A 228,897-nucleotide genomic window follows, 5' to 3' on the forward strand; every position below is an offset into this window, starting at 1 on the left:
TTCTAAAAATCTTTTTGTTCAGCAGAAGACAGAAAGTCACATACATCTGGGATGGCATGAGGGTGAGCAAATGATGAGAATTTTCATTTTTGGGTGAACTAACACTTTAAAAGTAAATTTAACCTTTAAAATGAGCCTCAAGACACCTGCGTCTGTTTTAGCTAGGGTTGCCAACCGTCCCAAATAATATGGAATCAGAGAAGGATAAAGCTGCAGGTAGAGATCCAAAAAGGGGCGGGAGCCCCAAACCTGACCCTTTCTCTAACCTTAACCGTGTGTAAGTGACGCCCCCTTTTAGAGTTGGTGCAACCCTCTTTTGGAGTAACCCTCCCTTCTTTTGGAGATCTCCGGCTTGCAGCTATACGGACTTGGAATCATCCTGTATTTGATGCAACAAAATTGAGCTCCGTATGAAATCCATATAGGATGCCGTTTGTCCCACATCAGCGTCTCGCACCCAAATTGCTAAAAATGTTTCACAAACCCAGAGAAATGGACCTGAAACAAACATTGTTCGAGTTGATATATTGGCTGTTAAACATTAAACTGACGACACACTTGACAGAAGCGGCTGGGGGGAATTTGGTCAAACACATTGCATTTGAGTGCATGTTGATTGTTTCTCACCACTGTGATTCCAAAATAACCAGTAATTCATGACATGACATTATATTGCACCACAAGTCAGTGCTTGTTCTGGAAGAGACTGCTAAATAACAGAAAAACTGCAACAAGAACAAAAGTACAATAAAGTACAAGTTTAGTTAAAAAGCTTTATGTACTTTTCTTACATTTCCCATGTAATAAACACTATTTACTGCCAAAACAAGCACACTTTATTCCAAGGAGAAATACACTTTCCATTATAATGCATGATTATTTAAAACGGTGCTAAGACTTGTACTGAGACAGTGGCCCTGGAAGGCCAAAATGATTCTTTAGTGATATATATTAATTTTTAACACAGTCATATACGGACTACAAACTGATGAGCCCAATTTTAAATGGAAAGCCGGTTCGTTGAGCTTTAAAAAAAAACAGAAAAAGCTTAAGCTTAATTTTGTGGAAGAAAATGCTCATCTCCATTGATAGCAGCTTTGTTCTTTAGGCAAAAAGCAGTTTATTAAAAGTGAAGATTGGTAGGAATTTGTTTCTTCCTGGTCACTGTATTAACACGGTTTTCATTTTAAGCTTATTATGGGCTGTTCATACCGTACGCGTTTTTGTGACTGTCCGCGCTGTTTATTGTTTTCTCATGTAAACAAGCTGTAGGTGGACCTCTTTAATCGTTGCACAGTGTCTCCCGCTGGATCCCCACTGAGAACAAAAGTCCCGTATTTAAAGGGGCACTCAGTAAAAACAATTTCCTCAAAGAAGTTTTACTTCTAAAGATATGAATAGTAATTTTGAAACAAATTAATACAATCATGAGCCTTCACATGAGATGAAGTTTCCAGTCTGGAGTCGTCTTCTCATGTGAATGCTCATGATTGTATCAACTGGTTTCAAATTTACTTTCAGTAACCTTATAAAATCTGTTCAACATGGAGGTCTCCTCATTGGGACGCCATGTTAAGACCACATGACCAGCCAGATACTACTCTCTCAATCTCAGTAACCGCCATGTTGTTAGACACTTTCAATCAGGGACTTAATTAATTCTGGTTTACTGTGAATAGTGAATTTCTACAAATGTCATCAGTAACGGAAGACTATTGTGTTTGAATGATGCTGCATCAAGGCCACTAGGTGTCAGTATAAGTCCAAGACATAGTAATTTTTATTTTTTTTTTTTTTTTACGAAGTGCCCCTTTAAAGCTGGAATGTCCCGTATTTGGCTATTAGAAAGTTGGCAACCCTAGTTTTAGCCCGAAAATGCAAATCATATTTAGTGCTTGTCACACATCCAAAATTGTAATGCTCATTTAAGCATTCAAATGTGCATTTTTATCTAAAATTGACAAATATTGACATTTTGATTTGACAGCCTTCTGGTAAATTTTATTTGTACATTTATTTTACAAAAAAAAAATCTTGGTTTTAGCATTTTACATGAACTAACCATTCAGTGTCATTAAAAAGGTAAAATATTATTATAAAAAAAAAAAGAAACGGTTGTCAAACTACTATTTTTAAAAAATAAAAAAAAAAAAAATTTACCCCCAAGAATGTCAGCATTTTATTTGTTATTTGTTATAATCTCAGGATAGTTACACTAATTAGACATTTCTGACTTCATACCCCGGTGAAAAATACTACATTTTCATTCAGAAATTCAAAACATGTAAACTATATAAGTGGTGTATTTAAAGTCACTGTCAGTTTAAAAAAAAAAAAAAAAAAAAAAAAAAAAGCATTTAAAAATTTTTAAAGGGAAATATCAACTTGGATCAGCCTCTCTTGTTGGATAAAATAGGTGATAACCACAAACCTTGGCAAGCTGAAGCTCCAGCTCAATTCCAGGACTCATTTTTTGATAGATGAGAGAAGCCTGTCGTCTGTTAAATTTAAAGTCATCTACACATGGAGGAGAAAAGTTGTACAGTATGGTCTCAAATCATAATCTTCTCTAAATGTTTGTGTGGAACCATCGCACAGGGAGCCCGACCACTTGACAGGCCCTGTCGGCAGGAACCAGCATCACTCTGTGTGGTGTCCAGGACTACAGCACTGCTCAGCTCAGCAGTCATGTTGGAACAAACCACACTTTCAATGTCTCACCAACTCAAGTTTGATGTGGTGCTCTAACCTGGGATTGAACCGGCAACCTTTAGGTTTGGAGCTCAACTCCTTAACCACTGGACCATCAGACAAACTCATGGAAACACAATGGAACTTACCTTGTAAAATGCTAAAGATCCTTTTCATCATCTTTAAAAATGATGAAAGCAGCAAGTCATTAGAGAGCTCTTTCCCCCATCTAGAAATATAAATGACACATTAAACTTGGTGAGCCATTTGTACCATTACAGTCAGCATTGGTTTTAGTTGTAGAAACTCTGCACCAGCATTTCAGAGTTTCCTTTTTAGAAGTCTAGAAGCCTTTATTTTGGTCATACATACATTTTTTGCATATATACACAGTGAAATGTTTTCACATATCCCAGCTAAGCTGGGGTCAGAGTGCAGGGTCAGCCATGATACAGCACCCCTGGAGCAGACAGGTCAAGGGCCTTGCTCAAGGGCCCAACAGTGGCATTTTGGCAGTGCTGGGGCTTGAACCCCCAACCTTCTAGTCAGTAACCCAGAGCTTTAGCCGCTGAGCCACCACTGCCCCTTTTCACATATCCCAGCCAAGCTGGCGCCCCTGGAGCAGACAGGGTCAAGGGCCTTGCTCAAGGGCCCAACGGTGGCATCGTGGCAGTGTTCGGGCTTGAACCCCTGACCATCTGGCTTGAACCCAGAGCCTTAACTGCCAAGCCACCACTACCCCTTTTTGTTCTCGTTTGCACCTCATCTGTGATATCTTGACTGATTAATTGCCATTAAACTTGATGCATATTAAATATTTTTGGAGTATTGTTTTATAATAAATTTATATAAAATAAAAATATATATTTCTTTTAGTAATGTTTGTCCCTCGCAAGAGGGTCCTATTTGGCTGCTGGACAATCAAACTTTAAAGTCATTTTTTGGAGTTTGGTTGGGCACAATTAGTCTTTTGTTATTTATGTGTTAGTTTGTAGTTAAAGGCATTTCTGTCATTAACTCAAAATCACAACTCACACTTTGTAGGCAAACTTTAGGAGTTGATGCCCTTCCTTCATTTGGTTGATTTTCCTAATAGGCTCCTCTGGACATACACTGTTGATCTGTCAGAAGGATGAAAGTCTCTTTTAACTCATTACTGAGGTGAAACATTAATTACAAGATGAAACCTGACTTACCCACGACAACAGTGCAGCCTCCTTCACCTCATGCAACTTCATACTGGACAATCAAAACTGATTACAATAACACAAAGAGACGAGAGTGAGAGTATATTGTGTGTGTATACAGAGTATATGACCAGAGTATAGACTTTCATACAAACCCACACACATTTATCTTAAGAAAAATGTATGCGTGTGTGTGTGTGTAATTATATATCTCTCCATCTATCTCTCTCTCACACACACCGATCAGCCACAACATTAAAACCACCTGCCTAATATAGTGTAGGTCCCCCCTCATGCAGCTCTGACCTGTCGAGGCATGGACTCTACAAGACCTCTGAAGGTGTCCTGTGGTATCTGGCACCAAGACGTTAGCAGCAGATCCTTTAAGTCCTGTAAGCTGCGAGATGGGGCCTCCATGGATCAGATATGTTGGTCCAGCACATCCCATAGATGCTCAATTGGATTGAGATCTGGGGAATTTGGAGGCCAAGTCAACACCTTGAACTCTTTGTCATGTTCCTCAAACCATTCCTGAACAATTTTTGCAGTGTGGCAGGGCGCATTATCCTGTTGAAAGAGGCCACTGCCATCAGGGAATACAGTTGCCATGAAGGGGTGTACGTGGTCTGCAACAATCTTTTTAGGTAGGTGGCCTGCCTTCTTCCCATAGTGCATCCTGCTGCCATCTCTTCCCCAGGTAAACAACGCACAAGCACCTGGCCGTCCACATGATCTAAAAGAAAACGTGACTCATCAGAGCAGGCCACCTTCTTTCATTGCTCCATTGTCCAGTTCTGACGCTCACGTTCAGTGGTGGACAGGGGTCAGCATGGGCACTGACCGGTCTGTGGCTACGCAGCCCCATACACAGCAAGCTGCAATGCACGGTGTGTTCTGACGCCTTTCTATCATGACCAGCATTACGTTTTTCAGCAATCTGTGCTACAGTAGCTCTTCTGTGGGATCAGACAAGACGGGCTAGCCTTCGCTCCTCACGCACATCAATGAGCCTTGGGCGCCCATGACCCTGTCGCCGGTTGCCCTTCCTTGGACCACTTTTAGTAGGTACTAACCACTGCTACTAACATACTGGGAACACCCCACAAGACCTGCCGTTTTGGAGATGCTTTGACCCAGTCGTCTAGCTATCACAATTTGGCCCTTGTCAAAGTCGCTCAGATTCTTACGCTTGCCCATTTTTCCTGCTTCCAACACATGAAATTTAAGAACTGACAGTTCACTTGCTGCCTAATATATCCCACCCCTTGACAGGTGCCATTGTAACGAGATAATGAATGTTATTCACTTCACCTGTCAGTGGTTTTAATGTTGTGGCTGATCAGTGATGTGATATATATATATATATATATATATATATATATATATATATATATATATATATATATATATATATATATAGATAAAATACACAGTACTGTGCAAAAAGGCACATGTTTCACAAAAGCATTTGTCTTAAGATGGTTATTCATATCTTCAGCTTTAGAGTCAATAGGAAATATAAATGTTAAACTCCCAAACATTACTTTTGCAAATAGAACAGGGAGCCCTGCAACAGATGTCATGGCCCCCACAGAGCCCCCCACTGAACATCGTGTCAGTCTGAGATTACATAAAGAGACAGAATTGAGACAGCCTAAATAGATAAAAGAACTGTGGCGAATTCTCCAAGAAGCTTGAAACATCCTATCTGCCAACAACCAAGAAAAAACTGTGTCCAGGTGTACCTAGGAGAATTGGGGCTGTTTTAAAGGCAAAGGTGGTCACAACAAATACTGATTTAGCTTTTTTATGTTTACTGGACATTGTATGACATTAAGTGATAAATGAAAGTGATATTTGTCATTATTTTTGAAGACATCTTCACTATACAACATTTTTCACAAGTGCCTAAAACTTTTGCACAGTACTGTGTAATATATATATATATATATATATATATATATATAAAATAACATACGTTTTAAGTATACACACCGATCAGCAACAACATACTCCGAATGGTGCCAAACATCCAGTGAGCAGTTCTGTGGATGGAAACACCTTGTTGATGAGAGATGTCAACAGAGAATGGCCAGACTGTTTCAAACTGACAAAGTCCACGGTAACTCAGATAACCGCTCTGTACAATTGTGGTGAGAAGAATATCATCTCAGAATGCTATTCTGTTTTGGTGACATGAGGGGGACCTACACAATATCAGACAGGTGGTTTTAATGTTGTGGCTTATAGATGTGATACACACACACACACACACACACACACACACACCTTTATAAAATAAAACTGTTTAACGCAAGAACTAAAAATTCAGTTAATAATCGAGCATGTTTCCTTGCATTTAACCAAATGAACACTGTGTGGAAAAACATTAGAAAAAGTTTAGCAAAAATTTTAAATTGTTCGCTGGTCTGATTTTAACTTAGACTTTGCACTTTTTCACTATGCAAGTCTAAAATAATAATAATAAAAATATTATCTATATTCTTGCTAGACTTTTTTCCTAGTCTGTTCAGTGTGCGGACAATTTCTCAGGTGGATTTTGGATTTTAAAAAACTGTTTCTACGCACCTGAAGTTATACAAGTCTTGTTTGAGCTCAACAATCCCTTATACTCTACCAAATAAACAATGTAATATATATTTGCTGCAGTAATAACACAATTTGGAAAGGGTTTTACGACTAAACATTTTGAGGTGAAACTGCATTTTAATACTATTCCAGCACGCGCAGGTACACGGGCGGAAGCTTTGCTTACCTCAGTGATATTGCTATCAAAACACCACGACAGAAATAATTCCCCTGGTAAAGTGCCATTAAACGTAAACACAAATGTTCAAACTGTGCGCTTTTTTTTTTTTTTTTAAGGATTAGAAGACAATATCAAGCAAACTCTCACCTTCACCTGGTCGTATGAGAAACGCTCGTTAAAGGTTTATATATGATGACGTAATACCATCTCCTCCTCTATCATTGGCTGTCGTAAGTGAAGTAGCCAATGAAAACACGCCTCTTCTCCGAGTGGTCTTATAAGGCAACGCTTCCTCAAGAGGTCGCAGTGTTAGTAATTAGTCACGTGCATTAAATTCATAGCTTGAAATTTAAACTAATAAATAAAAGTCTAACACATATTTATTGAACACAGAATCCCATAACTTGTGCTTTAAAAGTTAATAAACTAGATGGCATGCTCTTTCTAATCTTATTATATATTTTTGTAATATAATCTTTCAAAAAGTTGCACCTTTAAAAGGAAATAAAAGTGAAAAGTTTCCCCTTTTGAAACAATAGATAAAAGGTATTTTCTCACTTTCTCATTTACAGGATAATTACTTTTTTATTTGCCTTTTCCACACTATACATGTGTGTATCGTTACAAATTATAGTTAATGCTAAATTTAAAATTACAAGTCAAAATAATTTAAGATAAATCAAATTAGGAATTCATTTGTGGGGTAATTTGCTACTAGAAATATTTTTTTTTTACACTAATATATTTTGAACTCCAAGTTACACATCTACAGAAATGTAATACAATTATATAATCCTTGTCACTTTTAATCAGTTTTCATTTGAACATGTTCAGCTTTCATTTTCCAGATTAAATGAAATAAAACGGCAACGGTAGACCTGATCTGCATATCAATACCAAAATAAAACAAGTTAAATCTGAATGGTGCACAGAGATGACCAAACTTTCTTGTCACTCACTGCTAAACCAGAAGGTACTGTGAAATGATCCAAATTTTGTAAACCAAGACCTGCATCACAGGCCAGTTGACTAATCATCAAGGTTTTTATCTAAAACTTTTGATTTACAAATGAAGGTGTTCAGGAAGAACTGCCAGAACCAAAAAAAGACAACTTTTAATACTATTGTTCATAATGCGGTTCATGTTTTTGAAAGTATTGCCAAAAGTGAAAATTTCTGCACTGTTAGCGGCATGAAACGGAATTGCATCAATATGTAAATCCAAACATGTTTCCCCAAACATTTACAACCCTTCAGAAAAATCTTCAGCATTCATGTTGTTCTTATTAAGCAATGGCTGAGAAAGCGGCAAAAGGTTTGGCGTACAAAAATCTTTATTTTGATTAAACAAAGAATACATTTAGATATAATATATAGTATATGTACAAACAAATATATGAAACAAACAGTCATTAAGCCCCCTCCATCCCATAATTAAAGCTAAAACATTCTTTAGATTAAATAGAAACAAATCAAAATGTAAAGAGGAATGGATGGTTTTAAAATAGAAAAAGAAAAAGGCAGGTTTTTGGGTGAAATCCTCAATTCAGACCTTAATCCTGAACTTCATCTGTGGAGAGAGAAAGAGCATTAATGAACATTCATTTCACTCACACGCACAGAGTAAAATTGCACTCGAAATGTTAATCTGGAAATTCAACTCTGAAAGTGAGGCACTCTAGAGTGCTGTCGAGTAATACAGTCATGTGCAGGTGAGATGATCAGAGATGAGAATAAAAACTGAACCCACATCAGTGTGATTCCACCAAGAGACCTATACAAAACTCACAAAGCCACCGTTTAAACCAGTGAGGGTGAGTAAAATCAGCCCATATAAAGCTGAGAGACATTCAGTGAAACATAACTGCCCCATAAACCAGCAGATACATACAGTTTACAACTTCAGCACATATGGTCATCGCAGTTGGTCATTGTGCTACCTAAACACACATACAGCAAATACACCCCTGAAATTTCAAACCCTTAACCCCTAAACATAAATATTTGCAAGTGGAATTAAATGAATAAAACCTACTTTCCTATGCGTTTTATGTATTTACCATATGCTAGTGCCTGGATATTAATTTCAGATAAGATCCTGCTCAAGTGAGGCCTGAGTTCATCAGTGTATTTTGTACCTTTTTGGCATTGGAGGATTTGGGAGACTTGTTACGGGGAGACTTTCTTCGTGTTGAGTCCAGAGGTGACCTTCCATCAGCTGCGCTCACGGCAGAGCGAAGAGCGCGGCTGGCCATGGCAGGAGATTTGCGGGCGCTGTTACGCAGCTTGTTGAGGCCTCGCTGCAGTCTGCTGTCACCACGAGTGCTGGTCTTTGGTGTATTTAAAACAGAAAACATGATAGATTGCCTTCGCTCAGCCTAGAGATGAAAAGAGAGAAAGAAGATAAAAATATTTATATGACATTCATGCATTTACCTAGTTCTCATCTACTGTTATGAAGGTTAGGGTTAGATTTAGGGGTAGGATTATGGTTAGGTTTAGAGGTAGATGTGGAGCTCCAAATAAGACTCTTGCAAGACTTTCGGGAACTGAAGATTTACCTTCTAGACACGACCCTCTAAAATGGGGGATACACCACATACTTAAATTAACTATACAATAACCCTAAAAGAATCTTGGATTTTTAGAACTATTTTCTGTTCTTTTAGAACATTTATTTTGAAAACCATTTAACTTAATTATGAAGCACTTTCCCTTTTGAGGATATCTAAAAAAGAAGTGTGTCAGATTGACTTAACTACTGGGGTCACTGTGAAGTAATTTTGTCCTCAAAGAATAGCTAGGTTAGTAACACACAAAAGTGTCTTACCGGAGTGTTTGGAGGTTTGTTTTGACTGTTGGTGTGTCTGCCTTTGGGTGTCATTGGCCGAGGGAAGCAGCTTGCCGTCTTTTTCGCCTGTAGAAACGACATCATGTTACCACTAGCAGCTTCCAAAATTTCAGATTTATGCAAATTTTCCCCAAATACACTGGCAAAAACCTGCTAAAATCAATAAAATAAACATTTATATTTCTGTAAGTGAATTTACATCTTATATACAGATTTCTGACAAGGAAACAATAGGGGGTGTACTTTCCCATTCTTGTTCACTTCATACCTCAGGTGTGTCGGGGCCTTGCAGCTGGGATACAGGGCGTTTAGGGGCTAGTGGGCTACGTACATTTTCTGATGAACGCACATTTGAGGTCGTTTTTGTGACCTGAGAGGCCCGGTAAGCAGCGGTGCTGGATCGGATCTGACCCGGTAACATGGTGGAGCGCTGGGGCTGAGACTGTGCAAGAACCTGGCTTGAACTTCCTCCTGGCGCCAGAGAGAAGCGTCTGGAGTTCAAAGATTCCCTGAGCTGACTCGGAATCATGGATGCACGGCGAATAGTCTCATCCGGGTCACCCATCCGCAGGTCATCGTCCGTTACTGTGAACGAGGGAAGTCCCAGACTGGGCTAGAGAGGCAGAAGAGTGGAGAGATTGATTCCAGTTTCATGCAAACAAGGTAAAAGCAAAATAGAAAATGGTGGGTAGAGAGAAGGGAGAATTGGACAAGACATGACACAGGCCTGACTAGAACCTGCATCCCTACAAGACCACAATTACTAGACAATGGTTCACTTTAAAAAGAGCAGCAGAAACAGAGATGTGTACTCTGAACTATACATATGCCATATAAATGCAGTATATATTCATTGCATACCCGGGACTCAAGTGGGTAGCTGCTCTTCAGGTGAGGCAGACAGGCTTTGTTTCGTGCCTGTAGTTCAGCAATGCGGATCCAGTCATCAGCAGCATGCTCTGGTTCATTCTCTGCACCAATGCAGAAGGTACTGGTGGCTGCACAACACAAGTTTAGTTAAAATATTACATTATACAGCACTGCTCAGTGTCACAAGCTCAAACAGAGTAACTCTAGGCGAGGATGTCTAAACATATTTGCTCTGATTCCAACATTTCTTCTTGTAAAATACAGAAGTCAGGTAGAATAACTCACCTCTTGCTGGCACAACATTGTGCACAGAACTTCTGCGATATCCAGGCAGACTTTCAAGTTTGTCTGCTTTTGATAACACTGCTCTGCCACTTTCCTCAGAGAGGTCCATGGACACAGGCCGTGAGTGGTGAATTGCCAGGTTCGGCTGAGTTCGGGCAGAATGTAGACTAGAAAATGACACCTCCCCATCAACATTTCCTGAAGTCTGCTAACCAATAAAAAAAAAACAAGGTCTCGGTCTCAAGATCAGCTTTCTTGTTCAGATATGCTTGGCATGTACAATTCCTAGTACAGCATGTCTAAAGAGCCAGATCTCCCATACAAATGATCAATTAACACCTAATTTTTAACAATTAAGGCGCAAAAGGTCAGTAGAAAGTTGTGCGCATTACAGCATATCCCACCTTAGCCGTGATGTTGATAACCTGTGTTGTGCGTCGCTTGCGGGCAGAGGCTGTGAGCTTCTTTGCAGAATCCAGATCTCCAAAAGAAGTGATGCTGGTCTCCAGTTTTTGTTCAGTAGCATCGTTTCGGTCACCTTTCCATTTGTTGCCTTGCTGACTCATAGGTGTGAAGTAGAGAGTCTCAAGGGATTCTGCCCCCAAGGCTCGACGTTTAGCAGCCAAACGCTCAGAGCTACGTACCAGCGGAGTGCTAGACTCACCTGGCACTGCTGAATGACTGCCGAAGTGGGGAAAAAAAGGACAAAGACACTGCATGAGTAACCTTTTAAAAAACTCTGCAATGTACCTTTAGTTTAGGCTTGTTGAGTTACCTGCCAGCACCAAGCGAATCGTTCAGGTCAAACTCCAAGCTGTCGTTGCTGATATCATGCCGTGCCTCTGGGACTCTGGCACACATAGTAACTCTGTCTCTCACCTCCCCAATGTCATCAGTCATTTTCTTCTGCTCTCGCAGTTGCCTGTCAGCGAAGTCCACCTGAAACACACACACACTTAATCAAGAAACTTGTCAAAAGAGACTCAAAATCAGATTCAGTCTTATTTCCATATTTTATTAACATTAAGCTGTAGACTAACTTGAGCCTCCAATCTTTTCACTTTGGCCACAAGGTTTTTCTCTTTGGTCTTCGCCTGGTCTAATTCCATTCGAGCCAATGTCATCTCCGTCTCCAGAGCTTTGACTTCCCTCTTGCTGGACTCCAGGGTCTGCTCAAGAGTCTTGTTAATTTCCTGGGCCTCCAACAGCAACTGCTTTTTCCCGATGTAATGACTCCTTGCATTCTCCACCTGAGGAAGAACCACATGTCAGCCATCAAGTCTACTCAATCTCAGTATGAATTTACCATTGAACATCAACTTGATGTCACAAAGCATTTTAGCAATAAGGGATTCTAGAGAAAAACTTAAAAAAAAAAAAATGAAACAAACAAGTAAAGAATAAATTCTATCCGAACCTGTGTTTTGTAGTGTTCTACTGCTTCTGATTTCCTCTTTAGTTGTTCCAGGAGTTCCTTATTTTGCTCCTCCCACTGTCGAGCAGCGTTTTCAAGAGTAAGGATGGAGCCACTTTGATCCTCTACCTTCAACTCCAGCTCAGCTCTAATCCTCTGGGATGCGTCGCACTCCCTTTGCAAAGACTGGCTAAGAGAACATAGGTGGTCTCTTTCCTTCCTCAATATCTCCATATTCTGCTGGCACCCATCCAGTTTATGTTTGTCAGCATGAAGCTCAACAATTCTCTTCATCAGGTCCTCCTTTGCCTGATGTGTCTCAATGGTATCATTCTCCTTCTGCTGACACAGCAGTTCCATCTCCCTGAGCTTCTGATCCAAAGACTGTAAGAGATGGTCTTTGTCTGTGACGTCTTGACTGACAGTCTCTAGTTGTCCCTGCAGGATTGCAACCTTCTTCTCCAGCTCCCTGCGGAGATCATCTTCAGACTGTTTGGACCTTAATTGTTGATCCTTCATCTCATTTTGTAGATAACTTATTTGAGCTTCCCTCTCGGAGGCAAGAGTGGAGACCTCTAGGATTTTAGCCTGAAGTTCACTCACGTTTTTCTCAAGCTCCTGAGCCTTTTCTCTAAAGTTCTCTTGTTGGCAAAGCTCATTTTGAAGCAAAAGAAGCTCAGATTCCTTCTTTGAAGTAGTAGATGTAACCTTCTCCAGTTGGCTGTTAAGGGCAGCCAGGTTTTCCTTTAATATGTTGTGATTAACCTCTAAAACAGACATTTCCTGTTGTTTCTGTACCTGATTTTCCTGGTAGTGGCAGATTTCCTCTTTGAGAGAGGTTACCTCAGTTGACAGATTGTCCCTTTCCTTTCTCAATATCTCCAAATTCTGCTGGTATCCCTCTAGTTGTTGTGTCTTAACAAGTAGCTCGACAATCCTCTTCTCCAGGTCCTCATTTGCCTGATTTGTCTCAAGGACATCTTTCTCCTTTTCTTGGCAAAGCAGTTCCATCTGCCTAAGCTTATGATCTAAAGACTGCAAGAAACGGTCTTTGTCTGCAGTGTCACAACTGGCATTTTCTAGTTGTCCCTGTAGGGCTCCAACCTTCTCCTCCAGCTCTCTGCAAAGATCAACTTCAGATTGTTTCAACTTCAATTGCTGATCCTTCAAGTCATCTTGAAGAGAACTTATTTGAGCTTCCTTCTCAGAGGCAAGAGTGGAATCCTCTAGAATTTTGGCTTGAAGTTCACTGAACTTTCTCTTAAACTCTTCATGGATGACAGTCTCAAGCTCCTGAGCCTTTTCTCTTAGGGTCTCTTGTTGGCAAAGCTCCTGCTGAACCAAAAGGAGCTTAGATTCCTTCTGAAAAGCTGTAGCTGTCACCTCCTCCAGTTGGCTCTGAAGAGCAGCCAAGTTTTCCTTCAATATATTTAGTTCATCCTTTAACACAGACACTTCCTGTTGTTTCTGTTGTTCATTCAGAAGGGAACAGCTTATTTGCTCTTTAAGAGATGATACTTCAGCTGACAGTTGGTCTCTTTCCTTCACCAAGTTCTGCTGGCACTCGAGCAGCTGTTGTTTCTCAACAAGAAGCTCAACAATCTTTTTCTCCAGATCCTCCTTTGCGTGATGTGTCTCAAGGATATCTTTATCCTTTTGTTGGCACAGCAGTTCCTTCTGTCTCAGCTTCTGATCAAAAGACTCTAGCTGATGGTCTTTATTTGCAGCACCACAAATTGCAGCATCTAGTTCTCCTTGTAGGGTACAAACCTTCTCTTCTAGCTCTGTGCGGAGATCATCTTCAGATTGTTTGGACTTCAATTGTTGATCTGTCATTTCATTTTGGAGATAACTTATTTGAGCTTCCCTCTCAGAAGCAAGAGTGGAAATCTCTAGGATTTTGGCCTGAAGTTCACTAACCTTTCTCTCAAACTCTTCACGCATGACAGTCTCAAGCTCCTGAGCCTTTTCTCTTAGTGTGTCTTGTTGGCACAGCTCCTGCTGAACCAAGAGGAGCTCAGATTCTTTCTGCAAAGCTTTAGTGGTGAACTCCACCAACTGGTTCTGAAGAGACGCTAAGTTTTCCTTCAGTGTGTTGTGTTCATCTTTTAACAAGGAAACTTCCTGTTTTTTCTGTTGATCATTTTCAAGGGAGCGGCAGATTTCTTCTTTAAGAGATGACACTTCAGCTGACAGGTGTTCTCTTTCCTTCTCCAAATTCTGCTGGCTCTCATCCAGATGCTGTTTCTCAACCAGAAGCTCAGCAATCTTTGTCTCCAGGTTCTCCTTTGTCTGAAGTGTCTCACGGACATCTTTATCCTTTTGTTGGCACAGCAGTTCCATCTGTCTCAGCTTCTGTTCCAAAGACTCCAGCTGATGATCTTTGTCTGCAGCACCACAATTGGCAGCTTCCAATTGTCTCTGTAGATTTCCAACATGCTCCTCCAGCTCTCGCCGAAGATCATCTTCAGACTGTTTGGCCCTCAACTGTTGATCCTTTATTTCACATTGAAGAGAAGTCATACAGGCTTCCCTCTCAGAGGCAAGAGTGGAAACTTCTATGATTTTGGCCTGAAGTTCATTCACCTTTCTCTCAAACTCCTCACAGCTGGCTGTCTCAAGCTCCTGAGCCTTTTCTCTTAGTGTCTCTTGTTGGCACAGCTCCTGCTGAACCAAGAGGAGCTCAGATTCTTTCTGCAAAGCTTTAGTGGTGAACTCCACCAACTGGTTCTGAAGAGATGCCAAGTTTTCCTTCAGTGCGTTGTGTTCATCTTTTAACAAGGAAACTTCCTGTTTTTTCTGTTGATCATTTTCAAGGGAGCGGCAGATTTCTTCTTTAAGAGATGACACTTCAGCTGACAGGTGTTCTCTTTCCTTCTCCAAATTCTTCTGGCTCTCATCCAGATGTTGTTTCTCAACAAGAAGCTCAGCAATCTTTGTCTCCAGGTTCTCCTTTGTCTGAAGTGTCTCACGGACATCTTTATCCTTTTGTTGGCACAGCAGTTCCATCTGTCTCAGCTTCTGATCAAAAGACTCTAGCTGATGGTCTTTATTTGCAGCACCACAAATTGCAGCATCTAGTTCTCCTTGTAGGGTGCAAACCTTCTCTTCTAGCTCTGTGCGGAGATCATCTTCAGATTGTTTGGACTTCAATTGCTGATCTGTCATTTCATTTTGGAGATAACTTATTTGAGCTTCCCTCTCAGAAGCAAGAGTGGAAATCTCTAGGATTTTGGCCTGAAGTTCACTAACCTTTCTCTCAAACTCTTCACGCATGACAGTCTCAAGCTCCTGAGCCTTTTCTCTTAGTGTCTCTTGTTGGCACAGCTCCTGCTGAACCAAGAGGAGCTCAGATTCTTTCTGCAAAGCTTTAGTGGTGAACTCCACCAACTGGTTCTGAAGAGATGCTAAGTTTTCCTTCAGTGTGTTGTGTTCATCTTTTAACAAGGAAACTTCCTGTTTTTTCTGTTGATCATTTTCAAGGGAGCGGCAGATTTCTTCTTTAAGAGATGACACTTCAGCTGACAGGTGTTCTCTTTCCTTCTCCAAATTCTGCTGGCTCTCATCCAGATGCTGTTTCTCAACCAGAAGCTCAGCAATCTTTGTCTCCAGGTTCTCCTTTGTCTGAAGTGTCTCACGGACATCTTTATCCTTTTGTTGGCACAGCAGTTCCATCTGTCTCAGCTTCTGATCAAAAGACTCTAGCTGACGGTCTTTATTTGCAGCACCACAAATTGCAGCATCTAGTTCTCCTTGTAGGGTGCAAACCTTCTCTTCTAGCTCTGTGCGGAGATCATCTTCAGATTGTTTGGACTTCAATTGCTGATCTGTCATTTCATTTTGGAGATAACTTATTTGAGCTTCCCTCTCAGAAGCAAGAGTGGAAATCTCTAGGATTTTGGCCTGAAGTTCACTAACCTTTCTCTCAAACTCTTCACGCATGACAGTCTCAAGCTCCTGAGCCTTTTCTCTTAGTATCTCTTGTTGGCAAAGCTCCTGCTGAACCAAGAGGAGCTCAGATTCTTTCTGCAAAGCTTTAGTGGTGAACTCCACCAACTGGTTCTGAAGAGACGCTAAGTTATCCTTCAGTGCGTTGTGTTCATCTTTTAACAAGGAAACTTCCTGTTTTTTCTGTTGATCATTTTCAAGGGAGCGGCAGATTTCTTCTTTAAGAGATGACACTTCAGCTGACAGGTGTTCTCTTTCCTTCTCCAAATTCTGCTGGCTCTCATCCAGATGCTGTTTCTCAACCAGAAGCTCAGCAATCTTTGTCTCCAGGTTCTCCTTTGTCTGAAGTGTCTCACGGACATCTTTATCCTTTTGTTGGCACAGCAGTTCCATCTGTCTCAGCTTCTGATCAAAAGACTCTAGCTGACGGTCTTTATTTGCAGCACCACAAATTGCAGCATCTAGTTCTCCTTGTAGGGTGCAAACCTTCTCTTCTAGCTCTGTGCGGAGATCATCTTCAGATTGTTTGGACTTCAATTGCTGATCTGTCATTTCATTTTGGAGATAACTTATTTGAGCTTCCCTCTCAGAAGCAAGAGTGGAAATCTCTAGGATTTTGGCCTGAAGTTCACTAACCTTTCTCTCAAACTCTTCACGCATGACAGTCTCAAGCTCCTGAGCCTTTTCTCTCAGTATCTCTTGTTGGCACAGCTCCTGCTGAACCAAGAGGAGCTCAGATTCTTTCTGCAAAGCTTTAGTGGTGAACTCCACCAACTGGTTCTGAAGAGAAGCCAAGTTATCCTTCAGTGTGTTGTGTTCATCTTTTAACAAGGAAACTTCCTGTTTTTTCTGTTGATCATTTTCAAGGGAGCGGCAGATTTCTTCTTTAAGAGATGACACTTCAGCTGACAGGTGTTCTCTTTCCTTCTCCAAATTCTGCTGGCTCTCATCCAGATGTTGTTTCTCAACAAGAAGCTCAGCAATCTTTGTCTCCAGGTTCTCCTTTGTCTGAAGTGTCTCACGGACATCTTTATCCTTTTGTTGGCACAGCAGTTCCATCTGTCTCAGCTTCTGATCCAAAGACTGTAAGAGATGGTCTTTGTCTGTGACGTCTTGACTGACAGTCTCTAGTTGTCCCTGCATGATTGCAACCTTCTTCTCCAGCTCCCTGCGGAGATCATCTTCAGACTGTATGGCCCTCAACTGTTGATCCTTTATCTCACATCGAAGAGAAGTCACACAAGCTTCCCTCTCAGAGGCAAGAGTTGAAACTTCTAGGATTTTGGCCTGAAGTTCACTCACCTTTCTCTCAAACTCCTCACGCCTGGCTGTCTCAAGCTCCTGAGACTTTTCTCTTAGGGTTTCTTGAAGGCAAAGCTCCTGTTTAAGTGAAATGAGCTCAGATTCCTTCTGCGAAGTTGTAGTTGTCGCCTCAGTCAACTGGTTTAGAAGAGAAGTCAAGTTTTCCTTCAGCACATTGTGTTCTGCCTCTAAAACAGATAACTTCTGTTGTTCCTGCTTTTCATTTTTATTGTAATGGCAAATCTGCTCTTTAAGAGATGTTACCTCAGCTGAGAGAACCAATATTTCCTCCTGTTTTTCAGATGCAGTTGAAGAAGCAGAGAGAAGCTCTTGCTGAAGTTTCTCAATAGTGTCCTCATGCTCTATGCAATTGGATTTGATCCTTTCATTTATTTCAATATTTTCCTCCTTCACAAGCTTCAGTTCAGTGTCTAGAGAGACAAATTCATTCCTCAGATTTGTGATTTCCTCATCCTTTAGGGATATTTGTTCTGATAGTTCCAAAATTTTAGTTTCAACGCTTTCAATTTTGGTCAATGCCTGACTAACTTTGTTTTCTTCCTCTTTTTTCTCCTGTCTAAGGATACTTATTTGCCCCTGAAGGTCTCCGATGGTCTGCAGATGCTCATCAATTTCCTGTCGCAATGTACATGCCTCATTTGTCAGGGAAGCATTCTCTTCTACCACTTTCTGATGCTCTTCCAACTTCTTTTCATAGTCCTGAAGGGTGGTCTGGGCATTCTGCAAGTCAGCCATGAGGGCATTTAGGGCAACCTGCTGTGTTTCTCTCTCTATTTCGAAACCCTGGATCTCAGTATGTAGAGCATTAACCATATTGTCTAAAGAGGCTACCTTCCCCTCCAGCTCCCCCCTCTGCTGGCGAAGTTCTGCAGAGATTTTAATCTCTGCTGTCAACTGGATTTCCACCTGTTGCAGCCGAGAAACATCACTTTCCAGAGCTGATATCTGTGAAGTGAGCATTTCCTTCTGAGCCATTAAGGCCTCCTGCAGTGCCTCTCTCTCCATGCGGATACTGCTGACAGAGTTCTCCAGATCAAACACCACTGTCTGAAGTCTTGTGGTTTCCTGTTCAAATGAGCATCTTTCCTGGGCTAGCAAGGCTTCAACCTCTGCCTTCTCCTTCTCAAGGCAGGAAATAGTGTCCTGAAGCTGAGCAAGTTTAAGAGACATCTCTAACAATTCCTGTTTAAGTTTCTCCCACTGGAAATATAAAATGAGTAAATGTTAGTCAAAACTAATCCATTCTGGGAAGATGTTTTAACTTAAAAGGTTAAAAGCCATTTTTGTTAATTGCACAAACAGATGCAGGCTATTTAACAAACTCTGAAAATGCTAAATTGTTACTTAAGACTATAGAACAGAAAATCTCACCTCCATGATGGGGCCCATAACTTCTCCTCTCTCTTGAGACTGAGCTTTTTCAAGTTCATCTTCAAGAACGGAGATCTTGCCCTGCAAGATCTGAACTTGCTCATTTAGGTAGACCTGCACAGGGGCAAGAAAATGGAATAAAAGCAAAAAATGACTAGTCATAGAGAGTACAAAGCAAAGACACAAAATAATTGCAATAAAAATAAGGACTGTGTTTCAATAGTATTCAAAATATCTACCCTGTGTGTGACAGCTTCGTTTAATTCTCTCTCAATAAACTCCCTTCTTTTAATCCACTCAGCCTGCGACTTTTCGTGTGTCAGTGTCAGCTTAGCAACTTCTTCTTCAGCTCTTGCTAGTTGGCAAAATGTGTTTCGCACCTAATGGGACCAGAGACAGGTGAGAAAGGAATCTGACTAGTTTCAAGCAGATTAAAGGACAAAAGAAAGAGAAAAATTGTATCTCACTTGGGCAGCAAGAGTTCCATTTTCCTCAGTAAGTTCATCAATCTTTTTCTCTTTCTGCGAGTTGTCGGTTTTTAAGTCTTGGCATTGCTTAAGAACCTCATGTACTCTGTGGAGGAGACTATAAAAGGAAAAAATACCCTAAAGCATTATATATATCAAAATGTATTACATCAGAACCCAAATTTAGAGCCTTTAGTGACACTTGCTTAACATTAATCTTAGTCTTATTGCACCACACCTCTCATTCTTCTCCTGGAGCTCTATAAGTGCAGCTTTATGATCTTTCTCTAATTCTCCCTGTTCCCTCAGCAGACGGTCCACCCTGTGCTGCAACTGGGAAATCAGGCCCTCTGTGTGCGAAAAAAGAAAAAAAGCTAAGTTAAAACCAAAGAACCTCACTTACTCCACAATGCGTAAGAAAAAAAACTGCAATATCAGAGGTAATGGACGTGTGTATCTGAAATACCTTTCTCTGAGATGATGCTGATCTGATTTGCTAGTTCTTTTTCTAGCTCATCTCTCACATCGCCTTCGTGTGCCAGTTCCTTCCTGAGCCTTTTTAACTGAAAATGTGGCGTGCTCATAATGTCTTGTAACGGAGAGCTGAAAATCATGGATATGATCACTACAAGTTTTCAGTGTCAAGCAATATTTCCAGCCTCAGTGAAAGTAAAATGTCGCAGGTGACCAGTCAGAGCATATTTGATGCTTAATGTACTAGGTGGAGCAGGACATCGGACCAATGATTTCACTGTGAGTGGAGCTAACCAGTACTAGAAACCAAACGACTGACGCATTGACTTGGTGTGCAACACTGTCGATGGCTGCATTTGGTTAGGACAAGTTGTAAAGCAACTTCTGGAAAAAATTTTGCAGGTACCCTGTAATTCAATTCAGCGCAACAAAACAGAACTGAAAAAATAAAAACAATTTTCAAAAATGCTTCCCGAAGACTTCTTTGGTCCACCACTGGTCAAACAAACAGATGAGTCTTGCCTTGAAAGCATACCATTGGTTGATCTATGGTGCTGTGTCAGCCTGGTTTGGATGCTTAAACAACCAGAACTTTTGATAGCACCAAAGAGCCACAATGTTTACATTTTGAGGAAAACAAACTAAGATTGGCTACATTGACTGCCTTTTCATTAAGCATATCCTTGCTTGTGTAAGAGATTACAGTATTCAGCCTTGACAAACTATGTACACAGATACAGCTTTCTGAACCAGCTTATTCATTTTATATTTAGGATCAACCAGCATTCTTCTCCTTCACCATGGGATTGGAACACATACCCGTCCGAGCTGCAGGCCACTGTGCAAAGCTCTTGAAATGTAACTCTAGGAGGACGATGGAACCGGCCAAAAATCGGAGACTCATCATCAGCACAGAATGATGAGCAGCCACTGCTCTCAGTGCTGGATGTGGAGGAGTTCATGACAGCTACAGAGAAAGATGGTAAATAGCAAGGTTAAATTCATTCATTTTGCCAATGTTGCTGTGTTGGACCGCTGAAACAAATAAGTATCATAAATTTCATATAAAGACGTCAATGGCAGAGTGATAAAGTGATTAAGAGACAGTATAATTAAAATATCTGGTAATGTGTATACTTACAGTCTTGGGTTAGAAACTGATCTAGGCCTTTGTCTAATGATAGACCATCTGCATCATCTTTTACTAAATTAAACATGGATACAATCACCGACTGACATAGAAAAAGAGAGAGACAGTGATATTAGACAGTGACATTTTCAAAATGATCCACACAAAAATCAACTTTTGTTGCAGTAGCACTAGATATGGAGCTTTGGAAAGCAGAGCATCTAGTATGTGAGAGACTTTGACCCAGTTTCCACCTGGTATTATGATGCGTCTCGGGTGATCCGATCACATGTGGTCAGGTGAAACATCGCTGTTTACACCTGGTCACTTAAATGTGTCTACTGTGACCATTTATGTTTGGATTTGGAGGGGAGGGTCTCTGTTTCATGAGGACATACATCAGTCACTATGTCAGTGTTACTGCATGATCTGTTTTGATATCAGACACACTAAAGAAGATCCGTGAAGCTCTCATGATTGTGTAACCGTTTTTTTGCATTTTCCGATCGGATGGTTATTTCCTTTTAAAGCTGCTCTTAAACTGCTAAGTTTAAACTCTTGTTTTAGCGCAGCGGTTGATTGACATGTGAGGGGCGGGGCTTCACTGCTGCCAGGATGCATACAGGATGGATTAGCGTTTTCACCTCAAATGTGATGTGGTCAAATGCATTTTGACCACATTCGTATGAGATTGGATCACCCGAAACACATCTTAATACCAGGTGGATACGGGGTCTACAGTTCATTAGTAAAAGACTCACCTGTGCATTTGAGCTCAAAGGTTGCAGGTTGTCCTTTTTAAAACTGCAGTAACAAAGCAGAAGTGCCACCTGTGTGCAGACATTAAGCATATATAAATAGTGGTACACAACATTTAATCTGCACACCATTCAAAATATAGCTAAACAAATAAAATAAAAATTAATTAATGCAGATCCAACCTTGCCTTTAAATGTGCAAACAAACACATTTGCACTGGAACTACAAAATATTTATTGGGAAATCTCAGCTATTATAAGATAGTTATTTAGAGAGAGAGAAAGAGAAAAAAAACCCAATATAAACAAACACTTACCTTGGCAAGCTGAAGCTCCAGATCTACTTTTTGCTCGATTTTCTGTAAGATGAGGGAGCTCTGTGTTGTGTTGAGGTGAAAGTCATCTACACAGAGGAGAGAAGTTATATGCAAGGTAAGCAGTAGTTTGCAGTCTCTAATTAAAATCTCCCCTATCATTTTTCTAAATGTGTGTGTGGAACCATCGCACAGGGAGCCCGAGCACTCAACAGGCCCTGTTGGCAGGAACCAGTCTCACTCTGTGTGCGGTGTCCAGGACTAAAGCACTTCTCAGCTCAGAAGTCATACTAGGATGAACCACAGTTTGTGCCTGATGTGGCACTCAAGGATCAAACCTTGAAAAAGTCACTGTTATAGTGAGGCTTTGAAACTCACTGTGCAATATGTTGAAGATGATTTCCACTTTGTTATAAAGGGATAAAGTCTTCAGTTCCTCATCAGGCTCTTTCCCCTGTCTGGAATGACATTTGTGAAAAGTAAGAGAAGTTAGTGTTAGTTGTTTAGGCATTTCATTAGCACCTAGTGCTGGACGATATATTACATATTCACAATAAATTTGCATTGATTTTTGCAGACAAAGTTAAAAATTCTCTCATCGTTTACTCACCCTCATGCCATCCCAGATGTGTATGACTTTCTTTCTTTAACTGAACACAAATTAAGATTTTTAGAAGAATATTTCAGCTCAGTAGGTCCATACAATGCAAGTGAATGGGGTCCAAAACTTTGAAGCACCAAAAAGTATATAAATGCAGCATAGAAGTAATCCATATGACTCCAGTGGTTAAATTAATGTCTAAAATTAATGAATGAAGCTATCCAATTGGTTTTGGGTGAGAACTGATCAAAATATAACTATAAATATACAGTCTTGCCATTGCAGTCTCTAGGCATGTTCATAAATTTAAGCTTGATTGCACTTCCTAGTGCTTGACACATGCACAGAGCGCTAAGAAGTGTAATCGAACTTGAAATTATGATCGCCAATGAGACTGCTGAAGTCAAGATAACTGGTAAAAGTGAAAAAGGAGTTACATTTTGGTCTTTTCTCACCCAAAACCGATTAGATTGCTTCTGCGGTCATGGACTAAACCACTGGAGTCTTTTGGATTACTTTTATGCTGTCTTTATGTGCTTTTTGGAGGTTCAAAGTTCTGGCCACCATTCACTTGCATTGTATGGACCTACTGAGCTGAGATATTCTTCTAAAAATCTTCGTTTGTGTTCAGCAGAAGAAAAAAGTCATATACACATCTGGGACGGCATGAGGGTGAGTAAATGATGAGAGAATTTTTATTTTTAGGTGAACTATCCCTTTAAGCAACATTGTGAATATTGCTATAATCCTAATGCACTTTATTTGACCATTAAGTTTCCTAAAGTTCATGTCATTGGACTAGTTTCATGACTCACGACAGTGGGAACATTAATATAGATGTTTTAATGAGTTAACTTAAACTTCAGTGTGTGGGGGGAACTTTGATTAATTTCTGTAAATCAGTTCAAATTGTCTGTTTTAATGAATCGATTAAAAACGCTGATCATCACTCAAAAATGCTCATGGAGATTTCCATAAAAATATACATGGGTAAATTTTACTGTTATATTGGTGCATATATAAATAATATGATTAGATAGAACTATTTTGTTATATCTAACAAAAATAAAATAAATAACAACAACAAAAACATTTTAAAGCCCCAAAAGTACCCATCCAAGAGCATCAAAATAATCACAACTCACAGTTTGCAGCTAATCCTCAGGAGCTGATGCCCATCCTTGATATGGATAAACTGCCCCACAGGCTCCTCTGGACACACGCCGTTGATCTGTTAAAAGGACATCAGTCAGTCTAAGCTTCTCTTACAACATTACAGAGACAAAACATTAAATATTAAATATCAGAGAGCTGACTTACCCATATCAAAAGTGCCCCCGCCTTGGCACTACCCAACTTCATGCCGGACACTAACAAAAAATTGAGAGAAGAAACAAACAGGGCTTCTTTAGTTTACCAGTTTTATGTTGCATGCATAAACGCAGCTAAAACATTATATGCGTGTTGTAATACAAAAATATACATTCAAAGTATAATAGAGTTTAACCAGTGTGTCCTCTGCAACTCTCGGAAGTTTTAACAATATGACACCGTTGCAGAATGAATGCCCTTATCAAATAGCTTATAAAACTTAATACCAATATTAAAATACGTTAATATAAGCGAGATGTTTTTACCGTGATTTCACCGTCTCGCCGAAACGTTTCCAGATTCAAACTGGCAAAGCTGACTGTATCCGAACGCCCATTGGCCCATCCCGTCATGACGTCATGTTATTTACTCTCTCCTTATTGGCTTTCTCAAACTACAGTAGCCAATGGAAACATGTCCCTTTCCGCAACGCCCTTCTAGGAAATTATTCAAAAGTCTCAACGGCGTTTTGAAATTTTAAAAGCATAAAAGCACATATTTCGTATTCATATATTTCGAGATAAAAAGGGACATTAATCATAATAATACTGAATGATTAACCAGAAAAAGAAAGTGAATTTCAGACAGCTAAAGGGAAATCGGTAGAAAAACAATTAAGCTAAATTTCCCAGAATGCAATGCTATATTCTTGGTCTCCATGGTAACTTTGTTGGGGTCCGTCCATGCTGCTGTTATTATGGGATAATGGTGATGACCAGTTTATAGATTTATTCAGTTATTTTGTGCCACTGTGTGTAAATCAAACACTAAGACGTGTTTGCTTTATGTACATAAACTTTACTTCACTATCAGCTAATGTTTGTAATTATTTTAGGCAGTTTGCATGCTGTATCTCGTATATTACAGTCTTAAAATATAATATTTTACCACATCAACTCTTGGAGCAAATAGCAGTTTTTGACTTTGTTTTCTCTGGTCTGGGAGTTGGAAAATGATTGGATCTCCAGTGGACTTCTCATTTAAGCATCTCAGTGCAGTTTCAGGTTTGTAAGCAGCATATAACACGCACAATCCTTAAAGAGATAGTTCAGCCAAAAATAAATATTATGTCATTACTTACTCACCCTCATGTTGTTTCAAACCTGAAAGTGAAAGGTGACTGAGGTGACAGTGAACCTAATATTAATGCATTGACAATTTTTTTAGTTATACAGAATAATCATCAAGAAATAATTTAGGGCAGGACTTGATTTACCAACCAAGATTTGATTGGGTCGTGACAAGGTTTGTGGGGGACGGAGGAGGGGATAAACAAGATAGGCTGTGATATTATTGGTTAATATTATTTTCCCTGCCCACACAATCTTGGTTAGATCAGCAGAATAGAAAAGTCATTTCAGAGGTGGAGAAAGTGATTACATTTTAATGAAAGATTATAAAAACAAACATTTTATTGTCTTTAGAACAATAAAAACCAAGGATATTTATTGTATGTAGGAAAGTAAATAGGGATTATTCTGATTTCAAGTTGTTTAAAGGAATATTCTGGGTTCAGGACAGCAATTTTGGCAAAATCATTTTTTACTCGTCTCTCATTTAATAAAATAAAATAAATAAATAAAAAATCGCGGTTGCACTGAGGTACTTACAATGGAAGTGAATGGGGCCAATCCATAAATGCTAAAATACACAATGTTTCAAAAGTATAGCCACAAAAAGTAAAAATCTAAGTGTTTACATAATTTTAGTGTGATAAAATCACTAACTACCCTTATCTTTGTAAAGTTATATACAATAATCAAACTTTGTTGTCATGGCAACAAACCCTATAATCTTGGTAGTGGATATAACTTTAGGCAAATAGGGTTAGTGAGTGATTTTATCACACTAAAATTATTTTAACACATAAAAAGTTTACATCTTGTGGCTATACTTTTGAAACAATGCATATTTTAACGTTTATAGACTGGCCCCATTCACTTCCATTGTAAGTGGATTACGGTAACTGCTTTTTTTTAATAAACAAATGACTAGCCAAAATAATTTTTGTAGTAATCAACATTATGCCACAAGTGCTGCTGACTGAGCTGTAAACTGTAAGCAATTTTTTCATGGAAAGGTATGCAAAAAAATAAATCATACTGAAAGATATCACTGAAATAAGTGTCGTGAGATACCTCACCAGTCTCTGTGACAACTCTAGACTCTGTAAACAGCAAAAAAAATATGTCTGCTCAATGACGCTTTCTGCCTGTCAATTTTGCACGTAATCATTGTATTGTAATTGCAGCGAATTATTGAGGTTTAATGCCATTTTTATGCCGTGTGGCTCATAACAGTTGTCAGTTGAGGGCGCTATTTAGCTGCTGTTGATTTTGACAAATGATTCTGCTCAACTTCGGTCTCAATAAAGCTCATTTGGTATCTTTGGGGTGCGGGTTTTGGAAATAGGGGGCGTGGCTAATCCAGTGGCTCAGTTTGTGGAAATTCTAGAATGGCTATAATTGCTTTCAGCACCTTTAACTTGTACTGAATCCAGAATATTCCTTTAATTCACATTGAGTATTTGTTACAGTCATTTATAACAGTTTAAGTCAGATTCCCCTTATGATAAAATGTATTCATAAACACTTGCATAAGTATTTAATTCAGTTCTTTGTTCTTCCTCTAAAGGACTATTCTCACGTTCTTTCTCCATCACTCTTTTTAGACACGCTCTCTGATGAGCCCAATCCAGGCGCTCGTCCTCTGAAGCGTAACTCAGAGCAGAAGTTCCACAGCAGAGCTCTCAGACTCAACAACAACAACATCACAGACTTAATAGGACTCATGGACACCATCTCTGGTCTTCTCGTTGAGCCGACTCGTCTGGCCTGGCTCGACCTCTCCTTCAATGACATTCCACACATCGACCCAGTACGCACTTTACCACCTGTGCCTGGTGGGATACAGCAAATCATGATGATAACATATCATAAACTTTTTAATAGCAGTGCATTTTCATTCCTGTTATATGCATTTTAAATTATGTCTGCGATCTATGACCTTCTCTCTCTGTTTCCTTCAGGTTCTCACTCAGCTTCGAGATCTACGCTTGTTGTATCTGCATGGAAACAGTATTTGTAAGTTATCAGAAGTGGTTAAACTTGCGGTGTTGCCATGTTTACACGCCATCACACTGCACGGCAACCCCCTGGAGACCGAGCGTGATTACAGGTATGGCTGAAGGTCAAAGGTTAGTAAGAGGTCAGAGAGGCACAGACCTTTCAGGGGTTATGGAGCAGATGGAATAGTACATCCAAAAATTTAAATCTTGTCATCATTTACTCAACTATTCATGTGGTTCTAAACTTGTATGACTTTATTTATTTCTGTGGAATGCAAAAGGAGACATTTTGAAGAATATAACAGTTATAATAACCTGTCAATCTCTAATAATGTGACCAAAAAAGCACCATAAAAGTGTCAATAAAGCAGTGGAGCCAAATTATAGCTTTATTTTCAGTGGAATCAACCTACAAATGGCTTACCTATAGAAGTCTGCATATTAAACTGAGTAAAGAGAAATTATTTGAATATTGAAAAAAGTATGCACACTGATAATCTCCTCTGCTGTTGCTCTTAAAGGAATATTCCGGATTCAATACAAGTCAAGCTCAATCGACAGCATTTTTGCATAATATTTATTACCACAAAAAAACTATTTTGACTCGTCCCTCCTTTTCTGTAAAAAAAAAAGCAAAAATCTGTGTTCCAGTGAGGCACTTACAATGGAAGTGAATGGGACCAATCCGTAAACGTTAAAATACTCATTGTTTCAAAAGTATAGCCACAAGACAGAAATTTGACTTCCAAAATATATTCCATTATATATTCATAATAATATGCACGTTAACATGATAACATGATAAAATCACTTTTTACACTGCGGCCTGAATTATTGGTCAATAGCGCCATCTAGCGGTCTGTTATTGCCCTGTAACAACCGCAGCTCCACGTATCAGACCACTCATCCGGGGTCTGCGAGCCATCTCTCCTGTTTCACATAGCACTCTGCGATCTCTACAAGGAAGCTAATAAAATAATTTAAACTCAGATCAATGTTTCATGTGCATTTATTTATTTATTTGGCAAGTAGTCTTGTAATAAGATGCATAGTGAACAGTTAGATGTTCATTAATAACTAAATAAACAGCAAGAGAACTCTGACGCAAACCGGAGATTGATTTCAGCTGTTCAGTGATTTATTTCCTCTCACATAATTACACAATTTCAATGCAACTCTGTTTCATGTCCATTTATTTGTTAATTTGGGAAGTAGTCTTGTAATAGGCTGAATAATGAGGAGTCAGAAAGTCATTTTCACATAAACAGAACTCTGACACATACCGGAGATTGATTTCAGCTGCTCAGCGATTTCTTTCTTCTCAAATTCCATAATTTCAATGCAAATCAATATTTTATGTCCTTGTATTTATTGATTTGGTTAGTAGCCCTGTAATAAGGGGGATAATGTACAGTCAGAGAGTTATCAAAAAATAAACCCCTTCAGGGTGATACCTGTCAGGGTTTATTGTGTAATAACAACGAGCTGACTGTACATTATCCCTTACTTACTAACCTTTTCTGTGTAAAGATATTTTCAATTTGACAATTTCTTTGCCATGACGACATAACACTGTAAACCTTTAAACAACCATAAAAACTACGATTTAAACAACTTTACAGCTCAAATAATACATGCATTTTAACAGAATTAATGTAAGTGCTTTTATAAAATTATAAGCTTCAAATTTCTGCCTTTAAACCCTCCAAAAATTGGCCCCATTCACTTCCATTAAGTAAGAACCTCACTGTAACCTTGATTTTTTCTTTTTTTTTTTTTAAAGAAAAGGAGGGACAAAACAAAAGTATTGTTTGTGGTTATCAACATTATTCCACAAATGCTGTCGATTGAGCTTACAGTAAATTGTATATTCTTTTAAATCTCATTTGTGCTTCAGCCTATTCAAATTTTCTGCATTGCTATAGGTCACATGACAAGCAAGAACCAATGATTCATCAAACTGCATTTTTGAAAACACAATGAACGTGAATGGAATTTGAGAGCTGAGAGGGAAAGATTTTCAGTTAATAATGACTTCAAATCGACTTTTAAATGTACATTCCTCACACAAATCTAATTCAGACTTCAGAAGACTTGGAATATTACACACAAGTCGCATGGATTATTTTTAAGATACGTTTATGGTATATTTTTGGAGTTTGATGGCCTGTATGCTTTCATTGTATGGAAATAATCAGTGTGAACATCTTTTGTGTTCCATAGAAGAAAGTCATATGGGTTTGGAAAGACAAGAGGGTGAGCAAATAATAACAGAATTTTCATTTTGGGGTGAACAAACCCTTTAAAGCCTCTCAGTACACTGTGAAAAAGCTTTGCATCAAATGTAATGAACATGGCCTGCCATATCAGACCTCTGTGATTTTCCACTGTGTCTTTCAGTACTGGTTGCGTTCCCGACACAACAGGTGCCGAAACTGCACTCAGGATCCTGTTACAAACCTCTGCTCTCCTGTGCATAGCAACAGTCATCACATATAGTTCCGAAACACAGTCACTTTGAGTGCATGCACAGAATATTGCCTGCCTAGAGTCTAAACCGACCAACAAGGGTGATTTATACCAAATGTTACAAGAAAATGAGGCACATGCATTTTTTATTTATTTATTTTAAATTGTAACCCATTCTATGTTACTGTTATTCACAGTGCATTCAATGTTTACATTTATCAGTGGTACATGTTTCCTGGGAAGCAAACCCATGACCTTTGCTTGGTAAAAATCCATTGAGTTATCCCATAGACATTGAATCTATAGACAAAAACTATAATAATTTTGTTATATGTATTATTATACAGTGTTCCCCTCCTTTTTGACCAATACATTTCCATGAACTTTCCAAGCAATTCTGATTACTGGATACCGATTTTTAAAACAAATTTTGATTCAGAACGATTTGCTAATTAATCATTTAGACTGATTTTTGAACCGTTTCAACTAATTCATTGAAAAGAACTGACTCAAAAGAATGATTTGCTTACAAATCGGAAATCACAACAGCTTGCAAGCAAGTTTTCCTCAACACTGGACAATTTTTATTAATTATTTTAGGGCAGATAAAAACTAGAAAAATGTATATTCACCAGGGCTGTTGATTAAACATGTTAATTCAGTGTGATTAATTATATTATAATTAACGCATAATATAAAATTAACGCAATTAATCATGTCCCCAGACCGTAGTTTGGAATGTTTTTTTACCATCGGAGCAATTTAAGTTTGAAGTACCACCTGTTTTCAGCAGGGGGCAGTAAGCAAAACTCCAGCTGTATGGAGAACATACCGATCTCGGGCTTGACACTAGCCACAGCACAAGCTGGACGTAGTACAATTTTGAATGCAGGGATCTCAAGACATGTTTTTCTAATTTTCAAACTATGTTTAATTTGACACAGTGACCTAAAAACATGTTGTTTATGACGCAACCAAAATTAGACATTACGAAAGTGTGTGTCTGATGCACGTACATTGACACGTCCTTAGAAAAGCCCTTATAATAAATCTGTCTTGACAGGTTGACAAATTCAATTGCAAAATGGTTTGCTGTGAACTGTAGGCCAATGACAGTCTTGTGTTCAATAATATGGAAATAAACAATATATTACATTTTAAAGCCACTTTTTATATTGTCTTATCAATGATTTACTCATCTGCCACAGTAATGTATTTTAATTATCTGAATTATTATATTTTATTTATTATAATTATTATTGCAAATATTTATACAGTGCCAAGAAAATGTATGTGAACCCTTTGGAATTACATTTACACATTTGGCAGATGCTTTTATCTAAAGTGATTTACAGTGCAATTATTATAGAAACAATCAGTGCAATTATTATAGAGACAATCCCTGCTGACGTAGACCATGCTTTGCAAAAAAGAGATCTCAGAAGGCCTATGATCAACAATTGTTGCTTTGCATTAAGCTGGAAAGGGTTACAAAGTTATCTCATAGAGCTTAGATATTCACCTGTCCACAGTTAGTCAAATTCTCTATAAATGGAGATGATTTAGTACTGTGGCTATTCTCCCTAGAAGTGGCTGTCCAGCCAAGATGACTCAAAGGGCACACCGCAGAATGATCAATGAGGTGAAAAAAACCCCCTAGAGTGACAGATAAAGACTTGAAGGAATCATTGGAACTGGTTAACATCTCTGTTCATGAGTCTGCTATATGGAAAACATTAAACAGATATGGTGTCCATGGCAGGACACCACGAAGGAAGCCGCTGCTTTCCTACAAAAACATTGCTGCGCAACTGAATTTTGCCAAAGACCACCTTGACACTCCACAACACTACTGGGAAAATGTTTTGTGGACTGTTGAAACTAAGGTTGAATTGTTTGGGAAGAACACGCAGCACTACGTATGGCATAAAAATGGCACCACATACCAACATGAAAACAACATCCCAACAGTGAAGTACGGTGGAGGGAGCATCAAGATTTGGGGCTGCTTTGCTGCTTCGGGGCCTGGACCGCTTGCCATCATCGAAAAATGAATTCCCAAGTTTATCAAGATATCCTACAGGATAATGTCAGGAGGGCTGTGCCCCAGCTGAAGCTCAGTAGAAGTTGGGTGATGCAGCAGGACTATGAACCTAAACATCAAAGTAAATCCACTACAGAATGGCTACAAAAAAAGAAAATCCACCTTTTGGAGTGTCCCAGTCAGAGCCCAGACCATAACCCAATAGAGATGCTGTGGAATGACCCCAAGAGAGCTGTTCACACCAGACATCCTAAGAATAAGGATGAGCTGAAGCAGTTCTGTAAGGAAGAATGGTCCAAATTCCTTCTGAATGTCATGCAGGTCTAATCCGCAGCTACCACAAATGCTTGGTTGAGGTTATTGCTGCCAAAAGGAGGATCGACCAGTTATTAAATACAAGGGTTCACTTACTTTTTCCACAACACTGTGAGTGTTTAATGGGATGTGTTCAGTAAAGACATGAAAGATTATACTTTTCTGTGTGTCGTTAGCTTCAGCACGTTGTGTTTGTCTGTACTTGTGACTTTGATGAAGATGATATCACATTTTATGACCAATTAATGTAGAAAACCAGCTAATTTCAAAGGGTTTACATACTTTCTTACCACTGTATATGCAATTAATTTGATTAATTAATCGGCATATTATGTAATTAGATTTGTTTTTTAATTAATCAATTGAGAGTAATATTCATTATTGAAATTTCCATTACTTTTCCATGAAGTTAAAGATTTTATTAATTTCCATGACTTTTGAAAACACAGTTAAAAAATTCATGATATTTCCAGGTTTTCCATGACCAGCCCTGATTATGTATAAATAATCAAATTAATGACTTAACAATACTTTCAGTGTTTTTCTGTTACAGTATTTTTCTAAAACTCCTGTGAAATTTAAATGTCTGTGGTTAAATTGTCAGTGATCTCCAAATGCGCAATGTACATTTTCAAGCTTTTACATTTTAAATATTTGTTTTTTTCCAATTGCATAATCTCAAAAACGTCATCAAACATATCAATGCATTAAGTGTGAAATTGCTCGGACTTGCTTTGTAAAGATTAATTGCTTCAACTAATTAACCTTGTTAGTTATGTATCGTTTATGCTTTCTTTATTGGATGTATTGCTATTTTCCGAAGTTGCTTTTCTATGTCTACTGTTAGGGCACATGTGATCGCCACTCTTCCTCATCTGAAGACAATGGATTTCAGTGCTGTTACCAAACAGGAACGGGAGTTGGCTTCAATTTGGCAAAAAGGCAGAAACCAACGCAAATCCACAAGTCACAGCAAAGTGAACAGAGTCTTCCCTATATGACCCCTCAAGGGGCGTTCTCACTGACAGCACTTTGCAACCTGTTGAAGCGACTACCAATGGGAGTGCAGATATACAATAGGAAAGCTTAATCGATGTCAGTGTGAACGAGGCATTTCTAATTTGTTTAGGAAACATGAATGTGTTGTACACTTTATAGTTGCACTTAAATGGTTCACACAAAAATGATTATTTACTCTATTTCACATCATACCGACAAATAATTCTTCATTTAAGTATCATAAAAGTGGTCCATATGACTATATTCTAAGTCTTTTGAAGCCATACAATAGCTTTGTGTGAAGACCAGACTGAAATTGATTTGACTAATTAAATAATAATCATTCCAACTAATTTGCAGAAGTACTGGACGTTATATACGTTTGGAACAACACTTGTTAGTTTGCAATAAACGAATACCCTCAAAATTGATCATTTTTGGGTGCAATTTTCCTTTAAATGCTGATCTAGAATCCCCATTCAAGTCTTAAACTTGGGTAATAACACAGTAGAATGTTTAATACAGTTATTCTAGCCAGTTACAGTTTTTTTTTTTTTTTGTTGCTTAAGATGTTTCGCCAAGTTGTGGCTTCATTAGTTGTTGATGAAGCCACTCGGATGAGGGGTGAAACATCTTAAGCAATAGCGAAACGGTCTCTAGACTAGTAAACTACAATAAATCAACACTTTGTCATTGTTAAAGTCTTTAATGCATAATTTCATTCAGCAAAACAGTATTAACAAATTATTGAGATTAAATGTTTTTTGGTACTAGCCTAAGAAAATCATTTCTGTAAATCAGGTAGTATTCCACATGTAGGTAACAAACAAACAAACTCAAATAATACTATTAGCACACTGCAAAAGAAAACAAAGTGAGTACTGGGTATTGCAGTGCATTTAATCCCTTTACAAAACCTTAAAGAAAGAGAACAGTGCCTTTACATGATCTGTGGAGGCAATTGTTATACCACACTGTTTGTGAGCTTGCATAAATACATAAAAACAAAAATAAATAGTTACACAAACATTTTCTGTGGCATCTTAAACTCCATCAGCAAAGAATGCCAGTCATTTGATTTCATTGCTGCTTTACTCATTGTCAGCACAAAATCAAAGCAAGATTTTTTTTTTACTATTTTAAGACATAATATTTGCTTGAACATTTCAGTTGTATTATTTTGTTAAAAGTGGAACAGTCAGGGTAAAAGTGTTCCGGTTTGCTTAGCTAAATACAAGCTACTGATCGCGAAGCCTTACGACTAAGGCATTATGCAGCCAGGGGGCGCTGCAGAGCCGTTTAATTCCCACTAAACGCATTGTATTAATCGTTCATCTCGATTCATTTTACACTCTGTACATTAAAGGCATTGACACAAAGAACATCATTTACAAACTAACATCTCCCAGCAAGACAATTCCAACCCACAACCCCTTCCAGAACCACTCTGATTTGAAAGTATGTTAATTCATAGGCCACATTGCTCCGGCCCTTTAAGAAACTTAGTTTAACCATGTACATAGTGTTCGATATGACTGCATGTCTGATTTGAACAAGGGTTATAGGAAAGGTGCACAGAAAGAGAACCCTTTTTCTCCCATTACAGGAATAAAAAATGAAAATTCTGCCAAAAAAGGTTTGGAACGACATGAGGGTGTGTAAATGATGACAGAATTTTTATTTTTGGGTGAACTGTCCCTTTAAAAGCAATAACAGAGCTCCTCTAGATGATAGGGTTTTATATCCTGAATCGCATGACCGTCAACGGCAGCAGATCTGGAATTTTTGATATTACAAGACATAAGTTCAAATAATGTTTTGGCAGGGCTTGTCACCTGCCCAGTGCCATTTACACTTCACCTCGCCAAAGTATGTGGAACAAATGTGCGTTTTGCAAGAGTGCCAATTTTGCAAACAGCTAGAGGAAGAACTATGTCTAAAATTGTAGGAGATCCCATGCACCGCTTTCAGCTCTGAATTCCTAGACTGTTGAGTAGCTGTTGGTTAGCGATAGTCTCAAATCTAAACCAGTCTCCCAGTCTAGAATCAATTTGGCAATTTAATAAGCTCTAGATCTGAGCAAATCGTGCACAGAAAACAGAGTTCTACATGTCTAGATTAATTCACTCTTTGTTTGAGGCTGAAAAGCAGGTAGAATGGGAAATCGGAGGGTAAATATGACAATATGTGCATTTAACTCTTGTTAGACACAAGTATTATTTTGGTACTTTGCCCGTATTAATCCAGACCCCAATCTAGAACCACAGTGCATACAATTTTAGAACTGAATCTGGAATGATGAACTCTAAATCACAGTGATTCCAGAAATTAGTTTTTGCGTTGTTTTCTGGTAAAAAAATAAAAATAAAACATTAAAACCTAAAATCAAAAAGCAAGATCAATTTACTTGAGGCAAAATTATTTCAGACTATAAGACTTGAATTAAGTTTTGCTCTAACTCCATGGCATTTTTTCATTATTTAATGTTTTAAGCATAAATCTCAATTTTGTTAGATTTATGCTTTAAACATAAACAAAACAATTAGCTAATGAAGAACAACAAACGTTTATTAAAAACATCAGTTACAGAGAGGCTCTTATACTGGAAGTGAATGGGGCCAGTTCCTAAACATTAAAATAAGATTATTTTTCAAAGGTATTGCATCAAGATGTAAACATTAAACATGTTAACATTATGTTTGTGTCATAAAATCGTTTGCTGTCCTTATCTATTTAAAGTAATATCACTGTAATGGCAACAAAGTTGTAATATTAGTGTGATGAGGAGGAGGGTGTGGCCGAGCCGTGAGGGTGCATGGCCGGTGCTGAATCAGATGATCAGAGAGAGAGTGAGATAAAGGGGGGCCAGAGATGCCAGTTCGGGAGAGAGACGCACAGGGCCACGCTGCATGTGTATGTTTGTTTTATGTTGAGTTTGATATTAAACTTTACGGTTCCTGCCTCCTCCTTGCCCAACCGTTACAATTAGACATAACTTTACACAGATATGGTTAGTAAGCCATTTTGACACTAAAATCATGTTAACATGTATAATGTTTATATCTTGTTGCTATACTTTAAAAATAATAAATTTTTTTTTTTTTTTAATGAATATGCACTGGCCCCATTCACTTCCATTGTAAGTTTCGCACTTTTTTTTTTTTTTTTTTTTAAATAAATTTTATTTGTGGAAATAAACATTATGCCCAAAATGCTGCTAATTGAGCTTAACTTGTATTGATCCCAGAATATTCCTTTAAGAAAAATATTTTTTGCAGTGTAACTGAATGACATAGAGGACAGTGCTGAACCAAAACCTTCCCAACAGCCTCTGTGTTAAGACACTACAATACTATCCAACAAAAAGTCTGCACATTTTAGATTGGGGGATTTTTACTTTAGTACAGTTTCTGGCCTGTATAAGATAAATTCTACAACTGAAGCTGCGAGTACAGTATGTGTGGTTGTGTTCAGCACATTGTGGAACCAAATGCAAATAAAATTTGGTTTGACAACCTCCGACCAGTCAGGACATTCCAAGGACAACAGCGGTAGAAACAAATCACCAAATGAATCGTGGCAGCTTGACGCCACCGATGAGTTTTATATGTTTGTGTTATTTGTTGTGAGAGTGTTTGGTTGATGCTTCAATAAACCTGAAGAACTACCACCGAACGAGGCCAATCACCTTCATATCAACGATCAATCACAATTCATCCTAGCACGAGTAGTAGATCAGATGCTATGTTAAACGCTTTAACCCTTTTCCTCTGTGCGGTGGGTACTTGAGGGTGTCCGGGGTGAGCGCTGTTACAGATTTACACAAGGAGCTATGGTCTGGATTAATTATATTTATCTGCAGCACATTCAGAGAACGAATCCATCAGTATGTGACTTTCTATTAAATTCAGGAACAGAGAAGTTTGAAGGGAGAATGGGGGAGAACTGGGCTATACTAGAGAGAAAAATAGAGATAGAGGACATGGGGGGGAAGGGGTCTGTCTTTTAAATCATGGTATAGCAAACTGCACCACCAACTCTTCTTTTGCGTCTACTTTAATTTGTGAGATGGCGCTGTAGGCGTATGCAGCGATCTTTGAGACCTGTGGAGGATAGAAAACACAGTCAGACTACTGAAAACAGCATGTAGGCCATATCAGTTAGTACAATCCATTATAAAAACACTATGATCATCTAAACAACGAGTGAAATAATATACACCTTTTCAATATTTATCGTGTGAAAATTACGACTGTCCCACAGTTGTGGCGTCATTTTCACCACACCAAACAATTTTGCCCCTAGTAAAGTTTTTTCTACTAATCAAGTGGACAAAAAGTGTCAGTAAAGAGCATGCTTGAGATGAAATATGAGACAAGTGATGTTTGAAGAAAATAAAGAAAATATAACTTATGTGCAGAATATTTTCATTGGCCGTCACTTGCAATCAAGCTGTAATTTGTGCAAATTATGCAAAAAGTGTGAAAATTTTATTTCATGGTGTGTGTTTAGGAAACATAAAAGGTTAGCTATGAAATTAGCCTTAGCAAGACAAAGGAGTTGGCAATTTTATTGTAAAAAATGTTACAAATGTAATTTCCATCAGCTTCATTTCCACCATGAAATTCTATATTTACTGAATTTTCCCAAGTAAACTTAATGGAGTTATTTCAATTGGGGAAAAAGTTTACTTTAATCCATTTGTGTTAGGAAAACATGAATATTTATTTTGTTTGGTTAACTGAAACTGTATATTTACTGAATATTCCCTTGTTCATATTACTCAAAAAATGCATGTAACCAAGTAAACTCAATTGAGTTATTTCAATACTTTAATCCATTTGTGTTAGAAAAACATGATTTTTTTTTGTTTGGTTAACTGAAACTGTAGGTTTACTGAATCTGTCCTTGTTCATATTACTCAAAAAATGCATGTAACCAAGTAAACTTAATTGAGAGGGCTAAAAGTGCCCGAACACACATTTATTCTATTTATCTATCTAGGAAAGAGATGGATAGAGATGGATGGACAGGTGCATAATGAAACAGGGTCTGACCTGTTGTACATCTGCGTAGGGCACCAGGTCAGCGGCAAGCACCTGGTGAGGTTGGCTGGTCAGTGATGGAAGAGGAACCGGCTTCTTCTGAGAGACTGTTCTGCTCAATACCTCCAGCTTCGTACTGTAACACAAACACACATGATCCTGCTCAATCCAGCTAGCTTTGTGCAGTACAACACTGAACTATCCCTTTAAGTATCATAACACACACATGTACTGTCTGGCTTTGTCCATGTATTCATGTTGTTCCATGCCTTGAGAATCAACAGCAGACACGTCGATTATGTTCCTAACAGGAAAAATAGAAAAATAAAAGTCTAAAAGCAAGCTTAATCACAGACAATTGTGTAATAAATGAGGACAGCAGGGAAAGAAAATGCAGAGAAAAAAACTTGTGTCATACAAGGCTGTCCGCTGCAGTATGCCCGTGAGCAGGGCCTGCTCGTCTGTGCGGTTGGACGGCAGGCTGTCGGCATTTCGCTCCTTGCCATAGGGCAGTTTTCTGTCTAGGTTCGGGTCAGGAATCAGTGGCTTCCCTGCATCTTGGTCCTGCACAGAAGGGTCAAGCAGAGTCAGGTCAGAAACATTATTGTTGCACCGTAGTGTCCCATTTCCTTCTCAGCAATAAACAAACACTCTTGCTCTCATACTGAGTTTTCTATACACAGGGTTCTTCTTCAATGGTTTTTACCATTTTAAAGAGGTTAGACTCAAAAAAAGCAATTTTAGGCTATGGGGTCCAAAAGTCTAAGACCGCTTGTGAAAATTTGTCTATTTTCTAAAACAACATTTTTATTTTAACAATATGAATGAAAAGTTTAATTGACATCAATTTGAGAATGTCTTGATTTTTCATGTCTGTCTTTTGCTTTAATGACTGCGCACACACACATCATGTGCTTTAATGGAAGCCAAGAAACATGATGATCTGTACAAACAAGTTAACATGGTCAAAGCCATTTGATTAGTGACCTAAAAAATAGTGCAAAATCTTAAATGTTTATTCTTCATTTTACATCATGACTTTTGCATTTTGAATTTGTAATGTTCTATCATATACAGTACATAGAGGTAGACCGATATATCGTTTTTACCGATTAATCGGTGCCGATAGTTGCTTTTTGGAACAATCATTATCGGCAAAAATCTGTGCCGATAGTTTTTTTTTCTCTCTCCGTGTTCGTCTACAGTTAGAATGTCTTGATTATACAGATCCAAATCTCCGTCATATTAATTATAGAAAGTCTACAGTGATTTTTTTAAAAGATTTGTAGTTAAAGTCCCGGTAATGCACTGCATTTGTTATTTCGGACGTAAGGCCAGATATATTATCAGGACCGAATATGAATTTTGTACCAAATTAACAACCGATCCGCATATCGGTCTTATCAAGCACCTGAAATACTGCAGAAATGAAAAATCCGCTATTGGTTGATTTATAGTGTATGATATCCAATAATGCTGAGTAATGATTGATTTGAACTGTAAGATATAAATGCAAAAATGTTTTAAAGTCACAACATGGCCTTTTGTCGCAATTACTACATCTTAAAAGGCCTCGTTTCTGCTCTCAGCGCTTCAGTCAGTGCTGCGTTAGCAAGCGGCGCCCTCTAGTGGTCTGGACGACTTTATCCGTTGTCCATTATACTACTATAATGCAGAATGATATATTAAAAAAAGGTGGGGGTTGTTCCTTTGATTTAAACTTTTAATTTTTCCATGATGTGGATGAAAAAACAACATTTCGCTATTGGCCAAGATTTTTCAAATCGGTGCATCCCTTGATTTTATTCATTGACAGTGTTGGGTAAGTTACTCTAAAAAGTAATTAATTACTAACCACTAATTACATCTATCTTCTACAGTGTAATTACATTCCTGTACTAATTACTCTGTCTGAAAAGTAATTACACTACTTATTACTTTCTAAAACCCTTATCAACCTCGACCAGATGAAAAATACAAGGATAGACATGAAACTGTTCTTTTAATTCTTCCAAATAAATCATATAAAATCAAATAAATTATTCATGAATTGGCCAAAGAATTTAAGGGGGCAGCGTTAAACTAGAAAACATAAAACGTTAAATTTTTATTTTAAATTCACTATTGTTTTATATAGAATTGTTTTATAGTCTATATGCAGTATTTAACAATTACATCAAAAGTAACTGTAATTTAAATTACTGAAAAATTAAGAGTAATCCCTTACTTTTTTTTTCTTCAATAAAAAAGTAATTTAATTACTTAATAATGCATGACACCCAACACTGTTCATTGACATTACTTTCCAGGGCCTGGAAATCACCATTTTAATATCCCCTTTTATTTCCAGGTTTACTGTACACACTTTCCTCATACATGTGATATCACATGTCACATCTGATCTACAAACAAACGAGTGTTAAACACAAAATCCAACACTGACATTCTGCACACAACAACACACAACAAACAGCACCCACTTTAAAAACACACTTAAATCCCCATCTTTAATTATAATGGCATACTGATTAAAGCAGTTGTGATTATACTGTTTTAAAGTCGAAAAAGGTTATTAAAGCGAGTTTTGAAGCACACACACACAATATGGGCCTGTTCCTGAAACGAGAATTACACACACACACACACCAGAATGTGTCATTAGATGTGTGAATGTGTGTCGTGTGTAATTCTGACACACTCAGCTGTATTGTATGACTGAATTTGATGCATTTTGAATAAATCTTTCTACCTCCTCTGTCGTGTCGCTCTCGCTGCTGTAACAGCACCCCATAATATCCGTCCAGAAGGTTCAGTCTACTCTTTGTGAGGTTTTCAGTCTCAAAAGTGGAGTTTTTGCTTTTGTTTGTCTGTTGACTGTGAAAATCTTTGCTGCAAACGCACGAACCGTCACATGACAGAGCTCCTAACCACGTGACAGCTTCCCTTTACGTCATTTCCACCAGGGACTTATTTTTATTTTCTTATAACTGACAGGGCTAAATGCTATTTCCAGCCATTTTACATTCAAGAAAATCCACATGAGATCAGAATTTTTTCTCTTGTAAGACATCTGATATTAGGGCAAAATCTTTTGTATTTTAGAATCTTTATTTTGTTATCTAAAAATCCTTAAAACAAGATCAATTTTATCTTGTTTTAGAAGCAACACTGCATATAACATATTTAGGCCTTTTTCATATTATTTATTTTTATTTTTATTTTTATTTTTATTTATTTTTACATTTTTAACATGTGTCTTACTGTACTGGCAGATTTTCTATTGTCAAAACAAGTGAAAACATCTACCAGTGCTGAAGAAGTAATCTAAAGTATTTAGAATACATTACTGACCTTGAGTAATCTAATGGAATACGTTACAAATTCCATTTTTACAGAATGTATCCTGTAATCTGTAGTGGAAATACATTTAAAAAGTAACCCTCCCAACCTCAATGGCGGATTACATGTAATTACAAAAATCAAGTACTTGTAATTGCATTCAATCACATTTTCAAATACTCTTAATCAGAATACAATTACTTTTAAGGATTACATGATTACATACTAATCAGGCAAAGACAGTCAATTGTTCATATAATTTTTTGGAATGCCCAATTCCCACTACACAGTAGGTCCTCGTGGTGGCGTGGTTACTCATCTCAATCTGGGTGGCGGAGGACAAGACTCAACTGCCTCCGCTTCTGAGACCGTCAATCTGCGCATGTTATCACATGGCTCACTTTGCATGACACCGCAGAGACTTCCAGCATGTGGAGGCTCATACTACTCTCCGCGATCCACACACAATTTACCACGCACCCCATTGAGAGCGAGAACCACTAATCACGACCACGAGGAGGTTACCCCATTTGACTCTACCCTCCCTAACAACCGGGCCAATTTGGTTGCTTAGGAGACCTGGCTGGAGTCACTCAGCATGTCCTGGATTCGAACTCGCAACTCCAGGGATGGTAGTCAGTGTCAATACTCGCTGAGCTACCCAAGCCTCCAGTCAATTGTTCTTAATTTCTTGATCCCTCTTATAACTCTTCTTTGAAAATATTTTTCATTCTAAATCAGTCTACTTCTTATATATGTTTGGTAAGTCTTCAACTGTTTTCAAATGGAGGGGTGTGGGGGTGACTTTTGTACTCATCTTCAAAAGCTTATCCTACTCAAATTCTTTTGACATCAAAAACATGAATATGGTCAGAAGTAATCCAGAAGCAATCAGATTAGATTACTTTAAAATGTAATCCAATAAATTACGTTACTGACTACAATTTTAGTCATGCAATCTCTTATGAAAATCGAGAGTCCATCACAAATTTGCCGCAAACTTGCCGCTAATTCGCCACAGATAATGTTAACATGCAAATGAGTTTTGCGGCAAACTTGCGGCAAATTGTCCATTGTTGCCAAAGGTTTGCCAGAGGTTCACCACTTCCGGCGAAGAGCTGAAAACTTCTGGCAAACATTTGCAGCAAATCAAAATCCATTTGCATGTGAAAATAACAAGCGGCAAATTTGCAACTAGTTTAAATGTTTTTGTAAGGGATTTGTAATACGTACCAGATTAAAATTCAGAAGTAATCTACCCAACATTGCAAACAAAGGGAACAAAAGGTCACTTGATAAAGTGGATATTTGAGATTATCTACAATCAATTGAAGCAAAAGTGGTTATCTGAGTAACCGTAGCCTTTCTGTCAGCTCGAACCAGTCTGGTCATTCTCCGTTGACCTCTCTCATCATGAAGGCGTTTCTGTCCACAGAACTGCCGCTCATTGGATGTTTTTTGTTTTTTGCACCATTCTGAGTAAATTCTAGAGACTGTTGTGCATGAAAATCCCAGGAGATCAGCAGTTACAGAAATACTCAAACCAGCCCATCTGGCACCAACAATCATGCCACAGTCTAAATAATTGAGATCACATTTTTTCCTCATTCTGATGGTTGATGTGAACATTAACTGAAGCTCCTGACCCATATCTGCATGATCTTATACATTGCACTGCTGCCACACGATTGGCTGATTAGATAATCGCATGAATAAGTAGGTGTACAGGTGTACCTAATAAGGTGGTCGATGAGTGTATGGGGTATTTCCAGAAACATTACACAGTAAAAAAGTTCTTAAATCAAGTAAATAATGCTGAAAAATACATCATATTTACTTTTATTATTGTAGTTTTTCTTAATGCACCTCGATACTGATTTTGTATTACAATATACTCAGATTTTTTTTTTAAGTCAAACCAACAAGCATAGCATGGAGTTGAATTAATTCATTTATTTCAAATCAAAATGACCTACACAAAATGTTTGTGGTTCAGTCCCATTCACCCTCTTCCCAGCATGAAATGGGCCATAAATAATATGTTTGCTGGTTGGAATATTTCCATTTACATTGTTGTTGTTAATTTTCGTCTTGTGATGTCAGGATGAGATGGTTCCTTTATTAAAATGATCAATTTATATAGTGTGCCATTTGCGACACAGCTTGTGACTTGGGTTTATCAAAATCTTACACTATTTACTAAACCTGATTAACTTTGTTAAGGCTTTCAACTTTGGACAAAACTTTTTCATATTAGTCAGTCAAGAATTTAATCGGGTAAAACTCCCTCCACATGGAGGGCAGTAGTACGGTTTCTCTCCAGTATGAACTCTCTTATGTGCTTTCAGGTATTGTGACCCAGTGAAGCACTTGTCACAATATGAGCACTTGTAAGGTTTTTCTCCCATATTAATTCTTTGGTGATATTTCAAATGTGTGGACCTAGTGAAGCTTTTCCCATACTAATAGCACACATGATCTTTTACACCAGAATGTACTTTCTGGTGATCTTTAAAATTGCTCACCCATGAAAAACCCTTTCCACACAAAGAACACATGTAAGGCTTTTCCTTTGTATGAAATTTCAGGTGGCCTTTTAGAACTGATGAAGAAATAAATGTTTTACTACACTGATCACAGTTTAAATGCTTTTCACCAGAGTGACAGTGCAAATGGTATGTGAGATTGTGTAAACAAGCAAATCTTTTCCACACTGAGGGAACTGGAGACTGGGGAACGACCTCCACGGTCGTGAGTACAGGCAGAGACTGGGGAACGACCTCCACGTCGTGAGTACAGGCAGAGACTGGGGAACGACCTCCGTGGTCATGAGAACAGGCAGAGACTGGGGAACGACCTCTGTGTCGTGAGTACAGGCAGAGACTGGGAACGACCTCCGCAGTCGTGAGTACAGGCAGAGACTGGGGAACGACCATTGCGGTCGTGAGTACAGGCAGAGACTGGGGAACGACCTCCACGGTCGTGAGCACAGGCAGAGACTGGGGAACGACCTCCACGTCGTGAGTACAGGCAGAGACTGGGGAACGACCTCCGTGTCGTGAGTACAGGCAGAGACTGGGAACGACCTCCGCGGTCGTGAGTACAGGCAGAGACTGGGGAACGACCTCCGTGGTCATTGTCAGCTAAACTTCAGAATGTGATGTTATTATACCTAGTTTTACATGTCAATTTTTACAATTCAACATAAATTGTTAAAAGGGTCATGTCATGCTTTTTTTTTTTTTCTTGAGGTTGACTTATAATGTCAATAAAGATTTTTGCACCAAACAACAACAACAACATTAACAATAGTCATTATAGAGTATTAAATGACCTTTTTCTAACCCTGTCTCTGGCCTTCGGTTTTAATGGTGCATTCAAGTCAGGAGGTCACGTGACGCCATGCAAGAAGCAGACGTGTGAGCAATGAGCACTTTGCTAAATTTGTAATTATCATGTTATATTCTGGTGAAATTTGATACACCCAGTTACACATTTGCTCTTTGACGCAAAACATGGCAAAGAAGTCAAAATCCTCAGGCTCTGGAAACATTAAAAGACATTTACGTGTTCAGGATGAAAGCCCCGACAGGCCTACAGACCAGGGACTCATTTTGGATTGCGCGGCGGGAGAGGAGATCCAGCGTCAGTTGTCCAACATGTCGGTGATGTTTAGGAAGGTTCTTGCTGACTTGGAGGATCTTGCTGTAATACGTCGATCGTTTACGGCGATGGAAATAAAATTCCCTGAGATAGTTACAAGAGTGACTGATGCAAAGCCTTTCGATTAAACTAGCTGGAGAGGTTAAGTCGCACTCCGTTATTTTGCATTTGCACTCCATATGGACAAAAGTGTCCAGAGTGTTTAATTCTGATATTAATTTAAACATAGCCTCTAGCATATGGCTGAACCCTAAACTATGTATTAATAAGTCCCCTTTCTGTTGGTCAGATTGGATTGTGAGGGGGGTTAATACACGTGGTGACCTATATGAGGGTGGAGTATTGAGAAATTTTTGATTCAACATTTTGGGATTCCCAGATCTCAATTTTATAAGTATTTACAGCTGCGTCACCTGCTCTGCACTGTTTTTGGGAGTAGCACGCACCCCCCTAGAGTGGCAGATACTCTTTGAGTGGTGATTGCTGCTTTTGGGAAGGGTCATGAGGCACCAGTGTATTACTCCCTGCTAATTCAGAGTCTGGGGGACGGAGCTTTAAATTCTCTCAAAAGATTATGGGAGAAAGATTTAAATTTGGTATTGGAGGAGGGAGTGTGGGCTAGGATTCTAAAAAAACATCAAGTCTGCATCTAGAGATGCAAGGGTTTGCCTTATGCAATTTAAGACCCCCTCTAGATTGTATAGGCTTGGTCTTAAGGACACACCCATCTGCTGGCGATGCCATTCTGAAGATGGAGACACCACCTATGTTTTTTGGGGGTGTCGTAAGATCCAAGAATTTTGGCTGAAGGTGTAAAGTTTTGTGTGTGTGATGTGCTGGGCACTCAGGGCCCCAGACTCTGTATTTTGGGAGATGGGGAGGTCATGGATTTGGAGGATAAGTACATGAAAGACTTGGTTTTGACCAGTGTGATGACTGGTAGCCAGGTTATTTTGAGGAGTTGGAAGTTGGATGGAGCACCTTCGTTCCCGGAGTGGTGCACGGAGATGGGGAGGGTGGCTGCCTTCGAGGAGGGGTCGAGCATATGGATGGGAGTTAGGGATTCTTACAATAAGAAATGGGGCAATTAATAAAAAATAAGTTTTCCCCCAAAAAAATAATTTTTGGGGGAATCTCGAGGAGGGGCAGTGGAGGGAGTAATTTAGAGTTTAGTTTTTTGTTTTTTATTATACATGATTATTGTATTTTATTTTATTTTTTGTTGTTTTAGTTTTGTGTTTTTTTTCTATGTGTGTGTCTATATTCTGTTGACCACAGGGGTGTTCATGGGGGGGTCAGGGTGCGGTGGGAGTTTGGTAGGGGGAGGGGATATAGTGGAGGTTTACTGTTTAAATAATTGATTCAATATGTTGTTGTATTTTTTGTGTTAATTTATGAATCAATACAAATGTTAAAAAAAAAATCTTGAATTCCTTTTCATTAAAGATATCCAAAATGCATTTCTGATATCTGAAACTAACATATTAGTAGTCAAAATACCATTGTAGATATCTTGATTTGGATTTATGACCAGTCAATTTTTAATAGGAGATATCTTGAATTTGAATTATTACTAGTCAAATATCATTTGCGGATATCTATTATGTACTTATGAAAATCTCAATTTGATTACTGACCAGGAAGATCTTTCTTTGGAGATATGTGTAATTAGCATTCTGACTGGAAAGAATTTTAGACATATCTTGAATCAACATTCTTACTAATGAAAATTTCTTCACAGATATCAAAAATGCATATGCAAATTGCCTATTTGCTATGCCCCGCGTTAAAAACTTCAAAAACCAATCTTACCTTGCCATCTGACATTTTGTCTGATAAACAATTCATCTTTTCATGTTAGTCTTGCATGTTTAGATTATTTTAAACAGAATTTTACACAATAATAATAATAATAAAATAGTAATGAATAATGTTGATGGGGCACTTGTAATACTGATTTGTATCAGCCCTCATTCCCAAATCAGTTCAAATAAAATCAGAAGGGACCCTTACATTTGCTTAAATGTAAATTGCACATTGCATGTCAACAGTGGGCATGTAATTAATTATAAGAAAGGGATTTTATTGAACCGTGTTGCATCACAACACAGCAGTACATCACTCTTGCTGTTACACACTGCAATCAATGGGCTATCACCTTAATTATACTTATAATGTCTTGAATGTACATGAGTAAACCTCTTTACTGTGTTGGAACTGTACTTCTAGTGAAAAGTTTGTTTTCCTTTCCTTTCAGACTTAATGACATTAATGAAGGCATACATGGTGAGTTTGCTGGATATCAGACATAATTAAAACAGGAAGAAAACATTGTCCATAATTTATACATAATTAATGGAGGTCCAGACTTTAAACCTCTTCATGCATTTTACTTGCCCTGGTCAAAGTTTGCCATAGTTCTTGGTTTAACAATGGCATTTAAGAAGGCTATCCTCATTCCCATGGTTAGGCCAGCTAGTCATTCTAAAAAATAAACTAATATTTCTTTTGAGAAAACTAATAGTCAGCATAGTTCAACAAAGTTAAAACACATTTACAGTAAGCACACATTTCACAGTTGCAAAGTCTAATAGTTCGCCCTTAATAGATTTAATATTAAACTATAAAATTACTGTTATAATACCAGTTACTGTAACTACAGTGAAAACATGGTACATTTCAGTAATTGTGATGTGTAGTTTGAAAAGTCTTGGAACTGATGTTGGTGCATATGGCACATTGTTTTGTCCTATCATCCATCCATCCATCCATCCACCAACCTACAGTGGCAAGAAGTATGTGAACCCTTTGAAATTAGCTGGTTTTCTGCATTAATTGGTCATAAAATGTGATATCGTCTTCATCAAGATCACAAGTATAGACAAACATGGTGTGCTTAAACTAACAACAAAAAAATAATTATAATCTTTCATGTCTTTATTGAACACATCCTATTAAACATTCACAGTGCTGTGGAAAAAATAATTGAATCCTTGGATTTAATAACTGGTCAATCCTCCTTTAAACCAAGCATTTCCGGTAGCTGCTGATTAGACTTGCAAGACATTCAGAAGGAATTTTGGACCATTCTGCTTCAGCTCAGCCATATTCTTAGGATGTCTGGTGTGAATAGCTCTCTTGAGGTCATTCCACAGCATCTCTATTGGGTTAAGGTCTGGGCTCTGACTGGGACACTCCAAAAGGTGGATTTTCTTTTTTTGTAGCCATTCTGTAGTGGATTTACTTCGATGTTTAGGGTCATTGTCCTGCTGCATCAACCAACTTCTACTGAGCTTCAGCTGGTGCACAGCCCTCCTGACATTATGCTGTAGGATATCTTGATAAACTTGGGAATTCATTTTTCCCTCGATGATTGCAAGCGGTCCAGGCCCCAAAGCAGCCCCAAATCATGATGCTCCCTCCACCGTACTTCACCGTTGGGATATTTTCATGTTGGTATGCAGTGCCCTTTTTACTCCATACGTAGTGCTGCGTGTTCTTCCCAAACAATTCAATCTGTTTCATCAGTCCACAAAACATTTTCCAGTAGCATTGTGGAGTGTCACAGTGGTCTTTGGCAAACTTTAGGCATGCAGCAATGTTTTTGTTGGAAAGCATCACCTTCCTTCATGGTGTCCTGCCATGGACACCATATCTGTTTAATGTTTTCCATACAGCAGACTCATGAACAGAGATGTTAACCAGTTCCAATGACTCCTTCAAGTCTTTAGCTGTCACTCTAGGTTTCTTTTTCACCTCATTGAGCATTCTGCGGTGTGCCCTTTGAGTCATCTTGGTTGGATGGCCACTTCTAGTGAGAATAGCCACAGTACTAAATCGTCTCCATTTAGAGACAATTTGTCTAAATGTGGACAGATGAATATCTAAGCTCTTCGAGATAACTTTGTAACCCTTTCCAGTTTCATGCAAAGCAACAATTCTTGATCATAGGTCTTCTGAGATTTCTTTTTGCGAGGCATGGTCTACGTCAGCAGATGCTTCTTTTGAATAGCAAACTCAAAATGTTTGAGTGCTTTTTATGATTCTATATAGAATTATTATATAATAAAGTAGCTTTAACCTACACCTGCAATCTCGTTTCATTAATTGGATGCCAGGCTTGCCAATTCCTGACTCTAATTAGCGTTTGTTGATGTCATTAGCCTAGGGGTTCACATACTTTTTCAAATCTACACTGTGAATGTTTGAATGATGTTTTCAATATGTAAAAGAAGAATACAATAATTTGTGAGTTATTAGTTGAAAAAGATTGTTTTTTCATTATTGTAACTTAGATGAAGACCAAACTAGACTTTAAGACAAATGTATACAAAAATGCAAGTAATTCTAAAGGGTAAACATAAATTTTCTTGCCACTCACTCTATCTATCTATCTATCTATCTGTCTGTCTATAGGGGTCTACATACCTTGATGAACTTGTTTTTAATGCTACAATAATTGAATAAATACTTGAATCAACAAATTGCATTTGCCTTTGTTTATTTGTGAAATGTATAGTTATATTAGAAATGAAGGCATTTTCTCTCAATATACTAATACTAGCACTTGGCCGTGTACTCACAGGATGATGCAAACACACCTAACCCAGCTACGAGCCTACAGCGTAGATTTGACGCAGAAGTATAAATCGGCCTTAAGGCTTCTCGAGTGACAGCAAATATGGGATTTGAGATTTGTTTTATCAGAGAAACTCTTTCAAAACTGAGGGCAGGTGTGAGGCTTCTCTCCAGTGTGAATTTTCATGTGTCTGTTAAGATTTGATTTATATCTGTAACTCTTTCCACATCGAAGGCACGTATAAGGTATCTCTCCACTGTGAATTCTCATGTGCTTCTGAAGATTACTTTTACATGCAAAATTCTTTCCACATTGAAGGCACGTGTAAGGCTTCTCTCCAGTGTGAATTCTCAAGTGCTTCTTAAGATTACTTTTACATGCAAAACTCATTCCACATTGATGGCATATGTAAGGTTTCTCTCCAGTGTGAATTCTCTGGTGCCTTTTCAATTGGTTGGCTGTAGTGAAGCTCTTCTCACACTCAGAGCATATATGATCTCTCACACCAGCGTGTCTTTTCTGATGATCTTTCAAAGTTTCCACTCGTGAAAAACTATTTCCACAAAAAGAACACAAGTGAGGCTTCTCATTTGTACACATTTTCAGGTGTGTTTTTAGAAGAGATGATCTTGAAAAGTGTTTACCGCACTGATCACAGTTAAATGGCTTTTCACCAGAATGACAGCAAATATGGGATTTGAGATTTGTTTTATCAGAGAAACTATTTCCACACTGAGTGCAAAAGTAAGGCTTCTTTCCAGTGTGAATTTTCATGTGTCTATTAAGATTTGATTTATATCTGTAACTCTTTCCACATTGAAGGCACGTGTAAGGTATCTCTACAGTGTGAATTCTCTTGTGCTTCCTAAGATTACTTTTACATGCAAAACTCTTTCCACACTGATGACATGTGCAAGGTTTCTCTCCAGTGTGAATTCTCTGGTGCCTTTTCAATTGGCTGGCTGTAGTGAAGCTCTTCTCACACTCAGAGCATATATGATTTCTCACACCAGCTGTGTATTTTCTGATGATCTTTCAAATGTGCCAGTTGTAAAAAATTATTTCCACAAGAACACATGTAAGGCTTCTCATTTCTCTGGATTTTCAGGTGCGTTTTTAGAAGTGACGTTGTCGTAAAATGTTTACTGCACTGATCAGAGTTAAATGCCTTTTCACTTGAGTGATGTCGAATATGATATTTGAGATACCTTTTATCAGTGAATCTCTTTCCACACTGCTGACATATGTGAGGTTTCTCTCCAGTGTGAATTCTCAAATGCTTCTTTAGGTTGTCTTTACGTGTGAAACTCTTTCCACACTGCTGACATGTGTGAGGTTTCTCTCCAGTGTGAAGTTTTAAATGCACCTCAAGGCGGTCTTTACGTTTGAAAGTCTTTCCACACTGAGGGCAGGTGAAAGAGTTTTCAGCTTCTGTTTTTTGAGTTCTCTCTTGTGAGGAATTCATTTCAGTCTGTGAGCAGCTAAAATCATTTTCTTCTGTTTTGAAGTTATGATGTTTCTCCTCCACTTCATTCAGTTCTTGACTCTCCTCTTTCACTTCAATCAGATCTAAAATTAACATGAAATGATCAAAAATCAATTCATGAGGGACAAATGTGAAAAAAAAAAGCTAACCCTATTTAATAGCAGAAGGTGAAGTATCAGGGTAAGTATCTGATGATCTTAGAAGGTTAATTCAATCATTCTCAATCAGAAAGACAACTGCAATAAAATCTTATGATCTGTTGCTCTATTGTCTGTTATTTCACAGTTCCTATGAAGAGGTCCAGAGAAGTTTTGTTACATGAATATTCCTCAGCAGTAAATAATAAAAATCAAGAATGGACACAAACCTCTTTGTTCCTCAGCATCTTCATGTTTTATTCTGCATGTTTCTGGATAATTCATGTCTTCTCTCTCTTCTTTAACAAACTCCATCTTCACCATAGTATATCACACAGATTTCAGTTCTTCCTGCTGGTCTGAAGAACTTCTCTTGTAGGATGATGGGAATATTCACAGTATTTATTGGTTAATTGGTGTGGGAGTTTGCTTCAATCAAGGTGTGAACTGTGACGGAGCCCCAAAGGACCAGATCTGCCAAAATAAATATTCAACTTTAAGTATTTTGTTAATTTTCTAAATTGTATTCCCATAGTTTTAATATTTATTTATTTTTTTACATTTATTTTTCAGGGTTCCCTGAGCATCCGACAGAGAGCACTTTGCTGATAGCACTTTTAAATATTTACAGCATCTGTTCCCTTTTGATTACGGTTCACTCGACATTGTGGTAAACACTTTGGGGAATTCCTTCTCCAACGGCCTAATTGAAGCCCTTGTATAATAATGCCAATCCTATGATTGGCATTGGTGTTTGAGCCCCGCCCTTTTAAAAGCACGCAATTGGCCTATATAAGCAGGCGCTCAATCACCATTTCCTCAGAATTTTCTTCCTTCAAGACCAACGTCATCTTGTCTTGACTACAACTACATCTCGTCTTGAAAAGCCCTCTCTTTGCCATCGACATGCACCCTTCAGCAGACAGGACTTTCCTGCAGATGCAAGATGCAGGACGTGACACACAGCGCCAGCAGCGAAAGACTCTCCTGCCCCCTGCAGTGTTCCGGCGAAGATTCTCTCAGGCAACGGGTTCTTTGCTACAGACACACGTCGCATTAACAACATGTCTCAGCGAGACTCCTACCCGCTTCCTGCAGTGTTCCGGCAGGAGCTGTATCCTTTCATATACATATATAAATCCGTCCACGTGATGTAAAAAATTATAAAAATGCCACTTGTGTGTTCGCGTCTTTTTTCAAGATGTCGTTCCGTAAGTGTTCTGCATGTGAGCGACACATTGCTCTGCCAGATTAGCATGAGAGCTGCGTTCGCTGCCTGGGCCACACCGAAGCAGCTCTCATGGGGACAGATTGCCCATACTTTGAGAGCTTGAATCTCCGGACGCTTCGCTTGAGTGTCACCCTCGTTCTGAAGGATGATTCTGCCTCCTGTACCCTCCCATCCGCCTCCTCTGTGTTAAGTATTAAGGGACCACATGAGGAGGCACAGCGGGGCTGCGAGGTAAAGATAGAAGAATCAGATAAGGATCTTGTGCCGGTGCAAGACCCACGAGCCCCTCGGTCTTCCCACGCAGCGTCCTCGCCAGTGTAGTATGCACGTGATGAACTTCGGCCCTCTGTTGGAGAACATGGTCTCATCACATTCAGCGGTTCTGACGCTGGAGATGATGCCATGTCCCTCGCAGCATCAGACATGGGCGAGTGGTCGACGGAGGATGTTGCTGCCCCTTCCCCCAGCGAGGATGAGGAACATGCACAGGCCACTGACAGAGAGCTCCTTCGCGTCCTGACACGGGTGGTTGAGGAGCTCGGTCTTAAGTGGTCCCTCCAGAGGAGCCAGTTAAGTCTCGGCTGGACAAGTGGTTCCTGCAGGCCGGCCGTTTGCAGCAGACTGCGGCCCAGAAAACTGCACCATTTTTTTCCAGAGGTCTACGCAGAACTCACGAAGACCTGGGCCGCGCCCTACTCATCTCGTGTCCAGATTGGAGGAGTACTCCATAGCATGGTGGTGCTTCAAGTTTTCCAGACCAAGCGTCTCAAGGATATAAATGAGCAAGGCCCGAATCCTGAAGTGTTTAAAGAGCTCTGCACCGCCACAAACTTGCCGCTGCGAGCTATAAAAATCACTGCGCAGGGAAAGCAATGAGTATTTTTGGTGGTTCTGGACCGGCACATCTGGTTAACGCTCATGGAGACGCATGACATGGAAAAAGCCGCTCTCCTTGAAACCTTGGTGTCGCCTGACGGCCTCTTCGGCAACACCGTGGAAGGCTTTTCTGAGCGCTACGTCGCAGCGCTTAAGCAGTCCCAAACGATGAAGCACTTACTGCCAAAAAGAGGCACTTCTTCTTACCTGCCCCGCTACCGCTCTACTTCGAGCCAGTGCATGGTGAAGCACCCAACTCCCGCCACCACTGAGCCATCGGTGAGACCACATAAACTGTGCCCAAGCGAAAGCCCCGCCCACCTCAGCGTATACCCTGTGCTGAAGGAATTTGGCTATTACTAACCATCAGAGGCTCTGCTTTGCGAGCACAGAGACTTGATACTTCACCATTTGAAGAGCCTAGGTCTCAATGTCAACTGGGCAAAAAGCACATTTTCTCCCAACCAACAAATCACCTTTTTGGGGATTCGACTAGACTCCATGAGCATGCTCGCACACCTTATGAGTGAGCACATTCGGACTATTGAACAGTGTCTGTCTCAGTTCAAACTGGGGAAAGCATTTCCATTTTAGTCATTTCAGAGAATGCTGGGATTTATGACAGCAGCATCCGCCGTCATACCATTAGGTCTTTTACACGAGACCTCTCCAGTGCTGGCTCAAACATCATGTACCACAGCAAGCCTGGCGCCAAGGGCGCATGTGCATCACTGTGACTCACCGCTATCTGGCTGCTCTAGCACCATGGACAGCTCCAACATTTTTATAAGCAGGGTATTATGCTGGGTCAGGTTTTCAGGCAAAAAGTAGTGACCACGGATCGTCCAACACAGGCTGGGGCCCTCTGTGTGATGGACACCCGGCTTTCAGCACCTGGACAGGTGCGCAACAGGCATGGCACATCAACTACCTGGAACTGCTGGCTGTCTTCTTAGCTGTGAAGGCTTTACATTCCAACATAGCGAATCATCACTTTCTGATACGGTCGGACAATATGACAGTAGTGGCGTACATAAATCGTCAGGGCGGAACGTGATCTCTACCAGTGATGAGCCTGGTGCAATGCATCCTCATGTAAAGTGAGCGCCATCTCCTTTCCTTGCGAGCGCCATGTCCCGGGCCACCTGAACTGCGGAGCGGACATGTTGTCACAGCAGGGACTGATGGCTGGGGAATGGAGCCTTCATCCTCAGACGGTTCTGAGGATTTGGGAAAAACAGAAGTATTCGGCAAAGTGGAAGTCGACCTATTCGCCTCCGCTGAGACTGCCCACTGTCGTCTTTGGTACTCCATGTCCCAAGCCCAACTGGGGGTGGACGCCTTTGCACACAAGTGGCCGGCGAAACGTTAATACGTGTTTCCCCTGGTACATCTCCTTCACTCTGTCACCTGCAATGTCCAAGAGGACAAGGAAACGGTTCTGTTGGTCGCGCCGAAATGGCCCAACCAGTCCTGGTTTCCGGAAATGATGGCAATACTAGACGATCCTCCATGGGAAATACCGCTGAGGAGAGATCTCCTCTCTCAAGCACAGGGCACAATTTGGCATCCCCAGTCGGAGCTGTGAAACCTACACATGTGGCCCCTGAACAGAGCACACGAATGAGCCAGAATTGGCTCAGTCGGAAATAAACACCATTTTGCAGGCTAGAGCACCATCCACGTGATGCCTCTATGCACTAAAATGCCGTGTGTTTGCAGACTGGTGCTCCTCACGTGGCAATGACCCAGTGAATTGCTCCATAGCGGAAATTCTTACATTCCTTCAAGAGCGCTGGCCGACTATCTCAGCATTTCACACCCCAAAGGCTGGCTCCTCTATAGGAAGACATGATCTGATAATAAAGTCCTTAGGGGAGTGAGGCATTTGAACCTTCATCGCGCTGCTACAGTTCCATCGTGGGATTTAAATCTGGTGCTAAGGGTGCTCACAAGCAAAATACTGTTTATTATATGACTCATAGAGATCCCCAGCCTAAGATTAACTTCCTGTCTGGTTTTCACCATGTGCGGTTATTCATTATTCTAAACACTTGAAGATGTGTTGTAATAAGTCACTGCCCGGTGGGCCCATGACCTCATATACATATTCTTTTAAAAGTGTTTACACCCTGGTGCATCTCTCAGGGTATGACGTCGTGTAGTGCGGCGTGATGGGACTCCATTCCCCAAAGTGTTGAGTGAAACGTAATCGAAAGGGAACGTCTCCGGTTACACGTGTAACCTCGGTTCCCTGAGATGAAGGGAATGAGACATTGTGATATCTGGCCACACTACTACTTTAGAGTTTCGAGGTAAGAGCGATGCGCTCTTGTTCTTCAGTCAAAACATTCTGAGGAAATGGTTATTGAGCGCCCGCTTATATAGGCCAACAGCACGCCTACAGGTGTGGGGCTCAAAAACCATTTCCAATCATAGGATTGGCGTTATTATACAAGGGCTTCAATTAGGTCGTCGAAGAAGGAATTCTCCAAAGTGCTTAACACAATGACTTGTTCCCTTCATCTTAGGGAACCGAGGTTATGTACATGTGTAGCCAGAGACGTTTCTCACCCACTTCTATAATATTGCTTTAGAAGTCATGGATTAAACCACTGGAGTTGCATGGTTTATTTTATGCTGGCTTTATGTGCTTTCTGGACCTTCAAAGTACTGGCCATCATTCACTTGCATTATATGGACCTACAGAGCCAAGATATTCTTCTAAAAATCTTAATTTGTGTGAAAGTTTGCAGCTAGTTTGCCAGAACTCTAGATTTCTTTTTTTAAGGGAGGCTAATTGTCATTACAGAGTCTAATATACTAATTATTTTCAATCACCCCTGAAAGGGACTTTAAAAAAGTCAGACCGGGATTTCTAAATTGCCTTAAATGCCTGGGATTTGCTTGTTTTCACACTGAAGTGCTCTCTGTAGTCAGTTTAATTAATTGTCCTCCAGTCGAACCTGTTTCAGTTTAATTTTAACCAGCTTTGCTTTGCGTGTCTCCCTCAGGCGCTGCGCATGTGATCGAGGGAGAGAGAGCGCACGCTCTTATTCAAGTGACCACGAGAAAAACATAAAACAAGTAACTCTGGGGGGCCTGGGTAGCTCAGTGAGTAAAGACGCTGACTACCACCCCTGGAGTTCGCGAGTTCAAATCCAAGGGCGTGCTGAGTGACTCCAGCCAGGTCTCCTAAGCAACCAAATTGGCCCGGTTGCTAGGGAGGGTAGAGTACATGGGATAACCTCCTCGTGGTCGCTATAATGTGGTTTGCTCTCGGTGGGGCGTGTGGTGAGTTGGGCGTGGATGCCGCGGTGGATGGCGTGAAGCCTCCACACGTGCTATGTATCCACGGTAACGCGCTCAATATGCCTCTTGATGAGATGCGCGGATTGACGGTCACAGACGCGGAGGCAACTAAGATTCGTCCTCCGCCACCCGGATTGAGGCTAGTCACTACGCCACCATGAGGACTTAGAGCACACTGGGAATTGGGCATGCCAAATTGGGGAGGAAAAGGGGAGACAAAAAACAAACAAACAAACAAGTAACTCTGAACAAACACTTCGATTATCACAATAAATAAGTCTTAAAATGTCTGTTTGTACCTTACCTCAGTTTCAGTGAACTTGTTTACCTTCAACTGATCTGTTCGCTGATGAAGTTTGTTAGTGGTGGATACTGTTTGATATACTGTAGATATACATAACTTGCTTGGGCTTTCAAGAAACAGGAAAATTCCCTACTTTAAATAAATAAATAATTACATGTGTAGGACGTCTGCGTTGTAGGGATGTACATGCAGATTTAAGATATAAAATCGGTGATTGAATGACTAATGTTTACTCGCTGAAATGAGTTGATTTCCTATTAAGTCAAAAGGGATATTGGAATGTTTGGGCATAGCAATATGGCAGCGCAGTGGCTTCACTGATATGACGTCATGAGCAATCCAGTTCTATATGTATATACTGTATATCAGTGGCCATTCCCCATTTAGATACAGACATCGCCTGTCAAGCAACTCGAGAATACGCATGCGCATTAGCTATACAAGCCGGGAAAATTGCGATTTTAGCGTAATCTGAGGTGAAGAATCACAATTTATGATTCCAGTGTTCTCAGATTTTACTGCTTATTTAAAATATGTTTTTTGATCGTAATTTTGACCCACCGTTTTGGAGATCCCGGTCTTTCCCCATTCAAATAGATTGGAGTTGCACTTGTATGCCGCTCGTTCTCAAAACGGCCGCCGAGTGGACGATCGCATACTCTGATTTGAACTCTTGCTGTTTAGTTCGTAAAATAATCAGTATTATTTAATGAATCTTTTCATTCTCGTTCACTTCCACTGTTTCGGTGTTGAATGACTCCTTGATTTTTATCGAATCGTTCGAGTCTTGAGTGACACAAAGGGCGAATTCAGTCGAAAGTGATCATCCCTATACCCTACTCACTATGAAGGGCAGAGCTCTTGATTCACTCTGAAGGGAGCATGGCATTGCTGTATGAATGTACCCTTTGCTAACTGTCTTGTGGAAGGTGGAAGCTTCTTCGTGGGGGGAAAAAATATAATTTTCTTACTTTCGTTTGGAGTGGCGCCCTCTACCAGCTGTTCTTCAAGGGTCAGAGTCGAGGACCGGTGTCATGATAAATTGAGTCCGCCCGGTAAATGGCGGTAACCATTTGTAATGCCTGAGCAAAAACCATGTTATAGCATGTCATTGAAGTCCAGGCTAACTGAAAAACACAAACAACGACACATCTTTAATTTCACAATCTATAACTTCAGTTATATACTATTATATGTGTAACTTATGGTTTAAAAGTCATTAAATGTCGTATTTACAAAGTTATATCGACATTAGAGCTGCACGATTCTGGATAAATTGAGAATCACGATTTTTATTTATTTATTTTTATTATTTTTTGTTGTTGTTGTTGCTTAGAATAAAGATCACAATTCTCTCATGATTCTGAAGGGAAAAAAAAATCTTATTTCAGTGATTTACAAACCCTGGACATAATGGTACTAAACAAAGTAACATGTAATTTACTAGAAGTTCTGACAAAATGTTCTCTGGTTCAATCTATGCAAAAATGCAATAAAGTTGTAAATCAAATATATAAATTTAAAATGTCATAAGTCCACAAGAGGGTGCAACGAACATATTATAAACCAAACAGCACCTTGTTAGTGTTGCAAAATAATATAAAAAATAAAAATAAATCTGTTTAAAAAAGTGCATAAAAATAAATGAAACGATTTAGCCTGTTTCTCACATGCTAAGTAAAATAAGCAAAAAGCAAAACGAGCGGAAAAAACTTCATTAACAGTTTTGTCAACTTAGTTTTGCACTGGTAGGCAAATATGCAATAAAACACTATTATTTTACTACATACACTATATTGCCAAAAGTATTCGCTCACCCATCCAAATAATTGAATTCAGGTGTTCCAATCACTTCCATGGCCACAGGTGTATAAAATGAAGCACCTAGGCATGCAGACTGCTTCTACAAACATTTGTGAAAGAATGGGCCGCTCTCAGGAGCTCAGTGAATTCCAGCGTGGTACTGTGATAGGATGCCACCTGTGCAACAAGTCCAGTCTTGAAATTTCCTCGCTACTAAATATTCCACAGTCAACTGTCAGTGGTATTATAACAAAGTGGAAGCGATTGGGAATGACAGCAACTCAGCCACGAAGTGGTAGGCCACGTAAAATGACAGAGCGGGGTCAGCGGATGCTGAGGCGCACAGTGCGCAGAGGTCGCCAACTTTCTGCAGAGTCAATCGCTACAGACCTCCAAAGTTCATGTGGCCTTCAGATTAGCTCAAGAACAGTGCGTAGAGAGCTTCATGGAATGGGTTTCTATGGCCGAGCAGCTGCATCCAAGCCATACATCACCAAGTGCAATGCAAAGCGTCGGATGCAGTGGTGTAAAGCACGCCGCCACTGGACTCTAGAGCAGTGGAGACGCGTTCTCTGGAGTGACAAATCACGCTTCTCCATCTGGCAATCTGATGGACGAGTCTGGGTTTGGCGGTTGCCAGGAGAACGGTACTTGTCTGACTGCATTGTGCCAACTGTGAAGTTTGGTGGAGGGGGATTATGGTGTGGGGTTGTTTTTCAGGAGCTGGGCTTGGCCCCTTGGTTCCAGTGAAAGGAACTCTGAATGCTTCAGCATACCAAGAGATTTTGGACAATTCCATGCTCCCAACTTTGTGGGAACAGTTTGGGAATTGCCCCTTCCTGTTCCAACATGACTGCGCACCAGTGCACAAAGCAAGGTCCATAAAGACATGGATGAGCGAGTTTGGTGTGGAAGAACTTGACTGGCCTGCACAGAGACCTGACCTCAACCCGATAGAGCACCTTTGGGATGAATTAGAGCGAAGACTGCGAGCCAGGCCTTCTCGTCCAACATCAGTGTCTGACCTCACAAATGCGCTTCTGGAAGAATGGTCAAAAATTCCCATAAACACACTCCTAAACCTTGTGGAAAGCCTTCCCAGAAGAGTTGAAGCTGTTATAGCTGCAAAGGGTGGGCCGACGTCATATTAAACCCTATGGATTAAGAATGGGATGTCACTTAAGTTCATATGCGTCTAAAGGCAGATGAGCGAATACTTTTGGCAATATAGTGTATATATATATATATATATATATATAAATGTATATATATATATATATATATATATATATATATATATATATATATATATATATATATAAAACCATTTAAATTAAAACAATGAGGCCTTCAGTGTTTCTCTTGTAAAAATTGCTTCAAGCTTGTAAATGAATTATTCAAGAGCCGGTAATTAAGTAGAGAACAGAGTAAACAGTGCTTTAACTTTTTCAGCAACAGTAATTAAACATTAAAAAAAATATATATATAAAAACATAAAAAAATGTATTTAATGCAAAATGAAACTTCTTAAATATTTGATGCTCTTTACTGTGTGATTATTAGATATACATTAATACTGATGTGATGCAGTAAGAATGCATGAATGAAGAGGCGTAGATTCTCCCCCTCCCAGTAATCAAAACAAGCATATTCAACTCACTCTCTGAAAAGAACGGAGAGTAAAATGTCTTTATTATTTTGCCAAGATGAAACAAGATGCCATTTTGGTGCAAAGAAAGTTGAAGCAGCATTTTCCCGGCATCTTTCTTCTCTCTGCTGGTTGTGTAAAGTTAGTGGAGGACTGTCCTGTCATTGTCTGATCTCTCATTCATTCTGCCTGTGCAACAGTGTGTGATTAAACGATGGCAAAATGCGATAAAAGGTAAAACTATATGCAAATATAGAATATGTAATTAATGATAATATTATGTCAACATTTATTGCCAGCCTGTAATATAAAGCAGCATAATGTAGTATTTTTGTATAGTTAAAATAGCTGGGAGTGGCTTATACCGGAAATGGTCCACATTCAAGGTTGATAATGGCGGCGCACTAGTTTCGCTGAACAATAAGGTGGATAAAATGAGTTTGAGTCTGCACATTAAGATTAAATATAAAATGTGACCTGCATGGCACACGTTTTGTAATCTGCCTTGCTTAAGACAGATATAAATTATATTAATGTAACCTAATTAATTAATTAATGTTTGCAAGAACTAGCACACATCACAACTTGACTGAGTTATAAAAAACAAACAATATAGCATATATATGGTACATTACATAAATGACTTTATTTCCAGTAACATATTTTCATCCACTCTGTAACAGCGGAAGAGCTTACAAACCACAGCAGTCTTTTTGTCTCTAAACATCACAACAACAACAACAACAACAACAACAAAATCTCATTACAAAACTGGGCCATGATTCAAATCTAAGATATCTTTAATTCCTTTTCATTAAAGATATCCAAAATGCATTTTTGAAACTAAGATATCACTAGTCAAAATGCCACTGTAGATATCTTGATTTACATCTATAACTAGTCAATATTTAATAGCAGATATCCTGAATTTGAATTATTACTAGTCAAATATCATTTGCGGATATCTATTATGTACTTAATGAAAATCTCAATTTGATTACTGACCAGGAAGATCTTTCTTTGGAGATATGTGTAATTAGCATTCTGACTGGAAATAATTTTAATAGAGATATCTTGAATAAAGAAAATATCTTTACAGATATCAAAAATGCGTATGCAGATTGCCTCTTTGCTATGCCCCGCCTTAAAACCTTCAAAAACCAATCCTACCTCAGACATTGTTGCCATCTGCTATTTTGTCTGATAAAGAATTCATCTTTTAATGTTAGTCTTGCATGTTTGGGTTATTTTAAACAGAATTAAAAATAAATAAATAAATAAATAAAAATCCAATAGCAATGAATAATGTTGATGGGGCACTTGTAATAATGATTTGTATCAGCCCTCATTCCCAAATCAGTTCAAATAAAATCAGAAGGGACCCTTACATTTGCTTAAATGTAAATTGCACGTTGCATGTCAACAGTGGGCATGTAATTAATTAAAGAAAGGGATTTTATTAAACCGTGTCGCATCACAACACAGCAGTACATCACTCTTGCTGTTACACACTGGGCTATCACCTTAATGCCATAGATAAACCCATAGTGGCAAATAATACACAATCATGTATTACGCAGGGTTGCCAACTTTGGCTTCCTGGTTGGAGTGAGACTTCAATGACATGGGCTGAATAAATCACACATGCATTATTTGTATTACTACGCGTACCATCTTAAATTTGAAACACCAAACACAACCTAATCAAACCCCCACCCCCACGACATAATGTTGCCACCATCATGCTTCAAAGTAGGTATGGTATGTTCTGGGTGTTGTGCTGTGTTTAGTTTTCTCCAAATATAGTGCTTGGAGTTCAATCCAAAAAGTTCATTTTTGTCTCATCTGACCATAAAACCTTTTGCCACATGGCATCAGAATTCTCCAACGAGGCACTTTTTCAGAAGAGGCTTCTGTCTTGCCACCCTGCCATACAGGTGCCAGAAACAAAAAAACATCCAGTGAGCGGCAGTTCTGCGGATGGAAACGCCTTGTTGTTGAGAGAGTTCAACAGAGAATGGCCAGACTGGTTCGAACTGACAAAGTCTACGCTAACTCAGATAACCCCTCTGTACAATTGTGGTGAGAAGAATATCATCTCTGAATGTACAACACGCCAAACCTTGAGGCGAATGGGCTACAACAGCAGAAGACCATGTCGGGCACTTTATTAAGACCACAGTGGTCCTAATAAAGTGCTCAGTGAGTGTACTAGCACTTTGCGGTGAACTCGCAGGATGACGCAGAAACACCAACACAGAACTATAAATGCAAGCCACGAGCCTACGGTGTAGGTTTGACGCAGAAATATAAATGCGCCTTAAGGCTTCTCATTTGTATGAATTTTCAGGTGTCTTTTTAGAAGTGACATTGTCGTAAAATGTTTACCGCACTGATCACAGTTGAATGGTCTTTCACCAGAGTGAAGGCGAATATGATATTTGAGATTTCTTTTTTCCGAGAAATGCTTTCCACACTGCCGACATGTGAAAGGTTTCTCTCCAGTGTGACTTCTCATGTGTCTTTTAAGATTACTTTTACATGCAAAACCCTTTTCACACTCATGGCACTTGTAAGGTTTCTCTCCAGTGTGAATTCTCTCATGCATTTTCAGTTGGCTGGCTGTAGTGAAGCTCTTCTCACACTGAGAGCATATATGATCTCTAACACCAGCGTGTATTTTCTGGTGGCATTTCAAATGTTGCAGTCGTAAAAAACTCATTCCACAAAAAGAACACACATAAGGCTTCTCATTTGTATGAATTTTCAAATGTGTTTTTAGATATGAGGTCGTCGCGAAATGTTTACCACATTGATTGCAGTTAAATGGCTTTTCACCAGAGTGACAGCCAACATGATATTTGAGATACCTTTTATCAGAGAAACTCTTTCCACACTGCTGACATGTTTGAGGTTTCTCTCCCATGTGAATTCTCATGTGTCTATTAAGAGGTGATTTCCATGCAAAACTCTTTCCACACTGCTGACATGTGTGAGGTTTCTCTCCAGTGTGAATTCTTAAATGCATCTTAAGGGTGTTTTTACTTTTGAAAGTCTTTCCACACTGAGGGCAGGTGATAGAGTTTTCAGCTTCTGTATGTTGAGTTCTCTCTTGTGAGCAGCTAAAATCATTTTCTTCTGTTTTGAAGTTATGATGTTTCTCCTCCACTTCATTCAGTTCTTGACTCTCCTCTTTCACTTCAATCAGATCTAAAATGTAAATATAAAATGACCAAAAATCAATTCATGAGGGTCAAATGTAAAAATAAAAGTAAATCCTGATTTAATAGCAGAAGGTGAAGTATCAGGGTAAGTATCTGATGATACTGATGATTAATTCAGTCATTCTCAATCAGGAAGACAACTGCAATAAAATCTTATGATCTGTTGCTCTATTGTCTGTTATTTCACAGTTCCTCTGATTCAAGAATGGACACCAACCTATTTGTTCCTCAGTATCTTCATGTTTTATTCTGGAAGATTCTGGATAACTCATGTCTTCTCTCTCTTCTTTAACAAACTCCATCTTCACCATAGTATATCACACAGATTTCAGTTCTTCCTGCTGGTCTGAAGAACTTCTCTTGTAGGATGATGGGAATATTCACAGTATTTATTAGTAAATTGTTGTGGGAGTGGCTTCAATGAAGGTGTGAACTGTGACAGAGCACCAAAGGACCAGATCTGCCAAAATAAAAAATTCAACTAAGTATTTTGTTACATTTTATTCCAACAGTTTTTTTATTTTTATCTTTTTTATCCCCTTTTCTCCCAATTTGGAATGCCCGATTCCCACTACTTAGTAGGTCCTTGTGGTGGCGCGGTTACTCACCTCAATCCGGGTGGCGGAGGACAAGACTCAGTTGCCTCTGCTTCTGAGACCGTCAATCCACACAATTTATCACGTGACTCACTGTGCATGACACAGCGGAGACTCACAGCATGTGGAGGCTCATGCTACACTCTGTGATCCACGCACAACTTACCACGTGTCCCATTGAGAATCCCTAATCGCAACCACAAGGAGGTTACCCCATGTAACTGTACCCTCCCTAGCAACCGGGCCAATTTGGTTGCTTAGGAGACCTGGCTGGAGTCACTCAGCAAGCCCAGGATTCGAACTCACGACTCCAGGGGTGGTAGTCAGCATCAATACTCGCTGAGCTACCCAGGCCCCCCGCATTCCAACAGTTTTAATATTTTTTGAAAAAATTTCTCAGGGTTCCCTGAGCATTTTGCCATAGGACCCGGAGCACTTCACTGAAATATTGATCTGTTTCTCACCCACACCTATTGTATCGCTTCAGAAGACACGGATTAAACCACTGGAGTTTTATGAATTACTTTTATGCTGCCTTTATATACTATCTGGACCTTCAACGTTCTGGCCACCGTTCACTTGCAATATATGGATCTACAGAGCCGAGATATTCTTCTAAAAATCTTTGTTTGTGTGCAAGGTTGCAGCTGGTTTGCCAGAACTCTAGATTTTTTGTAAGGGAGGCTAATTGTCATCACAGAGTCAAAATACTAATTCTTTTTAAATTACCTTTCTTATTTACTGTGTATGGCATCAGAAATATAAAAATCCAACTAGTAAATGCATACAGTATCTAATTGTGCAGTCTAATAATATGAATGCTCATTTGAATTTGTGTAGATTTTAGCCCCTTCAGACCTTAATTTTGATCAAAGTTTAAGAAAACTATAGAAATACATTTCCCCAATTCATCAGGCATCCATAAATTAGACCAAATAATAATAATAAAAATGTCAACACTCTTTAATTGTCATTTTTTTTTTTTTTGTCCATTTCAGTGGATGTCAGGTACTTCGCAAACAATATACCAACATCAAATAAAAGCATAAATATACAAGCTGTTGGTTTATACTTAAATTTCTTCTCTTTTTAGGTCACAAACTTGACCAGTATAATATTTCAACTTTAATTTTTGTACATTCATTTATAACAAACTAAACATCTTGAGAATCAATCAATACAGTCACTTTAGAGTCATTTTCTGTGTGCATCTTTGAAACGGTTTCTCTGTGACACAAAGCAGTAGTGCACCTTACACTTAACACAGAAGACATGTTTTTCCAGAACAAACTATCAATTTGCATCTTGTTGCTTCTTTTTTTGCATCATAATTTGGCATGTGGTCCACAATATCAGTTAGGACTTGAAGAATTGTCCGCCGTTCCATTGCTCCTCTCTTTTGTCCAGCTACATCATGTGGAGTTGGACTGGTACATGGACTAGCTATGTTAAAACTGCTAGGCCTCCCTCATTGTTTTGAAGCATGTGGCTTCCCAACACACACGAGCGCTTCGGCTACATTCATTTTGAATTCAAGGAGATCCATGATTTTCTGTGGCTGAGTTCCCTTGCTTTCATTGTCTCTGCGATACTCAAGCCAGCTGTTCACTAGCAACATCAAAGGCATGAGTAATCATGCGCAGTGGCCATTTGCGGGACCTGATATCAATTCTGTAAAGGCGGATTAGTTGATCAAGCTCTCGTTGTATTTCTTCACAACCTCTAGATGCTTGACCTTCACAAACCGCCCCTCTTTCTGCTCCCAACTCTCAACTTCATCTCCAACACCAACAAAGCTGGAGGCCAGCACAACAGAGCAGTTATCAAACCACTTTACTAGAACAACCTTTCCATCCCTACTCCTAACTTCATGTTCCCCTGCCCTTTCTTTGACATTTCCTTGTCTGTCTTCAGTGGGGGCTTTGCAAAGCAGCAAACCCTTGCTGTTCCAGCAGCATGAATTTTCTCTTCTGCAAGAACTTCAAGGACATTTTAGGTGGTGAAGAAGCTGTCAAAAAAGAGCTTGTGGTTGGGAGCCTGGATTCTCTGGCACAGGTGGGTGACAACAGAAGCTCCATGCCCTAAAACATTTTTGCTTAGCTCAGAAAGCTCTGTTGTGGCACCTTGATAGATGAGGAAATCATAAGCATGCCCACTTTTGCCACAGAGGAAATACACCTTAACTTCCCATGGTGAAGGTTTCCCTTTTTCATACTGGAGCACAGAGAGTTTTACCCTAAAAGGCACAATCTGCTCATCAATACAGAGATCTTCCTCCAGTTGTAGCTGCAGACAGCGTTTCATTATGGACTCATAGAGTGATCTGACCTTGAAGTCAGTATCTCCATCAGTGTCTCCAGGAGGCCTCTCATAGTTGTTCACAACATGCAGGTTGGAGCGGAGAGAAAAAAAAGATCTCGAGACATGGTATTCCTGAAAATCCCAATATTGATTTTGGAGGGCCAGTACATTCTCACTCTTGGTAAACCAAGCACTCCCATTGCCACATGTAGACTGACAAGGACTTCAATCCCAGAAGCTCAGGCATGTTTAAACCCCTTGAATCCCTTAAGTTCTGCATATATATCAGCTCAAACATCTGACTGGGAGCATACTGCTTGAAGTAGCCATTTGGTGTTAGTGGCTCAGGGGTGGTCAGTGCTAGGACTTTCCCACATTGTCTCTACTGGGGTAAAGGGGGTGTGACACCACTGAATATCACTCTTTTTTTGTGACATTTGCAAGAGGATCATCACCAAGTAATGGTTCTATATCTGCCTCATGCTCATAATCTTCTCTGTCTTCTTGATCCTGACTTTCCTCTACTCAATCTCAATTTCTTCCCCTACCATTAGTAACAGTGTCTCATCTCTGTCCTTCCCTGAAATTATTAGCAAAAACTGTCCCTTACAAAACAACTTCATAAAACTTATATATTGTAATTTATACAGGTGCATCTCAATAAATTAGAATGTCGTGGAAAAGTTCATTTATTTCAGTAATTCAACTCAAATTGTGAAACTCGTGTATTAAATAAATTCAGTGCACACAGACTGAAGTAGTTTAAGTCTTTGGTTCTTTTAATTGTGATGATTTTGGCTCACATTTAACAAAAACCCACCAATTCACTATCTCAACAAATTAGAATACATCATAAGACCAATAAAAAAAATATTTTTAGTGAATTGTTGGCCTTCTGGAAAGTATGTTCATTTACTGTATATGTACTCAATACTTGGTAGGGGCTCCTTTTCCTTTAATTACTGCCTCAATTCGGCATGGCATGGATGTGATCAGTTTGTGGCACTGCTGAGGTGGTATGGAAGCCCAGGTTTCTTTGACAGTGGCCTTCAGCTCATCTGCATTTTTTGGTCTCTTGTTTCTCATTTTCCTCTTGACAATACCCCATCGATTCTCTATGGGGTTCAGGTCTGGTGAGTTTGCTGGCCAGTCAAGCACACCAACACCATTGGTGTCATTTAACCAACTTTTGGTGCTTTTGGCAGTGTGGGCAGGTGCCAAATCCTGCTGGAAAATGAAATCAGCATCTTTAAAAAGCTGGTCAGCAGAAGGAAGCATGAAGTGCTCCAAAATTTCTTGGTAAATGGGTGCAGTGACTTTGGTTTTCAAAAAACACAATGGACCAACACCAGCAGATGACATTGCACCCCAAATCATCACAGACTGTGGAAACTTAACACTGGACTTCAAGCAACTTGGGCTATGAGATTCTCCACCCTTCCTCCAGACTCTAGGACCTTGGTTTCCAAATGAAATACAAAACTTGCTCTCATCTGAAAAGAGGACTTTGGAACACTGGGCAACAGTCCAGTTCTTCTTCTCCTTAGCCCAGGTAAGACGCCTCTGACGTTGTCTGTGGTTCAGGAGTGGCTTAACAAGAGGAATACGACAACTGTAGCCAAATTCCTTGACATATCTGTGTGTGGTGGCTCTTGATGCCTTGACCCCAGCCTCAGTCCATTCCTTGTGAATTTCACCCAAATTCTTGAATCGATTTTGCTTGACAATCATAAGGCTGCGGTTCTCTCGGTTGGTTGTGCATCTTTTTCTTCCACACTTTTTCCTTCCACTCAACTTTCTGTTAACATGCTTGGATACAGCACTCTGTGAATAGCCAGCTTCTTTGGCAATGAATGTTTGTGGCTTACCCTCCTTGTGAAGGGTGTCAATGATTGGCTTCTGGACAACTGTCAGATCAGCAGTCTTCCCCATGATTGTGTAGCCTAGTGAACCAAACTGAGAGACCATTTTGAAGGCTCAGGAAACCTTTGCAGGTGTTTTGAGTTGATTAGCTGATTGGCATGTCACCATATTCTAATTTTTTGAGACAGTGAATTGGTGGGTTTTTGTTAAATGTGAGCCAAAATCATCACAATTAAAAGAACCAAAGACTTAAACTACTTCAGTCTGTGTGCATTGAATTTATTTAATACACGAGTTTCACAATTTGAGTTGAATTACTGAAATAAATGAACTTTTCCATGACATTCTAATTTATTGAGATGCACCTGTATATACAGTACATGGAAAGACTATGAAACCATATAACCAATAGCATTCAATGAGTTCAGGAGCATCTAATTGAATGAAATGTCTCTAACTAACTAACCCTAACTTTCATTCTACACTCACCAACTGTTGGAGATCTAACATCATCGGCATCTCCATCTTCCTCATCACTCTCCACAATGTCAACATCGGAGATATTTCCATCAGCTAAATGTTAAAGAACTTCAAGAGCTGTATATTCTGCATATGAAATAGTTTCCACTTATTAACAATTTATTAGTACTCTGATATAGATTTTTTATATAAGAAAAGTCAATCAGCATTACTGGAGATTTACTTCAGTAAAAGGCTTGACTGGTTGACAAGCATCCACTCTCATGGACTGCAGGCTTTAAATGAGGTGAAATGCTCCAGAACATTGGTTCTCAACCTGCGGCCCGTCACGCATGGAAGTGCGGCTGACGATATGCCACCCACATTTAAATAATAACTTTCAGTTTTACAATTCCTTTTCATTTTTAAATGAATAAAAAGTTTGAACTATAATGTTTATCATCATATAAAATAATTTGGGTGATCATATATTATTTTCAGACATGCGCAGCCCTACTATGTGAGCACCTAATTTTGCAGTTAATGAGCACATGCAAGTGCATGCTTTGGCAGAATTAGAAGTCATCAGCAGCCTTTAGTTTGGTAAAATTAGGGATCAAAATGGACAAATTTGTTATTAGGGGAGAGACACTAAATGAGGAAAATGCCAACGAAGGAACACATGCTAACAAGAAGAGTCGAAGCATCAGCAGCGAAGGTAGGAGAGTGCTGGAAGAATAGAAGAACCAGTTTTCTGTCACTGATCGAGATGGGCAGACTTTCTGTTTGCTCTGTAGTAAAGTACTGTGCATATGCAAAACCTACAATGTCAAAAGACATTTCGATACCACCCTTGCAACATTTGACATGAAATACCAGCCTGGGTCTCAGGACAGAGCTCTCAAGATAACTAATCTTGAAAAAAATGTGACTGCTGAACTGAATATAATGCGAGCTAGTTTAAAAATGACACAGGCCGTGACATTAGCAAAGTTCAAAATTTCATGGCTCCTTGCCAAACACGGCAAACCATTCAGTGATGGGGAACTAGTTAAAAACTGTTTTGCTGGAATCACAATGTCTATTTGATGATCTGAGCAATAAGAGTGAGATAATCCGCAGGATAAAAAGTTTACAGCTCAGTAATGACACAGTTAGATGTCGAATTTCAGAAATGTCTGAGAACTTGACAGAACAAATAAAAACTAAGCTAGCTACTGCTTCAGCACTCAGTTTGGCAGCAGATGAAACGACTGACATCGGAGACATTGCTCGGCTTTGCATTTGGGTGAGATGTGTTAATTCAGGAACATTTGAGGTCACAGAAGATTTATTGGCATTGAAATCGCTCCATGAATGAAGTGAGGACATTCACAGAGCACTTAGTGAAGCATGCAAAGACATGAACATAACGGCATCCTCCATCGTATCCACCACTACTGATGGTGCACCCTCAATGACGGGAAAACACAAGGGTCTTGTTGCTGAAATGCGAAAAATGTCCCCTGAATAGTTGGCATTTCACTGTATTGTGCAGCAGCAAGCACTGTGCAGCAAGTTCGCTGATGGATACCTCATGAAGGTTATGGACACTGTGGTCAAGGTGGTCAACTTCATTCGAGCACACCCTCTACTGCACCACCCGTTTGCTGCATTGTTGGACGAATTGGACGGTGCCTATGGAGACCTTGTTCTGCACAGCGAAGTGAGATGGCTAAGTCGGAGAAAGGTCTTAAATCGCTTTCTGGCTTTACTCAAAGAGATAGTTCACTTTCTTGATGACATTGGCGAGGGAGAGAGATTTCCAGTCTTGAGAGACAAGTAGTGGAAAACCAATCTTGTCTTTCTTGCAGACATCACAGTTCACCTAAACAAGCAAAACCTGCAACTCCAAGGTGACGGAAAACACGTTGATGACCTGTTGTGCTGTATTGAGAGTTTCAAAATGAAACTAGGATTGCACACTGCACAACTCAAAGATGGTGATTTAACTCATTTCCCACTACTGAATGACGCGAGTGAGTGTGTGTTGGACACATAATGGAGAGAAAAATTTGTTGCAACTGTCAATCAAATGCAAGAAAAATTCATCTCTCGTTTTTCAGATTTTGAAAGACTTCAATTTGCTGGACATTTCATCAGAGAGCCATTCACTTTCCCTGTGGAAAAAATCAAGAACTTGGCTGCAACTTTCGGTTTGCCCCGCCACTCACTCGAAGATGAATTGATGGATGTTCAGGCAAGAGGAAACACCCATACAGCGCAGCAAGCATCCTCAGTTACAGAAATGTGGTGAAACATCCCTGGACAGAACCTCAGATCATTAAGTTCAAAAGTGCTTTCCATATTTGGATCAACATACATTTGCGAACGCAAATTTTCTGCAGTGTCGCACATCAAGTCACGCTTCCGTGCGTGTCTTTCAGACTGCAACTTACAGTCGCAACTTCATTGTGCTGTGACTCCTTTTGAGCCGAATTTCACCAAATTGGTGACAACACCAGGTGTCCCATTAATGGTGAGGGTTGTGTACTTGTATAAGTAATTACTGTCCACGAGATGGTACTGTGGTTCCATATGCTAGTGCCTATAAAAGATGGAGAACAAGAGTGTGTAGACTACACAAGATAGTGATTGGAAGTCAGATTCTTTTCCGCGAACCGGTTCTTTCGGACGGTTCGTTTCAATGAACTGGTTCAAAAAACCAATTCACCAGTTCATTTACGTCATCACGTAATATAATAACTATATATAATGCTAATACGCCGGCGTCATAGAATACACGCAAAAACACATTCAATAAAGCCATATGTAAGGGCATATTGCTGATTATACCATTTTATTTTATTAAGTTATAATAAGTGTTTTTTTTTTGTCATCAGTGTTTCATTCAGTGATCTTACAATACATCCTACATTAAAGTTTTGCACCTAAAGCACCCAGTACTGACACTGATAAACAAATGTGGATGTTCTACACGTTTAAAGCATAAAAAGTGATTAAACTAGTCTTAATCTAATCTTGATCCAGTTTATCACAACCACAGATATAATCTGCATGCACAATACTCAATAGTAAAATTTGTTTACATCTCTCAGCTGAAACGTTTCCCCTCATTCAAGTCCTCGGTTCACGAATGCTCATCAGCTGCTCACTGTTCAGCAGTTCTCAGTATTATGTCCGAAAGAGGCTATTCTCAGTTCAGTGTACTGGTGTCTCACAAACTGCTGTGATCGGCTCAATGTACTGCTGACTCGAGAACTGCTGTCCTCGGATCAGTGTACTGCTGACTCGAGAACTGCTGTGATTGACTCAATGTACTGTTGACTCGAGAGCTGTAGATCGGATCATCTTCATATGTTGATAAAACAGTAATGCAATCAAGTCATAAACATATTTCCAGTATGTTTTATTTGTTACACTCTCTGTTGTTCAGCAAAATACATCTGAAACATACATTTCGGCCCTTAATCACACACATGCTCAATGTCAGCAGCTCATTGGTTCTTAGTATGTCGGACACCTCCGAAAGAGGCGATTCTCAGTTCAGTGTACTGTTGACTCGAGAACTGTTACGAGCAACTCATTGTACTGTTGACTCGAGAACTGTTACGAGGGACTCATTGTACTGTTGACTCGAGAACTGTTACAAGGGACTCATTGTACCGTTGACTTGAGGACTGTTACGAGGGACTCATTGTACTGTTGACTCGAGAACTGTTACGAGCGACTCATTGTACCGTTGACTCAAGATCTGTTACGAGCGACTCATTGTACCATTGACTCGAGAACTGTTACGAGCGACTCATTGTACCGTTGACTCGAGAACTGTTACGAGCGACTCATTGTACCGTTGACTCGAGAACTGTTACGAGGGACTCACTGTACCATTGACTCGAGAACTGTTACGAGGGACTCACTGTACCGTTGACTCAAGATCTGTTACGAGCGACTCATTATACCATTGACTCGAGAACTGTTACGAGCGACTCATTGTACCGTTGACTCGAGAACTGTTACGAGCGACTCATTGTACCGTTGACTCGAGAACTGTTACGAGCGACTCATTGTACTGTTGACTCGAGAACTGTTACGAGCGACTCATTGTACTGTTGACTCGAAAACTGTTGCGACCCGAGTGTTCAGTCCGATTTGTGAACTAGTTGGAGCGGTTAATTGCAAAGAAGAGTTGGCAAAAGCAGATATCACCAGTTCTAGGATCATATTACTCCAGGTTATCGGCACATCCGAGAGACAGGTTAAGATAGAGTAACTTGTGGATCAGTGTTGACTCGAGACGCGAACTGTTTCAAACAATTCAGTCCGATTTAGTGAACTAGTTCAACTCGTTTGAACCGGTTCAAAAGAACAATTCGTTCAAGAACTGGAAATCACTAGCACTAGAGGCTGCCTGTAATGTAACACGCTGGCATTGTTTGTTTGTGCTCCTTGATGTATATTAAAATCTTTCAAGTGACTCTTCATGCTTACCAGGACTATACATAACAATGAGTAGCATTATACTCTCTGTTTAAATGTAATTGTCTAGGTATCATGATATTCATAATATTAACTGCTAATACCATAATATCAAATCCGGCTGGTTTGATTTGATTACGTCATATATAAATGATATGCGGCCCTTGAGACTTGCACTTGGACTGTGAGACGTCACGTCTCTCAACACAAATAGACCTTATTCACAGAAGCAACACCTTTGATTTTAGGCGGGAATGACCACTAAGCTGTGAAGGATAAACGTACAGTCTATTCAATAAGTTGTACAGATGTTTTAAGTGTTTGTGGATCGTTCCGCTTACGAAACATTGATATCTTTTTAAAAAAATTCAGTGACAAAAAACTCCAGACAACAAGAGTTGTGGAAATTTATAAGTGATCTAGGAGCTTTTTGATAGCTTTATTCAGTGCATGTCATTGAAGAGACAGTATATCAGAGACTATTTAGCGGAGACAGGCCACTTAAATGAACAGGAAAATTTGGAACGCCAAACGGTCAACAGATGTAGAAAGGAAGTCCCGCCTTACAGGTAAAAGAGCCAATCAACTTTTAGATATAGACATCGCCTGTCAATGAACTCGAGAGAGCGCATGCGCATTAGCTATACGAGCCGGGATTATTTATTTATTATTTATTTATTTTTTTTACAGCGTAATCCGAGGTAAAGAAGCACAATTCGTTACACCAGTGTTGTCAGATTTTACTGCTTATTTGAAATATGTTATTTGATCCTAATCTTGACCAACAGTTTCGGAGATTTCTGTCTTTTCCCATTCCATTAGATTGGAGCTGCACTTGTATGCCGCTTGTTTACACAGACAAATAGCTGCCCGAGAGCGTTCCCAAGATGCCGCCGAGTGGACTGACTTGATCAAAAGACTGTATCATATCTTAAGCAAAACACATAAAATCGGTTTTATATGCAAGCAATATCACAGTCACATAAGCAAGAGTGTTGTTTTGTATATTAGCTGTAGGTACCAGCAGTTCTCGAAAAAGTAAATAATACAAAATCACTTACGTTTCAGTCCAAAATTGGTCAGATTAGCTAAAGCATCAAACACAACTCGCTCTCTGCACAACTCACATACTCTGATTTGAACTCGTGCTGTTTAGTTCGTAAAAGAATCAGTATTATTTAATGAATCTTTTCATTCTCGTTCACTTCCATTGTTTCGGTGGTGAACGACTCCTTGTTTTTAAACGAATCATTTAATTCTTGAGTGACTCACAAAAACAAAGAAACGGAGAGACACAAAAAGGGTGAATTCAATCAAAAGTGATCATCCCTATACCCTACTCACTATGAAGGGCAGAGCTCTTGCTGTGGGCACTCTGAAGGGAGCATGGCATTGCTGTATGAATGTACCCTTTGCTAACAGTCTTGTGGAAGCTTCTTCGTTAAATAATAATAATTTTCTTACTTTCGTTTGAAAGACACTTCGAGTGGCGTCACCTTCCCGCAGTTACTTCAAGGGCGCAAAACTGTCATTTGGGCAACACCCAAAGAAAGCGTCCGGAACTGTTTTATAAGACAAAATATATAATAAAAGTATTTTGAGTCTGCACACTAATATTAAATATAAAATGTGACCTGCATGGTACACGTTTTGCAAGCTGCTTTGCTTATAAGACAGATATAAATGATGTTAATGTAACTTATTCAAGCAATTAGTACTGATGGGAAGAATTTTAATAGAGATATCTTGAATCAAAATTCTTACTAGTGAATATTTCTTTACAGATATCAAAAATGTGTATGCAAATTGCTTCTTTGCCTTAAAAACCCATCTCACCTCAGAAATGTTGCCGTCTGTAATTTTGTCTGATAAAGAATTGATATTTTAATGTTAGTTTTGCATGTTTGGGTTATTTTAAACAGTGTTACTCTTTGTTTGCTAACTTGGTCAGTTTGTTACTCTGAAGCTCTGGTTAGAAACCAAAGATTTGGAAATGTTTCAGTGTTGTTTCAGGGATATTTCTCCCCAAAATGAAATTCTCTCATCATTTACTCTCATACAATCAAGTGTATGACTTTCTTTTTTCTGATGATTTTTAGAATAATATTTCTGTGCTGTAGTCCTCACAATGCAAGTGAATGGGTACTAACATTTTGAAGCTCCAAAAAGCACATAAAGGCATCATAAATGTAATCCATAAGTAATAACTCTGCTATGTTAATCCATCCAATGCATGTGAATGGTGACCAGACCTTTAAAACTCCAAAAACCATATTAAATAAATAATATGTAACTAAATCTCAACATGTACAGTGCCCAAAGAAAACCTTCATACCCCTTTGGAATGGTAAAATTGATTTGTCTTACAGCCTGAAATCAAAACCTATGAAAAAAATAAATCAGGAAATTATTATTATTTACAAATTTTGTCTTACAATATTCAAGTAACAAAAAAAAACAAAAAAAAAAAAAAAAAAAAAATGCAACAGTTCCAAAAATGTATAAAAGAAGAAAAACTAGAAGCACAGGGTTTGAAAAGTGATCATACCTCTGGATTTAATACTTCATAGAGCTACCTTTTGATTTAATGACAGCCATCAGTCTGTTTGGATACGTCTCTACTATCTTCGTGCACCTAGATTGGGGAATATTTGCCCATTCTTCCTTGCAGAATTGTTTGAGTTCAGTCAAACTGTGGAGTGAGCGGCGATGGACTGCCCTCTTCAACGCAGAACTATAAATGTAAGCTATGAGCCTATGGCGTAGGTTTGATGCATAAGTATAAATCGGCTTTAAAGCCTCTCATTTGTATGAATTTTCAGGTGTGTTTTTAGAAGTGACGGTAAAATGTTTACTGCGTGGATGTGCACGAGTATTCGACTAATCGAGTACTCATTCTGCACCAGCTTGTCGACTATTAAAATCACTACTCGAATATTGCAAATGTATTTTCCTTTGCACATATGCCTTCCGTAAGCGATGCTGAATTATCCTGTACTTGACCTCTGGAGCTCTCACCAAATCTAGTAATTCAATTTACTCCACTGAAGGGTGCTGTAGATTATTGTTGTTAAGGGTTAGGATGAGAGGAGACATGATGCCTTCTTCGTGTGCTTGCAAGCAAAGCCAAGTGTGGCAATACTTGTAATATTTTGATTCTTATTAAATTCTACTTTATTGGTATTTGTAATGTTTTCAGGAATAAGGTGAGAGAAAAGGGATCTCGGTGCGGGCTTTTTCATAAGAACTCAGATAAATAAACAAAGAAACTCAAACAAGAAAATAGAACAAACCGTTACATCCATGAATGGAAAACAACTGACAAAGAACACAGGAAAACCAAGGGACACAAGGACCAATAAAAAAAAACAAAAAACAAACAAACATGAAAATGAACTACAAAACCCATAAATAAACGAAAGACACAAAATGTACAATAAACATACATAGCGACCCCTGGTGGTTGCCCGGGTAATCCTTACAGAGCCCCCCCATCTAAGGAGCAGCTCCAGAAGCTCCTTAACACAAAAACAAAAAAGTTCGTGGGAGGAGCAGGAGGCAGAAACCCAGGGGCCAGAGCCGCAGGAGGTGGAGGCGCAGGGGGCGGAGCCGCAGGAGACGGAGGCTCAGGGGGAGGAGCCGCAGGAGGCAGAGGCTCAGGGGGTGGAGCCATGGGCTGCAGGAGGCGGAGACTCTGGAGATGGAGCCACAGGAGGCAAGGGTTCAGGTGGCAGAGCTGCAGGAGGTGGGGACTCAGAGAGCAAGGCACTAGGGAGCAAGGCAGCAGGGAACTCAGAGGGCTCAGAGGCCAGGAAAGCTGAGAACTCGAGGGGCGGAGCCATGGAAGACTCAAGGGTCGCCGGGGGCTGGACAGAATCATCAACGGACAGCCTCCGTGGTCGTGAACACTGGCAGTGACTGGGGACCGGCCTCAGTGGTCATGAGCAAGGGCAGTGACAGAGAAACGACCTCATTGGCCATGGGCACTGGCAGTGACAGGGGGACAAACTCAGTGGTTGCGAGCACAGGCAGTGACAGGGAAATGGCCTCCGTGGTCGTGAGTACAGGCAGTGACAGGGAAACGACCTCCGTTGTTCTAAGTACAGGCAGTGATGGGAGCAGGAGCCCTTCTCCTCCTCCTCTTCCAGATGCCCGGGAGCACTGCTGTGGGAACGGCCTCCGTGGCTGAGGATGCTGGCACTGGGACGGACAAGACTTCAGGCACTGGCTCTGGGATGGATGAGGCTTCAGGCACACTCTCTGGGATGGACGAGGCTTCAGGCAGTCTCTCTGGGACGGACGAGGCTTCAGGCACTGGCTGTGGGACGGACGAGGCTTCAGGCGCTGGCTCTGGCACGGATGAGGCTTCAGGCACTGGCTCATTGACCGTGGTAGGAGTGGGCCCTGCTCGTTGACCATGGCAGGAGTGGGCGCTGGCTCGTTGACCATGGTAGGAGTGGGCGCTGGCTTGTGGACCACCGTGTTGCAGCCCACTGAAGTAGAGGCCAGTGAAGCTGGGACCACTGGAATCTCCGTAATGGGAATCTCGGAGGAGAGAATCTTGAGAGCCACATGGGGACTCGGGCAGTACCCCACTGTGTAGGGGGAGGAATTTAGCAGAAAGGCATAATCTAAATACTGTTCCAGAGTACAGTTAAAACTGCTTCCTGGCAATCATGACTTGATGGGCTCGTTGGCGCCAAAACGGAAGATGTCCTTATACACAGTATCTCCCCAATTTAGCATGTTGGTAAACACACAAAACGACTCCACATACTCCTCAATGGAATTAGTTCACTGTCGAAGAGATAAGAGTTCTAAAGCTGCTACATCCATGGCATTGATCAGTTGATCATGACACATGGGTAAATGTGAAGCAGATGTAATAAAACCATACAAATAAAAAAACAAATTCTTCCTTTAAGATATTAATAGTTAAGGTTAAAAGACTCAAGTCATTTTGAAATATTCACGAGTCCTTTGTGTTGAGTGGAGTCAAGTCTGAAGTAATTTTAGGTCGAATCTGGAGTCGAGTCTGAAGTATATTAAAATGAGACTCGAGTGTGACTCGAGTCCGAGTCTGTAACTCAAGTCCCCATTTCTGGTTGGAGTTATGCATACCAACGGACAATGGTCTGTTTTTATGGTGGAAAGGAAATGCGAAGCGGTACGAGAAAATCGGAAGCTTATCAGCTTCCATTTCAAAGCTATGAGGGCTTCACTCCAGTGTGAATTCTCATGTGTCTATTAAGATTTGATTTATATCTGTAACTCATTCCACATTGAAGGCATGTGTAAGGCTTCTCTCCACTGTGAATTCTCATGTGCTTCTTAAGATTACTTGTACATGCAAACTTCTTTTCACACTCATGGCACTTGTAAGGTTTCTCTCCAGTGTGAATTCTGAGGTGCACTTTCAATTGGCTGGCTGTAGTGAAGCTCCTCTCACACTCAGAGCACACATGATCTCTAACACCAGTGTGTATTTTCTGGTGATCTTTAAAATTTTGCAGTCTTAAAAAACTATTTCCACAAGAACACATGTAAGACTTCTCATTTTTATGAATTTTCAGGTGTTTTTTTTAGAAGTAACGTTGTCGTAAAATGTTTACCGCACTGATCGCAGTTAAATGGCTTTTCACTTGAGTGATGGTGAATATGATATTTGAGATACGTTTTATAAGTGAAACTCTTTCCACACTGAGGGCAGGTGTAAGGTTTCTCTCCGGTGTGAATTCTCATGTGTCTATTAAGATGTGATTTATATGCGAAACTCTTTCCACACTGCTGACATGTGAACGGTTTCTCTCCAGTGTGAATTCTTAAATGCATATTAAGGGTGTCTTTACGTGTGAACGTCTTTCCACACTGAGGGCAGGTGATAGAGTTTTCAGCTTCTGTATTTTGAGTTCTCTCTTGTGAGGAATTAATTTCCATCTGTGAGCAGCTAAAATAATTTTCTTCTGTTTTGAAGTTATGATGTTTCTCCTCCACTTCATTCAGTTCTTGACTCTCCTCTTCCACTTCAATCAGATCTAAAATAAACATATTAAATGATCAAAAATCAATTCATGAGGGACAAATGTAAAAATAAAAGTGAATCCTGATTTAATAGCAGAAGGTGAAGTATCAGGGTAAGTATCTGATGATCTTAGAAGGTTAATTCAGTCATTCTCAATCAGGAAGACAACTGCAATAAAATCTTATGATCTGTTGCTCTATTGTCTGTTATTTCACAGTTCCTCTGATTTTCTAACTACAGACACTAAATCTGGTGAAGTTTTGTAACATTAATGTTCCTCAGCAGTCAATAATGAAGAATCAAGAATGGACACCAACCTCTTTGTTCCTCAGTATCTTCATGTTTTATTCTGGATGATTCTGGATAACTCATGTCTTCTCTCTCTTCTTTAACAAACTCCATCTTCACCATAGTATATCACACAGATTTCAGTTCTTCCTGCTGGTCTGAAGAACTTCTCTTGTAGGATGATGGGAATATTCACAGTATTTATTGGTAAATTGTTGTGGGAGTGGCTTCAATGAAGGTGTGAACTGTGACGGAGCCCCAAAGGACCAGATCTGCAAAAATAAAAAAATGCAACATTAAGTATTTTGTTAATTTTCTACATTTTATTCCCACAGTTATATTTTGTTTTACATTTATTTCTCAGGGTTTCCTGAGCATTTCGCCATCCAACCTGGAGCACTTCGCTGACAGCACCTTTAAATATTCATCTGTTTCTCACCCACACCTATTATCACTTGGATTAAACCACTGGAGTTGTATGAATTACTTTTATGCTGCCTTTATGTGCTTTCTGGACCTTCAAAGTTCTGGTCACTGTTCACTTGCAATATATGGATCTACAGATCCGAGATATTCGTCTAAAAATCTTTGTTTGTTTGCAAGGTTGCAGCTGGTTTGCCAGAACTCTAGATTTTTTGCAAGGAAGGCTAATTGTCATTACAGAGCCTAAAATATGATTATTTTAAATGACCTTTCTTATTTACTGTGCATGGCATCAGAAATATAAAAATCCAACTAGTAAATGTATACATTATCTAATTGTACAGCCTAATAATATGAATGCTCATTTGAATTTGTGTAGAAGGCAGCGGTTCTACTTCATGAAACAGATGAAATGATTGTGTTTAAACAAACATTAACAAAGTTTTTTAACTCTATATTTTTTCATTAAGTGGCGTTTATGCTGACTGATGTATTCAGTGAAGGAAAATAACCTTAATCATAATAACAGCAAACAGTTGACGAAATACAATCAGCCAACAATCGAAATGGGGAATATTTAAATAAATAAATGAATAAAACCGCTTGTCATAACGATCTGATCTCTACACTGGTTGAATTTTTGAATCAGCCCCAAACGATGCAAAAATGTATGTTAAAACATCACGTCTCTCAACACAAATAGACCTTATTCACAGAAGTGCCATCTTTGATTTTTTGCAGGAATGACAATGAGGCTGTGAGGGATGGGTACAGTTGTTTTAATCCTCCTATGGTCCTCGGTCACTTTTGACTGAATTACATTTTTAAATTTCATTTATCTGAGCAATATAAGACTTTGTGACTTTTACTCTATTTGCTATCTGAACATACAAGACAATTGAGCTTGATTCGATAAATCTAAGTGGTCGTAAAAAAATAAAAATAAAATAAAAATACATTAAAAAAAAAAACTGTCAGAAATTACAGGGTAACACTCTAAAACATCCTCAGTGCAAAACATACAGACCTACTCACACACAAACACACTCTCACACAGACTTACACACACACACACACACACACACACACACACAAACTGGTGAGACTTTTTTTTACATTTGTCAAATAAAACCAATAAATCAACCACAATGCTAAACATACACAAACAGAAACGAAGGGGTGAGACGATAACACACAATGCAGAACACACACACACACATTTGCAAAATACATGTTTCAGTTTGAAATTGTAAAATGTTTACTCTGATTCTTCTGTTTTACACTCTAATTGAATTTTCTGAATTTTGCAGTTAATTTCTGTTTCTTGACATTATTATGCACTGAGTTATTACATTTTTATGTTCGAAATAAATTATTGGTAGAAAAATGCTTATTCTGTGTCTTCTCTTTGTAACACCATGGTCAGGTTTGATGACAAGCATAATGAAATAAATTGAATGTTACATTTATATAGTGCTTTTCTGACACTACACTCAAAGCACTTTACACAGTGAACAGGGGACTCTCTTCAACCACCACCAGCATACACCTGGATGATCAACAGCAGCCATAGTGCACCAGTATGCTCACCACACACCAGCTATTGGTGGAGAGGAGAATTATAGAGCCAATTAATGGATGGGGATTATTAGGAGGCCATGATTGAGAAGGCCCATTGGGTGAATTTGGCCAGAACACCAGGGTTACACCCAAACTCTTTACAAGAAGTGCCCTGGGATTTTTAACAACCACAGAGAGTCAGGACCTCAGTTTAACATCTAATCTGAAAGACAGTGCCTTTTTATAGTATAGTGTCCCCATCACTAAACTGTGGCATTAGGACCCACACAGACCACAGGGTGAGCACCCCCTGCTGGCCTCCCTAATACCTCTTCCAGCAGCAAACTTATTTTTCCCCAGAAGGTCTCCCATCCAAGTACTGACCAGGCTCAACCCTGCTTAGCTTCAGTGGGGAACCAGGCAAGAGCTGCAGGGTGATACGTCTGCTTTGCAAAAACTGACACGTCAAATCAATTTTAAAATAATAAATTAAACAAATAATAGTTTGATCATGTCTAAATATACTGTTTATCCCAAAGCAAATCTTGTGATAAAACATAAAATTTGGTTACAAGCCATCAGACAACATAGCAGGTGGCTACAGGCATCTACTGGCTGTTACTGGCATGACATGGTTTTCAAGTCATGTTATTTATATTTTGTTCACCAGATGGCAGCAATCTGCATACAATCTATGTCACATTCTCATATTTTCTTCATGTTTCAACTTACAGAAGTGTAGGTTCTGATTTTTAAAAAAAAAAAAAAATTAACTTGCTTATTTGTACATGCAAATTAATGGTAAAATTTTTAAATGTACATGTAAATAAGACCAAAATAGTATAAAATCCCAAAAGAAATGAATAATTGTATTGTTCTTATTTCAGGGAAGAAAAAATTGTATTATAATCATCATCATAAAAAAAAAAAAAAAAAAAGTACACATCTGACCCTTCCGGTCAAAAATGACCATGAATACCAAAGGAATGTGGCATTTTTTAATACCATAGGAAAGTTAAATGTTTTTTGATGGCGCTATACAAATAAAAATGATTTGACTTCTGTAATCTGTAGTGGAATACACTTCAAAAGTAACCCTCCCAACCCTGGTCATCAGTCATTCACACAACATTTATAGTATTCCTATTTATGTATGATATAAACTACTTAACTAATACAAAGGCGTTTGTGCCCAATAGTAATATATTTTATGGTCTAAGAAAGACAGGCAATGATAAGGAAAGTCAAATATTTACAAAACGCTTTTGATCATTGAAAACAATGTTTTGATTTTGATTTAGACTTAATTATGAATTTTAGGTTTGGTTAGTTGAAGTCAGAAGTTTACATACACTTTGAAGTCATTAAAACTCATTTTTAACTCCACAGATTTAATATTAGCAAACTATAGTTTTGGCAAGTCGTTTCGGACATCTACGTTGTTCATGACACGAGTAATTTTTCCAACAATTGTTTACAGACAGATTGTTTCACTTTGCCGTTATTGTAGAAAGGTTTCAACTAGATTGTTGTAACGACTTGACGTAGGGAGTGAAAGGAGTACACAGGGAACTGGGTTCTTCAACTAAAGGTATTACTTTTAATTAAATAACTAAAGATACATTTTCAGCATAAAACTCATCAGTTCACAGTTTAACACAGTCTCTTTCTGACTGGTAGCTCTCGCTCTCCCTCGCCTCTGGCGTGTTCACTTTGTATCGCTCTCCCCAATGCTTACTGCAATTAGAAACAGTTGTATTAGACATTATAAGGCTCAGGTGTGTGCACCCTTACCTCTCTCTCCGGACGAACGCTCGACCACGCCCCCGCCGCCACATACCCCCACCGCCCGACTCAGGCCGGGGAGACATCCGGTCTGTCTACCACTCCCCCCCATTTCTGGAAAGGAAGTCCGTGACAGCCATCTGCGCTCCCGGTCTGTGGACCACCTCGAACCTAAACGGCTGAAGAGCCAGATACCACTGGGTGATCCACGCGTTGGTATCTTTCATGCAGTGGAGCCACTGGAGTAGGGCGTGATCTGAACAGAGGGTGAATGCCCTCCCCATCAGGTAGTACCGGAGATTGAGGACGGCCCACCTGATGGCAAGACACTCCTTTTCAATGGTACTGTACTTAGACTCCCTCAGTGAGTGCTTGCGACTAATGTAGAGCACCAGCCGTTCCTCCCCCTCCACCACCTGCGAGAGCAAAGCCCACAGCCCCCTGTCTGAAGCGTCCGTCTGTAGAATAAAAGGGAGAGAGAAATCGGGTGAATGTAAAAGCAGCCCGCCACAAAGTGTGGCTTTCACCTGCGTAAACACCTGTCCACTGGACCGGGTCTGGAGCTCCCTTTTTAGTGTGATCAGTCAACGGGCTGGTGACGTCCAAATAATTAGGCACAAACCTTCTATAATAGCCAGCCAGCCTCAGGAACTGTCTCACCTCCTTTTTGGTCTTGGGTCTCGGGCAGGTCGCAATCGCCGCAGTTTTGTCTATTTGGGGTCGCACCTGCCCGTGGCCCAAGTGGAACCCCAGAGGTACCCAGATACCGTACCTCCACCCGTCCACTTGCGCACTTCTTAGGGTTTACCAGGAGTCCCGCCCACCACAGCGACCTCAGAACTGCCCTCAGATGCTGCATATGCCGCTGCCAATCATTACTGTATATAATGATTTAAATTTACATTTATTCATTTGGCAGATGCTTTTATCCAAAGCGACTTACAAAAGAGGAAGACATAAGCGAACCATCTTAGGAGACAGTGGTATGAAAAGTGCCATATTACAAAGTTTCACTAGCATCAGAATAGTATTCAAAACAGATTAATGTGCAACAAGAATTTTATTTTTATTTTTTTTAATTACTGGTTAAGTGCTCATGGAAAAGATGTGTTTTTAGTCGTTTTTTGAAGACAGAGAGTGAGTCAGCTTCACGGATGGAGTTGGGAAGGTCGTTCCACCAACGTGGTACGATGAAGCTGAAAGTCTGGGAAAGTGTTTTGGTGCCTCTTTGTGTTGGTACAACAAGGCGACGTTCCTTAGCCGACCACAGGCTTCTAGTGGGCGCGTAGCTCTGCATAAATGATTTTAGGTATGCTGGAGCAGACCCAGTGACTGTTCTGTATGCCAGCATCAATGTAAATTTAAATGTAAATAATGATGGCATCCAGATAGGCAGCGGCGTAAGCCAAATGCGGTCTGAGGATTTGGTCCATGAGGCACTGAAATGTAGCCGGGGCTCCAAACAAACCAAACGGAAGCGTCAAAAATTGGTATAAGCCAAACGGTGTGAAGGCCGTTTTTTCGCAGGATATTGGCATTAAGGGGATCTGCCAATAATCCTTTGTCAAATCCAGTGTCGAATAAAAGCGAGCAGTGCCCAACTGATCGAGCAACTCATCAACACGAGGCATTGGGTATGCGTAAAATTTAGACACCGCGTTGACTTTCCTATAATCCACACAGAACTGTACAGACCCGTCACACTTAGGCAATAGAACAACAGGGCTGGACCAATCGCTGTGGGATTCCTATATTACTCCCATATCTAGCACTGCGTCTAATTCTTCCCGAACTATTTTTTTTTTTTGTGTGTGTGTGTTCGGGCAGTCGGCAGGGACGGCTACGTACCACTACCCCCGGCTCGGTCTCGATGTGGTGCTGGATGAGGTTTGTATGACCCAGCAGAGGAGAAAACATGTCTGCAAATTCTTTCTGTAACTCGGCAACCTCTGTGACTTGATACGGTGAGAGGTGGTCTCCACAAGTGACCGGGGCGACATGATTGGTTTTTGTGTTCACCTCTGGTCCGAGCGTAGCTCAAGTAGGGCCTGATGGTGGGTGTGATGCAGACCGGCGAGGGACTTGACCCCACTTTTGCCAAATGCGAGAACTCCATTTTTTTCTGAAATAGTTTTGCGTTCCCTCGCAATACATAGTGATAATACAGGAAAATGCTAACTCTGGTAATAAAAATAATAATTTTGTGGGTATCATGGTTTTACTATGCAAATATCATATTTTAACTTTGGTTTACTATAGTAATGTTGTGATTACACTTTAAAATAAGGTTACATTTATTAACATTAGCTAAAATTATCTAACAATGAATAATACTTTTACAGCATTTATTAATATTGTTTAATGTTAATTTCAACACATGATTTTTTAAATGCAATATGAACAAACATTAACAATGAAACATTTATTTGAAAAATGAAAAACTGTAAAAATATTGTGTTCATTGTTAGTTAATGATACATAATGCATTAACAAATGTTACGTTAAGATAAAGTGCTACCGATATTGTAGACTGTAGTAACCGTAGTTTTTGGCGGAAAACATGTTTTTTTCTATAGCCTAGTAATATTGTCGTAGGCTAACCTTTTTTATTATTAATACATGTTTGTTTTTTGTTTTTTGGCAGCACCCATGGTTTTAATACAGTATGCTGTATCCACATAGTTACCATGGCTTTACTATAGATTAACCATGATTAATCTTGTGGTTACTATATTTTTACTACAAATACCATGGTAAAAAAAAAAAAAAAAAAAAAAAAAAACACAAAATTATTATTTTTTTCACCATAGTTTGTTTTGCTGTATTAGTGCTATGATTTTATTACAAATATCAAGGTTAAAATATAGTTATTTTAGGAAAAACCATGGTAAATTTATTGCGAGGGAACGCAAAACTAATTCAGGAACAAATGTCCTCTAAGGGGCTCCGTACAGAACTGTCAACAATATGATGGGCACAATCAAAAGTCATTTAGAAATGTTGCCAACACTTTCTATAAGTAAGCTGCATTTTAATCAAGACCTCAATTTTAGCTGTTCTTCAAGTCAAACGACAATCCCCAGTCTTGATTTTAAATATAAAAATGTGTGAAAGAAAGAACTGAAGCCAAAGACGACAATCCAGAAGCATTGTTTTATTTTAAAACATGTTCAGTTTTACCTTTCAGTGATATATAACATTAGCGCTTTTATTATGGAGGAGGAAGAATCTACTTCCGCTGAAGCATGCTATTGATTGGCGGCTGCCATTGATAAGCCCCTCCCACTTCCGGCTATTTTGGCAGTACTCCCTGCTGCCAGTGGGATGTAGAAAGGAAGTCCCGCTTTAAAGGTAAAAGAACCAGTCACCTTTTAGATACAAACATCGCCTGCCAATCAACTCCAGAACACGCATGCGCATTAGCTATACAAATTATTTTTCTTTTTTTTTTGCGAAATCGAAGGTAAAGAAGCACAATTTATGATCCCAGTGTTGTCAGATTTTACTGCTTATTTGAAATATGTTATTTGATCGTAATCTTGACCAATCGTTTCGGATATTTCGGTCTTTCCCCATTTCAGTAGATTGGAGCTGCACTTGTATGCCGCTTGTTTACATAGAAAAATAGCTGCCCGAGAGCGTTCCCAAGATGCCGCCGAGTGGACTGACTTGATCAAAAGACTGCATCATATCTTAAGCAAAACACATAAAAGCGGTTTTATATGTAAGAAATATCACAGTCACATAAGCAAGAGTGTTGTTTTGTATATCAGCTGTAGGTACAAGCATGTCTCGAAAAAGTAAATAATACAAAATCACTTACGTTTCAGTCCAAAATTGGTCAGATTAGCTAAAGCATCAAACACAACTCGCTCTCTGCACAACTCACATACTCTGATTTGAACTCGTGCTGTTTAGTTCGTAAAAGAATCAGTATTATTTAATGAATCTTTTCATTCTCGTTCACTTCCATTGTTTCGGTGGTGAACGACTCCTTGTTTTTAAACGAATCATTTAATTCTTGAGTGACTCACAAAAACAAAGAAACGGAGAGACACAAAAAGGGTGAATTCAATCAAAAGTGATCATCCCTATACCCTACTCACTATGAAGGGCAGAGCTCTTGCTGTGGGCACTCTGAAGGGAGCATGGCATTGCTGTATGAATGTACCCTTTGCTAACAGTCTTGTGGAAGCTTCTTCGTTAAATAATAATAATTTTCTTACTTTCGTTTGAAAGACACTTCGAGTGGCGTCACCTTCCCGCAGTTACTTCAAGGGCGCAAAACTGTCATTTGGGCAACACCCAAAGAAAGCGTCCGGAACTGTTTTATAAGACAAAATATATAATAAAAGTATTTTGAGTCTGCACATTAATATTAAATATAAAATGTGACCTGCATGGTACACGTTTTGCAAGCTGCTTTGCTTATAAGACAGATATAAATGATGTTAATGTAACTTATTCAAGCAATTAGTACTGATGGGAAGAATTTTAATAGATATATCTTGAATCAAAATTCTTACTAGTGAATATTTCTTTACAGATATCAAAAATGCGTATGCAAATTATCAACATTTACTCTCTTTCAATCAAGTGTATGACTTTCTTTTTTCTGATGATTTTTAGAATAATATTTCTGCTCTGTAGTCCTCACAATGCAAGTGAATGGGTACTAACATTTTGAAGCTCCAAAAAACACGTAAGGCATCATAAATGTAATCCATAAGTAATAACTCTGCTATGTTAATCCATCCAATGCATGTGAATGGTGACCAGACCTTTAAAACTCCAAAAACCATATATAATATGTAACTAAATCTCAACATGTACAGTGCCCAAAGAAAACCTTCATACCCCTTTGGAATGGTCCATTTTTTTTATATCTTACAGCCTGAAATCAATACCTATTAAAAAATGTTTTGCTGATTTACAAATTTTGTCTTACAAAATACAAGTAACAAAAAGTAAAATAATATATAAATACACACACACACACACACACACAATTAAATGCAACAGTTCCAAAAATGTATAAAAGAAAAACTAGAAGCAGAGGGTTTGAAAAGTGATCATACCTCTGGATTTCATACTTCATAGAGCTACCTTTTGATTTAATGACAGCCATCAGTCTGTTTGGATACATCTCTACTAGCTTCAAGCACATAGATTTGGGAATATTTGCCCATTCTTCCTTGCAGAATTGTTTGAGTTCAGTCAAATTGCGGAGTGAGCGGTGATGGACTGCCCTCTTCAAATACATCCACAGGTTTTCTATTGGATTTAGGTCAGGACTCTCAATGACTTTGACTTTCCCATCCTTAAGCCACTGCATTGTTTTTTTTAGGCGGAGTGTTTACGGTTATTGTCGTGCTGAAAGGTGAACGACCTGCCCATCTTCAATTGTCGAACTGAGGGCCACAGATTTTCCTCAAGAATTTACATGGCAGCATCCATTTTCCCTTCAATCCTGTTGCTCAATTGCCCTGTCCCAGCTGAAGAGAAAAACCCCCACAACATAGACTTAATATGGCACTTTTTCAGAAGAGGTTTCTTTCTTTCTTGCCACCCTGCCATACAGGCCAGCTTTGTGTAAAGCTTGGGAGATTGTTGTCACATGCACAGAACTATCAATCTCAGCCATAAGGGCTTGTAAATCCTTTAAAGTTGCCTTTGGCCTCTTAATAGCTTCCCTGATCAATATCCTCATGGCACAGTCATCAAGTTTGGAGGGATGGCCCGATCTAAGAAAGGTTTTGTTGGCGCCATGTGCTTTCCACTTCTTAATAATGTTCTGAATGGTTTTTAGAGGGATAGTTAAAGTCTTTGGAATGTTTTTGTACTGTTCTCTGAACCTGTTCCTTTCCACAATTTTATCCCGGAGCACTTTTGAAAACACCTTTACAACCATGGTGAATCCTTGACTTTTTTTTTACCATGCACCGCTATTAATGTAATCCTCATGAAACAGCTGATTTTATTCTGAAGTAATCAAAACCACTATAATAAATATCAGGTGGGAGATATGTGATCTGAAAGGTGACTGGTTGCACCTAAGCAAGTTTGTAATTGTTACTTTTAGGGGGCTGAATCTGATCACTTATCTAAACTAGGTATTTTACGAATTAATTTTTGTTTAAATACAGCTGGAAAAGGTTAGATTTAATTTATTTTAATTTCTAGGGTGTAATGAGACAAGGTACGATGACTTTCTATAGGCCTACATACAGTACCTTGATTAACTTGTTTTATTGCTACAATAATTTGATAAATACTACTCACAAATTGCATGTCTTTATTTATGAAATGTGTAGTTATTTTAAAAATGAAGGCATTTTCTCTAAATATACTAATACTAGCACTTGGCCGTGTACTTGCAGGACGTCGCAGACACACCAACGCAGAACTATAAATGTAAACTATGAGCCTACGGTGTACGTTTGACGCAGAAGTATAAATCGGCTTTAAGTCCTCTCATTTGTCTGAATTTTCATGTGTGTTTTTAGAAGTGATGGTAAAATGTTTACCGTAGGGATGTACACGAGTAATCGAGTACTCGTTCTGCACCAGCTTGTCGACTATTAAAAACACTACCCGAATATCGCAAATTTATTTTCCTTTTCACATATGCCTTCCGTAAGCAATGCTGAATTATCCTGTACCTGACCTCTGGAGCGCTCACCAAATCTAGTAATTCAATTTACTCCACTGAAGGGTGCTGTAGATTATTGTTGTTAAGGGTTAGGATGAGAGGAGACATGATGCCTTCTTCGTGTGCTTTCAAGCAAAGCCAAGTGTGGCAATACTTGTAATATTTTGATTCTTATTAAATTCTACTTTATTGGTATTCTTGTTGGAGTCAGAGATGTTCACAAGTCTTTCATCTGAAGTCCAAGTCAAGTCTGGAGTCTTTTGTCATGAGTCCGGGTCAAGTCTTTTATAGGACGGACAAACACACACACACACACACTTGGAATAATGTACAGATTTTGCTGTTTCAGAAGGAAATTTGTACTTTTATTCACCATAGTGTCATTCAACTGATCACAAAGTATAGTCAGGACATTACTGATGTAAAAAACAGCACCATCACCAAGTAATTTTTGATCAAATCTAGACAGGCCCCATTCCCAGCAGCCATCACTCCAACACCTTATCCTTGAGTATTCATGCTAAATTGCTAATTTGGTACTAGAAAATCACTTGCCATTATAACAAACACAACTGAAAGCTATTTGGTTTGTTAAATGAAGCTTAACATTGTCTTTGTCTTTGTTTTTGAGTTGCCACAGTATGCAATAGACTGGCATGTCTTAAGGTCAATATTAGGTCAAAAATGGCAAAAAAGAAACAGCTTTCTCTAGAAACTCATCAGTCAATCATTGTTTTGAGGAATGAAGGCTATACAATGCTTGAAATTGCCAAAAAACTGAAGATTTCATACAAAGGTGTACACTACAGTCAAAGGACAACTGGCTCTAACAAGAACAGAAAGAGATGTGGAAGGCCAGATGTACAACTAAACAAGAGGATAAGTACATCAGAGTCTCTAGTTTGAGAAATAGACGCCTCACATGTCCTCAGCTGACAGCTTCATTGAATTCTACCCGCTCAACACCAGTTTCATGTACAACAGTAAAGAGAAGACTCAGGGGTGCAGGCCTTATGGGAAGAATTGCAAAGAAAAAGCCACTTTTGAAACAGAAAAACAAAAAGAAAAGGTTAGAGTGGGCAAAGAAACACAGACATTGGACAACAGATAATTGGAAAAGAGTGTTATGGATCTTAACCCCATTGAGCTTTTGTGGGATCAGCTAGACTGTAAGGAGTGTGAGAAGTGCCCAACAAGACAGCCACATCTATGGCAAGTACTACAGGAAGCGTGGGGTGAAATGTCACCGGAGTATCTGGACAAACTGACAAAAGATCTGCAAAGCTGTCATTAGCCTAGTTTCCATCCACTTTTTGCGCAATTTTGTTATCGACAAAGTGAAAATGTGTTTCCATTCAAATGGCCTTTTAGCGATAAAAATGGTGTGCATGATGATGTCATGTCTAAAAACACTGTCACATATGTTTTGTTTTATCACAAAATAAATCTGCCTGCCGTTTCCATACAGAAATGTGCGTTTATCACTAATTGTGTACCTTTCGCCTCCCAGATGTCCCAAATTTTTTGGTAAAATGGAGAGAGTATTGAGACAATTTATTGAAATCAGCCAGCTTATTGTCATTTTAATTTCACAAATAAATGCAATCAGAAGAGGAGGAATTGCAATCAAAAGGGAGCTGTTGCCCTTCTGATAGGACTGCAATATCGGTCCTGATGTTGCGCCTATCGCAGGCTGCCACCAGTTTCCGACCCGAAAGCGAATCGTCATGGCCATGTTCAAGCTGGCAACCTGCACCAAGTAGCGGGGAAACTTTCGGTCATAGTATAAGGACCATCCATCGATGTGTATATGCTGTGTGCACAGCTATTAAAGAAAAACTGATGCGGTATACATTGTGATCAGTTGAATGCCGCTTTGGTGAATAAAAGTACCAATTTCTTTCCATAAGAGCAAAATCTGTACATTATTCCACACTTTTGGCCGCCAGTGTATATTTTAAATACTCTTACTTATTACTTACTCTATATACACACACACACACACACACACACACACACACACACAGAGAGCGAGGGAAAGGTAGCATATATACTACGAAAACTTTGATAAAACAAAGCACTAGGTTTAAATTGACGCATCCTCTGGTTGACGATCATGTAGCTACAATGCCCAATGTTTGCAACAGTACAATATTAGCTAGATTTGTGTGTTAATTAATGTGACTAACCTTTGAGAATGTGATCATCTTGAAGTTTCTACTTCTGAGGGCTCAACCAAGTGTGAGCATGAGCACAAATGGCACAGTGGGTGCCGTCACGTTTCATGGGACTCATATCACATTTCAGGGTTTACAAAGAAATACATTAAATTCTAAGATAAGGGTCCGATCGATCATGACACATGGGTAAATGTTTTGTGGATGTAATAAAACCATACAAATAAAACACAAATTCTTCCTTTAAGATATTAACAATTAAGGTTAAAAGACTCAAGTAGTTTTTGAGATATTCACGAGTCCTTTGTGTTGATTTGAGTCAAGTCTGAAGTCATTTTAGGTCGAGTCTGAAGTCTATTAAAATGTGACTCAAAGAAAAACCCAAGTCCCCATTTCTGGTTGGAGTTATGCATACCAACGGACAAGGATCTGTTTTTATGGGGGAAAGGAAATGCGAAGCGGTACGAGAAACCAGGAAGCTTATCAGCTTCCATTTAAAAGCTATGAGGGCTTCTCTCCAGTGTGAATTCTCATGTGTCTATTAAGATTTGATTTATATCTGTAACTCATTCCACACAGAGGGCACGTGCAAGGCTTCTCTCCACTGTGAATTCTCATGTGTCTATCAAGACTTGATTTACATCTGTAACTCATTCCACACTGAAGGCACGTATAAGGCTTCTCTCCACTGTGAATTCTCATGTGTCTATTAAGATTTGATTTATATCTGTAACTCATTCCACACTGAAGGCACGTGTAAGGCTTCTCTCCACTGTGAATTCTCATGTGCGTCTTAAGATTACTTGTACATGCAAACATCTTTTCACACTCATGGCACTTGTAAGGTTTCTCTCCAGTGTGAATTCGGGCGTGAATTTTCAACTGGTTGACTGTAGTGAAGCTCTTCTCACACTCAGAGCACACATGATCTCTAACACCAGCGTGTCTTTTCTGATGATTTTTCAAATTTTGGAGTTGTACAAAACTATTTCCACAAGAACAACACACATAAGGCTTCTGGTTTGTATGAATTTTCAAATGTGTTTTTAGATATGAGGTCGTCGCAAAATGTTTACCGCACTGATCGCAGTTAAACGGCTTTTCACCAGAGTGACAGCCAATATGATAGTTGAGATACCTTTTTTCAACAAAACTCTTTCCACACTGAGGGCAGGTGTAAGGTTTCTCTCCAGTGTGAATTATCATGTGCGTCTTAAGATGTGATTTAGTTTTGAAACTCTTTCCACACTGAGGGCAGGTGTAAGGTTTCTCTCCGGTGTGAATTATCATGTGCTTCTTAACATCCGATTTAGATTTGAATCTCTTTCCACACTGCTGACATGTGAAAGGTTTCTCTCCGGTGTGAATTCTTAAATGCATATTAAGGGTGTCTTTACATGTGAAAGTCTTTCCACACTGAGGGCAGGTGAAAGAGTTTTCAGCTTCTGTTTTTTGAGTTCTCTCTTGTGAGGAATTCATTTCAGTCTGTGAGCAGCTAAAATCATTTTCTTCTGTTTTGAAGTTATGATGTTTCTCCTCCACTTCATTCAGTTCTTGATTCTCCTCTTTCACTTCAATCAGATCTAAAATGTAAATATAAAATGACCAAAAATCAATTCATGAGGGACAAATGTGAAAATAAAAGTGAATCCTGATTTAATAGCAGAAGGTGAAGTATCAGGGTAAGTATCTGATGATCTTAGAAGGTTAATTCAATCATTCTCAATCAGGAAGACAACTGCAATAAAATCTTATGATCTGTTGCTCTATTGTCTGTTATTTCACAGTTCCTCTGATTCAAGAATGGACACCAACCTATTTGTTCCTCAGTATCTTCACGTTTTATTCTGGATGATTCTGGATAACTCATGTCTTCTCTCTCTTCTTTAACAAACTCCATCTTCACCATAGTATATCACACAGATTTCAGTTCTTCCTGCTGGTCTGAAGAACTTCTCTTGTAGGATGATGGGAATATTCACAATATTTATTGGTAAATTGTTGTGGGAGTGGCTTCAATAAAGGTGTGAACTGTGACGGAGCACCAAAGGACGAGATCTACCAAAATAAAAAAATGCAACATTAAGTATTTTGTTAATTTTCTAAATTTTATTCCCCCAGTTATATTTTGTTTTACATTTATTTCTCAGGGTTTCCTGAGCATTTCGCCATCTGATCCGGAGCACTTCACTGACAGCACCTTTAAATACTCATCTGTTTCTCACCCACACCTATCATATTGCTTCAGAAGACACGGATTAAACCACTGGAGTTGTATGAATTACTTTTATGCTGCCTTTATGTGCTTTCTGGACCTTCAAAGTTCTGGTCACTGTTCACTTGCATTGTGTGGACCTACAGAGCCGAGATATTCGTCTAAAAATCTTTGTGTGCAAGGTTGCAGCTGGTTTGCCAGAACTCTAGATTTTTTGTAAGGGAGGCTAACTGTCATTACAGAGTCTAAAATATTAATTATTTTAAATTATTTACTGTGTATGGCATCAGAAATATAAAAATCCAACTAGTAAATACATACATTATTTGTGTAGACTATTAATATGAATCAATAAATGTGTGTAGATTTTAGAAGGCAGCGGTTCTACTTCATGAAACAGATTAAATGGTTGTGTGTTTAAACAAACATTAAAGTTTTTTTTAACTTAAGTGGCGTTTACGCTGACTGAGGTATTCAGTGAAGGAAAATAACCTTAAATCATAACAGCAAACAGTTGACGAAATACAATCAGCCAACAATCGAAATGGGGAATATTTAATTGAATAAAACCACTTGTCATAACGATCTGATCTCTACACTGGTTGAATTTTTGCTTGTTCAAACACAAATCAGCACCAAAGGATGCAAAAATTTTATGTTAAAACATCACATCTCTCAACACAAATAGACCTTATTCACAGAAGTGCCATCTTTGGCTGTGAGGGATAGATGTACAGTCTCTTCAATGGGTACAGTTGTTTTAACCCTCCTATGTTATTCCGTCATTTTTGACTGAAATACATTTTTAAAAGTTAATAAAAATGGTTTCCTTTATCTGAACAATACAAGACTTGGTGACTTATCCTCAAATTGCTATCTGAACATTAAAAAAATAAAATAAATAAATATTGGGCTTGATTCAATAAGTCTAAGTGGTTGTAAAAAAAAAAAAAAAAAAAAAAAAAAAGTGACACCTTTGGTATTCTCGGTCAAAATTAACCAACTATTGAAAATGAATGGGAAAGACCAAACCACTTTTTTATCTCTCAAACACAATCAATAAATAAGCAACAATACAGAAATTACAGGGTGAGACTCTAAAACATTCTCAATGCAAAACAAACACCCACTCACACAAACACACACAGACATAGACATGAACTGGTGAGTCTTTTTACATTTGTCAAATAAAACCAATAAATCAGCCACAATGCTAAACATACACACTCAGAAATTAAGGCCTGAGACTATAAGACACCTGCAGAACACACACACACACACGTTTACCAAATACATAAAGTTTTAAATTGCAAAATGTTTACTCTGATTCTTCTGTTTTACACTCTAATTGAATTTTCTGAATTTTGCAGTTAATTTCTGTTTCTTGATGTTCATTTTCTTGACATTATGCACTTTGAGTTATTCAATTTTTATGTTTGAAATTATTGGTAGAAAAATGCTTATTCTGTGTCTTCTCTTTGTAACACCATGGTCAGGTTTGATAACATGCGTAATTAAATAAATTGCAAAAACTGACACTTCAAATTAATTTTAAAATGCTAAACTTTGACAAATGATAGTTTGATAATGTCTAAATATATATTCAAATGCATATCTTGTGATCAAATCTAAAATTAGGTTACAAGCCATCCAACTACACAGGTGGCTACAGCATCTAATGGCTGTTACTGGCATGACATGGTTTAAGTCATGTTATTTATATTTTGTTCACCAGATGGCAGCAATCTGCATCCAATTTATGTCACATTCTCATATTTTCTTCATGTTTCCACTTATAGAAGTGTTCATTCTTGAGAGCAATTTCCAATTTCACAGCCATTATACCGCTGATGAAGGAGACACATTCTATCTCCTAGAGATTAACGTAATTTGGTGCAAAAAGTGCAAATCAATCTCAGAACAACAACAAAGGACCTTATGAAGATGCTGGAGGAAACAGGTAGACAAGTATCTATATCCACAGTAAAACGAGTCCTATATCGACATAACCTAAAAATCTGCTCAGTCATGAAGAAGCTACTGCTCCAAAACCGCCATAAAGAAGCCAGACAACAGTTTGCAAGTGCACATGGGGACAAAGATCTTACTTTTTGGAGAAATGTCCTCTGGTCTGATAAAACAAAAATTGAACTGTTTGGCCATAATGACAATCGTTATGTTTGAAGAAAAAAAGGGTGAGGCTTGCAAGCCGAAGATCACCATTCCAACCGTGAAGCATGAGGGTGGGAGCATCATGTTGTGGGGGTGCTTTGCTGCAGGAGAGACTGGTGCACTTCACAAAATAGATGTCATCATGAGGAAGGAAAATTATGTGGATATATTTAAGCAACATCTCAAGACATCTGCCAGGAAGTTAAAGCTCAGTCGCAAATGGGTCTTCCAAATGTACAATGACCCCAAGCATACCTCCAAAGTTGTGGCAAAATGGCTGAAGGACAACAAAGTCAAGGAATTGGAGTGGCCATCACAAAGCCTTGATCTCAATCTGATAGAAAAGTGTGTGCGAGCTAGGAGGCCTACAAACCTGACTAAGTTACACCAGTTCTGTCTGGAGGAATGGGCCAAAATTCCAGCAAATTATTGTGAGAAGCTTGTGGAAGGCTACCCAAAAAAATTTGACCCAAGTTAAACAATTTAAAGGCAATGCTACCAAATACTAACAAAGTGTATGTAAACTTTTGACCCACTGGGAATGTGATGAAAGAAATAAAATCTTAAATCATTCTCTCTAATATTATTCTGACATTTCATATTCTTAAAATAATGATCCTAACTGACCTAAGACAGGGAATGTTTTCTAAGATTAAATGTCTGGAATCATGAAAAACTGAGTTTACATGTATTTGGCTAAGGTGTATGTAAACTTCTGACTTTAACTATAACCGTAATTAGGCTTAATTATACTGCCCCAAATAGGCAAAAAGCAATATTCAATATTTTGTCACTATAGCTAAGATTCAGGGAAAACTAATATTCTGGATTATATTTCATAATCCAGTGTAAATAATTCAGTGTTGGGGTACCATTTGGCTTTGTGTGGCAGTATAGTAAATTATTTTATACTGTTGATGGTCTTCTATTACTGTCAAATGTATCTGTGCATTTGAGTTGTACCAGAAACTATACAAATAAATGGCATTGCATATACTATTTGACAACATTATGAACAATGCGTACAGAAAGTCTGTATCTTTGCTGTCTCTGTCGTTTCATTTAATCTTACATTTTTACACCACATCTAAAACTGAAATGGTACGCAACAACAATTTAAAGAACCTGGATTATCACATTATTCACCAAACATTATTTTGGTTCATGATCACATCTACTGAACCAAGATCTGCTTAATTAAATGACCTATACGCAATAGAACAATTAATTTATGTGTTAATTAGTGGCCCGTTCACCAGTGAAGCGTCAAGGCGGAGTAAATGTTCGCCGGAACACTGCAGGGGAGCCTCGTTGCCTTGAAGATCCTGCCCCCTGACTCGTGTATGTCGACGGCGAAGTAGTAGCAGGCTTCTAGACGAGAGACGAATCGCTGATGTGAAGAAAGAAAATTGTGAGGAATGGTATTTGCGCACCCGCTTTTATACCAGACAGCTTCGCGCCTAAAAGGGTGGGGCTTAAACACCATTGCCAATCCTGGTGTTATTGTAGAAAGGTTTCAACTAGGTCGTGTAGATGGACACTCCCAATATGCGTCAGCTTAGTGATGCAATGTCAAGTGTACGGAGTCGTAAGGGAACTATGGAGCCCCTTAGAGGAAAGGGGGGGGCAGGAATTTTTTTTCTGAAACAGTTTTGTATTCCCTTGCAATACGTTTTGCGTTCCCTCGCAATACATAGTGACAATACAGGAAAACGCAAACTGTTCCATAACTGTTCTAGGAGGACAGTATGCCAAAGAATTCAAAATCCTCGGGCTCTGGAGACATAGACATTTTCTTGCTCAAGCTGAGAGCTGCTGAACATGTCGGCAATGCTAAGGAAGGTCGCTGCTTACTTGGAGGATCTTGCCGTGATCACTGCCATGGAGGCAAAGTTCACTGATGTGGTTACAAGAGTGGAGGATGTCGAGAAATGGATCAATTATCTGGAGTCATCGGAGAAGGAATTATCTGCTAATCCGCTAGCGACCATGGTGGATTTGGAGCATGTCTGGGAGAAGTTGGAGGACATGGAGAACCGTAGCTGGCAGAATAACGTCCGTATCGTCAGAATTCCTGAGGGAGCAGAGGGATAGGACATGTTGAAGTTCCTAGATGGGCTCTTTCCGAATCTGCTCGACATAGCAGGCCATAAGATGGAAATCGAGCGAGCTCACAGGGTTCCTGCTCGGCAACGCACGGAGGGATACAGGCCCCGATCAATTCTGGCCAAATTTCTGAGATCATCCGATAAAGATCTTGTGTTACGTGAGGCGAGGAGTAAAGGAAGGCTTTGTGGAAAAACCACAGCATTTTCTTGTTCCCAGACATTGCGAATTTGACAAGAGAGAAACGTGATCGATTCAAGGAATGCAAAAAACCCTGGTGTGTTTAGAGGTGTTGCCACATATGGAGAAAAAGAAATTATATAGTTGCCACTTTAATGTATCCCTTTTGCAAAATCCTGGATTCCAACAAATGCTAAAGGCCTCAGTATCCTCTGTGGGCATGGCTTGGAAGGCACTTAAGGCAGTTCTTAGGGGTTGGATCATACAGTATGCCTCATTCACCAAAAAAAATCTAAATCACAAAAACTCGTGAAATTGGAAGGGAATATTAAAAGTACCGAGGCAGAGCTGAAGCGCCGAATGTCATCGAATGGCCTCAGGGAATTAACATGATTGAAATAGATATAATACTATTTTTTTTGTGGAAGGTGGAGTTTTGGCTATTCAGGGCAAGACAGCCATACTTTGAGTCAGTGGACAAAGCAGGGAAACTCTGGCTAGATATATAAAACAGAGTCTTTTTCTTACCATTCCCTCACTGAAATCTGCTAGTGGTGAAATATTTACCTCGGCCATTGATATTAATAATGATCTGCTTTTTCCTCCCCAATTTGGCATGCCCAATTCCCACTACTTACTAGGTCCTTGTGGTGGTGCGGTTACCACAATCCGGGTGGCGGAGGACAAGTCTCAGTTGCCTCCACTTCTGAGACAGACAATCCGCATATCTTATCACGTGGATCACTGTACATGACACCGAGGAGACTCATGCTAATCTCCGCGATCCACGCACAATTTACCATGCGCCCCATTGAGAGAGAGAACCACTAATCGCGACCACGGGGAGGTTACCCCATGTGACTCTACCTCCCTAGCAACCGGGTCAATTTGGTTGCTTAGGAGACCTGGCTGGAGTCACTTGGCACACCCTGGATTCGAACTCGCGATTCCAGGGGTGGTGGATTAATAATGCTTTTAAAGAATTCTATCTTGATCTCTATAGATTAATGTCTTTGTCTACTGATGAGGATATTAGAAACTTTGTGGAAGTATTAGAACTTCCTAAACAGATGACTGAGCAAAAAAATTCTCTTGATTCTGAGATAATCTTGGAGGAGCTTGGCGAGGTAATTAAGGCCTTACCTACAGGCAAGGCTCCGGGGCCAGAGTATTTTTTTAGATCTTATACTACAGAACTGACTCCACTTTTGCTAGAAGTTTATATGGAATCATTAAAGAATGGAAAGCTTCCGCCAACCATGATGCAAGCCCGGATCAGACTGATTCTTTTAAATGACAAAGTTCTAAGTGAGTGTAAGAGTTACCACCCAATTTCCCTGATCCAGCTAGATGTTAAAATATGTTCAAAAATTTGGGATAACCGATTATGACATCTCTTATACAAATAGATCAGGTGGGGTTTATTCGGGGCCGTAACTCTTCTGATAACATTAGACGTTTCATTAATGTCATGTGGGAAGTGGCGAATGATCAGACCCTGGTCGCTGCCATCTCACTTGACACCAAAAAGGCGTTTGATATGGTAGAATGGGACTATCTTTAAGATTTTGGAAATGTACAGGTCCGGGAATACTTTTATTGAGTGGATCAAGTTACTTTATAGACACCCGGTAGGGGCGGTTTAAATGAATGGATTAATTTCAGATTATTTTACTCTGGACAGAGGCACCCGGCAGGGTTGCCCTCTTTCCCCCTTATTGTTCTGTCTTGCCCTGGAACCATTAGCAGCTGCGATAAGAAAGGAAGATGATTTTCCAGGGGTGGTGGCGGGAAGTGTGGCGCATAAGCTTTTGCTTTACGCAGATGATATTTTATTATTTGGCTCTGAAAGCATGCTGCCCTGTAATGGCTTTTCAGCCAGGTACCTTCCAGTGCTCCAAACAGGGCATTAAGTATTTGGGTATTTTATTCCCAACAAATTTGTGTGATTTTGTTAAGAGTTAATTTTGACCATTTATTAAAAAGGTTTGAGCGATGTGGGTAGATGGGCTTCATTACATTTATCTGTAACTGGGAAGGTTAATGTTATTAAAATTAATTTTATTCCGAAATTCAACTACCTGCTACAATCTCTCCCTATAGATGTCCCCCTCTCTTATTTCAACCAATTTGATATCATAGCTAAGTCCTTCATTTGGAATGGTAAACTTCCCAGATTACATTTCAATAAGTTACTCAGGCCGATTGACAAAGGTGGATGAAAAGCTAGATTATTTTTGACTGATGGGTTGTGTAGCTAATGAGAAGATGAAAACAATGATATGAGGGTTGTATATATATCCCTGAAGCCGATTTGCGAAGGTTCGGAGTGGAAACCGTGGACTGTGTTTTATGTAGGTTTTGTGCTTTTAAGCACAGTGTGCAGTTATAGTGTGTTACTGCTGTACTGTCAAAAAGGCTTTTGGACCCGCGATCTGATGCACCCTCCTCGGCTTCAGTCACCATCACTGAGGGTTTGGAGAACACACGCTCCCGGCTGCATTTTTTCATCAAACCCCATTCAACTGCATATCCAGGGGGATCGGACACGTCATTCAAGCCGAGATGAGCCACCCTCCCTGGCTTCGCTCACCAGGAGTTAGACCCCGGAGCACACGCGCTCCCAATACATTGACTTTTTCATTTCATCATTTTTTCTCTGATTTTGCTTTGCTTTGCCGTTCACCCAGGGCCTTAAGCCTTTAGTTTTCCACTGCTTTTCGTTCAATTTGCATTGAGAGCAGGTGTGCTCCACGCTTCACTGACGCAGCGAGGCTCCCCGGCTTGAGGCTCCCCGGCTTGAGGCTCCCCGGCTTGAAAAAGACAATTTGCATTTATATAGGGAAAAAAAATGAACAGAAGCATCTTTATTATATGTAAAAGTTTATTTCCATTGCAACAATTCAAATTGCAATGTTCTTTTCACATTGTTTATAAACTGCATGAACATATGGAATGCATTATAATATATTCCTAAGTAATAAAATGATGTCTTTATGTATACTTTCGTTTGTGTGGTATTTTTACATTGAAACAAACAAATTGTGTTTTGAAACACTTTCATAATTGGTTTACAAAGTTGCTACAAGTGGTCTATTGCCGCCTCCAAATTGCCTTTTTTTGGAAGTACACTTAAATAAATCACTATGGAACAGAGTTTTAGTCATATCGACTTCAAAATTGTGTCAGACCTTCAGACATGTGGCTTTGTATCAGATTTGTTTTTGGAGCACTGCGCATAGTCTTGCATATTAAAACAAATAAATTATAAATACTATTTGTGGTCACCATTCAAAATATTTGAATAGCTCTAACAAATTTTTTTATACTATAGTGATACATTTTTACTCTTGAATAACAAATGCCCAAGTGTCTACTTTCAAACGAGCCCAAGTTTGTGTTTGTAGACCAAAGGGTTCAAGAACTGGAAACAAGCCCTCAATTTTAGTTGTTATGCAAGTCAAATGATAATCCCCAGTCTTGATTTAAACATTTAAAATTTGTGAAAGAAAATAACTGAAGCCTAAGACGACAATCCAGAAGCATCGTTTTATTTTAAAAACACATTCAGTTTTCCTTTCAGCGATATAAAACTTTAGCAATTTTATTATTGAGGAGGAAGAAACTAATTCCGCTGAAGCGTGCTAGTGATTGGCGGCTGCCATTGATAAGTCCCTCCAACTTCCGGCTATTTTGGCAGGTACTTCCTGCTGCCAGTCAGAAGCAGAAAGGAATATTCCGGTTTACAGTTAAAAGAGCCAATCACCTTTTGGATACAGACATCGCCTGTCAATCAACTCCAGAACACGCATGCGCATTAGCTATTCAAGCCGGGAAAATTGCGGATTTTTTTTTTTTTTTTTTTGTAATCCGAGGTAAAGAAGCACAATTTATGATCCAAGTGTTGTCAGATTGCTTGAAATACGTTATATGATCGTAATCTTGACCAAACGTTTCGGAGATTTCTGTATTTCCCCATTCCAGTAGATTGGAGCTGTACTTGTATGCCGCTTGTTTACATCGAAAAATAGCTGCCCGAGAGCGTTCCCAAGATGCCGCCGAGTGGACTAACTTGATCAAAAGACTGCATCATATCTTAAGCAAAACACATAAAAGCTGTTTTATATGTAAGAAATATCACAGTCACATAAGCAAGAGTGTTGTTTCGTATATCAGCCGTAGTAACCAGCAGGTCTCGAAAAAGTAAATAATATAAAATCACTTACGTCTCAGTCCAAAATTGGTCAGATTAGCTAAAGCATCAAACACAACTCGCTCTCTGCACAACTCACATACTCGGATTTGAACTCGTGCTGTTTAGTTCGTAAAAGACTCAGTATTATTTAATGAATCTTTTCATTCTCGTTCCATTGTTTCGGTGGTGAACGACTCCTTGTTTTGTAACGAATCATTTGAGTCTTGAGTGACTCACAAAAACAAAGAAACGGAGTTACACAAAGGGCGAATTAAATTGAAAGTGATCATCCCTATACCCTACTCACTATGAAGGGCAGAGCTCTTGATGTGGGCAGTCTGAAGGGAGCATGGCATTGCTGTATGAATGTACCCCTTGCTAACAGTCTTGTGGAAGCTCCTTCGTGAAATAAATAAATAATATTTTCTTACTTGCGTTTGGAACAATATTTCGAGTCGAGTGGCGTCTCTTCCTTTTTCTTTTTTTATCGGCGGCTTGCATTCTAAAATAGAGCATTATCGCCATCTACTGTGGGTTACAGATCAGAGACTCTTTTCCTTCTCTCTCCAGACATTTCAGGACTCGTGCTTCCGATGGCGCAAGTGGCTTCTCCTTCCCGCATGCAGTCCTCTTCAAAGGCAAAAATGCCGTTTGGGAAACGCCCGTAAAAGCTTCTTCTCGTCCAATCAGAATCGAGGACTGGAACTGGCTGTTTTATAAAAAAAATAATAAAAGTAGTTTGCATCTGAACATTAAGATTAACTTTGCGGTTGGCTTGAAAGAGCCTGTTCTGAAAGTTTAAAAAAAGATTTAAAAGCTTAATTATCTTGTTAGTTACAGACAGATAGATAGAAAAGAAAGACTGATAGACAAACAGACAGATAGATAAGAAAGACAGACAAATAGCATGTTTTATTACTTAGCTTGGCATTGCTAACACATTTTAGCATGTTGCTTGCATGTTTTAGTAATTAGCTAGACATTGCTTGCATGTTTTAATAATTAGCTAGGCATTGCTAGCATGTTTTTGCACTTAGCTAGGCATTGCTTGCATGTTTTAATAATTAGCTAGGCATTGCTTGCTTGTTTTAATAATTAGCTAGGCGCTGATAACATGTTTTAGTACTTAGCTAGGTTTTGCTAACATGTTTTAGCATGTTTACCAGGGTGATACTCAAAAGGCTGCTTGCTGGCCTGAGACAAATAATGAGCCAACAATGAAATCTCTATGTTATATCTGATGCGGAGATATCCATCTAAGATCATTTTAATGGAAGTCAATGTGTTTTGGTTGCTAGGGTGCACTAAATGGTTGCAGATTATAGATGGATAGATAGACAGACAGACAGACAGACAAATAGATAGACAGACAGACAGACAGACAGACAGATAGATAGATAGACAGACAGACAGAGATAGATAAGACTGTTGATAGAGTTGTTGAATTTATAGAAGATTTATTGTATTAATATACTATCTTATTTAAGAATATCAAGTATTAGTATTATCTTTATTGTTTAAAGTAATGCACATGTAATATAAAAGTACGTATGTGATGAAGTTGTTTCTGTGACAGCTCCATCACTCTCTCCAACACTAGGTGGATACGTCAGCATCTGAATTCACTCACTCAATTTCATTCACTCCTTGCTGATATAGAGCACTGGCTGCCATTCACTTTATAGGAAACAGCGAATGATAAATAAATTAAATAATATAAAATCACTTATGTTCAGTCCAAAATTGGCCAGAATAGCTAAAGCATTGAACACAACTCGCTCTCTGCACAGCTCACATACTGTTTTGCAGTGCGTATCTTAACCTTTTACCTTATTTTTATTATTCTCAGGTTAGGTAAAGTCAGTTGAATCTGGCCTAAATTATAAGCATTTAAAAAAATAAATAAAAAAAAAAACACACACAGGACAAAATACTCCTTTGTGAGCAAGAACATGCCACAATCTCAAAACATAAAAAAATCAAAGCCTCGGTAGGCAAATTTCTTGTAATCAATAAAATAAAATTCTCTCATTTGCATGAACGTGCCTTAGGCATGCTGCATGGAGGCATGAGGACTGCAGATGTGGCCAGGGCAATAAATTGCAATGTCTGTACTGTGAGATGCCTAAAACAGCGCTACAGGGAGACAGGAAGGACAGCTGATCATCCTTGCAGTGGCAGACCACATGTAACAACACCTGCACAGGATCAGTACATCTGAATATCACACCTGTGGGACAGGTACAGGATGGCAACAACAACTGCCCGATTTACACCAAGAATGCACAATCCCACCATCAGTGCTCAGACTGTCCGCAGTAGTCTGAGAGAGGTTGGACTGAGGGCTTGTAAGCCTGTTGTAAGGCAGGTCCTTACCAGACATCACCAGCAACAACGTCACCTATGGGCACAAACCCACCTTCGCTGGACCAGACAGGACTGGCAAAAAGTGCTCTTCACTGACGAGTCACAGTTTTGTCTCACCAGGGGTGATGGTCGGACTTGCGTTTATTGTCGAAGGAATGAGCGTTACACCGAGGCCTGTACTCTGGATTGGGATCGATTTGGAGGTGGAGGGTCCATCATGGTCTGGGGCGGTGTGTAACAGCATCATCGGACTAAGCTTGTTGTCATTGCAGGCAATCTCAATGCTGTGCGTTACAGGGAAGACATCCTCCTCCCTCATGTGGTACCCTTCCTGCAGGCTCATCCTGACATGACCCTCCAGCATGACAATGCCACCAGCCATACTGCTCATTCTGTGCGTGTTTTCATGCAAGACTGGAATGTCAGTGTTCTGCCATGGCCAGCGAAGAGCCCGGATCTCATTCCCATTGAGCACGTCTGGGGCCTGTTGGATTGGAGGGTGAGGGCTAGGGCCATTCACCCCAGAAATGTCCGGGAACTTGCAAGTGCTTCGGTGGAAGAGTGGGGTAACATCTCACAGCAAGAACTGGCAAATCTGGTGCAGTCCATGAGGAGGAGATGCACTGCAGTACTTAATGCAGCTGGTGGCCACACCAGATACTGACTGTTACTTTTGATTTTGACCCCCCCTTTGTTTAGGGACACATTATTCCATTTATGTTAGTCACATGTCTGTAAAACATGTTCAGTTTATATCTTAGTTGTTGAATCTTTTTATATTCATACAAATTTTTACACGTTAAGTTTGCTGAAAATAAAAGCAGTTGAAAGTGAGAGGACGTTTCTGTTTTTGCTGAGTTTATATAAAGTTGGTCTAACTTAATACATGTTTTTCTCTATTCCAAGTCAAATAAAATACTTGTACAGTCAAACAGTCTCATATTTATCTTCTTGACCTCGAATTCAACTCTGTGCTGCCAACTCCTGCAGCTGGGTCATAAATCCAAATCTGCCAACCATTTTCTCTCTCTGCTCTTAGCCCTCCTTCTCTCCTTTGGCTGACATTTTGTCTGTACAACACATTCATACATGCCCTTTGTACAGAAACATGTTCACTCTGGTCTTAACTGTACAGTTGAAGTCAGTTGTATACACTTAGGTTGAATCCATTAAAAATAATTTAACCACTCCACAGATTTCATATTGGCAAACTATAGTTTTGGCAAGTCGTTTAGGACATCTACTTTGTACATGAGTAATTTTTCTACTAAAAATGGAAAACTTGAAGCGTTTTGGCTGTTTGTTTACACGACAACGGCGTTTTGGGGCCTGAAAATGGGTTTCAAAGTGCACATTTTTGAAAACGATGCCATTATCGTCTCCGCGTAAACATACAAAAACGATGACGTCATGCGCACGCGTATTATGTGTTCAGTCTATAGGCATGAGTACTTCAAAACAATGCACGAGACATTAAAAACAACAATGGCGGACTACAGTAATGTGTTTTTGCTGCTCAAGATTTTGAATTTATTGACGCTTCTCCAGCAAAGTGTAGATTTATTGCATCACTACTACGACGCTCTGTGGAAGAATGCTTATGTGCGCAGGCGTGTAGTGTTTCTTTACAAAGTGACATCACCAACTACTGGCCTGGCATGCATAATACAGTGTTTTTAGTCGTTTTCACCGATCCGTGTGAACGAATTGACAACGTTGTCATCTGTATGTGAAACTTTTCAAAAACGCAAAAGGAAAAACGTTTCTGTTTTTAGTACATCGTTGTCTTGTAAACGTACCCTTAATTGACTATCACAATTCCAGTGGGTCAGAAGTTTACATACACTAAGTTAACTGTGCCTTTAAGCAGCTTGGAAAATTCCAGAAAATGATGTCAAGCCTTTAGACAGTTAGCTTCTGATAGGAGGTGTACTGAATTGGAGGTGTACCTGTGGATGTATTTTAAGGCCTACCTTCAAACTCAATGCCTCTTTGCTTGACATCATGGGAAAATCAAAAGAAATCAGCCAAGACCTCAGAAAAAACATTGTGGACCTCCACAAGTCTGGTTCATACTTGGGAGAAATTTCCAAATGTCTGAAGGTACCACGTTCATCTGTACAAACAATAGTACGCAAGTGTTAACACCATGGGACCACGCAGCCATCATACCGCTCAGGAAGGAGACACATTCTGTCTCCTAGAGATGAACGTAGTTGGTTTCGAAAAGTGCAAATAAATCCCAGAACAACAGCAAAGGACCTTGAGGAAACAGGTAGACAAATATCTATATACACAGTAAAACAAGTCCTATATCGACATAACATGCTCATGTTGCTGCTCAGCAAGGAAGAAGCCAGTGCTCCAAAACTGCCATAAAAAAGCCAGACTACAGTTTGCAAGTGCACATGGGGACAAAGATCTTACTTTTTGGGGAAATGTCCTCTGGTCTAATGAAACAAATATTGAACTGTTTGGCCATAATGACCATCGTTATGTTTGGAGGAAAAAGGGTGAGGATTGCAAGTTGAAGAACACCATCCCAACCGTGAAGCATGGGGGTGGCAGCATCATGTTGTGGGGGTGCCTTGCTGCAGGAGGTACTGGTGTACTTCACAAAATAGATGGCATCATGAGGAAGGAAAATTATATTATTATAGATATATTGAAGCAACATCTCAAGACATCAGCCATGAAGCTAAAGCTCGGTCACAAATGGGTCTCCCAAATGGACAATGACCCCAAGCATACCTCCAAAGTTGTGGCAAAATGGCTTAAGGACAACAAAGTCATGGTATTGGAGTGGCCATCACAAAGCCCTGACCTGAATTAAATAGAAAATTGAATAGAAAATTTGTGGGCAGAACTGAAAAACTGTGCGAGCAAGGAGGTCTACAAACCTGACACAGTTACACCAGTTCTGTCTGGAGGAATGGGCCAAAATTCCAGCAACTTATTGTGAGAAGCTTGTGGAAGGCTACCCAAAACGTTTGACCCAAGTTAAACAATTTAAAGGCAATGCTACCAAATACTAACAAAGTGTATGTAAACTTCTGACCCACTGGGAATGTGATGAAAGTAATAAAAGCTGAAATAAATCATTCTCTCTACTATTCTGACATTTCACATTCTTAAAATAAAATAGTGATCCTAACTGACCTAAGACAGGGAATGTTTTCTATGATTAAATGCCATGAATTGTGAAAAACTAAGTTTACATGTTTTTGGCTAAGGTGTATGTAAACTTCTGACTTCAACTGTAAATAATAAATTATGTTTAACCTTATTTAATACAACACTAATGGGTAAACATACAGTAGTATTCAAATGTTATACTTATTGTTTAAATGTGTAACACACTTTACAGATTACAGATAACAGCAGACATTTGATTTAATACATTGGCTAAATGTGTATATCAAAACATATAAAATAATCGAACAAGGAGGCAGGGTCATTGCATTTTCTCCATATTACACAATACTCTGGTTTGTACTAGTGCTGTTTAGTTTGTAAAAGAATCAGTATTATTTAATTAATCTTTTCGTTCTCATTAACCTCCATTGTTTCGGTGGTGAACGACTCGTTTTGTAACAAATCATTTGAGTCTTGAGTGACTCACAAAAACGAAGAAACAGAGTGGCACAAAGTGCGAATTCAATCAAAAGTTATCATCCCTATACCCTACTCACTATGAAGGACAGAGCTCTTGGTGTGGGCACTCTGAAGGGAGCATGGCATTGCTGTATGAATGTACCCTTTGCTAACAGTCTTGTGGAAGCTTCTTCGTTAAAACAATAATTGTCTTAAGCTGGCTCTACACTAGCTGATTTTCAGGTGTTAGCTTCATTAAGATAATCACGGCCAGGCAGAGGGAGACAAGAGAACTCATTAGCACCTCTCAGCGGGAGTTAATCACTTGACCGTCGGGTCTCCCTGCTGAGTTAATTGCTTCAAGCACTGAAAAAACACATCTGTTTTGTTTGAAAAAATCATTGTCACTGAGAAGAACTGACAAGATAACAAGCTGATCAGAATTTTTTTTAATCACACTCAGCTGCATATTACAAACACTGATTAAAATAATTTAATGATTCCGATTCTGTCATTCTGCAGAAATAATGCAATAGCAACTAATGATGCATAAAAATAAATTTGACTGACAGTTGTACAGTTCATTTTAAAATATAACCTTGTGAAAGCCAACCGAACCATGAAGAAAATGCAACATTTTAACTATATTACTGTGGTACTTTTTCAGAACAGGTTTCTTTCTTGCCACCCTGCCATACAGGCCAGCTTTGTGTAAAGCTTGGGAGATTGTTGTCACATGCACAGAATGATAAATCTCAGCCATAAGGGCTTGTAAATCCTTCAAAGTTGCCTTTGATAGCTTCCCTGATCAATATCCTCATGGCACAGTCATCAAGTTTGGAGGGACGGTCCGATCTAGGTAAAGTTTTGGTGGTGTCGTGTGCTTTCCACTTCTTAATAATGTTCTGAACGGTACTCAGAGGGATAGTTAAAGTCTTTGAAATATTTCTGTACTGTTCTCCCAACCGGTTCCTTTCCACAATTTTTTCCAAGAGCACTTTTGAAAACACCTTTCCAACCATGGTGCATTCTTGAATTCTTTCCCATTCACTACTATTAATGTAATCCTCATGGAACAGCTGATTTTATTCTGAAGTAATTAAACCACTACAATTATTGAACGTGTTTACATGCACGTTCTTACACCGATTTTGCCTAATAAGTTGACAATGTGTGTGGTCATGTAAACACAATAAACCACGTTCCTTTATTGGTGTAAAGGCCATATATGGCTTATGAATAACCCGATCGACACAGGTAGATTTTTGCCCATTATGCCGTTTTCGTGTGCCATTCAAACACATTACCCGGTATTCTTACCAGCTCGTCCAATGTGCGCATGTGTTTAGCGCATGCTTCTTTCTGGTTTGATGTGAAAACTCGAGAATAACACTATTGTTACAAAGGTCATGTAAATGTGGATTTCTTGCCTTGTCAGGTTTTTTAAATAAGCTGATTTAAGAGAGTAATCAGTGTATTGGTGTGCTTGTAAACAGGCTCAATGTCAGGTGGGGACCAATTAGCCAGGTAAGTGATCTGAAAGGTGACTGGTTGTACCATGTTACTCTTAAGGGGCTGATCACTTCTCTAAACCAGGTATTTTACCAATTAGTTTTAAATGTTTTAAATTTTACATGTTATTTTCACTTTGATGTTGAGGTTATAGTGTGTAAATACAGCTGGAAAATGTTAAGATTGAATTTATTTACATTTCCAGGATGTAATGTGACAAAACATATGGATTTGACAAGGAACAAAGACTTTCTATAGGCACTGTAGGCCTATATACACAGTACCTTGATGAACTTGATTTTAATGATACAATAATTTGATAAATACTTTTGAAACTGCATTTGCTTTGTTTCTTTTAGAAATTAAGGCATTTTCTCTCAATATACTAATACACTCACTGAGCACTTTATTAGGAACACCTTCTATTCATGCAATTATCTAATCAGCCATTCGTGTGGCAGCAGTGTAATGTATAAAATCATGCAGATATGGGGCAGGAGCTTCAGTTAAAGGTGGAGTGTGTAATTTCTGCGCTACTCGTGGCACCAAACGGAATTATAAAACTAAAGTATTTTTTCAAACAACATTTGCCAACACCCCTCAGACTCATCACTCCCTTTCGCACTCTCTGCACAGCCAAACAAACACACCCCTCCCTTCAGTGCTCCTTCAGAAGCTCTGCCGCCCAAATTCATACACGCCCATTGTCAAGACACTAGCAACTGGGCTAGCTGACCAAAAGACAAATATGGCGGAATCCGGTGCATCTGCTGCCCGAGGGTAAGTTAGCCTCAATAAGTGGAAGTACTTTTTATCGCTAAGAAAATTCAGATGGTATATCCTGTGCATGAGCACGAACCGCCCCCTGTTGCTGCTTGGCTGGAATAGTGTTGTGTGGATCGGTCCGATCCACTGTTTATTTCCCCATTTACAGAGCCAGGGATGTCTACAAACGGCAGAATTTAAAAAAAAATTTTTTTTTACAGTGCACACACAGAACGGACACCAGGCGGACCGTGAAGAGATATTCGAGGAATTTGACAGTGTACTGGTTTAAAATTATACACTCCACTTTTACCTTTTTTTACTTCAACCATCAGAATGGGGAAAAAAAAAATTTTCATTGATTTCGACCATGGCATGATTGTTGGTGCCAGATGGGTTGGTTTGAGGATTTCTGTAACTGCTTGCTGATCTCCTGGGATTTTCACTCACAACAGTCTCTAGAGTTTACTCAGAATGGTGCCAAAAACAAAAAAACATCCAGTGAGGGGCAGTTCTGTGGACAGAAACGCCTTGTTGATAAGAGAGGTCAATGGAGAATGGCCAGACTGGTTTGAGCTGACAGAAAGGCTACAGTAACCCAGATAACCCCTCTGTTCAACTGCAGTCAGCAGAATAACATCTCAGAATGCACAAATGTCGAACCTTGAGGCGAATGGGCAACAACAGCAGAAGACCACGTCGGGCACTTTATTAAGACCACAGTGGTCCTAATTAAGTGCTCAGTGAGTGTACTAGCACTTTGCTGTGTACTCGCAGGACGACGCAGACACAAAAACGCAGAACTATAATCCACCTTACGTCTTCTCATTTGTATGAATTTTTAGGTGTCTTTTTAGAAGTGACATTGTTGTAAAATGTTTACCGCACTGATCGCAGTTAAATGGTCTTTCACCAGAGTGATCGTTAATATGGGATCTGAGAGATGTTTTATCAGAGAAACTCTTTCCACACTGAGGGCAAGTGTACGGCTTCTCTCCAGTGTGAATTATCATGTGTCCATTAATTTGTGACTGAAATCTGAAGCTCTTTCCACACTGCTGACATGTGTAAGGTTTCTCTCCAGTGTGAATTCTCAAGTGATTGTTAATATTACTTATATATGCAAACTTCTTTCCACACTCATGGCACTTGTAAGGTTTCTCTCCAGTGTGAATTCTGAGGTGCATTTTCAATTGGCTGGCTGTAGTGAAGCTCCTCTCACACTCAGAGCATATATGATCTCTCACACCAGCGTGTATTTTCTGATGATCTTTCAAATGTTCCAGTCGTAAAAAACTATTTCCACAAACAGAACACACATGAGGCCTCTCATTTGTATGAATTTTCAGGTGTGTTTTTAGAAGTGACGTTCTCGTAAAATGTTTACCGCACTGATCGCAGTTAAATGGCTTTTCACTTGAGTGAAGGCGAATATGATATTTGAGATACGTTTTATCAATGAAACTCTTTCCACACTGCTGACATATGTGAGGTTTCTCTCCAGTGTGAATTCTTAAATGCTTCTTTAGGTTGTCTTTACGTGCAAAACTCTTTCCACACTGCTGACATGTGTGAGGTTTCTCTCCAGTGTGAATGCTTAAATGCTTCTTAAGGTTGTATTTACGTTTGAAAGTCTTTCCACACTGAGGGCAGGTGAAAGAGTTTTCAGCTTCTGTTTTTTGAGTTCTCTCTTTTGAGAAATTCATTTCAGTCTGTGAGCAGCTAAAATTGTTTTCTGCTGTTTTGAAGCTATGTTTCTCCTCCACTTCATTCAGTTCTTGACTCTCCTCTTTCACTTCAATCAGATCTAAAATAAACAATTAAATGATCAAAAATCAATTCATGAGGGACAAATGTAAAAATAAAAGTAAATCCTGATTTAATAGCAGAACGTGAAGTATCAGGGTAAGTATCTGATGATCTTAGAAGGTTAATTCAGTCATTCTCAATCAGAAAGACAACTGCAATAAAATCTTATGATCTGTTGCTCTATTGTCTGTTATTTCACAGTTCCTCTGATTTCCTAATGACACTAAATCTGGTGAAGCTTTGTTACATAAATGTTCCTCAGCAGTCAATAATGAAGAATGGACACCAACCTATTTGTTCTTCAGTATCTTCATGTTTTATTCTGGAAGATTCTGCATAACTCATGTCTTCTCTCTCTTCTTTAACAAACTCCATCTTCACCATAGTATATCACACAGATTTCAGTTCTTCCTGCTGGTCTGAAGAACTTCTCTTGTAGGATGATGGGAATATTCACAGTATTTATTGGTAAATTGTTGTGGGAGTGGCTTCAATGAAGGTGTGAACTGTGACGGAGCACCAAAGGACCAGATCTGCCAAAATAAAAAAAATTCAACTAAGTATTTTGTTAATTTTCTACATTTTATTCCAACAGTTTTAATATTTTAAAAAAAAAAATAAATAATAATAATTCTCAGGGTTCCCTGAGCATTTTGCCATCCAACCCGGAGCACTTCACTGAAATATTGATCCGTTTCACACCCACAACTATTATAATGCTTCAGAAAACATGGATTAAACCACTGGAGTTGTATGAATTACTTTTATGCTGCCATTATGTGCTTTCTGGACCACTGTTCACTTGCATTGTGTGGACCTACAGAGCAGAGATATTCTTCTTTGTGTGCAAGTTTGCAGCTGGTTTGCAGAACTCTAGATTTTTTTGTCATTACAGAGTGTAAAATACTAATTCTTTTAAATTACCCTTCTTGTTTACTGTGTATGGCACCAGAAATTTAAAAATCCAACAAGTAAATGCATACATTATCTAATTGTTTAGCCTTATAATATGAATGATCATTTGACCGTGTAGACTTTAGCCCCTTCAGACCTTATGTTCCAAGTTTAAGAAAAATACAGAAATACATTTTCCCAATTCATTAGGCATCCATGAGACCAAATAATAATAATAAAAATGTCAACACTCTTTAATTGTAATTTTATTTTTAAAATAAAATAAATGGATGTCAGGTCATACAAACTGTTGGTCTATACTTTATGTTTCTGCTCTTTTTAGGTCACAAACTTGACCAGTATAATATTTCAACTTTAATTTTAAGGTTTTTGCTTTATAGATTGTACATTTGTTTATTTACATTTGTGCTCAAAAGTTTGCATACCCTGGCAGAAATTGTGAAATTTTGGCATTGATTTTGAAAATAGGACTGATCATGCAAAAAAAAACAAAAAACTGTCTTTTAAGGATAGTGATCATAGGAAGCCATTTATTATCACATAGTTGTTTGGCTCCTTTTTAAATCATAATGATAACAGAAATCACCCAAATGGCCCTGATCAAAGTTTACATACCCTTAAATGTTTGGCCTTGTTACAGACACACAAGGTGACACACACAAGTTTAAATGGCAATTAAAGGTTAATTTCCCACACCTGTGGCTTTTTAAATTGCAATTAGTGTCTGTGTATAAATAGTCAATGAGTTTGTTAGCTCTTATGTGGATGCACTGAGCAGGCTAGATACTGAGCCATGGGGAGCAGAAAAGAACTGTTGAAAGACCTACGTAACAAGGTAATGGAACTTTATAAAGATGGAAAATGATATAAAAAGATATCCAAAGCCTTGAAAATGCCAGTCAGTACTGTTCAATCACTTATTAAGAAGTGGAAAATTTGGGGATCTCTTGATACCAAGCCAAGGTCAGGTAGACCAAGAAAGATTTCAGCCACAACTGCCAAAAGAATTGTACGGGATACAAAGAAAAACCCACAGGTAACCTCAGGAGAAATACAGGCTGCTCTGGAAAAAGGTGTGCTACCAGTTTGGTTGCTTAGGTGACCTGGCTGGAGTCACTCAGCACACCCTGGAATTTGAATTAGCAAACTCCAGGGGTGGTAGCCAGCGTCTTTTACCACTGAGCTACCTAGGCCCCCACAGCTTATGCATTTTAGGAATCAGCACCAATTTATGCTTCTACTCAGGTAGGAAGTTCGATCCTTTGCCAACCAACAAAAGCAAAGGGTCCCTTCCAAGATGTTTTCTTGCCTTCCTCCTGAGCTTTCCTGACCAGCAGCCAAAGTTTGGCTTTTGCTTCCACGTCCTGCTTGATCAGCACCTCCTTGATATGAAGCTTGTTATCGTTCAGGTAATGAGAGTCTTTAGCAGCCTGCCACACCACGTCTATGTAGATTCGCATGGTAAAACGCATGACAATATTGCGTATTGGATCTCTTCTGGCCAAGACGGTGCACAACATCAATCAAGTCGTCCAGCTTGCTTTGGATGCTAGGGATCACCTTAGCAAGGATGACAATGGTAACTTTTCGGACATTTTCCCCATCCAATTCGTGAACTCCTATGCGAGTATCTTTGCATTTCTTCCAGACTTTCCTTTAGACCTTTTGTTTTCAATTTGTAGCCGCTTTACATCCTTTTCATGTTGTTTAATCCTATTGGTGTGCAGTTTGATATCTTTACCCATCTGGGAAACCGTCTGTCAGCTTGTCTTTTGAAAAACTTGACATTGCAGTTGCTTTGTCAGTGGAGGTTACCTTAATGTGAGTGGCATCAAGCTTCACTGTTAACTGATGAATGGCACAAAAGTGTAGACAAAGAGACATCATCTTTAGTTTTTTCCCCAGGGAGATTTTTAGAAGGAGTGGAGCAAATAGGTGTTGCAAAAATCTCCTCCTGGGCACCAATTTCAGTCTCTAAGTTGAAGTTTACTGAATCAGTCACTTCCATGTGCTGCTTACAGTCTTTGTCCATGAGGTGTCCTGTCAATATCGTGCTCTTGTGGAGGAACTGGTTTATTTTTTTGCCCATGCTTTTGTGTCAAAAATCCCAATTTTTGCCAGATAAAACTACTACGCCATTTAAATTATCATAACTCGAGTCTTGGAGGCAAAATGTAAACTTGTTAGCCTTAAACTCCTCGAAAGGATACTGAAAGACAAAACGCTACCATCTACTCCGGCATCTTTTATCTTTCACAGCTTAGTTGTCATTCCCACCTAAAATCAAAGGTGTTGCTCCAGTGAATAAGGTCTGTTTTTGTTGAGAGACATGATGTTTTAACATAAAATGTTCGCAACCTTTGCTTGAGTGATTGCATTTAGTCACTGTTTGCTGTTATGATTAAGGTTATTTTCCTTCGTTGAAAACCTCAGTGTAAAAACCACTTAATGAAAAAAATTATAAAACTTTGTTAATGATTTTTTCTTTTTTACACAACCATTTAATCTGTTTTATGAAGTGGAACCACTGCCTTCTAACCCCATCATACCCTGCATCCATTTCAATGGACATCACATGTCAGCCCAATTTTCTTTGCTTCTGGAGCATTTCACCTTATTTAAAGCCTGCAGTCCATGAGATTGGACGCTTGTCAACCAATCAAGTGGCAGTAGGGCTCTGCATGTCATAATTTGAAAAAAAAAAAAAAACAATCCACACTACATTGAAGAGAGGCATGGTAGCACTTCGCTCCAAACACAGAAGCAACATTTTCAACTTTTTTTGTTTCACATTTATTGATATTTTTGCCAATATTTCATGGATTGTATGTAAAATAGAAGGATTGCATTTATTAAACTTAAATTTATTGTAGAATTGCAAGTTTTTAAATCAGGATTTTTTTTCCTTCTCCCCTTTTCTCCCCAATTTGGAATGCCTAATTCCCAATGCGCTCCAAGTCCTCATTCTGGCATAGTGACTCCCCTCAATCCGGATAGCGGAGGATGAATCTCATTTGCCTCCACGTCCGAGACCGTCAGTCCACGCATCTTAACGTGGCTTGTTGAGCGCATTACCGCAGAGATGTAGCACACGTGGAGGACCATGCTATTCTCTGCGGCATCCACGCGCAACTTGCCACGCGCCCCACCAAGAGCGAGAACCACACATTATAGTGACCACGAGAAGGTCACCGGGCCAATTTGGTTGCTTAGGAGACCTGGCTGGAGTCACTCAGCACGCCCTGGATTCGAACTCGCGACTCCAGGGGTGGTAGTCAGCGTCAGTACTCGCTGAGCTACCCAGGCCCCCTCCCAACAATATATTTGACAAATGGTTCAGTAAAATATAATACTTGTTGCAGACTTATTTGATAGTAAATGTGATCTGTTATCGTATGAGTTTATGAAGACTTACCAACACCCTGTTCCCTTTAAAGAATACCACTCCGTTATAAAAGACATTCCAATAAGTGTAATTTTTTTTAATGAAATCTTTAAGTTAAGAGATATACCATAAACAACTGCCCCAACTGTCTTAAGGAGTCTCGTTGAGTAAATCCTGTAATAAGTTTATTTGGCAATTATTACATTCCCGAACTTCAATTTCCCCAAGAGGGAAATTCTTTTGACTTCTCTTATTAATAATAATCATTGGAGGAAAATATGGTTGTTACCATACAAGTATTGTATATCTAATAAAATCCAAGAAGTTCATTTTAAAATATTGCTCAAAATCTACCCATGTAATACACTTCTATCCAAGTACTGTGATGTGAACGATACATGCACTTTTTGTAAAAGCGAGAGGGAAAGTCTCAGTCACCTGTTTTATCTGTGTAAGATTTCATCTTTTTTTTTTTTTTTTTTTTTTTTTTGAGTGAATAGAGTAATTAAATTAAGCTATAATTTTATCATTTGCTATTATGAAAACAAAAACAAGGCTTCTTATTCTTGTAGTGAAATATTACATTCATAAACAAAAATAATTTAAAAAAATTAACTAGAATTGCAGAATTTTAAGTCTTTGAGTGTAATTAATAATAGAAAACGTATATATTTTCTTATGTGCTACGATGAGATCTTTCCTGTCTCATGACTTATGTTTCATTGTTTTGTTTTTTCTTTTTCTTTTATGTCTCAGTGAATGTATTTATGCCCATGTACATAATGTTCAAACGGCACAACGTTTACATTTGTGTATATGTGCACTGTTAATGTTTTGCCTTAATCAATAAAAAAAATAATAAACTATTTAGCAGAGACAGGCCACTTAAATGAACAGGAGAAATTGGAACGCCCAACGGTCAACAGATGTAGAAAGGAAGTCCCGCCTTACAGGTAAACAGCCAATCAACTTTTAGATACAGCATCGCCTGTCAATCAACTCGAGAAAGCGCATGCGTATTAGCTATACAAGCCGGGAAAATCTCAATTCGTGACACCAATGTTGTCAGATTTTACTGCTTATTTGAAATGTTATATGATCGTAATCTTGACCAACAGTTTCGGAGATTTCTGTCTTTTCCCATTCCAGTAGATTGGAGCTGCACTTGTATGCCGCTTGTTTACATAGAAAAATAGCTGCCCGAGAGCGTTCCCAAAATGCCGCCGAGTGGACTGACTTGATCAAAAGACTGTATCATATCTTAAGCAAAACACATAAAAGCTGTTTTATATGTAAGAAATATCACAGTCACATAAGCAAGAGTGTTGTTTCGTATATCAGCTGTAGGTACAAGCAGGTCTCGAAAAAATAATACAAAATCACTTACGTTTCAGTCCAAAATTGGTCAGATTAGCTAAAGCATCAAACACAACTCGCTCTCTGCACAACTCACATACTCTGATTTGAACTCGTGCTGTTTAGTTCGTAAAAGAATCAGTATTATTTAATGAATCTTTTCATTCTCGTTCACTTCCATTGTTTCGGTGGTGAACGACTCATTTGATTCTTGAGTGACTCTCAAAAACAAAGAAACGGTGTTACACAAAGGGCGAAAATCTAATCGAAAGTGATCATCCCTATACCCTACTCACTATGAAGGGTAGAGCTCTTGATGTGGGCACTCTGAAGGGAGCATGGCTGTACGAATGTACCCTTTGCTAACTGTCTTGTGGAAGCTCCTTCGTGAAATAAATAAATAAATATTTTCTTACTTTCGTTTGGAACGATGCTTCGAGTCGAGTGGCGTCATGCAGTCCTCTTCAAAGGCGCAAAAGACCGTTTGGGAAACGCCCATAAAAGCGTCCTCTCGTCCAATCAGAATCGAGGACTGGAACTCACTAGCTGTGTCTCGTTTCGAAGGCTGCGCGCTAGGTAGGACGCGTCCTTTGAAGGTTGCAGTATACCGAGCATCCTCCTTTTAACAAGCCTCATTTAAACGATACGTGCTTCGTAGGACAAACGGAAACAGAACGTAACATGGTTGCTATGACAGCACGCCACTCTTTAACAAGCGCGAGCGCTTTGAGTGAACAAAGTCCCTTTAGAAGGGAATGTATGAGGTACATTTTAGTTGAGTTATAATGATGTAGAGGGAAAATAAATAGATTTTACAGGTGAACATTTAGTCTGTAATCCTTTATTTTAATATTACTATAATTATACATATTATATACTCTGCACCCATCTACTGAGGTACTTCAACTTGGGAATGAACATTACTTGCATTTGAACATCACATTTCGAGCAAATTGGCATCATTTTATTTAGACAAATGATGTTAATTTCCATTGAAGCAAAGAACTGTGGGTTGTGAGTGCCCACGAAGGATACACCTCATGCATCCTCCGAATTCCCATGAAAGAAGGTCACATTCGAAGGCTGCATTCGAAGTGTCCTACTCGCTTTTCTGAAACGAGACAGCCTCAATGACGTATGCGGCCGACAAATGTGACCTCTGGAGGATGCAGCCTTCCAAACGAGACGCAGCCGTTGTTTTGTAAAAATAATAAAAGTAGTTTGCATCTGTACATTAAGATTACCTAGACAAATAAAGTTTGTAGACAAACTTTGAGGTTGGCTTGAAAGTTTACAGCCTGTTCTGTATGTTTAAAAAAAGATTTAAAAGCTTAATTAGCTTGTTAGTTACAGACAGATAGATAGAAAAGACTGATAGACAGACAGAGAGATGGATGGATAGACAGATAGCACGTTTTTTCTTTTTCTCCCCAATTTGGAATGGCCAATTCCCAATGTGCTCTAAGTCCTTGTGGTGGCGTAGTGACTCGCCTCAATCCAGGTGGCGGAGGGCGGATCTCAGTTGCTTCCGCGTCTGAGACTGTCAACCCACACATCTTATCACATGGCTTGTTGAGCGTTACTGTGGAAACATAGCTCGTGTGGAGGCTGCATGCCATCCACCGCGGCATCCACACACGTGCCGCACCGAGAGCGAATCACATTATAGCGACCACGAGGAGGTAACCCCAACGTGACTACCCTCCATAGCAACCAGGCCAATTTGGTTGCTTAGGAGACCTGGCTGGAGTCACTCGGCACACCCTGGGATTTTAACTCCTGACTCCAGGGGCGGTAGTCAGCATCAATACCTGCTGAGCTACCCAGGCCCCAACCATGGTGAATCCTTGAATTTTTTTTTACCATGCACTACTATTAATGTAATCAGGGCTCTCAAGTTTTATCAAAAATTTGGAGTGAGATTACATCTGTTACGTGAGGAGCCACTCAAATATTGGCAGCAGGGGCCCAACCCAGTTCTCAAGTTTTTGCTAGCAGTTCAATTTTACCTACTGTTCATAATAGACCAGCACAAACAGAAATTAGAACAATTGGTAAATTTGATAAAAGACAAATTCATCCAAATAAAATAAATTGTTTTATATATTTCAAAAATACAAATGTATCAAAAATAAAAAGAAATTTGGCCCCAAACGAGCCAACTGAACAGCAGTTCTCAACGTACATACTGTACACATAAAGTAGGATTTCAGAACTTGCCCTGAGCATGTATGTCAAGCTGTGTGTGTGTGTGTGAGAGAGAGAGAGAGAGAGAGCGAGAGAGAGAGAGAGAGAGAGAGAGAGAGAGAGAGAGAGAGAGAGAGAGAGAGAGTACACATTTCAGCTTATGAATGGTGTTTTTTAAGTGTTTGTTGCACATTTTGATGCCTTGATGACAGGGGTCATCTTAAAGCATTGTGGCTCAAGGCCAGCCATTTTCACCGTCATGATGGATGATAGCGTTCTGTCCAGAGCCAAACTGTTCCTAGTTTTGGTTTTGTTCAAACCCACCATGGAGAACACTCTCTCTGCATCTGCATTCGAGTGGGGAAGAACTAAAACCAGTATGGCAATCTTAGACAGCCTTCCAAATCTGCTCAAACCGGTCACCTTTAAAACAAAATGAACCAACTCTTACATTTTTTTATTCGCATTCATTAAGTTGATTAAATGTCAAAGGGTGTAGAATACCTCTTACCCTATTCTTCACTGATGACATATTCCCCCAAAAACTCTCAATGTCGAAAGTGGCTGGGTCTTGGGGCATGGGGATGTCCATCAATTGATATTCGAGGAACTCTTCGCTGAGCTGATCATGCTCTTGGGGTCTGTGGTATGGAAGCAGTTCAGCAAACCTAAAAAGAACAAAATGTGCACAACAGGGTTTGTTTTGTGAACATCAAACTTCACAATCTATTCAAAATGTTTAGAAATGTAATATAGGAAATAAAAGAGGAATAATAAATAAGGAAACCCTTACCTGTCGACAAAGTATAAGGCATCTTCAACATCACACTCTGTCCTCTGCTGGAAGTCAACAAATTTTGCTAGCTTTAGTAGGGCCTCTCTCAGGGGTAGTTTCTCTAGCGCATATTCCACCACCCTCACCAGAAACACCAGTGCTGCCTGTTGGAACCTCTGTACATGTTGAGGTGTTGTATCTCCTGTATCAAGGAGCCGATTGAGCGTAGCCTGAATTGTAAATCCAACATTCAGCTTTTCACCTACCAAAGAGAAAGCAGTAGGAACAGGTACGTTAATAAGAATAATATTTTTCTTCCATGGGTTTCTTTATAGACTTCATTAACAACTGAGAATAACCACAATTGCTAACTTGAATAGCCCTCTTTAAGTATATCCCATCACATCAGTGACAAAATAAACATCTCTTTGTGGTCAGTGAGCGGATGGAGTATGTGTATCTGCTTATGTGAAACTTGGGAGCATTACCTGGCAGTTGGCTCTCTAGGTCCTTGTAGTGGATGTCATGCAATTCTCGACCCTGTAGTGCTACTAGCTTTAGAAACTTTGAGCACAACTTGCGAACAAACTTTGTCATCTACAAAGTTGTATTTCAGAAAAGATTTTCAAATACCATTTGAACAAAGACATATCGGCTACTGAAAAAATGGCCAAACTTAACACATTATTGGCAGAAGCATGGGCCGACCTTCCCATTGACCTCTTCATGGAGAAGAAAGATGGATGACCTCGCTCTCTGGAGGAGGAGGCTCAAGATGGAGAAGGCTGGCAATGTAGCTTGATAAGAGGAGGTACACTTCCGTTAGTGGGTTGGAAAATGCATCCACCAGCCTTCGGAACCTTGGTTGTTTCTCATCTGTGAATAAAGTACAGGTTGTGCATACTACATAAGTTTATGTTTCACTCTCTTGTAATAATCTTGCATTAGTGTCAATGAAATATGCAGCCTACTTAAAGACTTGAAGTAGCTGGTGAGTGACTCATACTGCCGCAGAATGCGAGTCACACAGCTCTCCAGGCTCAACCATCGAATGGAAACATGCTGTAGCATTTACATATATTCGCTACCGTGGAAGTCACAAAATTTGTGATGAAAATATATAATCCTAAATATCAATTCAATGAAAATCTTCTGCATTTCCTTTGTACTACACTGGTGCTGGTTAAATCACAAACCTGACAGGTATCCTTTACAGTTGATGCTTCCCCTAAACCAGTATCCAACATCCACAGTCAGATCCTCTGGATCAAATCCAGTTACCTGCAATACATGATCATTTAATCACATTCCATTTTGTTTACAGACTCATTACAATACAGCACAACAAACTATTTTACTTGGCATTAAACGGATAGGTCATGGAAAGCATACGTGATCAAACTTACTTCCAAAAACCTCTGCCCAGTCTGTTTGGCCATGTTGTGGATGATGTGGCATTATCAATGGACAGACTTGCACAGTTTCCCCATGGTATGGCATTTTTCTCCACTTAATGCTTTCTTCTTCCCTGTCTTGTCCACTGACTCATCCACTGTCTCCTCTATGGTCTCTTCTACTTTCTCCCTTGCTGTCTTCTCCACCGTCTCTGCCACCACCTCTTCCACTGTCTCCTCCTCTGATCTGGCAACCTTTTTAGGGGGCTGACCCTTTGGTGCCCAGAATGAAATCATACTCTTTTGCTTTTTCACTGACATCTTTGAAACAGACAAATGCAATGATTAATGTATGCATTGCCAGGATATAAAACATTACTGAAATGATAGCCAGAGCGCTCTGCTTTAAGAGATGTAGTCTTAACATAGCTGAAAAGAGTATTAATACAGTACAATCTGAAATAAAATAATGAAATACATCTCTAGTCCTTTCCTTAGTTTCAGGTAGCCAAAGCTAAGCTAAAGCTTCTGGTTGCAAAGCAGTTGGAGAGTTTTTGACTGCAACAATAATAATTTAGCACGTATTTAGCTATATTCCCCAACATCAGCTCTCACTATTTTTGATCACAGGCAAGTGATTTCGTCCAGGAATCGTAAAATCAAAATGCTAAAAAAAAAAAAAAAAAAAAAAAACACGAATGGGTTACCTACTGCATTCATCGGATCTTGCTCTTCCAACTTCCACTCCGGGTGTGTGCGCATCCATGTTGCCTAGTAACGAACGTGCTTGCAGCGGGATCACGTAATTTACCGGAAACAACAAATTCTAATTTCTGATTGGTTGGTAGGTGGCACTTAACTCCGTGTAACTCGAGACAGCTATGAACTCGGCAGAGAACTTCCTTCCGTATGCCTGCGCCTCGTCCATTAATTGTATATAGCTGGACAAGTTATCCCTCCTCAGCGTGAAAAATACAAGGTGAGCGTGTGAACTGGTTGAAATGCGTGTCTCACGGTTAATGCGTGAGACTTGAGAGCCCTACAGCTGATTTTATTCTGAAGTAATCAAAACCACTACAATTAAAGACAGGTGGGAGGTATGTGATCAGGGGCCGTTTACACGACAACGTTTTCAACTAAAAACGGAAAACTTTTTAAATGTTTTGGCTGTTCGTTTACAAGACAATGGCGTTTTGGGGCCTGAAAACGCAAACTTTTGAAAACGGGTTTCAAAGTGCAAGTTTTTCAAAACGATGCCATTATCGCCTCCGTTTAAACATGCAAAAACGCGAATTTGTGAAAATGATGACGTCATGCGCACGCGTATTACTTGTTATATAAAGAATGATGGATTGATAGGCATCAATTGGAGATGTATAATTATCAATATGAATACTGGTGTCTGTGCAAATAACAATAATCAACCATTTATTCATTTGGATTGTTTTGTATGGAATAATTTTCAATTATTCTCATGTTATAATCTGGTGAAATTTGATACACCCAGTTACACATTTGCCCTTTGTTGCAAAACATGGCAAAGAAGTCAAAATCCTCGGGCTCTGGAGACATTAAAAGACACTTACGTGTTCAGGATGAAAGCCCCGACAGGCCTACAGACCGGGGACTCGATTTGGATGGCGTGGCGGGAGAAGGAATCCAGCGTCAGTTGTCCAACATGTCGGTGATGTTGGCGAAGATTCTTGCTGACTTAGAGGATCTCGCTGTAATACGTCGATCGATTACGGCGATGGAAATAAAATTCTCTGAGTTAGGTACAAGAGTGACTGATGTTGAAAAATGAATTGATTTTCTGGAATCTTCGGAGAGGGAATTAACCGCTAATCCACCCGCGACCAAAGTAGATTTGGAACATCTCCTTGAAAAGCTTGAAGATCTTGAAAATAGAAGCCGCAGGAATAACGTTTGAATTGTTGGAATTCCTGAGCATGAGGAGGGCAGAGATATGGTGAAATTCCTAGACGAGTTTTTCCCAGGTGTGATCGACATAACAGGCCACAAGCTGGAAATCGAGCGAGCTCACAGATTAGCTGAGGGTGATAGGCCCCGATCGATTCTGGCCAGATTTCTGAGATCATCCGATAAAGATCTTGTGTTGCGCCAGGTGAGGAGCAAAGGGAAGCTTTCTTGGAAGAACCATAATATTTTCTTGTTCCCGGACTTTGCGAGTTCGACTAGAGAGAAACGCGATCGGTTCAAGGAATGTAAGAAACTCTTACATCAGAAAAAGATCTTCACTCTGATGTTCTCGGCCAAATTGAGAATAGAAACGAAGGTCGGTCGCAAAGTATTTACATGTCCAAATCTGGCAATGTCTTTTATAGAATCATTGACTGAGTAACCATTGGACATTTCTCATGTGAGTGGGTCTGACTCGCTGTACTTACTCGAGGAAGCTGGGCGACATTTTAGGTTTTTTGCGTTGGCTCTGCAGAGTGGCTGGAGCTTGTTTTGTGAATAAAACTTTCATTAAAGAAACTTTTGCATTGATTGAAAGATTATTTTGGCATTTAAGTTCACGGACAGATTGAGAGTGGATACTATGGATGACCGCAAAATATCTACATGCTCACAAAAATGATGTCTTTTATAAAGTTGACAGATTGTGTAAGTCATGGTACAGCGCATCCGGAAAGTATTCACAGCGCTTCGATTTTTCAACATTTTGTTATGTTACAGCCTTATTCCAAAATTGATTAAATTCATTATTTTCCTCAATTCTACAAACAATAACCCATAATGTCAATGTGAAAGAAGTTTGTTTGAAATCTTTGCAAATGTATTAAAAAGAAAAAAAAAACACATGTACATAAGTATTCGCAGCCTTTGCTCAGTACTTTGTTGAAGCACCTTTGAGGCTGTAATTGGTGCCAAGTCTTTTTGAGTATGATGCTACAAGCTTGGCACACCTATTTTTGGGCAGTTTCTCCCATTCTTCTTTGCAGGACCTCTCAAGCTCCATCAGGTTGGATGGGGAGCGTCGGTGCACAGCCATTTTCAGATCTCTCCAGAGATGTTCAATCAGGTTCAAGTCTGAGCTCTGGCTGGGCCACTCAAGGACATTCACAGAGTTGTCCCGTAGCCACTCCTTTGTTATCTTGGCTGTGTGCTTAGGGTCGTTGTCCTGTTGGAAGATGAACCTTCGCCCCAGTCTGAGGTCCAGAGTGCTCTGGAGCAGGTTTTCATCAAGGATGTCTCTGTACATTGCTGCATTCATCTTTCCCTCGATCCTGACTAGTCTCCCAGTTCCTGCCGCTGAAAAACATCCCCACAGCATGATGCTGCCACCACCATTCTTCACTGTAGGGATGGTATTGGCCAGGTAATGAGCGGTGCCTGGATTCCTCCAGACATGATGCTTGCCATTCAGGCCAAAGAGTTCAATCTTTATTTCTCATGGTCTGAGAATCCTTCAGGTGCCTTTTGGCAAACTCCAGGCGGGCTGTCATGTGCCTTTTACTGAGGAGTGGCTTCCGTCTGGCCACTCTACCATACAGGCCTGATTGGTGGAGTGCTGCAGAGATGGTTGTTCTTCTGAAAGTTTCTCCTCTGTCCACAGAGAAATGCTAGAGCTCTGTCAGAGTGACCATCAGGTTCTTGGTCACCTCCCTGACTAAGGCCCTTCTCCCCCGATCGCTCAGTTTGGCTGGGCGGCCAGCTCTAGGAAGAGTCCTGGTAGTTCCAAACTTCTTCCATTTACGGATGATGGAGGCCACTGTGCTCATTGGGACCTTCAATGCTGCAGAAATTCTTCTGTATCCTTCCCCAGATCTGTGCCTCGATACAATCCTGTCTCGGAGGTCTACAGACAATTCCTTGGACTTCATGGCTTGGTTTGTGCTCTGACGTGCACTGTTAACTGTGGGACCTTATATAGACAGGTGTGTGCCTTTCCAAATCATGTCCAATCAACTGAATTTACCACAGGTGGACTCCAATCAAGTTGTAGAAACAGCTCAAGGATGATCAGTGGAAACAGGATGCACCTGAGCTCAATTTTGAGTGTCATGGCAAAGGATGTGAATACTTATGTACATGTGATTTTTGTTTTTTATTTTTAATAAATTTGCAAAGATTTCAAACAAACTTCTTTCACGTTGTCATTATTTTCCTCAAAATTCTACAAACAATACCCCATAATGAATTTAATCCATTTTGTAATAAGGCTGTAACATAACAAAATATGGAAAAAGTGAAGCGCTGTGAATACTTTCCAGATGCACTGTATATACTTTTATGCGGCCTCCGAGTGAATTGACTCGATCATCCGAGGAACCGGGATGCCGGTTTTGTTTCTTTTTGTATTGGTTCCGCCTAGCGGCTGGAACTTGTTCTATTGAATAACACTCCTTTGGAACAGCTGTGGATTAATCTTCGTTCTTCGTGCTTATTCCTCCTGCTGGCTGTAGTTTGTTTTGTTGAGTTTTTTTACGGGACACTGGAATGATTACGTCATCCTCTGAACTCATAACAGCTGGCTCACTGAACATTCGTTTGTCTGACCGAGGAATCTGAACGGTTTATATCGGCTGGAATTTGTTTTGTGGAAGATCACACCTTTTGAGACAGTTCTGTGAATCTACACATTCTTTGTGTTCATTCTTCCTATTGGCTGGGTTTATTTTACAAAGTATTTTCTGTTATGTAATTTTGCCTCACAAATTTGTGAGGCAAAATTGAGCAATCCGATGGCAAAGTTGCCGTGGGGGCTCGTGGGCGTTCATGGACATTTTGAGTTTAGAGGGATTGTCGCCGGTTGGCGCTTTCGTGCGCGGGGTTAATGCGCAAGTTTTTCTTTTTTCTGTTTGTTTTGTTCGGGGGTTGATTTGTTTCACTAATGGGGAATGTGGTCTGTATAATTTTGTTTTTGACACAATTTATTTTTTCTACTATATCAAAATGTCAAATGTTAATATGAGTGTACTATCTCTCTCCACATGGAATGTGAATGGGTTGGGGCACCCCATAAAAAGAAGGAAGGTTATTACTTTTCTTAAACGTAAGAAATATGATATAGTGTTTCTTCAAGAATCACATCTCGCCCTGCAGGAAGTTGAAAAATTTGGGAAGATATGGGGTGGACATGGTTTTTTTTTTTTTTTTTTTTTTTAAGTGCTGGCCCAAGTAAGAGCAAGTTAGTCATTATACTGATTAATAAACATCTACAATTCAAATGTCTCAAACAGATTAAAGATAAATTAGGAAGAGTCATTATTGTTGGCTGAAATTCAAGGACAAAGTTTGATTTTGGCTAATATTTATGCACCTAACGCTGATGATCAGGGCATTTTTATAGATCTTGAAGGGATGTTGCAAACCGCTGGCACCCCTCATGATATAATATTGGGAGGAGACTTTAATCTTTTGATGGACTCAGTCCTTGATCATAGTGAAACAAAAGTGTGTAAGCCCCCTAGAGCAACATTGACGCTTCGCAGGATGTGTAAAAATCTTGGTCTTACGGATATTTGGAGACTTTTGAACCCATCTGGTGGGGACTATACATTTTTTTTTTTTTTTTTCATCAGTCCATAAGATTTATTCTAGAATAGATTTTTTTTATTTTTTATATCCAAATCCCTCATTTCATCTGTTGTTGATTTGCTCAATTGGAAACATTTTAGTCTCGGATCATGCCCTGGTGAGTTTAGTGGTGATGCCACATATTGAGAAAAAGAAATCATATAGTTGGCGCCTTAATGTGTCCCTTCTGCAAAATCCTGATTTCCAACAAATGTTAAAGACTGAAATCAATATTTATATGGAGACCAACTGGTCCTCAGTATCCTCTGTGGGCATGGCTTGGGAGGCACTTAAGGCGGTTCTTAGGGGTCGGATCATACAGTATGCCTCATTCATCAAAAAATCCAAAGCACAAGAACTTATGGAGTTGGAAAGAAATATTAAAAGTGCCGAGGCAAAGCTGAAGTGCTGTATGTCAGCTGATGGCCTCAGAGAATTGACCCGATTGAAATACAGATATAATACTATTTTGTCGCGGAAAGTGGAGTTTTGGTTATTCAAGGCAAGACAGTCATACTTCGAGTTGGGTGACAAAGCAGGGAAGCTTATGGCTAGATATATAAAGCAGAGAGAGTTTTTTTTTTTTTTACCATTCCCTCGGTGAAATCTGCAGATGGTTAAATTTTTACTTCAGCCATTGATATTAATAATGCTTTTAAAGAATTCTATCTTGATCTCTATAGTTCCACGTCTTCATCCACTGATGAAGATATTAGAAACTTTGTGGAACCATTAGATCTTCCTAAACTGATAACTGAGCAAAAAAACTCCCTTGATTCTGAGATAACCTTGGAGGAGCTTGATGAGGTAATTAAGTCCCTACCTACTGGCAAAACCCCGGGGCCAGATGGTTTTGCCACAGAATTTTTTAGATCCTATGCTACAGAACTGGCTCTACTTTTATTAGAAGTTTATACTGATTCATTAAAGAATGGAAAGCTTCCTCCAACCATGACACAAGCCCGGATCAGTCTGATTGTTAAAAAGGACAAAGATCCAAACGAGTGTAAAAGTTACCGTCCAATTTCCCTGATCCAACTAGATGTAAATATATTGTCAAAAATTCTGGCTAATTGATTAAGTTATGACATCACTTATACATATAGATCAGGTGGGATTTATTCAGGGCCGTAACTCTTCTGATAACATCAGGTGTCTCGTCAATATCATGTGGTCAGTAGCGAATGATCAATCTCCGATCTCAGCCATCTCACTTGATGCCGAAAAGGCGTTTGATATGGCAGAATGGGATTATCATTTTAAGATTTTGGAAATGTATGGGTTCGGGAGTACATTTATTGGTTGGATTAAGTTACTTTATAGACACCCTGTAGCAGCGGTACAAACAAATGGATTAATTTCAGATTATTTTACTCTGGATAGGGGTACTCGGCAGGGCTGCCCTCTTTCCCCATTATTGTTCTGTCTTGCCCTGGAACCATTGGCAGCCGTGATAAGAAAGGAGGATGATTTTCCAGGGGTGGTGGCGGGAGGTGTGCCGCATAAGCTTCTGCTTTACGCAGATGATATTTCATTATTTGTCTCTGAACCTACTAGATCTATGACTTGCCTCCACAGAATTATTAATTCCTTTTCCAAGTTCTCAGGATACAAAGTCAATTGGGCTAAATCCGAAGCTTTGGCTCTGACAGGGTACTGCCCAGTTACGGCTTTTCAGCCGGGCGCCTTCCAGTGGCCCAAACAGGGCATTAAGTATTTGGGCATTTTATTCCCAGCAAATTTGTCTGATTTAGTTAGTGTAAATTTTGACCCTTCAATAAAAATGTTTTCGAGCGATGTGGGAAGATGGGCTTCATTACATTTATCTATGATTGGGAAGGTTAATGTTATTAAAATGAATTGTATTCCAAAATTTAACTACCTGCTACAATCTCTCCCTGTAGATGTCTCTTATTTCAAGGAATTTGATAGCATAGCGAAGGTCCTTCATTTGGAATGGTAAATGTCCCAGATTGCATTTCAATAAGTTACATAGGCCGATAGACAAAGAAGGGCTAGGCATACCCAAGATTTTGTTTAATTACTATGCGTTCAGCCTCAGACATTTGGCTCATTGGTCACTTCCACCTGAGAGAGCCCCTCCCTGGTTTGGTATTGAACAGGCAATTCTTGCCCCTATTTCACCATTACAAAGCATCACTGTCAAACTATTCGGAAAAGTTAAGTTACACCCTGTTATTTCGCATTTACACTCGGTATGGACTAAAGTGTCCAGATTGTTTAAATTGGACACTTATTTAAATGTTGCCTCGAGCATATGGCAGAACCCAAGACTGTGTATTGGCAAGTCTCCTTTCTGCTGGCCGGAGTGGAATGTGAGGGGGGTTGCTACACTCAATGACCTAAATGAAAGTGGTGTGTTGAAATCGTTTGAAAACTTGGTCCAACATTTTGGGATCCCCAGACCTCAGTTTTATAGGTATTTACAACTGCACCACCTGCTTTGTACTATTTTTGGGAGTAGCACACATCCCCCTAAGGAGGCAGATGCTTTGGAAGAGGTGATTGCGGCTTTTGGAAAAGGTCATGAGGCATCAGTGTACTACTCCCTGTTAATTCAGAGTATGGGGGACGGAGCCTTAACTTCTCTCAAGAGTGGGAGAAAGATTTCAACTTGGCATTGGAGGAAGGAGTGTGGGCTAAGATTCTTAAAAACGTTAAGTCTGTATCTAGTGATGCAATTCTTATACAATTCAAAATTTTGCACAAATTTTATTGGACCCCCTCTAGACTGTATAGACCTGGTCTTAAAGACACACCCACCTGCTGGAGATGCCAATCGGAAGATGGAGACATGGCCCATGTTTTTTGGTTGTGTGTCGAGATCCAGAAATTCTGGTCGAAGGTTCAGAATTTTGTCTGTGACGTGGTGGGCACTCAGGTTTCGTTTTGCCCCAGACTTTGTGTTCTGGGCGATGGGGCGGTCATCGATGTGGGGGATGGCCATATAGAGAACTGGGTTCTGACATGTGTGATGATCGCCAGGCAGGTTATTTTGAAGGGTTGGAGGTCAGCTGGTGTGCCCCCATATCTGGAGTGGTGCACGGAGGTGGGGAGGGTGGCAGCTTATGAGGAGGTGTCATCGGGAAGACAGGGTGGCTTGGTTTATTCGGAAATGGGGCAGGTATTTGGAGTTTTTGGAGGGCTCTCGGGTGGGGTGTGGAGAGAGTAGTGTATTATAGTTAGTATGATTATTATGTATGTATTTATTTGTGTGTGTGTGTGTGTGTGTTTTATTTATATATTTTTTATATATATATGTATATATGTGTGTCGGTTTGATTTCTATTTTTATATATTTTCTTATGTTTGACCACAGGGTTGTTTTTTTTTCAGGGGAGGGGGGGTTTAAATGTTGATTTTATATATATTTATATGTTGTACATTTCATTGTTATTGTATGATTTAATTAAAATGTTAATTACAAAAAAATATAAAGCATTAGTATTATCTTTATTTTTCAAAGTAATGTACATGTAATATAAAAGTGCGTATGTGATGAAGTTTCTGTGACAGCTCCATCACTCTCTCCAACACTAGATGGATACGTCAGCATCCGAATTCACTCACTCAATTTCATTCACTCTTTGCTGATATAGAGCTGGCTGCCATTCACTTTATAGGAAACAGCGAATGATAAATTATATAATATAAAATCACTTTCTCAAATTGGCCTGAATAGCTAAAGCATCAAACACAACGCGCTCTTTGCACAGCTCACATACTGTTTTGCAGTGCGTATCTTAACCTTTTACCTTATTTTTGTTATTCTCAGGTTAGGTAAAGTCTGTCGAATCTGGCCTAAATTATAACATTTAAAAACAAATACAACTGGGACAAAAAAAAAAAACTACTCGTGGCATGTTCTTGCTCACAATCTCAAAACATGAAAAATCAAAGACTCAGTAGGCATTTCTTGTAATCAATAAAATTCAATTTATTAGTTACAATTTATTTTCTAGCAGTCAAAACATTCTAGGTAAATACAAAGTAAAAAAAATAAAGTACAAAAATCAAAAAAGTTATTCAATCAAAGGCATTATCAGCAAGACTTCTGGCATCAGAGATACTGTTCAAACGAACAGCATCTGATGTGATAATCATAGCATCAGTCTTTTATAGACGACCTGTTTATCAGTAAATGCCCAGCTGGTGATGTGAGTTGTAATTTCAAGTCCGCCTCAAAGTCTATTTAAATTGTCTTCGCTTTGCCTCTGTCGACAACGATGAGTTTTTCTCTGCTTCTGTCCATCACACCTTGCCTGCCCTCCATCCATGGTGATATATCTGTTTTTACTTCTATATATAATATAAAATATTACATATATATGTTTTTCTAACTTAGAGAAAAACATGTATTAAGTCAAATAAAATACTTGTACAGTCATTTATCTTCTTGACCTCGAATTCAACTCTATGCTGCCATCTCTTGCAGCTGGATCATAAATCCAAATCTGCCAACCATTTTCTCTCTCTGCTCTTAGCCCTCCTTCTCTCCTTTTGGCTGACATTTTGTCTGTATAACACATTCATACATGTCCATTGTACAGAAACATGTTCACTCTGGTCTTAGTTGAAGTCAGATGTTTACATACACTTAGGTTTAAGCCATTAAAACTCATTTTAACCACTCCACAGATTTTATATTGGCAAACTATAGTTTTGGCAAGTCGTTTAGAACATCTACTTTGTGCATGACATGAGTAATATTTCCAGGATTGTTTACAGACAGATCGTTTCACTTTTAATTGACTATATCACAATTCTAGTGGGTCAGAAGTTTACATACACTAACATAACTGTGCCTTTAAGCAGCTTGGAAAATTCCAGAAAATATCAAGCCTTTAGACAGTTATCCAATTAGCTTCTGATAGGAGGTGTACTGAATTGGAGGTGTACCTGTGGATGTATTTTAAGGCCTACCTTCAAACTCAGTGCTTCTTTGCTTGACATCATGGGAAAATCTAAAGAAATCAGCCAAGACCTCAGAAAGAAAAATTGTGGACCTCCACAAGTCTGGTTCATCCTTGGGAGAAATTTCCAAACGCCTGAAGGTACCACATTCACCTGTACACACAATAGTACGCAAGTGTAAACACCATGGGACCATGCAGCCATCATACCGCTCAGGAAGGAGACGCATTGTGTGTCCTAGAGATGAAGTTCTATGTCGACATAACATGAAAGGCTGCTCGGCAAGGAAGTCACCGCTCCAAAAACGCCATAAAAAAGCCAGACAACAGTTTGCAAGTGTACATGGGGACAAAGATCTTTTTGAAAAAATGGCCTCTGGTCTAATGAAAAAAAAAAATGTATCTGTTTCGCCATAATGACCATCGTTATGTTTGGAGGAAAGAGGGTGGGGCTAGGGGGGCCTCAGCGAGTATTGATGCTGACTACCACCCCTGGAGTCACGAGTTTGAATCCAGGGCGTGCTGAGTGACTCCAGCCAGGTCTCCTAAGCAACCAAATTGGCCCAGTTGCTAGGGAGGGTAGAGTCACATGGGGTAACCTCCTTGTGGTCACTCTAATGTGGGGCTTGCAAGTTGAAGAACACCATCCCAACCATGAAGCATGGGGGTGGCAGCATCATGTTGTGGGGTTGCTTTACTGCAGGAGGGACTGGTGCACATCACAAAATAGATGGCATCATGAGGAAGGAAAATTATGTGGATATATTGAAGTAACGTCTCAAGACATCAGCCAGGAAGTTAAAGCTCGTCGCAAATGGGTCTTCCAAATGGACAGTGACCCCAAGCATACCTCCAAAGATGTGGCAAAATGTCTTAAGGACAACAAAGTCAAGGTATTGGAGTGGCCATCACAAAGCCCTGACCTCAATCCGATAGAACATTTGTGGGCAGAACTGAAAAGCGTGTGCGAGCAAGGAGGTCTACAAACCTGACTCAGTTACACCAGTTCTGTCTGGAGGAATGGGCCAAAATTCCAGCAACTTATTGTGAGAAGCTTGTGGAAGGCTACCCAAAACGTTTGACCCAAGTTAAACAATTTAAAGGCAATGCTACCAAATACTAACAAAGTGTATGTAAACTTCTGACCCACTGGGAATGTGATGAAAGGAATAAAAGCTGAAATAAATCATTCTCTCTACTATTATTCTGACATTTCATATTCTTAAAATAGTGATCCTAACTGACCTAAGACAGGGAATGTTTTCTACGATTAAATGTCTCGAATCATGAAAAACTGAGTTTAAATGTTTTTGGCTAAGGTGTATGTAAACTTCTGACATCAACTGTATATAATAAATTGTTTAACCTCATTTAATACATACAACAATAATGGGTAAACATACAGTAGTATGCAAATGTTATACGTACTCAGATTAAACGTGTAACACTTTACAGATAACAGCAGTTCACTCAGTTTCATGTATTTCTTGTAAACAAAACATTTGATTTAATATGTTGGCTAAATGTATCAAAACATAAAATAAACAAGGAGGAGGCATAATTGCATTTTCTCCACATTACACAGCAATACTCTGGTTTGAACTTGTGCTGTTTAGTTCGTAAAAGAATCAGTATTAATGGTGAATGACTCCTTGTTTTGTAACGGATCATTTGAGTCTTTAGTGACTCACAAAAACGAAGAAACGGAGTGGCACAAAGGGCGAAAATCTAATCGAAAATAATCATCCCTATACCCTACTCACTATGAAGGACAGAGCTCTTGGTGTGGGCACTCTGAAGGGAGCATGGCATTGCTGTATGAATGTAGATGACACAGACACAAAAATGCAGAACTATGAATGTTTGACGCAGAAGTATAAATCCGCCTTAAGGCTTCTCATTTGTATGAATTTTCAGGTGTCTTTTTAGAAGTGACATTGTCGTGAAATGTTTACTGCACTGATCGCAGTTAAATGGTCTTTCACCAGAGTGATCGTTAATATGGGATCTGAGAGATGTTTTATCAGAGAAACTCTTTCCACACTGAGGGCAAGTGTACGGCTTCTCTCCAGTGTGAATTATCATGTGTCCATTAATTTGTGCATGAAATCTGAAGCGCTTTCCACACTGCTGACATGTGTAAGGTTTCTCTCCAGTGTGAATTCTCAAGTGATTGTTAAGATTACTTATATATGTAAACTTCTTTCCACACTGCTGACATGTGAAAGGTTTCTCTCCGGTGTGAATTCTCTGGTGCGTTTTCAATTGGTTGGCTGTAGTAAAGCTCTTCTCACACTCAGAGCACACGTGATCTCTAATACCAGCGTGTCTTTTCTGATGATCTTTCAAATGTTCCAGTCGTGAAAAACTATTTCCACAAACAGAACACACATAAGGCCTCTCATTTGTATGAATTTTCAGGTGTGTTTTTAGAAGAGACGTTCTCGTAAAATGTTTACCGCACTGATCGCAATTAAATGGCTTTTCACTAGAGTGACAGCCAATATGATATTTGAGAGATGATTTATCAGTGAAACTCTTTCCACACTGAGGGCAGGTGAAAGGTTTCTCCCCAGTGTGAATTTTTAAATGTTTTTTAAGGGTGATTTTAGATTTGAAACGGTTTCCACACTGCTGACATGTGAAAGGTTTCTCTCCGGTGTGAATTTTTAAATGCATCTGAAGGTGGTCTTTACGTGCATAACTCTTTCCACACTGCTGACATGTGAAAGGTTTCTCTCCAGTGTGAATTCTTAAATGCATCTTAAGGGCACTTTTACTTTTTAAAGTCTTTCCACACTGAGGGCAGGTGAAAGAGTTTTCAGCTTCTGTTTTTTGAGTTCTCTCTTGTGAGAAATTCATTTCAGTCTGTGAGCAGCTAAAATCATTTTCTTCTGTTTTGAAGTTATGATGTTTCTCCTCCACTTCATTCAGTTCTTGACTCTCCTCTTTCACTTCCTTCAGATCTAAAACACATTAAATGATCAAAAATCAATTCATGAGGGTCAAATGTGAAAATAAAAGTGAATCCTGATTTAATAGCAGAAGGTGAAGTATCAGGGTAAGTATCTGATGATCTTAGAAGGTTAATTCAGTCATTCTCAATCAGGAAGACAACTGCAATAAAATCTTATGATCTGTTGCTCTATTGTCTGTTATTTCACAGTTCCTCTGATTTTCTAACTACAGACACTAAATCTGGTGAAGTTTTGTTACATTAATGTTCCTCAGCAGTCAATAATGAAGATTCAAGAATGGACACCAACCTATTTGTTCCTCAGTATCTTCATGTTTTATTCTGGATGATTCTGGATAACTCATGTCTTCTCTCTCTTCTTTAACAAACTCCATCTTCACCATAGTATATCACACAGATTTCAGTTCTTCCTGCTGGTCTGAAGAACTTCTCTTGTAGGATGATGGGAATATTCACAGTATTTATTGCTAAATTGTTGTGGGAGTGGCTTCAATGAAGGTGTGAACTGTGAAAAATAGAAGGTTACTAATTTCTATAAAAAAAAAATAAAAAAAAAGTATACACCCCCCATTTTCAGGCAAGTAAATGTGAGTCTTACTTTCAACAGGATAAAACGCTATACCCCAAATTAATGAAGAATCTAAATTAATTTGCGAATCACCTATAATTTTACAGGAGATCAAAGAAGCACAGAAATCAATGAAAACGGGAAAGTCTCCAGGTTCTGATGGCCTCACTTTAGAATTATTTGTCCACTTTTGGGAATTACTAGAGCAGCCTTTATTTTTAATGATTCAGGAATGCTTAGAAAATGGTACAATGACTTTTACCATGAAACAAGGTTTGATTCCTCTCATTCCAAAATCAGACAAAGATATATCCCTAATCGATAACTGGCGACCTATTATACTTCTGAATTTTGATTATAAGCTGATCGCAACAGTATATGCCATGAGATTAAAACAATGTCTACATGTTATAAATGAAACACAACACTGGCTTAATGAAAGGACGTCATATTAAATGTAATGTCTGACTTGTTTTGGACCTTATAGACTACATGGAAGTTAATTCAGATGCAATAATTTTATTTCTCAACTTTTATAAAGCATTCGATACGGTAGAACACCAATTTCTTTTCAAACATTTAGATGCCTTTGGATTTGGGGAAAAAAAAAAATGTATTAATGTTGTACAATTAAGAGATATTAATAGTTGTATAATATTAAATTTGCATACATCTACAAGGTTTTCTATCCTTCTTGGAATATGTCAGGGTTGTCTTAAGCACCTTTTTATTCATAGTAGAAATTTTAGCCATCAATATTTTGCGCAACAAGAGCTTTACTGGTCTTAACATCTTTAATAAGGAGATTCAAATTTCACAGTTAGAGGATGATAATCTTTGTTTTTTAAGAACCAAGTGTAAATCATCCCAGTTTTAAATAAACTCAGCAAAGAGAGAAACATCCTTTTATCAGGACACTGTATTTTAAAGATCATTTTGTATCTCTGTAATAACTTTACAGATCTTTACTGTAAAGGGTTTAAACAATGTTTTCCATACTTGTTCAATGAACCATAAACAATGAATGAACATGCACCTGTGGAACGGTCGTTAAGACACTAACAGCTTACAGACGGTAGGCAATTAAGGTCACAGTTATAAAAACATAAGACACTAAAGAGACCTTTCTACTGACTCTGAAAAACACCAAAAGAAAGATGCAGACCACGCATAACACCTGCACAGGATCGGTACATCCGAATATCCCACCTGTGTGACAGGTACAGGATGGCAACATCAACTGTTACACCAGGAACGCACAATCCCTCCATCAGTGCTCAGACTGTCCGCAATAGGCTGAGAGAGGCTGGACTGAGGGCTTGTAGGCCTGTTGTAAGGCAGGTCCTTACCAGACATCAAAAAGTGCTCTTTTAATTTGACGAGTCACAGTTTTGTCTCACCAGGGGTGATGGTCGGACTCGCATTTATCGTCAAAGGAATGAGCGGTACACCGAGGCCTGTACTCTGGAGTGGGATCGATTTGGAGGTGGAGGGCCATTCCCCCCAGAAATGTCCAGGAACTTGCAAGTGCCTTTGTGGAAGAGTGGGGTAACATCTCACAGCAAGAACTGGCAAATCTGGTGCAGTCCATGAGGAGATGCACTGCAGTACTTAATGCAGCTGGTGGCCACACCAGATACTGACTGTTATTTTTGATTTTTTTTTGCAAATAAAAGATACTTTTAATACTTAAAAAATACTTAATTTTGTTGATATTAACAACATATTCAAAGTTAACTGGTTGAAAAGATGTTTACTTGGCAATGACTATTTATGGTATTTTATTCCCAATAATATCTTTTTTATTTAATCCCCTTTTCTCCCAATTTGGAATGCCCAATTCCCACTACTTAGTAGGTCCTTGTGGTGGCGCTGTTACTCACCTCAATCCAGGTGGCAGAGGATAAGTCTCAGTTGCCTCTGCTTCTGAGACCGTCAGTCCACATATTTTTTCACGTGACTCGCTGTGCATGACACCGCAGAGACTCCGCATTTGGAGGCTCAAGCTACTCTCTGCGATCCACGCACAACTTACCATGCACCCCATTGAGAGCAAGAACCCCTAATCACGACCACGAGGAGATTACCCCATGTGACTCTACCCTCCCTAGCAACCGGGCCAATTTGGTTGCTTAGGAGGCCTGGCTGGAGTCACTCAGCACACCCTGGATTCGAACTCGCAACTCCAGGGGTGGTAGTCAGCGTCAATACTCGCTGAGCTACCCAGGCCCCCTCCCAACAATATCTTTTTAAAAAAATTGGTGGCCTCTCTTTTCTAATGAATAGTAACTATTCTATAGGCAAACTACCTATCAAATTGGCTCAATTTCACCAGCAAGCTTTGTTAGCCTGGAAGTTATTGTACAATCACAACTTGTCCCTCCACAAGACTATTCTTTGGAATAATGGCGATGTCAAGACTAAAAACAGGTCAATTTTATTGGACGAAGGGTTCAGTAAAAATATAATACTTGTTGCAGACTTATTTGATAGTAAATGTGATCTGTTATCGTATGAGTTTATGAAGACTTACCAACACCCTGTTCCCTTTAAAGAATACCACTCCGTTATAAAAGACATTCCAATAAGTGTAATTTTTTTTAATGAAATCTTCTTTAAGTTAAGAGATATACCATAAACAACTGCCCCAACTGTCTTAAGGAGTCTCACTGAGTAAATCCTGTAATAAGTTTATTTGGCAATTATTACATTCCCGAACTTCAATTTCCCCAAGAGGGAAATTCTTTTGACTTTTCTTATTAATAATAATCATTGGAGGAAAACATGGTTGTTACCATACAAGTATTGTATATCTAATAAATTCAAAAGAAGTTCATTCTAAAATATTGCACAAAATCTACCCATGTAATGCACTTCTATCCAAGTACTGTGATGTGAATGATACATGCACTTTTTGTAAAAGTGAGAGGGAAAGTCTCAGTCACCTGTTTTATCTGTGTAAGATTTCTTTTCTTTTTTTTTTTCTTTTTTTGGAGTGAATTGAGTAATTACTGTTTTTCTAAAGTAAAATTAAGCTATAATTTTATCATTTGCTATTATGAAGACAATGAGTCTACTGCTAATTTTCTTATTCTTGTAGCGAAATATTACATTCATAAACAAAAATTAACTAGAATAACTAGAATTGCAGAATTTTTGCTGGAAACTAAATATTTAATCAAGCCTTTGAGGGTAATTAATAACAGAAAATGTATATATTTTCTTATATGCTATGATGAGATCTTTCCTGTCTCATGACATATATATGTTTCACTGTTTGTTTGTTTTTTAATTTTAATTTTATGTCTCAGTGAGTGTATTTATGCCCATGTACAGAATGTTCAAACTGCACGTTTACATTTTGTGTGTATGTGCACTGTTAATGTTTTGCCTTTAAAAGCAATAATAATAAAAAAGCAATAAAAAAAATAAGTAAAACTATATAGCAGAGACAGGCCACTTAAATGAACAGGAGAAATTGGAACGCCAAACGGTCAACAGATGTAGAAAGGAAGTCCCGCCTAACAGGTAAAGGAGCCAATCAACTTTTAGATACAGACATCGCCTTTCAATCAACTCCAGAACGCGCATGCGCGCCGCAAGCCGGGAAAATGGCGGTTTTTCAAAAGCGTAATCCGAGGTAAAGCAGCACAATTCGTGACACCAGTGTTTAGATTTTACTGCTTACTTGAAATATGTTATATGATCGTAATCTTGACCAACAGTTTCGGAGATTTCTGTCTTTTCCCATTCCAGTAGATTGGAGCTGCACTTGTATGCCGCTTGTTTACATAGAAAAATAGCTGCCGGAGAGCGTTCCCAAGATGCCGCCGAGTGGACTAACTTGATCAAAAGACTGTATCATATCATAAGCAAAACACATAAAAGCTGTTTTATATGTAAGAAATATCACAGTCACATAAGCAAGAGTGTTGTTTCGTATATCAGCCGTAGGTACCAGCAGGTCTCGAAAAAGTAAATAATATAAAATCACTTACGTTTCAGTCCAAAATTGGTCAGATTAGCTAAAGCATCATACACAACTCGCTCTCTGCACAACTCACATACTCTGACTTGAACACGTGCTGTTTAGTTCGTAAAAGAATCAGTATTATTTAATGAATCTTTTCATTCTCGTTCACTTCCATTGTTTCGGTGGTGAACGACTCCTTGTTTTAAAACAAATCATTTGATTCTTGAGTGACTCACAAAAACAAAGAAACGGAGTTACACAAAGGGCGAAAATCTAATCGAAAGTAATCGTGCCTATACCCTACTCACTATGAAGGGTAGAGCTCTTCATGTGGGCACTCTGAAGGGAGCATTGCTGTATGAATGTACCCTTTGCTAACAGTCTTGTGGAAGCTCCTTCGTGAAATAAATAAATAAATAAATAATATATCTTACTTTCGTTAGGAACGATGCTTCGAGTCGAGTGGCGTCTCCTTCCCACATGCAGTCCTCTTCAAAGGCGCAAAAATGCCTCCTCCTTCTTCTTCGTCTTTCTTTTCTGTTTCTTGGCGGTTGGCAAACCAGCTTTTGGTGCATTACCGCCACCAACTGAACTGGAGTGTGGCGCATCGATGGGACATACAAATTATTACTCTCTCTCTCTCTATATATACTTTAAAAATAAATAAATAAATAAACCATATTCTAGACTCAACTCCTGTTGCTTTAAAAAAAATAAAAAAAAAACTGCGTCTTTCATTGGTATTCTCCCATGCTTTTTAGCCAGAAGAGTTTCTAGAGACATAATATTAATTTCCATTTCCTGCAACTTTGCCTGCATTACTTGCCTTTCATTGTTATATGCTGTACAATGTATAAGGATGTGTTCAACTGTTTCTAGCTCATTGCACTTACTGCACATTCCTGTGGAATGCTTATTGATTTTATGTAAATTGGCATTCAACCCTGTGTGTCCTATATGAAGTCTGGTAATTATTGAATCATCCTTTCTTCTTAATACAGGAATCAAATCTCCTGTTCCCACATTTTTCTGAATTTTAAACAGATGCCACCCCTTTACCTCTCCTTGCCATAGATTTTGCCAGATGTTATTTACCGTTTCGCGAATACAAGTCTTGGCTTCCGATTTACTCATATTGATGGTAATCTCTACATTACAGCATTTAAGTGAGTTATTTGCAAGTTTATCTGCTACCTCATTACCCTCCACTCCTACATGTGCAGGAACCCAAAGAAATGTGATGGAAAAACCTCCATTACTTAACCTATATAATACTTACAAGATTTCAAATATAATATCTTGTCTACTATCAGAATGGCCAGATTGCAAGCATATCAGGGCTGCCATAGAATCTGTACATATAACTCCTCTCTCAACATTCATATCCTCCACCCACTGAAGAGCAATGAGAATTGCAGCTGATTCCACAGTAAATACTGATAAGTTGTCTGATGTTCTCTTTCTGATAGATACCTGATATTTAGGTACAAAAATGGCTGCTCCAGTGTTCCCTGAGATTGGATCTTTTGATCCATCTGTAAAGATATGCATCATGTGGCTGTACTTATGTTCCATGTACTGCTGTACAACGTATTCTTCTGAGAATAGCTCATTTTTCTTAGTTTCTTGGAGTAAATGAATGTCTACGCAAGGCATTGGAAAAAACCATGGTGGAATTGTGGGCAATGGCACAGTTTGGCTATAATTACTATGGTCCAATCCCATTGACTGGGCTAATCTAGTCCCTATCCAACCAAGACTTTGGCTGTTGCCTCGAGTATGCTCCCAGCATTCATCAAACACAGACTTGGCAGGATGTACATCCTTGTGCCCCTTTAATGATACCCAATACACCATGGAGAGCTGTTGTAGTCTCAGTTTTAGCGGCATTTCACAAATCTCCACTTGCAAAGCTGTTATTGAAGATGTTCTGAAAGCTCCAAAGCATATTCCAAGTGCCTGATTCTGCACTACATCAGTTTTCTTTAGAAGTGTCTTACATGCTGAATCGTAAGTCATGCAACCATAATCTATTGCAGATCTAACAAGGGCACAACAGATGTTTCTGAATGAGTTGTGGCTTGCAACCCACTCGCATCCTGCCAGGCATCTCATGACATTCAGGGCTTTTTTGCATTTTGTCACCAATTTCTCTATATGCATACCGAATGTTAATTTTTTTATCCAGCCATACTCCCAAGAACTTAATAACTGACACCTGCTCAAGCGGATGGCCACAAAGTGTCAAACCAACTGGAATATGTTTCTTTTTTCAGAAGCATATAACTTGGGTCTTTGCTATAGTCTTGGTTTATTGCTGTCTGAACTTTGTTAGCTGTGAATACCACATTCCGCCCTCTCTTCCACAATGCTTCATCATCAGCATACAATGATCTTCCCATATTAGATTCTACTTGACTAAAGATATAATTAATCATGATATTAAATAAAAGCGGACTACATACACTTCCCTGTGGTGTTCCATTTTCAATTTGATACGTACTAGAGTAAAACGTTCCCACCCTAACTTGAATTGTCCGATTGAATAAAAAGTCCAATACCCAATTATAAACTCTTCCTCCGATACCCAAAGATTTCATTTTTATTAAAAGACCATCTTTTCACAGCATATCATAAGCTTTTTCTATATCGCAAAACACAGCTATGACTACTACCGGTCACGTGACGCCATGCAAGAAGCAGATGTGTGAGTGACGAGCTCTGCATACTTTGCTACATTTGTAATTATTTTCATGTTATAATCTGGTGAAATTCAATACACCCAGTTACACATTTGCTCTTTGATGCAAAACATGGCAAAGAAGTCAAAATCCTTGGGCTCTGGAGACATTAAAAGACACTTACGTGTTCAGGATGAAAGCCCCGACAGGCCTACAGACCGGGGACTCGATTTGGATGGTGCGGCAGGAGAGGTGATCCAGCGTCAGTTGTCTAACATGTCGGTGATGCTGACGAAGTTTCTTGCTGACTTAGAGGATCTCGCTGTAATACGTTAATCGATTACGGCGATGGAAATAAAATTCTAAAAGAGTTAGTTACAAGAGTGACTGATGTTGAGAGACGAATCAATTGTCTGGAGTCTTCGGAGAGGGAATTAACCGCTAATCTGCCCGCAACCAAAGTTGATTTGGAACATCTCCTTGAAAAGCTTGAAGATCTTGAGAATAGAAGCCGCAGGAATAATGTTCGAATTGTTGGAATTCCTGAGCATGAGGAGGGCAGAAATATAGTGAAATTCCCAGACGAGCTTTTCCCGAGTCTGCTTGACATAACAGGCCATAAACTGGAAATCGAGCGAGCTCACAGAGTCCCAGCTCACAGATTTGCTGAGGGAAATAGGCCCCGATCGATTCTGGCCAAATTTCTGAGATCATCCGATAAAGATCTTGTGTTGTGCCATGCGAGGAGCAAAGGGAAGCTTTCTTGGAAGAACCATAATATTTTCTTGTTCCCGGACTTTGCGAGTTCGACAAGAGAGAAACGCGATCGGTTCAAGGATTGTAAGAAACTCTTACATCGGCGAAAGATCACTTTTGCTCTGATGTTTCCGGCCAAACTGAGAATAGAAACGAAGGACGGTCGCAAAGTATTTACATGTCCCAATCAGGCAATGTCTTTTATAGAATCAATTGGTGAGTAAACCATTGGGTGTTTCTCATGTAAGTTGGTCGACTCGCTGTACTTACTCTGGTTTTTGAGGAATCTGTTTTTTTTTTTCTTTTTGCGTTGGCTCTGCTGAGCAGCTGGAGTTTGTTTTGTGAATAACTTTTTTCCTTAAAGAACCTTTTGCATTGACAAAAGATTACTTTTGCATTGAAGTTCCCAGCCAGTTTGAGAGTGGACACTACGGATGACTGCAAAATATCTACATGCTCACACAAAGGATGTCTTTTATAAAGTTGACGGATTGCGTAAGTCATGGTATATACTTTTATGCGGCCTCCGAGTGAATTGACTCGACCATCCGGGGAACCGGGATGCCGGTTTTGTTCTGTTTGTTTTGTTCGGGGGGGAAGTTCGGGGTTTGATTGTTTCACTAATGGGGAATGTGGTCTGTATAATTTTGTTTTTGACACACAATTTATTTTTTGTACTATATCAAAATGTCAAATGTTAATATGAGTGTACTATCTCTCTCCACATGGAATGTGAATGGGTTGGGGCACCCCATAAAAAGAAGGAAGGTTATTACTTTTCTTAAACGTAAGAAATATGATAGTGTTTCTTCAAGAAACACATCTCTCCCCGCAGGAAGTTGAAAAATTTGGGAAGATATGGGGTGGACATGTTTTCTTTAGTGTTGGCTCAAGTAAGAGCAAGGGAGTCATTATACTGATTAATAAACATCTACAATTCAAATGTCTCAAACAGACTACAGATAAATTAGGGAGAGTCATTATTGTTTTAGCTGAAATTCAAGGGCAAAGGTTGATTTTGACTAATATTTATGCACCTAACACTGATGATCAGGGCTTTTTTATAGATCTTGAAGGGATGTTGCAAGCCGCTGGCACCCCTCATGATATAATACTGGGAGGAGACTTTAATGTTTTGATGGACTCAGTCCTTGATCATAGTGAAACAAAAGTGTGTAAGCCCACTAGAGCAACAGTGATGCTTCACAGGATGTGTAAAAATCTTGGTCTTACAGATATTTGGAGACTTTTGAACCCATCTGGTAGGGACTATAAATTTTTTTCATCAGTCCATATGATTTATTCTAGAATAGATTTTTTTTATTTATATATATATCCAAATCCCTCATTTCATCTGTTGTTGATTGCTCAATTGGAAATATCTTAGTCTCAGATCACACCCTGGTGAGTTTAGAGGTGTTGCCATATACAGAGAAAAATAAAAAATATAGTTGATGCCTTAATGTGTCCCTTTTGCAAAATCCTGATTTCCAACAAATGTTAAAGACTGAAATCAATGTTTATATGGAGACCAACTGGTCCTCAGTATCTTCTGTGGGCGTGGTTGGGAGGCACTTAAGGCGGTTCTTAGGGGTCGGATCATACAGTACGCCTCATTCACCAAAAAATCCAAAGCACGAGAACTCGTGGAGTTGGAAGGAAATATTAAAAGTGCCGAGGGAGAGCTGAAGCGCCGTATGTCATCTGATGGCCTCAGAGAATTTACCCGATTGAAATATAGATATAATGCTATTTTGTCGCGGAAAGTGGAGTTTTGGTTATTCAGGGCAAGACAGTCATACTTTGAGTTGGGGGACAAAGCAGGAAAACTTTTGGCTAGATATATAAAGCAGAGAGAGTCTTTTTCTACCATTCCCTCGGTGAAATCTGCTGGTGGTGAAATATTTACCTCGGCCATAATGCTTTTAAAGAATTCTACTTTGATCTCCATAGTTCCACGTCTTCGTCTACTGATGAAGTGTTAGAATTTTGTGGAATCATTAGATCTTCCTAAACTGACGATTGAGCAAAAAAATGATCTGATTCTGAGATAACCTTGGAGGAGCTTGATCTGGTAATTAAGGCCTTGCCTACAGGCAAGGCTCCGGGGCCTGACGGCTTTTCCTCTGAGTTTTTCAAATCTTATGCTACAGAACTGGCTCCACATTTGTTAGAAGTTTATACAGAATCATTAAAGAATGGAAAGCTTCCGCCAACCATGACACAAGCCCGCATCAGTCTGATTCTTAAAAAGGACAAAGATCCATGCAAGTGTAAAAGTTACCGCCCAATTTCCCTGATCCAGTTAGATGTAAAAATTTTGTAAAAAATTCTGGATAATTGATTAAGTTATGACATCACTTATACATATAGATCAGGTGGGGTTTATTTGAGGCCGTAGCTCTTCTGATAATATTAGGCATCTCATCAATATCATGTGGTCAGTAGCGAATGATCAGTCTCCGGTCGCTGCCATCTCACTTGACGCCAAAAAGGTGTTTGATATGGTAGAATGGGATTATCATTTTAAGATTTTGGAAATGTATGGGTTCGGGAGTACATTTATTGGTTGGATTAACTTACTTTATAGACATCCTGTAGCAGCGGTACAAACAAACGGATTAATTTCAGATTATTTTACTCTGGATAGGGGCACCTGGCAGGGTTGCCCTCTTTCCCCATTATTGTTCTGTCTTGCCCTGGAACCATTAGCAGCCACGATAAAAAAGGAGGATGATTTTCCAGGGGTGATTGCGGGAGGTGTGGCGCATAAGCTTCTGCTTTATGCAGATGATATTTTATTATTCGTCTCTGACCCTACTAGATCTATGACTTGCCTCCACAGAATTATTAATTCCTTTTCCAAGTTCTCAGGATACAAAGTCAATTAGTCTAAATCCGAAGCTTTGGCTCTGACAGCGTACTGTCCAGTAACGGCCTTCCAGCCGGGCACCTTCCAGTGGCTCAAACAGGGCATTAAGTATTTGGGGATTTTATTCCCAGCAAATTTGTCTGATTTAGTTAGAGTTCATTTTGACCCTTTAATAAAAAATGTTTTTGTGCGATGTGGGAAGATGGGCTTCATTACATTTATCTATGATTGGGGAGGTTAATGTTATTAAAATGAATTGTATTCCAAAATTTAACTACCTGCTGCAATCTCTCCCTGTAGATGTCCCCCTCTCTTATTTCAAGCAATTTGATGGAATAGCAAAGTCCTTCATTTGTAATGGTAAGCATCCCAGATTGCATTTCAATAAGTTACATAGGCCAATTGACAAAGGTGGGCTAGGCCTACACAAGATTTTATTTTTTTACTATGCGTTCGGTCTCAGACATTTGGCTCATTGGTCACTTCCACCTGAGAAAGCCCCTCCCTGGTTTGGTATTGAACAGGAAGTTCTTGCCCCTATTTCACCATTGCAAAGTCTCTCTATCAAACTAATCGGAGAAGTTAAGTTACACCCTGTTATTTCGCATGTACACTCGGTATGGACAAAAGTGTCCAGAATCAGACATTTATTTAAATGTTGCCTCAAGCATATGGCAGAACCCAAGATTGTGTATCGGTAAATCCCCTTTTTGCTTGTCAGAGTGGATTGGGTGGGGGGTTACTACACTTGGTGTCTTATATGAGAGTGGAGTGTTTGTTTGAAAATCTGGTTCAACATTTTGGGATCCCCAGATCTCAGTTTTATAGGTATTTACAGATGCGCCACCTGCTTTGCACTGTTTTTGGGAGTAGCACACACCCCCCTAAAGCGGCAGATACTCTGGAAGTGGTGATTACTGCTTTTGGAAAAGGTCATGAGGCATCAGTGTATTACTCCCTGTTAATTCAGAGTCTGAGGGTCAGAGCTTAAACTTCCCTCAAGACAGTAAGGGAGAAAGACTTCAACTTGGTATTGGAGGAGGGAGTGTGGGCTAGGATTCTTAAAAACGTTAAGTCTGCATCTAGAGATGCAAGGGTGCGTCTTATGCTATTCAAAATTTTACATAGATTTTATTGGACCCCATCTAGATTGCATAGGCTTGGTCTTAAAGACAAACCCACCTGCTGGCGATGCCAATCGGAGGATGGAGTCATGGCCCATGTTTTTTGGGGATATATATATATATATATATATATATATATATATATATATGTTTTGCTTTTCTTTGTTATTGTAAGATTTAATAAAAAATGTTAATTATAATTAAAAAATTATAATTTAACTTCCAAACCAAGTGTGCAATAAATAAGACATATTCTCTTACCATGTAACTCATAAACCCAACCATCACTCTAGACAGTAGAATTTCCCTTTGGAACTGCAACATTACAGACAAACTGTCCTTTTTCACTTCGTTTCTGACATATGGTAATCGCTTGGCTTGAATTACTTTTGCCCCCGAAATGTTATTCTTAATTTCTTCTTCAGTCATTTCTACTGACACTCTATAAATCACACCTTTCACCCGTTTCCGCTCTTACACACTTTACAGTTTACCCATCAGCGATTTCAATCGTAAAGCCTTATCACATTGCTATTTCTGCAAAACACCAACAAACTTCCATCACGTAACAATTTTGCATGTTCAATAGTGCCCAACTTATCCTTCAATGCATCAGTTAGTTTCAAAGGATTTCGGGAACCTGGCAATTCAAACTTAATGACTACCCTATATTCCTCCCTAATTTTTTGTACTTGCCGATTTGCTCTTCCCCCGTCGCTATCTGCGCTGCAACTATGTCCTCGAGATTTCTTTCTTTTTCCTTTCCTAGTAACTATATTCCAATCTACGTCGTTCAAAGTTCCCTCTCCACCGTCTTCCATCTCACTTCCTGCCATCTCTGCTCCAGTCACATCTCAGTGCTGCCTCCCGCCCGAAGACCTCAATGATACCTCCTTCCCACGCAAAAATGCCATGAAATGCCCATAAAAGCGTCCTCTCATCCAATCAGAATTGAGGACTGGAACTCACTAGCTGTGTCTCATTTCGAAGGCTGCGCACTAGGTAGGACGCGTCCTTTGAAGGTTGCGGTATACCGAGCATCCTCATTTTAACAAGCCTCATTTAAACGAGATGGCCTTCGTAGGACAAACGGACACAGAACGTAACATGGTTGCTATGACAGCACGCCACTCTTTAACAAGCGCGAGTGCTTCGAGTGAACAAAGTCCCTTTGGAAGGGAATGTGTGAGGTAAATTTTAGGAGAGTTATAATGATGTAGAGAGAAAATAAATAGACTTTACAGGTGTACATTATATATTATTATAATTATACATATTATATACTCTGCACCTGTCTACTGAGGTACTTCAACTTAACTTGCATTTGAACATCACATTTCGGGCAAATTGGCATCATTTTATTTAGACAAATGATGTTCATTTCCATTGAAGCAAAGAATTGTGGGTTGTGAGTGCCCACGAAGGATACACCTCATGCATCCTCTGAATTCCCATGAAAGAAGGTCACATTCGAAGGCTGCATTCGAAGTGTCCTACTCGCTTTTCATAAACGAGACAGCCTCAATGACGTATGCGGCCGACAAATGTGACCTCCGGAGGACGCAGCCTTCCAAACGAGACACAGCTGCTGTTTTATAAAAATAATAAAATTAGTTTTTATCTGTACATTAAGATTAACTAGACAAATAAAGTTTGTAGACAAACTTTGAAGTTGGCTTGAAAGAGCCTGTTCTGAAAGTTTAAAAAAAGATTTAAAAGCTTAATTAGCTTGTTAGTAACAGACAGATAGATAGAAAAGAAAGACTGATAGACAGACAGAGAAACGGATGGACAGACAGATAGATAGCATGTTTTTTTTTCTCCCCAATTTGGAATGGCCAATTCCCAATGTGTTCTAAGTCCTCATGGTAGCGTAGTGACTCGCCTGAATCCTGGTGGTGGAGGACGAATCTCAGTTGCCTCTGCGACCGTCAATCCATGCATCTTGTCACGTGGCTTGTTGAGCACGTTACTGTGGAGACATAGCTCGTGTGGAGGCTTCACGCCATCCACTGCGGCATCCACGTGCACCACTGAGAGCGAACCACATTATAGTGACCACAAGGAGATTACCCCATGTGACTCTACCCTCCCTAACAACCGGGCCAATTTGGTTGCTTAGGAGACCTGGCTGGAGTCACTCAGCACTCCCTGGATTCGAACTCGTGACTCCAGGGTTGGTAGTCAGTGTCAATACTCGCTGAGCTACCCAGGCCCCCATCATGGTGAATCCTTGAATTTTTTTTTACCATGCACTACTATTAATGTAATTCTCATGGAACAGCTGATTTTATTCTGAAGTAATCAAAACCACTACAATTAATGTCAGGTATGTGATCTGAAAGGTGATTGGTTGCACCTAAGCAAGTTTGTAATGGTTACTTTTAGGGGGCTGAATCTGATCACTTATCTAAACCAGGTATTTTACTAATTAATTTTAGCACTTTGCTAGGCGTTGCTAGCATGTTTTTGCACTTAGCTAGGTGTTGCTATTATGTTTTAGCACTTAACTAGGCATTGCTTGCATGTTTAAATAATTAGCTAGGCGTTGCTAACATGTTTTAGTACTTAGCTAGGTTTTGCTAGTATGTTTTAGCATTTTACTAGCATGTTCCTAGCATGTTTACCAGGGTGATACTCAAAAGGCTGCTTGCTGGCCTGAGTCAAATAATGAGCCAACAATGAAGTCTCTATACTATATCTGATGCGGAGATATCCATCTAAGCTCATTTTAATGGAAGTCAGTGTTTTGGTTGCTAGGGTGCACCAAATGGTTGCAAACAGACAGATAGAAAGAAAAGAAAGACTGATGATGGATAGATTTGTTGAATTTATAGAAAATAAATGTAAAAATGTATAGACGATTTATGGTATTAATATACTATCTTATTTAAGAATATCAAGCATTAGTATTATCTTTATTGTTCAAAGTAATGTACATGTAATATAAAAGTGCGTATGTGATGAAGTTTCTGTGACAGCTCCATCACTCTCTCCAACACTAGATGGATACGTCAGCATCCGAATTCACTCACTCAATTTCATTCACTCTTTGCTGATATAGAGCTGGCTGCCATTCACTTGAAACATGAATGATAAATTATATAATATAAAATCACTTTCTCAAATTGGCCTGAATAGCTAAAGCATCGAACACAACTCGCTCTCTCTGCACAGCTCACAAACTGTTTTGCAGTGCATATCTTAACCTTTTACCTTATTTTTGTTATTCTCAGGTTAGGTAAAGTCAGTCGAATCTGGCCTAAATTATAACATTTAAAAAAAAATACAACTGGGACAAAAAAAACTCCTTTGTGGCATGTTCTTGCTCATAATCTCAAAACATAAAATCAAAGCCTCAGTAGGCATTTCTTGTAATCAAATTCAATTTATTAGTTACAATTTATTTTCTAGCAATCAAAATGTTCTAGGTAAAAAAAAAGTAAAAAAATAAAGTACAAAAATCAAAAAAGTTATTCAATCAAAGGCATTATCAGCAAGACTTCTGGCATCAGAGATACTGTTCAAACGAACAGCATCTGATGTGATAATCATAGCATCAGTCTTTTATAGACGACCTGTTTATCAGTAAATGCCCAGCTGGTGATGTGAGTTGTAACTTCAAGTCCGTCTCCAAAAGTCTCTTTAAATTGTCTTCGCTTTGCCTGTCGACAACGATGAGTTTTTCTCCGCTTCTGTCCATGACACCTTGCCTGCCCTCCATCCATGGTAATATATCTGTTTTTTACTTGTATATATAACATATAATATTACATATATATAAAGTTGGTGTAACTTACAATAGAGGAAAAACATGTATTAAGTCAAATAAAATACTTGTACAGTCAAACAGTCTCATATTTATCTTCTTGACCTTGAATTCAACTCTGTGCTGCCATCTCTTGCAGCTGGATCATAAATCCAACTCTGCCGACCATTTTCTCTCTCTGCTCTTAGTTCTTCTCTCCTCTGGCTGACATTTTGTCTGTAAAACATGTTCATACATGCCCTTTGTACAGAAACATGTTCACTCTGGTCTTAGTTGAAGTCAGATGTTTACATACACTTAGGTTGAAGCCATTAAAACTAATTTTTTTAACCACTCCACAGATTTCATGTTGACAAACTATAGTCGTTTAGAACATCTTCTTTGTGCATGACATGAGTAATTTTTCCAAGAATTGTTTACAGACAGATTGTTTAACTTTTAATTGACTATCACAATTCAGGTGGGTCAGAAGTTTACATCTATTAAGTTAACTGTGCCTTTAAGCAGCTTGGAAGATTCCAGAAAATATCAATCCTTTAGACAATTAGGCAATTAGCTTCTGATAGGAGGTGTACTGAATTGGAGGCATACCTGTGGATGTATTTTAAGGCCTACCTTCAAACTCAATGCCTCTTTGCTTGACATCATGGGAAAATCAAAAGAAATCAGCCAAGACCTCAGAAAAAAATGGTGGACCTCCACAAGTCTGGTTCATCCTTGGGAGAAATTTCCTAACATCTGAAGGTACCACGTTCATCTGTACAAACAATAGTACGCAAGTATAAACACCATGGGACCACGCAGCCATCATACTGCTCAGGAAGGAGACACATTCTGTCTCCTAGAGATGAACATCGTTTTTTGCGAAAAGTGCAAATCAATCTCAGAACAACAGTAAAGGACCTTGCGAAGATGCTGGAGGAAACAGGTTTACAAGTATCTATATCCACAGTAAAACGAGTCCTATATTGACATAACCTGAAAGGCTGCTCAGCAAGGAAGAAGCCACTGCTCCAAAACCACCATAAAAAGCCAGACAACAGTTTGCAAGTGCACATGGGGACAAAGATCTTACTTTTTGGAGAAATGTCCTCTGGTCTAGTGAAACAAAAATGTATCTGTTTGGCCATAATGACCATCATTATGTTTGGAGGAAAGAGGATGGGGCTGGGGGGCCTGGGTACCTCAGCGAGTATTGACGCTGATTACCACCCCTGGAGTCGTGAGTTTGAATCCAGGGCGTGCTGAGTGACTCCAGCCAGGTCTCCTAAGCAACCAAATTGGCCCGGTTGCTAGGGAGGGTAGAGTCACATGGGGTAACCTCTTCGTGGTCGCTATAATGTGTGGTTCTCGCTCTCGGTGGTGCGCGTGGCGAGTTGTGTGTGGATGCCGCGGAGAATAGCATAAAGCCTCCACACGCACTATGTCTCTGCGGTAATGTGCTCAACAAGCCATGTGATAAGATGCACGGATTGACGGTCTCAGATGCGGAGGCAACTGAGATTCGTCCCCCACCACCTGGATTGAGGCGAGTCACTACGCCACCACAAGGATTTAGAGTGCATTGGGAATTGGGCATTCCAAATTGGGGAGAAAATCCACACACACACAAAAAAAGAGGGTGAGGCTTGCAAGTCGAAGAACACCATCCCAACCGTGAAGCATGGGGGTGGCAGCATCATGTTGTGGGGGTGTTTTGCTGCAGGAGGGACTGGTGCACTTCACAAAATAGATGGCATCATGAGGAAGGAAAATTATGTGGATATACTGAAGCAAAATCTCAAGACATCAGCCAGGAAGTTAAAGCTCGGTCGCAAATGGGTCTTCCAAATGGACAATGACCCCAAGCATACCTCCAAAATTGTGACAAAATGGCTTAAGGACAGCAAAGTCAAGATATTGGAGTGGCTATCACAAAGCCCTGACCTCAATCTGATAGGAAATTTGTGGGCAGAACTGAAAAGCGTGTGCGAGCAAAGAGGCCTACAAACCTGACTCAGCTACACCAGTTCTGTCTGGAGGAATGGGCCAAAACTTATTGTGAGAAGCTTGTGGATGGCTACCCAAAACATTTGACCCAAGTTAAACAATTTAAAGGCAATGCTACCAAATACTAACAAAGTGTATGTAAACATCTGACCCACTGGGACTGTGATGAAAGTAATAAAAGCTGAAATAAATATTATTATTCTATTCTATTATTCTGACATTTCACATTCTAAAAATGAAGTAGTGATCCTAACTGACCTAAGACAGGGAATGTTTTCTACAATTAAATGCCATGAATTGTGAAAAACTGAGTTTAAATGTACTTGGCTAAGGTGTATCTAAACTTCTGACTTCAACTGTATATAATAAATTATGTTTACCTTATTTAATACATACAACAATAATGGGTAAACATACAGTAGTATGCAAATGTTATACATACTCAGTTTAAATGTGTAACATACTTAACAGATAACAGCAGTTCACTCATAGTTTCATGCATTTCTTGTAAACAAAACATTTGATTTAATACATTGGCTAAATGTATGCATCAAAACATAAAATAATCGAACAAGAAGGCAGCATAATTGCATTTTCTCAACATTACACAATACTCTGGTTTCAATTTGTGCTGTTTAGTTCGTAAAAGAATCAGTATTATTTAATTAATCGTTTCGTTCTCATTAACCTCCATTGTTTCGGTGGTGAACGACTCGTTTTGTAACAAATCATTTGAGTCTTGAGTGACTCACAAAAACGAAGAAACAGAGTGGCACAAAGTGCGAATTCAATCAAAAGTGATCGTCCCTATACCCTACTCACTATGAAGGACAGAGCTCTTGGTGTGGGCACTCTGAAGGGAGCATGGCATTGCTGTATGAGTGTACCCTTTGCTAACAGTCTTGTGGAAGCTTCTTCGTTAAAACAATAATTGTCTTAAGCTGGCTCTACACTAGCTGATTTTCAGGTGTTAGCTTCATTAAGATAATCACGGCCAGGCAGAGGGAGACAGAGCACTCATTAGCACCTCTCAGCGGGAGTTAATCACTTGACCGTCGGGTCTCCCTGCTGAGTTAATGGCTTCAAGCACTGAAAAAACACATCTGTTTTGTTTGAAAAAATCATTCTGTCACTGAGAAGAACTGACAAGATAACAAGCTGATCAGAACTTTTTTTTATCACACTCAGCTGCATATCACAAACACCTTTAATTATTCTGATTCAACTAATGATGGATCAAAATAAATTTGACTGACATTTTACAGTTTTAGTTCATTTTAAAATATAACCTTGAAATATAAATATATAAAATATAACGGTAGCCAACCGAACCATGAAGAAAATGCAACATTGTAACTATTTTAGTGCGACTTAGTGTGCCACTTTTTCAGAACAGGTTTCTTTCTTGCCACCCTGCCATACAGGCCAGCTTTGTGTAAAGCTTGGGAGATTGTTGTCACATGCACAGAATGATAAATCTCAGCCATAAGGGCTTGTAAATCCTTCAAAGTTGCCTTTGATAGCTTCCCTGATCAATATCCTCATGGCACAGTCATCAAGTTTGGAGGGACGGTCCGATCTAGGTAAAGTTTTGGTGGTGTCGTGTGCTTTCCACTTCTTAATAATGTTCTGAACGGTACTCAGAGGGATAGTTAAAGTCTTTGAAATATTTCTGTACTGTTCTCCCAACCGGTTCCTTTCCACAATTTTTTCCAAGAGCACTTTTGAAAACACCTTTCCAACCATGGTGCATTCTTGAATTCTTTCCCATTCACTACTATTAATGTAATCCTCATGGAACAGCTGATTTTATTCTGAAGTAATTAAACCACTACAATTATTGAATGTGTTTTCATGCACGTTCTTACACCGATTTTGCCTAATAAGCTGACAACGCGTGTGGTCAAGTAAAAGCAATAAACCACGTTCCTTTATTGGTGTAAAGGCCATATATGGCTTATGAATAACCCGATCGACACACGTAGATTTTTGCCCATTATGCCGTTTTCGCGTGCCATGCAAACGAATTACCTGCTATTCTTACTGGCTCATCCAATGTGCGCACGTGTTTAGCGCATGCCTCTTCCTGGTTTGACGTGAAAAGTAGAGATTAACGCGATTATTTCAAATGTCATGTAAACGCGGATTTCTTGCCTTGTCAGGTTTTTTAAATAAGCTGATTTTAGAGAGTAATCAGTGTATTAGTGTGCTTGTAAACAGGCTCAATGTCAGGTGGGGACCAATTAGCCAGGTAAGTGATCTGAAAGGTGACTGGTTGCACCATGTTACTCTTAAGGGGCTGATCACTTCTCTAAACCAGGTGTTTTACCAATTAGTTTTATATAATTGTTCAGATTTTGTTTTACATGTTATTTTCACTTTGATGTTGAGGTTATAGTGTGTAAATACAGCTGGAAAAGGTTAGATTGAATTTATTTACATTTCCAGGATGTAATGTGACAAAAGATAAGGATTTGACCATGTACAAAACTTTCTATAGGCACTGTAGGCCTACATATAGTACCTTGATGAACTTGTTTTTAATGCTACAATAATCTGATAAATACTTTTGAATCCATAAATTGCATTTGGCTTTGTTCATTTTAGAAAATAAGGCATTTTCTCTCAATATACTAATACACTCACTGAGCACTTTATTAAGAACACCTATTCATGCAATTATCTAATCAGCCAATCGTGTGGCAGCAGTGTAATGTATAAAATCATGCAGATATGGGTCAGGAGCTTCAGTTAAAGGTGGAGTGTGTCATTTCTGCGCTACTAGTGGCACCAAACGGAATTATAAAACTAAAGTATGTTTTCAAACAACCTTTGCCAACACCCCTTAGATTCATCACGCCCTTTCGCACTCTCTGCACAGCCAAACAAACACACCCCTCCCGTTAGTGCTCCTTCAGAAGCTCCGCCCCCCAAATTCATACACGCCCATTGTCAAGGCAATGACACTAACAAGTGAGCTAGCTGACCAAAAGACAAATATGGCGGAATCCAGTGCATCTGTTGCACGAGGGTAAGTTAGCCTCAATAAGGGGAAGCAATTTTTATTGCTATGAAAATTCAGGTGGCATATCCTGTGCACAAGCACAAACCACCCCCTGTTGCTGGTTGGGTGGAATAGTGTTGTGTGGATCGGTCCGATCCACTTTGTTTATCTTCCCATTTACAGAGCCAGGGCTGTCTACAAACACCAGACTTTTTTTTCAGCGCACACACAGAACGGACAGCATGCAGACCATGAAGATATATTCGCAGAATTTGACAAAAAGTGTATTGGATTTAAATTACACACTCCATTTTTAATTTTCACATCAACCATCAGAATGGGGAAAAATTTGATCTCACTGACTTCAACTGTGGCATGATTGTTGGTGCCAGATGGGCTGGTTTGTGTATTTCTGTAACTACTGATCTCCTGGGATTTTCACTCACAACAGTCTCTAGAATTTACTCAGAATGGTGCCAAAAACAAAAAACATCCAGTGAGGGGCAGTTCTGTGGACAGAAATGCCTTGTTGATGAAAGAGGTCAATGGAGAATGGCCAGACTAGTTCGAGCTGACAGAAAGGCTACAGTAACCCAGATAACCCCTCTGTACAATTGTAGTGAACAGAATAGCATCTCAGAATGCACAAATGTCGAACCTTGAGGCGAATGGGCAACAACAGCAGAAGACCACGTCGGGCACTTTATTAAGACCAGAGTGGTCCTAATTAAGTGCTCAGTGAGTGTACTAGCACTTTGCGGTGTACTCGCAGGACGACGCAGACACAAAAATGCAGAACTATGAATATTTGACGCAGAAGTATAAATCCGCCTTAGGTCTTCTCATTTGTATGAATTTTCAGGTGTCTTTTTAGAAGTGACATTGTCGTAAAATGTTTACCGCACTGATCGCAGTTAAATGGTCTTTCACCAGAGTGATAGCGAATATGGGATTTGAGAGATGTTTTATCAGAGAAACTCTTTCCACACTGAGGGCAAGTGTACGGCTTCTCTCCAGTGTGAATTCTTATGTGTCTATTAAGTTGTGACTGAAATCTGAAGCTCTTTCCACACTGCTGATATGTGAAAGGTTTCTCTCAAGTGTGAATTCTCAAATGCTTCTTAAGATTACTTGTATATGCAAACTTATTTCCACACTGATGGCACTTGTAAGGTTTCTCTCCAGTGTGAATTCTGAGGTGCATTTTCAATTGGCTGGCTGTAGTGAAGCTCCTCTCACACTCAGAACATATATGATCTCTAATACCAGCGTGTATTTTCTGATGATCTTTCAAATGTTCCAGTCGTAAAAAACTATTAGCACAAACAAAACACACATGAGGCCTCTCATTTGTATGAATTTTCAGGTGTTTTTTTAGAAGTGACGTTGTCATAAAACGTTTACCGCACTGATCGCAGTTAAATGGCTTTTCACTTGAGTGAAGGCGAATATGATATTTGAGATACGTTTTATCAATGAAACTCTTTCCACACTGCTGACATGTGAAAGGTTTCTCTCCAGTGTGAATTTTTAAATGCTTCTTAAGTGTCATTTTACTTTTGAAAGTCTTTCCACACTGAGGGCAGGTGTAAGGTTTCTCTCCAGTGTGAATCATCATGTGTCTATTAAGATCTGATTTAGATTTGAAACTCTTTCCACACTGCTGACATGTGTGTGGTTTCTCTCCAGTGTGAATTCTTAAATGCTTCTTTAGGTTGTCTTTACGTGTGAAACTCTTTCCACACTGATGGCATGTGAAGGGTTTCTCTCCGGTGTGAATTTTTAAATGCTTCGTAAGGGTGATTTTACTTTTGAAAGTCTTTCCACACTGAGGGCAGGTGTAAGGTTTCTCTCCTGTGTGAATTATCATGTGTCTATTAAGATCTGATTTAGATTTGAAACACTTTCCACACTGCTGACATGTGAAAGGTTTCTCTCCAGTGTGAATTCTTAAATGCATATTAAGGGTGTCTTTACGTTTGAATGTCTTTCCACACTGAGGGCAGGTGAAAGAGTTTTCAGCTTCTATATTTCGAGTTCTCTCTTGTGAGAAATGAATTTCCATCTGTGAGCAGCTAAAATCATTTTCTTCTGTTTTGAAGTTATGATGTTTCTCCTCCACTTCATTCAGTTCTTGATTCTCCTCTTTCACTTCAATCAGATCTAAAATAAACATATTAAATGATCAAAAATCAATTCATGAGGGACAAATGTAAAAATAAAAGTGAATCCTGATTTAATAGCAGAAGGTGAAGTATCAGGGTAAGTATCTGATGATCTTAGAAGGTTAATTCAGTCATTCTCAATCAGGAAGGCAACTGCAATAAAATCTTATGATCTGTTGCTCTATTGTCTGTTATTTCACAGTTCCTCTGATTTCCTAATGACACTAAATCTTGTTAAGTTTTGTTACATAAATGTTCCTCAGCAGTCAATAATGAAGATTCAAGAATGGACACCAACCTATTTGTTCCTCAGTATCTTCATGTTTTATTCTGGATGATTCTGGATAACTCATGTCTTCTCTCTCTTCTTTAACAAACTCCATCTTCACCATAGTATATCACACAGATTTCAGTTCTTCCTGCTGGTCTGAAGAACTTCTCTTGTAGGATGATGGGAATATTCACAGTATTTATTGGTAAATTGTTGTGGGAGTGGCTTCAATGAAGGTGTGAACTGTGAAGGAGCCCCAAAGGACGAGATCTGCCAAAATAAAAAAAGCAACTATGTATTTTGTTAATTTTCTACATTTTATTCCAACAGTTTTAATATATATAAAAAAGGGTTCCCTGAGCATTTTGCCATCCGAGCCAGAGCACTTAGCTGAAATATTGATCTGTTTCGCACCCACACCTATTATATCACTTCAGAAGACATGGATTAAACCACTGGAGTTGTATGAATTACTTTTATGCTGCCTTTATGTGCTTTCTGGACCTTCAAAGTTCTGACCACCATTTACTTGCATTGTGTGGACCTACAGAGATATATATTCTTCTAAAAATCTAGATTCTAAAAATTCTGTGTGTGCAAGTTTGCAGCTGGTTTGTCAGAACTCTAGATTTTTTTTTTTTTGTCATTACAGAGTCTAAAATACTAATTCTTGTTTACTGTGTATGCATCAAAAATATAAAAATCCAACTAGTAAATGCATAAGCACAAACTTGGCCAGTATAATAATTCAACTTTAATTTTAAGGTTTTTCCTTTATAGATTGTTTTAAATAAACAAATGTACAAACTAAACATCTTGGGTATCAATCAATATGATCACTTTAGAGTCATTTTTTGTGTGCATCTTTGAAACAGTTTCTCTGTGACACAAAGCAGTAGTGCACCTTACACTTAACACAGAAGACATGTTTTTTCAGAACAAACTGGCAATTTGCATCTTGTTGCTTCTTTTTTTGCATCATAATTTGTCATGTGGTCCACCATATCAGTTAGGACTTGAAGAATTGTCCACCGTTCCATTGCTCCTCTCTTTTGTCCAGCTACATCATGTGGAGTTGGACTGGTACATGGACTGGCTGTGTTAAAACTGCTTGGCCTAAGTTCTTTGAAGCATGTGGCTTCCCAACACACACGAGCGCTTCAGCTACATTCATTTTGAATTCAAGGAGATCCATGATTTTCTGTGGCTGAGTTCCCTTGCTTTCATTGTCTCTGCGATACTCAAGCCATCTGTTCACTAGCAACATCAAAGGCATGAGTAATCATGCGCAGTGGCCATTTGCAGGACCTGATATCAATCCTGTGAAGGCGGATTAGTTGATCAAGCTCTCTTGTTGTATTTTTTCACAACCTCTGGATGCTTGACCTTCATAAATCACCCCTCTTTCTGCTCCCACCTCTCATCTTCATCTCCAACACCAACAAAGTTGGAGACCAGCACAACAGAGTGGTTATCAAACCACTTCACTAGAACAACCTTTCCATCCCTACTCCCCAACCCCACCCCGAACCTCAACAAACACCCCTGTGGTCATACATGAACACATACAAAAGAAAACAAAAACAAAAACCAAACAACTAATAAAGAAAATAAATATATATATATATATACACTGTATTGCCAAAAGTATTTGCTCACCCATCCAAATAATTGAATTCAGGTGTTCCAATCACTTCCATGGCCACAGGTGTATAAAACGAAGCACCTAGGCATGCAGACTGCTTCTACAAACATTTGTGAAAGAATGGGCCACTCTCAGGAGCTCAGTGAATTCCAGCGTGGTACTGTGATAGGATGCCACCTGTGCAACAAGTCCAGTCGTGAAATTTCCTCGCTACTAAATATTCCACAGTCAACTGTCAGTGGTATTATAACAAAGTGGAAGCGATTGGGAATGACAGCAACTCAGCCACGAAGTGGTAGGCCACGTAAAATGACAGAGCGGGGTCAGCGGATGCTGAGGCGCATAGTGCGCAGAGGTCGCCAACTTTCAGCAGAGTCAATCGCTACAGACCTCCAAAGTTCATGTGGCCTTCAGATTAGCTCAAGAACAATGCGTAGAGAGCTTCATGGAATGGGTTTCCATGGCCGAGCAGCTGCATCCAAGCCATACATCAAGTGCAATGCAAAGCGTTGGATGCAGTGGTGTAAAGCATGCCACCACTGGACTCTAGAGCAGTGGAGATGCATTCTCTGGAGTGACGAATCACACTTCTCCATCTGGCAATCTGATGGACTACTCTGGGTTTGGCGGTTGCCAGGAGAACGGTACTTGTCTGACTGCATTGTGCCAACTGTGAAGTTTGGTGGAGGGGGGATTATGGTGTGGGGTTGTTTTTCTGGAGCTGGGCTTGGCCCCTTAGTTCCAGTGAAAGGAACTCTGAATGCTTCAGCATACCAAGAGATTTTGGACAATTCCATGCTTCCAACTTTGTGGGAACAGTTTGGGGATGGCCCCTTCCTGTTCCAACATGACTGCGCACCAGTGCACAAAGCAAGGTCCATAAAGACATGGATGAGCGAGTTTGGTGTGGAAGAACTTGACTGGCCTGCACAGAGTCCTGACCTCAACCCGATAGAGCACCTTTGGGATGAATTAGAGCGAAGACTGCGAGCCAGGCCTTCTCGTCCAACATCAGTGTCTGACCTCACAAATGCGCTTCTGGAAGAATGGTCAAACATTCCCATAAACACACTCCTAAACCTTGTGGAAAGCCTTCCCAGAAGAGTTGAAGCTGTTATAGCTGCAAAAGGTGGGCAGACGTCATATTAAACCCTATGGATTAAGAATGGGATGTCACTTAAGTTCATATGCGTTTAAAGGCAGATGAGCGAATACTTTTGTCAATATAGTGTATGTCCTGGAGGGAGGGAAGCTCACTTCCGATGATGTGTCTGGCAGTTCGCACTACCCTTTGCAGGGCTTTGCAGTTGTGGGCGGTGCTATTGCCGTACCAGGCGGAAATGCAGCCAGTCAAGATGCTCTCTACAGTGCTGGTGTAGAACCGTGTGAGGATGTGGCGGTTCATTCCAAACTTCCTCAGCCATCTCAGGAAGAAGAGGCACTGATGAGCCTTCTTCACAATGGCTTCAGTGTGGATGGACCATGTGAGTTCCTCAGTGATGTGGACACCCAGGAACTAGAAGCTTCTGACTCTCTCCACTGGTGCTCCATTGATGGTGATGGGACTGTGTTCTCTATCTCTTCTCCTGAAGTCCACCACAAGCTCCTTTGTCTTACTGACATTGAGGGAGTGTTTGTGCTCCTGACACCAGTGTGTCAGAGTGTGCACCTCCTCTCTGTAGGCTGTTTCATCATTGTCAGTGATCAGACCTACCACCGTCGTATCATCAGCAAACGTAATGATGGCATTGGAGCTGTGTGTTGCCACACAGTCATGTGTATACAAGGAATACAGGAGTGGGCTGAGAACACAGCCCTGCGGGGCTCCAGTTTTGAGGGTCTGTGATGAGGAGATGTTGCTGCCCATTCTAACCACCTGGCGTCTGCTTGACAGGAAGTCCAGGATCCAGCTGCACAGCGAGCTGTTTAAGCCCAGAGCCCGGAGTTTCTCATCAAGCTTGGAGGGCACTATGGTGTTGAATGCTGAGCTGTAGTCTACAAACAACATTCTCACATAAGTGTTCTTTTTTTCCAGGTGGGAGAGAGCAGTGTGTATTGTAGATGCAATGGCATCATCAGTGGAGCGGTTGTTGCGGTAAGCAAACTAAAAAAGCAGATGTAATCTCTGATTAGCCTCTCAAAGCATTTGCTGATGATGGGGGTCAGAGCAACAGGACGCCAGTCATTTAAGCAAGTGAATTTGGATTGCAATGGACAGGCACAATGGTGGACATTTTAAAGCATGTGGGGACTACAGACAAAGAGAGGGAAAGGTTGAAAATGTCCGTAAAAACACCAGCCACGCTCTGATGATGCAGCCCGGAATGCCATCTGGACCCGCGGCTTTGCGGATATTCACCCGTCGGAAGGATCGGGTTACATCCGCTACAGAGACGGAGAGTGAACTAACCTCTGTAGCTTTGGCCGCGAGAGCTCTCTCCGTGAGGGCGGTGTTATTTCCCTCAAAACGAGCATAAAAAGTATTTAGCTCATCCGAGAGAGAGGCAGCGGTGTTCACGGCGGAGTTTTTATTCCCTTTAAAGTCCATGATGATATTAATTCTCTGCCACATGCTTCTAGAGTTGGTGGTGTTGAACTGTCCTTCAAGCTTGTTCCTATACTGGCGTTTTGCTGTTCTGATGGCATAACTGGCTTGTTTACACTCCTCCACGTTCCCAGAATTAAAAGCGGAGGTCCGCGCATCAAGTACCGCGCGAACATCACTATTAATCCAAGGTTTCTGGTTCGGGTAGATCCAAAGTGTTCTGGTCGGAACGATGTCCTCTACGCGCTTTCTGATGAAACACGTTACGCTATCAGCGTAAAGCTCGATGTCGTCATCAGAGGCGGACCGGAACATCTCCCAGTCCGTGTGATCAAAACAGTCTTGTAGAGTCTGATTGGTCCGACCAGCACTGGATCGTTCTGAGGGTGGGTGCGTCCTGTTTCAGTTTCTGCCTATAAGCTGGCAGAAGCAGAATGAAAGAGTGGTCCGATTTGCCAAATGGTGGGCAGGGGAGGGATTTGTAGCCGTCCCGGAAGGGAGAGTAGCAATGGTCCAAAACCCAGTCCCCCTCATGTACTAATGTATTGGTGGTATTTTGGTGCGACTGATTTGAAACTGGCTTTATTAAAGTCCCCGGTCACAATGAACACGGCCTCAGGTGCGCGGTTTCCTGCTTGCTTATAATCCCATATAGTTCCTTGAGTGCCTGGTCTATGTCGGCTTGTACACAGATGTACACAGCAGTGATAATGACTGCTGTGAATTCCCTTGGTAGCCAGAATGTTCGACACAGAAACATGAGAAATTCCAGATCAGGAGAGCAGAAAGACTTGATAGAATGTATATTCCTCTGATCACACCAGGATTTGTTGATCATAAAACATACACCACCACCTCTGCTTTTACTTGAGAGGTCTTCCACTCTGTCCGCCCAGTGCACGGAGAACCCCACAGGTTCAATGGCTGAATCTGGAATCTCAGCAGACATCCATGTTTCCGTAAGGCAGATAATGCAGCAGTCCCTTGTCTCTTGTTGGAAAGAGATCCGCGCTCTCAGCTCGCAGAGCTTGTTGTCCAGAGACTGAACATTTGCCCGTAGAATACTGGGTAGCGGGGGTCGATTTGCGAAACATCTTACTCTGATGAGAACGCCGGCTCTGTTTCCCCTTTTCCTTTTGCGTTTTCGCGGCCGGGCAGACCAGACAAAGGGCTCCGCTGGTGTGTTTGTAAACAGCGGGTCGGCATTGAGGAATTTGAAGTCCGGTTTACGGTGTGTAATTGCAGAACCAATGTCCAGAAGTGTTTGTCTGTCGTAGACAATAAGGCAGACAAGATCCAAGACAAAAAAACATAAGAATTATAAACAAAACACTACAATGTTGTGTCGGAGCTCGCAACGCAGCAGCCATACTCGGCACCATCTTGAGTCCAGTTCATAATAACTCTTCCTAATTTATCTTTAATCTGTTTGAGACATTTGAACTGTAGATGCTTACTTATCAATGTAATGACTCCCCTGCTCTTACTTGAGCCCGCACTAAAGAAAACATGTCCACCCCATATCTTCCCAAATTTTTCAGCTTCCAGCAGGGAAAGATGCGTTTCTTGAAGAACTACATTGTATTTCTTATGTTTAAGAAATAACCTTCCTTCTTTTTATGGGGTGCCACAGGCCATTCACATTCCACATGAAGAGAGATAATCCACTCATATTAACATTTGACATATTAGAACAAATAGATTGTGTGTCAAAAACAATACTATAAAGACCACATTCCAACATTAGTTTAACAATCAAACCCCAAGCTTACCCCCCCCGAACCAAACAAACAGAAAAAGAAAAACGTGTGCATTAACCACGCGCATGACAGCCCTCTAAACTCAAACAGTCCATGTATGCCTACGAAAGTCCCAGTGACAACTTTGCCATCGGATTGCTCAAGTCCGGTGTTTCTTTACAAATTTTGTGAAACAGAATTACACAGCAAAAAATAGTCTATACAACAAACTCCAGGCAATAAGCGGAATAAACCCAAAAAACATAACTGCCCCGTAGGTATGTTTCTCCACAGAACAAGCTCCAGCCGCTAGCAGAACCAGCAAAAAAAAAAAAAAAAAAAAAGTTCAGTTCTTCAGGCAGTCAAACGAATGTGAACGAATGAGTGCAACAAAAGACCCAATCACTCCAATGTCCTGCAAGAGATATTCCACAAAACAAACTCCAGGGCACAGGAGCCATAAGCACCAAAAATGAGCAGATTCATCCACAAGCTGTCCTGAAGAAATTATATTATACAAAACAAAATCCAGCCTCTAGGCAGAACCAGCACAAAAATAATCAAAGAAGGCGCCCAGCTTCCTCGGACAGTCGAGTGTATGTTAAGTGAGACAGGTCCACTAAACAGCAACATGAAAATCACCAAATGGCTTACTCCGATGTCTTTATGAAAGACAATGCTTGCTGTGGGTATGTAAATATTTTATGGCCATCCTTAGTATCTATTCTCAATTTGGCTGGGAACATCAGTGCAAAAGCGACCTTCCGTTGATGTAAGAGATTCTTGGATTCCTTGAATCAACTGCGTTACTCTCTTCTTGAATTCGCAAAGTCTGGGAAAAAGAAAATGCTGTGGTTCTCCCAAGAAAGCTTTCCTTTGCACCTCAGTCATCTGTTTTATCTGTGTAAGATTTCTTTTTTTTTTTTTTTTTTTTTTTTTTTTTTGAGTAATTACTGTTTTTCTAAAGTAGAAGTAAGCTATAATTTTAATTTTAAAGATATAATTTGCTATTATGAAAACAAAAACAAGGCTTTGGAGTCTACAGCAAATTTTTATTATAATTGTAGCGAAATATTACATTAATAAACAAAAATTATTTTAAAAAACTACCTAGAATTGCAGACTTTTTGCTGGAAACTGAATATTTAATCAAGTCTTTGAGGGTAACTTATATTAGAAAATGTATATCTTTTCTTATATGCTATGATGAGATCTTTCCTGTCTCATGACTTATGTTTCACTGTTTGTTTGTTTTTTTAATTTTTATTTTATGTCTCAGTGAGTGTATTTATGCCCATGTATAGAATGTTCTAACTGCACAACATTTACATTTTGTGTATATGTGCACTGTTAATGTTTTTTTCTTAAAAGCAATATTTTTATTGATAAAAAAAAAAATTATTTAAAAAAAATTAAAAATAAACAAATGTATAAATATATATATATATATAGCATAGAAGGGCCACTTAAATGAACAGGAGAAATTGGAACGCTCAACGGTCAACAGATGTAGAAAGGAAGTCCCGCCTTACACGTAAAACAGCCAATCAACTTTTAGATACAGACATCGCCTGTCAATCAAGTCGACAACGCGCATGCGCATTAGCTATACAAGCCGGGAAAATGGCGTTTTAAAAAAAAAAACGTAATGCGAGGTAAAGAAGCACAATTCGTGATACCAATGTTGTCAGATTTTACTGCTTATTTGAAATATTTTATATGATCGTAATATTGACCAACCGTTTCGGAGATTTCTGTCTTACCCTATTCAAGTAGATTGGAGCTGTACTTGTATGCCGCTTGTTTACATTGAAAAATAGCTGCCGGAGAGCGTTCCCAAGATGCCGTCGAGTGGACTGACTTGATCAGAAGACTGTATCATATCATAAGCGAAACACATAAAAGCGGTTTTATATGTAAGAAATATCACAGTCACATAAGCAAGAGTGTTGTTTCGTATATCAGCTGTAGGTACCAGCAGGTCTCGAAAAAGTAAATAATATAAAATCACTTACGTTTCAGTCCAAAATTGGTCAGATTAGCTAAAGCATCAAACACAACTCGCTCTCTGCACAACTCACATACTCTGATTTGAACTCGTGCTGTTTAGTTCGTAAAAGAATCAGTATTATTTAATGAATCTTTTCATTCTCGTTCACTTCCATTGTTTCGGTGGTGAACGACTCCTTGTTTTTAAATGAATCATTTGATTCTTGAGTGACTCACAAAAACAAAGAAACGGAGAGACACAAAAAGGGTGAATTCAATCGAAAGTGATCATCCCTATACCCTACTCACTATGAAGGGCAGAGCTCTTGATGTGGGCACTCTGAAGGGAGCATGGCATTGCTGTATGAATGTACCCTTTGCTAACAGTCTTATGGAAGCTTCTTCGTTAAATAATAATAATTTTCTTACTTTCGTTTGAAAGACACTTCGAGTGGCGTCACCTTCCCGCAGTTACTTCAAGGGCGCAAAACTGTCATTTGGGCAACACCCAAAGAAAGCGTCCGGAACTGTTTTATAAGACAAAATATATAATAAAAGTATTTTGAGTCTGCACATTAATATTAAATATAAAATGTGACCTGCATGGTACACGTTTTGCAAGCTGCTTTGCTTATAAGACAGATATAAATGATGTTAATGTAACTTATTCAAGCAATTAGTACTGATGGGAAGAATTTTAATAGATATCTTGAATCGAAATTCTTACTAGTGAATATTTCTTTACAGATATCAAAAATGTGTATGCAAATTATCAAAAATTACTCTCATACAATCAAGTGTATGACTTTCTTTTTTCTGATAATTTTTAGAATAATATTTCTGCGCTGTAGTCCTCACAATAAATGGGTACTAACATTTTGAAGCTCCAAAAAGCACATAAAGGCATCATAAATGTAATCCGTAAGTAATACAGTGCATCCGGAAAGTATTCACAGCGCTTCACTTTTTCCACATTTTGTTATGTTACAGCCTTATTCCAAAATGGATTAAATTCATTATTTTCCTCAAAATTCTACAAACAATACCCCATAATGACAACGTGAAAGAAGTTTGTTTGAAATCTTTGCAAATTTATTAAAAATAAAAAACAAAAAAATATCACATGTACATAAGTATTCACAGCCTTTGCCATGACACTCAAAATTGAGCTCAGGTGCATCCTGTTTCCACTGATCATCCTTGAGCTGTTTCTACAACTTGATTGGAGTCCACCTGTGGTAAATTCAGTTGATTGGACATGATTTGGAAAGGCACACACCTGTCTATATAAGGTCCCACAGTTAACAGTGCATGTCAGAGCACAAACCAAGCCATGAAGTCCAAGGAATTGTCTGTAGACCTCTGAGACAGGATTGTATTGAAGCACAGATCTGGGGAAGGGTACAGAAAAATTTCTGCAGCATTGAAGGTCCCAGTGAGCACAGTGGCCTCCATCATCCGTAAATGGAAGAAGTTTGGAACCACCAGGACTCTTCCTACAGCTGGCCACCCAGCCAAACTGAGCGATCGGGGGAGAAGGGCCTTAGTCAGGGAGGTGACCAAGAACCTGATGGTCACTCTGACAGAGCTCCAGCATTTCTCTGTGGAGAGAGGATAATCTTCCAGAAGAACAACCATCTCTGCAGCACTCCACCAATCAGGCCTGTATGGTAGAGTGGCCAGACGGAAGCCACTCCTCAGTAAAAGGCACATGACAGCCCGCCTGGAGTTTGCCAAGAGGCACCTGAAGGACTCTCAGACCATGAGAAACAAAGACTGAACTCTTTGGCCTGAATGGCAAGCATCATGTCTGGAGGAAACCAGGCACTGCTCATCACCTGGCCAATACCATCCCTACAGTGAAGCATGGTGGTGGCAGCATCATGCTGTGGGGATGTTTTGCAGCGGCAGGAACTGGGAGACTAGTCAGGATCGACGGAAAGATGAATGCAGCAATGTACAGAGACATCCTTTATGAAAACCTGCTCCAGAGCGCTCTGGACCTCAGACAGGGGTGAAGGGTCGTTGTCCTGTTGGAAGAACCTAAGCACACAGCCAAATAACAAAGGAGTGGCTCCGGGACAACTCTGTGAATATCCTTGAGTGGCCCAGCCAGAGCCCAGGCTTGAACCCGATTGAACATCTCTGGAGAGATCTGAAAATGGCTGTGCACCGACGCTCCCCATCCAACCTGATGGAGCTTGAGAGGTCCTGCAAAGAAGAATGGGAGAAACTGCCCAAAAATAGGTGTGCCAAGCTTGTAGCATCATACTCAAAAGACTTGAGGCTGTAATTGGTGCCAAAGGTGCTTCAACAAAGTATTGAGCAAAGGCTGTGAATACTTATGTACATGTGATATTTTTTTATTTTTAATAAATTTGCAAAGATTTCAAACAAACTTCTTTCACGTTGTCATTATGGGGTATTGTTTGTAGAATTGAGGAAAATAATGAATTTAATCCATTTTGGAATAAGGCTGTAACATAACAATGTGGAAAAAGTGAAGCGCTGTGAATACTTTCCAGATGCACTGTATCTCTGCTCTGTAGATCCATACATTGCATGTGAATGGTGACCAGACCTTTAAAACTCCAAAAACCATATATAATATGTAACTAAATCTCAACATGTGCAGTGCCCAAAGAAAACCTTCATACCCCTTTAGAATGGTAAAAATGTTTTAGTCTTACAGCCTGAAATCAAAACCTATTAAGTTTTTTTTTTTTTTTTTTTTTTTTTTTCCTGATTTACAAATTTTGTCTTATAAAGTAACAATTAAAATTAAATGCAACCGTTCCAAAAATGTATAAAAGAAAAACTAGAAACACAGGGTTTGAAAAGTGATTATACCCCTGGATTTAATACTTCATAGAGATACCTTCTGATTTAATGACAGCCATCAGTCTGTTTGGATACATCTCTACTAGCTTCAAGCACCTAGATTGGGGAATATTTGCCCATTCTTCCTTGCAGAATTGTTTGAGTTCAGTCAAATTGCGGGTTCAGCGGTGATGGACTGCCCTCTTCAAATACATCCACAGGTTTTCTATTGGATTTAGGTCAGGACTCTCAATGACTTTGACTTTCCCATCCTTAAGCCACTGCATTGTTTTTTTGGTGGAGTGTTTACGGTTATTGTCGTGCTGAAAGGTGAACGACCTGCCCATCTTCAATTGTCGAGCAGAGGGCCACAGATTTTCCTCAAGAATTTACATGGCAGCATCCATTTTCCCTTCAATCCTGTTGCTCAATTGCCCTGTCCCAGCTGAAGAGGAAAAAACCCCACAACATAAACTTAATATGGCACTTTTTCAGAAGAGGTTTCTTTCTTGCCACCCTGCCATACAGGCCAGCTTTGTGTAAAGCTTGGGAGATTGTTGTCACATGCACAGAACTATCAATCTCAGCCATAAGGGCTTGTAAATCCTTTAAAGTTGCCTTTGGCCTCTTAATAGCTTCCCTGATCAATATCCTCATGGCACAGTCATCCAGTTTGGAGGGACGGCCCGATCTAGGCAAAGTTTTGTTGGCGCCATGTGCTTTCCACTTCTTAATAATGTTCTGAACGGTTTTTAGAGGGATAGTTAAAGTCTTTGAAATATTTTTGTACTGTTCTCCGAACCTGTTCCTTTCCACAATTTTATCCCGGAGCACTTTTGAAAACACCTTTACAACCATGGTGAATCCTTGACTTTTTTTTTTTACCATGCACTGCTATTAATGTAATCCTCATGGAACAGCTGATTTTATTCTGAAGTAATCAAAACCACTACGATAAATATCAGGTGGGAGATATGTGATCTGAAAGGTGACTGGTTGCACCTAAGCAAGTTTGTAATTGTTACTTTTAGGAGGCTGAATCTGGTCACTTATCTAAACCAGGTATTTTACTAATTAATTTTTGTTTAAATACAGCTGGAAAAGGTTAGATTTCTAGGGTATAATGAGGCAAGGTACGATGACTTTCTATAGGCCTACATACAGTACCTTGATTAACTTGTTTTATTGCTACAATAATTTGATAAATACTACTCACAAATTGCATGTCTTTATTTATAAAATGTGTAGTTATTTTAAAAATGAAGGCATTTTCTCTAAATATACTAATACTAGTGGAGTGGTGGTGGCGTAGTGGACTAAAGCACTGAAAAAGTAAGCAGAAGGTTGTTGGTTCAATCCCCACAGCCACCACCATTGTGTCCTTGAGCAAGGCACTTAACTCCAGGTTACTCCAGGAGGATTGTCCCTGTAATAAGCACACTGTAAGTTGCTTTGGATAAATGCATCTGCCAAATGCATAAATGTAAATACTAGCACTTGGCCATGTATAGTTCTGGATGTCTGCAGAACTATAAATGTAAGCTATAAGCCTACAGTGTAGGTTTGATGCAGAAGTATAAATCAGCTTTAAGTCTGAATTTTCATGTGTTTTTAGAAGTGACAGTAAAATGTTTACTGCAGGGATGTTCACAAGTATTCGACTAATTGAGTACTCGTTCTGCACCAGCTTGTCGACTTTTAAAAACACTACTCGAATATCGCAAATGTATTTTCCTTTGCACATATGCCTTCCGTAAGCAATGCTGAATTATCCTGTACCTGACCTCTGGAGCGCTCACCAAATCTAGCAGTTTAATTTACTCCACTGAAGGGTGCTGTAGATTATTGTTGTTAATGGTTAGGATGAGAGGAGACATGATGCCTTCTTCGTGTGCTTTCAAGCAAAGCCAAGTGTGGCAATACTTGTAATATTTAGATTCTTATTCAATTCTACTTTATTGGTATTCTTGTTGGAGTCAGAGATGTTCACGAGTCTTTCGTCATGAGTCCGAGCCGAGTCTTTTATAGGATATATATATATATATATATATATATATATATATATATATATATATATATATATATACACACACTGTATACACACACCATTCAGCCACAACATTAAAACCACATGCCTGGGGCCTGGGTAGCTCAGCGAGTAAAGACACTGACTACCAGCCGGGTCTCCTAAGCAACCAAATTGGCTCGGTTGCTACAGAGGGTAGAGTCACATAGGGTAACCTCCTCGTGGTCACTATAATGTGGTTCGCTCTCGGTGGGGTGAGTTGTACATGGATGCCGCGTCGAGTCTGGAGTCGAGTCTGAAGTCTATTAAAATGCGACTCGAGTGCGACTCAAGTCCAAGTCTCTAACTCAAGTCCCCATTTCTGATTGGAGTTATGCATACCAATGGACAAGGGTCTGTTTTTATGGTGAAAAGGAAATGCGAAGCGGTACGAGAAACTCGGAAGCTTATCAGCTTCCATATAAAAGCTATGAGGGCTTCACTCCAGTGTGAATTCTCATGTGTCTATTAAGATTTGATTTATATCTGTAACTCCTTCCACATTGAAGGCATGTATAAGGCTTCTCTCCACTGTGAGATCCCATGTGTCTTTTAAGATTTGGTTTATATCTGTAACTCATTCCACATTGAAGGCACGTGTAAGGCTTCTCTCCACTGTGAATTCTCATGTGCTTCTTAAGATTACTTGTACATGCAAACATCTTTTCACACTCATGGCACTTGTAAGGTTTCTCTCCAGTGTGAATTCTGAGGTGCACTTTCAATTGGTTGACTGTAGTGAAGCTCTTCTCACACTCAGAGCACACATGATCTCTAACACCAGCGTGTATTTTCTGGTGATCTTTAAAATTTTGCAGTCTTAAAAAACTATTTCCACAAGAACACATGTAAGGCTTCTCATTTGTATGAATTTTCAGGTGTTTTTTTAGAAGTGACGTTGTCGTAAAATGTTTACCGCACTGATCGCAGTTAAATGGCTTTTCACTTGAGTGACGGTGAATATGATATTTGAGATACGTTTTATAAGTGAAACTCTTTCCACACTGAGGGCAGGTGTAAGGTTTCTCTCCGGTGTGAATTATCATGTGTCTATTAAGATCTGATTTAGATTTGAAACTCTTTCCACACTGAGGGCAGGTGAAAGAGTTTTCAGCTTCTGTATTTCGAGTTCTCTCTTGTGAGGAATTAATTTCCATCTGTGAGCAGCTAAAATAATTTTCTTCTGTTTTGAAGTTATGATGTTTCTCCTCCACTTCATTCACTCTTGACTCTTTCACTTCAATCAGATCTAAAATAAACATATTAAATGATCAAAAATAAATTAATGAGGGACAAATGTGAAAATAAAATTGAATCCTGATTTAATAGCAGAAGGTGAAGTATCAGGGAAAGTATCTGATGATACTGATGATTAATTCAGTCATTCTCAATCAGGAAGACAACTGCAATAAAATCTTATGATCTGTTGCTCTATTGTCTGTTATTTCACAGTACCACATTTTCTAACTACAGACACTAAATCTGGTGAAGTTTTGTAACATTAATGTTCCTCAGCAGTCAATAATGAAGAATCAAGAATGGACACCAACCTATTTGTTCCTCAGTATCTTCTTGTTTTATTCTGGATGATTCTGGATAACTCATGTCTTCTCTCTCTTCTTTAACAAACTCCATCTTCACCATAGTATATCACACAGATTTCAGTTCTTCCTGCTGGTCTGAAGAACTTCTCTTGTAGGATGATGGGAATATTCACAGTATTTATTGGTAAATTGTTGTGGGAGTGGCTTCAATGAAGGTGTGAACCGTGACGGAGCCCCAAAGGAGCAGATCTGCCAAAATAAAAAATTTAAACTAAGTATTTTGTTAATTTTATAAAATTTTATTCCCACAGTTATATTTTGTTTTACATTTATTTCCCAGGTTTCCCTGAGCATTTCGCCATCTGATCCGGAGAACTTCACTGACAGCACCTTTAAATACTCATCTGTTTCTCACCCACACCTATCATATTGCTTAAGAAGAAATGGATTAAACCATTGGAGTAGTATGAATTACTTTTATGCTGCCTTTATGTGCTTTCTGGACCTACAGAGCCGAGATATTCGTCTAAAAATCTTTGTTTGTGTGCAAGGTTGCAGCTGGCTTGCCAGAACTCTAGATTTTTTGGGAGGCTAATTGTCATTACAGAGTTTAAAATACTAATTATTTTAAATTACCTTTCTTATTTACTGTGTATGGCATCAGAAATATAAAAATCCAACTAGTAAATGCATACATTATCCAACTGTGTAGCCTATTAATATGAATGATCATTTCAATTTGTGTAGATTTTAGAAGGCAGCGGTTCTACTTCATGAAACAGATTAAATGGTTGTGTGTTTAAACAAACATTAACAAAGTTTTTTAACTCTATATTTTTTCATTAAGTGGCGTTTATGCTGACTGATGTATTCAGTGAAGGAAAATAACCTTAATCATAATAACAGCAAACAGTTGACGAAATACAATCAGCCAACAATCGAAATGGGGAATATTTAAATAAATAAATGAATAAAACCGCTTGTCATAACGATCTGATCTCTACACTGGTTGAATTTTTGCTTGTTCAAACTCAAATCAGCACCAAAGGATGTGAAAATTGTATGATAAAACATCACGTCTCTCAACACAAATAGACCTTATTCACAGAAGTGCCATCTTTGGTTGTGAGGGATAGACGTACAGTCTCTTCTATGGGTACAGTTGTTTTAACCCTCCTATGTTATTCCGTCATTTTTGACTGAAATGCATTTTTAAAATGTAATAAAAATGGTTTCCTTTAACTGAGCAATACAAGACTTGGTGACTTTCACTCCAGTTGCTATCTGAACATATAAAAAAAATTGGGCTTGATTCGATAAACGGGGAAAACAGGGAAAACGAGAGACGGTGGAACATGCATTTACATCAATGAAAGTTGTACAGATGTAACAACATTAAAGAGGATGTGCTGTCCTAATTTGGAAGTGCTCTGTATTAACTGTAAGCCTTTCTACTCACCGCGGGAGTTTTCCTCGTTTATTCTGGTGAGTGTGTATATCGCGCCAAACACGTGTTTGAACACAGCACTGCAAAAGCTGACTGATCAAATCACAGACATAGAACAACAATACCCGGACTCAGTTATTATTATTCTTGGGGATTTTAACAAAGCAAATCTCACATGTGAACTGCCCAAATACAAACAGGACATTACATGTCCCACCAGAGACAGAAATATATTGGATCATTGCTACACAACAATAAAGGATGCATATCGCTCTGTCCCTAGAACAGCTTTGGGACTCTCTGATCACTGTCTGGTTCATCTTCTTCCAACATACAGACAGAAATTAAAATCTGCTAAGCCTGTATTAAGGACTGTAAAGAGATGGACCAACGAAGCAGAGCTGGAACTACAAGCCTGCTTTGACTGCACTGATTGGAGTGTTTTTGAGGCTGCAGACACCAATCTGGATGAGCTCACAGATACTGTTACATCATATATCAGTTTTTGTGAGGATATGTGCATTCCTACTAGGACTTATTTAACATTTAACAACGACAAACCATGGTTTACAGCGGAACTCAGGCGGCTTTGTCAGGCCAAAGAGGATGCTTACAGAGTTGGGGATAAAGTCTTGTACAATCAGGCCAGGAACACACTGAAAAAGGGAATCAGAGTGGCTAAAAGAAGATACTCTGAGAAGCTGAAAAACAAGTTTTCAGCTAACGACCCTGCATCAGTGTGGAGTGGCATGAAACAACTTACGAATTACAGGACTCCTGCCCCCAACCCTGTGGTGGACCAACAACTGGCTGACGACCTGAATGTGTTCTACTGCAGATTTGAGAGGCCCAATCTCACACCCCACACCCACTCTGACCTTCACTTCACACAAACACCAACACCTCCTGCAACCCCCCTCCTCCCCCCTCCTGCAACTCAACCTGCACTTAATATATGTGAAGATGATGTGAGCCGCGTCTTTCGACAAACAAAGGATAAGGAAAGCACAGGGCCCAGATGGCGTTTCACCTGCATGTCTTTGATCCTGTGCTAACCAGCTGGCCCCCATCTTCACACAGATCTTCAATAGATCACTGGAGCAGTGTGAAGTCCCATGCTGCTTCAAACGTTCCACTATTATCCCCATCCCAAAGAAACCAAAAATCACAGGACTTAATGACTCCAGACCTGTTGCCCTGATGTCTGTGGTCATGAAATAATTTGAGAGACTGGTGTTGGCCCACCTGAAGAACATCACTGGACCCTTTCTAGATCCCCTTCAATTTGCTTATCGAGCAAACAGGTCTATGGAGGATGCAGTCAACATGGGATTGCATCATATCCTGCAACATCTGGACAGACCAGGGACATATGCAAGGATCCTTTTTGTGGACTTCAGTTCAGCTTTTGTGGACTCAGACTAAATTACACCAACTCTCTGTTCCCTTGTCTATCTGTTATTGGATTACCAGCTTTCTGACGGACAGGCAGCAGCTTGTGAGACAGGGGAAACTCACTTCCAGCACCTGTACAATCAGCACTGGTGCCCCCCAGGGATGTGTGCTCTCCCCACTACTCTTCTCCCTCTACACCAATGACTGCATCGCCAAGGACCCCTCTGTCAAGCTCCTGAAGTTTGCAGATGACACCACTGTCATCGGCCTCATCCGAGATGATGATGAGTCTGCATACAGAAGGGAGGTTAAACAGCTGGCTATCTGGTGCAATCAAAACAACCTTGAGCTGAACATGCTCAGAACGGTGGAGATGATTGTGGACTTTAGGAGGAACACCCCAACACCGACCCCCCTCACCATTCTAAACAGCACTGTGGCAGCAGTGGATTCATTCAGGTTCCTGGGCACTACCATCTCACAGGACCTGAAGTGGGAGACCCACATTGACTCCATTGTGAAAAAGGCCCAGCAGAGGTTGTACTTCCTTCGCCAGCTGAGGAAATTCAACCTGCCACAGGCGCTGCTGATACAGTTCTACTCAGCATTCAATGAGTCTGTCCTCTGCACTTCAATAACTGTCTGGTTTGGTTCAGCTACGAAATCAGACATCAGAAGACTACAAAGGACAGTTCGGACTGCTGAGAGGATTATCGGTTGCCCCCTGCCCCCCCTTCAAGAACTATACACTTCCAGAGTGAGGAAAAAGGCTGGAAAAATCACTCTGGACCCCACTCATCCAGCCCACTACCTTTTTGAACTGTTGCCTTCTGGCTGATGCTTCAGAGCTCTGAACACCAGAACCATCAGGCACAGGAACAGTTTTTTCCCTCAGGCTATCCATCTCATGAACAGTTAAACTGCCCCATTGAGCAATAACTATGTGCAATACACAGTTTAATCTTTCTTATATTTATCCAACACATCCAACCTCTTCTGCCATTTCATTCCTCTGATAAAAAAAAATAAAAAGAATTTTTGCACTGTACATAACAGATTGTATTAGATTTGCACTACCCATGTGTATGTGTATGTATGTATGTGTGTGTCTGTACGTATGTGTATAATAATTTTTTTTTAATTATTATTATCTATGTCTTGCTGCTGTTTTTGTATTGTTTTTATATTGTTGTACACTGGAAGCTCCTGTCACCAAGACAAATTCCTTGTATGTGTAAGCATACTTGGCAATTAAGCTCATTCTGATTCTGATTCTGATAAGTCTAAGTGGTCGTAAAAAAAAAAAAAAAAAAAAAAAAAAAAAAAGCGACACCTTTGGTATTTGTGGTCAAAATTGACCGAGCATTGAAAATGAATGGGAAAGACCAAACCACTTTTTTTTTATCTGTCAAATACAATCAATAAAACAGCAGCAATGCAGAAAAAAAAAAACAGATAGAAATTACAGGGTGAGACTCTAAAACATCCTCAGTGCAAAACATACACACCTACTCACACACATAAACACACACAGACATGAACTGGTGAGACGTTAACACAACGCTTTTATATACATATAATATATATATATATATATATATATATATATATATATATATATATATATATATATATATATATATATATTTATTTATTTATTTGTCAAATAAAACCAATAAATCAGCCACATACACACTCAGAAATTAAGGACCGGGACTATAAGACACTCACAATGCAGAACACACACACACACACACACACACACACACACACACACACACACACAGAGAGAGAGAGAGAGAGAGAGAGAGAGAGAGAGAGAAAGAGAGAGAGAGAGAGAGAACAAGGCATCAATAATTGGAGCTCTACAGCCATCTTTTGGTCATTGTTGGCATTACAAGTCATCTGTTGTTTTCCAGCTGATGACAGCAATCTGACACACTCACACACACACGTTTGCAAAATACATGTTTCAGTTTGAAATTGTGAAATGTTTACTCTGATTCTTCTGTTTTACAATCAGATTGCAATCAGACTTCTGAACTCTTGATCTCTCATAATCAATATACATCAGCACTGCACTTTATTACTCTTACTCTTATATCTCACACCGGACTGTCATAAATTATATTATTATTATATTATGTCTCTCTTAACAACTGACTATCAACCGACAGCCTGAATGTCAATACAGTACAATACTGTACATTCTATATATATACATATATATATACTTTTTTTATATATATATTTTAATTTTTAATTTTTATTGAATAATGTGTATCTATACAGTAAAAAAAACAAAAAAACAAAAAAAAAAAACAGCGTATTGTATACTGTACAGTGTATGTTATTATTTGTATATTGTTGTGTGTAATTATGTGTATATTAGACTTTAAATTGTGTTGTTGTTATTGTAAATTGGTATATGTCTCATCACTGTCATGACTGCTATGTTGATTGGAACTGCACCCAAGAATTTCACACACCATTGCACTTGTGTATATGGTTGTGTGACAAAGTGATTTGATTTGATTGAGTGATTTGATTTTACACTCTAATTGAATTTTCTGAATTTTGCAGTTCATTTCTTTTTCTTGAGTTATTACATTTTTATGTCTGAAATAAATTATTGGTAGAAAAATGCTTATTCTGTGTCCTCTCTTTGTAACACCATGGTCAGGTTTGATGACAAGCACAATGAAATACATTTTAAAACAATAAATTAAACTAAGAATAGTTTGATAATGTCTAAATATATATCCCAATGCATATCTTGTAATAAAAATTATTTGCTTATTTGTACATGCAAATTAATGGTAACATTTAGAAATGTACATATAAATTAAAATAGCATAAAATCCCAAAAGAAATGCAAAATTGTATTGTTCTTATTTCAGGGAAGAATTTTTTTTTTTTTTATCATTATCATCATAAAAAAAGGGTTACACATCTGACCCTTCTGGTCAAAAATGACCGTGACTACCAAAGGAATGTGGCATTTTTTTAATACCATAGGGGAGTTCAGTGTTTTTTTGGATCGTTCTGCTGACGAATTGCCGAATAATATATTTTCAAAACATTTCAGTAGACAAAAAAACTCAAACAACATGAGTTTGGAAAATTATAAATGGTCTAGGAATTTTTGATAGCTTTATTCAGTGCATGTCATTGAAGAGACAGTATATCGGAGACTATTTAGCAGAGACAGACCACTTCTACTAAAATGAATGGGAGAAAGTGGGAGAGGGGGTTCAGCGAAATTGAAACAGCTGATGGCAGCAGGAAGCACCTGCCAGTGTTTGTCGGAAGAGTAGGAGGAACCTGCTGCTGGCAGCCGCCAATTATTAGCATCCAAACAGAGACAGCAGCCATTCTTTTTTTTTTTATTATTGTCAAGGAAAAACATACAAACTTAATAAAAGTAGTACATACAAATATAAGCGAGAAACACCAAATATACAAATATAATGTATTACATACAAAGTTTGACAAAATAATTTAAAGAGGTAGCACAGGTTTACTATCTTAAGGGCTTTGGAGTTCTTTGAAGGTGAAATAGTTTGAATGTATTGCTCGATTTCTTAAAAAAATAAATAAGGGTTTTTAATGACTGAATTTACATCGATCAATGTGAAATTTGGCAAGTAGCAATAATAAATTAATAATAAAATACTCATTCTTTTTTGTTTTGTTGATGCTATAGAAACCAAACAACAAATCCTTAAACAACATTGAGCAACCCAAGAGTAAGTTCTGGTTAATAAACTTACAAAAATCTATCCAAAATAACTGAGTATAAGGACAATACCAAAAGATATGTAGAGCAGTTTCATTAGGGGCACCACAAAAAGAGCAATTCTAATTTAAATCTCTTTAAATGTAAAATCTCTGTAATAATTTAAACGATACTTCCCTTTCTTTGTTAGTTATTATATATTTAAGAGGCAATGTCCATACTTTTTTCCAATCAACATTGTTAACAAAGTTTTCCAAGTATGACACCACATATGGAATTGTTACAAGCTCCTTTTGGAAAAGAGACCTAATTCTAAAGTTACGTGAAGTATGTGATAAAAAGCACAGTTTCCCAACTGGGGTTTCGAGTGGATCTAAAGAGATAGGTGAAAAAATTGGCGATTTAACAGTCTTCCGTAGAAGCATAAGAGCTCCTTTAGGAATTGCATCCATAACAATGGAGAATTCTTTAGGAGTAACTGGGAATTAAATGTATTTAAAAACTCTGTATAGTTTAAAATAAGACCTTCTGAATTAAGTAGTTGGGAGACAGTCAGAAAAAAAATTTCAAACCAATTCTTGCTAAATAAAGACTTGTTTTTATATAACACGTCTCGGTTGATCCAAATAAAATACCGGTGAGGGGAGAAGTTGTGTTTGAAAAATAATGACCATGCAAGTAACATTTGTTTATGGAACTTAGATAAATTGTAAGGGATTTTAGCAATATTATAGTTACAGGTCATAAGAAGGGCAGACCACCTAACCTGGAGAAGTAGCAATTAGGGATAAAATTCCAAATTGAATTTGGATTACACATAAACTGTCTAATCCAACTGATTTTAAAAGTGTTATTTAAAGATGAAAAATCAAGAAAGTTCAGTCCCCCATATTCATTGGTGTTCATTTCTTGACGTAATGAGTTTTGTTTTTCCATACAAAATTAAAGAGGATTTTATCAATTGATCTACATGTTTCTATATCTACATACAGAGAGAGAGCAGCATAAGTAAACCTAGAGATGCCCTCAGCCTTAGCAAGCAATGTTCTGCCTCTCAAAGTTAAGTCTCTCTGCAACCACAAATTGAACCTTCTTTGGGCTTTTTCTTTGACAGGGTTGAAATTCAGAACACATCTGATATCTTGATTTTTAGTGATCACAATGCCTAAATATGCAACTTGAGATTTAACTGGGATATTATAAATGGAAGTTGCTACACAATCCTTAATAGCCAAAAGCTCACATATATTTATGTTTAGATTAAGACCTGAAGCTTTAGAGAATATTTTTATATGATCAATTGCTAGAGGGATTTGGGAAGCATCTCTTAAAAATAAGGTGGTGTCATCCGCTAACTGACTAATAATAATCTGCCTGTCTGCTACAATGATAACTCCAATACTGCTTTCAATTATAGACATTGAAAGTAACTGCACAGACAGTAGAAATAAATAGGGGGAGATGGGACAGCCTTGTCTTACTCCTCTAGACAGGTTAAATGTTGGTGAAGTGCCATTGTTTTTATTTGACTGAGCAGCTACCATTATTTTAAAGGGCTTTAATTACTCTGCAGAACATATCCCCAAAACCAAATCTGTCTAAGGACTTAATAATAAATTGGTGCTCTAATCTAACAAGAGAATAAAGCTGTCCTCATGTATTAATTCTGAATAATCTAATAAATCAATAACTAATCTTATATTGTTGGCTATATGCCTTTTCTTCATGAAACTGGATTGTGTCTCTTCTATTATGGAACCCAGTACAGATTTTAATCTTTTAGAGAACACAAGAGCTAGGATTTTGTAGTCATTGTTAAGCAAGCATACAGGACGACAATTGTCAATTAAAAGTAAATCTTTTTTGGGTTTTGGAATTAGGGTAATTAACCCTTGAGTCAAAGTAGGGGGAAGAGTTTCATTCTGTATGCTTTCTTCAAAGACCTTAAGTAGAAAAGGGGACAGTTCTTTAGAGAATAATTTGTAAAATTCTGCGGTAAGCCTGTCAGTTCCGGGTGATTTATTATTTTTGAGTTCTATAATTGAGTTATTAACCTCTATTAGTGTAATTTCATTGTCGCATAAGTTTCTTTCACTATCTGAGATAGTCTTACAATTTTTAACAAATTCTAAAAATGTACAGGCTGCTGCTTCAGAGTAATTGCAATAGTAAAGGTTACTATAGAAATTAGCACAGAAATGTGCAATTTCTTGTGCATTATTAGTGGCTGTCCCATCAACATTCAGGGTTTCAATTAGTGAGGTTTTTAAGCGACTTTTTTATAATCTGAACAAATGTGCTGAATTGCATTCTCCCATCTCCACCCATTTTTGTCTTGATTTTATGTAGGCACCCTGTGCTCTATAGGTATAGATCTAATTTACATTGCAGCTTAGCATACTCAAGCTTATCAGTTTCAGAAAGCAGCTCAGGGGATTTAAGAGAGAAGGTTGCAATTTTAGAAACCACCTTATTTTCCTCCGCTCTTTTAAGTTTAGCTAAATTACTACCAACTTTTCTAAAATACTTTTATATGTCAAATTTTAAGTTCCCATTAGCAACAATAAGAATTCAATACTAAAGCTCTCCTCCAATGATGCTCTATTAGTAAGATAATATTCTTTTTGACATCTTCAAATTGGAAAAGAGAGTTGTTGAGTTTCCAGTAAGAAGGAATTGAACTGGAATTAAGGGATGCAGAAAGACTAACCCTAAGAGAGATAGCTCTGTGATCTGTAAGAGGTGTTGCATGAATATTGACTGAGTTGAAGCTATCTGCCAGGCTTTGAGAGATAAGCCAATAATCTATTTGAGACTGCTTAGAATGGTCCATGCTGCTCCAAGTATAGAGTCTCTGCTGTGGGTATGTTACTCTCCAGATATCAACAAGGCTAAACTGTGTCACAAAGGCATCCATAATTGGATTTGTAGAGACAGGTTTCCCCCTAGAACTATCCAAATCACTATTTAACATCATATTAAAATCCCCACCAAAAATAAGTAAAGCATTGGAATATTTATTTAACCAGTGCTGTATATTGTTACTTATCTCATCTAGTAAATTGGAGTTTTCTTGAGAAGAATTACATCTGTAAATATTTAAGAGAATTAAGGTGGCCTGACCTAATAAAACCACTAACAAAATAAAATGACCCTTGGGGTCACTAACAAAATGTAATATTTCCCCAGCAAAATTGTTTTTCAGAATAGCAACACCTGCCGATCACTCTGTGCCATGAGACATCCAAACATCGCTGCCCCACTAGGATTTCCAAAATTTAGTATCATCCTGAGTGGAGTGGGTTTCTTGAAAAAAAACAAAAGTCTCACCCGTGCTTCTTAACAAACAAAAAAAGTGCTTTGCGCTTCACATTGTTTCTTAGCCCTCTGGCATTGAGAGAAATGAACGAAAATGACATTATTAAAATGAACGACAATGAACAGTTATGAACAGGTATCAAAACAAAGGCATAAAGTCAAAATTGACTAAAAGATCAAAATGAAAATCAAAGAAGCAGAGCTCAAATCACCGTTGCTAAAGTCTGGAAGCTCAACTGTAATATGTGGTGTTCTTAGGGCCCCTGAAAACGCAAACTATGGTAATTAAAATAATAATTTTGTGGATTTCATGGTTTTACTATGCAAATGTCATACTTTAACTTTGGGTTTACTATAGTAATATTGTGGTAACACTTTAAAATAAGGTTACATTTGTTAACATTAGTTAACAACATTAGTTAACATGAACTAACAATGAATAATACTTTTACAGCATTTATTAATATTGGTTAATGTTCATTTCAACACATGATTTTTTAAAATGCAATATGAACTAACATTATCAATGAAACATTTTATTTTAATGAACTAACATTAAAAAAGATTAATAAAAACTGTAAAAATATTGTGTTCATTGTTAGTTAATGATACATAATGCATTAACAAATGTTACATTAAGATAAAGTGCTACCGATATTGTGGACTGTAGTAACTAGTTTTTGGTGGAAAACATGTTTTTTTTTTTATTTATAGCCTAGTAATATTGCTGTAGGCTAACCTTTATTATTATTATTATTTATTTATTTATTTTTTTGCCAGAACACATGGTTTTAATATGGTATGCTGTATCCACATAGTTACCATGGTTTTATTATAGATTAACCATGGTTAATCTTGTGGTTACTATAGTTTTACTACAAATACCATGGTATTTGTAGTAAAATAAAATAAAACAAACACACAAAATTATGATTTTTATCACCCTAGTTTTTGTTTTCCTGTATTAGTACAATGATTTTACTACAAATATCAAGATTAAAATATGGTTGTTTTAGGAAAACCTTGGTACATTTTTTGTTCAGAAAAAAAAAAAAAAAAAAAAAATGTTTTCCTCTAAGGGGCTCCGTGCAGAACTGTCAACAGTATGATGGGAACAAAAATTAACCATTAAATTAATCAAAAGTCATTTAGAAATGTTGCCAACACTTTCTATAAGTAATCTGCATTTTAATCAAGACCTCAATTTTAGCTGTTCTTCAAGTCAAACGACAATCCCCAGTCTTGATTTAAAATATAAAAATGTGTGAAAGAAAGAACTGAAGCCAAAGACGACAATCAAAAAGCACTGTTTTATTTTAAAACATTTTTACCTTTCAGTGATATATAACATTAGCGCTTTTATTATGGAGGAGGAAGAAACTACTTCCGCTGAAGCATGCTATTGATTGGCGGCTGACCAATAAGCCCCTCCCACTTATGGCTTTTTTTGGCTAGTACTTCCTAATGCCAGTCGGCTGTAGAAAGGAAGTCCCGCCTTAAAAGTAAAAGAGCCAATCACCTTTTAGATACAAATATCGCCTGTCATTCAACTCCAAAACACGCATGCGCATTAGCTATACAAGCCAGGAAAATTGCGTTTTTTTTTTTTTTTTTTATCATAATCGAAGGTAAAAAAAAAAAAAAAAAAGCACAATTTATTATACCAGTGTTGTCAGATTTTACTGCTTATTTGAAATATGTTATTTGATCGTAATCTTGACCAACCGTTTCGGAGATTTCGGTCTTTCCCCATTTCAGTAGATTGGAGCTGCACTTGTATGCCGCTTGTTTACATAGAAAAATAGCTGCCCGAGAGCGTTCCCAAGATGCCGCCGAGTGGACTAACTTGATCAAAAGACTGTATCATATCTTAAGCAAAACACATAAAAGCGGTTTTATATTTAAGAAATATCACAGTCACATAAGCAAGAGTGTTGTTTTGTATATCAGCTGTAGGTACCAGCATGTCTCGAAAAAGTAAATAATACAAAATCACTTACGTTTCAGTCCAAAATTGGTCAGATTAGCTAAAGCATCAAACACAACTCGCTCTCTGCACAACTCACATACTCTGATTTGAACTCGTGCTGTTTAGTTCGTAAAAGAATCAGTATTATTTAATGAATCTTTTCATTCTCGTTCACTTCCATTGTTTCGGTGGTGAACGACTCCTTGTTTTTAAACGAATCATTTAATTCTTGAGTGACTCACAAAAACAAAGAAACGGAGAGACAAAAAGGGTGAATTCAATCGAAAGTGATCATCCCTATACCCTACTCACTATGAAGGGCAGAGCTCTTGATGTGGGCACTCTGAAGGGAGCATGGCATTGCTGTATGAATGTACCCTTTGCTAACAGTCTTATGGAAGCTTCTTCGTTAAATAATAATAATAATTTTCTTACTTTCGTTTGAAAGACACTTCGAGTGGCGTCACCTTCCCGCAGTTACTTCAAGGGCGCAAAACTGTCATTTGGGCAACACCCAAAGAAAGCGTCCGGAACTGTTTTATAAGACAAAATATATAATAAAAGTATTTTGAGTCTGCACACTAATATTAAATATAAAATGTGACCTGCATGGTACACGTTTTGCAAGCTGCTTTGCTTATAAGACAGATATAAATGATGTTAATGTAACTTATTCAAGCAATTAGTACTGATGGGAAGAATTTTAATAGAGATATCTTGAATCAAAATTCTTACTAGTGAATATTTCTTTACAGATATCAAAAATGCGTATGCAAATTGCCTCTTTGCTATGCCTCGCCTTAAAAACCCATCTCTTTGGTTAGAAACCAAAGATTTGTTAATGTTTCAGTGTTGTTTCAGGGATATTTCTCCCCAAAATGAAAATTCTCTCATCATTTACTCTCTTTCAATCAAGTGTATGACTTTCTTTTTCTGATGATTTTTAGAATAATATTTCTGTGCTGTAGTCCTCACAATGCAAGTGAACGGGTACTAACATTTTGAAGCTCCAAAAAGCACATAAAGGCATCATAAATGTAATCCATAAGTAATAACTCTGCTATGTTAATCCATCCATTGCATGTGAATGGTGACCAGACCTTTAAAACTCCGAAAACCATATTAAATAAATAATATGTAACTAAATCTCAACATGTACAGTGCCCAAAGAAAACCTTCATACCCCTTTGGAATGGTCAATTTTTATTTTTTTTTTTGTCTTCCAGCCTGAAATCAAAATCTATTAAAACAATTTTTTCCTGATTTATTTACAAATTTTGTCATACAATATTCAAGTAACAAACAAAATAAAATAATGCAACAGTTCCAAAAATGTATAAAAGAAAAACTAGAAGCACAGGGTTTGAAAAGTGATTATACCCCTGGATTTCATACTTCATAGAGCTACCTTTTGATTTAATGACAGCCATCAGTCTGTTTGGATACATCTCTACTAGCTTCAAGCACATAGATTTGGGAATATTTGCCCATTCTTCCTTGCAGAATTGTTTGAGTTCAGTCAAATTGCGGAGCGAGCGGCGATGGACTGCCCTCTTCAAATACATCCACAGGCTTTCTATTGGATTTAGGTCAGGACTCTCGAGGACTTTGACTTTCCCATCCTTAAGCCACTGCATTGTTTTTTTGGTGGAGTGTTTACGGTTATTGTTGTGCTGAAATGTGAACGACCTGCCCATCTTCAATTGTCGAACTGATGGCCACAGATTTTACATGGCAGCATCCATTTTCCCTTCAATCCTGTTGCCCAATTGCCCTGTCCCAGCTGAAGAGAAAAACCCCCACAACATAGACTTAATATGGCACTTTTTCAGAAGAGGTTTCTTTCTTGCCACCCTGCCATACAGGCCAGCTTTGTGTAAAGCTTGGGAGATTGTTGTCACATGCACAGAATGATCAATCTCAGCCATATGGGCTTGTAAATCCTTCAAAGTTGCCTTTGGCCTCTTAATAGCTTCCCTGATCAATATCCTCATGGCACAGTCATCAAGTTTGGAGGGACGGCCTGATCTAGGCAAGGTTTTGGTGGTGCCGTGTGCTTTCCACTTAGTGCTCTGTATGGTACTCAGTGGGATAGTTAAAGTCTTTGAAACATTTTTGTACTATTCTCCTAACCTGTTCCTTTCCACAATTTTATCCCAGAGCACTTTTGAAAACACCTTTCCCCCCCTCCCCTTTTCTCATCAATTTGGAATGCCCAATTCCCAATGCGCTCCAAGTCCTCGTGGTGGCGTAGTGACTCACCTCAATCCGGGTGGCGGAGGATGGATCTCAGTTGCCTCCGCGTCTGAGACAGTCAATCCACGCATCTTATCACGTGGCTTGGTGAGCGCATTACCGCAGCACATGTGGAGGCGTGACATGCTATTCTCTGTGTCGTCACACCACGCACAACTCACCAAGCACCCCAGTGAGAGTGAGAACCACACATTATAGCGACCACGAGGAGTTTACCCCATGTGACTCTAGCCTCCCTAGCAACCGGGCCAATTTGGTTGCTTAGGAGACCTGGCTGGAGTCACTCAGCACGCCCTGGATTTGAACTTGCGACTCCAGGGGTGGTAGACAGCGTCAATACTCGCCGAGCTACCCAGGCCCCCCGATCAGCCAAAACACTAATATTCTGTAGGTCTCCCTCATGCCGCCAAAACAGCGCCAACCCGCATTGCAGAACCCGCATCTGGTTTGAGTATTTCTATAACTGCTGATGTCCTGTGATTTTCACACACAACAGTCTCAAGAATTTACTCTGAATGGCATTAAAAACAAAAAACATCCAGTAAGCGGCAGTTCTGTGGATGGAAACGCCGTGTTGATGAGAGAGGTCAGTGAATGGCCAGACTGGTTCAAACTGACAAAGTCTACAGTAACTCAGATAATCCATCTGTACAATTGTAGTGAGCAGAATATCATCTCTGGATGCTATTCTGAGATGCGGGTTGGCGCTCTTTTAGCAGCACGAGGGGGACCTACACAATATTAGGCAGGTGGTTTTAATGTTGTGGCTGCTTGGTGTATATATATATTACACACATACACACAAACACGGTTGTGCTCAAAAGTTTGCACATCCTGGCAGAAATTGTGAAATTTTGGCATTGATTTTGAAAATATGACCGATCATGTCTTTTATTTAAGAATAGTGATCATATGAAGCCATTTATTATCACATAGTTGTTTGGCTTCTTTTTAAATCATAATGATAACAGAAATCACCCAAATGGCCCTGATCAAGTTTACATACCCTTGAATGTTTGGCCTTGTTACAGACACACAAGGCAACACACACAGGTTTAAATGGCAATTAAAGGTTAATTTCCCACACCTGTGGCTTATTAAATTGTAATTAGTGTCTGTGTATAAATAGTCAATGAGTTTGTTAGCTCTCATGTGGATGCACTGAGCAGGCTAGATACTGAGCCATGGGGAGCAGAAAAGAACTGTCAAAAGACCTGCGTAACAAGGTAATGGAAATTTATAAAGATGGAAAAGGATATAAAAAGATATCCAAAGCCTTGAAAATGCCAGTCAGTACTGTTCAATCACTTATTAAGAAGTGGAAAATTCAGGGATCTCTTGATACCAAGCCAAGGTCAGGTAGACCAAGACAGATTTCAGCCACAACTGCCAGAAGAATTGTTCGGGATACAGCAAATAAAGGTGAAGGTTCTGGAGTGGCCATCACAGTCTCCTGACCTTAATATCATCGAGCCACTCTGGGGAGATCTCAAACGTGCGGTTCATGCAAGACGACCAAAGACTTTGCATGACCTGGAGGCATTTTGCCAAGACAAATGGGCAGCTATACCACCTGCAAGAATTTGGGGCCTCATAGACAACTATTACAAAAGACTGCACGCTGTCATTGATGCTAAAGGGGGCAATACTCAGTATTAAGAACTAAGGGTATGCAGACTTTTGAACAGGGGTCATTTCATTTTTTTCTTTGTTGCCATGTTTTGTTTTATGATTGTGCCATTCTGTTATAACCTACAGTTGAATATGAATCCCATAAGAAATAAAAGAAATGCGTTTTGCTTGCTCACTCATGTTTTCTTTAAAAACGGTACATATATTACCAATTCTCCAAGGGTATGCAAACTTTTGAGCACAACTGTATATTTAATACTCTTACTACATACTCTACACACACAGAGAGTATACACTACAAAAACATTGATAAAATGAAGCGCTAGGTTTAAACTGACATCCTCTGGTTGGCGATCATGTAGCTACAATGCCTAATGTTTGCAACAGTACAATATTAGCTAGCTTTGTGTGTTAATGTGACTAACCTTTGAGAATATTTTCTTCTTTAAGTTTCTGCGGTGGGTGCCGTCATGTTTCGTGGGACTCATATCACATTTCGGGGTTTATAAGGAAATACATCAAATTCTATGATAAGGGACCGATCGATCATGACACATGGGTAAATGTGAAGTGGATGTAATAACTATTAATATCTTAAAGGAAAAATTTGTTTTAAGTTTAAAAGACTCTTTTTTTTGAGATATTCACGAGTCCTTTGTTTCGAGTGGAGTCAAGTCTGAAGTCATTTTAGGTCGAGTCTGAAGTCTATTAAAACGAGACTAGTGCGACTCGAGTCCGAGTCTCTAACTCAAGTCTCCATTTCTGGTTGGAGTTATGCATACCAACGGACAAGGGTCTGTTTTTATGATTGAAAGGAAATGCGAAGCGGTACGAGAAACTCAGAAGCTTATCAGCTTCCATTTCAAAGCTATGAGGGCTTCACTCCAGTGTGAATTCTCATGTGTCTATTAAGATTTGATTTATATCTGTAACTCATTCCACATTGAAAGCATGTGAAAGGTTTCTCTCCACTGTGAAGTCTCATGTGCTTCTTAAGATTACTTGTACATGCAAACTTCTTTTCACACTGAGCGCAGTTGTAAGGTTTTTCTCCAGTGTGAATTATCATGTGTCTATTAAGATCTGATTTAGATTTGAAACCCTTTCCACACTGCTGACATGTGTGAGGTTTCTCTCCAGTGTGAATTCTTAAATGCATCTTAAGGGTATCTTTACGCGTGTAAGTCTTTCCACACTCAGGGCAGATGAAAGAGGTTTCAGCTTCTGTATTTCGAGTTCTCTCTTGTGAGAAATTAATTTCCATCTGTGAGCAGCTAAAATAGTTTTCTTCTGTTTTGAAGTTATGATTCTCCTCCACTTCATTCAGTTCTTGACTCTCCTCTTTCACTTCAATCAGATCTAAAATAAACATATTAAATGACCAAAAATCAATTCATGAGGGACAAATGTAAAAATAAAAGTGAATCCTGATTTAATAGCAGAAGGTGAAGTATCAGGGTAAGTATCTGATGATCTTAGAAGGTTAATTCAGTCACTCTCAATCAGGAAGACAACTGCAATAAAATCTTATGATCTGTTGCTCTATTGTCTGTTATTTCACAGTTCCTCTGATTTTCTAACTACAGACACTAAATCTGGTGAAGTTTTGTAACATTATGACAATAATGAAGATTCAAGAATGGACACCAACCTATTTGTTCCTCAGTATCTTCATGTTTTATTCTGGATGATTCTGGATAACTCATGTCTTCTCTCTCTTCTTTAACAAACTCCATCTTCACCATAGTATATCACACAGATTTCAGTTCTTCCTGCTGGTCTGAAGAACTTCTCTTGTAGGATGATGGGAATATTCACAGTATTTATTGGTAAATTGTTGTGGGAGTGGCTTCAATGAAGGTGTGAACTGTGACGGAGCCCCAAAGGACGAGATCTACCAAAATCAAAAATGCAACATTAAGTATTTTGTTAATTTTCTAAATTTTATTCCCACAGTTATTTTTTGTTTGACATTTATTCCTCAGGGTTCCCTGAGCATTTTGCCATCCGACCCGGAACGCTTCGCTGACAGCACCTTTAAATATCGATCTGTTTCTCACCCACACCTATCATATTGCTTCAGAAGACATGGATTAAACCACTGGAGTTGTATGAATTATTTTATGCTGCCTTTGTGCTTTCTGGACCTTCAAAGTTCTGGTCACTGTTCACTTGCATTGTGTGGACCTACAGAGCCAAGATATTCATCTAAAAATCTTTGTGTGCAAGGTTGCAGCTGGTTTGCCAGAACTCTAGATTTTTTGTAAGGGAGGCTAATTGTCATTGGTAATTTAAAATAATTAGTATTTTAGACTATTCTAACTGTATTTGGCATCAGAAATATAAAAATCCAACTAGTAAATACATACATTATTTGTGTAGACTATTAATATGAATCAATCAATTTGTGTAGATTTTAGAAGGCAGCGGTTCTACTTCATGAAACAGATTAAATGGTTGTGTGTTTAAACAAACATTAACAAAGTTTTTTTTTTTTTTAACTTAAGTGGCGTTTACGCTGACTGAGGTATTTAGTGAAGGAAAATAACCTTAAATCATAACAGCAAACAGTGACGAATTACAATCAGCCAACAATCGAAATGGGGAATATTTAAACAAATGAATAAAACCGCTTGTCATAAAGATCTCTCTCTAAACTGGTTGAATTTTTGCTTGTTCAAACACAAATCAGCACCAAAGGATGCAAAAATTTTATGTTAAAACATCACATCTCTCAACACAAATAGACCTTATTCACAGAAGTGCCATCTTTGGCTGTGAGGGATAGATGTACAGTCTCTTCAATGGGTACAGTTGTTTTAACCCTCCTATGTTATTCCATCATTTTTGACTGAAATACATTTTTAAAAGTTAATAAAAATGGTTTCCTTTATCTGAACAATACAAGACTTGGTGACTTGTACTCAAATTGCTATCTGAACATATAAAAAAAAAAAAAAAAAAAAAAAAAAAAAAAATGGGCTCGATTCGATAAGTGGTTGTTAAAAAAAAAGACGACGACACCTTTGGTATTCGTGGTCAAAATTGACCGACTATAGAAAATGAAAAGACCAAACCATTTTTTTATATCTGTCAAATACAATCAATAAATCAGCAACAATGCAGAAAAAAAAAAAAAAAGACAGAAATTACAGGGTGAGACTAAAACATTCTCAGTGCAAAACATACCCACCCACTCTCTCTCACACACACACACACACACACACACAAACTGGTGAGACTTTTTTTTTACATTTGTCCTATAAAACCAACAAATCAGCCACAATGCTAAACAAACACTCAGAAATGAAGGGGCGAGACTATAAGACATTCACAATGCAGAACACACACACACACACACACACACACACACACACACACACACACACACACGTTTGCAAAATACATTGAAGTTGAAACTGTGAAATGTTTACTCTGATTCTTCTGTTTTATACTCTAATGGAATTTTCAGAATTTTGCAGTTCACTTCTGTTTCTTGATGTTCATTTTCTTGACATTATTATGCACTGAGTTATTACATTTTTATGTTTGAAATAAATTATTGGTAGAAAATGCTTATTCTGTGTCTTCTTTGTAACACCATGGTCAGGTTTGATGACAAACATAATGAAATAAATTGCCAAAACTCAAATCAATTTTAAAATGCTAAACTCTGACAAATGATAGTTTGATAATGTCTAAATATATATTCAAATGCATATTTTGTGATAAAATCTAAAATTAGGTTACAAGCCATCAGACTACACAGGTGGCTACAGCATCTACTGGCTGTTACTGGCATGACATGGTTTAAGTCATGTTATTTATATTTTGTTCACCAGATGGCAGCAATCTGCATCCAATTTGTGTCATATTCTCATATTTTCTTCATGTTTCAACTTACAGTAGTTTCTAATTATAATTTTTTTTTATTTGATTATTTGTACATGCTAATTAATGGTAACATTTCGAAATGTACGTGTAAATAAAATCAAAATAAATGCATAATTGTATTGTTCTTATTTCAGAGAAGAAAAATGTTTATCAATTAAAAAAAGAAAAAAGGGGGTTACACATCTGACCCTTCTGGTCAAAAATGACCGCGACTACCAAATGAATGTGGCATTTTTTTTAATACCATAGGAGAGTTACATTTTTTTGGATCGTTCTGCTGACAAAACACCAAATAATAATATATTTTCAAAACATTTCAGTAGACAAAAAACTAAAACATGAGTTGTGGAAATTATAAATGGTCTAGGATCTTTTTCATAGCTTTATTCAGTGCATGTCATTGAAGAGACAGTATATCGGAGACTATTTAGCAGTGACGGACCACTTCTATTAAAATGAATGGGAGAAAGTAGGAGAGGGGGTTCAGCCAAAAAAAAAAAAAATAAAAAAATAAAAAAAAAAAAAACAGCTGATGGCAGCAGGAAGTGCCTGCCAGTGTTTGTTGGAAGAGGAGGAGGAACCTGCTGCTGGCAGCCGCCAATTAAAAAAGTCCAAACAGAGACAGCAGATATTCACTGAACTCCCAGAGTAACGAATGACAACAGCAAACAGACACATTTCTCAACATTATGTTAGCAGTTGAGTTTGTATTATAAAATAATAATAGCATTTGATAGCATTTGTGTTATTATTAATTGTATCCTTAAGATTATTTAAAATTACAGCAGCATTACACAATGTGAAACTGAGCTTGAAATGTTTGCATGCAGCAGAAAATATAGGGTTAAATAAATGTCAAATGGACAACAAAATATTTTGTCATTCACACAACATTTATAGTATTCCTATTTATGTATGATATAAACTACATAACTAATACAAAAGGCGTTTGTGCCCAATATTAATATATTTTATGGTCTAAGAAAGATGAGGAAAGGCAAATATTAACAAAACACTTTTGATCCTTGAAAACAATGATTCAATTTTGTTTTAGACTTATGAATTTAAGGATTAGTAAATTGAAGTCAGAAGTTTACATACACTTAAGTCATTAAAACAAATTTTTGAACCACTCCACAGATTCAATATTAGCAAACTATAGTTTTGGCAAGTCATTTAGGACATCTACTTTGTGTATGACATGAGTAATTTTTCCAACAATTGTTTATAGACAGACTGTTTCACTTTTAATTGACTATATCACAATTCCAGTGGGTCAGAAGTTTACATACACTAAGTTAACTGTGCCTTTAAGCAGCTTGGATAATTCCAGAAAATGTCAAGCCTTTAGCCAATTAGCTTCTGATAGGTGTACTGAATTGGAGGTGTACCTGTGGATGTATTTTAAGGCCTACCTTCAAACTCAGTGCTTCTTTGCTTGACATCATGGGAAAAATCAAAAGAAATCAGCTAAGACCTCAGGAAAAAAATAAAATAAATAATATATATATATATATATTTTATATACACACACAGGTGCATCTCAAATTAGAATGTCGTGGAAAAGTTCATTTATTTCAGTAATTCAACTCAAATTGTGAAACTCGTGTATTAAATAAATTAAATGCACACAGACTGAAGTAGTTTAAGTCTTTGGTTCTTTTAATTGTGATGATTTTGGCTCACATTTAACAAAAACCCACCAATTCACTATCTCAAATTAGAATATGGTGACATGCCAATCATCTAATCAACTCAAAACACCTGCAAAGGTTTCCTGAGCCTTCAAAATGGTCTCTCAGTTTGGTTCACTAGGCTACACAATCATGGGGAAGACTGCTGATCTGACAGTTGTCCAGAAGACAATCATTGACACCCTTCACAAGGAGGGTAAGCCACAAACATTCATTGCCAAAGAAGCTGGCTGTTCACAGAGTGCTGTATCCAAGCATGTTAACAGAAAGTTGAGTGGAAGGAAAAAGTGTGGAAGAAAAAGATGCACAACCAACCGAGAGAACTGCAGCCTTATGATTGTCAAGCAAAATCGATTCAAGAATTTGGGTGAACTTCAAGGAATGGACTGAGGCTGGGGTCAAGGCATCAAGAGCCACCACACACAGACATGTCAAGGAATTTGGCTACAGTTGTTGTATTCCTCTTGTTAAGCCACTCCTGAACCACAGACAACGTCAGAGGCGTCTTACCTGGGCTAAGGAGAAGAAGAACTGGACTGTTGCCCAGTGGTCCAAAGTCCTCTTTTCAGATGAGAGCAAGTTTTGTATTTCATTTGGAAACCAAGGTCCTAGAGTCTGGAGGAAGGGTGGAGAAGCTCATAGCCCAAGTTGCCTGAAGTCCAGTGTTAAGTTTCCACAGTCTGTGATGATTTGGGGTGCAATGTCATCTGCTGGTGTTGGTCCATTGTGTTTTTTGAAAACCAAAAGTCACTGCACCCGTTTACCAAGAAATTTTGGAGCACTTCATGCTTCCTTCTGCTGACCAGCTTTTTAAAGATGCTGATTTCATTTTCCAGCAGGATTTGGCACCTGCCCACACTGCCAAAAGCACCAAAATTTGGTTAAATGACCATGGTGTTGGTGTGCTTGACTGGCCAGCAAACTCACCAGACCTGAACCCCATAGAGAATCTATGGGGTATTGTCAAGAGGAAAATGAGAAACAAGAGACTAAAAAATGCAGATGAGCTGAAGGCCACTGTCAAAGAAACCTGGGCTTCCATACCACCTCAGCAGTGCCACAAACTGATCACCTCCATGCCACGCCGAATTGAGGCAGTAATTAAAGCAAAAGGAGCCCCTACCAAGTATTGAGTACATATACAGTAAATGAACATACTTTCCAGAAGGCCAACAATTCACTAAAAATGTTTTTTTTATTGGTCTTATGATGTATTCTAATTTTTTGAGAGAGTGAATTGGTGGGTTTTTGTTAAATGTGAGCCAAAATCATCACAATTAAAAGAACCAAAGACTTAAACTACTTCAGTCTGTGTGCACTGAATTCATTTAATACACGGGTTTCACAATTTGAGTTGAATTACTGAAATAAATGAACTTTTCCACGACATTCTAATTTGAGATGCACCTATATATATATATATATATATATACACACACACACGGTGGACCGCCACAAGTCTGGTTCATCATTGGGAGCAATTTCCAAATGCCTGAAGGTACCACGTTCATCTGTACAAACACTAGTACGCAAGTATAAACACCATGGGACCACGCAGCCATCACACCGCTCAGGAAGGAGACACATTCTGTCTAATAGAGATGAACGTTGTTTCGTGCGAAAAGTGCAAATCAATCCCAGAACAACAGCAAAGGACCTTGTGAAGGTGCTGGAAGACACAGGTAGACAAGTATCTATATCCACAGTAAAACAAGTCCTATATCGACATAACCTAAAAAGGCTGCTCAGCAAGGAAGAAGCCAATGCTCCAAAACAGCCATAAAAAGCCAGACTACAGTTTGCAAGTGCATATAGGGACAAAGATCTTACTTTGAGAAATGTCCTCTGGTCTGATATAACAGAAATGTAACTGTTTGGCCATAATGACCATCGTTATGTTTGGAGGAAAAAGGGTGAGGCTTGCAAGCCGAAGAACACCATCCCAACCGTGAAGCATGGGGGTGGCAGCATCATGTTGTGGGGGTGCTTTGCTGCAGGAGGGACTGGTGCACTTCACAAAATAGATGGCATCATGAGGAAAGAAAATGATGTGGATATATTGAAGCAACATCTCAAGACATAATCCAGGAAGTTAAAGCTCGGTCGCAAATGGGTCTTCCAAATGAACAATGACCCCAAGCATACCTCCAAAGATGTGGCAAAATGGCTTAAGGACAACAAAGTCAAGGTATTGGAGTGGCCATCACAAAGCCCTGACCTCAATCTGATAGAACATTTGTGGGCAGAACTGAAAAAGCGTGTGCGAGCAAAGAGGCCTAAAAACCTGACTCAGTTACACCAGTTCTGTCTGGAGGAATGGGCCAGCAATTCCAGCAACTTATTGTGAGAAGCTTGTGGAAGGCTACCCAAAATGTTTGACCCAAGTTAAACAATTTAAAGTATATGTAAATTAAAGTGCATGTAAACTTCTGACCCACTGGGAATGTGATGAAAGAAAAGCTGAAATAAATCATTCTCTCTACTATTATTCTGACATTTCATATTCTTAAACTAGTGATCCTAACTGACCTAAGACAGGGAATGTTTTCTACGATTATATGTCAGGAATTGTGAAAAACTGAGTTTAAATGTATTTGGCTAAGGTGTCTGTAAACTTGTAACTTCAACTGTAACCATAATTAGGCTTAATTATACTGCCCCCAATAGGCAAAAAGCAGAATTCAAGGGGACCTGGGTAGCTCAGTGGTAAAATACGCTGGCTACCACCCTTGGAGTTTGCTAGTTCGAATCCCAGGGCGTGCTGAGTGACTCCAGCCAGGTCTCCTAAGCAACCAAATTGGCCCGGTTGTTAGGGAAGGTAGAGTCACATGGGGTAACCTCCTCGTGGTCGCAATAATGTGGTTTGTTCTCGGTGGGGCGCATGGTGAATTGAGCGTGGTTGCCGCGGTGGATGGCGTGAAGCCTGTTTTCGTGGCAACGCGCTCAACAAGCCATGTGATAAGATGCGCGGGTTGACTGTCTCAGACGCGGAGGCAGCTGGGATTCGTCCTCCGCCACCCGGACTGAAGCGAAACACTATGCGACCACGAGAACTTAGAGCGCATTGGGAATTGGGCATTCCAAATTGGGAGAAAAAGGGGAAAAATCCCCCCCCCAAAAAAGCAGTATTCAATATTTTGTCACTATTGCTAAAATTCAGGGAAAACGAATATTCTGGATTATATAATCCAGTGTAAATAATTCAGTGTTGGTGTATCATTTGGCTTTGTGTGGCAGTATAGAAAATTATTTTATACTGTTGATGGTATTCTATTACTGTCAAACGTATTTGTGCATTTGAGTTATATTGGAAACGACACAAACAAATGGCATTCGCATATACTATGTCAACATCATGAACTATGCATACAGAAAATCTGTATCTTTGCTGTTTCTGTCGTTTCATCTAATCTTATATGACTACACCACATCTAAAACTGAAATGGTACACTACAATAATTTAAAGAACGTGGGTAATCACATTATTCACCAAACATTATTTTTGTGCATGATGACATTTACTGAACCAAGATCTGCTTAATTAAATGACCTATACGCAATAGAACAATGTATTTATATGGTAAATAGCGGCCCGTTCACCAGCAAAGCGGCAAGGCGAAGTAAATGTTCACCAGAACGCTGCAGGGGAGCGGAGAGTCTTTTCGTTGCCGTGACTATCCCGCCCGCTGACTTGTGTATGTCGACAGCGAAGTAGTTGAAGGCTTCTAGACAAGAGAAGAATCACTGTCGTGAAGGAAGAAAATTCTGAGGAATAGTGTTTGCGTGCCCGCTTTTATACCAGACAGTTTCACGCCTAAAAGGGCGGGGCTTAAACACCATTGGCAATCCTGCCGTTATTGTAGGAAGGTTCCAACTAGGTCGTGTAGAAGGACACTCCCCTTATGTGTCAGCTTAGTGACGCAACGTCAAGTGTACGGAGTCGTAAGGGAGCTATGGAGGCCCTTAGAGGAAAGTGGGGGCAGGAATTTTTTTTTTCTAAAATAGTTTTGCGCTCCCTCGCAATACATAGTGATAATACAGGAAAACGCAAACTATGGTAATAAGAATAATAATTTTGTGGGTATTATGGTTTTACTATGCAAATATCATATTTTAACTTTGGTTTACTATAGTAATATTGTGGTAACACTTTAAAATAAGGTTACATTTGTTAACATTAGTTAACAACATTAGTTAACATGAACTAACAATGAATAATACTTTTACAGTATTTATTAACATTGGTTAATTTCAACATGATTTTTAAATGCAATATGCAAACTAACAATGAACATGAACAAAGATTAATAAAAACTGTAAAAATATTGTGATCATTGTTAGTTAATGATACCTAATGCATTAACAAATGTTAAGTTTATATTTAAAATACAAAAATTGTGAAAGAAAATAACTGAAGTCAAAGACTACAGTCCAGAAGCACTGTTTTATAACACATACGGTTTTACCTTTCAGCGCTATATAAGGTTAGCGCTTTTATTATGGAGGAATAAACTACCGCTGAAGCGTGCTAGTGATTGGCGACTGCCATCGATAAGCCCCTCCCACTTCCGTCTATTTTGGCATGTACTTCCTGCTGCCAGTCGGAAGTAGAAAGGAATATCCCACCTTACAGGTAAAAGAGCCAGTCACCTTTTAGATACAGACATCGCCTGTCAATCAACTCCAGAGCACACATGCGCATTAGCTATACAAACCGGGAAAATTTCGGGTTTTTTTTTTTTTTTTAGTAATCCGAGGTAAAGAAGCACAATTATAATACCAGTGTTGTAAGATTTGACTGATTATTTGAAATATGTTATTTGATCATAATCTTGACCAACCGTTTGAGATTTCGGTCTTTCCCCATTTCAGTAGATTGGAGCTGCACTTGTATGCCGCTTGTTTACATAGAAAAATAGCTGCCCGAGAGCGTTCCCAAGATGCCGCCGAGTGGACTAACTTGCTCAAAAGACTGTATCATATCTTAAGCAAAACACATAAAAGCGGTTTTATATGTAAGAAATATCACAGTCACGAGTGTTGTTTCGTATATCAGCCGTAGTAACCAGCAGGTCTCGAAAAAAAGTAAATAATATAAAATCACTTACGTTTCAGTCCAAAATTGGTCAGATTAGCTAAAGCATCAAACACAACTCGCTCTCTGCACAACTCACATACTCTGATTTGAACTCGTGCTGTTTAGTACGTAAAGGAATCAGTATTATTTAATTAATCTTTTCATTCTCGTTCTATTCTTTCAGTGGTGAACGACTCCTTGTTTTGTAACGAATCATTTGAGTCTTGAGTGACTCACAAAAACAAAGAAACGGATTGACACAAAGGGCGACACTACTCACTATGAAGAACAGAGCTCTTGATGCGGGCACTCTGAAGGGAGCATGGCATTGCTGTATGAATGTACCCTTTGCTAATTGTCTTGTGGAAGCTCCTTCGTGAAATAAATAATATTTTCTTACTTTCGCTTGGAACAATATTTCGAGTCGAGTGGCGCCGCTTCTCCTTCCCGCATGCAGTCCTCTTCAAAGGCAAAAATGTCGTTTGGGAAACGCCCATAAAAGCTTCCTCTCGTCCAATCAGAATCGAAGACCGGAACTCGCTGTTTTACAAAAATAGTAAAAGTAGTTTGCATCTGCACATTAAGATTAACTAGACAAATAATGTTTGTATACAAACTTTGAGGTTGGCTTGAAAGAGCCTGTTCTGAAAGTTTAAAAAAATATTTAAAAGCTTATTTAGTTTGTTAGTTACAGACAGACAGACAGATAGATAGATAGATAGATAGATAGATAGATGATAGCATGTTTTAGTATTTAGCTAGGCACTGCTAACACATTTTAGCATGGTGGTAGCATGTTTTAACACTTTGCTAGGCATTGTTTGCATGTTTTAGTAATTAGCTAGGCATTGCTATGATGTTTTAACATATTGCTAGCATGTTGCTAGCATGTTTTTGTACTTAGCTAGACATTGCTAGCATGTTTTAGTAATTAGTTAGGCATTGCTAACGTTTTAGTACATAACTAGGTTTGGCTAGCACATTTTAACATATTGCTAGCATGTTTTAGCACTTAGCTAGGTATTGCTAGCATGTTACAAGCCTGTTCTTAGCATGTTTACCGGGGTGATACTCAAAAGGCTCCTTGCTAGCTTGAGTCAAATGAGTCAACCTGGAATTCTCTATGATGCTATGGTGCAGAGATATGTATTTTGCTACTTGGTTGCTAGGGTGACCCCATCTGGTTGCTAGCAAGTTACCAGGGTGATACCCAAAAGGCTCCTTGCTAGCTTGAGTTAAATGAGCCAGCTCTCTATGTTTTTCTGGTGCAGATATGTTTTGCTACTTGGTTGCTAGGCAGTTTCCAGGGTGTTACTAACAAGGCTGCTTGCTGGCCTGAGTCAAATGATGAGCTAACAATGAAGTCTCTATGTTATATCTGATCCGGAGATATCCATCTAAGCTCATTTTAATGGAAGTCAGTGTGTTTTGTTGCTAGGGTGCACCAAATGGTTGCAAACAGACAGATAGAAAGAAAAGAAAGACTTATGATAGATAGATTTATTGAATTTATAGAAGATTTATTGTATTAATATACTATCTTATTTAAGAATATCAAGTATTAGTATTATCTTTATTGTTCAAAGTAATGTACATGTAATATAAAAGTACGTATGTGATGAAGTTGTTTCTGTGACAGCTCCATCACTCTCTCCAACACTAGATGGATACATCAGCATCTGAATTCACTCACTCAATTTCATTCACTCCTTGCTAATATAGAGCACTGGCTGCCATTCACTTTATAGGAAACAGCGAATGATAAATAAATTAAATAATATAAAATCACTTACGTTTCATTCCAAAATTGGCCTGAATAGCTAAAGCATTGAACACAACTCGCTCTCTCTGCACAGCTCACAAACTGTTTTGCAGTGCGTATCTTAACCTTTTACCTTATTTTTATTATTCTCAGGTTAGGTAAAGTCAGTCGAATCTGGCCTAAATTATAAGCATTTAAAAAAAAACAACCGGGACAGAAAACTCCTTTGTGGTATGTTCTTACAATCTCAAAACATAAAAAAATCAAAGCCTTGGTAGGCAAATTTCTTGTAATCAATAAAATTCAATTAGTTACAATTTATTTTCTAGCAATCAAAACGTTCTAGGTAAAAACAATATAAAAAAATAAAGTACAAAAATCAAAAAAGTTATTCAATCAAAGGCATTATCAGCAAGACTTGTAGCGTCGGAGATGCAGAACAGCATCTGATGTGATAATCATAGCATCAGTCTTTTATAGACGACCTGTTTATCAGTAAATGCCCAGCTGGTGATGTGAGTTGTAACTTCAAGTCCGTCTCCAAAAGTCTCTTTAAATTGTCTTTGCTTTGCCTCTGTCGACAACGATGAGTTTTGCTCCGCTTCTGTCCATGACGCCTTGCCTGCCCTCCATCCATGGTGATATATATTATTTACTTCTATATATAATATTACATATATATAGTTGGTCTAACTTAATACAGGTTTTTCTCTATTCTAAGTAAAATAAAATACTTGTACAGTCAAACAGTCTCATATTTATCTTCTTGACCTCAAATTCACCTCGAGTGCTGCCATCTCCTGCAGCTGGGTCATAAATCCAACTCTGCTCTTAGCCCTCCTTCTCTACTCTGGGCGACATTTTGTCTGTACACCATGTTCATACATGCCCTTTGTACAGAAACATGTTCACTCTGGTCTTAACTGTACAGCTGAAGTCAGACGTTTACATACACTTCCATTAAAACTAATTTTTTAACCACTCCACAGATTTCATGTTGACAAACTAATTCTGCACCTTCACAAGTCTGGATCATCATTGGGAGCAATTTCCAAACACCTGAAGGTACCACATTCATCTGTACAAACAATAGTACGCAAGTATAAACGCCATGTGACCACACAGCCATCATACCGCTCAGGAAGGAGACACATTCTGTCTCCTAGAGATGAATGTCATTTTGTGCGAAAAGTGCAAATCAATCCCAGAACAACAGCAAAGGACCTTGCGAAGATGCTGGAGGAAACAGACAAGTATCTATATCCACAGTAAAACGAGTCCTATATCGACATAAAGTCAAGGTATTGGAGTGGCCATCACAAAGCCCTGACCTCAATCCGATAGAAAATTTGTGGGCAGAACTGAAAAAGCGTGTGCGAGCAAGGAGGCCTACAAACCTGACTCAGTTACACCAGTTCTGTCTGGAGGAATGGGCCAAAATTCCAGCAACTTATTGTGAGAAGCTTGTGGAAGGCTCCCCAAAACATTTGACCCAAGTTAAACAATTTAAAGGCAATGCTACCAAATACTAACAAAGTGTATGTAAACATCTGACCCACTGGGAATGTGATGAAAGAAATAAAAGCTGAAATAAATATTATTATTCTATTCTATTATTCTGACATTTCACATTCTTAAAATAAAGTAGTGATCCTAACTGACCTAAGACTGGGAATGTTTTCTACGATTAAATGTCAGGAATTGTGAAAAACTGAGTTTAAATGTATTTGGCTAAGGTGTATCTAAACTTCTGACTTCAACTGTATATAATAAATTATGTTTACCTTATTTAATACATACAACAATAATGGGTAAACATACAGTAGTATGCAAATGTTATACATACTCAGTTTAAATGTGTAACATACTTAACAGATAACAGCAGTTCAATCATAGTTTCATGTATTTCTTGTAAACAAAACATTTGATTTAATACATTGGCTAAATGTATGTATCAAAACAAAATAATCAAACAAAGAGGCAGCATAATTGCATTTTCTCCACATTACACAACAATACTCTGGTTTGAACTCGTGCTGTTTAGTTCGTAAAAGAATCAGTATTATTTCATTAATCTTTTCGTTCTCATTAACCTCCATTGTTTCGGTGGTGAACGACTCCTTGTTTTGTAATGAATCATTTGAGTCTTGAGTGACTCATAAAAACGAAGAAACAGAGTGGCTCAAAGGGCGAAAAAGCTAATCGAAAGTTATCATCCCTATACCCTACTCACTATGAAGGGCAGAGCACTTGGTGTGGGCACTCTGAAGGGAGCATGGCATTGCTGTATGAGTGTACTCTTTGCTAACAGTCTTGTGGAAGCTTCTTCATTAAAACAATAATTGTCTTAAGCTGGCTCTACACTAGCTGATTTTTCCAATGATTTTCAGGTGTTAGCTTCATTAAGATAATCACAGCCAGGCAGAGGGAGACAGAGCACTCATTAGCACCTCTCAGTGGGAGATGTTAATCACTTGACCGTCGGGTCTCCCTGCTGAGTTAATGGCTTCAAGCACTGAAAAAACACATCTGTTTTGTTTGAAAAAATCATTCTGTCACTGAGAAGAACTGACAAGATAACAAGCTGATCAGAACTTTTTTTTATCACACTCAGCTGCTTATCACAAACACTGATTAAAATCATTTAATGATTCCGATTCTGTCATTCTGCAGAAATAATGCAATAGCAACTAATGATGCATAAAAATAAATTTGACTGACATTTTACAGTTTTGGTTAATCTTAAAATATAACCTTGTGAAAGTCAACCAAACCATGAAGAAAATGCAACATTGTAACTATTTTAGTGCGACTTAGTGTGCCACTTTTTCAGAAGAGGTTTCTTTCTTGCCACCCTGCCATACAGGCCAGCTTTGTGTAAAGCTTGGGAGATTGTTGTCACATGCACAGAATGATAAATCTCAGCCATAAGGGCTTGTAAATCCTTCAAAGTTGCCTTTGATAGCTTTCCTGATCAATATCCTCGTGGCACAGTCATCAAGTTTGGGGGGACGGTCCGATCTAGGCAAAGTTTTGGTGGTGCTGTGTGCTTTCCACTTCTTAATAATGTTCTGAAGAGGGATAGTTAAAGTCTTTGAAATATTTCTGTACTGTTCTCCCAACCGGTTCCTTTCCACAATTTTTTCCTAGAGGACTTTTGAAAACACCTTTCCAACCATGGTGCATTCTTGAATTCTTTCCCATTCACTACTATTAATGTAATCCTCATGGAAACGTGTGGTAATGTAAACACAATAAACTACATTCCTTTATTGGTGTAAAGGCCATAAATTGCTCATGAATAACCTGATTGACACAGGTAGATTTTTGCCCATTACGCCATTTCCCGTGCCATGCAAACACATCACATGGTGTTCTTACTGGCTCATCCAATGTGCGCACGTGTTTAGCGCATGCCTCTTCCTGGTTTGACGAGAAAAGTAGAGATTAACGCAATTATTTCAAATGTCATGTAAACGCGGATTTCTTGCCTTGTCAGGTTTTTTAAATAAGCTGATTTTAGAGAGTAATCAGTGTATTAGTGTGCTTGTAAACAGGCTCAATGTCAGGTGGGGACCAATTAGCCAGGTAAGTGATCTGAAAGGTGACTGGTTGCACCATGTTACTCTTAAGGGGCTGATCACTTCTCTAAACCAGGTGTTATACCAATTAGTTTTATATAATTGTTCAGATTTTGTTTTACATGTTATTTTCACTTTGATGTTGAGGTTATAGTGTGTAAATACAGCTGGAAAAGGTTAGATTGAATTTATTTACATTTCCAGGATGTAATGTGACAAAAGATAAGGATTTGACAATGAACAAGACTTTCTATAGGCACTGTAGGCCTACATATAGTACCTTGATGAACTTGTTTTTAATGCTACAATAATCTGATAAATACTTTTGAATCCACAAATTGCATTTGCCTTTGTTTAATTTAGAAATTAAGTCATTTTCTCTCAATATACTAATACACTCACTGAGCACTTTATTAAGAACACCTATTCATGCAATTATCTAATCAGCCAATCGTGTGGCAGCAGTGTAATGTATAAAATCATGCAGATATGGGTCAGGAGCTTCAGTTAAAGGTGGAGTGTATAATGTCTGCACTACTAGTGGCACCAAACGGAATTATAAAACTAAAGTATGTTTTCAAACAACCTTTGCCAACACCCCTTAGATTCATCACGCCCTTTTGCACTTTCTGCACAACCAAACAAACACACCCCTCCCGTCAGTGCTCCTTCAGAAGCTCCGTCCTCCAAATTCATACACACCCATTGTCAAGGCAATGACACTAACAACTGAGCTAGCTGACCAAAAGACAAATATGGCGGAATCCGGTGCATCTGCTGCCCGAGGGTAAGTTAGCCTCAATAAGGGGAAGCAATTTTTATTGCTATGAAAATTCAACGGAGAATGGCCAGACTGGTTCGAGCTGACAGAAAGGCTACAGTAACTCAGATAACCCCTCTGTACAATTGTAGTGAACAGAATAGCATCTCAGAATGCACAACATGTTGAACCTTGAGGCGAATGGGCTACAACAGCAGAAGACCACATCGGGCACTTTATTAAGACCACAGTGGTCCTAATTAAGTGCTCAGTGAGTGTACTAGCACTTTGCTGTGTACTCGCATGATGACACAGACACACCAACGCAGAACTATAAATGTTTGATGCAGAAGTATAAGTCCGCCTTAAGACTTCTCATCTGTATGAATTTTTAGGTGTCTTTTTAGAAGTGACATTGTCGTAAAATGTTTACCGCACTGATCGCAGTTAAATGGTCTTTCACCAGAGTGATAGCGAATATGGGATTTGAGAGATGTTTTATCAGAGAAACTCTTTCCACACTGAGGGCAAGTGTACGGCTTCTCTCCAGTGTGAATTCTCATGTGTCTATTAAGTTGTGATTGAAATCTGTAACTCTTTCCACACTGCTGACATGTGAAAGGTTTCTCTCCAGTGTGAATTCTCAAGTGCTTCTTAAGATTACTTGTACATGCAAACTTCTTTTCACACTCATAGCACTTGTAAGGTTTCACTCCAGTGTGAATTCTGAGGTGCATTTTCAATTGGCTGGCTGTAGTGAAGCTCCTCTCACACTCAGAGCATATATGATCTCTAATACCAGCGTGTCTTTTTTGATGATCTTTCAAATGTTCCAGTCGTAAAAAACTATTTCCACAAACAGAACACACATGAGGCCTCTCATTTGTATGAATTTTCAGGTGTGTTTTTAGAAGTGACGTTGTCGCAAAATGTTTACCGCACTGATCGCAATTAAATGGCTTTTCACTAGAGTGAAGGCGAATATGATATTTGAGATACGTTTTATCAACGAAACTCTTTCCACACTGCTGACATGTGAAAGGTTTCTCTCCAGTGTGAATGCTTAAATGCTTCTTAAGGTTGTATTTACGTTTGAAAGTCTTTCCACACTGAGGGCAGGTGAAAGAGTTTTCAGCTTCTGTTTTTTGAGTTCTCTCTTGCGAGAAATTCATTTCAGTCTGTGAGCAGCTAAAATCATTTTCTTCTGTTTTGAAGTTATGATGTTTCTCCTCCACTTCATTCAGTTCTTGACTCTCCTCTTTCACTTCAATCAGATCTAAAATAAACATATTAAATGATCAAAAATCAATTCATGAGGGACAAAATGTAAAAATAAAAGCAAATCCTGATTTAAAGGAATAGTTCACCTCATTTATTATATACAGTTGAATTTCTTCATCAGAACAGAACTGAAGATTTCTTCTTTCAGCCCTCCTCCTCTAAACAATGCAAGTGAATGTACTCCATTTTTTGACGGTCCAAAATGCATATTTAGGGTGCATCAAAATAATCCACACGACTCCAGTCGACAAATAAAGTTCTTCCGAACCCAAACGATTGATTATTTTTAAAAACAAAACTTATATACTTTTTAACTACAAATGTTCGCTTCCGTACATCTCTGTGACGTGCGCTCATGAGAGGAATGACGTAAGCTCGTTGGTAAGGTCACGCGTCACGTGGAGGCAGGAAGTGCGTCATTGTTTACAAGAAAAGGAGCACTGTGCAAAAGTTTAACTGTCTTTGCTGTAGATTTGTATTTGTATAAGTGTATTGTTCAAAATGGTCGTTTAGTGTGTGTGTGTATCCTAGATGCTTCAACCTTCAGAAACCCCAAAGAAAATGTACGCTGGGAAAAATATAAAAACTTCATCGATTGCCTATACATGATCATGAGCGACTGAAGCTCTGGCTTATTGCGCTGAACCTGGATATCAGTACACCCCTACATTCTCTCAAATATTGGAGGGTGTGCAGTGAACATTTTACCTCTGAGGATTTCAGACCCTCAAAAGAAACAAAGGGTCAATATCTGAATTAATCGGTTGTGCCCGTGCTGTTTTTTCAGCAAACTCAGGTATGTATGAAAACTTTGCCATTGTCACGCCTCCCTCGATCTTTGCACCTCCCTCAGCGCTCCGCTCCTCATCACCCGATTTCTAATTCACCGCACCTGCACTCAATTCACTCGCTCATCACTGCCTGCATAAATTACTCACCTTCATGCCACTTCACTGTCAAGTCTCACACAAGGAACTCTAGTTTGACCGTGTTGCTCTCATGCAGTATTTATTTACCTGTCTGTATTTGCTCTTGATCCTAGTCGATATCTGTTTAATGCTTACCCTGCTGTTTCGCTAGATACCTCTTCTTCAGTTTGTGAAGCTTCTCTTCTGTGCGATTTCACCTGTACCACTGAACTCACAGTGTAAACCCTGTAAATCTCAGTAAACGCTCTTGCACTTGGTTTCACTAATTACAACTTGTGTGGCTTGAATTCCTGACAGTCATATAGCCTATACAGTGCATCTGGAAAGTATTCACAGCGCTTCACTTTTTCCACATTTTGTTATGTTGCAGCCTTATTCCAAAATGGATTCAATTCATTATTTTCCTCAATTCTACAAACAATACCCCATAATGACAATGTGAAAGAAGTTTGTTTCAAATCTTTGCAAATTTATTAAAAATAAAAAACGAAAAAAAAAAAAAAAAAAAATCACATGTACATAAGTATTCACAGCCTTTGCCATGACACTCAAAATTGAGCTCAGGTGCATCCTGTTTCCACTGATCATCCTTGAGCTGTTTCTACAACTTGATTGGAGTCCACCTGTGGTAAATTCAGTTGATTGGACATGATTTGGAAAGGCACACACCTGTCCATATAAGGTCCCACAGTTAACAGTGCATGTCAGAGCACAAACCAAGCCATGAAGTCCAAGGAATTGTCTGTAGACCTCCAAGACAGGATTGTATCAAGGCACAGATCTGGGGAAGGATACAGAAGAATTTCTGCAGCATTGAAGGTCCCAATGAGCACAGTGGCCTCCATCATCCGTAAATGGAAGAAGTTTGGAACCACCAGGACTCTTCCTACAGCTGGCCTCCTGGCCAAACTGAGAGATCGGGGGAGAAGGGCCTTAGTCAGGGAGGTGACCAAGAACCCGATGGTCACTCTGACAGAGCTCCAGCATTTCTCTGTGGAGAGAGGAGAACCTTCCAGAACAACAACCATCTCCGCAGAACTCTACCAATCAGGCCTGTATGGTAGAGTGACCAGACGGAAGTCACTCCTCAGTAAAAGGCACATGACAGCCCGCCTGGGGTTTGCCAAAAGGCACCTGAAGGACTCTCAGACCATGAGAAACAAAGATTGAACTCTTTGGCCTGAATGGCAAGCATCATGTCTGGAGGAAACCAGGCACTGCTCATCACCTGGCCAATACCATCCCTACAGTGAAGCATGCTGGTGGCATCATCATGCTGTGGGGATGTTTTTCAGCGGCAGGAACTGGGAGACTAGTCAGGATCGAGGGAAAGATGAATGCAGCAATGTACAGAGACATCCTTGATGAAAACCTGCTCCAGAGCGCTCTGGACCTCAGACTGGGGCGAAGGGTCGTTGTCCTGTTGGAAGAAGAACCTAAGCACACAGCCAAGATAACAAAGGAGTGGCTACGGGACAACTCTGTGAATGTCCTTGAGTGGCCCAGCCAGAGCCCAGACTTGAACCCGATTGAACATCTCTGGAGAGATCTGAAAATGGCTGTCCACCGACGCTCCCCATCCAACCTGATGGAGCTTGAGAGGTCCTGCAAAGAAGAATGGGAGAAACTGCCCAAAAATAGGTGTGCCAAGCTTGTAGCATCATACTCAAAAAGACTTGAGGCTGTAATTGGTGCCAAAGGTGCTTCAACAAAGTATTGCGCAAAGGCTGTGAATACTTATGTACGTGTTTTTTTTTTTTTTTTTCTTTTTTTAATAAATTTGCAGAGATTTCAAACAAACTACTTTCATGTTGTCATTATGGGGTATTGTTTGTAGAATTGAGGAAAATAATGAATTTAATCCATTTTGGAATAAGGCTGCAACATAACAAAATGTGGAAAAAGTGAAGCGCTGTGAATACTTTCTGGATGCACTGTATATTTCTGCTAAAGAATAAGCACAAGTAGATAACGCAACGGCATTGTACCGAAATAAAGTATGGTTATTTACTGCAGTAATTTTTTTTTGTGGAAATTTTGTTTTGAAATGGTTTTGGACTGTTTTGGTTTGTGAAAGGCGCTTGGTCTGTGCAAGTTTCTCTCGTAAACAATGACACGCTTCCTGCTTCCACCTCCGCGTGACCTTACCAACGAGCTTACGTCATCCCTCTCATGAGCGCACATCACAGAGATGTACAGAAGCGAACATTTGTAGTTAAAGTATATAAGTATTGTTTTGTTTCTAAAAATAATCAGTCGTTTGCATTCAGAAGAACTTCATTTGTCGACTAGAGTCGTGTGGGTTATTTTGATGCACCCTAAATCTGCATTTTGGACCATCAAATAATGGAGTACATTCACTTGCATTGTTTAGAGGAGGAAGCCTGAAATGAAATTCTAAAAATCTTAAATTCTGTTCTGATGAATAAAGAAACTCTGATACATCTTGGACGGCCTGAGGGTGAGTAAGATTATCAGCAAATTTTCATTTTTGGGTGAACTATTCCTTTAATAGCAGAAGGTGAAGTATCAGGGTAAGTATCTGATGATCTTAGAAGGTTAATTCAGTCATTCTCAATCAGGAAGACAACTGCAATAAAATCTTATGATCTGTTGCTCTGTTGTCTTATTTCACAACATGACATTTCCTAATGACACTAAATCTGGTGAAGTTTTGTAACATTAATGTTCCTCAGCAGTCAATAATGAAGATTCAAGAATGGACACCAACCTATTTGTTCCTCAGTATCTTCATGTTTTATTCTGGATGATTCTGGATAACTCATGTCTTCTCTCTCTTCTTTAACAAACTCCATCTTCACCATAGTATATCACACAGATTTCAGTTCTTCCTGCTGGTCTGAAGAACTTCTCTTGTAGGATGATGGGAATATTCACAGTATTTATTGGTGAATTGTTGTGGGAGTGGCTTCAATGAAGGTGTGAACTGTAACGGAGCCCCAAAGGACCAGATCTGCCAAAATAAAAAAATTAACTTTAAATATTTTGTTCATTATCTCAATGTTATCCTCACAATTTTAATATTTTTAATCTTATCTGTATTGTATATTCTTATATTAATTTAAGAATATACTTTGCACTGACTACCACCCCTGGAGTCGCGAGTTCGAATCCAGGGTGTGCTGAGTGACTCCAGCCAGGTCTCCTAAGCAACCAAATTGGCCCGGTTTCTAGGGAGGGTAGAGTCACATGGGGTAACCTCCTCGTGGTCGCTATAATGTGGTTCTCGCTCTCGGTGGGGCACGTGGTGAGTTATGTGGATTGACGGTCTCAGACGCGGGGGCAACTGAGATTTGTCCTCCGTCACCCGGATTGAGGCGAGTCACTACGCCACCACGAGGACTTAGAGCGCATTGGGAATTGGGCATTCCAAATTGGGGAGAAAAAAAAAAGAATATACTTTGAATGAAAGTCCCCTCATTAACATATGGATAAAGAAATGTAAGGTGTTAAAAATAAGTCAATTTTAAAATAAAATTAGTATGAATAAACATACTATTAAAAGTATACAGATTTTGTTCCAACCTAACCAACAAATAACTGTGTTTTGTTTCATTCAAACTGTTTGCCTCTTTATTCCAAGCCAATAGTTCCCTGTTGTTGCCTAATTGATTATGGTGATGTGTATGATCTCTTGTAAACTGCCACATTTAAAGGGATAGTTCACCCCAAAATAAAACTCTCATCATTTACTCACCCTCATGCCATTCCAGATGTGTATGACTTTCTTCTGCTGAACACAAATTAAGATTTTTAGAAAAATATCTCAGCTCTATAGCTCCATGTAATGCAAGTGAATGGTGGCCAGAACTTCGAAGGTCCATAAGACTCCAGTGGTTAAATCCATGTCTTCAGAAGCAATATGATAGATGTGGGTGAGAAACAGATATATTTTTAAAGGTCCCTTTAATTGGTATTAACAAGCAAACAGCAGTATACCACCATATGAAATGATCACCATTTGATATCTTTTAAAAAAACCTGTTATCGTTTCTGTCTAAGTTGATTAGGCATTTGAAAACCAATATTGGCATACAAGAGACTAAATCACCTAAAAACATCAACACCACATGTCTCAATATTAGGCTTTTATTAAGTGGCATTTATGCTGACTGAGGTATTTAGTGAAGGAAAATAACCTTAATCATTATAATAGTAAACAAAATGGGGAATATTTTCAAAACGATCTGATCTCTACGCTGGTTGAATTTTTGCTGGTTTAAACTCAAATCAGCCCCAAATGATGCGGAAATTTTATGTTAAAATGTCACGTCTCTCAACACAAATAGACCTTATTCACAGAAGCAACACCATTGATTTTTGGCGGGAATGACAACGAGGCTGTGAGGGATAGATGTACAGTCTCTTCAATGTGCTGTACTGCAAAAACGTGATTTTTGATCCTTCCGTGGACAAAACATTGAAAAAACATCTTTCCAAGATCATTCAGTAGACAAAAAAAAACACTCCAGCCAACATGAGTTGTGTTAAATCAGATGTGATCTAGGAGCTTTTTACAGCTTAATACCATGTGAGCCATTGAAGAGACTTTAAAGGCCCAAACATACTTCATGCAAGTATGTGAATGCAAATGCACCTTGCTATGTAAGCTCGATTCCACGCGTTGTGGCATAGTGAAATGTGTCGGCGCTCAATTCATAACCCAACGCAGGTACACGCTGCATTCTCTGCGTTGCCGCAAGGGGCGCTAGAGCGGATGTTCAGTCAACAACAGTCATGGCGGAGCAGCAATTTGAGGAGAGCCTTGCCGAACAAGTTAGATTATCCAAACATATTTTCTACCCCTCGTCCCCTCTCCATTCGCATAAAACAGCGATTGAAAATGCTTGGCAAGAAATTACAGCTTCCCTAAATTCTGATAACGACACTGTATAGAGAAAATGGAAACAACTACGGGACCAATCTGTCCAAGTCAGAAAGAAATGGAAAGGCGTCCACAGCGGAGATGCTGCAACTAGCTATTGATACCCAGTCATTTTGGATATGTTGGGATGGCTTTTTGACTTCATAAAACTACAGACCACAGAGTCAAATTTTCGTGATTCGGTATCGTGGCGCCTAAAAAAACCTCCACTGCCCCCTTGTGGTGTGAGGTTTGTAACTGCAAGAGCAACGCAAAAGCACACATAAAGTACGTACAATGGGACCGCGCATAAGCCAAGCGCTCACGTCTGCATTCGCGTACATGCGTGAAGTATGTTTCGGCCTTAAGTCTATCCCTCACAGCCTCGTTTTCATTCCCATTAAAATTAAATCAAAGATGGCGCTTCTGTGATTAAGGTCTATGGGTTGTACAAGTTGTTTTATGTGTTTTTGGATCATTCTGCAGACAAAACATTGAATGTCTTTTCAAAAAATTTCAGTAGACAAAAAAACTACATACAACATTAGATGTGGGAAATTATAAGTGATCTAGGAGCTTTTTTGAGACTATTTAGCAGAGACAGGCCACTTAAATGAATAGGAGAAATTGGAAACGTCCAACGGTCAACAGATGTAGAAAGGAAGTCCCGCCTTACAGGTAAAACAGCCAATCAACTTTTAGATACAGACATCGCCTGTCAATCAACTCGAGAACACGCATGCGCTTTAGCTATACAAGCCAGGAAAATTGGGTTTTTTTGCGTAATCGGAGGAAAAGCAGCACAATTTATAATAACAGTGTAGTCAGATTTGACTGATTATTTGAAATATGTTATTTGATCGTAATCTTGACCAACAGTTTTGGAGATTTCTGTCTTTCCCCATTCCAGTAGATTGGAGCTGCACTTGTATGCCACTTGTTTACAACAAGATGCCGCCGAGTGGACTGACTTGATCAGAAGACTGTATCATATCGTAAGCAAAACACATAAAAGCTGTTTTATATGTAAGAAATATCAAAGTCAACACAAGCAAGAGTGTTGTTTCGTATATCAGCCGTAGGTACGAATCATTTGATCTTGAGTGACAAAAACAAAGAAACGGATTGACGCAAAAAGGGCGAATTCCAATCGAAAGTGATCATCCCTATACCCTACTCACTATGAAGGACAGAGCTCTTGAAGTGTGCACTCTGAAGGGAGCATGGCATTGCTGTATGAATGTACCCCTTGCTAACTGTCTTGCTGAAGCTCCTTCGTGAAATAAATAAATAATATTTTCTTACTTTCGTTTAGAACGATACTTCGACTGGCGTCGCCTTCCCGCATGCAGTCCTCTTCAAAGGCACAAATATGCAGTTTGGGAAACGCCCATAAAAGCGTCCTCTCGTCCAATCAGAATCGAAGACCGGAACTCGCTGTTTTATAACAAATAATAAGTATTAAGATTCAGTATAAAATGTGACCTGCATGGTACACGTTTTGCAAGCTGCCTTGCTTATAAGACAGATATAAATGATGTTAATATAACCTATTCAAGCAAGAACTAGCACATATCACAACTCAACTGAGTTTTGAAAAACAAATGAGACCGCATAGCTATGGTATGACATAAATAACTTTACCACAGCAGTCTTTTAGTCTCTAAAAATCACATGCAAAAAAAAAAAAAACTCTCATTATAAAACAAGTTTTCTAATCAGATTTCAAACCACCTTACAAATGTGGTTTGAAATAGGCTCAGATTTTATGTGTTTTTGTCCTGTTCAGACAACAAAAATGTACACTGATTTGAGTCAGATAGTAAAAAAAAAATAAAAATAAAATAATGATTTTCTGCCTGTGTGAACATAGCTGAACATTTTCGAAACTGTGTGACGTAACGAAGCTTTGTTTGCTAAAATCACGTGACTTGGTCAGTTTGACATGCTCCGAAGCACTGGTTAGCAACAAAAGATTCGGTTGAAAGGTTTCAGTAGTGTTAAAGGGTTAGTTCACCGGTGGATACATCAGCGTCCGAATTTACTGAATCATTTAATTCACTCCTTGCTGTTATAGAGCACTCATTGCCGAGTGGACGATTTCGGACACAGCCCATGTCTTCAGAAGCGATATGATTGGTGTGGGTGAGAAACAGATTTAAGTCCTTTTTTACTATAAACTCTCCTCCCTGCCCAGTAGGTGGCGATATGCATGAAGAATGTGAATCGATAAAATAAAAATTAAAGAAGTGAAAGTGGAGATTGATAGTAAAAAGGACTTAAATATTGAACTGTTTCCCACCCACACCTATAGTATTGCTTCTGAAGGCATGGATTTGACCACTGGGGTGGTTTTGGATCACTTTTATGCTGTCTTTATGTGCTCTTTGGACTAGGGCTGAAACGATTAGTCGACATTATCGACAACGTCGACAAACATTTTCATTGTCGAATAGTCATTTGATCTCGTTTAACTTAACATGAGATCAAATGAAACTCTAATGATGGCGTGCGAGAGCAGCACAAACAGTCCAGATGCACTCAAAACTTCTCAAACAGCTCAAGGTGATGTTGATAGCAAAATATGAGGAAATTATACGAAAATACAAAATAAGTAAACACAGGAGCAGTGTTGTCTTGAAATGGCAACACACTGGAGCAAAACTTGCATGTCAGAGCGTTTAAAGGAAACACTCCAGCGCTATATATTTAATGCATCCTTTATTTTTATTTATTTATATCCCCTTTTCTCCCAATTTGGAATGCTCAATTCCCACTACTCTATAGGTCCTTGTGGTGGCGCTGTTACTCACCTCAATCCGGGTGGCGGAGGACAAGTCTCAGTTGCCTCCACTTCTGAGACGTCAGTCTGCGCATCTTATCACGTGGCTCATTGTGCATGACACCGCAGAGACTCATGCTACTCTCCACGATCCACACACAACTTACCACACGCCCCACTGAGAGCGAGAAACCCTAATCACGACCACGAGGATGTTAGCAACCCTCCCTAGCAACTGGGCCAATTTGGTTGCATAGGAGGCCTGGCTGGAGTCACTCAGCACTCCCTGGATTTGAACTCGCGACTCCAGAGGTGGTAGTCAGAGTCAATACTCGCTGAGCTACCCAGGCCCCCCAATGCATCCTTTATTAAAGTTCAAATAATAAGCAGGTAATGTAAAAAAGCACAAACTCCGAAACTGGCATTTCTCTGTGCGGTCAGAGCTGCTTTTTTGAGCTGTGTGGAAAAACAGCGCGAAAGAGTTTGGTGACTTCAGATGATAATGTGATGGCTCGCGACGAGTTGAATCATAATATACAGCGCTACGCACCTCTATTAAGAAGAGAGAGTTTGTTTTTTGTAAGTTAAAGATGTATCAATATCAAGTGCACAAAAAGGGTAGTCTTAGCCCATTTTACATTGCAACAAAATATGTTTCTAATTAGTCTTTTTTGGCTTGTTTTCCAATATAAATACCTAAAACTCCTTTAAAACAAGGTATATTTACTTGTATACTGCAGAAGATATAAAAAATATTTTTCGGAGAATGTTAATTATAATCTTAAATATAAGTGTATTTTGTCTTTACTGCACTTGCAGACAGATAAACAAGTGAAAAAATACACTTATATTCAAAATATATTCTCTGAAACCGAATCTTGTTTTAAGGATTTTTTAGACAAAAACACTCAATAACAATTGTATTTTTTTGCAGTGATTTTTTTACTCAATTAAACTTAATTGAAAGTATTTTTAATAGAAATAATCAAGTATTTTTTTTGCTGTAATTTAGTGAAGGTCATTTATTGGTATTTTTAAAAGATGCTTTCGTCCTCTTTTTAATTTATTTATTTTTCAGTAAGTTTAATACAACCTCTTAACTCGAGGCACAAGCTGAATAGTCAGTTAAGAGCTGATTAATCATTGCATTAATCGCCCGAATAGTCAAATAATCGATCCAGTAATCATTAGATATGTTGAGTATTAGTATAATCGTTAGCTGAAGCCCTACTTTGGACCTTCAAAGTTTTGGTCACCATTCACTTGTCTTGTATGGAGCTAGAGAGCTGAGATTATCTTCTAAAAATCTTCGTTTGTGTTCTGCAGAAGAAAGAAAGTCATACACATCTGGGATGGCATGAGGGTGAGTAAATGATCAGGAATTTTCATGTTTGGGTGAAAATAGCCTTTAATTATTAAGTTGGTACAACGAATTTGCTTTAAGTTGAGTGAACTCAAAAAAGCTGTGCAGCAAGTTGCCTTATGATTTAAGAGTTAATTTATTTTTTACAGTCACAAATAAGATGAATGTACCCTTTTTAAGCAAGAACTTGCACACATCACACTTGACTGAGATCTGAGAACAAATTAGTGAGTGAAAAATACAGAGCGACAAAAATGACTATTTCTATTGAAGGGATAGTTCACTTAAAAATGAAAATTCAGTCATTGTTTACTCACCCCTGTGTTGTTATAACCCTATATGACTTTCTTTATTTTTGAAAAAAATGTGCGCTCAGTGATGTCATACAATGGCAGTTTATGGTGAATACATCTTCAAATTTCAAAAGAATGCAAAAGTAAAATTCAGAAGTCTATAAAATTTTTCCATGAGACTCATGATTGTTATGAAGGCATACGATAAGATTTGGTGAGAAACAAACTGAAATCTAATGTATTATTTAGTGAAAATGTTCACTGACCGTTAATCTCCTGTGCGAGTTCATGATAGGGCACGAGAGCAACAGTGATGAGGGTTGGCGCTCTTTTGGCGGCACGAGGGGGACCTATACAATATTAGGCAGGTGGTTTTAATGTTGTGGCTGATCGGTGTATATACCCTATAAAAGACTCGAGACTTGACTCGGACTCCAGCTTAAACACTTCAGACTTGACTTCATATGAAAGACTTGTGAACATCTCTGTTCTTAGATTGCACTAAGGAAGAATTCTCTTCCTATCTGTCAATCAAAATGTGCTCCCCTTTGGGTGAGCACTTGACTATCACCTCAGCTCTTTTCCTTCTATTTAAAGCTATGGTATGTCTCTTAATCTAGGGATATTAATTCCTAGTTTACATGTTAGAGGAATTATCTTACGGCTCCCCCATGGGTGAGCCCTTTTATTAATTCCTTAGCTGTTTTCCTCCATGGCAAAACAGAAATTGTAATCACTTAACTAGTGATTTATTCCTAGATTCCACACAGGATGGTTTCTCTTCCTGTCTCTTATATTTGAAAATGCTCTCCCACGGGCGAGCCTTTTCTTATCAACTTAATTGCTCCCCAATTTTGGGTGCCCCTGCTATAACCGCTACATGACGTGAGTTCTGGGGAGAAAACTGGCTACCCTTGGACTATTATCTTGCCTCCTTTCAGGTAAGATATATAATTAAATTCATTTTTCACACATTAACATTTGCACATATACAGTGAAATTCTTTTTTTCACCTATCCCAGCTGGGGTCAGAGTGCAGGGTCAGCCATGAGACAGCACCCCTGGAGCAGATAGGGTCAAGGGCCTTGCTCAAGGGCCCAACAGTGGCATCTTGGTGGTGCTGGGGCTTGAACCCCTGACCTTCTGATCAGTAACCCAGAGCCTTAACTACTGAGCCACCACTGCCCTGACCCCCCCCCCCCCCTCCCCCTCCCCCTCCCCCTCCCCCTCTCCCTCTCTCTCTCTCTCAGTTGAAGTCAGAAGTTTACATACACCTTACGCCAAATACATTTAAACTCATTTTTTCATAATTCCTCACATTTAATCATAGAAAACATTCCCTGTCTTAGGTCAGTTAGGATCACTATTTTAAAAATGTGAAATGTCAGAATAATAGTAGAGAGAATGATTTATTTCAGCTTTTATTACTTTCATCACATTCCCAGTGGGTCAGAAGTTTACATACATTTTGTTAGCATTGCCTTTAAATTGTTTAACTTGGGTCAAACATTTTGGGTAGCCTTCCACAAACTTCTTACAATAAGTTGCTGGAATTTTGTTCCATTCCTCCAGACAGAACTGGTGTAACCGGTCAAGTTTGTCGGCCTCCTTGCTCTCACACACTTTTTCAGTTCTGCCCACAAATGTTCTATCAGATTGAGGTCAGGGCTTTGTGATGGCCACTCCAGTACCTTGACTTTGTTGTCCTTAAGCCATTTTGCCACATCTTTGGAGGTATGCTTGGGGTTATTGTCCATTTGGAAGACCCATTTGCGACCAAACTTTAACTTCCTGGCTATGTCTTGAGATTTTGCTTAAATATATCCACATCATTTTCCTTCCTCATGATGCCATCTATTTTGTGAAGTGCACCAGTCCCTCCTGCAGCAAAGCACCGCCACAACATGATGCTGCCACCCCCATGCTTCACGGCTGGGATGGTGTTCTTCGGCTTGTAAGCCTCACCCTTTTTTCTCCAAACATAACAATGGTCATTATGGCCAAACAGTTCAATTTTTGTTTTATCTGACCAGAGGACATTTCTCCAAAAAGATCTTTGTCCCCATGAGCACTTGCAAAGTGTAGTCTGGCTTTTTTTATGGCAGTTTTGGAGCAGTGGCTTCTTCCTTGCTGAGCAGCCTTTCAGGTTATGATGATATAGGACTTGTTTTACTGTGGATATAGATACTTGTCTACCGGTTTCCTCCAGCATCTTCACAAGGTCCTTTGCTGTTGTTCTGGGATTGATCTGCACTTTTTGCACCAAACTACGTTCATCTCTAGGAGACAGAATGCATCTCCTTCCTGAGTGGTATGATGGCTGTGTAGTCACATGGTGTTTATACTTGCATACTATTGTTTGTACAGATGAACGTGGTACCTTAGGGTGTTTGGAAATTGCTCCCAAGATTGGAGCAGAACTGTGGAGGTCCACAATTGTTTTTTTCTGAGGTCTTGACTGATTTCTTTTGATTTTCCCATGATGTCAAGCAAAGAGGCACTGAGTTTGAAGGTAGGCCTTAAAATACATCCACAGCTACACCTCCAATTGACTCCAATTAGCAAATTAGCCTATCAGAAGCTATCTGACTAATTGCCTAAAGGCTTGACATCATTTTCCAAGCTGCTTAAAGGCACAGTTAACTTAGTGTATGTAAACTGGAATTGGATATAGTCAATTAAAAGTGAAACAATTGGTCTGTAAATAATTGTTGGAAAAATTACTCGTGTCATGCACAAAGTAGATGTCCTAAACGTTTGCTAAAACTATAGTTTGCTAATATGAATCTGTGGAGTGGTTAAAAAATGAGTTTTAATGACTTCAACCTAAGTGTATGTAAACCTCTGAATTCAACTGTATGTAATGTTTTATTCAGTGTCACAATTTGTCACTCACTGTCCCGGGATCTTCCCCACTTAAGCCGTTCACACTATCACCGATTTTGTCTCTGCAAGCGACAGGAGACCATTCATTTTCAATGAGAGATGGCGACTTCTGGCATCACGAGTGACAGCAACCATTGGCGACAGGATGTGGGCGTGTCAAATGACAAGACAATGTTGAGAAAAGTTCAACTTGATGCAAATACAGAGCGATATCACGCAGCGACTGCCAATGAGAAAAGACAGTGAAACTCACGTCATCTATCTCCTGTGAGATAATGGAGATGAGTGCAGGAAAGACGGAGGAGTTGTTGTTGTCATCGATTTCACTGTTCTATATCATGTTTCTGTAACAACTTACATGAATATAATAAAACAGTGATGTGTGGAAAACCGTGTCAGAAATTGTCTGCATTCTGTTTGAGTTTAACTGATATATTGAAAGATCTTTATGTTGATAAAATGCATTGAGTTTTGCTGCAGTTTATAACACTTTCCCGTCTAGAATGCTCATTTTTAGTGGCAAGTAAACTGATTTCTTATCAAATTGGATAATGTATCAGAAATTGTTGACATTGTTAGTGAGTTTATTGCATACATTAAAAGATTGTTTGTCTTGTTCATGACAGGATGCATTGAGCACAGCTGTAGTTTATATAAAAGCATGTTCAGACAGACAGAATGTTCATTATTAGAGGCAAAACAAATTATTCCTTGTCAAAAAAGAATGATATATTTGTTTTAATGGCAATCTAGCTCATCTGTGATCAGATTTTCTGAAGCTATGGCCAGTTGTACAGCCAACCAATATTGTTAGAGCGACAGCAGTAGGAACGCCCACTAGCGACAAAAAATACAGAGACTAGTTACATCTAGCAACAAAATCGCTGACAGTGTGAACGGGGCTTTAGGTGTGGAACCTGTTTTTCTATGAACTTCCAACCACTTTTTTGGGTAGCAAGCGCAGCCAAATCAGTATTACGGCACTGTGCTATTGGGATTCCTACCGTCATCATCGACATAACGTCGAGTGAACAACTTGAAAGGGAACGTCTAGGTTACCGTGCCCCTGTTCCCTGACATTACGTAGCCTTGCCACAACATTGATTGATGCTGAAAAGGTTTTTAGAGATCCTCTCGCCTCTTTAGTCAAATGTCCTGAGGAGCCTATCTTTTGGCCCGCCTTATATATGCTCACCGAGCATAGGAGGCGGTACTTCCAAAGACATCTGCCAATGAAATTAGCGTGATGGAAAACTATTCAGTGAGATCGGGGCTCTCAGGAGCAACTCCTACCGTCGTCATCGACGTAATGTCTCGTTCCCCCCTTTCAGGGAACCGGGAGTACCATGGTAACCTATACGTTTTATTCTGAAGTAATTAAAAACAACTATAATTGATGTCAGGTGGGGGCCAATTAGCCAGGTATGTGATCTGAAAGGTGACTGGTTGTACCTGAGCAAGTTTGTAATGGTTACTCTTAGGGGGCTGATCACTTATCTAAACCAGGTATTTTACTAATTCATTTTTTATAATTCTTTAATAATAATAAAAAAAAAAAAGATTACATTTTACTTTCACTTTGACATTGAAGGTTTAAATACCTACAAAGGCCTACATACAGTACCTTGATGAAGATAAATACTTTTGAGTCCACAAATTGCATTTGCCTTTATTTATGAAATGTATAGTTATTTTAGAAATGAAGGCATTTTCTCTCAATATCCTAAGACTAGCACTTGGTTCTGTACTCGCAGAAACACCAACGCAGAACTATAAAAGCTATGAGCCTACGGTGTAGGTTTGACGCATTAGTATAAATTGTCCTTAAGTCTTCTCTTTTGTATGAATTTTCAGGTGTGTTTTTAGAAGTGACATTGTTGTAAAATGTTTACCGCACTGATCGCAGTTAAATGGTCTTTCACCAGAGTGATCGTTAATATGGGATTTGAGAGATGTTTTATCAGTGAAACTCTTTCCACACTGAGGGCAAGTGTACGGCTTCTCTCCAGTGTGAATTCTCATGTGTCTATTAAGTTGTGATTGAAATCTGTAACTCTTTCCACACTGCTGACATGTGAAAGGTTTCTCTCCACTGTGAATTCTCAAGTGCTTCTTAAGATTACTTTTACGTGCAAAATTCTTTCCACATTGAAGGCACATGTAAGGCTTCACTCCAGTGTGAATTCTCAAGTGCTTCTGAAGATTACTTTTACATGCAAAACTTTTTCCACACTGTTGGCACTTGTAAGGTTTCTCTCCAGTGTGAATCCTCTGGTGCCTTTTCAGTTGGCTGGCTGTAGTGAAGCTCTTCTCACACTCAGAGCATATATGATCTCTCACACCAGCGTGTCTTTTCTGATGATCTTTCAAAGTTTCCAGTCGTGAAAAACTATTTCCACAAAAAGAACACAAGTGAGGCCTCTCATTTGTATGAATTTTCAGGTGTGTTTTTAGAAGAGATGATCTCGAAAAGTGTTTACCGCACTGATCGCAGTTAAATGGCTTTTCACTTGAGTGACAGCCAATATGATAATTGAGATACGTTTTACCAATGAAACTCTTTCCACACTGAGGGCAGGTGTAAGGTTTCTCTCCGGTGTGAATTTTCAAGTGTTGTTTAAAATTAGATTTAAATGTGAATCTCTTTCCACACTGCTGACATGTGTGAGGCTTCTCTCCGGTGTGAATTCTTAAATGCATCTGAAGGTGGTCTTTACGTGTGAATGTCTTTTCACACTGATGACATGTGTGAGGTTTCTCTCCAGTGTGAATTTTTGAATGCTTCTTAAGGTTAACTTTACGTTTGAAAGTCTTTCCACACTGAGGGCAGGTGAAAGAGTTTTCAGCTTCTGTTTTTTGAGGTCTCTCTTGTGAGGAATTCATTTCAGTCTGTGAGCAGCTAAAATCATTTTCTTCTGTTTTGAAGTTATGATGTTTCTCCTCCACTTCATTCAGTTCATGACTCTCCTCTTCCACTTCAATCAGATCTAAAATAAACATATTAAATGATCAAAAATCAATTCATGAGGGACAAATGTAAAAATAAAAGTAAATCCTGATTTAACAGCAGAAGGTGAAGTATCAGGGTAAGTATCTGATGATCTTAGAAGGTTAATTCAGTCATTCTCAATCAGGAAGACAACTGCAATAAAATCTTATGATCTGTTGCTCTATTGTCTGTTATTTCACAGTTCCTCTGATTTTCTAACTACAGACACTAAATCTGGTGAAGTTTTGTAACATTAATGTTCCTCAGCAGTCAATAATGAAGATTCAAGAATGGACACCAACCTATTTGTTCCTCAGTATCTTCATGTTTTATTCTGGATGATTCTGGATAACTCATGTCTTCTCTCTCTTCTTTAACAAACTCCATCTTCACCATAGTATATCACACAGATTTCAGTTCTTCCTGCTGGTCTGAAGAACTTCTCTTGCAGGATGATGGGAATATTCACAGTATTTATTGGTGAATTGTTGTGGGAGTGGCTTCAATGAAGGAGCGAATGGTGTCGGAGCCCCAAAGGACGAGATCTACCAAAATAAAAAAAATAACTTTAAATATTCTGTCCATTATCTCAATTGAATTCTCACAATTTTAATATTTTTTAACATTTATTTCTGTATTTTATATTCTTACATGAACTTAAGTACATACTTTGAATGAAAGCCCCAACATTAACATATGGATAAAGAAATGCTTATTTGTGAAGAAACTACAAATAAATAACGGCAAAGTGTTAAAAATAAATACATTTTAAAATTAATAAGAGTATGAATAAACATACTATTAAAAGTATACAGATTTTATTCCAACCTAACCAACAAATGACTGTCTGTTTTGTTTCATTCATACATGAAACTGTTTGCCTCTGTTATTTTAAGCTGTTGTTCCCTGTTGTCACCTAATTCATTATGGTGATGTCTCATTAAGCACATTTAAAGGAATAATTCACCCCAAAATAAAACTTCTCTCATCATTTACTCACCCTCATGTCATCCCAGATGTGTACGAATTTCTTTCTTCTGCTGAACACAAACGACGACTTTAAGTAGAATATCTCAGCTCAGTAGGTCCATATAATGCAGGTGAATGGTGACCAGACCTTTGAAGGTCCAAAAAGTATATAAAGGCAGCATAAATGTAATCAATATGATTCCAGTGGTTTAATCCATGTCTTCTGAAGCGACGTTTGGTTGAGAAATGATTATAAATCTCCACTTTCACAATCTTCTTCTTTTGATTTTGGCGGCTCGCATTGTTCGTGCATATCGCCACCTACTGGGTGGGAACGAGAATTTATAGAAAGGGAAAAAAAGGACTTAAAGGTGCTGCAAGCGATTTTAGCTGTTCAGGAACTTCCACCTGACAAGCCATTGATTTAGCCACGCCCCCTCTTTTCAAACCCCGCACTCCAAAGACAAGCGCACACACATACACAAACACACTAGAGACTGTTGTATTGGACCCGGTTCCCTGATAATTTCACTGTCAGATTCGGAGCACTTCGCGGTAGCCGGACACCATACCGGCACTTACATATGCACTACAGGCTGCCCTATGGAGCCACAATGATTGACAGGCAGAAAGTCTTCTGATTGGCTAAACATGCAATCTGACCACGGCCCGCTGACAACTATTCCCCTGCTGTTTACCCACCCTAGGGCTGTTACAGAGACAGGTGTGATATTTCATGGCACCTACACCTATTTCAGTGAGATATGACAGGTAATAGGGATGTTTTCTGCATATCATTTCTTTTCTTTTTTTAATCATTGAAAGCACCTTTAAACATTGATCTGTTTCTCACCCACACCTATCATAAAGACATGGATGTAACCACTGGAGTCATATGGTTTACTTTTATGCTGCCTTTATGTGCTTTTTGGACCTTCAAAGGTCTGGTCACCATTCACTTGCATTGTATGGACCTACAGATCTGAAATATTCTCCTAAAAATCTTTCTTTGTGTTCAGCAGAAGAAAGAAAGTCATACACATCTGGAATGGCATAAGGGTGAGTAAATGATGAGTGAATTTTAAATTTTTTGGGTGAACTATTCCTTTAATTAATTGGTAACAAGCATACATTATCTGATAAGCCTAGTAAATTGAATGATCATTTGACTTTGTGTAGATTTTAGGAGAAGGCAGCGGTTCTACAACATAAAACAGATTAAATGGTTGTGTTTTTAAACAAACATTAACAAAGTTTTATAACTCAATATTTTTTTTTCATTAAGTGGCGTTTATGCTGACTGAGGTATTCAGTGAAGGAAAATAACAGCAAATATTAGTGATGAAACACAATCACTCAATCAATCGAAATAGGGAATATTTAAATAAATAAATGAATAAAACTGCTTGTCAAAATGATCTGATCTCTACGTTGGTTGAATTTTTGCTGATTCAACTTAATCAGCCTCAAACGATGTGAAAATTTGATGTTAAAACGTCACGTCTCTCAACACAAATAGAGCTTATTCACAGAAGTGCCATCTTTTTTTAAATGTTTTTATTTTTATCCCCTTTTCTCCCAGTTTGGCATGCCCAATTGCCACTACTTAGTAGGTCCTTGTGGTGGCGCAGTTACTCACCTCAATCCAGGTGACGGAGGTCAAGTCTCAGTTGCCTCCGCTTCTGAGACCGTCAATCCATGCATCTTATCACGTGACTCGTTGTGCATGACACCGCGGAGACTCACAGCATGTGGAGGCTCAAGCTACTCTCCGCGATCCACGCACAACTTACCACGCGCCCCATTGAGAGCGAGAACCCCTAATCGTGACCACGAGGAGGTTACCCCATGTGACTCTACCCTCCCTAGCAACCGGGCCAATTTGGTTGCTTAGGAGACCTGGATGGAGTCACGCAGCACGCCCTGGATTCGAACTCACGACTCCAGGGGTGGTAGTCAGCGTCAATACTCGCTGAGCTACCCAGGCCTCCAGAAGCAACGCCTTTGATTTTTGGCAGGAATGACATTGAGGATGTGAGGGAAGAGACAGTCTATCCCTCACAGCCTCGTTTTCATTCCCATTAAAAATCAAAGATGGCGCCACTGTGAATAAGGTCACCCAATATAGTTCACCCAAAAATGAAAATTCTCTCATCGTTTACTCACCCTCATGGCATTCCAGATGTGTATGACTTTCGTTCTTCAGCAGAACACATTTAAAGGAAAACAGATCTCAGCTCAGTAGGTCCTTATAATGTAAGTGGATGGTGATCAGACCTTTGAAGCTCCAAAAAGAACAGACAGTCAGCATAAACATCATCCATACACTTCCACTGGTTAAATTAATGTCTTCTAAAGTGAAATGATAGCCTTTGCTGTGGAAAAGATCAATAATTAAGTACTTTTTAACTATAAATCATTGTTTCCAGTCAGCAGTATGCGCAAGTACAGTGCTTCCAGAACAGCGGTGCTGTTTACATCTGAGTAGGAGGAATGCTGTACAGAAGCTTTGTTGGTTTTATCTATTTGTTTTCTCACAATGTGGCATTTGTGTGCTCATCCTGGATGTCTCAACCGAGAGAAAAACGTGAGATTACATCCATAACACGGCAACGGTGAATATGTCACACGAGAGATCGCATGAACTCCGCCCTCTCATGAATGCGCTGACCAGAAGCGATGATTTATAGTTGAAAAGTACTTAAATATGGATCTTTTTCGCAGCAAAGTTGATCGCTTCACTTTAGAAGACATTAATTTAACCAGCTGAGTCGTATGGATGATGTTTATGCTGACCGTCTGTTCTTTTTGGAGCTTCAAAGATCTGATCACCATCCACTTGCATTGTAAGGACCTGCTGAGCTCTGATATTCTTCTGTTTTCCTTCAAATGTGTTCTGTTGAAGAAAGAAAGCCATACACATCTGGGATGGCATGAGGGTGAGAAAACGATGAGAGAATTTTCATTTTTGGGTGAACTATCCCTTTAAGCAAAAAAACATAAAAGCTGTTTTATGTTAGAAATATCACAATCACACAAGCAAGAGTGTTGTTCCATATATCAACTGTAGATACCAGGCTGCAGGTTTTGAAAAAGTAAATAATATTAAATCACTTGGTCAGATAAGCAGTGAACACAACTCGGTCCCTGCACAGTTTACATACTCTGAACTCGTGCTGTTTAGTTCGTAAAATAATCAGTATTATTTAATGAATCATTTCATTCTCGTCCCATTGTTTCGGTGGTGAACGACTCTTTGTTTTTAACGAAACATTTGATTATTGAGTGACTCACAAAAACAAAGAAACGGAGAGACACAAAGGGCGAATACCAATCGAAAGTGATCATCCCTATACCCTACTCACTATGAAGGGCAGAGCTCTTGATGTGGGCACTCTGAAGGGAGCATGGCATTGCTGTATGAATGTACCCTTTGCTAACAGTCTTGTGGAAGCTCCTTCGTGAGAAAAAAATAATAATTCTTACCTTCATTTGGATGGAAAGACACTTCGAGTAGCGTCACCTTCCCGCAGTTACTTCAAGGGCGCAAAAATATCGTTTAAGAAACACCCAAAGAAAGCGTCCTCGTCGAGGACCGGAACTAACATTTTTTATTTATTTATTTATAAGACAATATATATAATAAAAGTAGTTTGAGTCAGCACTCAATAACACACGTTATAAGACATATAAGTGTTATTAATGTACCATATTTAAGCAAGAACTAGCACATATCGCAGTTTGAAGGAGTTTTGAAAAACAAATTAGACTGAATTGATACGGTACATCAATGACTTTATTTCTATTTTTTCATTCACACTCAAAAAGACTAAGTTGAAGATCTTACAAACCACAGCAGTCTTGTAGTCTCTTAAAATCACCAAAAAATAATAATAATAAAAAAATAATTATATATATATATATATATATATATATATATATATATATATATATATATATATATATATATATATATATTAACAGCAACACAAGTTTTCTGAACTAATATAGTGGCCTCCTCTTTATTCCCTTTGATGAAAAAAGACAAACTGCACCATTACAGTTAATTTGAGCACTGTTTATACTCACATACTTGTAAGAATTGGATTTGAGGATGAACTTTGC

At 39.0% G+C, this 228,897-nt stretch overlaps 8 protein-coding genes, 2 non-coding genes and 1 pseudogene across 33 annotated transcripts; 1 reads left to right on the plus strand and 10 right to left on the minus strand.

The window, feature by feature from the left end:
* Positions 1-2,576: 2,576 nt before the first annotated feature.
* Positions 2,577-2,705, minus strand: LOC127422680 (small Cajal body-specific RNA 14). The gene has a single exon (XR_007894214.1). It is a non-coding gene; the product is annotated as a small Cajal body-specific RNA 14 (non-coding RNA).
* Positions 2,706-7,971: 5,266 nt separating this feature from the next.
* On the minus strand, positions 7,972-24,131 carry LOC127422578 (nuclear mitotic apparatus protein 1-like). 3 transcript variants are annotated; one of them, XM_051666218.1, is made up of 24 exons: positions 24,091-24,131; positions 23,774-23,823; positions 23,599-23,684; positions 22,231-22,310; positions 21,856-21,941; positions 21,542-21,610; positions 20,793-20,883; positions 20,471-20,618; positions 19,644-19,780; positions 19,416-19,527; positions 19,178-19,295; positions 18,950-19,090; positions 18,711-18,824; positions 15,321-18,539; positions 12,072-13,988; positions 11,695-11,904; positions 11,430-11,593; positions 11,059-11,335; positions 10,655-10,862; positions 10,361-10,497; positions 9,768-10,112; positions 9,479-9,565; positions 8,787-9,026; positions 7,972-8,218 (listed from the first exon to the last, which is right to left on the minus strand). In XM_051666218.1, the coding sequence occupies exons 2-24, from the start codon at positions 23,813-23,815 to the stop codon at positions 8,195-8,197; spliced, it is 8,052 nt and encodes a 2,683-aa protein (XP_051522178.1). In that variant the 5' UTR covers positions 23,816-23,823; positions 24,091-24,131; the 3' UTR covers positions 7,972-8,194. The 3 variants fall into 3 exon arrangements, with proteins under 3 accessions (XP_051522178.1, XP_051522177.1, XP_051522175.1); XM_051666217.1 differs by having other exon boundaries at positions 10,655-10,859; positions 12,072-18,539; XM_051666215.1 differs by having other exon boundaries at positions 12,072-18,539.
* On the minus strand, positions 22,026-22,156 carry LOC127422682 (small Cajal body-specific RNA 14). Its single transcript, XR_007894215.1, has one exon. It is a non-coding gene; the product is annotated as a small Cajal body-specific RNA 14 (non-coding RNA).
* Positions 24,132-24,582: 451 nt separating the features above from the next.
* On the plus strand, positions 24,583-35,809 carry lrrc51 (leucine rich repeat containing 51). Of its 2 annotated transcripts, none has more exons than XM_051666381.1 (4): positions 24,583-24,828; positions 26,496-26,726; positions 26,853-26,907; positions 32,567-35,809. In XM_051666381.1, the coding sequence occupies exons 1-4, from the start codon at positions 24,777-24,779 to the stop codon at positions 32,718-32,720; spliced, it is 492 nt and encodes a 163-aa protein (XP_051522341.1). In that variant the 5' UTR covers positions 24,583-24,776; the 3' UTR covers positions 32,721-35,809. The 2 variants fall into 2 exon arrangements, with proteins under 2 accessions (XP_051522341.1, XP_051522339.1); XM_051666379.1 differs by having other exon boundaries at positions 26,496-26,701; positions 26,853-27,001.
* Positions 35,810-35,870: 61 nt separating this feature from the next.
* On the minus strand, positions 35,871-40,685 carry LOC127422629 (ragulator complex protein LAMTOR1-like). The gene is made up of 5 exons (XM_051666382.1): positions 40,513-40,685; positions 38,182-38,327; positions 37,990-38,067; positions 37,776-37,899; positions 35,871-36,821 (listed from the first exon to the last, which is right to left on the minus strand). The coding sequence occupies exons 1-5, from the start codon at positions 40,552-40,554 to the stop codon at positions 36,729-36,731; spliced, it is 483 nt and encodes a 160-aa protein (XP_051522342.1). The 5' UTR covers positions 40,555-40,685; the 3' UTR covers positions 35,871-36,728.
* Positions 40,686-50,692: 10,007 nt separating this feature from the next.
* Positions 50,693-167,855, minus strand: LOC127422620 (gastrula zinc finger protein XlCGF7.1-like). Of its 16 annotated transcripts, XM_051666356.1 has the most exons (4): positions 160,833-160,960; positions 63,974-65,620; positions 63,583-63,825; positions 60,774-63,351 (listed from the first exon to the last, which is right to left on the minus strand). In XM_051666356.1, the coding sequence occupies exons 3-4, from the start codon at positions 63,674-63,676 to the stop codon at positions 62,462-62,464; spliced, it is 984 nt and encodes a 327-aa protein (XP_051522316.1). In that variant the 5' UTR covers positions 63,677-63,825; positions 63,974-65,620; positions 160,833-160,960; the 3' UTR covers positions 60,774-62,461. The 16 variants fall into 16 exon arrangements, 15 of the variants coding, with proteins under 15 accessions (XP_051522316.1, XP_051522315.1, XP_051522319.1 ...); XM_051666355.1 differs by lacking the exons at positions 63,974-65,620; positions 160,833-160,960 and adding an exon at positions 167,752-167,855; XM_051666359.1 differs by lacking the exons at positions 63,583-63,825; positions 63,974-65,620; positions 160,833-160,960 and adding exons at positions 79,403-79,645; positions 167,469-167,713.
* Positions 90,583-103,759, minus strand: LOC127422612 (gastrula zinc finger protein XlCGF52.1-like). The gene is made up of 3 exons (XM_051666331.1): positions 103,270-103,759; positions 93,786-94,028; positions 90,583-93,553 (listed from the first exon to the last, which is right to left on the minus strand). The coding sequence occupies exons 2-3, from the start codon at positions 93,877-93,879 to the stop codon at positions 92,472-92,474; spliced, it is 1,176 nt and encodes a 391-aa protein (XP_051522291.1). The 5' UTR covers positions 93,880-94,028; positions 103,270-103,759; the 3' UTR covers positions 90,583-92,471.
* On the minus strand, positions 111,876-200,767 carry LOC127422613 (gastrula zinc finger protein XlCGF8.2DB-like). Of its 5 annotated transcripts, none has more exons than XM_051666334.1 (3): positions 185,771-185,974; positions 113,176-113,418; positions 111,876-112,883 (listed from the first exon to the last, which is right to left on the minus strand). In XM_051666334.1, exons 2-3 carry the CDS (start codon positions 113,267-113,269, stop codon positions 111,892-111,894), a joined length of 1,086 nt encoding a protein of 361 aa, XP_051522294.1. In that variant the 5' UTR covers positions 113,270-113,418; positions 185,771-185,974; the 3' UTR covers positions 111,876-111,891. The 5 variants fall into 5 exon arrangements, with proteins under 5 accessions (XP_051522294.1, XP_051522295.1, XP_051522293.1 ...); XM_051666335.1 differs by lacking the exons at positions 113,176-113,418; positions 185,771-185,974 and adding exons at positions 136,642-136,857; positions 141,328-141,424; XM_051666333.1 differs by lacking the exons at positions 111,876-112,883; positions 113,176-113,418; positions 185,771-185,974 and adding exons at positions 132,322-136,341; positions 191,279-191,521; positions 200,693-200,767.
* LOC127422617 (oocyte zinc finger protein XlCOF19-like) lies at positions 151,711-214,956 on the minus strand. 2 transcript variants are annotated; one of them, XM_051666345.1, is made up of 5 exons: positions 214,796-214,859; positions 212,324-212,475; positions 211,700-211,968; positions 211,337-211,579; positions 202,686-207,671 (listed from the first exon to the last, which is right to left on the minus strand). In XM_051666345.1, the coding sequence occupies exons 4-5, from the start codon at positions 211,428-211,430 to the stop codon at positions 206,761-206,763; spliced, it is 1,005 nt and encodes a 334-aa protein (XP_051522305.1). In that variant the 5' UTR covers positions 211,431-211,579; positions 211,700-211,968; positions 212,324-212,475; positions 214,796-214,859; the 3' UTR covers positions 202,686-206,760. The 2 variants fall into 2 exon arrangements, 1 of the variants encoding a protein (XP_051522305.1); XR_007894200.1 differs by lacking the exons at positions 211,337-211,579; positions 211,700-211,968; positions 212,324-212,475 and adding an exon at positions 151,711-157,746 and having other exon boundaries at positions 206,587-207,671; positions 214,796-214,956.
* On the minus strand, positions 157,740-159,794 carry LOC127422601 (gastrula zinc finger protein XlCGF57.1-like; annotated as a pseudogene).
* Positions 214,957-219,322: 4,366 nt separating the features above from the next.
* LOC127422608 (gastrula zinc finger protein XlCGF57.1-like) lies at positions 219,323-225,009 on the minus strand. Its single transcript, XM_051666323.1, has 3 exons — positions 224,804-225,009; positions 224,106-224,348; positions 219,323-223,801 (listed from the first exon to the last, which is right to left on the minus strand). Exons 2-3 carry the CDS (start codon positions 224,197-224,199, stop codon positions 222,639-222,641), a joined length of 1,257 nt encoding a protein of 418 aa, XP_051522283.1. The 5' UTR covers positions 224,200-224,348; positions 224,804-225,009; the 3' UTR covers positions 219,323-222,638.
* Positions 225,010-228,897: the final 3,888 nt, after the last annotated feature.

The sequence above is a fragment of the Myxocyprinus asiaticus genome, chromosome 31 (genome assembly GCF_019703515.2).
Source record: "Myxocyprinus asiaticus isolate MX2 ecotype Aquarium Trade chromosome 31, UBuf_Myxa_2, whole genome shotgun sequence".
Taxonomy (NCBI): Eukaryota; Metazoa; Chordata; class Actinopteri; order Cypriniformes; family Catostomidae; genus Myxocyprinus; species Myxocyprinus asiaticus.

What these genes read in the sequence shown, in the direction of transcription:
- LOC127422608 (XM_051666323.1), bottom strand. Translation starts at nt 224,199, where the DNA reads ATGGTGAAGATGGAGTTTGTTAAAGAAGAGAGAGAAGACATGAGTTAT. An exon ending in AGATACTGAGGAACAAATAG is followed by an intron (nt 223,802 to 224,105) that starts GTTGGTGTCCAT and finishes TGTTTATTTTAG; the next exon opens with ATCTGATTGAAGTGGAAGAG.
- LOC127422620 (XM_051666355.1), bottom strand. Translation starts at nt 63,676, where the DNA reads ATGGTGAAGATGGAGTTTGTTAAAGAAGAGAGAGAAGACATGAGTTAT. An exon ending in AGATACTGAGGAACAAATAG is followed by an intron (nt 63,352 to 63,582) that starts GTTGGTGTCCAT and finishes TTTACATTTTAG; the next exon opens with ATCTGATTGAAGTGAAAGAG.
- LOC127422612 (XM_051666331.1), bottom strand. Translation starts at nt 93,879, where the DNA reads ATGGTGAAGATGGAGTTTGTTAAAGAAGAGAGAGAAGACATGAGTTAT. An exon ending in AGATACTGAGGAACAAATAG is followed by an intron (nt 93,554 to 93,785) that starts GTTGGTGTCCAT and finishes TTTACATTTTAG; the next exon opens with ATCTGATTGAAGTGAAAGAG.
- lrrc51 (XM_051666379.1), top strand. Translation starts at nt 24,777, where the DNA reads ATGATTGGATCTCCAGTGGACTTCTCATTTAAGCATCTCAGTGCAGTT. An exon ending in GCATCTCAGTGCAGTTTCAG is followed by an intron (nt 24,829 to 26,495) that starts GTTTGTAAGCAG and finishes CACTCTTTTTAG; the next exon opens with ACACGCTCTCTGATGAGCCC. An exon ending in GAGACCGAGCGTGATTACAG is followed by an intron (nt 27,002 to 32,566) that starts GTATGGCTGAAG and finishes GTCTACTGTTAG; the next exon opens with GGCACATGTGATCGCCACTC.
- LOC127422578 (XM_051666215.1), bottom strand. Translation starts at nt 23,815, where the DNA reads ATGAAGTTGGGTAGTGCCAAGGCGGGGGCACTTTTGATATGG. An exon ending in CAGCATCATCTCAGAGAAAG is followed by an intron (nt 19,528 to 19,643) that starts GTATTTCAGATA and finishes TTTCGCACACAG; the next exon opens with AGGGCCTGATTTCCCAGTTG. An exon ending in ACGAAGCTGTCACACACAGG is followed by an intron (nt 18,825 to 18,949) that starts GTAGATATTTTG and finishes GCCCCTGTGCAG; the next exon opens with GTCTACCTAAATGAGCAAGT.
- LOC127422629 (XM_051666382.1), bottom strand. Translation starts at nt 40,554, where the DNA reads ATGGGGTGCTGTTACAGCAGCGAGAGCGACACGACAGAGGAG. An exon ending in AGAGCGACACGACAGAGGAG is followed by an intron (nt 38,328 to 40,512) that starts GTAGAAAGATTT and finishes CCTTCTGTGCAG; the next exon opens with GACCAAGATGCAGGGAAGCC. An exon ending in CCTACGCAGATGTACAACAG is followed by an intron (nt 36,822 to 37,775) that starts GTCAGACCCTGT and finishes TATCCTCCACAG; the next exon opens with GTCTCAAAGATCGCTGCATA.
- LOC127422613 (XM_051666333.1), bottom strand. Translation starts at nt 191,372, where the DNA reads ATGGTGAAGATGGAGTTTGTTAAAGAAGAGAGAGAAGACATGAGTTAT. An exon ending in AGATACTGAGGAACAAATAG is followed by an intron (nt 136,342 to 191,278) that starts GTTGGTGTCCAT and finishes AATGTGTTTTAG; the next exon opens with ATCTGAAGGAAGTGAAAGAG.
- LOC127422617 (XM_051666345.1), bottom strand. Translation starts at nt 211,430, where the DNA reads ATGGTGAAGATGGAGTTTGTTAAAGAAGAGAGAGAAGACATGAGTTAT. An exon ending in AGATACTGAGGAACAAATAG is followed by an intron (nt 207,672 to 211,336) that starts GTTGGTGTCCAT and finishes TGTTTATTTTAG; the next exon opens with ATCTGATTGAAGTGAAAGAG.